General features: G+C 45.1%; 16 protein-coding genes across 30 annotated transcripts; 9 read left to right on the top strand and 7 right to left on the bottom strand.

The window, feature by feature from the left end:
* Positions 1-2,885: 2,885 nt before the first annotated feature.
* sesn1 (sestrin 1) lies at positions 2,886-68,370 on the bottom strand. Of its 2 annotated transcripts, XM_030344831.1 has the most exons (10): positions 68,290-68,370; positions 67,534-67,859; positions 7,155-7,220; positions 6,848-7,048; positions 6,555-6,737; positions 6,090-6,326; positions 5,622-5,873; positions 5,332-5,522; positions 4,894-5,038; positions 2,886-4,807 (listed from the first exon to the last, which is right to left on the bottom strand). In XM_030344831.1, exons 2-10 carry the CDS (start codon positions 67,810-67,812, stop codon positions 4,721-4,723), a joined length of 1,641 nt encoding a protein of 546 aa, XP_030200691.1. In that variant the 5' UTR covers positions 67,813-67,859; positions 68,290-68,370; the 3' UTR covers positions 2,886-4,720. The 2 variants fall into 2 exon arrangements, with proteins under 2 accessions (XP_030200691.1, XP_030200692.1); XM_030344832.1 differs by lacking the exons at positions 67,534-67,859; positions 68,290-68,370 and adding an exon at positions 8,023-8,302.
* Positions 68,371-72,631: 4,261 nt separating this feature from the next.
* Positions 72,632-80,457, top strand: cep57l1 (centrosomal protein 57, like 1). 2 transcript variants are annotated; one of them, XM_030344407.1, is made up of 12 exons: positions 72,632-72,838; positions 73,118-73,268; positions 73,387-73,572; positions 73,664-73,785; positions 74,161-74,277; positions 74,410-74,487; positions 75,512-75,589; positions 75,684-75,767; positions 76,980-77,236; positions 77,437-77,581; positions 78,151-78,366; positions 79,189-80,457. In XM_030344407.1, exons 1-11 carry the CDS (start codon positions 72,818-72,820, stop codon positions 78,364-78,366), a joined length of 1,455 nt encoding a protein of 484 aa, XP_030200267.1. In that variant the 5' UTR covers positions 72,632-72,817; the 3' UTR covers positions 79,189-80,457. The 2 variants fall into 2 exon arrangements, with proteins under 2 accessions (XP_030200267.1, XP_030200266.1); XM_030344406.1 differs by having other exon boundaries at positions 72,633-72,838; positions 78,151-80,457.
* A 663-nt stretch (positions 80,458-81,120) lies between these two features.
* On the bottom strand, positions 81,121-89,854 carry cd164 (CD164 molecule, sialomucin). Of its 2 annotated transcripts, XM_030344408.1 has the most exons (6): positions 89,604-89,854; positions 88,762-88,836; positions 85,702-85,773; positions 84,746-84,832; positions 84,478-84,549; positions 81,121-84,257 (listed from the first exon to the last, which is right to left on the bottom strand). In XM_030344408.1, the coding sequence occupies exons 1-6, from the start codon at positions 89,677-89,679 to the stop codon at positions 84,082-84,084; spliced, it is 558 nt and encodes a 185-aa protein (XP_030200268.1). In that variant the 5' UTR covers positions 89,680-89,854; the 3' UTR covers positions 81,121-84,081. The 2 variants fall into 2 exon arrangements, with proteins under 2 accessions (XP_030200268.1, XP_030200269.1); XM_030344409.1 differs by lacking the exon at positions 84,746-84,832.
* A 1,996-nt stretch (positions 89,855-91,850) lies between these two features.
* On the bottom strand, positions 91,851-94,465 carry ppil6 (peptidylprolyl isomerase (cyclophilin)-like 6). Of its 3 annotated transcripts, none has more exons than XM_030344412.1 (8): positions 94,279-94,464; positions 94,096-94,191; positions 93,595-93,783; positions 92,893-92,955; positions 92,603-92,771; positions 92,430-92,489; positions 92,216-92,351; positions 91,851-92,079 (listed from the first exon to the last, which is right to left on the bottom strand). In XM_030344412.1, the coding sequence occupies exons 1-8, from the start codon at positions 94,456-94,458 to the stop codon at positions 91,968-91,970; spliced, it is 1,005 nt and encodes a 334-aa protein (XP_030200272.1). In that variant the 5' UTR covers positions 94,459-94,464; the 3' UTR covers positions 91,851-91,967. The 3 variants fall into 3 exon arrangements, with proteins under 3 accessions (XP_030200272.1, XP_030200273.1, XP_030200274.1); XM_030344413.1 differs by having other exon boundaries at positions 92,603-92,750; positions 94,279-94,463; XM_030344414.1 differs by having other exon boundaries at positions 91,986-92,109; positions 94,279-94,465.
* A 16-nt stretch (positions 94,466-94,481) lies between these two features.
* gen1 (GEN1 Holliday junction 5' flap endonuclease) lies at positions 94,482-102,149 on the top strand. Of its 2 annotated transcripts, none has more exons than XM_030344410.1 (13): positions 94,482-94,753; positions 94,862-95,075; positions 96,589-96,765; positions 96,972-97,082; positions 97,161-97,234; positions 97,334-97,419; positions 97,712-97,856; positions 98,465-98,501; positions 98,590-98,670; positions 98,781-98,911; positions 99,001-99,062; positions 99,836-99,985; positions 100,557-102,149. In XM_030344410.1, exons 1-13 carry the CDS (start codon positions 94,593-94,595, stop codon positions 101,891-101,893), a joined length of 2,766 nt encoding a protein of 921 aa, XP_030200270.1. In that variant the 5' UTR covers positions 94,482-94,592; the 3' UTR covers positions 101,894-102,149. The 2 variants fall into 2 exon arrangements, with proteins under 2 accessions (XP_030200270.1, XP_030200271.1); XM_030344411.1 differs by having other exon boundaries at positions 98,799-98,911.
* Positions 102,150-102,375: 226 nt separating this feature from the next.
* Positions 102,376-103,807, top strand: msgn1 (mesogenin 1). Its single transcript, XM_030344415.1, has one exon. The coding sequence runs from the start codon at positions 103,063-103,065 to the stop codon at positions 103,516-103,518; it is 456 nt and encodes a 151-aa protein (XP_030200275.1). The 5' UTR covers positions 102,376-103,062; the 3' UTR covers positions 103,519-103,807.
* Positions 103,808-108,998: 5,191 nt separating this feature from the next.
* Positions 108,999-111,896, bottom strand: mrps10 (mitochondrial ribosomal protein S10). Of its 4 annotated transcripts, none has more exons than XM_030345944.1 (7): positions 111,735-111,896; positions 111,465-111,627; positions 111,131-111,176; positions 110,829-110,968; positions 109,747-109,855; positions 109,497-109,586; positions 108,999-109,317 (listed from the first exon to the last, which is right to left on the bottom strand). In XM_030345944.1, the coding sequence occupies exons 1-7, from the start codon at positions 111,889-111,891 to the stop codon at positions 109,219-109,221; spliced, it is 804 nt and encodes a 267-aa protein (XP_030201804.1). In that variant the 5' UTR covers positions 111,892-111,896; the 3' UTR covers positions 108,999-109,218. The 4 variants fall into 4 exon arrangements, with proteins under 4 accessions (XP_030201804.1, XP_030201802.1, XP_030201806.1 ...); XM_030345942.1 differs by having other exon boundaries at positions 108,999-109,360; XM_030345946.1 differs by having other exon boundaries at positions 111,465-111,517; positions 111,735-111,852.
* Positions 111,897-112,447: 551 nt separating this feature from the next.
* Positions 112,448-153,705, top strand: tulp4a (TUB like protein 4a). 4 transcript variants are annotated; one of them, XM_030344627.1, is made up of 15 exons: positions 112,448-112,495; positions 113,521-114,490; positions 123,569-123,697; positions 123,787-123,948; positions 124,302-124,482; positions 137,873-137,980; positions 138,386-138,552; positions 140,596-140,820; positions 141,174-141,408; positions 144,169-144,192; positions 144,888-145,032; positions 146,422-146,593; positions 146,713-146,806; positions 146,906-150,600; positions 150,735-153,705. In XM_030344627.1, the coding sequence occupies exons 2-15, from the start codon at positions 114,239-114,241 to the stop codon at positions 150,849-150,851; spliced, it is 5,706 nt and encodes a 1,901-aa protein (XP_030200487.1). In that variant the 5' UTR covers positions 112,448-112,495; positions 113,521-114,238; the 3' UTR covers positions 150,852-153,705. The 4 variants fall into 4 exon arrangements, with proteins under 4 accessions (XP_030200487.1, XP_030200489.1, XP_030200488.1 ...); XM_030344629.1 differs by having other exon boundaries at positions 146,449-146,593; XM_030344628.1 differs by lacking the exon at positions 144,169-144,192.
* A 176-nt stretch (positions 153,706-153,881) lies between these two features.
* On the top strand, positions 153,882-162,119 carry tmem181 (transmembrane protein 181). 2 transcript variants are annotated; one of them, XM_030344631.1, is made up of 17 exons: positions 153,882-154,197; positions 155,452-155,555; positions 155,677-155,741; positions 157,066-157,156; positions 157,376-157,497; positions 157,823-157,939; positions 158,044-158,124; positions 158,595-158,694; positions 158,956-159,086; positions 159,504-159,595; positions 159,709-159,766; positions 159,996-160,098; positions 160,178-160,229; positions 160,316-160,398; positions 160,509-160,598; positions 160,682-160,748; positions 161,140-162,119. In XM_030344631.1, the coding sequence occupies exons 1-17, from the start codon at positions 154,067-154,069 to the stop codon at positions 161,222-161,224; spliced, it is 1,572 nt and encodes a 523-aa protein (XP_030200491.1). In that variant the 5' UTR covers positions 153,882-154,066; the 3' UTR covers positions 161,225-162,119. The 2 variants fall into 2 exon arrangements, with proteins under 2 accessions (XP_030200491.1, XP_030200493.1); XM_030344633.1 differs by lacking the exon at positions 153,882-154,197 and adding an exon at positions 154,858-155,012.
* Positions 162,120-162,397: 278 nt separating this feature from the next.
* dynlt1b (dynein light chain Tctex-type 1b) lies at positions 162,398-166,185 on the bottom strand. The gene is made up of 5 exons (XM_030344634.1): positions 165,992-166,185; positions 165,794-165,835; positions 165,070-165,193; positions 162,743-162,820; positions 162,398-162,549 (listed from the first exon to the last, which is right to left on the bottom strand). The coding sequence occupies exons 1-5, from the start codon at positions 166,115-166,117 to the stop codon at positions 162,479-162,481; spliced, it is 441 nt and encodes a 146-aa protein (XP_030200494.1). The 5' UTR covers positions 166,118-166,185; the 3' UTR covers positions 162,398-162,478.
* Positions 166,186-172,461: 6,276 nt separating this feature from the next.
* gtf2h5 (general transcription factor IIH, polypeptide 5) lies at positions 172,462-174,753 on the bottom strand. Of its 2 annotated transcripts, XM_030344698.1 has the most exons (4): positions 174,635-174,753; positions 174,308-174,347; positions 173,042-173,120; positions 172,462-172,834 (listed from the first exon to the last, which is right to left on the bottom strand). In XM_030344698.1, exons 3-4 carry the CDS (start codon positions 173,074-173,076, stop codon positions 172,654-172,656), a joined length of 216 nt encoding a protein of 71 aa, XP_030200558.1. In that variant the 5' UTR covers positions 173,077-173,120; positions 174,308-174,347; positions 174,635-174,753; the 3' UTR covers positions 172,462-172,653. The 2 variants fall into 2 exon arrangements, with proteins under 2 accessions (XP_030200558.1, XP_030200557.1); XM_030344697.1 differs by lacking the exons at positions 174,308-174,347; positions 174,635-174,753 and adding an exon at positions 173,451-173,698.
* Positions 174,754-174,878: 125 nt separating this feature from the next.
* hsf2 (heat shock transcription factor 2) lies at positions 174,879-181,779 on the top strand. Its single transcript, XM_030344695.1, has 12 exons — positions 174,879-175,087; positions 175,847-175,955; positions 176,281-176,408; positions 177,289-177,413; positions 177,653-177,728; positions 177,818-177,879; positions 177,965-178,028; positions 178,332-178,429; positions 178,715-178,999; positions 179,539-179,641; positions 179,797-179,863; positions 180,259-181,779. The coding sequence occupies exons 1-12, from the start codon at positions 174,995-174,997 to the stop codon at positions 180,531-180,533; spliced, it is 1,485 nt and encodes a 494-aa protein (XP_030200555.1). The 5' UTR covers positions 174,879-174,994; the 3' UTR covers positions 180,534-181,779.
* A 1,052-nt stretch (positions 181,780-182,831) lies between these two features.
* serinc1 (serine incorporator 1) lies at positions 182,832-191,351 on the bottom strand. Its single transcript, XM_030344696.1, has 10 exons — positions 191,199-191,351; positions 189,272-189,433; positions 187,638-187,831; positions 187,202-187,281; positions 185,815-185,952; positions 185,393-185,562; positions 185,142-185,232; positions 184,869-185,013; positions 184,368-184,598; positions 182,832-184,047 (listed from the first exon to the last, which is right to left on the bottom strand). The coding sequence occupies exons 1-10, from the start codon at positions 191,235-191,237 to the stop codon at positions 183,909-183,911; spliced, it is 1,389 nt and encodes a 462-aa protein (XP_030200556.1). The 5' UTR covers positions 191,238-191,351; the 3' UTR covers positions 182,832-183,908.
* A 1,752-nt stretch (positions 191,352-193,103) lies between these two features.
* On the top strand, positions 193,104-221,813 carry pkib (protein kinase (cAMP-dependent, catalytic) inhibitor beta). The gene is made up of 3 exons (XM_030345911.1): positions 193,104-193,296; positions 219,212-219,390; positions 220,885-221,813. The coding sequence occupies exons 2-3, from the start codon at positions 219,243-219,245 to the stop codon at positions 220,968-220,970; spliced, it is 234 nt and encodes a 77-aa protein (XP_030201771.1). The 5' UTR covers positions 193,104-193,296; positions 219,212-219,242; the 3' UTR covers positions 220,971-221,813.
* Positions 221,814-224,248: 2,435 nt separating this feature from the next.
* LOC115534538 (fatty acid-binding protein, brain) lies at positions 224,249-226,268 on the top strand. Its single transcript, XM_030345581.1, has 4 exons — positions 224,249-224,540; positions 224,620-224,792; positions 224,944-225,045; positions 226,019-226,268. The coding sequence occupies exons 1-4, from the start codon at positions 224,468-224,470 to the stop codon at positions 226,067-226,069; spliced, it is 399 nt and encodes a 132-aa protein (XP_030201441.1). The 5' UTR covers positions 224,249-224,467; the 3' UTR covers positions 226,070-226,268.
* Positions 226,269-226,707: 439 nt separating this feature from the next.
* On the top strand, positions 226,708-239,096 carry smpdl3a (sphingomyelin phosphodiesterase acid like 3A). The gene is made up of 8 exons (XM_030345580.1): positions 226,708-226,938; positions 227,546-227,792; positions 228,125-228,269; positions 234,174-234,270; positions 235,430-235,593; positions 235,871-236,051; positions 237,043-237,167; positions 238,588-239,096. The coding sequence occupies exons 1-8, from the start codon at positions 226,839-226,841 to the stop codon at positions 238,912-238,914; spliced, it is 1,386 nt and encodes a 461-aa protein (XP_030201440.1). The 5' UTR covers positions 226,708-226,838; the 3' UTR covers positions 238,915-239,096.
* Positions 239,097-241,625: the final 2,529 nt, after the last annotated feature.

Raw genomic sequence — 241,625 nt, forward strand, 5'->3', positions numbered from 1 at the left:
AACTATAAATTCTAGCATGCTTACCTTGTTCAAATATTAGGATTTTAGATCTTCTTATTTGTTTAATATTAGAATAATATTATATTATTGTTTTATATTATAATAATATTATATTATTGCTTTAATATTATAATAATATTAAACAAATAGGAATATTTAAAATATATAATGCAGGCTAAAAGCAACACAATTGCTGCTTCCAAAGGCAATAAGGAAAGCTGGAGAACAATGGCAGACTGTGAATGTGTCAGCTTTGGCTTATCAATAGACTTTTTGAAGGTCGAGTGCAGGATACGATTGTGATAGTACAAGCTGAAATTTATCTTAAGTCCAAGACTCATGGACATTTGGGAACTTACTCACAAAGGAAAAGTATCCCAACAAGGATAAAGGTGCAACCTCCTTGATATGGCTCTACTATTTTATCCCACATGAAGGTTATTAAGTGAAAATACTTTTCCAACATGACTGATGTTCATTTCAAAGCCTGCTTGTGTAGCTACCAGCAGCTACTGTCTGGCCGATGCAACAATGGCTGACTCCATTCAGTGCAAGTCACCAGAGTATGGACTCAGTAAATATAAATATATATATGTTTAGCATTTTTTTGTATAGGTAGATCATTTGTTCATTTTGAAAGTGGCTCGAAAGCCGAAAAACGGTGTGCCTGAGGTCCAGTGGCAGACCTCGGCCTCAGGCCCTTCTTCACCCTGTAGGGCCCCTCTGGTCCCCAGCCTCAGGCCCTTCTTCACCCTGTCCGGCCCCTCTGGGCCCCAGCTTCAGGCCCTTCTCCCCCCTAGGGCCCCTCTGGGCCCCAGCCTCAGGCCCTTCTCCCCCCTAGGGCCCCTCTGGTCCCCAGCCTCAGGCCCTTCTTCACCCTGTCGGGCCGCTCTGGTCCCCAGCCTCAGGCCCTTCACCCTGTAGGGCCCCTCTGGGCCCCAGCCTCAGGCCCTTCTCCCCCCTAGGGCCCCTCTGGCCCCCAGCCTCAGGCCCTAATCCCCCCTAAGGCCCCTCTGGTCCCCAGCTTCAGGCCCTTCTCCCCCCTAGGGCCCCTCTGGGCCCCAGCCTCTGGCCCTTCTCCCCGTAGGGCCCCTCTGGTCCCCAGCCTCAGGCCCTTCTCCCCCCTAGGGCCCCTCAGGGGCATGTGTCTCAGGAGGTAGAGTGGGTTGGCTGTTAACCGGAAGGTTGCTAGTTCGAATCCGGGCTCCTCCTAGTATCGAGGTGTCCCTGAGCAAGACGCCTCACCCTGTCTGCTCCTGACGAGCTGGCTGCCGCCTTGCATGGTTGACACCGCTGTGGGTGTGTGAATGTGTGGCGAATGGGTGAATGTGAGGCAGTAGTGTAAGGCGCTTTGAGCGGCCCCTGGTTAGAAAAGCACTGTATAAATGCAGCCGGATAGACCAGCTGGGAACCACAGGTGGACGGCCAGGGGGCCCGACAGGCAGACGGCCCAGGCGCCCAACAGATGGACGACGGAGGAAGAGGCGGCTGGTGGAGCTCTGCCCGAGACTGTCGCCCATCCCTTCTGATACCCGGCCCGACACTTGAATCCGGGTGAGATTCCGGCGACGTTGGCAAGACAGGATGGCACAGGCGGGACCGCTTGGGCAGGGTGGTTCTGGGATAATTGGCAGAGCTGCTACACCTCCTCCTAGGTCGTCTAGCTCCTCAGCGTCTCTTTAATTGGCCACGGGAACAGCGCCCCCTGCCTGGCCGGCCTCCTCAGCAGACTTTATGGAGATCCCTCAGTCTTCCCCACTGGTCATAGGCCCTGGGATGTCCTCACCATGAGGAGTGCTGCTCTGTCTGAACAAAACCCCAACATTTATTCTTTCCATTACAAATTGACGTAGTTTATTTTCTTGGTTAAAGAGTAGTCCATTAAGATAATACCCTTCGTCACCATGACAATGCAGTGTGGAACACACAAACATCAAATAAATATAATAACACACCACTCAGAAATATTTAACCATCTCAAAGACTTTATTATTAAACATATTTGGGGTTCCGGGCAGTGCTTAACAAGATGCACAAAGTAAAAGTACAGAGTTGCCAAAACAAATCACATCTTTACAATGTAAAAACATTCAAATGAAATGTAAATACCTCCTCAGGTCCCACTGTCCTTACATCAGTGCTCCATTACAACACGAGCCGATAGTTCAACCATCTTCCTTACAGAACACCTGTAACATGCATCTAGAAGCTAAACATTGTTCTACATGTGTTTGACATAACATGGGAGAAGTGCGTTGGTTATGAGATGTCAAGTGTCACCTGCTAAAATGTTTTGGGGGAAGCCATTTATCTTTTTGTAGCCAGTGAGGCTCTGCTGGTGGTTGTATGACTGAGCTACCGTGGGAAATGGCTTCCTGTTTGGAACGATGATTAGGTAGTTATAAATTCCCCCTATGTGGAGACCGTTAAGGTTCATTTTCATTAATGTGGCCTTGAAGTCAGTGCCCTTTTAGAAACAAACCACATATCAAGACAAAGATCTGGGAGACTTTTTGATTGAAGAAACCTCATTAGTTTCTCTGTATGGAGTTTTATTTTGCCCTGTGTACCATCGCCAATAGCTGCTTCTTCAGTAAAACATTTCCACATGAAAGGCTGTAAACTGGCACAAATGTGGCTAGTGTTGGGTAATACCTGACTCAACATTAGAGAAGAGAATTGAGTAATATGCCACTAATGTGGCAGTGGTCAGTGGTATCCTTGACTACGGCAGGTTACTTCATTGCCTATGTCCATACAGGCAGAATAATGTGTCTGACCAGAGTGCAGTTGGTGCATCTTACGGTGTGGTTACCTGAACACGAGATGGCATTTTTAACATAAGTAACATCACGATCATTTTGAACAAATGACAACCAAAACAATAAAACACAGAACGTATATTAGAAAATTACAAATGATGATTAATAAGGTTAGATTTTTTTATTACATTTTTTTTCGTATAAAAAGGTGTCAGTAACTGACATCAGTCAGGGTTTGATAAAAACCTCCATTTCCTCTTAAGAACCACCATCACGATGATATTAAGCAAACATTCAACTCCCAAGTTGTTCCTTTCATCATGCCTCAAGAACACAACCTTTAGTAGAATGCATTTAGTAAACAACAACATTGGAGTCGGTGCCTCCGGTAAAAAATGATATAACTAAAAATTCAAATAAAAACTTGTTTTCACTGGTTAGGTTAAACAAGCTTTGCTACAACCTTCTGCTAATGGGAAGTTTTTGTTTCCAGACCAACTAGAGTAGTTAAAAGCCCCCGATAAGTCGTTCTACTCGCCAAAGAGCACTTCTTTACATGTTTTTAACACGAGGTATTTATTTTTTGGGTATAAATTCACAATCTAAAGCTTCAAAAAGTTGTTAAGGGGGTGACCGGACAGGTATGAGCGGAAGACAAGACGGTTCTTGGGACAACCGGGAGCAAATCCCTCCTGGAAGACTTGGCTTTAGCAAACCTCCTTTCTTTATGAGTAACTGGTCTTATTTCCTCTTTTTCTTTTATCTTGAAAGATAACATACCATTTAACAGTCACCTCACGATAACATAGCTACAGCAGAAGCCGAGAAGTGACATTCCTTCAAAGTGCCTCGCTATATATATAAAAAAAAAAAAAAAGTAACTTGAAATTCAAGATTTCTTCTGATATATTCTTCTGAACACTTTCTCACTTGTACGGCCGTGCTCCTAGAAGGCGGTCACAACACACAGACTTAACCACACACACACTTAGCATACATACATCTCATTGAATAGAGCCCAAAACAGTGTACTATATTTCTCTCCGCAACTTCTTTGCTTTTCACAATCCTTAAGATTAGCTTACGTAGACAGTTGTTCGGGGATGGGGATGGCTGGTTAGGTTAGCTCTGGAGGGGAGGTCTTATTGAGAGAGAAAGGGGAAGAGGCGGTGGGTCACATTTTTGGGGTAGGGCGAGGAGTCAATATGACTCTGTGTGAATACATGAGAGCATTAGCACCAGCGCGGCTGCACCAGGGTAGCTCAGGCACACAGTTGATATCACCTGACAGGTATGCTTCCATTCTCGCCAGTCGCCACGGAAACAAAAAAAAAAACAGCCAACCACACCGTGAAACAACAACAAGACATCGTCAACATTCAACTTCTATTGATAATAATAAACAAAATACAAAGATATTCAATGAAACTACACAGTGACTATGTTAACGGCAGGGCAGACCAAAGCTCTGCACATCCAGAGACTGGGAGGGGGGGGGGGGGCCGGAGCGGCCCTTGAGCCGTCTCTGATGCTCCCGCATGGGGGACCCAGATGAGGGGGGCGGCCACCACATGGAGAAATACTGATTTGAGATTTGGCCCAGCCCCCCCCAACCACAACACAAACTTTCTCCAGGTTTGGCACTGCGGGAGAGGAGCAGGCAGGAGTTGCGGCTCCCCAAGGTGGAGGTCTGAGGAGCAGGGTGGAGAGGGAGGAGACCGCCACGACCATTGCGGTAGATGTTCCGTCAGTCCTTCATCCGTTTGTTCTGATCCTCTTCATACAGCGGGACAGACATGTTCACAAGACCGCCGCTTCTCTTCTGCTCCAGTTTCACATTTTTTAGAATTTTCTTTCCGCCCTTCCGTCTTTTTTTTTTGTTTTTTTCCTCAAAGTGTCCCGTAATGAACAACACCAACAACAGTGAAAGGACAACAATAAAAATGCCACAGAGCACTTCATGTCATGTAGCGGGTGATCGCTCTCAGAGCGTACAGCAGTTCCGCCTGCATGCGCGCTTCCATTAGAAGCAGGTTAACATGGACCTGGAGAAGACAGGAGAGCAGGTGTTAGCAGAGCTTCAGTGAGGTTTAACATCCTCCAGGGCCGGACAGAGAGAGCGTCAACTCACCTTCTCCGAGTGCTGGAACTGCCTCCAGAAGCTCTCGTACATTCTTTTTGTGGTCTTCTCAGGAATGCACACCATGGTCTTGATGTAGATTTTAAAGCTACGGTCCAACAGCTGGTTTATCTCCCCGTAATCATAATCGTCATATCTGGGGAAACAGAGGCAGGAATACCATCAGGGATCAGGTGGCTCAAAGGGTAGAGCGCGTACCATATAGGCTCAGTCCTAAAACGCAGCGACCCGGGTTCGAGTCCTGCCCGTGGTCATACGCTGCATGTCCTCCCCTCTATCTCCCATACCTTCCACTCTATAATTAAGCATTAAAATGCAAAAATAAATCTTTGAAAAAAAAAAAAAGGAATACCATGATCACTTGGGGAGAGAAAATTCTAAAAAAGAACTCAAAAATCAAAACCAGTCCAATGAAGGTAGGCTAATGACCTGATGCCGAACATGCAGTGGATGTAGTTCCAGATGGCCCTGCGCAGCATGGACGTGTCAACGTCTTTGTGAGACGCCATGGTGTTGTAGGTCAAACTGGCCGCCATCTGGAACTTCTCGTCCAGCATCTGACCCACGTCCGGGTACAGCCGGTTGACCAGGGAGAAGCCGTGGTCCTCCCAGCTGTAGTCCTGGATAGACCCGGGACCAGCACAGTTAGAACCATCCGACATGCCATCTGAATCAGGCAGTGTTTTGTGTCACCGTGTGTGCACGTGCGTGCCATCTACCTGCACCCTGAAGGTGGGCACGTGCTCGCCGCGCCGGGAGAAGTCCTTATAGCCGTAGCTGGGGTCCTCGAAGTGGCGGGACACATCCCGGGAGGGCGCGCTCTCCTCGTCCTCCGCCGTCACCACCAGCATGCTCTCCGTCTTCTCCCGCTCAAAGCGCTCCACCATCTCCTCCTGGCTGGTCTCCTCCTCGTGGCACTCCTGCAGCTGCTTCATCTTCTCCATCAGAACCTCCACCTCGCCCGACACCTCCTGAACACCAGAGGAAAACCATTTGAGTCAAGAGGAGGGCGAATACGACTCTCATAACCCCACCCACTATATGGATCAACCATTTTCAACACACACACACACACACACACACACACACACACACACACACACACACACACACACACACACACACACACACACACACACACACACACACACACACACACACACACACACACACACACACACACACACCTCATTGCCGAGCAGGTCGTCGTGGTGATAGGCGTGGCCATTCCCGTTGGCGATGTCGCAGACGCAGTACTGGCTGAGCGAGGGGGGCCGGAAGGTGTGGCCGCCCTCACAGTGGATGTCGGGGGTGATGCCGCAGCCAAAGGTGAAGGAGGCCAGGGAGTGGTAGTGGGTCAGCAGCACCACGGCGTGGATCAGCTCCGCCAGCGACCAGCTGTGCTCCTCTGCCTTCAGAAGATGCTTCAAAAAGGTGGGGTACAACATGTTAGCATTATTAATGGAGTCACAATTATCCTCACACTGAAATTCATGCGACAAGACAACGATAAATAAAATATATTACAAAAGAATATCCCATTTATCCCCTCACCCTACACGTCCTCCAACCCCATCCCTTCACCCTCCACCCCCCATCCCCTCACCCTCCACCTCCTCACCCTACACCTCCATCCCCTCCCCCTCCTTTACCTCGATGTGGTCCTTGGTGAGCAGCCAAGGCCGGTGGGCCAGGATCTTGTTGAGCTCCCCGAGGTGCTGCAGCTTCTGGGGGGCCCCGTCCAGCCCTTTGAGCCACTTAGGGTCCCCCCCCACCTGCAGGAAGTCGTTGACATGCAGGTTCACCAGGTAAGAGCACTGGTGCCGGGCTGCGGCCTGGGGGAGGACATGAAGAACACATTGAATCCATGTGGACACAACATTTCATTTGGATAGGAATCCTATTGTTCTTCAGTTATCTGAGACTTTAGAGGTCTCATCCTCACCATGATGCCTATGTAGTGGCGGTAGTGTAGGGACAAGGGGCCGTCCATCTGCAGCAGGTAGTGCTGCGTCCTAAGGAAACCTTCTAGGTATTGTGGATGGAAGCCCATGACCAGCGAAATGTTGTCAAGGCGACCCAGGGCCACGAAGGCGTCCTCGAATATTGATTGTGTCCTGTCATCCCCTTTGCTGACGTGAAGGATCTGGTAGAGGAGAAAAACAACAAGAACACATATGCGAGTGTGTTTGTTTATGACACGGATGAATGATTCTCCAGTCTCGGTCTTAGAGCAGACATTGTCAGCATACCTCTTTTTCAGGGATGAATCTGCTGGGTCCATTAGCCAGAGGCCTTGGGCTCCGCACTCCCAGGTCCTACACGAGAAGAAAAAATGGAAGGAAAATTTCAGCATTACAAATTGTGTGTCTTTCTAGGAGCCTCGTTTTTGGTGCCTCGCTGCAGCGTCACGACATGGCCCACTGCTTCTCCCGCAGGACTAACAAGATCGTAAAAAAAATTATGGCAACGTTGTCATAATCTCCGAAACTCGCATATATACCAGTAACAGTTTAGGCCATCAGTATTTTAACTTATAAACATTATACATAGCCTACATAACAAAGTTTAAAGATCCCGACCCGTTCGGAATTCGAAGTACAAAAATATAGACAAATACGAGAGCATTTTTTATGATTGCCATCAACTTTAATAATAAGAATAATAATACTATGCTTTGAGGAACACATTTAGGACAGATTAAAGGACAATGGCCAAAAGGTTGTTTGTCAAGACATGTCCGCGAGCCTGCGCAGACCCTAGCCCTGTTTAGGCTCTACTGCGCAGGACCAATAAATGAATGAATGTCCATGGACTGGAAGAATGTTACTCCAAAACAACATCTAAGTGATAACAACTACAAATCCAACCTTATGTCGATATATTTCCTAGGAATAGACACAACTCAAACAAAATGATTGATGCGTTTCCCGATGAAAAGTAGCCTGAAAGCTGGACCACAAAAGAAAACGCTGCACTGCAGCTCCTTAACTCACACTAAACAAGTTTGCCACAGAATAACATCTTTAATACTGCATTAAAACCTACGAGAGCAGTGATAAAACACTGCGTTCACTGCTCTGAACGAAATCCTTGCCATTAAAACATTACACGGCTTACCTTTTTGCTAAGCCGTTGACAATGAGAACAAATCTTCAGTATGTCTGTCACTGAAAATGAATTATTCCCCCCTTTCCCCCTGGGTGAGGTGGCGTGCCTCATCTTCTTTATTCTCTTTGAGTTATAAGAGACAAAACCAGAACTATCGTCGGAATGGCAGTTTCCTTCTTTCTTTGTTCTTGGAGGCACTGGATAGTATAGCTCGGTCGTCAGCTGTTGCAGCCCCACAGCAGAATACCGTTTTCTCTCTGCCCATACATTCTGTAAATAAGCGGAGGCACCCGTGACTGACAGGCCACTCAGCCAATCCCCTTTACGAAAACAAGACCCCACTGAGCCAATAGCAGAAGGGAAGACGGAGGGGGCTGAGCGACTTCTCCTAAGAAAAAAACATCACCTCCGCCTTTCTTTAGCTCTTTTGAAAGCTATTGATAATGATCGCATTCATCATGACTCATCATCCCTCTGTATGCCAGGCAGCTCACACGTCTGTTTACGGTTGTATAATGCCTTATTATTATGCAATTAGGTCACTAATTAGGCTACATTAAGCTATTCATGTAGAGAGAGGAAGACCACTTCAGACTTTAGTACCACACTCCCAAAAATGTATGGATACTGTCATGCTGCATGCATGTAGCATCAACACAGAATTCCATTACTGACATACCAACAGCACCCCCAGAGCCCCCCCCCCCCCCCCCCCCCCCCCACACACACACACACACACACACACACACTCACACACGCAACACAATGTCCCCCTCCCCCCCCCCCCCACCACGAACACACACACACACACACACACACACACACACACACACACACACACACACACACACACACACACACACACACACACACACACACATGCACCTCCCCCCCCCCAGCCCAGCCAAACCCAGCCCAGTGTGGCGTAAACAAGGCAGTTAACAGGCAGTAAGGATAAGACTACAGTGGCATGATCTACCTGCAGGGTTATTCTACTGCAGCAAGACGACAACAACAGCAGCAGCCGTTCAGTTGACGGCTTTGGTGCCCAGCCCACCAGACCTGATAATGACAAGGCTCAGCCAATCAGACGGGGCCAATGACTCCCCTTAAAGCCAAGGGGATGCAGAGATAAGGAAGGCAGCTCTCATGGCTCACGGTCCCCCCACCCCTCCAACAACACATTCACCCATTCACTGCCTCGATGACCCAATCACTCAGTTGTCAATACGTTTGATCAGTTTTATCTTTGGAGATATACCAAACCAATGGCCGCATTTATGCTAAGATATAAATATATTTACTACGTTAAACTACGTTGTTAGCTCGCGCTATCCACTGATCTGTCAGTGGGAATGACTCCCGGAAAAAGAGACGTCATCGTGCGCCATATCATATCTCTGTAATGAATATGTCAGATGACATACAGGGTCTCCTATCTCAGGGCTGGAAGCCTGTTTGACTGGTCTGAGTAGAGCTTGGAGTGTGTGTGTCTGAGGAGATTGTTGAAAGCAATAAAGATCCCAACCATTAAGTTAATTTAGCTGAAGTCGAGGATAGGGCGGGACAAGCCTCTCTCTGTCTCTGTCTCTCTGTCTCTGTCTCTGTCTCTGTCTCTGTCTCTGTCTCTGTCTCTGTCTCTGTCTCTGTCTCTCTGTCTCTCTGTCTCTCTCTCTCTCTCTCTCTCTCTCTCTCTCTCTCTCTCTCTCTCTCTCTCTCTCTCTCTCTCTCTCTCTCTCTCTCTCTCTCTCTCTCTCTCTCTCTCTCTCTCTCTCTCTCTCTCTCTCTCTCTCTCTCTCTCTCTCTCTCTCTCTCTCAGCCCAGCCATTAAATGTTCAAGAGCCTAGGATGGATTTGGCCAATCGGCTCCCACACCGCACTCCCAGGCCCAGAATCAGCATGTTTATTGTGTGGGCCTAACCTCCCCCACCCCCTTCCCCAGACTGTGTCCCCAGGACCACCCCCATGCCCCGACTCATCTGAGGGGGTTAGTGGGGTGATGCGTAGCGGTGAGCCCGCCCCTCCCCAGGGCTGTGGTCAGCACTCTGAGGGGCCGGAGCCCCACGGCTCAGCAGAACAGAGCATAACAGGCTGTTCAGAGCGGGCTGAGGGCCACACACACCAGGCCCTTCACAAGGGCCCACCGGGGCACGTGGCCCGGGGCTGAGAACCACACACACCAGGCCCTTCACATGAACCCACCGGGGCCCAGAGCTGAGAACCACACACACCAGGCCCTTCACATGAACCCACCGGGGCCCGGAGCTGAGAACCACACACACCAGGCCCTTCACATGAACCCACCGGGGCCCAGAGCTGAGAACCACACACACCAGGCCCTTCACATGAACCCACCGGGGCCCAGAGCTGAGAACCACACACACCAGGCCCTTGACATGAACCCACCGGGGCCCAGAGCTGAGAACCACACACACCAGGCCCTTCACATGAACCCACCGGGGCCCGGGGCTGAGGCCCGGCAGCCCCGGGCCCCGGTGTGTGCGTGCACACTCAGTTCAGACCAAACTGAACGGCGCAGCCACTGGCACACACGCACGCACGCACGCACACACACACACACACACACACACACACACACACACACACACACACACAGAGTGGTCATCGAGATGTTGGCCGACGGTTGTCTGCCTGACAAGAGTCAAGAGGCGAGATCCAGAGTCACAAGATTGTTGTGTCCCGGTTTGAGAGCGCTGATTGTCTCTGTGATGCTCACACGTTACAGCAGTGGTTATCAAGGCCGCAGCACACAATGCATTCCCCCAGGGCCGCAGAGCTGCCTCAAAGAGCTGGATCTAACAGCCCAATGGACTGCACCCTATTGTTGAAGCTAGGGGCTAAATATATTGTGAGACATTATATGTTGTACTATACCCCCGCCACACGCCCGCACAGTATTACTTTGTAAAAATAGAGCATGTGCTTGGGTGATACTGTATAACTTTCTTATCACTGGGCATCTTTTTTCAGATAAGGCTTTTAGGAGAAGGAAATAAGGGAAAGCGAACTTCAAGAAAGTAAGATTAATACAACACATCAACTTATAGGAGCATAGTCTACTATTTGCCTAATGGTCTAATGCCATTTTAGACTGATTTGCACATATCACTAACATCACTTTCTGTGCATTCATTTTCATATACTAATATGTTCAGGATAGGCTTTGGTCTATGGGATTACAGCTTTCAACAGATTTTTTTTTATTTTTTTGTCTATGTACAAACCAAAAAGGTCATATACTGTATATAGAACGGAATGGGTTATCGTAAAGGTAATATTTTATTCACATTTCAAATCATTCATTTCTTAATAAATGTATTGTGGTAGATTTAAAGTTATCAAACCAACATGGTTATTCTGCCTAAAAACATCTTAAATACGTTCTAAAAGACATCATACTCTGAACCGGCAATGAGGAACAAGTTATACTACTGCTGATCTCATGCAATTTTGTTTGTTCCTAGGTCCCCGTCACGATTAAAACAATAATAAAATAATATAATAAATATAAAAACAAAATAAGAATAAAACAAAAACTAACAAAAATGATGTTGTTATTTTAGGAGCACAACTTAATTTCTAATCCTTTTAAACTAGATGATTAAAGTTTTAAGGATTAAACAACTTTGTGAGGAAAAAAGAACAAGATCAGGACCTATAAGTCCCAGCTGCGTGAGACCACAAACTGTGGATCTGTAGAACAAGTGGTTGAAGTCCAACCTAACCGTTCAAACCTGACCGAGACTGCAGAGCAGAGGGGGCAGAAAACCCTCACACAATGACATAAGCCTAGCAACAGGCCTCCACCAATCACAAGAGAGAACAACAGTGAACAGGAACCAATTTTTTGCTCTCCCCCTGCTTCACTTGCACCTCTGAAAAGAGGATCTGCAAGAGAAAAAAAAGTTTGTCGAGCACACTATTTCTGATCCATTTTAGAAAAATGTAATGCAGTTGCCATTTTATGCAATTTATTTCTGGCATAACTTTTAGGCACAGTGAATAAAAGTTGACAGCAAACAAAAACAGTTTGAAAATAAAAGCTGTTAACTCCAAAAACAACACAAACAACACACAGACATTCAAACTAACTTTATCAGTGCATCATGTTTGTACCTTGTCTCCCTCACATTCACTCAAGTTTATTTAAGCTGAGCCAAACAGAAGAGAAGGCACAAATCCATACTACCAATCTGTAGCTACAAAGATACTGGGAAAACCTCATACACAGGGTGAGAGTGAAACCCTATGGACTGAGGGAGGATCCCCCCACCCCCATCCACCCCTACCCCTCAGTTCTCTAAACACTGCTCTGGGTCCAAGCTTCTTCGAGCACTAAAGCACTTAACATAGCAAGCTAAAGACCAGGCAACAGCTAGTTAACCCTTCCCTGTCCAATCGAGAACCAAAAAATATATTGTGTTACTAATAACGAAATGCTGAGCAAAATAAGCATGATGCAGTATAAGCTGAACTAGAATGTATGATTAGCTGTGAAGGGATAGAGTTTAGGGGGAGAGTTGTGGGAATGAGCGGGGCTCTGGCCACTAGCTTGTGTTTCCAAACCCCCCCACCCATCCCCACCTCTGATCTCTGTGTATTCTGGCATGCTATCATAGTGCAGCTGGGGGATTGCCAAGCACCGACCAACACCACCCCCACCAACACTCCACCACCCCTCCTCTATCCCAGCCTTCCCCCAACCAGCCCCCACCCCTCCCACAGACCAACGGGGCCTGGAAACACGCAGAACAGAGGGACTCTGGGAGGAAACGTTGTTCCTTGGATTCCATGAAATCCAGCTGAACCTGAGAAACTCAAAGGGAGCACGGTGAAGGAAAGAACGAGTGAGTCCAGGAGAAGACTTCTTAGACCAAAGGAAACAACAACTGGAGCGCTCCTCGTTTTGTTTTGGTTTTGTTAAGTTACATTTACATTACATTCAGGGCATTTAGCGTACACTTTTATCCAAAGCAACTTACAAACGTTCACACACCGACGGTGGAGTCCAACATGTAGGGCGACAGCCGTCTCGTCAGGAGCAGTCAGTGTGAGGTGCCTTGCCCAGGGACAGCTCGACACTCTCGGTGAAACTGGGGCCAGTGATGGGCCTGCGATGGCCTGCAGCACGTGAGGAAGAGCCCACAGCCCACCTGGATGTTATTTTGCCAGGGACAGGGAAGCTGTCACAACAACGATCTCCGACAGAGAGAAAAGGGGAAGCACCATAAAAATAACAGAACATGTCAAATAATCATGTTGCTATCTTTAGCTTGATCTGACACCGCAACAAGAGGGTTGGAAAAAGGGTGCATGGCTTTCAGCTATGCCTGTTGCCCTTTCCAATATGTCGGAGCCTGACCCCCCCACCAAGACCGCCACTCCCCTTTCCCTGATATCGCTGTCTCATAATGATCATTTATGGCAATCAAAGGAGATTTTCGTCTCCAGTAAGAACAGAAGGACTGCCAACAGTTCAAAGGTCAGAAACGGCCTGTCTCACATGAAAGCAACAAACAAGGTGCTGAGCTTAGCACTAACCCTCACTGTGCCAAAATAACTAAAAAGACCTAGCTTATAACAGCACTAGATAATTAACAACCATAAGAGATAACACTGCTCCTCTCTCGGTATGCACATCTCTTTTTACCCCCCCCCCCCCCCCCTCCTTCTGACTAGGAACACACCCTGCTGATTGAGCACATCTGACTCACAGGCTTCAGAGACTGTAGATACAGTTCATATTAGGCAGCATCAAACCCTTAACAATGAGACCCACTCCTGTGGCCGTCTCTAGGAATACACTGAAAGGGTAAATAATTAAGGACTGATCTTATGCTTGACAACAACAACACCATCATAAAGGCAGCTAACTGGCTAATATTTCCCGTTTCTAATCGTCATGCCACTGAATTGGCTGCACTTAAAATCAGCTGAGCATAAAAGCCTGTTAACCTTGCGGTGGCATTCAACAAACATGAAAGCTTTTATCATGATAGGTCCATATAGTTCGCTTATGTGGCCCGAAAGACAACATCTGACTGCTGAGGCTAAAATTCTGCAGTCACTGATGAAGCTAAAACTAAAGCAAATTCTGTATTCAATGCTAAAGCTAACACAGAAGCTCTAGCCCCTTTCACACATGCCGTCTATCCCAGATTTTCGGGAACATTTCCTGCATGTGGGATTTGGAACAGGGATATAAATCCCAGTAAAATCAATCACCAATCACAAGACTTCGCTGAAGATGAATTCTAATCTGTGACTGTTTATTTTACCCTGCAAATGCTTTTCAGTTGATTTGATAACAATATTGTGGGATTGTGTTTGGATGATGGCTGGTGTAAGCAGCGTGACCTGCCCCATTCTGACTGGGCTCTTGGGCTTGGGGAGACTGCACAACTGTTGAGAAATCAGTGTGCACAGGTTAAACCAGCCATCTCCACTCACTCAAGAATTCTCCTATGGCAACACCAGCAGGCCAAGTATAATGTCCAAAAAACCTTATACAATAAACCAGATTCAACACTCCCACCCCCTTGTGTATGGAGGAGCCCAGCAAAATGACCCTAGGCGAGTGTGGCCTCCACCTAGGTAGTGTGTAGTAACATACATTGCTGCACTAGGGGCCACAGGTGTGCAGCCGCACCCAGCCCCAGGTCCAATCAGACTCGGCCAGGTGAGGCTGCTTTAACCAGCTTTAATATCTTCTTCTCCTGTTGAGTTTTATGGCTACTGGCATCAATATGTGTATCCACTATCTGCTTGGCTGTCTCTTGGCCCATCTTTTCCTAGCATTGTTAAGACATGTGTGAAAGGAAGCATGGCCGCATCTGTGAATAGCAATAATCACTAGCGATGCCTGAAAGGTTATCCCAGTCATTTGTATTCAGTAAATATGCATCTATTTGCATCTTTGCATGTTGACTTTGTTGACTTTGTATGTATTCGAGCCGAGCCTTCGCTTTTGGAGTGAACGCAGGTCAAAAAGAATGAGCCGGAAAGGACTTTTCAAAGGAGAACATACTGGCAGAGTAATTATTGTCAGGGAAGCCAGTATAAGTGCTTATTTTATGATTTAGAAGAATATATATTTGTTAAATAGGCGAACACTGTAGGCAACACTGAAGCTAACACTTAAGTCAACACTGAAGCTAACATTGGAGTCAATTATGAAGTTATCACAGAAAATTCTATAAAAAACAAACACTGAAGCTAACAGTGTGGTCAACACTGAAGCTGTGGTCAACACTGAAGCTTACACTGTAGTCAACACTGAAGCTTACACTGTAGTCAACACTGAAGCTTACACTGTAGTCAACACTGAAGCTTACACTGTAGTCAACACTGAAGCTTACACTGTAGTCAACACTGAATCTTACACTGTAGTCAACACTATAGCTTACACTGTAGTCAACACTGAATCTTACACTGTAGTCAACACTAAAGCTAACACTTTGGTCAACACTGAAGAGGGTCATCCCTATGTTCCCCAGGTCCTATGTTCCCCGGTTGCAAAGGGGTTAGGGTCAGGTTTAGGGTTATGGTTAGGGTTAGGGTGAGGGTTAACCCTAAACCTAACCCTAATCATAATCAATCGGAGGAGAGACATTCTAACCAATCACAGGCGAATCAGAGGCGAAAAAGGCGGTACTTGCCCGTACCATCCTACGAAAAAAAGATTTGCTCACAGGGTGCCCTATGTTCCCCGGTCACATACAAAGCGGGGAACATAGGACCCTGGGAACATAGGACCCGGGGAACATAGATACGCTCCCCACTGAAGCTAACACTGTGGTCAACACTGAAGCTAACACAGTAGCCGACACAGAAGATAGTTAATTATGAAGCTTACAAAGAATCTCAAAATGAAGAAAACTGTATCTAACAATGAAGTCACCACTGAATCCAACACTGTAGTCACCATACTGAATCTAGCCTAGGAAGGAGGAATCCTAATAGTGATGTGTCAAAGACATCAATCACAACTAGGATAAGAAACAGTTGAACTCTGTAGGCTGAGTCTGCCGCTATGTCTTCCATCCGGACCCATTATCCTCAGCGGTACACATCAGAACTGCTGGTCTGTCTCTGTTACCTCATTAATAAGCCATGGACCCCGGGGCTTGAGGGAAGTGCAAGGTGAACGGCGGAACCATCGTTAGAGCACAATGACGTTAATATTACATTTTTTTATAATCGTGTTAGATAGATCGGAAACTGAAGCTTCAGTTTATCTCCTCATTGTCTGTCACTGTTGTGACAATGATTCACATTGTACACACTATTCAGTAAATTACTTTTGTGAAATATGTTTCGGACTTCATCGAGTAGGATCTTCCACTTAGTAATTGAATTACTTGTCTCTGCTGCATAATTTAACATCTCCACATATGTTGTGAATAACGATTTGAACCAAGGTTTTACCATTGTTGAAGTTAGAAGAAAATAGATAATAGTTATGACAAAGTGGACTTCATAACATGTACCACCCTATCGATATCCCTGGCAAAGTTTGAATGGAGATAATATGATAGCCATTGCCAAGGTTCTGCCACTTTGTGACCCAATATCCATCCAGGCCTCTCCTGTTCTCAATCCTTCATGTTCTCCATGCAAACACCACACTTCCGTTTTGATACCAGCTCCATTTCCTAACCAAACCAACTTGCTCATGCAGACAGAGGATGAACACGACGACACACCCGGTCGGACAGGCTTCATCTGCAGACTCAGCGTTAAGAGAGGGACAGTGTACAAAACATAATGCAACACACACACACACTCACACACACACACACACACACACACACACACACACACACACACACACACACACACACACACACACACACACACACACACACACACACACACACACACACAGGCCTCTTCACTCCATCCAGTCAGTTCCCCAAAGCCAAACCCACATGCCATGGGAGCCTTTTTTCTGTTGTATCAGTCACAGCTGTAGATATAAACACATGAGGGGTAAAATGCTAATGCATACCAAAAAGAAGATTTGCAGCTATGGCTGAATGCCCCGTCCAGCAGTAAAGATAGCACATTCCTCACGTTAATTCTGAGTCTACAAAAACCATGTACACAACTAGTCTCTTTGTGTGTTTTTTGAGATGATCATGAACGACAGAGTTGGTTTCAGCTAACATGTAATGTCAACCTCAGTGACTATTCAACATTTCAATCTGGAAAGGAATGCATCTATCTGGCTATAAGATCTGAAACAAGAGAACAACAGAAAGTGAATCATTTTCTTCCATATGCTTTTATGCTATAATTCAATTCAATTAGATTTGTATAGCCCTTAATCACCATTACAGTCTCAAAGGGCATAACAGGCCAAATATTGACACCCCCCTGACACAAGGGCAAGAAAAAACTCCCTTAAATCAGCAAGGAAAAAAAATCTTGAGAAGAAACACATAATAGGGGATCCCTCCTTCCAGGTATGTTCAGGAGTGCAATGGGGGCCATAATTGACTTACAGGTAAGATGGGTTGCTGGCCGGGTAACCTTGAGGAGAGTCCAGCCATCCAGTCACCCACACGCCAGAACAGACAGAATAGTGAAGTAGAAGGGAAAAGTACATAGTGGAAATGTATACTGCTACTAATTGAGTAACTGCATAATAAAAGCACAAACAAACACGCAGCGGTGTTCGCATCGCATCTGTATTGTTTTCACGCCCCTATGTTCCAAACGCCAGGCTGTAGAGGTGCGTTTTAAGTTTTGCTTTGAATAGCTCCACAGAGTCAGCTTCCCTGATCACTGGTGGCAGCCAATTCCATGGGAAGGGGGCTCGATAGGTTATACATATTTACTATCACCACTTTCAGAGCACCCTCAGCAAGTTCATGTTATAATGTGTGGACTCACCGACAACGGATCATTAAATGGATCATTCATTTATTATAATTATTTATGTGTTTGTGTGTGTGTGTGTGTGTGTGTGTGTGTGTGTGTGTGTGTGTGTGTGTGTGTGTGTGTGTGTGTGTGTGTGTGTGTGTGTGTGTGTGTATGTGTGTGTGTGTGTGTGTGTGTGTGTGTGTGTGTGTGTGTGTGTGTGTGTGTGTGTGTGTCGCTCCAGTGCCAGTGATGTTGACGATGTTTGCTCTGCTGTTAATCAATAACATGGCCTGCAAAACCAGAGAATTGGACAAACTAACAGCTCCAATGTCTTCCTCCGACAGTGCAAAAATAGACCCGGCCTTTAGTGACTCTCGGCAGCATGCAGGTTTCTACAGGTAGTTTCACTTAAGGGAGAGACATGTATTTTTTGGCAAGCTCTCTAAGGACATCAATAAGGTTAATGAGTAATGGTTGAGATTGGTAAAAACGATAAGAGCCTTGCCTTTGGTAGTTTCTGCATGATTAATGTAGAAATGTTGTTGCCTTGTGGGGGAGGGGGGGATTTAATGTGAATCCTTACTTTAATGGATGGAACACTTTCCACCCCAAAAGAAAATTACAATTTGGTCATGCAACATCAACAAACAGGTCACAAGACTAGAAGTCATCATCTGAATTTGACTTAATAGTAATAAGAGTTAAGCCTATTCTGTGATGAGTTCAACCAACTGAAGGAGTTAATCATTGAACCAATCGGATGGCCACATCTCAACTCCTTATCACAAAGGGTGCGAATGCTCTTCAGGTCCGAAAGGGATGCTAATGATGAAGAGATGATAGAAGCCCATCATATTGAGTTCATTGTTTGGTATTAAGAGGTGGGCGAGGGGCGGGTCTTTTGGTTTTGGCAGGCTTGTAATCAGAAATGCTGAGCCAATCATCAAACAGGTCACACATTGTTTGTTGTGTTTTGGTGATACCTAGAGTGAGTCACTTTCTTAGATATATGTTTTCCATGAACACTGGCCTCACGTCGTATGAGTTGTGAGATCGCAAAAACATCTTTCACGTCTTGATGGTTTGATGAGACTCGAAGGGAGGGCGGAGCGTTTGCAAATCGCAAACTCGCCTGAGGGGAAATGAAACGGAGCAGGGGAAGTAAACACCAGGGGAGAGAGGCGGGAGGCACACAGAGAGAGACACAGAGCGGGAGATAGATAGAGAGATAGGGAGAGAGAGATATATGGAGAGAGAGATATATAGGGAGAGAGAGATACATAGGGAGAGAGAGTTATAGGGAGAGAGAAATCTATAGGGAAAGAGATATATTCAGAGAGAGAGATATATAGGAAGAGAGATATATAGAGAGAGAGATATATTCAGAGGGATAGATATTAGGGAGAGAGAGATATATAGAGAGAGAGATATATTCAGAGGGATAGATATATAGGGAGAGAGAGATATATAGAGAGAGAGAGAGATATAGAGAGATATATTCAGAGGGATAGATATATAGGGAGAGAGAGATATATATAGAGAGAGAGAGATATAGAGAGATATATTCAGAGGGATAGATATATAGGGAGAGAGATATATTCAGAGGGATAGATATATAGGGAGAGAGAGATATATAGGGAGAGAGAGATTTACAGCGAGAGAAAGATATATACTGAGAGAGAGATATAGATATTCAGAGAGAGAGATATCTTCAGAGAGATGTATACTGTATATGGGGAGAGAAAGAGATGTATTCAGAAGGATAGATTTATAATGAGAGAGAGATATTCAGAAAGAACAGGTTCTCACATTGCCACTCATGTCACAGCTTAATCTAAACTGGTTAGGTTGGGCCAGGGGGTGGAGAGGGGGAGGGCGGGGAAGGGAGGGTTGGGAGGGACGGGGTGGAAGGAGCAGGGAAGGAGGGACAGAGATGGGTTTGAGGAGGGCACAGGTAGTAGCGTCAGCCCAAGCCGGAGTGTGAGAGGAGCAGCAAACAACTTGACCAGTGTGCACCTCTTCCCCAATCAGGGATCAGCAAACACCTCCTATCATCTGGAGTTACATAATCATCCCTGGGAATCAATAACCAGACACTTCATGTGGAATGGGGGGAAATGAATGACTTTGTACACAGGATTACCCATCTGTACCCTCACACCTCACACACACACACAATTGTACTTGTATGCAATTACGCAAAATCTCTCACATCCCACACACACACCACACACACACACACACACACACACACACACACACACACACACACACACACACACACACACACACACACACACACACACACACCTGAAGGGTAAAACATGAAATGAAACATCATGTTTTATGTTCTATGCAACAGATCCAATAGACAAACCTTAATTGGCACCATCACAAACACACACACACACCAACCACTGCACACACACACAGACAGGGACCAAAGAGAGAAGGCCCCCATAGCCCTCACCAGGGGGTGAGGCTGGTGTTTGCGCAGTCGAAGTGCGGAGTCAGCCCGCTGTGGGATTAGTATTAGCCACACAACACTGCAGACCCCTCTGTCCAACGCCACACACAGCATAATGGCACCCACATCAGATCTCTATCAGCTCCCCCCCCACACACACAGGAACACATACACACACACAGACCCAAACGCCTCAACTTCAGAAAAAAACACCTTGGTTGGACCCCCCTGCCCTCAAATCTCTCTTCACAGAAGTCATGACCGTTTGTTAACTCACCTAAATCCCCCTCACACTGAGTACTTTGCAATGAGGTTGAACAACGGTGATAAAATCACCGCATAAGGGACAGCTGACAGCTGACAGCTTTCCCCTTGATCCGCCACTAAGGCATCAGAAAGTCAAAGAACTCTCTTGTAAACGTGTCCTCATAAACGCGTGTCTGGTGTGTGTACTTCAGAAGCCAGGGGTTGGCCACAACTAAATGCGTGGAACAGGATTGAGTTCCTCTCCTCACCCTCATCCCTCCACACCTAACCCCCCTCACCTCTCACACATCTGGGAGGAAAAGCTAACTTCTTGTCTGAATTGTCGGCAAAGGCCAGGCTAAGGAGTGTTTGTGTGTGCGTCGACATATCTGTATTTTGTCTTTATAATTGTGTGTGTGTGTGTGTGTGTGTGTGTGTGTGTGTGTGTGTGTGTGTGTGTGTGTGTGTGTGTGTGTGTGTGTGTTTGTGTGTGTATCGGGAATAGGGTGAAAAGGACTTGATAATAAGATACTAAATAATAAATGTATTCAGGTGAAATGATGGTTCCAATAGTGACTGCGCGTGTGCGTGCGTGCGTGTGTGTGTGTGTGTGCATAAGAGCTCAGAATCGCAGAGATGGAGAGGCAGGGGAGGGGGAACACAGAGGTACACACACATACAAACAGACAAACACACACACACATACACTGTGAGTCTTTGTCGCTTCCTCTTCTTCAAACATCTCTCTCAGAAATACACACATATGTTTCACAAACTTCGCAACTGTAGAAGACAAGTCAAGGCGTTATGATGTCCACTGTATATATACAGCATATACATGACACATATGTACAGTATATATATTTCATATACATGTATACAGTATATATATTATAGATAAACATATATATATTTCTGCCTCATGGTTGTTAACTAGACAGAAGTATCTGAAGCTCTAGACCCAGGGCAGCGTGTCTTTGGCCTGCAGAGGCTCCATTGGTTCAGCGCTGAGCACCATAGCAACAAGAACCAGCAGGCCTAGGCCTTTTTACACTGCCAAGCCGGAGCAGGCTTCCTTGGTTCATTGGAGATGGCAGGGCTGCACACAGAGAGTAGACTTCTTTAGAATAATTTGCATAAAACAAATGATTTAATCTTTTTAGGAATCAACAGACCCACATGCAAGAATAAGTATACATCTGAGTGTAGGCTAAAAACCCGATTAACTTTTCCAAGTTAAAAAACACCAACATATTCTTTATTTCGCTGACTACTTGTTTTTTATCCAGAGGATAAAAAACGTCTTTCTCGTAGATCACACCATGTCTTTGTTTAATGCGACTGCATCACAATCTTTCACATGATCAGCAGCTTGCAGATGTCACTGCCTCTCCAGTTAGAAGTACTCATGTTGATATCGCTGCGTTGTCTCTGTTGAGGAGACAGCGCAGCAACATCTCTACCCAAGTCCCTCCCCTGGAACCGCCGAGCCGTCTAATGAAACCGCCAATGTGTGTAGGGTCCGGGAGGGTAAATTGGGGTGCTAGATGAAGCCTGGGATTTACCTCGGGAAGTGTAAACGTGCGGACCATGCTGGGAAAAAGGCGTGCATAATACGGGCATATTTGGCAGTGTAAAAACATTTTCGACCGGCAGCCCAGTCAATGCGATGGAAGTGATAGCCTCAGTTTGATATTAATGGCAATTAGTCTAATTATAGACTCTATAGAGATTTATATTGATGCTTTACCTAAATCCATTATTTTATTTCAGTTCAAAGCTTGTGTGTGTGTTTGTGTGTGTGTGTGTGTGTGTGTGTGTGTGTGTGTGTGTGTGTGTGTGTGTGTGTGTGTGTGTGTGTGTGTGTGTGTGTGTGTGTGTGTGTGTGTGTGTGTACATACATGCATATTTGTGTGTGTGTGTGTTAGTGTGTACTGTGCACACACGTCTGTGGAGGAAGTCTATTCTCTGGATGTACCAGTGTGAGACCTTTGGCCTTTAATTCTGTGATTTCCGGTACAAAGCCCCCCCCCCGCCCCCTCCTGGTCCGGCCCTCTAACCCCCCTGCGGTGTGTCCGTACACCAGGCTGTCCCAATGGCTAGGGGGGGGGTCGGTGAGGGGTGGGGGTCTGTCTGGGGCCCCCACAGGAAAGCCCGGCACAATACTTGGCTCTGCTTTAAGTTGGACACAGAATCACGTTGCGCACACACATGCACACAAACACACATACACACACACACACACACAAACACACAGACATGCACAATCATCATCAACAGATCCCGGAGAAAAAAGAACAAGGACATACATGTGCTAGTTTTAAAGCTTGGCACACTTGTCCAACGTGTCCGAACACACACACACAGACAGGGTCTGGAGGGCTGAGACAATGGACAGTGTGGAAGTGGGCCAAGAGGGGAGGGTTGTTGTCCAGTCACTGGGCAACTGGAGCAGCAGATGGTCCTCTTCCCTTCCACTAACAACCAAAGTGTGTCGGGCGAGAGAGGGGGGTGAGAGAGGGGGGAGAGAGAGGTGGTAGGGGAGGTGGATGAAGGACACAGCGTCCTCCATCTGTGAGCCAACACCTTCCACCACTAGATGGCCACTGACTCAGCCACAGAGCCACGGAGCAGATGAGCTGCCATCAGAGCCCCACACCTGCAGCTCAACATGCAAGGTCAGAGGGTTTCAGCTCCCCTGGGCCCTGGGCAGACAGGAGAGGGATTATAGGGAAACGGGGTTGGATGGGGGGGTGGGGGTTACCGATATAGTCGGCCATGGGATAGGGGGAGAAGGAGAGCGAGAGAGACAGTGTATACAAGAAAGACATGGGTAAGAGAAGGGGAAGGTTTGCTATCCTGTCGGTCAGTTGCTCCCTCTCGGCAGGGACGCTTCAGTCCAACCGGAGTGTGCATGAATGCGTGCGTGCGTGTGCGCGTGTGTGCGTGTGTGTGTGTGCATAAGAGCTCAGAATCGCAGAGAGGGAAAGGGAGAGGCAGGGGAGGGGGTTGGCTTTTAGCCGTCACTGGGCAGTCATCTAGCCTTTCCCCCATCTCCCCCCCTCCCCTTGCATTAGCAGCCAGGGGCAGGATGTCTCTCTGCGTTCCATACATCAGATTTTTCTTTGCATCCAGACACCAGCTCCCCCTTTCTCCCCCCTCCCCCTTCCTTCCCATGATGCCCCCGTCACATGTATGCAGGGCGTGTTGTGCAGCAGGGTGAAAGTCCCCAAAACAAGAGTCATGTTACATGGTGTTGGTGGTGGGGCGGCAGCCAACAGCAGATGCAGGGCGGGGACGGGCCTATTGCAAGCTCTATTTGCACTCTTGTGTTTGAGAAGTGGAGCACGGCAAACAACATCGCCGCCCGATGAATGGAGCCACTGTGCTCCTCTTGCAAGCGCAGCAGTTGTACTCTGTGCATGTGTGTTTGTGTGTGCGAGAGCGAGGGAGTCAGAAAGAAAGAGCGAAAGAGAGACCGACAGAGAGAGAGAGAGAGTGGGAGAGAGACCGACAGAGAGATAGAGATAGCGACACATACAGAGGGAGACAGATGGACAGAGAGAGAATGAGAGAATGAGAGAGCGAGAGCAAGAGCGAGCGAGAGATGTGTTTGGGGTAAGGGAAAATAGAATAAGAGGTAGGACGAAGGAGAGAGAGAGAGAGAGAGAGAGAGAGAGAGAGAGAGAGAGAGAGAGAGAGAGAGAGAGAGAGAGAGAGAGAGAGAGAGAGTGAAGAATATTTTTTCCCTTCCTCAGACAGGTTGGGAGTGAGGTAGATGTGGTTGTATTCTTTGTAGTTCACTGAGAGGAGGACATTTAAGAAACGGCTGTGGTGTTGGATGACTCATTATAATTTTTTTGTTCAGCTTGCACGTGTGCTTGTATATCTGCGGGTGTGTGAGAGACCTGAGATGGGAGCTTGTTGAGAACAGAGGTCAACAAACATTTACACTCAGGGTCTGAGGTGTGAAACTCCCTCTTCTGGTGCTGTTGACTCCAAACCTCCACAACGTCTTGGCTCTGATCTCTCACTGAGAGATCAGAGCCAAGCGAGGGTCTCGCTCCTCACTTCAGGCACCAAACTCATTCTACTCGGTTGTGGATTGTTTGGAGGCAGAACCTCAGACTGAAGAGTTACTTAATATTCGTTGTACATGGCATGAGAACTTTGGGACGTGAACCTCCATTTATGCATGGCTGTTTGTTCGTACTTGATTGTGTGCGTGTTCACAACCACACAGTTTGTGTTGTGTTGTCTTGATTGATGTTATGCATCCTGCGTCTCCCTCTATGGAGCTGGATGTGAGTGATTTGTTGTGTTGTGCAGTGCAGCACATGTGCGCCTGACTTACATTTAAACAGACGATTCATCACACACATCTGTCAGGTCTGTGGTGCGATTCAAGAAATAGCACAGAACACATCCTGACCTGCCCGCCTTTCCTGGAATACGTCGTTGGATTCTTGAAATGCGCTGTGCCTTTCAGGCCTCTAAAACCAGAGGAACCACAAGGGCGAGTTGGGCAATGTGACATTCACAGTGATAGGGATGTTGTTACAGTCCCAGCTACTACAGTGAGACAGTACAGCAGAACCCAGAATGGGATAGAGAATACTGCATGCCATATGCGCAGCAATGACCCCCCCACCAACCCCCCCCACCTATCCCTGCTGTGGTGGCCCCCTAGCCCCCCTTTGCACAAAAAAGCAGCTTTGACAGGAGAGAGAGAGAGAGAGAGAGAGAGAGAGAGAGAGAGAGAGAGAGAGAGAGAGAGAGAGAGAGAGAGAGAGAGAGAGAGAATAACAATAATAGTGGGGGGATAACATATAGTCGGCCATGTTTCATTCCCTGTGGGTTCCCCACAGACTTTGTTTCAATTGATAAATCCTCCCTCCCCCGACCACCACCACCAGATGCTCAGGCTCAGACCCCAGCATATTCATCAGAACTGAGAGAAAAAAAGGCCTAAGAAAAACCGTGCAGGCCCTGCAAGGCTGGCCCACATAATGACAGGCTGCCTGTTGAGCACACAACACTAGTGGTGAAAGGGACAACACACACACACACATGGAAAACAGGGGCCCCTTGTTTACAGAGCAGAAACCCAACTCGTCCTCTCCGTCAAAGGGGGCCCTTGGGCCGGTGCAGGGCCGCACCGATCCACAGGCGCGCCTGGAATGCTCTTTCGGGTCAGCTGCTTCTTCTTCCCCCTGCGCCTTAATCAGATCACCTCATCCCTCTGGCTACACTCCAGCACACTGTTTAAAATCAGGCACGTTTCTCTGAAGTTAACCCCCTATTTCAGGTTGGATTTAAGCACTGAGATTTAAACCAATGTGTTTTGGGTTTAGACTTCCAGACAGGAGGGGGTGTGTGTGATTCCATGGTCCCGGCCGATGGCAACTTGGAGATCATTTTTTATTAAGCTTTTACCACCGTTGTTTATAAGCATTTACATGAAATGTTGTGTGTGAAGCTCATCACACAACATACTAGTGTCCGTAAAGTTAAGCCCTCTCTTTAGGACATCAACCGCTGCCCGAACAGAGCTCCACAAATCCACACATTCCTCTAAAAAGTGATTCGGAAAATGCTCTACGTCACATAACCACTGAACTTGAGTTCAAAGCATGAATAAACACCTCAAAAACAGGTCGGTGGAGACTGGCAAAAACATTGGAGTTTACATCCATCTTATTTCAGTTACTGTGACAAAATGTGGAAGATTGTTGAAGCAGAATTATTGCTCCTTCCATTATCGAAACGAGGTGAAGGCAAATGGTTCAACATTCAATGTCCGGGCTTCCACAAAACGCTGAAGAGACAATGACCCCCATAGGCTGACCAGCGCGGATGCAACACAGAGGAGTAGCCACTCCGTTATGCACGCCAAATTCTCTGTGCTGAAAAAAGACAGCCTTTTTCTCTTCTTGGAAGGTGGGTTTGTCTTTCGACAAAGGGCCCGTTTGTCGAGTGCCCTGCGGTCTGTGGATGAGAAGGTTTTCATCAGAGTTTCAATGAGTTGTGGTGAAATTAAAAAGGGAAAGCAAAAGAGCGACGATGGCTGTGCAGAATATAAATTTAGCCCGGCGCTGTGTTTCAGTGGTGACGGGGTGACGAGGTGCTGAAGAACTGTGATTTCATGCCATATTCTGCTCCCTAATTTCAGCAGTGATTTATCTCTCACCCTTCCAAGAAGCTCACAGCCTGCTGACTGTGCTCTGGGCAACTATTGACTGTTGGCTGTAGAATTATCTGAAGATCCTAAGCTAACCATGCCTTACATGTCTTACAAATCTATTTTAGCCAGCCCCCTCCCTCCTTCTCTTTTTCTACATGTATTTCATATAAATACTATGGCCCTATCTGCCTGATGAATCTGGATTTATCTGGATTTATTTAGCAGCGAGATGGTGTGAAGGAACTGAGGTTTTCTGTCTAGACAAACTGGGCCAGACGGACACTATCATGGAAAGGTTATTGAAAAACATCTGATGGGTTGACAGCAGGGACATATGATACCCTGTGTGTCTGTTGACTGGTGTGCTGGTTGTGTGTGCTACCACATTATAGTGCACTGGTCAGTCACTATAGGCCTCAGGAACCATGTACTTCAACCTCCTCTTTCTGTGTTTCACAGTTCTACTTTCCATTTGACTTTTTAATGGGAAATATAATACTGGATATGTGGCCAAGTTATAATGACGCTATAACACACTTACTGTACTAGATCATCAAATGACCATGTCATATTCCCTTCATTCCTCATGAAGGTAAGAGCTTAAGTAGAAGTCCTGTACGGTCGCCATGCTACAGCCAGTTTGTTCTTATATCAAAGTTCCCTCCAGGTCATAGGATTTGTTTTTGTATTGGCCTGTGTGTTATGATTCATTATTCTCTCAGTACCCCGGGTTGCCAGATACGAAACAAACTTGCACACAAACAAAGCTTGCCGCAACTAAGGGAGAACGCAAACAGACCGGATCAACCGAGATTGTGCAAGAATCTAACCGACCTAAGGAGCCTTGCAGCCATCCAAACCGCTCCATGACCAGAGCCTGCTGAAACAGGCGCATCTGGGAGGTTCATCTGAAAGATGGTTACAGCTTGAAGCCGGAAGGATTTCCAGACACATGCCCCTTGAGCTGGTTTATCATTTACAAAATATAAATATATTGCAAAGTGTATAAATTAGCTGATACATTTATAAGTGAAGGACTCAGCTCGGGACTCAGCTCGTGTTCACTCTTTGTCCTAAACCCGCTGACCCCTGTGACCTCCATCCAGACGTCCGCCCACGCAGCCAGACGGACAGATGCAGTTGTTTGCAGACACAGTAGCGTGTCTCAGGTGTGTTTTAAACTGTAGGACAACAAACATTGGGCTCGATTGGCCTCTCTAGCGCGGGCGTACAGGACCGTGTTGACACATTAGGAGCGTCCATATCTCCCAGCCGACCTGGAGAGTAAACAGAGGGGGACTGTTTTTTTTATTTTTTGCTTGAAAAGTGGTCCCATCAAGAGCAGACCTGCGGTTGCCATGGAGAAAACATCCACATTGCACAAAGATAAACCGACCCTATGACATAAGACAGCACCCAGGGGTGTACGGGCAGCGTTGGGGGGGGCTCTAATGTGGCTCATCCCGTGCCCTGGCCCCCTGCGAACAGGCCGGTTGTGTTTAGGTTGGTTGCTTTGTTTAGCGGGTCAGGGAACTGTTTGGGAACTATCTGTGCAGCATTTTCCGAAGACATAGTCGCTTTCAGGAAAACAATAACTGGCAAGGAGAAATGACAATGTGGACCGGGCAGGAGGGAGGACAGAATTAATGACTCCATGGCAGTTCTAGAAAATCCATTAGAATAAGCGGCCTGCTCTTCTTAGTTAGCATTGGGCTAGCTGTGTGTGTCCCAGAGGGATGTACGATAGGAAGGTTCAAGCAGTCAACAGATACGGTGAAACAGGTCAGAATAACAAGACAAATATAGTCCCTGGTCGTCATCCTAAAAACACATACACCAATGGCAAAAGAATGCAAGTAAAAGGTGTATTTGAAGAATTGTTTCTTCCCTCTCCTGTTCTCTCCCTCTCTCTACCTCCTTCTCTCTCTCTACCTCCTTCTCTCTCTCTACCTCCTTCTCTCTCTTTACCTCCTTCTCTCTCTCTCTCTCTCTCTCTCTCTCTCTCTCTCTCTCTCTCTCTCTCTCTCTCTCTCTCTCTCTCTCTCTCTCTCTCTCTCTCTCTCTCTCTCTCCAAGGTTGAGGCCAATGGTAACAGCTGCCGTGGCGGCTGAGATTAAGAGCCGCTTAATCACTAGATACTGGAGATGAAACTCCCAGTTTCAATAACATATTGATACAAGTGGTGTCAGTGACGTGAAGGTGGAGAGGGATTTTCTTTCCCCACCTGTGTTGACATCATAGCGTGGGAAAGTCACTTTGTGTCATGTTTTATCTGTGTGTGTTTGTGTACGCGTATGATATGACCTCAGCATTGTCCTGCTAGTGCTTGCATTTGAGATAAATCGGGAGAACAGGATGGACTTTGCCTTTTTTACTTCATATTCCATGGCTGCACTTCCAGCTGGGTGTGACTATGTGAGGGAATGGATGTTAGAGCGTGATCTAACGGTACCTTGATGGAAACGGTCCTCAAAAGGGCAGACAAAACAAGGACATCAGTCATCTCCAATACCTATCAAAAGTTTTTCAAAAGCTCAATTGTATGCCAAAACTACTTTAAAATTGAGCATTTAGTGAGAATAAAATGATTGTTATAGAAGAAATATATTTTAAATATTTATGTTGAGAAAGAACAAAAATATGTCTTGTCAGTTGCATAATTGCCATGAACATTGCAACAGTCAGGCCAGTCAGTTAATGGATGCAACCATTGTGTCCACCGGCCCATTGGTCAGAGTGTGTGTCCTGTCCAGTCAACAGAGACACAGTTCTGCTGTCCCTGTCCACTCCATGGGGTTCGGGTGAAGGAGGTTACATAAGCATGGACGCAAACCAATATCTGCACACACCTGCACACAGACAGACAGACACACAAAAGACAAACCACACAAATATATACAAGCCTGAAGCCACACACACTGGCACAGACGACACAAATGCCGAATAAGCTTTGAAATGATTGAAACCCAAGAGGAAGTCTGTTTCCAGGAGAGCCAGGAAGCAACGAAGGATGTGAACACACCCCTGAACTACTCTCAAAGAACAGAGAACACACACACACACACACACACACACACACACACACACACACACACACAGTTCAAGAGCCACACACATTATTGGAATGACATGCAGTACCCTCTACAGTAGCTATGGCCCCACTCTATAACACTTATTGAAACATTGTTTCAATAATCCCCCTCCACGGTTGGCCATAGAGAGTGAACCATGTGGGACTAAGATAAGCTGCCTTTCCATAAACACAAACACACTCAAAGGTCCAAACATGAGACACCACAGTGTGAACTCTTTAGTTAGTTCAGTGGATTACTTTGTGGGTCATTTACCTGTTGTTTTCCACTTTATCAAAAACCTTTTCACTGCATGGCACACATTTAAAGGAAATATGTGAAAGCGAAAAATGTATTGACACAGGAATGTGATGGCTCAGCAGGTCAGAGTATTGAGTGGGAAACAACAAAACAGCTCAATATTATAGATTAAAAATGTTGTGTGTTAAAGATCCCATATCATGCTTTGCATTTGGGGGTACTAGAATAGGGTGCAACAAGCCTGTATGTTACAAATACCCCTTATTATCATCACACTGGTCATTTCTGCAAAAGCAATTTCAGCATCTTTAAAAAACTTGAAACTTGAAAAAAACTTTGAATCATACCTTTAAGGTCCCCCTCCCGAGTAGCCCAAAATAAACATGATATAACCCCTTCAAGATTCCTCTAAGTCCCCTCAGAGGACAGGAAGGTGTCTCCTGAGGACACCGACAACCTCTCCATCCCTTTATACCCTTGAACACACTCCTTCTCCCCGCGCGTGCCTCACAGCTGCTATGCTCATATCTAGGAGACTCATCACATATCACACGTTTTGGAGCTACTCAGCTATTACCCATTTTGCTGCTCATGCATTTGGTGTTTTATTTGGGACTGTGTACAATTCAACCTCAACACTTCTTGGGCAGACTCTGCCTCGGTCTTCTCTGCCAAATTAATGTGATTAATTACCACATTAATCACATTTGTCGTTTTGTGCACTCGTGACGGGGCGGCCGACGGCCATGTGGATCTTCTGGCTCTCTGGATGGCTTTCCTTTCAGTTTGCACCACGGTGAAACAACAATGTACAGCTGGACTCCATCCCTCCATCTGCTTTCATTTACATGGGGGTCTGGGTGGCGGGGGGGGTTATACGCAGCATTGGAAGTGTGGAGGGGGGCATCCAAAAGTCATAGCTTGGATAGAACGACTCCAATAAAAGCAGAGGTTTGATGGTGGTTTGGCCTCACAACCAAGATTATTAATTTAAAGGACATTGTATAAACATTTTAATTCCACATGAATCTGTACAATACGTGTGTTACGGACGGTTGCAGCAGACGATAATATGAAGCTGTACACTGACCTCCATACTGAAATGAGAATGATACATTTCATTGAAGACGACCCAAAACTCAAACAAAGACAACCACACACACGGCAGTTAAATATCAGAGAAATGTCAGCGAAACGGGAGCACCAATTGAGTGTGTGTGTGTGTGTGTGTGTGTGTGTGTGTGTGTGTGTGTGTGTGTGTGTGTGTGTGTGTGTGTGTGTGTGTGTGTGTGTGTGTGTGTGTGTGAAAAAAAAAAAAAAAAAAAAAAAGAGAAATAATCTGAATTCTTAGTTGGGTGTTGGAATTCGAAGGAAATGTCCCGGAACGTTCTGGAAAACAAGAGGCGTTGATGTGAAGAAGTCGACCGGCCAGGTCTCCACAAGCACAAACTGTGTGTAGTACGAGCATTTGTGTGTTTGTGTTTGTGCACACGTACTGTCAGATTGAGCGTGTGTTGTGCGTTAAGGGACCCTGTGCAGTTAGCAGCTGCACGGGCTACCTGCCAGGACCCCCCTCCCGCCCCCGCCACATCCCTGCCTTTGTCGCTCAGACACTTTTCTGCAGACTTAGCATCACAGAAAAATCATCACACGTGTTCCTCTCTCTGTTCCCCCTCGGTCTCCTTTTTTTCTTCTTATTCCCTGACTTAAACTCCCTCTACTGTGGTTAACCCGGAAAGGAAAATGAAAAAGAACGACGAGATCCAGTTACAACGTACATTTATTATCCTCTAATTATACCATCAAACCAATCAATGAATCTGCATTCTACAGCTGGGCCTTGTGATTAGTTCATGACCATGGCTGACTGCCGCACACAGGAGTAAACAAGTGTGTGTACATACATTCATACACACATACATACACACAGAGTAAACAAGTGTGTACATACATACATACACACAGAGTAAACAAGTGTGTACATACATACACACATACTTACTCACAGAGTAAACGAGTGTATACATACAAACCTACCAACACACACATACACACACAGACACAAGCACACAAACACGTGTACACAAACACATGTACATAAACAGACGCACGTGTGTATTACACATGCTAACAGCGTGTCGAGGGGTCGAGCATGGCCCAATATCATGTTCACGTTTGTCTTGTCCTTCCTCTTGCCCTTTGGTGGGGGTGCGTGCGTGCGTGTGCGGGTGTTTGCATGTGTATTTTTGTGTGATCATCAGGGTGTGTTCAACTGTCTCAATGTTCCCTCCACTCGGACCGTCGAGCCCCCCCCATCAGCTGAGCCCTGATCCGCACCGGTGCCAGAGAGGAAACACGCCCATCCCACTCTCCCTTTCCGAGGGCATGACCCTCCACGATTCATAACACAGAGGGGCTTTGGCTCGTGGGGGTGGATAGGGGGGGACGCATGACTTCCAGAGAGCATGAGGAGAGCCTGTCTATAGACGTGCCCTAGTAACACGGTTGCTACGGCCAGTTCCACTGGCTGTTTTCTCAAAGGAGAACCAAACCGAAGGCCTCGTGAGACCATCCAGCAAGTCAAGTCTGTGTTACGCAATAAATATCAGTATGGTATTGGCATGTCACTCATTCATTTTTCCACTTATGGCCATACATTGTTAAAAAACTCCATCAAATCATAAGAAATACCTTGCTCTCTTCGCTCTTGCCAAATCTAGTTGGAAGTAAAGTAAAAACATCTTCCACCCTCTTCCCAAACATGTTCAGGGAATCTGTTCTATGGTATCCCAGTCTATCACGGATAACTCCATGTCTCCTCTTTCCTCCGCCGTGGTTTTGATATTCTGCAGACTGACGCTCTCCTGGTCCAACATGAACTGAAGCTCCCAGCCGGCGTGTCCTGAACCTTGACCCCCCCCGTTATTTATTTCATGCATACAGTCCTACCCTGTTTCCTTTTCTCCAGCCCGAAAAAATACCCTGTAAATTCCTCCCCTCCAACGCATATTTCGCCTTAATCCTCGACTCCCTCTTCATCCTCTAACTCTACACTCCAACTTCCCGTTTTCTGTGTCTCCTCTTTTTAGCCTTCTGACACGGAGGAACCTGTGTCTTTGTAATGCAAAAATGTAGCGAATATGCATATATTTTACATAAAATGTATCCCTATGCTGTCTTTTGCCTAATTGCTATGATTTTTCCACCATATACTGCCATTAACATCCAACACGTGGGTCCAGTTGGCAGATGTAATGACCTAGTGCTCAGAATAAGTTAATGTGGGCTTTTGGTCAAGTTGTGGTCAATCAATTATAGGTCCTATGACATGCCACCAGGTGTGAGTGTGATTAGCCGTTACAAGCCGATTTGAAAATCTGCCCCTTTATGACATCACAACTGGGTGTGTCCACCTAGATGTACGCTGGACGGCGTGGACAAGTCTAGCAGCCGCGGTTGGCGGTTGTCAGCCGCGGACTCTACGGCTAAACCGCGGATCGGGCAGATGACGCGACAAAAAATTCTAATTGAATTAAATTCGGGCGGGTGGCTGTTTAACCAATCAAAATAAAAATATTTCTTCTTCTTTTTATTCTTATGTATAACATCTTCCGGTGGTGAATTATATTTGATAATTCACTGTTGCTAAGCAGATCGCTGTCAAGGAATGTGGATCTTTTTTTTGTAACTAACTTGTCAACCCCAGCGTCTTCGGTTGCTGAGCGGCGTTAACGTCTTTGGCGGCTGACTATTGATCAACGCTTCGGAAATGGCAGCGCAGGCGAAGGTAGTACGTCAAAGACTCAAAAAGGGAGAACTAAAAACCAAGGAAAAAGAAGGTTGGAAAAGTGCTGTCTATAACTTTGATGAAGGGGTGAATCCGGATGACACCAGTTGCAGGCTATGTCACATGCAAAGGCTGCGAAGCTGTTTATGTTCATGACAGTCACAAGACGGGTACGTCTTGTTGCATGAACATGTTGCATCACAAGTTTTGTCCGTCGAGATCCCAATAGAGTACCACATGATGTAAAATCAAATCTGACTCCCTGATTCATGTGTGGACCTGTGCTCTCTTGATATAAGCCCGTTCGATATAGTGTCGGGTAAAGGATTCCACCAAGTGGCCCAGACGTTGATTGACATAGGTGCTAAATTCGGTTCCGTTGGCGCTGGTGCTATCTTACCCCATAGGCAAACGGTTTGTGATTGGGCAAAGAAGCAGGCTTCCGATGATAAGCAGAAACTTTCGGATGCCATCCAGAGAGCTCTATGCAGCAACGGTGGTATTGCCGTAACCACAGATATGTGGACTGATGAATTTAAAAAGAGGGCATACACAGTCCTTACGTGTCACTACATCAGCGAGTGGAAGCTGGTAAATCGTATTTTGGCAACTGTGGAATTTGACCCTACCCCTGAAAACTTCCATGAGCAGATAACCAGTGTGTTAACGTCCTACGGAATACAGACATATAAATAGTTTTTGTCAGTGGCCAGGGCTCGAACCTAAAGGCTGCAATCCGATCCTATCACTGGATTTACGTGCTCCGTACACATCATTAACATGGTGCTGAGACATACGTTCAGTACAAAGGGCAGAGATTCCGATAGCATTGAGGATGCTATTGGACATGGCATCCATTGAGGATGCCATGTCCACTAATGCTATTCCGATAGCATTAGTGGACATGATAGATTACTTCAAAGAGCTTGTTGCATACCTGAAGAGAACCGGTGCAATCGCCAGCCTAAAGCACACCGTGAATCAAGAATGTGAAGTGCGGTGGAACAGTAAAGTCACAATGTTGGAATCGATACAGAAACAATACCAGGACATAAGAGAGCTGCTAAAGAGCAGAGACCAAGAACATCGCCTTGATGGCATCCACCAGGATCAACTCACACACTTCATCGACTTTCTCACCCTTTTCAAGTTCGCAATCAACGAGCTTGAAGGGGAACATTACCCAACAATTCACATGGTGTTGCTGCAGTTTTTCAAGCTCAAAAAACAGTTAGCCTTGACTTCCGTAAAGTCAAGGATTGACTTAACGGAATGGGAGAAGGATACAACAGGCCTAATTGTGGATGAGGTACAGGAGTACTCCTCTACAAACTTCCATATAGATGGATCAGCAGTGGAAAATCGACTTTCCTTTTGGAAGAAACAAGGCCAGTCATTCCCACGAGTCACGACTACAGCACCCTGCAAAGAGAATTGTATGCATTCCAGCAACAAGTGCTGCGAGCAAGCGCTCCTTCAGTGCAGCAGGGCACGTTATAGAAGCCAGGCGCTCTCGCCTGAACCCTGACACTGTAGATGCTATTTTATTCCTGGATAGTGCTAAGAAAAACTCTAAATAGACCTACGGTTAATAGGTTAATTTTGATGGTTAGGCTACGTTCATAGCTGGAGTTTTGGGCGCACCACAATATACAGTAGTAAGAATACGTTTATGCACCCATGCTAAAGTTGACTAAAAATAGGAATCGATCTTAATGCCTTAATTAAACAAATGAAGAAAAATCCAACCTTTTAGGCCACCAATTTTCTTTGGGAATGAGACAGGTAGATATTTCTTTTTAAAGGCCATTTATTTCATGGATCCAGGACACTATGCATCCTGATAAGTCACCTAGGACTTTGGAATTCAAATAGCCCCACATCATCACATACCCTTCACCATATAGAGATTGCCATGGTTATTTTCAGTTAGCCTAAAAGATGTTAGCTAGCCTAATGATTTTCTCAATGCAATGTGATGTGGGGCTATTTTAATTCAAAAAGCCTAGGTGTAGCCTAGCCTAGGTCTCTCTGCCACACACACACACACACACACACACACACACACACACACACACACACACACACACACACACACACAAGGAAACAAAAAAGTATAAATTAAGTGACGCTCCATCCCATGTCGCGTCTCGCTAAGAAAGAAGGTTGGAAAAGTAGTCGAACATTTTAGATTTGCAAGGCAAGCAGGCAAGTTTTGGGGTTGTTTTGGGCCTACAATATAAAATGTGAACATGCATGCATGCACTGTTGTGCGGTAGACTTGCAGCGAATTTCGGAATTAATAGGCTCGAGTCGGCATTTCATTAATTGCGAGGCTTTCTTTTTTGCACAAAATAAAGTGCAATAGGCATTGGCCTAAATAGCAGCATGTTGAAATGGTGTCCCAAATTGCATTGTTTATTACAATGATAAAATTGTACAGCCTAGTCAGGTAAGGTCAGGTTTGCCGTGCTTTTATTTATGCTATACAGTATTTTGTTTTTTCCCTGTTCATCGATCAGAGACAGACTTCACTGATGGTCTTCTGGGGATACAACATAGCCAATAGGCTATCCTACTAAGGAGTTTAACCTTGCAATATCTTTGCTTCATTGGATCAGTCTCCTTTCAAGAACACACAAGAGATTTCTAGCCTCGCGTCAGCAGCGCCTTGCATCGCCGTATTAAAGCAACCGGCGGATGGTGGGCGGATGCGGTTTTATAAATTGGTCAAAATCATTGGTGCGAAATGGATGGCGGATGGATGATGCGTTTGTGATGCGGTTGCGGATTTAATAATAGCCCATCCTCGCATCTCTACAGCCTACCAGTGGACTGCAGCAAACATTGCAACGGCCAATCACACTTACACCTGGTGGTATGTCATGGGACCTTTAAAGAGTTTGACCCCATGGGTTGAGGCGTGAAAGTGGTTTAACAAGAGGAATGATCCAGGTTATCACGGTTTCATGCATATTGCACTTTCCTCATGAAATGGCAGCGCTTTCAGTTTTTGCATTCAGAGAGCAGCTTTCTGATTATAGCGTCACAATGGTCGGATCGGACTCTTCCTTTGCAACGTGACATAGAATTATGTCACGTTATTCAACCTTTGACCATGTTGTCTCGGAGATCCGTCAAGCAAAACCAAAAAGTCGCACAATTGAACACCATCAATAGGATTCCTACGCATTTGGTAGAAGCCCTTAAAAGTGTGTGTGTGTGTTGTTGTGTCGGACACACATCGCCACACGCACAGGTGAAGTTCTCGACTGCTTGGTTTGATATTATTTCTTTGTACATGTTATTATAATAGGCTTACCTGTGATGACTTTCCCCTCAAAATAATAAGCCTCTCAAAGAGGACAACATGGCCGATTTTTGTTTGTTGTTGCGTCGGACCATCATCTCTGTGTTGAGAACGTGTGTTCTCAACACACGTTTACACATCTGTCAATGTTTCAAACATATTTCACTGAGTATCATACGTCCATATGTCCTTGATAAAAAAATCCTGTTGATTATCAAGATCAGCGATCTAATCGAAGGAGATATTGTCAGATATCTAGCCTTGAGAACAAGAATAATCAGAAAGTAATCTGATCTTTCTCAACAAGCTATTTTGTTTTACAAGCCAATACAGTTAAACTAAAACCCACTGCAAATGCAATGCATGCGAGTGTGTAGTTGTATGTGTTATGTGTCTCTCTTTCAAAAAATAACTCTCATACAGCTGTTGAGACCACGAAGAGAGACTTCGTTCTCTCGGACGACCTGTCACCCACTCCTGACTTCCTGTGCTCAGTAGCAGCACCCCCCCCCCCCCCGCCTCTGACTTCCTGTAGAGCCATTGTAAAACGCGTTCGTTTCGGAGCTTCTGCCTCATCAGTCTTCCTCTTTTTCTCACTTCCCTCCGTCTGCCTGCTGGGACTCCAGTTCCCGGCTCCCTGTTTAGCCCTGTGATCTCTCAGTTCATTAACATTCACTGCTGCGGATGCAGAAGATTCTGACACTGCCTTCGCTCCTCCAACTCCTGTGTGATGACACCAAAGTCTGCTCGCCATAAAGAGATGCCTCTGTGTGCTCCCATCCTCCAACTGCGTTTGAGTGCGAGTGTGAGTGTGAGTGCGAGTGTGATTGTGTGTGTGTGTGTTTGTGTGTGTGTGTGTGAACAGGCTTACAAGAAAAACTTTTGCTCCGCATACTTTTGCCAACATCAGCACATCCTCTGCGTGTTTCGAGAGGTGACGCTTGCTCAGGTGATGTGAGCTTTGACCTGTGGATAAATGGACCCAACTGCGTTCAGAACACACACCTCATTCCCTCCTCGACCCGCAGGACCGAGAGAGAAGATGTACAGTGTTACCGCTGTAGGGGGATTGACCTTCAGACTCTGGTCCCTACTGAGAGGGCTGAGTTGTGGAAGACTGAAGATTAGATGATTTTAAGATTTTATGATTTCAAGACATTGGCCCTCATTTATCAAACGAACGTAGAAATGAGCGCAAATCTGAACGCATGATTCATCTTACGATAGGACCCACGTGAGATTCACAAAACTTTCGTATCACACCAATCCCAGCGTACGAAGGATCTTGGCGTTGATAAATACGGCGTCTGAGATCGATCGTAATTAACGTAAGACGCCCATATAAAAGCACGTCTTCAGAAGTCTCGCCCCTAACTTTTACGACATGGAGAAACGTCCAACGGTAAAAAAAAAAAGAGGAATTTTTCTGAGACCGAAATGGAGACGCTCGTGTCACTGGTGGATGCAAACCATGATGCGAACCGTCTGGTTTTGTTTGGTAGCCTAAAAGCTGGCATTAAAGGCAAGCAAAAGAATGCTATATGGAAGGAAATAACTGTTGCAGTGAATAGTGTTTCCAATGTTCGTCGGGCTACGGAAGAGGTTTGTTAATTAAATTAGTTAAATAATAAATTAAATGTAAAATTTCTGTTATCCAGCTTAAAACATTTCACATATATGCTATTGTTTGCATTGCGTTAAAGTTATTTTATTCCGAATAAGGTGAAGAAAAAATGGTCCGACATGAAGCTCAGCACCAAAAAACGTGTTGCGGCTGTGAAGCGGGCCAAGCAAGAAACGGGAGGAGGCCGGTGCAGTGCGACTGCAGCGTATCTCACCAAGATGACTCTGACCATGTAGTGCGCCCTGATGTAGACGATGCCCAACGTTGCTATTTTGGAGAATAAAAGAATCGTGCGTGCCCCCAGGCCATCGGGCTACCATGTTCACGATTGACATTCTGGCATCGCAAATAATCTGAACATTAACTGAATGGTAGCTTTTGCGGTTGATGTACACGTAATCATTAATAGATGGTGGCTTCATACGCACATGGGTATACTCAACCGCACCAATCACATTTGGAAACCTAGCAATAGCATAAAAATCCCGTTTGATTCCAGTTTGCTGATCGTTATTATATGGGAATTTAATATAACGTTCGGAGAGGGACATTTTAGCTTCCAAAACTGCTGGCATGGTTCGGCTAATACTTGGCTGGGAAATACCAGACCTGTCCCCGATCTCCCGCTGAAAGCCTGGTCCCGGTGGCCAAAAACCCCAAGGTAGAGCACACCTGCACTGGCACAGGTATATTGCGTTTGATCGCCTAGTTTCTCGCCTTAACTGTGGCTCCAAAGCATTGCATAGCTCCATCAGGAGATGCCTTGGGAGACGAAAACGACTCAAGAGCCATTCATCGCTCTCCATAAAAAAATCGGTGCGGTCTCGAAAAACTCTCTCTCGTCTTAGACGTGCGTTGAGGTCCTCTAACAGAGCCAGATCTGCCATCGCTGAGACTCGACCACCTATTTGGCAAAGCTCCTGTTTATATAGACAGCTGAATAAACATTTCACCTGTCACATTCTAATTATTTTCATAGCAATACTGTTTTTAATTAGGCCTGACTTGATTGTAATTGTTTGAACGGCTGGGCTAATTCCAATTTATTTAGTAATTAATACAGATGTGCAACATGAGCTACTTGTGCTGTACTATTCATCAGTGAAACACCCGTATGTTGCGCCAAAAAAACTTGCGTACACGAGCTCAGACCTGACGTGAGATTTCATCGCAGCCTGCGCTCACGTTCAAATTGATAAATGCCAAGCTCAACGTTGAAATGAGCGTACGTCAATTTTACGCACGTTTTCTGTCGTACGCTCGTTTGATAAATGAGGGCCACTATGATTTCCATTATATATATGTATATATATATATATATACATATATATACTAGGGATGGGCAACGATCGTCGAATAGTCGAATTGTTGGAGTCACGTAGAAAATCGAATAATGAATGTATGTGACTATCGTTATTTATTACACAGCTCTTCTCAATGCTGTTGAACGTCCTTCGTTCACTTGCATGGGCCTTCACAACTTCCGGTGGTGAATGATTTTTTTGATGAACCGTGACTAGGCAATCCAACGGTTCAGATCTTTCCTTGAACCATTCCCCCCCTAGCTTTGAAACCAAACGAATCTCACAAGCTCATGTTTCAGATCAGTTCCGGCTCCCCTCCCATGTATGACACGGACTGACCAATCACAACCGTTTATCTAATATGAGGCAGGAAAAATATGATTTACATTCAGGGCATTTAGCAGACGCTTTTATCCAAAGCGACTTACAATCATTACATTTGTCATAAGAAGTGCAACAATATATCGCTGCCGGTACAGAAAGGATGTTCATAGAACCAAGTGCAAGTACAACAATCGCTAGGCTAACCAATTCCCCGTGTTACAGCAATGATAGCAGCTACTGCAGTTGCTACACAGTTAAGTACTATAATACAATACAAGACAATACAACACAACACAATAAAGTGTATAATGGTGGCCAGCAGGGGGAGGGTGGCTATGCAGAGTCGAGGTGGACTCTGAACAGGTGAGTCTTGAGTTTTTTTCGGAAGGTAGTGAGCGACTCTGCGATCCTGAGAGCGGCAGGGAGCTCGTTCCACCACTGAGGTCCCAAAACCGAGAAAAGTTGTGAATTTGCTGAACGGCCTTTGCTGGCTCTTAGCGATGGCGGTACCAGACGTCCAGCTGAGGTAGTTGAGCGGAGGGATCGAGCTGGGGTGTGTGCCTTTAGCAATGCTTGGAGGTAGGCAGGGGCAGTTCCATCAACTGCCTTGTATGCCAGCACCATTGTCTTAAATTTGATGCGAGTTACTACAGGGAGCCAGTGTAGGTCCCGGAAGAGGGGGGTCACATGGGAGAACTTCGGTAGGTTGAACACGAGGCGCGCTGCCGCATTCTGGATGCGCTGCAAAGATTTAATCGCAGAGGCAGGAAGTCCAGCCAGGAGTGGGTTGCAGTAGTCGAGAACTTCAACAGGATGTTGAAGTTGCCGAGGATAACCAGTGGTGTGCCATCAAACGCAGATCGGGCCAAGTGTTCTAGTGGAGGGACCTGGTAGGACCACATGGGCGAGATGAGGAGTACGGTCCCTCCTCCTCGCCCGGATGGTCACACACACACACACACACACACACACACACACACACACACACACACACACACACACACACACACACACACACACACACACACACACACACACACACACACACACACGCACGCACGCACACTTTCAAACAAGCTAAGGCCTGTGATTAGCCAACATGCTAAAGAAGAGAGATGTATTCACCGCAGTCAAATTAGTGTTTGTCAACAGTGTCCTAAAGACTGGCACCTCCCCACCCCTTCTCTTTTGCCCATTTTTGCTCGACAGCCAGAAAGATGCTTTGCTCGCCATCTTTTTCGTCTTGTTTTGTGAGATAAGGTCTTTTAACATTTGCAGTATCACCACAGGTGGACAGGGCCAGCTGACCTAAGAGCTTCCAAAGCTCCTCTTGTTATCCTCTCATAACCCCCAACACTACTGCCTCCGTCTCATTATGGTCCAAAATAAACCATATCTGCCATTAACCAACACACACACACACACACACACACACACACACACACACACACACACACACACACACACACACACACACACACACACACAGACACACTTTCAAACAAGCTAAGGCCTGTCATTAGCCAACATGCTAAAGAAGAGAGATGTATTCACCGCAGTCAAATTAGTGTTTGTCAACAGTGTCCTAAAGACTGGCACCTCCCCACCCCTTTTGCCCATTTTTGCTCGACAGCCAGAAAGATGCTTTGCTCGTGTAGCCCAGGCTTCATAAGCTGTGAAAAAGTTAAAAGAAGAAAGAGTAAAAGTCCGCTGTTACTTTGTATGAATGTGTGAGAGAGCGATAGCTGGCATTTATGGGGTTAACTGCGTCGGACAGAGCAGAGAGACGTGCGTCATGACGTCACGGTGAAGCGGCGTTGCAGATGCGCATAACTGCGTGATAATTAGTGGGAGAGGAGAGAACGCACCGTTCGGTTGCACGATTGAAAACATATCTAGAAGTAGTTAAAAGTATCTAGAAGTAGTTGGAAAACACCGCGAGCTGACTCAACAGTCCACAGTTGATGTTGCCCGCTCGGCGGTCAGGTTTTTGTGAAGGATTTGAATTGGTGACGCTCGATGTCGAGGGGACATCAGCGACACCGGTCGTCAAAGATAGATAGGAGACCAGCACTGGATAGCCACCAGGCAGCTTCCAGACATCCGCTGGAGATAACCAGATGGCGAGCCGGAGCTAAGGAACAGAGTCAACTGAACTACCTCCCAAACCTGCGGTGTGGTATGAAACACGAAGATCAAAGGGCCCCAACGATATAAACTGAGCTCATATCAAGGATGAGAAGACCATAAAGACATTTCTTTATATTTCTATTTTATTTTGCGCGCATTTTATTATTTTCCATGTTGAAAATTGTTGTTAACAATACAGTTCTGAAACTATGTTTTGTGTGAGTGTGGTCAGTGTTGATGTTCCATCCTGGGCTCCATGAGCGTTAACCTAGAATCCTGGTAACTGGTCCAACTTCGAATTGAAACCGAAACCCAAAAATACCTGTAACCTCATAAGGCAAAGAGGGGTTACAGTAAGTGGCGAGCTAGCCAGGAGCCCAGTTAGGTGACATCAATATTGCTTTATTCAAACATGGATTTTATCCCGAGGTCAAGTGTTAAAATTCCCAACGCAGTCATCGTTGATGGAATAACTGAGTCAGTTCAGGTTGAAGAAGTGATTGATTTCCTTAAGAAGTATGGTGCCATTCAGCGCACTCTTTTGGTTGAGGATGAGTCTTCTGATTTACACAAAAACCTGATTGTCGAGTACGCTAGTGGCTCAGCTGTACAAGCTATGCAGTCACTTTTACCATACAGACACACACTAAAAAGTGATTCAAATGTTGTGTACAATGTTGAGGCTTTAAGTAGTGTTTACACTTCTAAGCTAGGTAGCAGTGCTACAAAAACTTACCTGACAGAGCTAAAAGAGCTAGCAAAGCTAAGCGGCAAAGACTACGAAGCAGTCTTAAGAGAGATGATGATGCATATCGGTAGTGATGTTGAAAGCATGCAATCTGCAAACGAGCCGTCGCCTCTAGTACTCAGTGAGTTTCCTGTAGAGTCCCCACAGCCCACCAGTCCTTTCTCAGGTCCCCCTCAGGATGACAGTGGTGAAAACAGTGCTATGTCAGCACCAGTTGTTGATCAAAGAAGAGTCCTATCCCTTTCTGCGAGTGACATCAATCCACCAGAGGTTCAGAAAGTTGTGGTTGAACACATTGTGAGGAGGGGGGATGCAGGTTCTTCCTCTTCATTCCCAGTCCGACTTCGCTCATTTTCAGGGAAAATTCCCAGACCGAATAGTGAAGTGGACTATGATACTTGGCGTTCGCACATTGACCTTCTCTTGAATGATCCCAGTATGTCTCCTCTTCAAGTGTCTCGAAGGATCTTGGAGAGTTTACTTTCACCTGCAGCAGATGTGGTAAGAGGCTTGTGCTCCAATTCATTGCCTTCAGCCTATTTGCAACTTCTAGATTCTGCTTTTGGTGCAGTTGAAGATGGAGAAGAGCTGTTTGCTCAATTCATGAGTACTCTCCAGGATCCAGGCGAGAAGCCATCAGCTTACCTACAGCGGTTGCAGCTCACGCTCAACCAGGCTGTTAAGAGAGGGGGGGTCGTACCAGGGGAAGTAGGTAAACACCTCCTCAAACAGTTTTGTAGAGGATGCTGGGACACTGCTCTGCTCTCTAGTTTACAACTTGAGCAGAAGAAAAATCTTCCACCTCCGTTCTCAGAGCTTTTGCTAATGCTACGTACTGAGGAGGACAGACAGGCAGTAAAAGCTAGTCGCATGAGGAAGCATGTAGGTTCCACAAGGCAGAGAGTTCAGCTCCAGTCACAAAGTAGCTGTATTGTTGAGCCAACAGAGAACCCAGAGACCCAGCCCAGTGCTATTGACGATCTTAGGAAGCAGGTAGCTAGCCTCCAGAGTCAGCTAACCACCTTAATGGCTCAGAGGACGCCTGGGGGGTTTAGTGATAGAGGAGCTGCGGGAGAAACACAAAGCAGAGTGTCAACATCACACAGTACAAAACCAGACATGACGAAACAACCAAGAAAGAACTACACAAACAAACCCAGACCTTGGTATTGTTTTAGTTGTGGGGAGGATGGACACGTATCAACATTTTGCACCAATGATTCAAACCCGACTTTAGTGACTGAAAAGAGAAAAAAATTGGAACAACAGAACTGCCCTGACTTACCTTTAAACTAGATTCAGTCTCTGTCGTGGGGCAGACAGGGGCTGAAGAGAAGCAACCACGTTCCTCAAAGAAATACAAGGTTCAAAAGTGTACCATTTCAGAACACTCTAAAATAAATCACTCCTTTAAGCTTCCTTCTGGGTTGGTCGGTACCAGAAGTACAGCTCAAGTGACCATCAACGGTAAACAAGTTAACTGTCTACTTGATACAGGTTCACAGGTCACCACCGTTCCTCATTCATTTTATGAACAGCACCTAGCCGAACAAGAAATCAAACCCTTGCACGATCTCCTAGAGGTAGAGGGAGCAAACGGACAATCCGTGCCCTACCAAGGTTACATTGAAATGACAGTTGTCTTTCCACAGGCGTTCCTTGGTGTTTCGATCGAGGTACCTACCCTTGCTTTGGTTGTGCCTGATGTCAGGGCCACCTCACAGTCTCTTGTGCTTATAGGTACCAAACCCATGGATGTCTTGTATGACACATTTTCGGAAGGGGATTCAACCAACTATCAGCCAGCCCATTACAGCTACCAAGCTGTGATCAAGGTCCTTGAACTCAGACACAGACAGGCTAGCAATAGCCATGGCATGGTGAAGCTACAAGAAAAGAAACCAGAGGTCGTTCCGGCTGGAAAGACCGTTGTCATCGAAGGTTTCATTGTAGCTAACGACTTCCAGAATGAGAAGACTGTTGTTGTTGAGCATTCATCTTCATCTACTTTGCCTGGCGGGTTAATAGTGAAGTCTTGCTTGGTTGACTTTCCCAACCAGCGACCCTTCAAGCTTCCAGTCATCGTTAGTAATGTATCTGAACATGATGTTATCATCCCTGCAGGGTGTAAACTTGCAGACATCAGTACTTACCAGAGCGTCTTGTCCCAACAGCAAGTGAATCAACCAGCCGATGCTGAGTCATCTCAGAAGTCAAACTTGCACTTCAACTTTGGGGATTCGCCTATCCCACCCGATTGGAAAGAGCGCATTGTCGAGAAACTTCATAACATGCCAGAAGTGTTTGCGCAACACGACTTGGATTTTGGGCGAACAGATAAAGTGGCACATCACATTAAGCTTTCGGATGAGACTCCTTTCAAGCAGCGGCCTCGGCCAATACATCCAGCTGATGTTGAAGCTGTTCGCAAGCATATCCAAGAGCTCTTACAAACTGGGGTAATTAGGGAATCTGAGTCACCTTTTTTGTCCCCAATCGTGGTTGTCAAGAAAAAGAACGGTACTGTCAGACTCTGCATTGACTACCGCAAGCTGAACCTGCAGACAATAAAGGATGCATACGCACTTCCCAAGCTTGAAGACACCTTCTCTGCACTTTCAGGTTCTCAGTGGTTTTCGGTCCTCGATTTGAAGTCTGGTTATTACCAGATTGAAGTCGAAGAGAAAGACAAATCCAAGACAGCATTTGTATGCCCGCTTGGGTTTTGGGAGTTCAACAGGATGCCTCAGGGTGTGACAAACGCACCAAGTACCTTTCAAAGGTTAATGGAGAAATGCATGGGCGATATGCATTTGCAGGGAGTCTTGGTTTTCCTTGACGATCTGATCATCTTCTCAAAGACCTTGGAGGAGCATGAAGCCCGACTTGTGAAGGTTCTTGGTTGTTTGAAGGAGTTTGGTCTAAAACTCTCACCTGAGAAGTGTTCTTTCTTTCAGACATCTGTCCGATATCTCGGACATGTCGTCTCCAGGAACGGGGTTGAAACTGACCCAGAGAAGATTGCTTCTCTCAAAACCTGGCCAGTCCCCCGAAACCTGCGAGAATTGAGGTCATTCTTGGGTTTTGCAGGGTACTACAGGAGGTTTGTGAAGGGTTACTCTGACATCGTGAAGTCCTTGCACGGCCTGACCTCTGGGTACCCACCTCCACGTAAGAAATCCAACTTGAAACCATCAACTGATCAGACTTACCATGACCCAAAGGCACCCTTTGGTGGTCGTTGGACACCTGCTTGTCAGCAGGCATTTAAGCAGGTCATTGAAGCGCTTACCACCGCTCCGGTATTGGGCTTCGCCGATCCTCAAAAGCCGTATGTACTACATACCGATGCCAGCACCAGCGGCCTTGGTGCTGTTCTTTATCAAGAACAAGAAGGTCAGCTCCGGGTCATAGCTTATGCGAGCAGGGGGCTATCGCGGAGTGAGAGCCGGTACCCAGCCCATAAGCTGGAATTCTTGGCACTTAAGTGGTCAGTCGCTGAAAAATTCTGTGACTATCTTTATGGAAATCACTTCACTGTAGTTACTGACAATAACCCATTAACGTATATCTTGACCACTGCAAAACTCGACGCAACGAGTTATAGATGGCTTGCAACCTTGTCTACCTTTTCATTCAAGCTTGTGTTCAGACCGGGAAAACAAAACTCAGATGCCGACGGACTGTCGCGCAGACCTCATGGCGAACTGTCAGACGATCCCAAGTCGCAGAAGGAGAGGGAGCGGATCTGTCAGTTCACACGCGACCATCTCTCTGACCCGGACAGTATCGATGCTGTCGACCAAGCTGTTGTTCAAGCCATTTGTGAGAGGCAATTTGTCTACAGTGACAATCTTTATGTTCATGGTGGTGCTACTTTGGTCGAAACTCTTACCACCTCCACAAGAGCTGTACCTGACAGCTATGGGAAAGAGGACCGGCTTGGAGGATTGCCTTTCATCCCTCACTTAACTGAAGTTGAGTTAGCGAGTAAGCAAAGGGCTGATCAGTGTTTGAAGCATGTTATTTACCAACTTGAGTGCGGGGAGAAGCCACCTCCCACGCTACGGAACGAACTCCCAGAACTTCCACTCTTATTGAGAGAGCTACAGCGTCTTGAGCTCCTCAATAATGTGCTTTACCGAAGACGACAAGTCGGCGCCCAGACTTCTTATCAGCTGGTCTTGCCAGCTGAGCTCCGTGACATGGTCTTGGTGAGCTTACATGATCACATGGGACACATGGGTGCTGATCGTACCTTAGATCTTGCCAGAACAAGGTTCTTTTGGCCAAAGATGGCTTTAGATGTTGAAAAGAAGGTGAAAACATGTGGCAGATGTGTGCGCCGAAAGGCATTGCCAGAGAGAGCGGCACCGTTGGTCAATATCAACACCACGAGACCTCTTGAGTTACTTTGCATGGATTTCCTTTCTTTGGAACCCGACAGTAGTGGAACAAAAGACATCCTTGTCATCACAGATCACTTTACGAAGTTCGCGGTTGCCATACCAACGCCCAACCAAAAGGCCCGAACTGTGGCGAAGTGTCTGTGGGACAATTTCATTGTACATTACGGGTTCCCGGAAAGACTCCACAGTGATCAGGGACCTGATTTTGAGTCCCACATGATCAAGGAACTTTGCCGAGTAGCTGGCATACATAATGTGAGGACAACTCCGTACCACCCTCGTGGGAACCCTGTTGAGCGGTTCAATCGCACCTTATTGAACATGCTAGGTAAGCTGGGGAATCAAGAGAAGTCTCGGTGGCGTGAGTTTGTAAAACCGCTAGTTCACGCGTACAATTGTACGAGGAACGAGGTGACGGGGTTCACGCCATACAAACTCATGTTCGGCCGCCAGCCTCGCTTACCAGTCGATCTCGCTTTTGGTTTGCCTGTGCAGGGTGGTCAGCACACGTCGCACTCTCAGTATGTTCAGACTCTCAAGTCTCGTCTTCAGGGAAGCTACAAAATGGCAACAACAAATGCTGCAAAAACAGTAAGTCGAAACAAAACAAGATATGACAAGCGTGTAACGGCTTCGGACTTGGATGTTGGAGACCGAGTTCTCATCAGAAATGTCCGCTTACGGGGAAAGCACAAAATTTCTGATAAATGGGAAGCAACTGTCCATGTTGTGGCAAGCAGAGCTGGAACACTCCCAGTGTACACAGTGAAGCCTGAGAACCGTGAAGGTCCTTTAAGGACATTACATAGGGACTTACTACTTCCGTGTGGCTACTTACCAACAGAGGACAGCCATCCTGTCCCACAGTCCGGGAAGCGTAGGCCGTCGACTCGTGCAAATCCTTCCCCAGATGAAACAATCCCCTCGGACGAGGAGGAAGATGAGATCATTCCTATCTACTGGTTCAGGGATCCTTCAAGTGTTCAGGTCCCAACTTTTCAGAACACAGCTCAGTTTAATCCAGGAATATCCCCTGAGCAAGATGCACAATGTCAGATACTTCCACTTGATCATCTTGTTGAGAGTACTCCAAGTGTTCAGCGTGTTGATTATTTACCTGAGATTGACAAACAACCTTTTAGGCTTGACTGTACTATAGACGCCTCTCTGGTACTTGACCAGGCTGATAGTCAGCCAAGTGACATTGCACATTCGACTACTGACATAGCCGCAACGGCTGAACCAATGGGTTTTACTGAAAATGACTGTACTAACACGCAATGTGACAAATCTCCAGACGTTCCATGTGACACTGGTGACAATCAGACAGTAGGGTACATGTACAGCTGATACACAAGAGCAAGAACAGGTTAGTTCTGTTCGACATTCAACTCGGACTATGGGCCAACCTAACCGACTCACATACACGGAACTAGGTAGCCCGTTGTTAGCTATGATGCAGTCATTTCTTCGTGGCTTATCAACAGTTGTTGAAACTACTTTGAATGAGAACTTTGTAGGCTCCTCTTCCTCAACTTCCCAGGTAGTAACTACGCAACCCTTGCCATGTCCCGGGACGGGCATGAGCTCAGGGGGGGAGAGTGTAGCCCAGGCTTCATAAGCTGTGAAAAAGTTAAAAGAAGAAAGAGTAAAAGTCCGCTATTACTTTGTATGAATGTGTGAGAGAGCGATAGCTGGCATTTATGGGGTTAACTGCGTCGGACAGAGCAGAGAGACGTGCGTCATGACGTCACGGTGAAGCGGCGTTGCAGATGCGCATAACTGCGTGGTAATTAGTGGGAGAGGAGAGAACGCACCGTTCGGTTGCACGATTGAAAACATATCTAGAAGTAGTTAAAAGTATCTAGAAGTAGTTGGAAAACACCGCGAGCTGACTCAACAGTCCACAGTTGATGTTGCCCGCTCGGCGGTCAGGTTTTTGTGAAGGATTTGAATTGGTGACGCTCGATGTCAAGGGGACATCAGCGACACCGGTAGTCAAAGATAGATAGGAGACCAGCACTGGATAGCCACCAGGCAGCTTCCAGACATCCGCTGGAGATAACCAGATGGCGAGCCCGAGCTAAGGAACAGAGTCAACTGAACTACCTCCCAAACCTGCGGTGTGGTAGGAAACACGAAGATCAAAGGGCCCCAACGATATAAACTGAGCTCATATCAAGGAAGAGAAGACCATAAAGACATTTCTTTATATTTCTATTTTATTTTGCGCGCATTTTATTATTTTCCATGTTGAAAATTGTTGTTAACAATACAGTTCTGAAACTATGTTTTGTGTGAGTGTGGTCAGTGTTGATGTTCCATCCTGGGCTCCATGAGCGTTAACCTAGAATCCTGGTAACTGGTCCAACTTCGAATTGAAACCGAAACCCAAAAATACCTGTAACCTCATAAGGCAAAGAGGGGTTACACTCGCCATCTTTTTCGTCTTGTTTTGTGAGATAAGGTCTTTTAACATTTGCAGTATCACCACAGGTGGACCGGGCCAGCTGACCTAAGAGCTTCCAAAGCTCTGCTTGTTATCCTCTCATAACCCCCAACCCTACTGCCTTCGTCTCATTATGGTCCAAAAGAAACCATATCTGCCATTAACCAACACACACACACACACACACACACACACACACACACACACACACACACACACACACACACACACTAACCATTATAGCTCACATTCAAAAATGTGCAGCTTGAATCACACTAACATCAGCACACGCCTACACACACACACACACACACACACACACACACACACACACACACACACACACACACGTGTACACACCGTCTCACCAAGGGGAGAGTAAACAAGAAGACAGAGAGTAAACAAGAAGACAGACACCCCCATGTTCTCTGCTTTCATCAGCAGCACACATGGTAGGTCGTGACTGTCCATAGACACACTTCAATTCACATACCATTCAGACACACACAGACAGCTGCATGCACACATACACAGTGTGTACCGTGGACTTCCTTAGCCTATAGGCGGTAACACTGTCGCTCTGTTGACACCGGACGCCTCTTGATGTGTCGCAAACACATTATCACACACACACGCACACACGCACGCACACACAAACACACACACCAAACAGGTTTCAGTAGGACCCGGTTCAACATGACAAAACGAACTGGCACTAGAGATTCATGTAGAGACCAGTCTGCTGAGATGAGGGTAAACATGTTGATGGGATTTTGCTATACTGTGCTTTGTGCAAACTCTACTACACCTAGACGTAAAGTTAAACAAGTTAACAATCCCCATTTCTTAAATCTTTTCCACCGGAGCCGTAAGGGGTTGATAAATAGCTGCTGACTAATTTGGGGGGGGGTTTGGACTGTTTTTATGAAGGGGGTTGGAAGTTGGAACACACAAACAGATAGGCACATAAAGGAGGCCAGTGCATTCTGGGAAAACAACCAAGCATGGCTGCTTCCTAGAAAATGATGAACGTTCTCCAGGACATGTTTTCCTATCAGTCACCATCAGTCCCCAGCCCCAAACTCACTCCCCACCCCATCGAGTGCTTCTCCCAGCCAACACCCCGCCTTATGAGCCCTGGAATACCCCCCCCACACACACACACACACACACACACACAACTCTCCCTCAACCCCTACTTACACACACACACACACACACACACACACACACACACACACACACACACACACACACACACACACACACACACACACACACACACATCTCTCCCCCACCCCTACTTCCACAGCCACCTCTTTTTGACTCCAGGCCATGACTGCACAAAAACAAAATTCTGGAGGTGTATCTCTTCCCAGCCAATAGCAGTACCCTCCCAGCCAATGAGAGGGCTGGATGGGCGGGGCTCGTCTTTCCTTCCACTTAACTACAGTTGTTGTTTTTGCAGCACTTGCGCCCTTTGTTTTTCCTGCTAGTCTTGATGGATGGAGGGGAATGAAGGGTGAGGAGGTCAGGCCCGGTGTTATGAGGCTATGGATGTGCGGCCAGACCTCGTTTAGGAAACCTTAAATGCACATACAAATACACAAAAACAAACACACATTGTTGGACCACCAGATAAAACCGCTCCAACAGCATTACTTTTCCCCTCCCTGCCTTGCATACACTCCGACATAATCTCATACAACCTTCTCCCCCCCCCCCCCAGCCCAGGTGCACGGAGGATGTGGACAGTAACAGTGGCAGCGCACTGAATGCTTCTTTCCATAATAATAACAGCAGACAGTAAATCCTGTACTACTCATCCTAGCTAGCTTGTTGTATACAGGGAATGGGTTAACCTAGCGATTGTTAGTGCTTGGGACTTGGCTCTATGAATATCCTTACTATTCGAACAGCGATATATTTTTTCCTCCTTCTTCTGACAAATGTACATATACATACAAGTATGTACGACAGCTCTTGTGAGAGTTGGGATCAGTTTGAGCGCATTTGCAAAATCAAATATAGAAATTTAAACGAAGCCTACAGCAACCACACAAAAAATAAGTATTCATGAGGTCACAATCAAAGTTCTTGCGACCGATGTCAATGAATGATGGTCATCATTTCCATTTTTACATTACATTTAGGGGATTTTGTTGACGCCATTATCCAAAGTGACTTACAACCATCATACACACATTCACTCACCGACAGTGGCGTCAACCACGCTGGGCGACAGCCAGCTCGTCGGGAGCAGTTAGGTTGAAGCGTCTTTCTCAGGGACACCTCGACACTCGGCTAGGAGGGACCGGGGATCGAACTAGAAACCTTCGGGTTAACAAACATCCCGCACAGCTTCCCCCCAATCATATAGATGATATTTACTGAGGAGTCATGTAGGAATAGGGTCCCTTGTGCACAATGAGGGTCAGGCCTCCTGCTCAAGGATGCATACAGACTAGTTGCAATCATTGGGGATGAAAGCCGGTAATACGTGGCTGTGACCAGCATCTCACTGCTTAGGGCCTCCTGACAAGGCCTACAAGGGGCGGCAATAAACACACGTCACAGTGGAGGTTATATAAGCACTGTCTGCTGAGAGAGACCTGTGGTGTGCTTTAAGGACCTGTGTGTTCGGCAGCAGCAGGGCGACCGAGAGGACGCAGCCCTCATGCTTCCCCCTGCAGGTGGGAGAGGGAAACACAACGTAGAGGGGAGGGACGCTGGGGGAGGGGTCTGACAGCACACACACGCACACACACACACACACACACACACACACACGTTGAGGATGTGGTATTTCACCGTTTGTCCACGCTGTGCTGAAATCTCCCACTTACCTTCGTCTGCCCTCCCAGCCCCCTTGCTGACCCACTCCCCCCAGTGCCCACCCCCCTGCGGACCCATTCAACACCTCCAGATGGGAGTGGAGGCTTATGCGACAGGTAGAGCCTGAATCAGGATTAAAAAAATATTATTTTTATTATATTATTAGAAAAAGACCTGACCTTGGTGACACTTTGAACTTGGTGACACTTTGACCTCGTGATATTTGTCCTCCAGAGTATGGCAAAAAAGGTTTTTGCCCAGAGTACGGCAGAGGTAGATGAACGCGTCTCCCCCAGATGACATACACTAAAGCCCGACCCATAGACCGATTTTAATCTGCTGATATCGGCCTATCACAGAATATCGGTATTGCTTAGGGATGCACCGAATTTTTGGCCACCGAAAATTTTCGGCCGAAATACTTTTATCACCGAAACACGCCCGAAACAGAAATTTGTGCTAACGCAAACAAAAAGCACGGCCAGCACACGCTTGTCTGGATAATAATAATATGTCTGCGGTGTGGACGTTTTTCAATGTTTCTGAGAAAAACCCACGTATAGCGATTTGCAAAAATTGCAATGCCTTGATTTTAATGAAGTTAGTACACAGCCATAGCCATAAATGCAATGGTACTAGGGTTGCCGCGGTGTGGACATTTTCACACTGTGTAATACACTCGTGTCAACACCGGTATTACGAGTATAAACGGTATAAACTTTGAAACTAGGTCAACCGCCATCTTCTCCGTCAACTCGGTGACAGCGTCTGGCAGCACGCCAATTCTCGGTGACAGCGTCTTAAAACGTTCTCTATATAATAGTATAATATAATTTTGTATATAATATCACGGCCAAAAGCTCTGTGCGCCTCCGGATGGCCGTAGCGCGGGGAGCTCTCGTAGGGATTGGGCTTCGCGGGGTTTGTTTACCGGCGTTGCTATGGTTATCGGTCTTGCGTGTTCCAACGCTTTATTAGGTAGCCTATCTATTGGGTTTGTATCTATATTTTTTTTTATGAGAAGAAACATCAAAAATAAAACACTGCAAAGACAAACTGCCAAACTTTATTTTTTTAATAAAATAGGCCTAAAGATGACTCCGAATTATTTCTTATTACTGAGAGACGATGAGGATGAGGAAAAAAAAATAAAAAAATAACACAAAATAACTCGGTGTTGGCCTCAACACCGGTAATACTGTATACCGCGGCAACCCTAAATGGTACTAATAATTGGCATAATAATTTCTTTCGGTGTTTCGGTTTTCGGTTTTCGGCCTTGGTTTCCTCGTTTTCGGTATTCGGTTTCGGCCAAGAATTTTCATTTCAGTGCATCCGTAGTATTGCTGAATACGTTTGCCGAGTGCGACGATATGAACATTTCTGAAGGGGTTGTTTTATAAATCGAATAACCTCTTTATAACTCCTCTACTGTTCTGGTTGAACCTCTAAATGCTTTAACTGAACAAATCCACGTCAACACTCCCAACAGATTGATCATGTTCTGTGTGAGGGTTAGTTGCTCCTCCCCATACAGGTCAGTAGCTCCGCCCCCCCCTATTGGGGGTTAATTCTCTGGCTTTAATTGAACCAAAGCTGAATATGACTGGCACAAGCCCAAGCCACCATGACCTCAAATCAGACACAGCATTCAAATCCAGAACGTTCTCCATCACATGATGGTCTTAAGACCGAAAGGCAACTAGCCAATTGAATCCGGGGCCCAAAAATACAGACAGACAAGCAGCCGGCCACACAGAGACCAAACCAAGCGGGGCACCATCCCCTCTAGGTAGATAAGCCCTCACACCCCATTGCTACATTCAATGTTTTCATTTGCTGCATGAATCTAACTGAACACTATAAACACAAAATGCCGTAATCAGGTAGCTTAAAAACAACCACAACCTGTACATGTGTACCTGGGATAGAAAAAAAACCTCACAATACCTCAGTTGAACTCCAGATACAACAGGCTCTGGGCCAAAGTTAACGTTGCGCTAAATTAAGAAAAAACGATTAACATTTAGGACTAAGAGCTAAGAGCCTTAACAGCACAGACCAAGGGAAACTCCATTTTATCAAGGATGGTGCAGGAATGATAGCCTGGATAGCACCGCCCATTTTTTCGACGAATTGGGTTCGCCCTGCATAAGGGTCTGGATAAGAACGATACATTTCTTTCTGCTTTCGATACGTTTTTGCGGGACCCATCACCAAGCTTGCTTTTCCCCTTGGCGCACTATTGGCTGGTTTAACACAATGAAGACAGGGAAGCGACGGCAAGCAGCCAATCGCGTACAGAGTCAGTTGAACTAGGCCCGTTTATCACGCCTCTTGTGCTGAAGAAAATGACGGCAGCTTCCCCAGACCAACGTGCAATCTATGATTGGCTTGGTCTGGTAATAGCCAGGCTACTGGAATGATTCAACTCAACATATTGTTGATTGCCGATAATCGCAAAACATTATGACCAATACTATTGTGGATTGTTGCGTTACGTTAAATATATTCAATCTATCTATAACATTTAAGGTGTTGTGGCAAAGTGGCAAAGAAATCTTTAAAATAGCTTTTTTATGAATCTGCAATTATTTTTAAGCAAGAAACCCTCAAATAGACGAGTGTATTTGTTCATAGCAAATGTTAGCAATCTGTCTAACATGGCTATACTGTCTAACCAGACTCTCTCGTCCCTGAAGAAAAAGGACTTAAATAAAAAGATGACTTGTTTATTACTTGCTTTTCTACCTTGGTCTGTCCCGTGACATCATACCTCACAGGATTCATGACCAAGGGGCCATATCGAGTTACTTTAGAACCAGCCAATCAAAACATTGAGGCGCAAAGGTGATTGACATCCTTTAGAGAGCTGCTGCAATAAAGGAAAAGGGCCCCGTTCTCCATAGGAAGACCTGATGGTCGAACACGACCGCTCTTTCTCCTCCCTCGTGGTTTAGAGCCCACGAGGACACTGGGGGATATTTACAGAGAGCTTCTCCAAGTAGGCAGCGGTGGAAATGCAATGGAAAATAAAAAGAGCCACAATAAAAGAGGAAAAGAGTACGAAGGAGAGAGAGCAAGAGAGGGGGTTTGTGGAGACAGTAGGGGAGTGTGTTGGCCGCCTGCCAACTTGACTCCCTGCTCTGCTGAGACTCCCTGCTCTGCTGGGCCCGGTCGTGTTGACTGAAATATGACCGGAGACGCCTTGGAAACCTAAAAACTGAGACTAGGGGGGAAAGCTGCCAGCAGCAGAAGAGTATCCAGAAACCAAACTGAGGTCTGCCACAACCATCTATCTAGTGATGGCCTTTATCTTTCATCCTCATTCCTGTTGTGTAAACGATCCTAACTTACATTACACCCACCATGGCCATAGTTAACATTAGAAGAACCTTCATTAATGTTGCCAGTAAATGTGTATAGTCACTCTATTAGTACTCTTTGATTAATGTTGAAACTTTCTCATGGGACATTTCTTTGCCAGGAGAGGGGGGGGAGAAGAGAGAGAGAGCGAGAGCAAGAGCAAGAGTGAGAGCCCTCCCACCATTCCTGCCTCTGCTGTTTACAGCCTGTGACACCGCGACAGCCTCAGTATACTCTACCCTATGGCTTACCCCAACTCATTCCTTCTCCGTTCAGCTCTCCCTCTCCTTCTCCACCCCTCCGTCCAATTATCTACCTCTCTATCTTTGTCCTTCTTCTTCTTCTGTGTGTATGTGTGTGTGTGTGTGTGTGTGTGTGTGTGTGTGTGTGTGTGTGTGTGTGTGTGTGTGTGTTTACACACACACACACAGTCAAACTAATTAGGATTAACTATAGGATTAATTGAAGGCCGTTTTTCTCATGTGGCATTATTCATTAAGTAATTACAAGAATTATTTACCAAAATTGCAGTCATCAAAAAGGCCATATACTGCAAACCAAAAACAACAAGAATCAGGGCTTTTCTCAATGAAATAGTAAGCTATTGAAACATAAATTATATTGAAACATAGTTAATTCACAGGCTTCTTTCTAAAGATGCAGGTTTGTCAGAGACAGTGTGAAAATCCCAAAACGCCCTCCGCCAGTTGTAAATCACGGATTCAGGGTACGTCTTCTTTACTCTCGCTGCCATTTCAAACATGGTTTATCATGTTTCTGAGTCAATGTTTTTATTTTATGACTTATGATGCCCCTCATGAGGTTGATGACCAATTGTATTTAGTCATTGCACAGCCCTAAATCACCATGGACCAATTGAGTTCTGAGTGGTGTCCCGCAGGGCACAGTGCTGGGCCCACTCCTCTTTATCTTGTATTTAAACGATCTGTTCTCTGTCGTTAAGCACAGCAAAATAAAGGTATTCGCTGATGACTCAAAGCTCCACAAGAGCATCGGCTCCCCTACAGACTGCAAGCTGCTCCAGGAGGATCTCCACGCAGTTGTTCGTTGGGCAACTAACAACAACATGGAGCTAAATGAGTCCAAGTTCCAGCTCCTACAGCACGGGAAGAATCAAGATCTACAGGAGCCGTACAAGGTATCAACAGGACTGGTAATCTCCTCAGACGATGTCGTCAAAGATCTCAGAGTGTTCATTGACAAAGATCTCCGTTGGCGGCAACACATCACCAAAAAAACAGCCGAAGCTGCACGAAAAGCCGGCTGGGTTCTGAGGACGTTCTCAATCAGGGACAAAAGCACGATGCTACTGCTCTTCAAGGCCTATGTTCGCTCCATCGTAGAGTACTGCTGTGCTCTCTGGTCACCACATCTGCAGTGCGACGTTATCATGATTGAGTCTATCCCGCACACTTTCACTGCAAAGATAGCGGGTTGCTCGAATCTCTGGGACGGCCTCAAGCATCTTAACCTCTACTCGCTACAACGCCGCCGTGAAAGATACATGGTCATCCTTGCCTGGAAAATCTACCACGGTGCCATCCCCTACAGCGTCAACCTGGTGTTCCAACACTCGGAGAGGCGAGGAGTAACTTGTGTACGGCCGCTTGGAAGCTCCAAGTATAGCAGCATCAACACAATGAGATTCCACTCGTTCTCATCAACTGCCTCTGCTCTGTACAACGCTGTACCCAAAAATGTCAAGTCAATCCCAACCCTGATCCAGTTCAAGGCAGAACGTGACCGCTTCCTTCAAACCATCCCTGACACTCCCCCTACTCCTGGATACACTGGGGCCAACAGAAATTCTCTGGTGGAGTGGGCTAGCAGCAAACGTCAACTATAGCTGCTACCAACGGGAAAATGGCGGTGGAGACACTTGATGTCTTGGCCTAGGTGTTCTAACCTGAAACAAACCATAGGTACCCTAGGTACCAGGGTACATTTTAAGCCCTTTCTTCGAAAGATCAACTATGTACAATGCATTTCTCTTTATTTCAACCAGGGGCCGCAACCTAAAGCCATGTTTTTTCTCTTCATCAGTATATTACACGTTTGACCTCATTAGTTAGGTAGGCTATGAGCTTATTCAAAAAGGCGCTGGTGTGAAAGGCCTTTTCTTGCCTTTTTCAGAACTTCCCCTTATCATTCTGCAAGTCACTGTTGACCTCCACCGGTATACAATGATGCCCAGAAGTACTGCACTGATCAGTAGGTCAAGCTACACGTGTTCTGTTGAAGACATCTTTAAAGATCCCATATCATGCTTTTTTAGGGTAAATAATTGCATTTTGGGGTACTACTAGAATAGGGTTACATGCCTGTATGTTAAAAATACCCCTTATTATTCTCACACTGTTCATGTCTGCAAAAACTATTTTAGCGTCCTTCAAAAATGCTCCTGTGATTGGTCAGCATGCCCATTCTGTTGAGATTGGTCGGCAAATTCACACTCAACCCGAAATGTACAAGTTGTAAACATTGCGGGTAGCCGGGAGGCTGGACTTCTGCATTTCAGTACTGCCCACTTCACATTCAGACGTCACACTGTTATGGAAGTTTGAGCACAAATAAGCTGTTTAACACACTTATTGAGGGGCGTTCTCCGTTTCTCGCCCTGGCTAGGACTTTGATTCTACCTTATTAGACGTGAAAGATGTATACATACATCATATATCAGTATATAGCAAAGGGAAAGGTAGAAAAGCAGGATATCACCCCTTTAAGACCCCTTTAAGCAGCAATTGAGCGAGAGAGAGAGAGAGCAGAGCACCTCAACCTTGGCACTGAATAGAGAGCGGCGAGGCAATCGATGGGCTATTGAGCAGGTGCCTGGCTGCCCAATGTTGCTCATCTAGTATGAGTGAGAGGATAAAGTAAGCGCACACATACACTCAAAGAACCACCCACTCACCCACACAAAAACACACAAACTCAGGAATATGCATTCACACACATCTGTATACACATTCAAATACACAATTGCACGTATTGAGTTTCGATTCTCTTCTTTGTTTTTAAAGAGAACATCGGCATTTCCTCTTTCACACTTGTGTCTCCTGTCACGTCTTACAGAGGACACAGGCGCTCACATGCACACATTGCCAAGTAAAACTCATTTTGTGTTTTTTTCATGAAGCTCGGGCAAACATTTCATTTGAAAAAAATGAAAACCATTGGGAGGGTTTACATGTTTTAAATCAGTCCTCTCATCACGATTTGAAAATGCTTGTGAGTTCAGGATGCTAAGAGAGAATCTGTTGCAGAAGTATCGTCAGGTCAGATGCTCAGACGTCAGCCAGTGGGCCACACATGTAAAGCCAGCAGGGTGTCATAGCAAATGGGGTTGAAACATTGCTGCCTATTGTTTTTAAATGTTTGTTCAAACATATTTTTGTGAACAGATTGTGGAAAGATACACAACTGTTTCAGAATCCACAGGGCCCATGTGCCTATTACAGAAGGGATTCTATAGCAGCCCAGCACCAAATCAAGCACGAACCAGAGCTCACACACACACACACACACACACACACACACACACACACACACACACACACACACACACACACACACACACACACACACACACACACACACACACACACACACACACACACGTTGCCTTCTGTTTTCTTACTCTATGTGAACAAGGCCAAACCGACTCTAATTCTCTCTCTCTCTCTCTCTCTCTCACTCTTTTTTTTTTTTGAGGAAGCAGCAGGGCCCGGAGGGGTCAAAGGTAAGACACTGTGGGAAAGCCAGGGTCCCGTAGCGTGAAACTGTCACCCTTGTGACGAACCGGTCCCCAGCATAAACAAGCAGGGCCTGCATTGGCCCCGGGACAATGCCCAAGAGAGGGCTCTAACAATACACCACACAAACACTCATACTTACACACACACTAACACACAAACACAACCCTAGACACACACAAGTCTAGACACTCACACAGACTCACACGTACATCCCCCAACACACACACTCATACTTACATACGCAAACCGACTTACACACAAACAACGACCATAGACACACACAACTTTAGACACACACACACACACACCACCGACTGAAATCCAGTCTGAAACAATACCATACAGACGCTGAAACAACTTGGGAGCTGGGCTTGAGCCAGAGCGCAATGGGAACTAGCAACGCAAGGCAACGCTTGAAGCAACATACATCGGCGAGAGAGCTCTACATCACAGCCGACACAGCTAAACCATTGTCTCAGCACATCAAGGGGGTCCCCACAACATAGACCAGTTGAACTAAAGCTTTGTGAGAAATTAGGTTTGTTTTACTATAACTACTTTTTGTCCAAGACCAATGGAGGAAACACCGATTTCTAGAGTTGCTTATTAGACGAAGGATTAAAGCTCTCAGTCGCTAAAGGCTTCCAGTGTTACTCTCGACCAAAGGAGCAAGTACATGGGCTCCATGTAGCTAGCTAGCTAACCTGCTGATTCTTTTGATTAGACCGTATAAAACACAGAATCCACATCCATGGTCAGAACACAGGAAAGAAACTAAAATCTAGCACAGTTACAATCTGTAAATTCATGATATAACAACAAATGACATATTGTATAATCAATACTTTGTCAATTTTATGCATGTATATGGCCTGTCTAGTTAGCACACATCGTTTCTCAACTAAACAACATTTTGAACTAGGCAAAGTTAGAACATTTCATTCACTTTTGTCTTTTCTTTTTTGAGGTGTTCAACTTAACCCTTTACTCTGAATTCAGGCTAAAACTGTTAACACAAGTTAAATGTCTCGTTTGCAAGATGTGCTGATAAGTGATTCCCCTCTTCTCCCCATCGATTCCTCTTAATTCATCGGAAAAAACACACAAACCTTTCCACTTATCCAATCGCTTGCACTTAAAATCTGGGATTTTAAGTGCAACATTTATTCATAACGTCGGATTATAAAACTTTAAATAAGAATAAGTCAAAGTTAGATCAAACTAATAGTGCATATATTTCAGCTTTCTTTAGACCGTTTCCGTTCAGGATTATTATTTTTATTTAATTATTTATTTGTAATACTCGGGGGGGGGGGGGCAGCGGGGTGGCCCACATGGCTACGCCCCTGCTGGCCGGCCCTCATCCCTGGTCGTCTCCTAATAGGGCCTAAGGCTGTGAGCTGGACCCGGGCCACAGGCTACCTGATCCGCCCAGACCTCGCAATCTTGCAAGTTCACCGTCATAAACACACACAAACATAGCCACTCACGTAAGAGCCACCCACACACACACACACACACACACACACACACACACACACACACACACACACACACACACACACACACACACAAGCTGAAGAATCAAGCACTGACATATACGCACACACACACACACACACACAGGCACACACACACACACACACTGGATCCATGCCCAGTGACCGGGTCAAACATGAAAAAAATATGCCAAGCATTCCCACCCTGCCTTCTTCAGCCCAGCATGGAAAATTCCTGTCCCACTGCAAGAGTCAAAGCTGGAGGCAAAAGAATGGTGCATAGCGTACTCATGTGGACATCAACAAAACTGCAACCACAATTAGATCTTTTAGCTATTGAAATGAGCGGATTAGTATACGGTTTAGGTTTGCAGAAATGCTCTCATGCAGTCCTGCTGTTCATTGGGCATGAAGGGGATCCTTTATTGCTCGTTTGCATCAGATGATTCTCGTCAAGCATGACACCTAGCACAGATGAAAGGAACGTTTTCTAGCATTCATCGTCCAAAAGGAGCTGAGCCCAAGGTTAAATCGTACATCAAAGGATAAGAAGACTATGATTAAATGTAATTTATTTGACTTAATCACTTTAAGTATAAAGCTGGATGTTGAAACGTTCAGAGAAAATTAGGACTAAAAGGGTCAAATAAAGTAGACACTTCCTTTGATGCTCTTATCAGCGGTGTGATTCATCTAAGTCTTCTGGCTGGATTATATACCTTATTTGGTTTATCTTTTACTTGTTGATCTTCGTAAATGACTGCATCTGTGTTGACAATGAAAAGATGATGTGGAATTATTTTCATTTGGCTCGAAACAACACCAAATGGCCATTCATGTCTTATTTTCTGAACAATCTGCTGAACAATGGATCGCCCTCTTCCCAAATCTTTAATACAATCAGCTTGAATGCCAAAGCCTCCGTGAGTGAGTGAGTGAGTGAGTGAGTGAGTGAGTGAGTGAGTGAGTGAGTGAGTGAGTGAGTGAGTGAGTGAGTGAGTGAATAAGAGTAACCCTGCGTTCACACCAAAAGATGCATTTGCTGCCCGAACGCGTTGACGCCTGAGTTTTGCGGCGCGTCTCTACATTCACTTTGAATGGGATCACGACGCGCGTCAACTTTTTGCATCTTTTGGTGTGAACGCAGGGTAAGAGTCTGTCTCTGTGTGTGTGTGTGTGTGTGTGTGATCTCAGCTCAGGTCTTGACAGCATGAGAGATGTGAGATGTGGGTCTCAACACGACTACTGAATTCTGATCTGACCATGTGGAATCAGGGGAGGGAGGGGTGACTTGATCTCACTCCCTTAATAAAGAACTCAAATACCCACGAAGTTATCATCCTCAGTCCAGCATTGGTGAAAAGCTATCGCACTCTCCCCTGGTCCGAGCTGGGAGATTGAGGCCCCCAGGGGCTGTTGGTTGTGGCGGTGATGGTGCTTCTTCATTGAAGACTGCTGTGCAACTACAGGAGGAGATGGCAGGCACTTCTTAACCCTCCCCTCCCCCCCTCTGGCTCCCTCCCTCCCTCCCCCCCCCCCCCCCCCCCCCTTCTGAAGATGATTCTTCTTCTCTTTTTTCCATACTCACACACGCTGCTGCCCTCCCACACCCCCCCCCCCCCCCCATCCCCCCACACACATATTGAAGGTGTACAACTGCCCCCCCCTCCCGGCAACCATGACACCCTGCTCCCCCACTAGGATTATAATAATAATAATGATGATGGATTGAATTCATATAGCGCTTTTCTAGACACTCAAAGACGCTTACGAGCTTACGCTAGACGCTTGGAGTAACTATAATAAAAAAAATAAAAAAAATAACTCCATTATACAGGGTGTTAGATCGCCTCTGGGGCTAATAGTTGGCATGAAATAAATGTTGGTCGAAAACAGGAGGGTTGCAGGTATATGTTAAGTGTGTGTGTGTGTGTGTGTGTGTGTGTGTGTGTGTGTGTGTGTGTGTGTGTGTGTGTGTGTGTGTGTGTGTGTGTGTGTGTGTGTGTGTGTGTGTGTGTGTTTATTTGTGTGTGTGTGTGTGAATAGAGTGCAGGATATCCCTTATCTAAGTCTTTAGATACGCTTCCCAAATGGATTGACAGTGACCTGATTCCACGCTTCCAGCGATGGATGCGCCCCCCCTCCCCCTCTTCAGCAGACAGCTAAACCACCAGGCGGCCCCTGGACAGAGGCCCCACAACGGGGTCCAGGGGTGGGCTCTGTCTGGCTGCCTTCCACTAGCCATCGGTGGCGGCTAAACCAGCGTGTCTATTGTCTGGGTGCCACGATTACCATTGGTTTGGTTTTCTGTATTATCTTCAGACAGTATTGCAGAGGAGGTGGTGAGGGCCATTTGCACACCACTCCGGATCCACCCAGGGAACCAGTCCCTGTGATCAGCCAAATGATTAGAACCACCAGGTCAATCCATCTTGGAGAAAGCCAGCTTTCAAAGGGTTACAGTAGTTTGCCGCTTACTAGACCTTAATGAATGCATCACAATGCAATGCCCTTAGTTTTCTCATCAAGCTCCTTCTTCACTGGGATTAGATGAGCCGCAGTTATAATCCTATTGCCGCCGTCTCAATGCTGTAATCAACCTAAATAATAATCAACCTGATTGGTCAAGAAGACCCAGTAGTCAAATCACGGTACAGCAGCTAAATACTGGTGTGTCATTTTACGCAGAGTCATCGGAGAGCTTGGATATTTCTTCAAGGGGCCCCCCACCCTAACCCCTCACTAGGGCCCCCCCACCCCGAGCCCTCACTAGGGGAGCCCCACCCTGACACCTCACTAGGGGCCCATTGCCATGCTGAGCCGACAGCAGCTGGAAATCCAGTCTTTTATTTCCCCTCTATATCACGGGCCTGTGCGCACAGTAACACCTCGCTGTGCCGTTACTGGGCCAAAGGTCGCCTGCTGCTGCCACCGCCACAGACACCCACAACCTCTGGGACAGCAAGCAGAAAACCCTACAATGCAGTGAATGATCCCTACCCAGCCTATTCTCTCTGTCAAGACACCTGCCTTTAGGAGGAGCCGGCGATCGAACTAGTATCCTTCCGGTTGACTGGTAAAAGGAAGGTTGCGAATGCGACCCCCGGCTCCTCCTAGCTGAATGTCGAGGTGTCCCTGAGCGAGACGCCTCGCCTTAACTGCTCCTGAAGAGATGGCAAAATCCCCTGAATGTAAATGTAAATGCAAACACTTGCTATTTTCACTAGCGTAACCATGGACTGCCCTGTATGCATCGACTGCCTCCTGCTAGTATCTCTGCCTTCCAAATTCTCAATGTGCTTCATGAAATATACATGCTGTGCTCTGTCTCTGGATCCACACCGAACACAAGGGAACTGCTCAAGGCCAGGGCCATGGTGAGCACTGCCTGAGAAAAGGGTTGCTTTATTTAAGTTTTCACCAGAATGCCTACTAGCATCAGTCACACTGGATTTATGAATAATATAATTTAGATTTCCAGCCAACTTTACTTTATTTGTAGAAAGTGTTGAAGACTTATCTTAACCAAGACTTCCACTGTTAAATTCAACAAAAAATACATTGCACTTCAAAACATTACATTACACGCCAATCAGGTAACCGTAATTGAATGCAGCTGTGTTTGTTTACGGATGTTTGTTGTTGACTGAAATCCTCCCTTTCATTGTATGCATTGCACAAATCTCCCCTTTATCTAGCTCTGAACTTGTGGTTTTACTTAAACCACTAATAACGTCATGAGTTCTGGGGGTTGAAGTTAATCGTAGGAACACAGGAGTTGTATTGTTGTTAAACGCTATAGCGTTCATTGATTTAGCCTACTGCCCACTGTCAGCATCAGAGGAAGACGTCGGAGCGATCCATCCTGAAGACACCAAGCTGATGAATCCTTCAGGTACGGCATTCCACTGGCCCCGACCAACCGAACTGAGCGGGTAACCTTAGCAGCCCTTCAGAGAAATTGTGATCAGCCTATTGGACCAGCGTATGTACCCTGCATGAAGAGACTAGCCTGATCTATTCAGATGTATTTATTATGCAAGTTAACGTTGCAGGATTATATAATGGTGTATTTATACCCCTCACAAAGACACATGTTTCTCTCTCCAGTCCAGCCGTCCAATACTGGGGTCCTTTCATCAGCCTTGGGAATCGGGTGGCCAGAGAGAGTGCCTGCCCATATACAGTCTGCCCACCCTATTGGCAGCTCCAGAACAAATGTGAGCCATTGTTTCCCTCGATGTGCATGTGCATGTGCGTGCGTGCGTGCGTGCGTGCGTGCGTGCCAGGGAGCCCTTGAACGAGCACCAAAGCACAGAGTGCCGCAGCGCCTACCTCCTGCTCCGGCTCCAATATGCATTCAGTCAGCAGCCTTCAGTATGCATGACCCACGGCTCTTCACCAGCACTACCTTTGGCTCGTGTTTACCGGGCGTCGGTCAACAGGACTGCATGGTTAATCGGTTTTGACCCCGCGGAGTTTCACCTCGCCAGAGCCTCGCAGCGGAGAGCTTGTGGGAACATGACCCCCTCCCCGCATGACCCTTTACTCACCATGTAACCCTATTTTAAGCCCCCCCCCCCCCCCCCCCCTTGACCTTTGACTCCCTGGACCTGCAGCGGCGCAGGAAAGACAACAGAGGCAGAATACCAAGTGGACAAAGACAGCATCAGAACAACTGCAGAGGTTGACATCTCAGTATCCCGAGTTTTAAACCACCAACTTGACAAGCAAGAAGATCAAAAAGGCATATATATACACACATATATATATATATATATATATATATATATATATATATATATATATAGATCTGCGCGAATTGGTGATCTGTCTGATCCCATGCCCTGCAGCCCACCCTCTAAACGAGAGAGTGAGAGTGTGTGTGTGTGTGTGTGTGTGTGTGTGTGTGTGTGTGTGTGTGTGTGTGTGTGTGTGTGTGTGTGTGTGTGTGTGTGTGTGAGTGAGTGAGTGAGTGAGTGAGTGAGTGAGTGAGTGAGTGAGTGAGTGAGTGAGTGAGTGAGTGAGTGAGTGAGTGAGTGAGAGAGAGAGAGAGTGTGAGAGAGAGAGAGACAGAGAGATGGGTTTACTTTGTTGATAGGGAGGTGCTTCCGTGTGCATCTGTGGGACCAAACACAATGTGCTGCTACACTGTGGTCATGAATTTAAACCTTTAGCAGCAGAACTCTGAGGCTCTAATGACGTGTGTGTGTGTGTGTGTGTGTGTGTGTGTGTGTGTGTGTGTGTGTGTGTGTGTGTGTGTGTGTGTGTGTGTGTGTGTGAACCAATGTACTTTAAACCACATAACATCAGCATGACAAAGGTAACATTATGTTACAATGGTACGAGTGTAGAATGATTAATTTACATTCTGACGTACACACATAATACATAGTGTCGTATAATCTGGTAAATTGACATTTGAAGAGTTCATTTCCGAAATTGTGAGCGTATGTCTGCAAGGGTGGGACCTAGTACATTTACATTGAAGGAATTTTGCTGACTCTTTAATCCAAAGCGACTTACAACCATTCATACACACATCGACAAACCGACGGCGGAGTCGACCACGCAGGGCGACAGACAGCTTGTTAGAAGCAGTCAGGGTGAGGTGTCTTGCTCAGGGACAACTAGGAGGAGGAGCCGGGGATCAAACTAGCAACCTTCCGGTTACCAACCAACCCACTCTCCCTCCTGAGCTACTGCCACCCCTCATAAGCCGTTCATTTTGTGAAATAAATAATGTCTAGGAAGGGTTTGGATCACAGGTCCCAGATTGACCAACTGGGACTCAAGAGGTGCCGTCTTTACTTCTCACTGGCGGGATATAGCACCTTACCTGGACGGTCTGCAGGAGCCAACCACATCTCTCTCGGATGTCCTGGAAGGGGCAGCGCTTGGACAGCATGAGGAGGTGGGCCAGGATGCCGTTGAGGACTCTGCAGGGTGGCCCCGGTGAGGCAGGGGACCGGGGTTGGGATGCTGGAGCGTGCCCGATGGCCTCCACAATCCTCATCAGCTCCTGCTGGATGGTCTCCATGGCGGAGTCCCGGGAGCCCGCGTCACGGCTGCTGAGCCCGTCCCAACGGCCTAGTGCGTCCTGGTCCACGACATCCATGTCCGAGGGCTCTGATGCTTTGTGTGTGCGTTTCTTTCAGCAGGAGACTGAAACAAAAACAACAAAGCTTACATCAATGGTTTAATTTACAAAACGGTTACTGCTCACTGAGGCTGTGCATATAAAAATAATACATAAAATGTGCTCGACTGTCAAAGCATTATGAACAACACGTACAAAAACCAGAGCATGTTCACTGTAGAGTAGACCTAAAGCCAGTTTGCGGTTTCACAAGCTCATTCTATTGAAATGAAGACACGTTCCTTACCAACATGCATTGACAGAAGATAACGGTTAGGTGAACAGCCAAAATCATTCACCAAAGTGTGACAAACAGTCCATTCAATCTTTCCCTGTCTGCTTCTTTTTATTTTATTGTGATGAAGACATTGTTGTACCAATGCTCATAACACAATGATAGCAGATAACTATATCGTTTCAGCTAGAGTGCACCAAGTGCCATCACCCATTACTTACTTTATTCACATTATTTGGAGCTGGTCTCCGTTCCAGCGACTTCTTCCTTCGGATCTGACCGCTCGTCCCAGTGTGAAAAAAAAGAGAGGAGGCTGCAACTTGATTGACGTCTGAAGGGTCCAACCACCAGACTTGCCAAACGTGACAGGGTTGTTCTGTGCGAACGTCGACCAAAAGCTATTTAGTGGGCGTATCCACTGCTGCAACCCTCCGCAACGCTTATTCATGGGAATTTGATTCCCTCGCACATCGCTCTGCATTCGTCGGCTACGGATGAGAAACCTCGTGGACTACATCTCCCGGCATGCTCTGCATCGCCCTTCACTTGTTTACCCCGCTCGGAACCAGAGGAGAAATGACCGACGGCAGACAGAGAGACGGCCGATCCATAAGAACTGACACAAAATAAAAATAAATAAATAATAATGTAATAATAATAATAATAATAATAATAATAATAATAATAATAATAATAATCATAATAGTAAACATTTGTTTGAAATATACATATTTGTAGATACGTTGTATGTGTTTATTTCAGAATAAACCCCATTCTGTTCTTTAGATTGGGCTGAATTTAAAGAAAAATATTATGAAAAAAATATCATTAATAAACATTAATTCAAAATGTACTTTGCAAGGCTAAAATATAAAATACTACTGATGGAAAGACGCTTTGTTTTGGTCTAAAGATGCGCTGATTGATCAATATGTGGCCAATGATGTGAGGGTGACACACGTGTCGAATTAATAGGCGTGTTTAAAGGCGCGTTCATGGTCTTGGTGAAACGAGACGACTCGCCGGTGATAACGCAAACGCTTACGCGTGTTCCCGCATTGACCTTTCGTGTGCACTGAGTTGGGAATCTAAAAGTTCTTCACAGCAGGTTTAAAAAAGAAAAAAAAAAAATCTGAACTAAACAAAACTTAGTATGATCACTACATGTTCGAACGTCTTTATTTCATTGTAGCCTATCACCTACTATCCTTTTGCTTTTATTTATGAGAAGCACATTGTATTGCCACTGTATGGAAGGCTATACACTTGCCCTTATCTACGTTCAAAACTGAGCAAAGTCAATGCCAACAGACGGTTACAACGTCAATCAATAGTAAAGTATGTGATATGATGGTTGATTCTTTTATATTGAGTAAAACGTTCATGTTCCGCCCTGTTCAGGCGCGTCACTAGTAAACCAAACATCACCAACTGGGCAACTCTGTTATCAGTTGCTGAACCGAAGTGGAATGATAAGAGCGTCATGAGGTGTCGTTAACGAGAACTCTCCGACGTCGCGGAAATGTTTTCCCCATAATTCCAGGCGATGTGAACGCGCCATAACTATTAAATATGTTTCAAATAAATGTGGACTTAAGACACTCCCCTCAACATATCAAAACGTTGCCCTGGTTGGTTGGTCGGAATTGCCACGTGGAATTATCCATGTGAGAAATGTCATAACTCTTTTAAAAGAGGCGTGCCAGCTCCCAAACTATGCTTGTTCTTGACGGCGGCTTTTCGTGTTGTCCTGCTTACTACAGTGAGGATTTCAGTACGCCCTAACAATGAATCCCCCGGCCCTCCCTTGTCCGTTCAATTTGGGAACATGTGTGGTTTAATTTAGCTTGTTTTGTATAAGTTAATCAATTAGGCCTAATTAAGGGCGCTGTCACCCCAAATTTGTACCTGGTGCCAAATTTGTACAGGGTACGTGATCAGTTGTCCGTTGCCAGGCAACCGACAACAGAATACGTAAGTTAAATGTTAAGCATTTTATTTATTTTTTTAATACTCGGGGGGCCAGCGGGCTGGCCAACCTCTGCCAGGGGGGGCAACGGCCCCCCCTGACCCCCACATGGCTACGCCCCTGGTCAGAGCTATTTTGTGACGCTCTCAAATGCTAACAGCGAGGGTACCGTTCAGTTGCATGCAACCCGGCCAACCACAGACAGAGTAGGGCCATCAGCATGGCCATGATAGGATTCGTAAATTCACGAACGGGAACGCTGTTGTTATGGAACAGGATGAGGGGACCCAAACGCTTGACACAGGGAGGCAGAGACGGAGTGAAAGGAAGTAGGGTTTATTGGGACAAGGAGTAAACGACAAGCCGGGGCTAGGCAAGCAGTAGTCAGGCAGTCGAGGGTTCGGTGGCAGGCAGGCAGGCAGGCAGGCAGGCAGGCAGGCAGGCAGGCAGGCAGGCAGGCAGGCAGGCAGGCAGGCAGGCAGGCAGGCAGGCAGGCAGGCAGGCAGGCAGGCAGGCAGGCAGGCAGGCAGGCAGGCAGGCAGGCAGGCAGGCAGGCAGGCAGGCAGGCAGGCAGGCAGGCAGGCAGGCAGGCAGGCAGGCAGGCAGGCAGGCAGGCAGGCAGGCAGGCAGGCAGGCAGGCAGGCAGGCAGGCAGGGGTTCGGCGACAGGCGGGTAGTAAGGCAGGCAGGGGTTCGGCTAGTGATGGCACTGAAGCTTCGATACGTGCTTCAAACCCTGATCTACAACTCCCAAGAAGCACTGCTTCGAAGCTTGCTTCAGGGCAAAAAAAATCATGTGACGTATGAAGCAGCAACTGGTTCGTTGCCTGAATGAATCACTTCACTGGTCCGCGGCTCGGTGGAGAAGCTTTGAGCAAAAAAAAGAAACCGACTCAATCCATAAGGCAGCCTACCTCAATACAAATTTTTGAGTGTCTAACCCCATCCCACATAATCACCCCCTAGAGTTACTCAAGCACACCCAACCAACCTTGCCCGAAGCCAGCTGGTCACCGCCTAATTATTTAATGAAAAAACAAAACACAATCGATGCTACAATCGTTTACGGGAGTTGTGCATACTACAGTATGTATGTAATGGAACAACGTCACGTATTGATTATAGTAGACTAGGGGATAACACACTGACTGCGGAGTGGAGGATCCGGGTTCGATTCTCGGGGGGAAGGTTTTTATATGCTGTTTCAATTATATCCTACATCAGTTAGCCTATCTGGACAGAAGGCTAGGCATATCCCTTTAAGAACAATTTAGACATCTGTATTTAGATCATGCTATTAAGCATTTGGGTTTGTGTGTTTGTGCGTCAAATAGTTTTCAAAGCAGGGATACGTTGAATCCACTGCAGCCTCGAACTTCGCCAGCAGAGGTCACTGTCACTGAAGCTTCGAGTAATGAACCCATTTTCGAAACATTGGCTCAACTGGTTCAATGCTTCATAAAAGCTTCATTTGCCCATCACTAGGTTCGGCTACAGGTAGGCAGAGGACGGACTGAGAACTAGAGGAGAGGGAACAGGGTTACGAGGGGAGCAGGGAAAATGAGCAGATCTTTGCAAAGTGCTGGTAGGACCGATACGAACTGAGAGTTGTAAATTACGAACTGGCACCGGCTGGATGGAGATCCCCGGCTGAAGTTGGGAGTTGAGATTGTAGATAGATGGCAGGTGTGTCGGGAGAACGAGGGCCAGTGGCGTCAAGCGGCCACTAGATGGAGATGTTGGACCGTGTAGCAGGAGGCGGCGTAACAGCTATAAGTGCTCCGAGACCGTAAATGAGAGCGTCATCGCTGAACTCGGTATACTCTCAGAATTCCGAGTAGGCCTGACCAAAAGGTGGCGTGCCTCCGTCAAATGCCGCAAGAAAGCTGGGAGATTTCCCCACTTGCAACTGGGAAGGCTGGTGTCCGAGGCAGCAGGATCACAGCATAAGGTCCGAACCTCCGAAATTCTCGGAAACTCCGAGCGTTTTGAAGGCGGCATAAGTGTTTCTGACTAGTTCCGGCGGATCTTTTCAAGTCTCGTGCATGCATTATGGACCTATTAAAGAAGGCCATGGAACTATTAAAGAAGAGGCAAAAGCAGGCGATCTGAAATGCAGCCAATCCACCTGACCTGCTTCAAGTGCAAGAGGCCTTGAATTTATCAACGTATAATATACAATATAAACAATAGCCTATAGCTTCATGATTAATTCATGAAATACATTATTGTTTGTGATTTCAATGATTGTGGATGTTGAAGTTCGAGGGGATGATTGAGATCACATTAAATAAGTATTGCTCATCTTTTAAATAGCTTTCTTTATTTTCAAATTGTACTGTATTATTGCTAGGTATTGAAATGTTGCTGGTTGTTATACCGACTTATACATCTATTGTACACTTGTATTTCTGTTTTTGTTTATATGTTGTAATCAGGTCGTCATTGAAAAGACAATAGCCTTCCCTGAATAAATAAAGTTGAAATAAAAAATAAAACAATGATAAACTGATATGTGGTTTATCATTAATTTATTGTTTATTATATGATTAACAGCCTGCCTTCCAGGGAGGATTGGGTCGAAGTGCGCATGCGGAACCACAGATGGCGAAAGAGGAGGGAAGTTTAAACAGTCCGCACAGCGTAGACTGCTTCCTGCACACAATTGTTCAAACTGCTCCTCAGAGTCAACAATCATCCTCTCGTAGTGAAAACGAAACGTAGTGATAAGACCATAGATCATTATAATTGCGTAAACCTACCAAGGCGAGGCTGTACACAATGGACACTTCCTATGATCGGGTAGGCTTGCAGTTGCACCCAAACAAAGATCAAACCCAATGTTTTGTGTAACGAACTGATCATTCTCCGGATAATTAAACAAACCTAATCATAGATTTTTGAGGAAACCTGACTGGTTACAACGCTACTGCGTATGTCGATGTTGGAATGTTGTGCGTTCCTAACAACACTGCTGTGCGTTTTTTTTTAAAACGATGCAACCGCACACCCGGTAATAAAATTTATTAATAAATGTATCTAGTACTGTGTAATCTAACTCTAGTCTGCTTCTACTTTCAGAGTTCAGATTCGCCCTCAAAGAACAGTTACATCGGGAGTTATTATCAGCCTCCTGATAGGATACTGCCCAGACCTGAACCCCCTTTGAGCATGAACACACCGGGCCTCTCTCCTGGGCTCTCTCGGACTACTGACGCTGTTAGTAGTAAAGGTGTCGAAACAGATGTTTTGCTTTGTTGCATTTATTCTCCCATGATGCATATGATAATACAGTGATAGCAAATCCCCTAGTGACGTACTTACCCCGCTGGTTTGTTCTTGTGGGCCAGCTGTCATTGACGCACTGAAAACGCTTCAGGAGAAGATCAGGCGGCTTGAGTTGGAGAGGAAGAGAGCTGAGAAGAACATCCAGCCTTCCTCCCTGGCGGCGTGTAGCGTCGAGCCCAACGCCACCTCCTCGAAGGGCCCTACTCGGATACCACACACCGCGGCCCCCAAAAACATCAACAAGACCGGTAATTGCTGAGCACTTTGGAAGGATGCTCAATCTCAAATGTTTAATATGAGTTCAGAACGAAAACGTAACTGTGTGTGCGTGTGTTTTAGAGCTAGTCTCACAACTGCAGGCTGCAGAAGCCCGCTGTAGGGGCCTTGAGAAGCAGCTGGACTACATGAGATGGATGATGGAGAAAGCCCAGCAGGACAAGAACACCCTGGCAGAGAAACAGGTGGAAACCAAGCTGGCTTTCCCCCTTGGCCCGCTATTGGCTGGTTTAACACAATGACAACAGTGAAGCGACGGCAAGCAGCCAATCGCGTGCAGAGTCAGTTGAACTAGGGCCGTTGATCACGCCTCTTGTGCTGAAGAAAATGATGGCATCTTTCCCAGACCTACGTGCAATCTACGATTGGCTTGGTCTGGTAATAGCCAGGCTACTGGACTGTAGCATTTGATCCACAGCGGAGCACACCAGGAATTCTTCCCATTAAAAGTCAAATTTTAACAGCTTAGGAGAGCCAAATGTCAAGCTTTCCCCTAAATGAAAACAAAGTGTAAACTGTTGTATCCAACTGTTAGAGTGTTTAACGCTCTCCTCTGTCAGGCTTCCCTTCAAAGGCAGACGGTGACAGACTGTACAAGCCTCCAGAACCAGCAAGAGAAGCTGGAGAAGCTAGAGAAGGAATGCATCAAACTCAGCCAAACCCAATCTCAAGCATCGGTAACTCGAGCAAGCATGTTTAGCACACAGAAGCTGTTGAACCATGGCAGAAGAATGTGTGCATTTCTTTTGATTACAAGTGGCAAGCAGTGTGTGTCTGTATGTGTGTAATCCGTCTCTTTTCCTCTTCAGAGGAAGATGTTCTTTCTGGAGCAAAGGCTAGTAGCAGAGGAGCATGAGCGCAGGCTGGTGCAGGAGAAGGCAGACGAGGTCAGTCAGTGAGCATGTGCAGTATAAACCACTACATGTTTGTATGTTGTACGTCCTGGCACTTAATGTACACACTCATATATATGTTGTACGTCCTGGAGCTTAATGTACTAAAAAAGTACTTAATTGTGTAACATCTCATCCTAGCTATCGTTGTTGTATACGGGGTGTAATGGGTTATCCTAGCGATTGTTAGTGCTTTGCACTTGGTTCTATGAACATCCTTACTGTACAGCCAGCGATAAATTGTTGCACCTTCTTCTTACAAATTGCTTTGGATAAATGCGTCTGATAAAAGCCCAAAATGTTAATGTAAATGTACATTCACACCAAGGATCGACCAATATGGATTTTTTTGGGGCCGATACTGATGCAGATATTTTTATATCAGCCTTAGCCAATAACCAATACGCCATACCGATTTTCTTGAGCCGATAATACCCTGGAAATCCAGAGTTCTCGCGAGAGCACAACGAGCAATATACTTGTGTATATTCTGGGCCTTCCCTGGCCCAGAACAATAATCAATCACATTGATGTATCAATATAGGCGCGCCAAAAGCGTTGCTGTTTTACCAACCGGATACGGCAAGAGTCTTATCGATTGGTTAGCTCCACTGGTCTGGATACGACAGCCCTTGTATTCTTCTGATATTTTCAAATGCATGCTTGGTGCGGCCCCTCGAGTTGGGCCATTTTCATTACTCGTTGCCAGACCCTTCAGTTTTCCAGATGTGGGTCTGGATTTCTTAAGCCTCCCTCAATTAACATCATAAAAATGACACAATGATGATAACAAATGTTACAATGTCTCAATTTAAAAAAAATTAACATTTATGAACTGTCTGTATTTCATGCCGAAGAAAATAAATAAGTCGGCCAATACTGAATAAAAATATCGGCTGATACGATGCATGAAAAAAACGCAATTATCGGCCGATAATATCGGCCAGCCGATATATCAGTCGATCACTAATTCACACTCATGCTTCCAAATTGATGTGTACATTCGCTATGCCAACAGCTACAGCGGGAGATGGACATCAACCTCCGACTGTCCTCCCCACCAAGCCAAGAGCTCAAACCAAAGAAGAAGTCTGGGGTATATTTTCCACAATTAAACGACGTCCATTTATTAATTTGTGATGAAACAGAATTATTTTTGGGGGACTTCATGGTGATGTTTTCCACCGCAGAGAGCCAGCGCCTCGAAGCCGTCCAGTGAGCCGATGTCGCAGAGCCTCCCGACGGCCAGACGTCTGCCCTTTGTGGCTGGAACTGTGAGTAGACCGCCATGTCGTGGTGAACTCTTGAGTAGACCTCCATGTCGTTGTGACTGTGAGTAGACCTACGTGTCATGGTGTCGCTCCACACAGGATCCCCCCCTTCTCCCCTCAGCGCTCACTCAGCGTCTCCTGGTTTTGTCCTGATATCCCATCTTGATATTGATGACGTGCATTTATATGCGTAGGAACTAGTAGGGGTGAGATAAAAGACCAGTAACTGAAAAACTCAGTTTGGACCATAAATAAAGGAAGAAATCCAGCACTTTACCTTTTCAATCATTTTGAATTCATCGTTAGACATATAGGGATGAATCGTTATAGGATGTCTAATAATATATTGATTTTTGCAGAATCGCTGTATCGCGATTTTATTGGTATGGCGGGGCATGAATTGCGTATCGTATCGTGAGGTACCCTGTGATTCCCTAATAGGAAGTGCACAGGGAGTCGCAGTGTCTTATGTTGAGTTACACCGAGTGTTTTGCAACCGCCTTTTTTAATAGCATACGTTTATCAATGTAGACTATAACAGCCCTGGGATGAACATTTCTGCCAAACACGTTATAAATCAAATCAAAACAAAATCGCAACACAAGATGCTTAACAATACAATGACAATAAACAAAATTAAAATAAATGAATAATAGGGATGAAGAGAAAGCTGAATTAAAGTATGTTTTAAGGTTTCTTTAAATATGAATATGGTGCCATTGGATATGGTTGCATATTATCATCTTAGATATCATTGTATCAGTCCTAGCGTCGGCGTCATCCCTCGTTTGTTGTATTAGTCCTAGCGTCGCCCTCATCCCTCCCTTGTTGTGTCAGTCCTAGCGTAAGCCTCATCCCTCCCTTGCTGTATCAGTCCTAGCGTCGCCCTCATCCCTCCCTTGTTGTATCAGTCCTAGCGTAAGCCTCATCCCTCCCTTGTTGTATCTGTCCTAGCGTTAGCCTCATCCCTCCCTTGTTGTATCAGTCCTAGCGTAAGCCTCATCCCTCCCTTGTTGTATCAGTCCTAGCGTAAGCCTCATCCCTCCCTTGCTGTATCAGTCCTAGCGTAAGCCTCATCCCTCCCTTGCTGTATCAGTCCTAGCGTCGCCCTCATCCTCCCTTGCTGTATCAGTCCTAGCGTCGCCCTCATCCCTCCCTTGTTGTATCAGTCCTAGCGTCGCCCTCATCCTCCCTTGCTGTGTCTGTCTGTCGTAGTCCACCAGCCCGAGCCACTCGGTGAGCGGGAACATGCAGAGTCTGCTGCACATGCTGAAGCACCATCAGCCCCAGCTGTGCAACCACGTGCGCTCCCTGCACCAGGCGCGTGGCGGGGCCCGCAGGAGCCTGCGCCGGGCCTTGACCGGGGCCTCGCCGACGCCCGAAACCTCCGGGCCGGGGCGAGCGGCGCAGGACCTTGACTCTCTGTCGGACCTGCTGCTGGCCCTGCAGGATGAGCTGGGACAGATGAGCTTGTGAGTAAAGTTCAGTATTCCTCGTTGTTCTCCGTCTCTTATGGGTGGTTCCTACCAAGCAGGATTAAGGCTGTTAACCGGAGGTTGCTAGTTAGATCCCTCACTCTCGGTCGAGGTGTCCCTGAGCGAGTCGCTTTGGAAAAAAGCATCAGCAATATCCCCTAAATGTAAATATAATTAATTAATTAATTTTCCCATAGTGAGCACCAGGAGCTGGTGCGTCAGATTGAGAAGGTCCCGGGCCGAGAGACTTCGGAGGAGCTGGAGCCAGAGCTGGAGAGCCTGCTTAAGAAGATGGAGGACAAAGGAGTCCAGATCACCAAGCTCCGCCAGCACCAGCAGACTGTACGCACACATCCTCTATAGTACCAGCAAACTGTCAGACACATCCTCTATAGCACCAGCAGACTGTACGCACACATCCTCTATAGCACCAGCAGACTGTCAGACACATCCTCTATAGCACCAGCCGACTGCCAGACACATCCTCTATAGCACCAGCAGACTGTCAGACATATCCTCTATAGCACCAGCAGACTGTACGCACACATCCTCTATAGCACCAGCAGACTGTCAGACACATCCTCTAGCACCAGCAGACTGTCAGACACATCCTTATGGCACCAGCAGACTGTCAGACACATCCTCTATGGCACCAGCAGACTGTCAGACACATCCTCTATAGCACCAGCAGACTGTACGCACACATCCTCTATAGCACCAGCAGACTGTACGCACACATCCTCTATAGCACCAGCAGACTGTACGCACACATCCTCTATAGCACCAGCAGACTGTCAGACACATCCTCTTTAGCACCAGCAGACTGTCAGACACATCCTCTATAGCACCAGCAGACTGTATTATATGTCATATGTCATTGAGTGTTTCTGTATTTGTTGGGTTCCTTCCAGGTCCGCCTGCTGACCCAGAACAAGGGGCGAGCTGCCGGGGGAGGTTCTAGGGGCTCCAAGGCGAGCGGGGCCAGCAGTCCCCCACAGCCGTCGCCCGTCAGGGAGGGGCGCCCGGGGAGGAGGGGCGGGGCTTCCCAGCGCGGCCTGCACATCCTCAAGGAGACCCAGAGGTTCAGAAACAGCCTGAAGACCGATGATATATCGTGGGAGACATAGGTGTGTGTGTGTGTGTGTGTGTGCGTGCGTGCAAGGTTTCCTTGCTTTTTGTATAGTTTACAGAATTATTTTTGCTTTGTCTAGAATTATATAAATTAAATCCTGCACACAAAGGTTTAATGACAGGCAGTTATTAATAATGTGTTGAGTGTTTGTGTCGTTACCTCTTTGTCACCTCATGGTGTATAGAAATAAATTCAAATTCTGCTATTTTAACATTTAATGAATTGTTTGTAGGACGTCAGCTATGTACGGAAGCCGAGAACGGCCATCGATTATTTTATTTTTTTATGCACTGTTATCTCGTGATAACGACTTATTATCTCGTTCTCGGCTTCCGTACAATATCATTGGGGCCTTAAAAGTCAAATGCATTTCAAAACCTAAACTCAACTACAGTAAGTCTCTGGGGAAAACTCTAGAGGGCAGTGCTGGGCATAATTACTGAAAATATTTAACTTCGATAAGCCCGTCATCAGTAATTGTATTTTAGATTAAGTTTGGGAGAAAAAAGTGTTACAAAACCATTCAAATTAAATTTGATTAAATGTCGTTGCATTATCTATTTCCCGTTTTAGCGGTAGTTTTGAGCCACAAGCCTAGTGGTGGTTTATGCTGTGGAAGGGGATAGGGTCGGGGTTGCTTCCTTTTACTTGCGTTTTATTTTTACTTTGTAACCCATGAGGGACTCGTGATTAAAGAGGAAGTGGCCCCATCCTATCCACTTCTTCAGCAAGACCCACGACGTTAACACTTTAAATCATGGCAAGATATGCAACAAGCTCCATTGAATGGTTTTGTAAACTGTTATTTTCTCACCAGCTTAATCTGAAATACAACTACCGAATCATCCTCGTCAATCCGTTTATCCGGGGTCGGATCGCTGGGCAGCAGCTCAAGCAGGGGGGCCCAGACTTCTCTTTCCCGGGCCACATTGATCAGCTCCGACGGGGGGATCCCGAGGCGTTCCCAGGCCAGTGTTGAGAGACATAATCTCCCCACCTAGTCCTGGGTCTTCCCCGAGGTCTCCTCCCCAATGGTCATGCCTGGCACACTTCCCTAGGGAGGTGTTCAGAGATCCTGCATTGTGAACCCCAGAGGGCATCCTTAGCCGATGACAACTACTGATTTGTTATCTTAATTGTTGGATGGCCTGTGCACATGGTTAGCGCGGCAGAATACTGGTGTCTTGTGTTGAGGGATTTAGTCACATTGGATGACGAGCCATGATTCCAGTGTTTGCTCTCATACCTTCTGCTCTTTGGTCAACATCTTACACCTCTTTGCTGGCTTAAACCAAAATTATATGGCATCCAGTCCACACATTTGCAATGCACCACATTATACCTGGAGATCACTGTTATAAGATTTTGGCTTGGTTTGTTTAATTATGTTATCTTCCATTCTGTCTGTTCTTGTATATTTTTTTGCTCACTTGTTGTGTGTGTTTGCGTGTGTGTGTGAGAGAGGGAATCCAGGGTTTTTTTCTTCATGTGCCTCTATTAGATTACCGAACATGGCTGGACAGAGAAATTTAGTTAGCTCTGCCAAGCCCCATCCATCCCCTTACACACATAGTATTGAGAGCACGAGGTTATTCTGACCTTTCCAGCTCACTTTATATGAAGTCATTCTGTTTTACCCTCTCCATGGCCATTACTCCCACGATGGTTACATCCCCTACTTTTTGCTTTGCTTTGACCGTTGAAGGTCACCTGAAATCCTATGAAAGTAATGACACATTCAAAGTATGTAATAGACGCACAACCAAAGCGGTGTGGCCATTTAATTCTCTTTAAGAAAAAGTATTGGGAAGAGACTGACTGCATTTTTTATGGTCATTGATAACAATAAAGCTGTAAAACTAAAGTCACTACTGCACTAGACCGAGGCCAACCATTACAGCTCAAACATACAACAATCACCCCAGCCGTTTGATTGTCAAAACTGTATTGTAGAAACTGTTTGTGGTGTTGAAATAGCCCCCGCCTCTTTCCTGACACTGTCCCGGAAACGTCGCCAGCCTTGAACCTTGGACCTCAGCAAAGAAAAATGAATAAAATAAAGGACAACATGGTCAACAACCCAGAACATTGTTCCTGTGACGATATGTTAAGCAGACGTTTTCTTTCCATTATCAGCTTCTGCTATGTGAGCAGGACTTTCTGTGACACTGGGGATTGACAGTGTATCCTGTTTCAGGCACAACAGCAGTCTGTTGGTCCCTGGGTTTGTCATGTGAACATGGGGGATAGCGTGAAGGAGTATAGCCTGGTTACTCCGCTGATTACCTTGTTGGAGGAACACCCATGCAACAGGTGCATGGGTGTATGCGCACTATTAAGATTGACCTTTGGACCCTTCATAGAAAATACGGTTTGGTCCTGATGTATGTTGAAGTTAGTTGCATTTTTCCATGCAATAATAAAATGCTTAAATGGTTAACAAAAAAAGTCAAAGTACATGGACAGTCTACAGCAAGAATCTGAGTTTAGATCTTTATTTTTTTTTGTTATGATCCGGTTTTATTTGTGTGAATGCAAGAGGTGGGCGGTGGTTCTATAAAGAGGAGTTTATTGACACAGCATTGGCTGCTCGTGGTGAGCAGGTAGGATTTGAACCCGATAGCCGTTGTTTGGGCAACTGGCCTTTCCAGCTTTAGTCATGGCGATAGACGATACTATCCAAGTCAGCATAATATCAAAACAAACATAAGTAGCCGGAAAAGAGCCCCATTGTATAAATGCAAATACATCTTGTGTAACAATATTCAAACTTTATTGATTCATGTTGAACTGAAATAACATTCATTTCAAAACAAAAAAAAAGACAATAAGCTAACTGAATTAATGTTGGCACAATAATACCAGCAAGAGTCTAGTATAGTTGTAAAACCAAACAAACAACTGGGGTGGCCTCTTAAAATGGGAGCAAAAAAGTATGGCAATTTGTGCAAGTGATAACCGAGCAACAAGGCAAGCAAGGACAAAAAGAGGCTTTTCAAATACAATCAACAGGAGTTTCACATTGTACAACCCAAGCCCTGGCATTAGGAACAGGCAACATTTGAAATTAGCCGTTGATGACAAGATGTCTTTTTGGATTGGATTTAGGGTCACGAAAATATGAAATCCAAACTACAGTTGAAGTAGATTTTGTGACTTGTCTTTTTGAAGGAAAAATGTCCAAATGTGCTCAAAGACTTTTCTGCGTTAAAAATAAATGAAGAAATGAAAGGATGTAGACAAGGGGGAGTTTGAGCAGACATTTAGGCGGAATACACCACGGAACAATCTGTAAGGACGGTCTGAAGGTGCAAAGTTCTACTTAACATTTTAAAAGGTGCGTCATATTGTGATTCAAGACCAAACTAATGGAGGACTATATGGATGTATTCAACTGAATAAGGCACTTCTTCCTAAAGATGTGTTGGGGCTGAACTACTTAGTAACTAGGAAGGGGAAAACGCTCTCCAGAAAGGGGCTTTAGGTGCATATGACATTGTGTGGCGTTGGATCCAATGAAGAGAGTATTTGGGCTGTAGCCTAATGTCGTCACGAGAAGTGAGGTTACATCATTAAAGAGTGAGAATGAAATCAAATGTCCGTAAAAATATAAGTCACATGCACATTTATAAATGACACTGTCAGTGGTAAAGAAATAACTTCTCTTCATTGTCGGATAAATATTATGAATAATAGAAGCATTCACAATTTTTTTGTGGTGGCAGAAACCATCGAAACATTAAAGGCAAAAGTTACAAAAACAAAGCTTTGTGAGTGCTCCATCTTCCATGCCAAATGGAGGACTTTGGCTTAATGCACAATGCTTCAAGGCATAACTCTTCATTGGCATACTAATTTACACTAAATAATGGTCTGTTTGTGTCAGCCGTGTAGAAAAAATATTTGAAATCTGGGCAATTTTTTCTTTTCAGAATGGCAAATTATAGCTTGCAAAATCCCAACCGATACAAAAATTAAAAAGGACAATCAAAACGGCACTGAAGCATTTGGTCTGAGGAGCAGGTCTGAGGAGCAGGTCTGAGCGAAAGCTATAGCTATATCTATACTGATGCACTTTCATGTTGCATTAAAGGTAAGTGTAGAGAAACCGTGTGTCTGTATGTACAAGGAGGGCCTGAATCAGAGAGTGAGCAGCCAGCCAATTAGAATCCTTGTCATCGGTGACATGGGATCACATGCTTCAACTCTCTGCAAGTCAAGCAGCTGCTTACTTGCACACAAATAAGTAATCGGTACACTATTCCAACGTTTACTCAAATCTGTATATATTTTTTAACTATATACTCCACTGTCATTTTAAATTTAATCCCTCACCTTTCCTTTTCCTCCTAATATATAATACTCCTACCAGGATGACGTAGACCAACAAAGTGACTTCTTCGGTCACTGAGCGCAAATGTATCAAAGCCAACAGGGGACAAGCTTAGTACACGGCACTCTTAAATAGTGAGACTGTTCAGTCCAGCTGCGATACTACATTGGGTTGACACCAAACATGAAATGCACGCGCACAAACACACACACACACACATACACACTCTCTAATGCCACCTGGATCTCTGCCAAGAGGACAAGGCTTCTTATTTTCTCTTTCATGGTCAACACAACAAAAATGTTACATTGCCATTTTACATTAAAGGCACTTCACTGCTAGCACTGTCCACAACAAAAAGGTCCTTGCCTTCTCAATTCAAACCTTTATATTATCTCTATACAATTTTCAAACTGATGGGAATCACTCAGTTCTTCCCGCATGTATATATTGACACGAGTGTCTTCTCTCAAAGAAAGGGGCAAACTTTGATTCTTATGTATCAACTGTTCTACCAGGGTTGGACCGGAGGAAAATCTAATTATAAATAGTCCAGATGTATTGCGTTGACATGCCTGGTGGCAGCTGGAGGTTTGATCTGAACCACTAGTGAAGACTCAAATGAGGAACGATATACTCAACTCCAATCTAAATGTTACAATATGCGTCAAGCCGGCCCTTAACTCATGAGGATGATACTGTTCCACTTCGGTAATGGCAAGTGTGGAGTATTGTTTGTTCCCTTGGGGTTTTCACCAATGTGATGTGGTGCTATGCCCCCCAATTCAATCGATACAGGGAGCAGCAAGTATCCTTACAGTCACATTCACCAAAGTGACGGAACTCAAACAGTGTTTACCATGCAGGATCTTAGTAAAATAAAAAGTGTGTAATTGTAACCAGTTTGTAACTGTCCCACCTCTAAATGTCTCTCTGCCTATTCTGTAATTAACACAACAAAACACAGAAAAAGGAAAATTGTGATGCCTGTGATGAAAATTGTGAATTCATGTTGCCTACGTGATTCTGAATCAGGTCTGGTGGTGCATGATATTGATGCTGGAGGCATCACTGCCATATAACAGTGAAACTTTACTCTAGTTGGCTCTAGCAAGTGTGGGTCGGGCTCACGGTTGTTAGATACAGCCCTCAATTGCAGTGCTAGCTTACATCTAAAACCACCACGAGTGGCACAACAAACTGCAACAACAAAAGTTGGATAGCAACGTAGGGCTGCTTGGAAACACTGTTTGAGCCACTCATCTGAAACGTGTTTGAGGAAGTGCGTGCTGAGGTGGAAGGTGGTCATCAGAAGGTTCTAGACAGAGAAGGTGGTGGTGGTGGTGGGTCCGAGTGTGCCGGGGTGTGGGGACCGGTTCAGAGGGTGTGGTAGTTGCGGTCTTTGGACTTGCAGAACTTGTACAGGAAGAAGACGACCGCCTGCAGGCCCAGGACCAGCACGATGCCCCCGATGAAGCTTGCCGCGTCGAAGGTGGAGGACTTGCTGGGGGCCGTGGTTGGGACCACTGTGGAGGGGCCGGGCTGGGTGCCATCTGGAAGAGGCAGATATCAAATACAATTTAGTCATATAATTCAAGAACAAAACAAATCAATTGTCTTCTGTGACTGTCTGGGATCAGGGGATTGTCGGTCATATTTGCAGTCCTTCAGAAAAATATCGGATGAAATCTGAAGCAGATTTTCCATTTCAACTGTTTTTCTAGCTGTGACTAAGTCCCATCAGCCAGCTGGGCAGAGGAGCGAGCCACTTACTTGATGGAGTGGTGAGCACGGGGGTTGAGGCAGTGGTGTGAATGGGAGTGGCCGTGGTGCCAGTACCATTGGCTGGAGAACAGAACAACTTCAGTTAGCCTCTTCATCAACCCCCCTCCACCTTTCCAATCTCTCCATCACGACATTCCTCTGACACCGCTCACAACACCCTCGCACCCCACCATGGACACAGATCACACAAACATAACAAACACATGCTCTCTATCCCAATCAGTTAGTGAGCAGCAAGCATTGACCGGCCGGTTACCTGTGGTCGAACGGGGAGGGTCGGTGACATTGGGGCTGGTGGGAGCAGGAGTGGTAGGGGGGGTAGGGAGGGTAGGGATTATAGGAGCTAGAGGTGGACACCAACACCGAGTTATGGGAAACAGAGGGACAAACAAAAAAGACCACAGAAAACAAACAAGGTTACGTCTGCACATTACGAAAAAGACCACTGGTGCTTTTGGCCGATGACCCAGTCTTTATAATGTCCTAATAATAAAGGATTTTTATATATTTATTATTTATTTTTTAAATGTGACTTCCGATATAAAGACTGTAACATGGGATTCTAACCATGAGAAGACAAGAAAGTGAAAGCATTCTAGATACTGTTTGAGGGCAATAGGAAAAGAAAAGCAAATAAGAAGAACAAGAGATTAAGATTAGGGATGCACCGAAATGAATATTCTTGGCCGAAACCGAAAACCGAAAATGAGGAAACCAAGGCCGAAAACCGAAAGAAATTATTATGCCAATTATTGGTACTATTGCATTTATGGCTCTGACGACTGTGTACTAACAGTCGTTAGAATCAAGGCATTACAATTTTTGCAAATCACTATACGTGGGTCTTTCTCAGAAACATTGAAAAACGTCCACAACGCAGACATATTGGCGCTTATCCAGCGCTTTTTGTTTACGCCTTCACAAATTTCTGTTTCGGCCGTGTTGTTTCGGTGATAAAAGTATTTTGGCCGAAAAACCGAAAATGCGCTTTTGGGCCATTTTCAGCCGAAAATCTTCGGTGGCCGAAAATTCGGTGCATCCCTAATTAACCTATATTCAGAACATGGGGTGACACCGAACCAAAGCCTGGGAAAGGCCTCAGGAGTCTGTCTGTGTGTATTCCGTGGCCTGTGATGTAATCCAACATATGCAAAGTGGCTTTAATTATTACAAATGACAAGCAGCAGTAGGAAGCAATGTCTTCGCCCTTACCTGTGCAGTTAGCAGTAGCACAAGTGACATTATCTCCCGTTACAGTTGTATTGACACAGGTGGGATTATCAGCTGCAAAGAAAAAACAAGATACATTCGGTAAATTTGGCACGCCTCCACCCACAACTTGTAACAACTTTTGTTCGTACTGTGACCCAAGTTTCAGGGATTAGTAGTTTAGCAAAACCAACTGTTTGACCAACCATGAAATACTCCCACATAAAGATAGAATCAACCATGTGGATCTCGAATTTAGCCATGAATTGATTTGTATGCAGCCAAACCACATGCGACAGAATGTGTGCATAATAACCATAAGTACCATGTCCCTGTGAGAGTGAAGCGGACTTAAGGTTAAATTGCTCTTCTTGGCCCATTGGTCAGGTGACCATGAATAAAAACACACACACACACACACACACACACACACACACACACACACACACACACACACACACACACACACACACACACACACCTGGAAGCAGTGAGTCATCACAGCAGAACAGTGACGGGATGGTTTGCTCTCATCGTCTGATCACTCCGTTTACCAATTAACTCTCCGACAACCTGGTCTCACAGAAATCCATCTCAATTGCGAGTCGACCACGGGCGCTTCACTCGAAATCCGTGATGGCCTCACTGAATCACTTAAATTGTCTGTGATATGATCTGTATCAGACCATTGACCATCCTCTCGGAAATTCTATGAATGAAATTCATATTGACGGTATGGTACTATATCCCTGTTCTCGCCCACCCATCTGGAATTTAATAGACCACATTTCATTTCTTCGAGGAAGTCTGGTGAGACCACCAGACCTCCTTGAAGCAACAAAATAAATAAATATATAGGCCTATATATGTATGTGTGTGTGTGTGTATATATATATATGTGTGTGTAGATATATATATATATATATCATCGTTGAGACCGGGATCTGTGTGTGTGCCACGGAATAGGAGTATCATTAACCTGCATTGGAGCAAGTTCCGTCGGCATATCACGGAAATTGGCGTGTTTCCGTGAGGATTCCACAGATTTTGAGTTAGGCATCCAAGCTCTTTCTAAACAGTGACTTATCTCCCTGTTCCCCTCCTCAAAACCTTTGAGCTTTAGAACTCATTTTAACCTTTATTTTTCTTCTAGTCATCAGTAGAGTCAAACCAGAGATCAAAACAGCCTCTCACACATTTCAAGAATGATGGTGACATCAGCAGGAGCTGAAGCCACAGTTGAGATCTTCTGCCCGCTTTAAAGCGAGGGCTGATGGAGCAGGACTAAAGCCCTGCCAACCCAATGGGTCAATAGTGCCAAGAGGGCTGTCACCGAACACCACTGTGCGGAGGACTTTGCCCTGTACATGTGTCAAGCATTGTAGCACATAGATACAGTGCTTTGGGGAAGTGTGCTGCTGACACAAGAGGCGTGTTGTTTACACAAAATCATACAACAAAAGATCCCTCTGGGAATAACAGTGATAGCTGGGCGCTCACTGCAGCAGGTTGGTGTAAGCTGGGCTATGTCTCGCCAACGCCCTCCTCCCTGACCAGCTGCTGACCATTTCAGGGTTTTGCTGATTTCAAATCTACTAGGTGATCAGGTGTTAGGCTTGTGAGAACCATTAGCTAGGCCTGCAATGTGTATGTGTGGTTTGAACGGGAGTGCTGATGCCTTTAGCCCATGTAGCATTCTGGTGTGAAATAAAATGATTACAAACTGACCCTGAGGACACCACTGAGGATTATTTAGTGCCTCCATGGTAGGTCACATGCAGTCGGGTAGGTCCTGACGTAGGTAGGCGGGGAAGGCAGAGGAGGACACACTAAGCCCTGTAGCCACTGTTTTCCATCTCTCAAGGAGAGGCATGGGATTGGCAACTGGACTGGCCTGTTTAACGACTCAGCCACGCATGCCACAGTGAGGTGGCCAGTCCCATTGTTCTCACCGGCAGGAAATCGACAACAGCAAATAGTTTCTACTGGTCGTCTATCTACACCCGCCCAGGTGCCTTCAGCAGGAGATAGCTGAAGGCCCGATCTCTCCCCGAGGCTATGTGTTGTGGGCACACTGGGCACTGGTTGATGGAGAGGCTCGTCTCCAGGTGTCCAATGTTCAATATATTTAATGCATGGCCATTCCAAAAGCAGTGGAGGTTGAGCAGGACTGAGTTAGCACCTAAAAGTGACAATAGCCCTCCTTCTGATCTCCAGGATAAGGATATTACCTTCATCCTGTACCCAGCCCCTTCCAAATCCTCCCTTGTCCCAGCATTGTAGTCATAGTCAGTGGCAGTGATACATCACATGAAAGTGAGTAGCTTAGCTTCCCTCACACACATTACAGTGTGTATGACCAGAATAGGAACTATAGATAACTCCAAATGAGAACCACACTGAAAACATAAACAGGCGGCTGCTTACCCTGCAACCCGGTAAGAGAGTGACCTACAAAAGCTCATAAAGTGAGCCACCTAAAAGAGCAGCGTGTGAGAAGTGACACTGATCTAACTAATTTCTCTCTAAATTTGCCATTCCATTTTTCTTTTCCTCTTAGGACGTGCAATCATTACCATACACAGCCATCGTTCAAGGATCCTGAATAATTAACTACCACAGTAGTCTTACTGGAAGATCCTCTACGATAGATAAGCAGAAGAAATCTTATTTGACTCTTTATTTAGAGTGACAATATCAAAGACTCTGATAACTTTGGAATTACGTAACAATATATAATTATAACTATATACCGGTAACACACTATAAGTGACACAATATTATGTGTAACGTTCAATACAACCATCATGCATACACACAAAATTTGAATTACATATAGGAAAAGGTGTTAAGAAATCCGAAATGTCATTTTCTGCCCACTCTACCTACTGGTTCAGGGTTTGGGAATTTGGGCGATGATATCACTAAATGAAAACTTGGACTGCTACACATTCTCTTCATAGCCAGGAATCATGTCTAATCAATTCAGCAGCCTCGGGAATTAGGGTGACACAATACCTGACCTGTAAAGCTATACAACTTGTCATACATTGAGATACTCACATGATGAGCAGTTCATCCACTGGCATAGAGCAATGGCAGTACATTCTTGACAATTTGTCACGGTAGTACATTCACCTGTAAACAAAACGTCCATTAGACAAAGCCGGAGAGTAATTGTCAAGAAGCCACAGACAACAGTAGGCCTAATGCAGGAGTCACATGTGATTAGATACAACATTTCTAAAATAGGCTACTCCTAAAAGAACTTGCAAATTGTAAAACCATTTACATTTTAAACGCTGTTATGATATGATCGATCATACACATTTGTTAAATGTTTCAATTCACTCGTGGTCAACTTGTTTTCCCGCGTTACTGGTGGCGGGGAAAATCAGTAGTAACCTATTATTATAACAAATAATAGATTATTATAACAAATCATAGATTACACGGCCCACGGCGGCGAACACCAGGAGGTTTCCCACGATCAAATTATACACTACCCTGGAATTGATTATTCAGCTTACATAACTTAAACACGGTTACTGTATGTACTTTATAAAGTACACAATCACCACACTTGTACATTTATTATTAACCGCAATAGGCCAGAGTTTGGGTGAGATAAGGTAAGGTTAACTGGGCTGGAATGGCCAACGTGGATCCAGACCTGTGAATCAGACCGGACTGACAGCCATGAGACCAGAATCAGGATGTTAATAGCCTAGAGATCAAATAACGAAGCGCTCGACGACGTATTTAGTTAAAGAGGTATCACAAATGAAGGAGTGTCATGTAGAGCATTGGACCTATTTCTAAACAGCTAGCTGCTAGCTCAGAGCTGAGAGCTACAAAAAAAATCAGATCGAGAAAAACTGCGTTGAGAGACGTCGCAAACATACCTGAGTCTGCAGTTGTTTTGGACGACCAGCACACCAGAGCGACCACTAACGTGGACAATACGGCTCTGAAGTACATGATACCTTCGCTAATGTCACTGCTTTCTGAGCCAACGGAGGTTAATTCTCTCACGGAGCGTCTAGAAAAGGATTTCTGAAATGCGGTTCCTCTTCGTGGTGCGTTGACGTTTTACTGCTCGGTTCTACTTCCTCCTCGACAGGTCATGTGTCTCAGGAGGTAGAGCGGGTTGGCTGGTAACCGGAAGGTTGCTGGTTCGATCCTAGGCTCCTCCTAGCGAGTGTCGCGGTGTCCCTGAGCAAGACGCCCACCTGACTGCCCCTGACGAGCTGGCTGTCACCTTACATTCATCCGTTGATGAGGGTGATTGAATGAGTGGATGTTAGCAATATCGTACACCGCTTGGGGTGGCTACTTGATAGAAAAGCGCTGCATAAATGCAATCCATTTACCATTTCCCTCGGAGGGCTAAACAGAAATGCGTTGCCAACTGCATTATTACGCTGTGGCAGCTGAAAGTGTTGGATCAGTGTGCGAAATACGGGGGGGTCCGGGGGGGCTCGACCCGCAAAATTTGAGGGGGTCTCAAAATTTGTAAAGAAGAAAAAATACAAATTTTATTGTCACTAATGGTCACTTAAATATTTTTAAGATATGCTGTAAGCCTACCGGCATTTATTCAGTTGTTGAGCACGCCATATTGGTGCCAATTATTGTTTTGTTTGCATTGGAATGCACAATTTTGCCTATCCTTGTTGTAAAAAAACATTGTGCGTCCAAACAACTTTACACTGGAAAAAGGTTTTTAAGCCGTACTTCATCTGATTACTATTTTGTAATTCAATTCCAATAAACATTTTTTGTTTTATTTTTAAAATAACTGTTTTTTATTTCAAAATACTGTGAAATATAGATATTTTTAATTAGGAGCTCAATTAAGAAATATCCATTTTGACCAATGTAAAATTTTAAGGTTGTGTATTCAACTGATTAATAATTTTGTCATTCAATCCAAATACATTTTTTTGGTTTTCTTCCTAAAACACTGTTATATTTGATTAGGAGCTCAATTTAGAAATATTTGTTGTACAAATGTACAATTTCAAGGTTACGCACAAGCCTGCGCATGCTCATTAAATACAAAAGACGCTCACGACCACTGGACCAAACCGCAGTGTTGCCAACTTAGCGATTTTGTCGCTATATTTAGCTACTTTTCAGACCCCTTTGGCGACTTTTTTTCAAAACAGCGACAAGCGACAAATCTAGCTCCTTTTTCAGCTGCTATTGGTGACTTTTGGCGACTTTTTGAGGTGAAAGCACTATCGCTATTACCTCTTCACAACGAGCACCGGGTGCCTGCGCGGCCCCTCCCCCGTCTCAACGCACTAACAGGCAGCTCAGTCCTCGTGGTAAAAAGCAAACTCAGGAACCGGATGTCCTTGCAGACCTTAAACTCCATCCTATACATCCGATATGGATTAAAGCTGTCAGGTGATGCTTGCTTTGAGCACCAGCTGCCTGATCATGTTTTGAAGCTTTTTGGAACATCAGCTTATTTCTGATAGATATTTCTTAAATGAGAAACAATTGTTTGATTAAATTTTAATCTTTTTGATTGGATAAAACAAGTTATTTCTGATGCATATTATGACTTAAATGAGAAACAATTGTTGGAGTGAATCAATATTTTTTTGTTTAGGATTTAACTTACGATTTAAATGTATTAACTTCATTCAAAGAATAGAATTATACTTGGTGCCAAGTTGTATTATTTTGTTTTTATGAACATAGGAAATATTGTTTGAGGCAAGCTATATATTTGTCATTGGCTCAAGTTATGTAATATAGATGTGAACCATTACCCTACATTTTTTTAATTGGTTCAATGAAAGACTTTTTCCAGTGTAGCCAATGCAGCCTCCGCACTGACATAGGAGGCTGCATTGGCTAAAGTGTTGCTTTTTCGAATAGGCTACTATAATAGCATATCGGATTATCAACAATTGTTGTGTGCGGGTGTGTGTTTTCACGTAGGCTATAGACTGATTGACTAGACTGATACACATTTGCAGGGCCGCTGCTGGCCGTTTCGGTGGCCTACGCGAGCGGGGGGTTACAAACCTTAATTTTTGGTGCCCCCTCAGGTAGGCTACTTGGTGCCCTACGCACTCTGCGTACTCTGCGTATAGGGAGCGGTGGGCCTGCACATTTGGTATATACAAATTATCCCCAGATATCGTATGTTTTTTATTCTGATAATAATTAATCAACATAGTAGACTAGCCAACATTTTACAAAAGTTGGTGCAAAGAAAGAAAAAATAAGAAGAAAAGTAAGTCGAGCAATCATGGCTCCAATACTCCACAATCTGCCACTCTACAGTCCTGCTTGGGTCTTTCGTTACATGTAGGGACTTCTTCAAGTTTCTTCATGAAATCTGTGCCTTCAACCAGTTGACTGGAATGAAATTGTACAAGTACTTAATTTCTGAGTTTTGGAAGCAGAAACACATAAATTATCTTGAATGAAAATCTGAACAATCTGCCACGATGTAGTAGACAAACATCTTATCAAATAAATAAGTGGCACAGACCCAAAGGCAACATAACTCTTGTCCATCCAGGGGGCTGGCTGCATAGTGATGTAGAACTGGGATCTGTTGCTATGGGGACCCTGATTGGCCATCCCGAGAATGCCTCGTTTATTATGGGAAATCGCAAAGCTCTCATCTAGAGCCAGAGAAAACAGATTATAACTTGATTAACATCTCCAACCACACAAGTAAATAGCAAGGTTTTTGAATTTACCTTCAAAATATGGACCATAGATCGACTCCCCTCCGTCGCCTTTTCCAGCTGGTGATATATCTAAAATATATATATATTTCATTTAGTGATTTGTGGAGGGGGTCAATATAAATGCTAATGAAACACAGCGTTTTTACAATGTTAACATAGAGGTTTTCATGAAGCTGACATACCTCCCCCCTGTATCCAGCCATTGGGCACGACCCGATGGAACAGAGAGCCCCTATAGCCCAGCATGAGGCCCCCCTGGGACAGACCCAGTTCCCCCGTGCACAGAGCCCGGAAGTTTTTACATGTCTTTGGACACACATTGGAGAAGAGCTGGGAAGAAAGATTGTGACACTGACACAATCAATGATTAATTAATAATTAACACAATTAATATTTTTGATTTCCCCATCTCACAACTATTTGGTACTATATAGATTTTAAATACATTTTGGATGTCTTGCCAATACCTTACCTCAAACACTAACCTCCCAATTCCTTCACTGCGAATGTCAATATCCATGAAGACAAATTGATTCTATAGGGAAATAAAAGAGACTAAACTGACAGAACTTTAGGCTTGCTAACCAAAAATAAATGTAAGTAAAGGAATATGACCATCCCACTACTGACCATCCCAATGCTTTATTGGCCAAAATCATCCCTTCAAGATATATATTTATACAACAGTTACTTCCGACCAAGTAATTTGATTGGACAAGAGGCATTCCATGAGTGCTGATATAGAGTATAAGAGCTATGGGACTTTTAACAATACATGTATCACTCCACTTTACAGTTCTTCTAATAACCGTTAATGTTATTAGCAGTCTTTATGTAGCATAGATTGGTAGTGTGTTTATGTGTTGCTTGGCAACAGTTCAGTCCCAGTCCAGTTACGGATCTGTGTTAGCTGAGCCAAATAAATCATTAAATAAATAAACAAATGAAAATCTGTTGTTGCTCATTACTTTTGACTAATAAATGGTGCTTTTAGAACTGCTGTATAAAAGCAATATCTCCCTTCAAGATATATATATCTATGCTTCCCAGAGAGTAATAGAAAAGGAGTGTGTGGGTGAATAAAAGCACAGTTGTGGATGAATACAAGAAATGTATTGTGTCTGATGTGAAATATACTCCTCCCGATCTATGACCGACTGTAGAGTGTACTTGCCCCTGCGCTGTTGAGGTGTTTCCAGTAGTGGTCTTTAGCTATGGCCAGAACAAGTGCATGTGGGCTGGTGAAAGTGAAGTTCCACTGTGTCTCAGCCCAGGTGCCAAGGTCCTTTTCGTCACCAAGGAGTTTTCCATTCAGAAAACACATCAGGTTTTTTGAGAAGTTCCACATCTCGCCACCCAGTTCCTTAAGTGAGAGGTCTTAAATGACTCATAAGTTTCTGATTCAGCATGGCAGTGTTCAATCAAATTACAGCAGAAATTATAAAGACATGAAGCAAACAGCCATTTCAACTGAGACTGCACGTCGACTGTGAACCTCTAAGAACGGCTGCAGTCTCTTTGATTATTTATTTAATTTAACATTTCTCATTCAATACTAATTTCAGATGATGTTATATATGACCACTATGAGACATTGTGCACAGCCTTGATGGCCGTGGACATCGGCTACAGTCCAACACAATCAGTTGATGTAGTAAAATAATCATCAACATACCATTTTCTTATTGCAGAGGTACTCATGCCATTCACATTCAAGAAATGGGTGAATGGTTGGATCCAGAAACGTCCCGGGGAATCTCTGTTTTAATCCCTGTTATATTGTTGCAGATCAAATCAATTACAAGTATCAAATATTATATAAAATGCATGAAAGCTTGGTTAAAACAATGTCACCTACTTCAGCGATACCTTTAGCGATATGGAAACTCGTTTCTTTAACCAATCCACATATTTCTAAGTATGATTTTGAAGGAATAGCTAGAGTGTTCGCCATGAGTTCACACACGCAAGTATTATTTTTTATTTTGTGGAGAAATGTAGATACAACGAAGCATATAAACACAAACGCCGTATCCATAGCAACGACTGTAACCGGGCGCCGTAAGATGACGCGTGATTTAGGCGCGACACTTTGAAAAACAGACCGAATTTGGATGTGAAAGGCCAACGCGTTTTGTCGTTTAAATTGGATGCAAAAATACTCACATTGTAATGGGTGTGCAGGATCTGTGGTCTACAATTGGGCCGATTAGAGAATCCGTGCCGTTATACAGCTTAACTGGACAGACTTTAGCCGTGGACCTCAGCCTGTGGGTCTGCGAGGCGCAGCACGTCCAGGCTATGATGGGGAGAGTCACCAAGCCTCATCTAAGGTGATACCTGCTGATACCAGACTGTTTACTTGTAAACATTCATTGTACAAAAATATCTGGCACCTAACAATGTTCGTATGATACTATTAACAACTCGTATGTGTTCAGGAATTTATTTTTTAGAGTGTTGTCCCTCACACTGATGGGGATCAAGTTGGTCTTCGTCATGGAAGGTGAAGCCCCGAAGCTGAAGGCAGAAACAATGAGCAAGAGGACCGAGAGCCGCTTCGGAGGGGTCAAAAAGGCTCCTTCAAAATCAACAAAAAACACAACAACAATAAAAAGCACCGGTAGAGGGCGCTTTATGGCCGTGCTCCGAGAGGTGAGTGCACTGATCGTTAGGATGGACAAGTGGATGCATATAATATATATTATCTCATCATCTCTCATCTCATTTTCGTCCGCTTATCCGGGGTACGGTCGCGGGGGGAGCAGCTCAAGCAGGGGGCCACAGACTTCCCTTTCCCGGGCCACATTGACCAGCTCTGACGGGGGGATCCCGAGGCGTTCCCAGGCCAGTGTTGAGATATAATCTCTCCACCTAGTCCTGGGTCTTCCCCGAGGTCTCCTCCCCACTGGACGTGCCTGAAACACCTCCCAAGGAAGGCGCCCAGTGGGCATCCTTACCAGATGCCCGAACCACCTCAGTTGACTCCTTTCTAAGTAAAGGAGCAGCGGCTCTAATCCGAGTTCCTCACGGATGGCTGAGCTTCTCACCCTATCCCTAAGGGAGACGCCAGCCACCCTTCTGAGAAAACTCATCTCGGCCGCTTGTACCCGCGATCTCGTCCTTTCGGTCATCACCCAGCCCTCATGACCATAGGTGAGGATAGGAACGAAGATCGACCGGTAGATCGAGAGCTTTGCCTTGCGGCTCAGCTCTCTTTTCGTTACAACGGTGCGGTAAAGCGAACGCAATACCGCACCCGCTGCTCCGATTCTCCGATTCTCCGGCCAATCTCACGCTCCATAGTACCCTCACTCGCGAACAAGACCCCGAGGTACTTGAACTCCTTCACTTGGGCTAAGGACTCATTTCCTACCCGGAGTAAGCAATCCATCGTTTTCCTGCTAAGAGTCATGGCCTCAGATTTAGCGGTGCTGATCCTCATCCCAGCCGCTTCACACTCGGCCGCCAGCCGATCCAGTGAGTGCTGAAGGTCAAAGGCCGATGATCCCATGAGGACCACATCATCTGCAAAAAGCAGTGACGAGATCCTCAGACCACCGAACTGCAACCCCTCCCCACCACGACTACGCCTCGACATCCTGTCCATGTATATCACAAACAGGATTGGTGACAAGGGGCAGCCCTGGCGGAGACCAGCACCCACTGAGAACGAAACTGACATATAATATATATTATATGTAATATAATTTTTATATATATATATATATATATATATATATATATATATATATATATATATATATATATATATATAAATGTATATAAGCCTAACCCTATAATTACAGTAAAGTCACTGTTTTGCCGCACATGTCTGCCCCCTGTCTCCTGTCTACCACCCTGTCTTCTGTCTGTCATCCTGTCTTCTGTCTGCCACCCTATCTCCTGTCTGCCACCCTGTCTCCTGTCTGCCACCCTGTCTCCTGTCTGCCACCCTGTCTCCTGTCTGCCACCCTGTCTCCTGTCTGCGACCCTGTCTCCCACCCTGTCTCATGTCTGCCACCCTGTCTCCTGTCTGCCACCCTGTCTCCTGTCTGCCACCCTGTCTCCTGTCTGCCACCCTGTTTCCTGTCTGCCACCCTGTCTCCTGTCTGCCACCCTGTCTCCTGTCTGCCACCCTGTCTCCTGTCTGTCACCCTGTGTGCAGTGTGCAGACATGCTGGACTGTCTGGGTGTTCCGTGGGTGACTGCAGCCGGGGAGGCTGAGGCCATGTGTGCCTACCTGGACTCCCAGGGCCTGGTAGACGGCTGTATCACCAACGATGGAGACGCCTTCTTGTATGGAGCCAAAACTGTTTACAGGAATTTCAGCACGACAACTAAGGCAAGCTAATGAATATAAGGGTTCATGTTCCTGTAAAAAATACATTTTCCTGAGGGCATACCCTTATAACATAGGAGGTATTATAGGGAAAACACTGGTGTTGCTCCTTACAGTAATTATCAGCAGCAAGGAAACGTTTGTATATCTTAGTAGTTACACTTATCTCCTGCATATGACAATTAAAGAACCTTTTGTGTTTATTCAAGGACCCGCTGGTAGACTGCTACCGCACATCTCGAGTACAATCTGAACTGCATCTGTCCAGAGAGGATCTGGTGGGTCTGGCCATCCTTCTAGGCTGTGACTACATTCCTAAGGTATGGAACTGATTAACTAGATAAACAACCAGATATAAATGAATTCTTGCATTTGAACTTGTATTGCTATTTTTTAAGGGCATACACGGAGTTGGTAAAGAACACGTTTTGAAGCTTATTCAGAAATTGAAAGGACAAACACTTCTACAAAGGTGATTATACATATACCTTGAAGTAAAAGTTACCAAAGAAACCAACCCAATCCAGATTTTTTTTAATTTTACAATTTGCGTCTTAAATTACCCCTTCAGGTTTCGCCAATGGCAGGAGGAGGGTCCCTGCGTACCAGTGGGGGCTACAAAGAAGGTTGCCCATTGCAAATTATGTCTCCACCCTGGTGGGTAATGGGTATAGCCCTGCCCCTATAGGTTCTGATATTGGAGGGAAGGAATGGGATGTGGGAGGGGTCAGGGGGTTGGATACCAGGAGTTAATGCTGTCACAATCAAGCCCAAGAAGAAAGATAGAAGAGATTCACCAGTAATCTATTTCTAAAATATGTACAATATTAATAATATTATTATAATTATTAATTATATATATCGTGCTGACCGGTATTCATCCATTACCTTTCACTTATAATAATGAGTGTTTTATTCTAAATGGTCCATGTTTCTCCTCCCTCCTCAGGCTCCGCCAAGGCCCATGAGCAACAGGGCTGCCTGCTGTGCCACAGCCGGCAGTTCTGCCAGCCACAGGACTACGACTACCAGTGCCCGTGTGACTGGCACAGAACAACACAACAGGCAAACTCCTTCGAGGCTGGCATCAGAAAGCAAGTCCCTCTCCGATAAAGCAGTCTCACCTGTTATGACAGAGCTATTGGGTTAATGTATGCTATGCTATGTATCGATACTTTTCACAGAGGTCACATCATAGAACAAAGAGAGACTTCATTCTTTTCGGGTTTTATAGGGCTTGTGCATCGTGACGTCACATCTCAATGACAACATTTTAGAAGTATAGGGGCAAAGGAATGCCATTGATAGTAATGTTTTTTGGTCATTGTTTAGTAATTGATAGTGAAAGTATTTGTCATTATGGGGAGACATTGTTGTGCTTTTAACAAGCGAGACATGGCAAAATTTTTGATTAGCCCATGTTACGTTATATTTACGTTTTAATTAGGATTTTACATTGCTACGACTCTCTCGAGGCATCACAAAATGGTGGAGTATCGCCAACAGAAAATCCTGAGATTCATTCTGATGTTCAAGCTCCCGCTAGGACCCGGGTAGTAGACTTATTTTCACTTCTGTAGTCTTCTACCCATGCCTCTGCACATGCAAAAGGGCAAGCCCATAATTGAGTCTATTGTGTGAAAAGTGTACATGGTTTGATAAAGATGCCCTATACTTCTGTCTTATTATTTTATAATTTCAGGAAAACACTGGCAAGTGAACATTTCCCCTTTACAGAGGTAATGTGAATTAAGTTTCTATCTTGTCCCGTTGGAATCAATGCATATTTCAGGTTTGAAGTATATTCAACAATGTTCACCGTTGCAGATCATAGAGGAATTTCTCATCTCCAAGGATAAGCCTGTGCCAAAGTTTAGGTGGGGGAAGCCAAATATGTTGCCAATGCAGGTACGTTTTTATTCAAGTCTTTTATGAAATGTATTCGGTGCAAAGGAGCCGGTGGGGGATCGTTCATAGTGGATCCACAGGGGGACAAATGTGTCTCTATTTATTTTTAGAAATTTGCCCTTCTGAAGATGGAGTGGCCGAAGCACTACACCAGTGAGAAGGTGCTGGTCCTGATGACCTACACTGACCTCATGAACAGAATATGCCGGAAAGAGGCGTCTTCACAAATCAAACCCCTTCGGTATGTATTATAAAATAATTTGGGGAACATTTTTAGATCGGTCCAACACTTGCTGCATAATTCTTGATCTCTGTTTTTGTTTGTGACAGAATATTGAAACCAAGAGTGAGGAATGGAGTGGCCTGTTTGGAAATCGTCTGGAGCACACCGGGTCTGTGTGTTCTTGTTAGTCATCACCTCATTGTGAAGATTATCTTTCATAAACCACACCACAAATTTCTGCTTTGACATCTGTCGAGATGTCATCTATAATGTCCACCGTTTAGCATCTGTTGCTCTTCAATTCAGACATCAATCATTGAAAACTAAATCCTCTAACGATCTCCAGGGAAAGGACATCATGTCTCTACAGGTTAGCCCACCCAAGCTGGAGGGAAGGGGGTCGTTGGGGTGACTGCAGATTTGGGAGGGCTTTGGGGTCTTTTCTGTCGCTGGTTATGAGTTGGTGTTCAGGGAGGACCTTAGAGGTGTCTAATCAGCCACAACACCCGCTAGGTGCTAAACCTGTTTCCTCCTGAGCCTTGGAAAACTGTCATGAACAAGGACATGCAACACGACAGGTCTGTGAAACCCCACCTGTCGTAATGCAGAAATAGAACACCTAGACGGCTTATGCAAAAAATATGTTGAATTTGCTCCGTGTTATCTCCTCTCTAAAGTTAAGAATGACTGATGCAGTGGTGTGTGTGTGTGTGTGTGTGTGTGTGTGTGTGTGTGTGTGTGTGTGTGTGTGTGTGTGTGTGTGTGTGTGTGTGTGTGTGTGTGTGATGGTGGGGGCAGACTATGCCGTCGCCTGCTGCCTTTTAACAGAAAAATAAAACCTGGCAACATTCCTCTAAAGTGTTCTTCTGTCTCCTGCGGGGGAATTAGCAGCTCAGCCTCTGATAACATATTTGTTGGTGTCTGTCCCTCTGCCCACAACAGAGCACTATGCGTTTCCCGAGGACAATCCCTTGGAGGGCCAGGGCGAGGTGAGGACAGTGGAAGAGGAGGCTCTCTTCTCCCGGGCCTACCCAGATGTGGTGGAGCGCTACCAGGCAGACAAGGCCCTGGCAGAGGAGGACAAGACCAAGAGTAAGAGCCCCCCTGATCCTTACTATTATGGGAGGATCTTTGGGATATTTCAACATGAATAAAAAATAAATAATATAGAGGCATTTATTAACCATGTCGGATAAACCACAACATGAATAACATTGTTGCTATGCAAATGTTATTCTTTTTAAGAAGTCCCATCCCCAAGACATACATAGACCCTCCATGCTATCTGACCAAAGACTTCCCTGAGAGCCTTCCGCTAAAGTGTCCACATCAAAGGAACCTAACGTGTTGTGGTAGCTTGCAAAAAGCAGCTCTTTGACACCTGTAAATGCTAAGTTTGGCAGCTAGTCTGCTTCACACCGAAGTCTTTTGATGCACCAGAGGTGTCTGTCTCACAGTTCTGGCCAGACTACTCATATGGCCCTTTACTCAGCTGCTGTAGAGCTCATAGTATTCCCTAATATGTTTGAAAATCCCTTATAATAATCCCTTAAACCTGCACTACTAACTAAAGGATAAATTGAGCCATTGTAGATTCATTTCACCCTGGTATTATTCACCATGTCATGTTACATCAACAAATATTTGTCTTTTGTTTCTTTAGAGAAGAAAGTAAAGAGTAAGAAGGAGAAGCCCACCGACGTGTGCGATGGGCTCACAGTCCTGCTGGCCCACATTAACCTGCAGAACTCAGCGGGATCGGAACCGGACGCGTGTGAACAGTCTGCACCTCCGCCTCCGCCGACTGCACCTGAACACAGCCCAGAAACCTTTGGTGTTGACCTGCCGGCGCCCCAATCCCAACAACCCAAGCACCCTCAACTCGGAGAGGACCGCTGCCCTCCTCACTGCGTGGAATCAGCCTCGTCCTTCGCCACACGCCCGGCCGCCGCGGCCTCGCCCTCCGTCTCCGCCATCGTGGACCTACTGCACCTGAGTGACATCGACTGGGACGGCTCCTTCACGTCCTCCCCGCGGGCCAGCCCCGCCCCAAGCGCCTCGACGGCAGAGCCCTGGGGGGCTCCAGAGGCCGGCGGCGGGGTTGAGGAGAGCCTCCCCACTGGGGGTGTGGCGCCCGGACCCGGGCCAGCGGGTCCCAGGCCCGCTCAGGAGGTGGGCTACATGGAAAGACCCCTGAGGGAGAGGCTCCTCATGCGAAACATGGCCGTAACAGGCCAGACGAAGACCACTGAAGACCCGTTGACAAAGCATCTCGATCACCAGTCCCAGGGCCCACATGGTGCGGCCCCTGGTAAAGCTGCCCCTAGCACCCAGCTGTCAGATAAGCATTACGCGCTGGACGGAAATAAAACTAGTAAATGTAGTCAAAGTAGCACAAGTAAGGCATCTCGGGACCGTCACGTTTCGCAACTATGTGCATTGGCCTCAGCACAAGGTCGCAGCAAGGGCATATACGCCGGGAGCAGAGCGCCTCGGACTCATTCAGACTCGGTCACAGCAGCCTTATCTTCGGCCTCCATCATTCCCCGCCAGCGTCACTTTGACCCGGTCACCCTGGGTAACGGAGACAGGAAGCCACCTCCTCAGGGCGCCAAGAGGAGCGTGTGCACTGCCGCATGTTCCTCCAGCGAGGAAAGTGGCGCCGAGAACCGACCCGCGGGAGCCGAGAGGAGGGCCAAGTCCAAGTCACTCAGACATACAAAGCTCAAGCCTGCTTCTAAGGCGCCTGCAGCTCCAAAGAGAGACAAGTCCTCTGGCTGGTCTTCCTCAGGCTCCACGTCGCAGGCCGTCCAGCGACCCGAAGCCTCTCCAGATGAGTGCTTTATTGACGGCCTTCCAGAGACCAGTCCGGGCCAGGATGTGTTCATCGCATGTGCCCCGTCCTCCCCTGTGACGATTCTGGACAGCGACGACTCGCTTTCCGGGGGTGAGAGCCCACTGCCCCTCGCCGAGAGGCTCAGGCTCAAATATCTGATGTGAAGGCCATTGTGTTATCTATGTCCCAGAATAACTTCAATGTCGATGTGAATCATGTCCTTGCATATCTTTTACTTACTTAGTTATATTTTACTGTGGTATTATGTTGTGTTATTTAAAAAAGTTGTATCAGTTCACAGTATAACTATCCCTCTTTATACTGTTTTAAGCTTTTTTATAATCAGTCGAAAGGTTGGAAAAGAAAAATGTATGATAATCTTGATTGTATTAAAGCCATGCGCACCTCATGGTAATACATTTTTCGGGACATTTTCACACACTAAAGGGGTCACGTAATGTGACGAGTGTAAACATTGAAAATCTTAAAACTCGCATGAGTTACAAACAGTATTTCGGTGGTGTGTGTTTATTTGACGAGGCTAGTGGGTAGGAAACCTGCTGTTTATCATTATCTGACAATGGAGGTGCGGCAGCCAACGACCCGTCAGCCGTCAGTTTGCTCTGAATTCTGGGGTTTTACAAGCGTCGGAGCTCCTTGATCATTAGTGATGCGTTGCACACCTATGGTGACATGAAAGGTCTGGCAGGTTAGTGTGTCTAGTGGGAACCCGGTGACAGCTGCATCCTGCGTCTCTGGTGCGTAATAACATCCCATTCCCCACTGCATCGCCGCCCCCCAAAAAAACTCAGATCGATTTATTTTATTTTTGATGGTATTATAAAAATTGAAAGCACAAAGGGATTATAGTTTTGGTTTGGAAGGTGTCTGTCAATTCATCAAATAATTGAATACCTTTTTTAATTTCACTGTGTCTTCTAGACTGCAGACACACGCAGGTCGCACTTGTCGGAGAGGTGTTAAACTCCAGGGGTAACAGTCATTTGGTTCCTTCATTAGACCATCACATCACACTGATAATTGTCCTCACGCCAACTAGGGTAGGCTTTTTCCCTCAAAGGGGAATCTAATTATTTGTCTTTCTATTACACATTATCCGTCTATTTGGCCTTATTCACACCCAGGTGACAACGAGAGAGGGTCTTGTTTTAGCACTTGAGTTTCTTTGAACTCGGTGCCTAACCTGCGAGCTCATAAACCCGCGGAGATCCTCTTCAGTATATACAGCCAGCAGCACTCTGAGGATCGACTATTTTTTGGTCTGAGGTCGACTGCGGCTCCACAGAATCCAGTAGTTCAGGACCTTTCGGATATGGACTGTTTGAACGACATGGAAGTCGTTTCTGCCAAAATGCTCGCAGAATGGGACTGGAAGAAAGAAGAGAGCGCGTTTGGAGATCAACAGGACTCACTGGAGTCCAACTCGCTGGGGTCCTCCTTCGACTCCATATGCTCCTCTCCCGAGGTGTCCTCGACCTCCAGCGGACATCAGGGCTACCAGGACCTGTCGTTCAGCTTCACAAGTCGGAGCAAGGATCCATGCGCGACGCAACGGCAGACCAAACACAAGATGTCGACCAAAAGACGCATGAAGGCCAGTGAGAGGGAGAAGATGCGGATGAGGAGCCTCGCAGAGGCTCTGCACGAACTCCGGGACTACCTTCCACCTGACTACAGCAAGAGCGGACAGCCTTTGACCAAAATACAGACCCTAAAATACACCATTGAATACATCAACCAACTGGAAGACCTTCTGAACCATGCGTAACTGCTGGACACATGTGTTACGCATTACCCTGTTCAAATAGTTTTTATTTTTCTCTTTAGATATTGCAACGTGATAATAATTTAAAATTTGTGTTTTATAATATGTTCCCATTGTACATATTTTAGTGTGCAGTAATTAAATTATGTAATTTGTCCTTATTAGGCTAATGAATTTACCCATTTGTTTTAAATTGGGCGCTGAAAGCCACTTTAGTGTAGAACAGATGATTGTACCGAAGATACTTTGTGAAGTGAAGAAAACAATTAAAAATGAAATCTTTTAAAATGTATTGGGCCTGTGTGACTTGGTGTCATTCAATTTTGATTCGACAACAGGCCGATTCCTTTTTAATAAATTCAGTAGAACGGGTTCAAGTTGATTGTTGAGTCAGCAGCAATCAATCTCCAAACTTGTTTACAACGTTTAACACATAACGTTACAAACATAGGCCTACCCCTAAAGGATAAAGGCCTACTTTTATCGATCTACCTCTACATGTTGATCAATAACGTTTATTTGAATATGTAATGTAACCCTTGTAATCTTGCTGTATGGAAGGGTGTTTATTTGCTACATCTGGGGAAAATTAAGCAAAGCTCGGGTTCAATATGGAACAAATGAAGCACGTTTTCGAGCAGCAAAAGTTTACAAACAGCACCCCATATGAAAAGGTTAAATGAAAATAAAAATGATGCGTTCAAATTCTCTCTTTCTAAAAATCCCTTCGCAATGCTCTCTATCTCTTAATTGTCATAGTCTGACTCTATTTATGTTATAGCCTAGTTCCGTTCTCCACCTTTCGACCAGATATCCTCAGACTTTCCCCTCACTTCACACATCCTCTTGATGCGAAGTTTGGATATTTTTTCGGAGTCATCGTTCATTCAAATTAATTCAGATTTTGATGTAGCCTAATTTAAATGGATTGAGAATCTTTATCTACATCAATATATCGATTGCTTCTTAGGCTGTCCTAGTTTAGGTTTTCTTTTTCTACATCACAATTGCATTATTTAATAAAGTATTGTTTTTACCTACCATAACGAGTTTCGTTTGGTTTAGTAGGGAATTCTCCCAATGGCGCTGCTGCTGCTCGCTTATGGCTGGTTCATACTACACGATTTTCAGCCAAACCAGTCAAACCATTCTTGGCATTACACCTCTCTACCTCTCTTCCCTTCTGCACCTCTCCCACCCACCACGCAATCTAAGGTCCAGTGCATTCATCAACCTCTCCATCCCCAAAGTCTGCACCGTCTTTGGACGCAGTGCCTTCCGGTTCGCTTCACCCTTTGATTGGAACACCCTACAAAACACCCTTAAACTTTCGGTCTTCACCTCTCTCGCTGTCTTCAAACAAAATCTGCAACAAATCAAAGTTGACTCCTGCACTTGCTAAATGCCTTCTTGTCATGCCCTACTGATTAACTGTTTTATTGTATTGTATTGTATTGTATTGTATTGTATTGTATTGTATTTTATTATATTGTATTTTTCTAAGTGTAGCCTAATTTATATAACCTTGTTTTCACTTTTAGCACTCCCCTCCCACTTCCCCTTAAAGAACTTCTAGCTCTTTTCTGGCTGCACTTCAAAATAAGAATTTTGTTCTTAATTTGCTCGCCTGGGTAAATAGTGGTTAATAATGATGAAATTAATGAGAAAGTTATTATGATGATTCAGTGTTTAATTTGCGGTGACGACACATTATTTGGGTCACAACGGTGCTGCAGCGCGCCGCTTCGTATTGGTGCTATAGGAGCGGCGATTGACGCGCGTGAAATGCGCACCGCGGCGCTTCGGCGCCGGTTAGTGGCCGGCTTTATGATGAGGTGTGTCACGCGCTGTTCGACACATCATGCACGCGCATTTGCCCCGCCCCCCGCCCCCCCCCCCCCCCCCACCACTGAAATCATTCCGGCGCCACTGGCAACAGGGTCTGGGCATTGTATCTTGGCAGCATTCTGAGTTCTGCCCATCATGGTGTTCAGACTCTTCCATGCATCCCTCACATCTGTCTCCACTGGTGAACTTGTTCTCCATTTTGTCCTTGTATTTGATCTTGGCAAGCTTGGTCTTCTGCTTCAGCTCCCTTGTGCGGTATTTGACACATTGTTTGTCTCCTTGAATAAAAGCTATTTTCTTCAAATTGAGACAGTGTTTGAGATCTCTGGTTACCAACGGCTTGTTGTTGGCATAGTGCTTGATCGGTTGGAATAACACTGTCAGCACAAAATGAGAGGTAGGAGCATATGGATTCATTCAACAGGTTTAGGTCACCATTGCATGCTTTGAAGAAAATTACCCAGTCCGTAAGCTCAAAACATTCTCTCAGCTTCTCTACAGAATCATTATTCCAGACCTAGATGGTTTTGATCTGGATTTTGTGTGTTTTTAATTTTTGTCTATAATTATAATATATAGTGTGCTGCACAGCAGCAAGTTGGCCCAGAACTCTCCCCACACACCGCACTGTGGCTCAACTAGCTCTCTCAGCGTTTGCAGTACATTTTCTTCCTTTGCTTTGATCAGTTTATTTGGGAAGATGCTGCAGATTACATTCAGTTTATTACTTTTATATCGATAGCACAAAACCCACTTGTATGGCAAATCACCAAACGTGAATGTAGATAGCTCTTTAATATAATTATTACCTCTTCCTAGATAATTATGTCTACCTATATCTCTGCAGTTCTTTCTCTTCTCCGACGGTATGGTTGAACGCATGAGACTTACTGTTATCAACTGACAGATGGGTAGTTCCCTTGTGGTCCAGGGGAGCCTTGGGCCTCCCATGTGATGTGACCCTCTCGCCTTACTGACTTGCATATACATGGTACACCACTAGGTCCAGCTGTGCACTTAATTAATTGTGTGATGTAATCCGTGGAACCAAAATGAAAGTTATAGGAGACATAAGAAAAAAAGTTGAAAAACAACAAAGGGACGTTTTTGAATAAAGAATTATAAAGATCATGAAACCATTGTTGTTCAATGCCGAGGTTGCATTTAAAAGTTCTGATGGATGATTGAGAAACATACAGTACGGGTCTATATTGAATGTGAAGGAACAGAAACAAGAGTTTTGCCTTCCTCATCTCTCCTTGTGAGGGACTAGCTTATCAGTAAGTAAGTAAGTACAATTTATTTATAAGGCACATTTAAAAACAGTTTTCACTGGCCAAAGTGCCGTACATGGTGCAAAGAGGCATATAAAGGAACACATACCACATACATAGACATTAAAAAAAAAAAAAAAACATATAAAATAAACGACATATCATAAAAGGGGAGGAAAGGCCAGGGAGAAAAGGTGTGTATTAAGCCTAGATTTAAAATGGTGATGGAAGGAGCGTTTCTGACTGCAGGCGGCAGCTCGTTCCAAAGGCGGGGGGCAGCCACAGCAAAAGCCCTGTCACCCCTCTGTTTCAGCCTAGTGCGTGGAACGTGTAGAAGACCCAAACTACCTGATCTAAGGGACCTGGGTGCTGAGTGGTGGTGGATGAGCTCTGTGATGTAGGGCGGGGCCAGGCCATTTAGGGCTTTAAAAACCATCAGTACGGTTTTAAAATGAATTCTGTGCTGGATGGGCAACCAGTGGAGGGATGCTAGGATGGGTGTTCCCGCTTTCTGGATCCAGTCAGCAGTCTTGCTGCGGAGTTCTGGACCAACTGAAGGCGAGAGAGGAGTGATTGAGGGAGTCCTAGGTAAAGGGAGTTGCAGTAATCCAGCCATGATGTGATGAAGGCAAGTATTACTATTTCCAGATTGTGAAATGATAAATGGGGTTTCATCTTGGCAATGACTCTGAGCTGGTAAAAACTGCTCTTGATTACAGCAGCAATTTGCTTGTCAAAGCAGAAATTAGAATCAAAGATGACACCCAGGTTTCTGGAGTGGGATTTGACGTAGGGGGAGAGAATACCTAAGTCGGCCGTGCGAGGGGTTTTGGATTTGGAAGGGCCAAAAATAATGACTTCCGTTTTGTCATTATTAATTTGGAGGAAGTTACTACCCAACCAAACTTTTACCTCCTCAAAGCAGTCAAGGAGGGTCTGGAGCGAGTCTGCAGATTTGAGAGGGAGATATAATTGCGAGTCATCAGCATAAAAGTAAAATGCAATGTTATGATTCCTGATTATATTCCCTAGAGGGAGCATGTATAGGCAGAAGAGGACAGGGCCTAAAATGGACCCCTGGGGAACCCCACAGGACACTGGGGCAGAGGGTGAGGAGAACTGTCCGATAGACACTGTGAAAGATCTATTGGTGAGATAGGAGGAAAACCATTGAAGAGCTGTGCTACTTATACCAACCCACTGCTCTAGGCGCGACAAGAGGGTGTTGTGGTCGACAGTGTCAAAGGCGGCACTGAGGTCTACTAAGATCAAAATCGCATTTTCTCAAGAGTCTAGAGTGAGGAGCAGGTCATTTGTTACTTTCAACAAGGCTGTCTCAGTGCTGTGACGTGATCTAAAACTTGATTGGAAGGGTTCTAAAATCTCGGCATGGTTTAAAAAGGGCAATAGTTGTGATAAAACCACCTTTTCCAGGATTTTTGAAATAAAAGGTAATTTAGAGATTGGACGGTAGTTTCTTGGACATTTTGCATCCAGGTTATGTTTTTTAAACAGTGGCTGGACAACCGCCTGCTTAAAACTTGCTGGAACAAAACCCCTGGTCAGGCAAGAGTTGAGGATGACCTGAATACTTGGGCCGATGGAGTCAAAGACGTCTTTTATTATTTTGGAGGGGACAGCATCGTTAGGAGAAGTTGAGGGCTTCATGACCCTAACAATGTCCCTCAGTTCCTCCAGTGACACTGGTAGGAAATGGTCAAAAAGAGCTGAAGGCCTAACGCCTAAGTGATGCAGGGAAGTGACTGGTGATGAGGGGGTGAAAGACTGCCTAATGTGATTTATTTTGTCAATAAAACATTTCATAAATGTCGTGCAGATGTCAGTGGATGGCTCGACTTGTGAGGGGGCTTGTGGATTGATGATTGAGTTTAAAGTGCTAAAAAGGATTTTGGGACGATGGACGTGTATCAGATCAGTACTATCTTATCAGATCAGTGCAACAGTGTCATTCCCAAATAACTTATGTGGAGCTCTGAAAGGGCAGCCAGGGCAGCTCTTCATAGAGCACAGCAAAGAAACATCTCAATAATGTTGGAATAAAGGCCAAATTAAAAAAAAATCTACTGGTATGACAGGAAATATTATAGCTCCGCTGATAGGACCTTTGAAGCGAATCTATCTGATTGGTAGAGTGTAATCTGTGCCCATTGTCCTATACGTTTATTCAACAGAGAAATATAATGAATTACTTCTGGCTGGTTTCCTGACTTCATATTCCAAAAGACTAACTACTGCGAAACTTTTATGTGGCATTATGAACGCTTAAAGCTCATTTGTAAAGGGCAAAATAATATAAAAAATCCTACAAATATAAAAATATAAATGCATTAACAGACAATATCTGATTACAGAATATGATCAATATTTATTAGCCATACATTAGACTCCCACAGAAACTAAAACAAATAAGAGGCACAGTAGAAACAGGCTGAAACAATACAATAAATTTAGGTTACATTTGATAACATCAAAAAGTTTTTTTCTGTTGTAGAGGACTATCTCAAATCAATTATGATCAACTCCTTTGTATAATGTACATTTTCTGTGTCCATTGGTCAGTTTAGCCTTTCAGGTCAGCGGTTGGACTGGGCGCGTTGTCAGCGGTTGGCTCCTCCCACATGGGTTGTAGAATATGCTCCGGAACCTTCGCCACTGCAATCTGACAGAAAATCAAATAATGGACGAGAAGGTCTTGGCATTGGCTGTGAAACACACCATACACAGAGAATAATCACAGAACAAGATTTAGACCTTTAGAGATTATTGGCACATTCAAATGGTAAGGATTCTGAATATATTCGCTTTATGTAATTTCTGTGGTACGCTTTAGCACCATACCTTGGAAACCTCCATGGCGACCCCTTCTGGAAGATTCCTCTGAATGTATTCCAGATACACCTGTGCTGTAGAGCCTGTTAAACGGAACAGCTACAAGAAAACGCAAATGACTATCATCAAAATCATATCTCATTTGATCAACCCACATGGACATGACATTGGAAGCACTCCCCTATAAAATTAGGAGATTATTCTAAACCACAATTCAACCCTTTCAAGAAGGCCAAAAGTTGCTGCATTGTTTGCTTACCTCAAGGCAGCGGTAGTGTGTCCTCATCTCATACTGCACTCTGTGTTTTTTAAAGATGTGAATGGATTTCAGGAGAGTAAGCCTCAAAACGTCCTTTGGAGGTTCAAAGCTACGATACAATGGAGGAGGGGGGAAACAATGATAAGAATTGGTTATTTACACATGTCACGCAGGTATTGTCAGGGCCTCTGGAGACCAATCCTGCGACTGCTTGCTAATTTTCATTGTAATTGAATCTATTGATATTTGTTCCACTGATTATTTAGTTGATCAAATGTAACAAATAATAACATTCCTATCAAGTTACCAAAGCTCAAAGTAGTATTCTAAATTCGCAACCTCAATAACGTCATTGCGACCCAAAATGATAATGATATAAAACTGAACCTGAGTATGAACGTATTTGTATAAACATATATTTGCTGTCGATCAACTTGTGTCTCAGCGAATGTTTCATTGAGATGTTCATCTTATATATTTCTGCCATTCATTCATAGTTATTTCAATTTATAAGGCCATTAAAAAAGGATTACAAATGTAATATAAATAAGATGTTAAAAGTGTAAGATGCTCAAAATGTATCTACAATTTATCACCTTAAAATAATGTTCGGTAAAAAAGTAAGTGAACTTTATTTAAGGTCAATTTTGTAATAGGTGTGAGTGTAACGGGTTACATGAACAGAGTTTAGTTAAGGGCATAACCATTATGGTTATGAACCATTGCAGAGGAAAGACATACCAAGGCTCACAAGCCCGGTAATTGTCATTTAGGTGTTAATAATTGTACATAATGTTGGTTGACTTGCCTTTACATGGACCTGGATGTGATATGCAGTAATTGTTTTTTTATTTGGGTGTGTATATGCTATTTGGAGAGACTTTAAAATTAGATTTATTATTAAATTATTCTTATTAATTATTGTTTATATATATATTTTTTTTTTAACAGAGTCTGCTGATGCAAGAGAGAAAGCGATAAGATAAATCTTTAAACGACATCTGTATGATGCGTTGCCTTTATTTCTTTGGATCAGTGTAGTAACAAAACTAATGGACTAATTAATAGGAACTGAGACTTACACATTTCCTAGAGTAATGCCCAGCTCCTTAGCTGCCATGGTGGCAAAGAATTCATAGCTGTCCAGGACGGATCTGTCATGGCCCTTGACCAGCACTGAAACCTTCTGGAACAGTGTGTCAGGCTCGTCTGTAACTGTGATCTAAAAGAGGAAGAAGACACCCCTTTTCATGTGAACTCTTCTGAAAGGAGTTGGCTCAACTGATTTCTCATGAACGCTTAATTAGAAGCAGCATATTTTTCTATTCAATTAAAATAATCATTTTGCAAAACAACAATACATGTATAAGATAAGACGACTCACCTGTGAAGATGTCAAGGCCAAAGAGGAGGCCCTGTGGAATGAAGCTCTGGAGGAACAAGACAGAATCATCATATCCTTGTACCCATCCAGTGTCCATAAAACATGGATAGTTAATACATTTTTGCCTAATATACATTTTAATGTTAAACCTATTAGACTGAGTTTAGAATGTTGAACGTCAATGTTGGAACGTCAATATCCGAAGGAAAGGAAGACTTCAATGCATTTCAGATATTACTTGAATGAATTTTATTTAATAGTCTAAAGGCATAATTGTTTATGGTGTAGGGATGGTGGAGGGATGCCTTTGACATTAGAGACACTGACTTATTACCGTAGTGTTTGTGATGATCTGTGACCACGACAGGCGTTCAAACTTCTCAAACCCTGAAACCAAAAATAGGAAGGTTTAACCAGCAATTGCGGTAAACATGACAGCTCAACTATGCCGTGATAACGTTGGCCATACCAACATTGACACTGCCGTGTGTCCGGTGCTGCCAAAGATAATATATTAAACAGCCATCTCAAATTCGTTCAGTGTAATTGTGTTTATAACAACGAATGTGGGACTACGAACAACAAGGAGATATGAATAGTATACCAAAAGTGGAATTCCTGAGGAAATCCTTGCCATTGCACAAACGATCCGAGTGAACCTCACGGGCGCCGCCATATTTGTTGAGGGCGGGGCAAGGGGCGGAGTTAGGATCGGAGGAGAAACAGAGTGGCGAAGTCACGCCCCTTCCGGTAGAGCTCATGGGACCTATGAGATGTAACGATTTCGAACAGAGCTAATATCTCTATGTGTGAATTGCAGTTCTTAAATTGGATGAGACCAATTGTTGACTGGCCCAGTATAACCCCTGAACACGAGCATCACCTTCATGTTTTAAAGTGTGGCCAAAGCGATAGAGAACTCACCTCAGGCCCATGAACAGCCAGGCCGACGCCCACATCGAAGATAGCCACCTGAAAATAAACAGCTATAGAAATTAGTCGAACATTTTTCGTGCAATGAATAAACCTCATCATAAAAGGTCATTATTTTTTTTATCCCATTGTGTTGTATCATTGATATGTATTGAAATTGTATTCTGGTTGTTTGATCTACAGTTTGTTATTGTACATTTGTATTTCTGTTTTTATTTGCATGTTGTAATCAGGGCTTCATTGAAAAAGAGAGACTTCTCTCAATGGCCTTCCCTGAATAAATAAGGTTAGAAAAAAAAAAAGGTCATCAGAGATGCTCAAACATTATGGGGCTGCTCCGTGTGTCACGTGACGCGGCAGTCGGGCCTGCCAGGGAGCAACACACACACACACACACACACACACACCGACACATACACACAAACAGACGAGGTAAGACGGGTTCGTCCGCCGCGGCGCTTCTTCCATTGTAGTGTTCATCATATTCCTTCACCTGGTCTCGCGACTGCCATACCGTTTGATTGACAGGTTTCATGTTGTCAGACACACAGTATTTAAAACGACATGAAGGCATCAGTCAAGCTACATATTTAGCCGAGGCGAGCTAGCAGTCACAGACAGCCGGGGAGACGGAGCCGACCGGAGAGGTTTAGGTTCGACCAGCTAGTTAGCCAGCTAGCTGCCGTCAATGGTACATTGATGACAGCTAGTTAGCCAGCTAGCTGTCATTCATGTACAATGGATGGTAGCTAGCTGGCGAACTCAACCAGCTAGTTAGCCAGCTAGCTGCCATCCATGGTGGACTGATGGCAGCTAGTTAGCCAGCTAGCTGCAATCACTGGTACATTGTACCTTGCCAGTCATGATTTGCAACCCCGTCTCCCATCGTTTCTTAATACACATTTCGGCTCTTGAAACGGTTAACCCTACGCTTACGCTTATAGTAAAAAAAAAAATCGTTTTCAGGTGTTGTGTGATGTCGTGCCTGTTGTGTATTGTTAAAGATAACCTAGTTGTATTCTGGCTACAATGCTTATGTTGATGATGGGTGTTTATGTTGACCATATTTCTCCACCGCCGACTGGCTGGGGCTTTGAGTGGCTCCCGCTATGTTGTTTAATTACACTTTACAGTCACTTTGAGCTGTCAACGCTTGCTTGGTAGGAGCCATGTTTGACTGGTGGTCTGATTTAAATTGATTTGGTGGGCTGGTGTGCCCTTGTATGATTCGCATTCTACACCATTGGGTCTTTGTGATGAAAGCGGTCCACATAGCTTATTATGAATAATAATAATCTGTCTGTTTGACACTGTTTCTCACCCGTTTATCATCAAATATTTTTTATATCTATCTATCTATACTCTATTTCCAATTATGGGGGGCACTAAATTATTGTATATTGTATTGAACAGGTAATAAATGCATCGTGTCCTTTGTTTTTCTTGCCTCTCTTCAGTCTTTAATGGGTACTCCAACGCTGATTGGAAAAGGACGCGCGTTGACGTGATGACGTCGCTGGGAGAACTGGCAGACTTGTGGGTTGACAGCTGATACAAGGAGTCCCTACTCCTCCCAGTCACAGCAGCTATCACACTAAAGGGACTGAGGCCAAGGGATGAAGACTGACTGGATTGCGCCATACTCCATTTCAGTGGAGGTATAGGGAAGTTTGAGGATGAATAGATCGAAAATATAAGAGCGCCACACCGATTTTTCAGTCATTATTAGTTTGTCATGGCTTAATTGCAAGAAGAGCAACTGCTATGGTGTTTGTTTTTTCACTCCGCTGCCTAGTGGTTTGATACAGAACTGAATGGACTACTCCTGGATTTTACACCTCGACATGACTTGATTACGTGCCTTTCTTTTTGGTGATCCATCATGATATCATCTGAACGCAGTAAAGTGCTGCTAGGCCTGTTATTTATATCATAACGTGCAAAAAACCCACAACAAGTTTAGTAGAACACCTTGAGTTAGATGTCAAGTCATAACAACTAGATAAAAAAACAAAAAACAAAGCAGGCTTACTATGCACCGTCATCGCTGTCTCTCCGGCACCGCTTCATCCTCATTGGTGTGCCACTCCTAGCATTTCAAACCACTTCAGAGAGTCGCTACCGGCCTGGGTACTCCTTTTATCCTCCCCTCGCTCTCTCACACATACAGCAGGAATGTTCGCCGCGGTCGAGCATGGACCTGTTCTCTGCAGCGACTCAAATATCCTTTGCCTGTCGTGGAAGGGACGGGTGCCCAAGAGCGAGAAGGAAAAGCCGGTGTGTAGGAAGCGCTACTACGAAGAGGGATGGCTCGCTACAGGCAACGGGAGAGGCGTAGTCGGTGTCACGTTCACGTCAAGCCACCGCAGAAGGGACCGCACAACACCGCAAAGAATCAACTTCAACCTCAGAGGACACAATAGTGAGGTTAGTCGAGGTGTGTGTGTGTGTGTGTGTGTGTGTGTGCATGCTCACATTTATCTTTAAAGCTACTAATCTTCATTATTGAGACTCTGTAAAGAAAGAAGTAATTCATCTGGCACTCTGCTCCACTTTCACTGTTCTGTCTTTGAATGTTCCTCTATGTGGCCGTAGAGAAGTGGTATTGTATTTGGTAGTTGTTGGGACCCCTACTATAGCATCCTGTTTCCGCGACCTGCCCCATTAGAGGTGGGCAAACTGGCAGCACCGCTAACATCAATGGAGTGCTCTCATATCCACCATCTCTTAGAGAGAGGGAGAGGGAGAGAGAGGCGTGGGTGACTGACTGAACTACTCTGCCAACTTCAATGGCGTCCGGGCATTGTTTATGCCTGGCCCCCATATTTACTATAAAACTTGGATGTAATCATGATGACTCAATGATGGCCTCAAACCTTCAAAATATGTTTTTTATCTAATATGAGTTAAACTCTTGATGTTTTTTATCCATGCATGGTGGTACGGTGAGGTGCATGTGCGGTGTTTTAACGTAATGGAATAGGCAACGCGTTATCATTATTAAACAGATCTGTTCCTTTATTAAATAATATTTAGGCCATCATTACTCGTCACAATCATTTTCTATTTTTGTGTTTGAGCCGGTTGTTCCTGGAACATATATTATTTTGGGAACATCAAACACTCAGCGATTGTCCTCTGGCTGTGTCTGAAACGTTGGAAAATATTTTCTACAATTACAGTTAACACGATGTGTTCATTCTTCCCGACAAGCTGCGGAAAAAGCCCTGGCGTGTTAATGTGGAACACAAAGGATGTGTATTGTAGCATAATGAGCAGTCATGTTATTTTGTATTGCATATTATAGCATTTAATTACGATAATGCTCCGGTGGCGGTATATCCTTTCACACAAATGTAGCACCCATTCCTGTTTAGCTGCTAATGTAACGCCACATCCAGCTTGAGCATTGTTTGTGTGTGTGTCAGTGTGTGTGTCTGTGTCTGTGTCTGTGTCTGTGTGTCTCTCTGACGACGGGGGAGGGAAAATTTAGCAAAGTTCCATCGTCATCTTTGAGCTGCGAAGTGAGGCTGTGACATCTTTCAGCCAGTTTACTCAGCTGCCAAGTCTAAATGCACGGTTGTGCTATTATCACTCTCTTTCTCTCTCCAGTGCAGCGTGTAAGAAAGTAGAGCGTTAAGCTGGCATTCTCCAGGGGAAAGGCTTTTTAGATTCGCTGCTATAAATACGAAATAGCAGTTTAAAGGCTTCAGCAGAATCATGTTATTGTTTGTGTGTCTGACTGCCATGGCTCTCTTTATAGGCTCTTGCTCAAGAACAAACACGCACAGCAGCACACGCGTGTTAAATGTCACGTTTATTGTGGGGATGTGTGTTTTTCTTTTGGTGAAACTTAACAACTGCTCATTCGCAAGGCAAAACCAAATTTATTTGTGCTGACGATATTACTATACATCACAACAATATAAATGACGTACTGATGGCAACCATTGAACACCGACATCTGAAATTCTGCATAATCAACCAGAATTAATGTGGCCCTTAGTATGGGAATGAGCCAAAATCAAGAGTGACAATGAGCATGTACGTCTCTCCTATGCTTTGTGTTACCGCAGAGGCTGGTAGGTAGTGTCTTAGGAGACTTACCCAATGGAGAGTGATGAGCCCAGGTGGCCTGTTAACATCTTATTGTTTTGTCTCTCCTCACCCTGTTGTTTCATGGATGGGATGATGTAACCACTCTGCACCTTGTTTAGGACAGACCCTACTGCCTTACACAGTCCCTGAGATGCGGCACCCAATGAAAGGTCTAGGTTTGGCCCAAATAAATAATTTAAAGCTTTGGATATTCGTTAGGTTTCCTAAATAATATTGCCGAAGAAAAAAAGAAAGGAAAGAATCAGTAGTGCTCATCTTTCACTGCCTGTAAACATAGCGGGCGGAGACCACTGCTGCACAATCTAGTTTTATCAACTACTTTTATCGGTTTCTAAAATGGTTCAATTACTAACACAAAATAGCCAGACAATCATATCACGTCAGTGATTTGGAATAGATTTCACAGAAGGACTGCTATTTACCTGGTGATAAATCACATGGCCGCTATATGGGCGATCGACATACATGGATAAACATCAATACCTGTTCTATTCATGTTGACTAACTAACCAACACATTATCATGATTAGATACAGCTTTTTTGGTGTTTTATGGACTCGTTCGAACATTGAAATAGCTGCTGAATGCGATCAATATATATTATATATATTTCATCACTGGGATATTCAGACGACATGTAACCTAGCCTGCTACCCGCAGTCCCCAACTATACAGACAAACGTTCATATTCTTTGTGTTAACTTTTCAACAAAACAAATATCTGAATACTTCATTGAGATTGAAATACCTAGCTAGGGAACAAATAATCGAATATTCGGGTTCATCCCTAGAAATGATGTAAACATTTGTAGGAGTAGCATTTAAAGGGTCAGTGACTGTTTGTGAAAAGGTGACCACCTTTTGTAAATTTATTTAAAGGTTGTTCGCTCTGTGACGTTCCTTTGCATTTAAAAAAAGTGCCTTCCTGGCGCGGCCTGATGAATAATTCAGTGTATCGTATCTCTGGTGGGACAGAAGTAAGGCGCCTGCACGGTACGGCTGGAGAACTGGACCTGCATGCAGCACCTCGCCGGGCGCCGTTAGCAAGGCGCTGCAGACCTGACAGCCCATCTGTCCAGGTAGAGCCCCGCTAATGGAGGGCAGGTTCCGTTTGGACCAGGTGCATTTGTGTCACTTTCTTTGTAGTCATACAAATAAGATTTAGCCCCAGTGTATCGATTCTCGTATCGCACGACTAAAGGCGACGATATATCGCCGTTTTGATAATGTCCCACCCAAATATCGGCATTTATATTGTTGGCTACAGGTGTCTGCCGTGCAGAGCCTGGTCAAGCTGATCAACTCAACTCATGATACACTCAGCCCTGTTACCTCCCGGGCGCCGACCTCATAGCCTTCTCCCGTCTAGCATCAGGCGGGCATGACCCCGTTTCGCATTAGGCCGCCCTCCCACGCTCCACCGGCGTGCTCAGTAGTAAAGGATTTAACCAGCTGATCCGTTCGCGCCGACTGGCCATGTTGCATAACACAAGGCGCTTCTCCCTCTGCTCAGGTGTGACTTCACGATCTGTATCCACAGAGAGAGAAGTAGTTGTTGGACCGGCTCCTAGCTGCTGCCCTCCCTCTTAATTACATATGGATTATCCTCACAACAAAAAGCATTTTCGTCATTTGATATTGTCCAGCCGTCATGAATGCAAATACGTGCTAAATTCAGAGTGTCGCCTAATACACCCTTGAATGATTGTGTGCCATACTGAACTGGCGGTCCTGTGTATTGCAATGCTGATCCAGATATTGGGAAGTCCAGCTACCAGTCCACTCGCCTGTGTCCACAATTTGTCATGGTGGCTGCACTCTTGGTGAAAAAACGTGACCCTGGATAAGGACACATCATCTCATATTGATATTTATTAAGGGCTCGCCTCCTTGCCACACAGTGTTTCCTCAAAAGGACCTGTCACCCCCACCCCTCCAACCAACCCGTGTCCTGGCTGCAGATCTCCATGGCGCTCCATACTGCTGTGCTGTCCTCTCTGCCACCTTTGGTCTGGATTTTCTCTAATTGAGTTTTTTGTCAGATTTAATATTCCGTCAGTACCCTCAAGGAGTGGGGGGCGGGGAGGCGTTGAATGCAGAGGAACCCAACAGGGTGAACTCTGTGATCTGTGTCATACTGCCTTGTAAACGTTGCAGATTGTTCCCTGGAAGGCCAAACCCAAAATGTTGATCGCCATGTCAGCAGTCATCTAAATGTACTCTGCTCTCCCGCTCTCTGGCTGATGCCATGGTGGCCCGCAGCTGTCTGTCAACAGGTTTCATTAAATCGTCCTACTGAAAGCGGCTGAGGTCAGCATCAGATGGAGGACGGCAGTGTGTCAAACAAACATCGTCCCTTCGGCCAGCCCTGGTGGAGGATGCACAGTTTATGGGCAAACGTAACTCGGTTTCTATGGCCTTGTTGGGGCCTTGAGGGCAAAACAACAAGGTCAACAAAGCATGCAGAACTTCTTGGTCTTAAATCATCATAAAGCCCTTTGTGCTTGTACCTCAAGAGTGTCTTTTTTACATGATCTTTGCACGGGGAGCGATGGGCAATCTATTTTTATGACTATATTAATATAGTCATATAGTCATGGTGTTACTCGGCTGTCCGACTGGGCCCACCTGATCCGACCAGCTAATCCCTCCCCAGCTCCTACCGCCATGCGGCCCACACATTGTTCCACCTCTCGGTCCTGGGAGGGGCACCAGGGCATATGTGTTCAAACAACGCTGCGAACAAACCAATACTCCTCATGTGTTCGGTTAATTGGATGTGAAAATCCCCATGGCATTTCCCCTATAATATACCGCATGCTGGAGAAGGCGTCTTTGTTGGTGATGTAGCCATCGTCTGCATTGTGCGGTGCGGTTGTCTGTTTGGACCGTGCACTTACAAAACATTGATCCACCTGCCGTATTAGACATGTGGGCAGGTATCGGTACAAACCAGAGATTTTCCATAGTCATCAAACATAAATATCATCTTCCTAAAATCATCAGAGAAAATGTCTTGACTTTGGATATTATTTTTCTCACAATCTTTCACATTTTACATCTCTTTACAATCTGTTCCGGTTAGGTTGACGCGAGACAAGGGCTTCGATACACAATGTGGGAGGGACTGGTTGCTAGGGAGAACGGAGAAAAAGGGCGTGTTTGTTTCTCCCAACATTTAAACACTGATCTATTGGGAATCCAGCACTTAGCGCAAGCCTTGCACACTGTGTGTGTGTGTGTGTGTGTGTGTGTGTGTGTGTGTGTGTGTGTGTGTGTGTGTGTGTGTGTGTGTGTGTGTGTGTGTGTGTGTGTGTGTGTGTGTGTGTGTGTGTGTGTGTGTGTTCCTGTGGGAACAGGCTGAGTCATAGCACAGACATACAGGACAGAAAGTGTGTTGGAAAAGAGAATGGTCCTCAAAACATCAATGGATGTGTGAGCAACATGGCAAAGGAATTTAAAATGCAGATGATCGAGCAAGGCAGGGCTGGCCTGCATCACAGTGTTGCGGAAGGTTTGATGACGTGTTGCCTCATGTATTGGCCTCAGGCCAGCCTGAAAGCCCATCCATCTGAGTCACGGTGGTCAATGGAAGCACCTGTTTTGGATGGGACATTTCAAACCACAATGCGTAAAGGATTTGGCGGACAGCTAAGACCCCAGCTAAAAGGTTGTATCAGCGATGTTGGGTGATGTTTCTTCTGGTATTTGAAACGAGATCCCAAACAAACAAAGCCAGCTCGCCCCTCCCTTCCGTGTTTCGTGCATCTAGTAAAAACTATCATAGCACCCATCCCTTGTCGGTGACTGGTTGACATACTATTTATTTTGGTTTTAAATGGTTGGTAGTACCATTTGTTTTTGTGTACGATCCCGGAGCATAGGCTGCCTACAGAGACACAGGTTTTTGACGGCCTGCTTATGGGGCGGGCAGCTAGCAGATCGTGAGGAAAGATCAGATGAATGTGATCGTTGATGTTTTGGCCTAGAATCGCTGATACAACCTTTAATGTTCATATTGTCTGTGTGCAGATGTAAATCCGCCATGGTTTCTCTTCAGCCCAACCCCTCTTATGATGTGGGCTCCTGCTTATGCTTCATTCCTTCAGTTAAAAAAAGACACCTTCCTACACATCACCTTGACACTTATGGAAATGTTAATCAGCATTCGAACTCTGCTCGTCGCTGAACCCTGAATAGAACTTGGTCATTTGTCTTATAATTGTGAACATGGTAATCTTTGCCATTGCATCGCTGTCACCGAAATAGGTCCCCAATTCAGAGTGAAAGAGGGTAAAATTCTAGGTTTTTGCCATTCTCCCCAAAACACGATGTGTCCTCTAGGTCCACTCTGCTGAACGCAGGGGAAGTTCTTTGCTGTCGGCAGACTACCTATTAGGGGCACCCTGACGTCATGACCAAGGGGTACCGGCGGTGGCAGTGCCCTTTGTGTGGATGTGTGGAGCTTTGTCTGGGCAGTGGTGGACTGCGGAAGTTGGGCTTTGTACTAGACACTTAAAGTGTAACACCAGGGTGTGTGTGGATAGTGAAGCTCCGTCTGAGTAGAGGTTTATTTAATACCCGCGTCCGAGGGTCAGGATTCACGCACACAGTGTACAACGCTACAGTGTGTGGAGAATTTCATACACAAATCGCCCACTATAATGCTCATACATTAGACGGTATTAAAGGTGTCTCATTATGGCCTTTTTTAATGTGTATTTTTGAATTTGTTTGATCTAATAGAATTTATTTTCAACAATAAAGGTTTGTCAAGCACATTATTCTTTCTGCTACCTTTATGAGTATTACAACCCCTATGTCAAACACTGACTTTGTAAAGGCTCTGCCTTTGGCAAAGCATACAAGGTCCCTTTACAAAGAAGAAAACACCTTCTAACTTAGATCATTTATGAGCACTTTGAGATAATTTGTTTGATGTAAAGTGCGTTATAAATCAAATGTATTATTTTAGTTATTTTTTATTTTATTATTAGTTTAAGTTTCATACCGGCTTCCTTTTCAGCTGTTTTCATTGAAGACGTCTGCCCATTCTGACACACCCACTTCTTAAGACATCGTAACTCAATCATTGTTTGCCATCAGTGTTGCCAGATTGGGCCGTTTTTCTCCCCAGATTGGGCTACTTTTGGATGACGTTCAGGCAGTGTTGCCTGATTGGGCTGTTTTTCCCGCTCTATCGGTGTACTTTTAATCACGCACCGGCTCGCTATTCTCTTACACACGCACGCACGCACGCACGCACGCACGCGCGCGCAGGGCAATACATCTGACCTTTCAGTTCAATTCCTTTTACATTTCTGCATTTTTAGAAATGCTTGGCGCTTTTCATTTAGCTGTTACTTTATTTGTTTCCAACCATTTACATTTTCTTAAATGGTGTGCATGTTTACATTGTTTACTCCATTTAGACTTTTGAACTTTTGTTCAAATCCATTCAATTGATTTAAGCCATTTAACGTTTCTTTATGTCTTAATCTATGTGGCTGTATTAAAAAATATTTTCAACCTCACTTTGCACTACAGAACTGACCGCATTTTCTGCAGGAAATGCATTTTCTAGTTATTATTATTATTATTATTATTAGGGTGCCAATTACAAATTGCGAGGCTACCTATTGTAATCGTTAGTGTTATTATTATTCCGCCACGTTTGACATACACAGCTTAAACCGCTCGCACGCTTTTTGTGAAACTTTCTACAGCTGTAGAAGCTGACTCAAGATTAACAGAAAGCAAATATTACACTTGAGCTTATCTCGTGACCCCTTTGACTTACAGTCATGATACTATGTTCACACATGCATATCCTCATGGTGAACAAATCTGCCTCAAGAATTTATAACTCTCTTTGGATAGATTAACGGCCATCTTGAATTTTGTTACTAAATTACCCAAGGATCCCAGGTTTTTTGACTGAGACAAGAATCCTTAGCACATATCATCTATGGACCATTGTCTTCAATCTCACATAAAGGGACGTCTGTACAATAAAGAAAAAGCACCCAGGAGCCATTGACTTCTGAAAAGGGTGTGGTTTAAAACGCGTAAAGATTTAAATGCTTATATCAACATCAAGATGGACTCCTATTATCTTGGGTCCAATGCAAAAGTTGTTCAGGATTAAATTCTGAAGAAGAAAGCAAAATCCTTTTATTCAGGTTTCTGCTGCCACACGCCCTCGATCTCCATTCGTTAATTGATTCCTTCACCTTCTTCTCTGCCTCTTCTTTCTCTTTGTGTCTTACACTTCCCCCTTCTGCCTCTACAATAACCTACTGCTTCCCTTTAATGCAACAAATATTTAAACTGAACCAGCTTAAGAAACATGTATTTTCTAGAGCTGTCAGTCAAACGCGTTATTAACGGCGTTAACGCAAACCAAATTTAACGGCATTAAATTTTTTATTGCGCGATTACCGTAATTATTTTATAAAAAAAAAATATATATATATATTTTTTTTTTCTTTGGCTCAAAACAAAGAAGCAGTAGCCTGACTGCTATGTTCAAATGACATTTGTTCAAAGCAGTCGTTTAATTGCACTATAGGCTCTTTTTTTGTATCGTCCTGTTTTGATCAGTGTATATGCCAATGTTGTTATCAATAAAAAATCATTTGCACAAGGCAAGCCGATGCACTTCACCATGTTGATAAGAGAATTAAAATGAGAAGAATTATGGGACAAAAAAATCAAGGGATATTTAGCATAGAAAAATAATTTGCGATTAATCGCGATTAATTAGAGTTAACTATGACATTAATGCGATTAATCACGATTAAATATTTTAATCGCTTGACAGCTCTAGTATTTTCTGTTCCGTTTTCTCTTGTTAAAATCGGCGAAGGAAGCCTGTGTGGCTACGTGGGTGTGCAGCAGCATTCTGGGATCCTTATCAGAGGAAGAGATGATTTGCTCGGAGTACCATTGTGACGACCAGAGGATGTATTATGAAGGAATTTATTTGAGTTCATTCAATATTATCTTCATAAACCAGATTCTTCCCAGCTCCTGAAAGGACGTTTTTCTATTGTATCAGTAGCATCTCTTTCGCATCATTGAAAATTAGGCTAAACCATTTCAAGATAATTTTTTTTCTTCCTGCTCCGCTGCTTAATTTAGATCACATGATCGTGAGTATCAGAAAAGCAGCATTTCATATTCTAAGAGTGAGATGTTGACATGTTGACATTCTGACCCCCTTCAGTCAGCACTCTGTTGTGCACAATAGAGTGTGCCCCCATCACACACCTTCCCTAAACAGAGGGTATAGGAGTCGATAGATTTGACGTTGTATTCTCACACCAGATAACAGACGATGGAGATCCTGATCTCTCCATGCTCCTGTGTTTGTGGTGGCTGCAGGTGGTTCTGGTGCGCTGGAATGAGCCCTTCCAGAAGCTGGCCACCTGTGACACGGACGGGGGCATCTTCGTGTGGATCCAGTACGAGGGCCGCTGGTCTGTGGAGCTGGTCAACGACCGTGGAGCTCAGGTGAGACGCGCGGAGCCTGGGGACGGTGCAGGATCCCATTATCACAACACATTTGATTCTACCTTTGAGGGTTTTCTGGTGGTCCGCAGGTGAGCGACTTCACCTGGTCCCACGATGGCGCCCAGGCGCTGATTTCCTACCGAGACGGCTTTGTCCTGGTGGGCTCGGTCAGCGGCCAGAGGCACTGGTCCTCCGAAATCAACCTGGAGAGCCAGATCACCTGTGGCATATGGACCCCGGACGACCAGCAGGTAACACGCACGCCGTCAACCTTTCCTTCCCTAGGTGGGGTTGGTCTCTCTCTCACACTCTCTCGATGTGTCAGGGTTCTTTTATTGGTGTTTCTTTGGGCCGTTGAAAGGTTTACCCTTTGGTGCTGCGATGCTGTCGGCTCTGTCTGGAGATCACAGGTCTATCTGTAATCAGTTATTACTGATCCCAATCTTTCCCTTCCTTGTTTGTTTGTCGCCTGAACGGTTTATTTGGTGGGGCCGATGTGGAACGCGTGGAGTTAGTTTTGTTTTGTTTTGTTAATCTTGTGTTTCTGCCACTCTTTGGTCTTGTAAAATCTGGGTATTAATACGGCGTTGCCATCCCCGTCCAGGTGTTGTTTGGCACGGCGGATGGACAGGTGATCGTGATGGACTGCCACGGCCGAATGCTGGCGCATATCCTTCTGCACGAGTCTGACGGCATCGTGTGCATGTCCTGGAACTACCCCAACTTTCTGGTGGAGGACCGCAGTGAGAGCGACACAGACTCGGACGACTACCCCGCGCCCAAAGGTACGTCTGCTCTGGCTCTCCCCTGCTCCTCCAGCTCTGCTGTCAATAGGGGGCGGCATGTGGCTCAGGGCGTAGAGCGGGGTGGCTGGTAACCGGAAGGTCACTGGTTTGATACCTGGCTCCTCCTGAGTGTCGAGGTGGCCCCCAGCAAGACACCTCATCCTCCGCCATCTGTGTTTGAATGGGTGAATGTTAGCCAATATTGTAAAGTGCTTTGAGTTGCCACTGGTTAGAAAAGCGCTGTATAGATGCAGTCCATTTACCACCAGTTTGAGGTCGTCTCCCATCCAGTGGTGCCTCAGTTACAGCCTGCTTTCAGCACTTTTGGCATTTCTATGCAATTCAATTTTTTTATGTATTTTCTATCTTGAGTAGGGGGGCTCACCTTATACTGGATTTTAGGGGGCGTTGGTGATAAAGATATTTAGGAGTAAAAAATTAGCCTTTATGGTCGCGAATTCATTCCCCATCCCAGGGCTTCTGTATCTCACCCCGTGCCTGTGTATGTGCACCTCACTAATGATTTATCTTTATAGTTAGGGCTATCTAAAATACCTGAAGGTAATGTGTGTACCTGAACTGAAGGTGAGGTCACCTTAGCGATATTTTGCTGTTGGGAGGTTTGGGCTTCTCTGACACCTTATAATGCCAAGGTGTGTGGCACATTTCTTGCTCATTATAACATGGCTCATTCACAACGACCATAATGCCTTGGCTAACAACACTTCCTCCTCCCTAAAACAGTGCTCGCTAAAACACTTTAATGATCATTAGCAGCTTTCTTTCAGACTGCAGCAGAAAATAACTGCTGTGCTTTAGTTTCCCAAATGCTCTGTCAAATGTTATTGTAATTGTAGTGCGGTTCTTGACCAAACCGCACTACTATCAATAACAGAACGTGCCTACTGAGAAATTAACCGGCAGTTAGATTAATAAAACTACACTGGTTAAGGGTCCCAAACGGTAATGCGCATTGACTCTGAATAGAATAGAAATATAAATGAACTTCTTTATTTGTGGGATAGGTTCAAAGTTTCCCTATAACGTTATAGGGAAACTTTAAACCTCTCCGACAAAAAAAAAGAAGTTAATTTCTATTCGATCAATACTGATCGAATAGTGATAGACTATAGCCGTCTAACAGAGCAAGCATAACAGGGCGGTGGTCAAGAGCAGGGTTAACGTCATATTAGTTATATTTAAAAAGGGCAATGATGGTCATTGTGTATTAATTACCTTTCCAGTATGTATTTCTCTAACTAATTAGCAACTTATAGTGAGGAGGATACGGCTGACTCTGAGTGAGCTCACTAACCTGGAGCACGATCTACTTGTAAATGGAGCGTAAAGGGAGGTAAACAATACAGTCATGACCAACATGTATGTAAACGTTCAATACCGCTTATAACCAAACCTGGGTTATAAGCGGCGTCAGGAGAGGAGAAGGGCATCCCATCATGGGCTTTAGCCAGTGAGAACGTGAGTCTAGAGTGCAGATAGAATCAGATGTCGGAGAGCATCCTCAACCAATCCCTTGCTTGCTTTCTTCCTGTCTTCGTCCATTGCCCGGATATAATATGCAATCAAAGGTCGCATATTGCAGCAAAGGGTGTTCAACATTTAGAATTATATTTTAATAGAGGGGAACTTTGAGAATCGAAGGGAATTAATGACTAATTTCTACTCTCAAAAATCAATTGTCTTGAGGCGAACTTGGAAGCTGCTAATGTCCTAACATAGGATGTGGTTTGGTGACCTTTCTCTCTTGCTCTGTTCCTTTCAGTGTCGGGGTTAGAGGGGCGGGAGGGACGGCCGCTTGAATATGAGGGCACCTTGTAAACTAATGTCTGCAACATTGGACTGACTGTGCCCCAGGGAGCCGTGGTTCTGCTGATTCGATGCCTTGGCAGGGCTGCCGGGCTTGGACCCTGATATCATTACCACAGCCAAAGCAGGGGGACAGCTGTCTTGTTGAGAGACCATTCACCACCTGTGTGCGTCACCCACGGGGCCCAGCCAAGGCTCCCTCTTGGGCCGCTGAGACCATATTAAAACAAGTTTAAACAAGGTGCCCCAAACCTTGCCGTCCTAGCAAGGATGGGAAATGCCTTCTTGGGAGTCAATTCTTCCCTTCTTGGGACCACAAAACAATGTGGTCCCGCCCTGATGGCTGAAGGTCTCTGAAACTTGGTGTACAGGCTTGGTGTACATGCTGATCCTTTCTGCCTCTTGTATAGCGACATCTATCTGTCTCGATAGATTTCTCTGTACAGTGAACATTTCGGGAAAATGAAAAAATAAAAAAAAGATTACAAAAATATTCTCTCAACCCCAAGTCTGCATCTGAAAGAAGCTGGAACTAGAATGTATCCATCTACATAGAGGACACCTCCCTAAACGTGTGAAACGTTTTGTATGCGATCTCATTCCATGATGTCACAGTGTCAATCAAAGTAATCGGTGTAATGGACCACTTCGCCTATAAGGTGACACATAAAGTGTGTGTGTGTGTTGGAGGCATAGTTGCCTCTAGGAGTAAGGGAGTAAATGTCTTGAAAACGTCAGTCGCTGGTTGGCAGTGTGGAGGCTGTGAATACCACTCCTGATGGCTAGCAGTCAGTTATTTTGTTACTTTATTTTCAGCCCAGTTGTGATATTGCAAATATTTAACATTATTCAATATTTAACATTCAATATCCTGCAGTCCATCGGTTCTCCTAGGACAGCCGAAGGCCCAGTCTCGGTGATCTCTCGGGGGGGGAAAACGATAGCCACTAGCCCTGTATGACTAAATCAGAACTAACATGGCTAGTTGTTAATGTCCTTCATCCATGTCCTGTGTGTACTTCTTGCTTCTTGTGTGGTGTGCTGTTTGGATCCCAGTGTTCACTATATAACCAAAGGCTGGCGTGTCGATATCTTTGCAAATTCTCAACATCTGTTTAATGTGAAAATAGTGTAGCATGGGTCTGTGCTGCGTTCCAAACAGCAGCTCTGGAAGTGGAACAGCCCCAAGGACCATCCAGCCCCAGAACAGGCTTCTGCCGGAGGGGTTGGTTTGCCATTGTTAGAACCACCGTTACCTGCCAAAAGCTCCACTTTTCAAACCCTCAGGTTTATTCCCATCTGGCTTTGATCAAAGACCTTGCAAAACAATTTTGATACTCCAAACAAAAGCTTTAGCATATCTTCACACCAACAGCAAGCAAACTCCTCCAAGTAATACCAACTTGGGCACATGGGAACATCACTTGGCGCAATTGTCCCATTATAGTCTTGCTTCTTGCTTGAAAGATGGGTCTTGTTCCAAGCCCTAAAACTTCCTCGTAGCTTAAAATGATCTGGACATATCTGTAGTCAATGGCTGATTGTGTTTTCTATAATGTTGTCAATAAAATCACATGCACTTCGACGAGCGAGGCCGGCGTCTCTAGTTTGCATCAAACAGATCCAAAATGTAATCGTTATTATTTTATATTCTTCTTTGATTTTTATGTTAAGCTATACTACTTTGTCACGGTTACTAAAACGATAATCTTGTATTCAGCAGTTTTACTATTTGCACAACTAATAGAATGCAGGCAGATGGCTGAATGAAAAACTTTATAAATGTGTTCTAGGACCAGTTGACACTGTTGCTTTGAAACCGTACAGACTATTTATCTCGGAACATTGGTGTTTGCACAAAATGTTAAAGCGTGTCTTCCCAACAGGAATAGTTTACCACTGCTTGCCAAGTTTGCTGTACTTGCCAATCACGTGCCTAGAGATCCGTGCATCCAGCAACATGATTGGTCCAAACCAATATGAAGCGATGAAAGTAAAACGCCCATTTCACAGAGATTTCAGTTCTATTTCAGGCTACGCCGTCTAGTGCATAGTTTGAAAATTCAAACTATGCACCTATCAGCGTGGGCACCGCCCACATTTCCCACGGTATCGTGTCTATATAACGCGGTGTATACCGTCGCTCATCCTCCCTTTTCCTTCAGCACTTGTGCTTATCAGCGAGAAATTGAGAACTACTATTAAGAAGATGAGAACTTCAACACGGATCTCCCAAGCCGGTGGCAGCGGCTCGGGCGAGGCCGCGGACAAACGGCCCTTTTCAGGGCCACCTGAGAGCGCTCCTAGAGCTAGGTCCTTTTCAGGACTCCTATGCGCCTCCTGTCCCGCCTCCCTGGAACTGGGTGACGGGCACTTGGCGTGCTTTTGGTGCCTCGGCGCCGACCACGCCGCGGCTGCTATGGTGGCCCCCGTCTCCTGTGTCGCCTGCCGGGAGCTGCCTGAAGAGGGGATCCTCTCCAGGCATCTCTTATTTTCCCCTGCGGTGGAATTGGCTGACGCCATCGACCTGTTCGGACCTGACGTCGACGATGGCATCATCGACGCCTCCCTGGACGACGTCTTCGGCGACTCGGCGTCCGGTTTTTCCCGCTCTCGGGTTACAACCGCCACCGTCATACAACACGAGGGTCCGCGCCGGATGACTGATCTCTTCCGGGAGATCATGGGTGAGGCGGCGGCCATCAAAGGGATTCCCATGCCGGCCCCGCCTCTCGCCCCCGTATCTGACGATATGCAGGGCGAGTGCTTTCGCACCCCATCTTTTTCCCGGCGGGTTACCCAGTGCCCCTTGTTCCCGCCTTTGCAGCACTTGTTTATTGCTGCCGGTGAGGACCCTTCGACCCTGAAGGCTCCGGTAAGATCCTACACGGATTTCACCAACGTGGAGGGGTGGGCCGATACTCAGGCGAGGGGGATCCCTCGTTTGGAGCCTCCCCTGGCAGCGCTTCTCTGTCCGGGCGCCGGATGGCTCCTTAACGAAAAGCCGCTGCCCCCCGACCGCCTCCAGAAGCAGATTGTCGGCCTAACGGACAGGGTGTTCGTTTGTGCCTCTCAATCCGCGGCGGCGGTCAACAACATCCCCCTGCTCTCCTCTGCCATGGTCTCCTTGTCGGCTGACAGGGAGGCCTACGGCCCGGAGGAAGCCGCGAGATGGCTGGCGGTTTCCCGCTTTTCCAGCGCCATCCTCCAGTTATGCCAGCCGATAGCCGTTTCGGCCGGCCAGCATATGGCGTGGGCTACCATGATTCAAAGGGTCATATGGCTCTCCCACACTGCGGTGCCGGAACGAGAGCGGGCCAGCCTCGTCCAGGGTCCACTAGAACCGGATGGCCTATTTGGTCCCAGGTTCTCCGAGGTGCTCGCGCACCCGCAGTCAGTCCGTGAGAATCGTTCCCGGTTCGGGACGATTCTCACGGGCTCCTCCCGCCAGCAGGCTGAGAGGAAGCGGGGTCTAGGCCGGTCCCAGCGTTCCATGGGGCCGCCTCCGACTCCAGCCCCGGTGCAGCAGCCGCAGCCGCCGCGCACGGGGAGAGCAGCAGCGCCACGGACCGGGAAGTTCCGGACGCTTGCTCCTACTTTTTCTTTCCCTATTAAAGAAAAGAGTAAAGACCGTTCGGCCGAACGGCAGTACATGGTACCTAAAGAGCGATAATCCCCAGGCCACCTGCGTCCTACGCTTGTGGTGCGCTCCTCCATGTTGCCTCTTTCCCCCTCTCAGCCCGGTGGCTGTAGGGTGGCGGTCGGACGGTGTGTTCACATGGCCTCTGGTTCACCTGCTTCTAAGAAGCGGCGTCCCTTGGAGCCTCATGGACGGATCAGAGACTCGTTGCACGAGCCCGTGGATACGGCCGCTTGTACCGGTCTCCTGGTTCCCCACATTATAGGTGAGGAGATGGGTCCGCGCGCTGTGGCTACAGCCGGTTCGGCAGGCGCACAGGAAGTTTCTCCGCTTTGCCTTTATGGGGATGGCGTACGAGTACCAGTGTCTGCCGTTCGGCTATTCCCTGGCTCCGCGCACCTTCTCGAAGTGTGTGGAGACGGCGTTGGAACCGCTCAGACGTCAGGGAAAGAGGATTCTCTTCTACCTAGACGATCTGCTTATTCTGAGCAACTCAGAAGAGACCGCGAGAAGGGACACCATGTTGGTGATAAACCTTCTCTCCTTCCTGGGTTTTGCCATCAACTGGGAGAAGAGCTCCCCGCTCCCCAGCCGGCAGACAGTCTACTTGGGGCTTTGCCTAGACTCAGCCACCATGACTGCGATGCTTTCGCCTCCTCGGCGAGACGCCATCCTGTCGGCGCTCTCCCGTTTTCACGTTCGCAGAAACGTGACCGCACTGTCCACCATGCGCCTGTTGGGGCTGATGGCAGCTGCCCACCCCGTGGTCCCCCTGGGTCTGCTTTTTATGCGCAGACTCCAGCGGTGGTTTGCTCGCCAACGGTTGGACCCCAGGCGACACAAGCTCAGGGTGCTCCTCGTCCCCCGTTCGGTGTCGCCAGACCTGGAATATTGGAAAGGACCCTCCGCCCTTCTCAAGGGTGTTCCCCTGGGCAGGGTGGCGTCCTACGTAGTGGTCTTCACGGACGCCTCGTTGACGGGTTGGGGAGGAACGTGCCTCTCTCACTCGGTCGGAGACGAGTGGCGCACGCCCCCTACAGCACACATAAATGTGTTGGAGCTCGACGCTGTGAGGAAAGTGCTGTTGCATTTCTTTCACCTGGTGCGCGGCCGCCACGTTCTGATCAGGACAGACAGCGTGTCGGCGGCGGCGTACATCAACAGACAGGGGGGAGTCCGCTCCCCTGCTCTCCACCGAAAGGCGGTCGAGCTCTGGCTTTGGGCTCATCAGTATCTCCGCAGTCTGAGAGCCCTGCATATCGCGGGCTAGGGATGGGCGATATGGCCTAAAATCCATATTGCGATATACATTGCAACCTATTGCGATAACGATATATATCACGATATATAAATCATAATAGAACCATTTCAGAACAGGTTACATAGACTCTAAGGAAAGCCAAACTGCTAAATGTATAAAACAAAAGAAAGAAACTTAGTAGGCCTATGTCGTTTTGAGAACATTTATTGTGCAAAACTGTAATCATACAACATAATGTTGTAGCTGCAGATACTTTAACAAAGAAAAAAATCTTCTGTGTAATGACGTATGCTTCTCTTAATTAAATTAAAACTGGTGGTGTCTTGTTAATAAAGAAACGGATACTGTGAATTAGGGAAATACGTATTAGGCATGGCTATTTTAAATAAAGAAAAATCTTCCAAGTGTGTGCACAGATACTTGATATTAAAACATAAAAGGTGAAAAGTGAACGCATACAATTTTAAACTGAACATGAAATTAGGGCAATCACCAGCTCCTCCGTTTCGCTTTCAGCCATATTTGCTTAGATGACGATGATGCGTTGAAGCCGGTTGCAGCTCATGGCTCTTTAAATTTCGAGGGTCGCGGATGATGCGTTGCAGCCGGTTGCAGCTCGTGGTTCTTTAAATTTCGCGGACGATGCGTTGCAGCCGGTTGCAGCTCGTGGCTCTGTTTAAATTTCGAGGGTCGCGGATGATGCGTTGCAGACGGTTGCAGCTCGTAGCTCTACCCATGACCCGCTCTTTATATTTCGCGGGTCATGGATAGATCGCGTCAAACATGCATTATCGCGATAGGGCAATATAACTAAAATCTCTATCGCAGACCATTTTTTATCGTTTATATCGTATATCGTTTATATCGCGCATTCCTATCGCGGGCGCCCAGAACTTTGGGGCGGACCTCATGTCTCGAGGCGGTCCCCGCCGAGACGAGTGGCGGTTACATCCCGACATTGTCAGACTGATCTGGCAGAGGTTCGGGACAGCGCAGGTGGACCTCTTCGCGTCCCGGGAGAACACGCACTGCAGGTGGTGGTTCTCCCTCAGCCCTCGGGATCTTCCCCCGTTGGGGGTAGATGCGTTGGCACACACACCTTGGCCGCGGGCTCTCTTGTATGCGTTTCCCCCGCTCCAGCTGATCCTTCCTCTTCTGGAACGGGTCAGACAGGAGAGACTGTCCCTGATATTAGTGGCCCCGGAGAACCGTTCAGCTCTGTGGTTTCCAGAGCTGGCCGCGCTCTCGCGGTCGGCGCCTTGGCCAGTACCATTCAGGCCGGATGCGCTTTCACAGGCCCACGGGACGGTGCACCACCCGCCCGATGTCTCGGGACGGCTGTTGGTTTGGCTCATGAGAGGTTGATCCTGCAGGGCAAAGGTTTGCCTGAGACGGTTATCAACACTATTCAAAGTGCTCGTGCGCCTTCTACTTCTTCCCTCTATGCGGCGAAGTGGTGCGCCTTCTCTAATTGGTGTGAGACGAACCACGCTGTCCCATCTCAATGCGAGGTGGGAAGCGTGCTTTCGTTTCTGCAAAACTTATTGGAAAAAGGTTTGGCCTTCTCCACTATCAAGGTCTATGCGGCAGCCGTTTCGGCTGGCCATGCAGGCTGTGATGGTGGACCGATCTTCAGCCATCCACTGGTCAAGAGATTCTTGCTTGGGGCTAGACGGGTTAGGCCTGTTTCACGCGTGCTTACACCACGCTGGGATCTCCCCACCGTGTTGCGCGGATTGTCCAGGGATCCTTTCGAGCCTCTCTCCCAGGCCCCTTTGGATGCCCTGTCATTTAAGACGGCGCTCTTGTTGGCCTTGGTTTCTGCCAAGCGGGCCGGTGAGCTAACCGCTCTGTCTGTCAGCCCGAGTTGCTTGTTGCTAAACGAGGACAGCTCCTTCGCGTTGCTCAGACCTAATCCTGCGTTCCCCCCGAAGAACATTAATAGTTCTTTTCGGTCGAGGGATATTGTGCTTAAGGTTTTTCACCCCCCGCCTCATTCTAGTGAGGCGGAGGCGGAGTTGCATCTCCTGTGCCCGGTTCGGGCGTTGGCTATGTACGTGAATCGCTCTGCAGCGTTCCGCTCCACACAACAGTTGTTTGTGTGTTATAGCGACGCTAGCAGGGGCCGCGCTCTCTCTAAGCAGCGGTTTTCTCGCTGGGTATGTGAGGGTGTTTGCCTAGCCTACTCTCGGCAGGGCTTGGCGCCACCGTTGGGCGTTAAAGCTCACTCCACACCGAGCGTGGCCGCTTCAACGGCTCTACTCAAGGGCGTTTCGGTGGAAGACATCTGCGCGGCTGCGTCTTGGTCTTCCCCCGGCCCCTTTGTCCGTTTTTACATGTTAGACATGTCCAGGGCCTCACTCGGCAACTCTGTGCTAGAGTCCGGGACCCCTTTTACGGCTTAAGAATATAGACATGTTCTTTAAAGCGGCGTGGTTGGATTTCCTCTCGCTGGCTGGCGAGTTGGTCTTGATTACCAGTCTCTTACTCTCCCACCTTTTTTCAAATGAAAAACAGGCTAGGGGGTTTTCTATTGGCTCGCCAATTGTCTGGTGGTTTTGTTTACCAGTGAGGCACTCCCGCCGTTTTCTTCAAATAAGAAACGGCCGAGAGAGTCCCATTATTGGAGAGCCGAATTCCGTAGCTCCGCCCCCGGTGGTAGCGGACCTAATGGAAACCGTGTTGCTCTGGTTTTCTTTTCCTTTTCATGGGTTCCATGAAGCACGGAATAGAGCCGGAGTCTTTACAGACTCACTTTTTTCTCCCTTGATCATTGCCTTGCTTGATCTAGGAGGAATTAGTTTTTATAAAGCTGTTGTGTTTTACACTTCCTTGGCTTTTTGAGTCTTAATGTGCTCTGGTGACTTAGGTCGTTTTGACTGGGGTCCAGCAGGAGTACATTGATCGGGCTCCGCTCGCAGCTTCACCTTAGCCCATAAGGCGAAGCCTAGACGGCGTAGCCTACATGAAATAGAACGATAGTTATGTTATTATAACTCTAGTTCTATGATTGTAGGCGTAGCCGTCTAGTTTCCCACCTGCTGTACCCTCCAAATGCTGAAAGAAAAGCGTGGAGGATGAGCGACGGTATACACCGCGTTATATAGACACGATACCGTGGGAAATGTGGGCGGTGCCCACGCTGATAGGTGCATAGTTTGAATTTTAAGCGCGCGCAGGCGCGTGCACGGGACAAGCCCATAAGGCGAAGCCTAGACGGCTACGCCTAAAATCATAGAACTAGAGTTATAATAACATAACTATCGTTATTCTGCTTTCAGTCTATATTGATTATCAATCTAGTGGTTGATTTAAGAGGCTACTCAATTGATGGCGGAATAATGCAGAAAAAAATGGTGTTATATCCGAAAAGTTTGGGAGAGCTCACCAGTGTTTGAATGTTCACTCTGCTCTGGGGTTGGCTGTGACCTTCTTCAGTGACGGCAGAGGGCCTGTTCAGAGGACCTTTGATGCCACAACTATGTGATGCCAATGCAGAGAGGGTATGTCACAACCACCTTGTGGGTGGGTGTGATGTGAGCTCTGTCAGATGTTTGCTGTGTACGAGAGGGCATAGCTTCCCGGAAACTTATAGTATAACCCTACAGTGTTTGGCAAACTTCATAATTTCATGTATCGCCCATACTAGCTAAAAAGGTAGTGTCACAAGGTTGGCGTGAGCCGGTACCATGGGGATAACACCTCCTGTATACTTCAGAGACTCCTCAGCCTCAAAAGTGTGAAAACAGGGGGTTCACTTTCACCAATTCCTCTGGAGTGACATTGCTTGGTGAACCATCAACAGCCTCACCAGACAACCCAGCAGGAAACGTGTGCTTATTTATTTATCTATAATTGCTTAGTTACAACCCTCCAAGAATATCCGTGCAGCATTAAGGGGTTGACACTAGGTTTCAAAAGCACTTGCCCATCGGGCAAGTACAGGTAATGTTCGACTCCCCGAATGTAATGTTAAATTGCCCAAATAAAAATCAGAATCCTGAACGGGCCTCTTTTTGCCAGGCACCTGGCCTAATTTTGGGGAACTCAGAAAAATCCTCCTAGCTCAGTCTGGAGCTGAATGTTAGCTTCCACACATATACGTGTTTAAAAAATAACAAACTTCCTCTTTGTTTACTTATTTACCAAATGGTTGCATCGTGCCATGAAGTGATTTCAGTCCACCGTTGCAACCTATTAAAGACATCGCCCAGTTATATGTAGACCTGCATGCTTTCATCTGGATTTTATGCAAATGCAAATAATTAAATGTCCAAGGTAGTAGCAAAGATATGTATTTTTTACCTTCCACGTTTCTTGTAGGTCTAACTGAATAATATCAATCGCGTTTATAGTAGTGTTGTCACGATACTGGATTTTCTAACTTCGATAATATACCTGGAAAAATATGGATATTCTATACCGTTTTCGATAACAGGGGAAAACAGTTTTTTTCAGAAAAGAACGTACCCAAAGTAAATAGAGTATTTCTCCAAAACTGCTAGGGCTATAATATAACATCTTGGTGCCAATAGAAAGATTGTTGTGCAAGTGAAATATTCAATGTGGATACTACTTTACGGCATAAGTTGAAGATTACATTTCCACCTGAAATAATTATCAGTTGGTCATTATCAGTTGGTATCACTTTGGTACTATGAGACACAGGTAGATATCTTACCATTTTGGCGCTTGACCTCTATTTAAAGTTCAGGGCAAATATAATCGAATGACACCAAGCCAAACATTCGCAAATACACATATGGCCACTAGATTGCGCTGAAAAACATGTGTTCTGATGGAAGGCAATTTACCTTTATCCTAAGAAACCTTAGGATCTGGATGGATGGTGGTTTCATGAGATCAGATTCAACGTTGTGGACAAAAATCACAAAGGTAAAATTTTATTTTTGGTTGTTCAAAGAAAAGGGGAAGTTCCTTCTTAAGTTGTTATTTGCGTGTTATAGTCCCGGAATGATATGGTTTAGATTGTTGGAATCAGTGGAGGCTCAGCTTTCATGCAATATATAGTTTGTGCAGGTCCAATTTCGTGAAAAAGATTGCTATTGCTGTGCATGTGCACAGTTATGAATCCCAAAACTGTGTTCTTGCATTTGCATATTACTTTAAATTATTCTTTTGGCTTTCCTTGGTAATTAGCTTTTATCTAAAGTACTTCCCAACCGCACTCCTCCATCACAACTCCGTCTACCTTCTCTACCTAAACCTGTTGAAGCGGCGCTGCACTTGAGATACTAGCTGTGTTGGCTAACCTTTAGCAAACACCGTCCCACAGAGCATTGAGACTAGTGTCTAATCTCTGCCAGAGACCTCACTGCGAGTCAGTGACAGGAGGCTGGGCTATGTTCGCGCTCTAGCGCTGTGCGTCTGTTAACTCGGCGTACGAGAGAAGAGTAGACAGCGCGCTGATCAATTGCAAATATATCTATTTTGTGTGATTTTGCGGAAGAAAATTGTTGTTCTGCAGTTTTTAAAAACTATTAACTAAATAAACTTTTATATTAACAAACCTCAAAAAATGCACTTGCCCTTTCGGGCAAACAGAAATAATCTCAACTTGCCCAAATATTATTTTTAGTTGCCCCAGGCAAGCGGGCAACCGTTAGTGTCAATCCCTGGGTCAGCCAGGGAAAGAAAGAGCAGGCTAGTTTCCACTTGAGGATAAGGTGGGTAGCGCGTGAGGGGACCCCGCCACGCTGGATCTAATGGACAGTGCGGAGTTGGTGGTATTTCTAGCACCGCTGCTGTGAATGGCACTTCATACACAACAGAGAGTTTGTGTGAGTGCATGGGTGTAGTGTGTCAGTGGGTATTCTTCTTTTTGATCAATGCAAAGTGTCCGTGTCCCTCTACGTCACACAACCATTTGTTCGTACAGCATGCACAGAGCCTGCTGTTCCTCCACTTCTTTTTCATGGCCAACGTTTGAGCTGCACATCGATCCCCCCGCACTCCTGATGCAGGATGCTGAGGTGGGAGCTTATTCTACCACACATTTGGAGTCAGGTTATTGTTCAGGGCCACAATTTGGTGGACTTTTGACCACCATTATGGACTTCTAACCACCATGCTCTCTTGTTGGCCCTGAACCTTGCCAGTTCACTAGGAAGGTGAAGGGTTTTGGGAAAAAAGCCACAAAATCTACAACGACGTGTGTGGAACAGATCTGTGAGATGTCATTGTGGTGGTATTTAGAAAACACTTTCAAATGTGATGCATTTACTGTAACTGTTTGAGCTACAGCTAATAAATTGACTACCCTGCACTCTTCTGTGGCCAGCAAAGCTGTGCATCGTGGTGCATGGTGGGAGTTGTTGTCTTCAATCCACAAGCGCTAAAAAGTAACTTTCTGCCTTTTCTCGGTCAAGAGGGCACCAAATAAGAATTTTATTTTATTATTCGACTACATATAGGACCCAATTTCAATACATATTCATGCCTCCACCGGTGAAATGCTCCTTTAAACTTGAGTTTTGTAGCCACTCCAATTGTATTAGTTCTTTGTTGTTGGCCTGTCTGATAAGTCGCTCTGGATGAAATTGTCTGCTGAATGTAAATGTAATGTAAGGTGCTACTGTGTCAACCTTAATGTACAAGGCTCTATATTGCTGCTGATGAGTACATCTCGTTTTTCCCCTCAGTGCATAACATGAAACCACTGCTTACTGTCAGCTTCACCTCGGGGGACATCAGCCTGATGAACAACTATGATGACCTCTCCCCAACCCTCATCAGAACCCGCCTCAAAGGTGTGTGTGTGTGTGTGTGTGTGTGTGTGTGTGTGTGTGTGTGTGTGTGTGTGTGTGTGTGTGTGTGTGTGTGTGTGTGTGTGTGTGTGTGTGTGTGTGTGTGTTATTGAGTGTTCTATGAATCTTGCAAGACCTGCTCCACAACTCCTTAAGCTCACAGGAATTTAGGAACAAGAGTTTGGTAGCAAAGGACAGAGAAGATGGCTTAAAACAAGTTCCAGGCAATGTAGTGCTAGGCTCTTTCCCTCCAATGTCCTCAGCCAGCGATAGGCATGGTCAAGCAAGAGGCTTACCCCCTTCATGCCCTCCCGGTAGGGAGCAGTGCTCCTGTTTTGGCTAAAGCGTTTGCTCAGTGATTGAACGTTCCCCAGTCCACGCGTCTTGACGTCCTTCTCCTTCCTCCAGATGTGATGATCCAGTGGTGCTCCCAGGGGGACCTCCTGGCCGTGGCGGGGATGGAGAGGGGGGTGCTTGCTCCCGACCCCTCCGGTCTGCACCCGGTCAGGAACGCCATCGTCAAGTTCTACAACGTCCGCGGGGAACATATCTACACACTGGACACGCCGGCCCAGGTGACCCAGAACAGCTGGCCTTCTGGGGGCAGATTGGTTCTATGAGCGGGTGGAGCCTGATGTGATGTATCAGAGGAGTGGGAGTCGTCCAGGAGGGCCCAGGGGTTCGGGAGTTTGATCCGAGCTTAAAGGTCCCGGTTCAGTCTCTCATGAATGCAGCAGGGCTGGGCCATATGACCACATATATCTGGCGAGAGAAAATGTCCATAAATAGCTATTTTCCTACTGTAATTTCACTTTAAGGTAGAAGGGTTAGGGTCAGTTTTTTTTCCGCTAATTTGTCTGTTCTGATCATCACTTCCTACTATAATTAGTGAAGATAAAGTGTATTTCATTTGTCAATTAGTCAAAAGTAGTCATGAGACTTCTGGGGAGAGCTTGTTTCATTGAGTTGAAAGAATAGGTAGTATTTAGTGATATACTGTATATCGTTATGGAGATATGTAATGACCCATAACCTGATATATATCGTTATCGAGATATGAAATGACCCCTATCGTGATAGATATCGTTATAGAGATACGAAATGAATGAAAAAGCCCTAGGGCCCTATTTTAACAGTCTGAAACGCAAGTGAGAAGCGCCAAGCACAAGTAGCTTTGTGGGCGATTCTATGGCGATGTTGCTATTTTACCGGCGCATAAATGACTCCTGCGCCCGGCGCAAATCTAAAAAAGGTTGGTCTGAAGTAGTCTAATTACCAGTAGTTGTGGTTTGGGCATAACGTGCAATAAACAATGAGAGTGCCATCTCCCATCCCCTTTGAGAGCCATGAGCGCATTTGAATCTGACGAGTTTATATTTTGACAGCGCGTTTGCAGTCTCCGATGAGACAGATGCATGACCACATGAATTTCAAAGTTCAAATGGCTCAGTTTATGGCCAAATAATATGGCCATAAAATATTATGGCGTCTGTTCCTAATTCAAAAAAATAATAATATGGCGCCTTTTCCTATTCAAAATAATATGGCGTCTGTTCCTAATTCACACATGAGATAGCGTTTTCTTCCAGAAATACTGAGTCCTCAAATAAATTTCGGCAAAGAAAACTTAACACACGTATGATATGCGGTAACTGTGGTTCTATTTAATGATATACGCATTATAGTACATTAACAAACTTTGTTTCTTACAAGTAATGTATGCATTATTGTTATCGACTTGTGTTCCTAATATGCATTTGTCCCCCCATTAATATACATTGCCATGGACTGTATTATGCGTTACGTGTTTAGTTTGCGTGTGTTTAAACAGATGGACGCACACACGCACGCCCGCATTCATTAATTATTTTACGCATACACACATGCACGCCCGCAATCATTCATTATTTTTAACACTCACTCGCGTTAAAACAATGTTTTCTAACGATCAAATACTCATCAATCCTAAAAGTTATGGGCTTGTACACGATGTCTGTGTCAAGAAAATATGTGTTGGTGTAGCTGTATGGTGTTTTCAGATGTTTACCAAGAATGTGTGGCTAGGTAGATGAGAGAAGCAAAGTGTATGCGAGAGGTGCACAAGCAACATTATGCATGCGCCCTTAAAATAGCATCTGAACAACGCGCCACTGGCTTTAAACCAGGTATTTCCTGGTTTGTGGTGCAATTGTCTTCTGAAACTGCAAAATAGCACCAGGCAGCGTTTGCGGCAGAATACGCCTCCTCCTTTCGCCGAACCGCCCCTTGGGGCACAAGATCATACCCTAATTTACCGACGCGTGGCGGTGAAGGGAAAAGAACGCTCTGCGCCAGTTGCAAACCAGCAACGACACATGCGTCAGTGTAGAAATTAAATTGCGCCGGATGCAAGATAGGGTCCCTAGTGTGCAGTCTAGCTGTCGGCCTCCTGAAGCAAGATGCCCCTCATGTTCATTCTGACCTCGCATTCAAATCAAAACAACAGTGTTTACGGTACACCCCTGTGGATCAACGTGTCTGCTAAATGGGCAGCAGGAGGATTGTCGTCAGTCCACTGTTTAGCCTCCCCCGGTGAGACCCTCCCACTCACACTCTGTCTCCCCCTTTGTCTCCCCCAGCGGCCCATCACCACACTGTGCTGGGGCCACCGGGACTCGCGTCTGTTCCTGGCGTGCGGCCCAGCGCTGTACGTGGTGCGCGTGGAGCACCGCGTGGCCGGCCTGCAGCTGCTGTGCCAGCAGGGCATCGCCTCGGCGCTCCGGGAGGAGAAGGACGCCGCCAAGCTGGTCATCCCCGCCCGCCTGTGCTCCTATGTCACGGCCGCCTTCGCACCCACCATCAAGGTTCAATTCAATTCAATTTTATTTGTACAGCCAGTGATCACCATAACCGTCTCAAAGGGCCAAATATTTATGACATACAGGTAAATACATGCAAATCACATTAAATTGATGATGTGAATTGAAGGTGAGTGGGAGGGGACAGGAACAACAAAGCAAAACCAGTTCATACATTTATTGCTGATGAATGAGAATCATAACCTCACAAAGCACTGCTTTGATTCTGACGGTGGAAAACCAAATCCAAAACAGAAAGACGGATTGAATTCATTTATGAAAGCATTCTGTGCGGTCTCCCCTCCGGCCGTGTGCATCGAGGTATTAAAGATGATCATTATTATGTTTAACACACACAGCCGCCCATCCCGGACCCAAACAACATGCGTGACTTTGTGAGCTACCCCACTGCCGGCAACGAGCGGCTGCACTGCACCATGAAGCGCACAGAGGACAACCCCGAGGTGGGCGGGCCCTGCTACACGCTGTACCTGGAGTACCTGGGGGGCCTGGTGCCCATCCTGAAGGGCCGGCGCATCAGCAAGCTGCGCCCCGAGTTCGTCATCATGGACCCAAAGACGGACGGGAAAGCAGGTAGGACGCCCAGCGGCTTGGAGTGCTCAGCTTTTTGCAACGGATAACTTTAACTAACACACAACACAGAGTAACTTTGTTATTTTGAACATTGAGCCCCCTTTCTGGTTTGTCTAGGATGAAATAGAGAAACCGAAATGTTAATTTGATCCTGTCTTGGGTATTTGGCTAATTTCGAATCGCCCCTGCCTGCTTCACAATGGCTGGCTACGGGCATTCACAAACCTTTCCTTAAGACAACCCTCAATATTAGTTTTCAGAAATGTACAACTCACCAAGTGGTTAGTGGTGTTTTATGATGTTCCACGTAGGGATGGGTCAGAAAATCTGATTATTCGATTATTCGTTCCCGAGGGCCAAATCGATTTTTAACATTTGGACCGTTAAACATTTTTTCCCATTCAAATATAAAGTTTTTCACAAGCCATAACTTTGTTTCCCTGGTAAGGTTTGCCTGAGGGTTTAACTAATACCTGGAACAATAGAGTACTACAGTGAAAACGGCCCCATTGTCCTGGCAACCAGATTTTCAGTTCTAAACAACCGAACGAGAGATGGCGTTTTCCATTGCTGCCATGTGTTGTTTCTTTCAAAATGAAAATAAATAAAAAATATGTATTCCTCATGGGTTATTAAAAGGAAAAGTTTGACAACGTTACTTTTTTTTTTTTTATATATATGACGACAATATATTCTCAATATTACTTGCATCATTGGTAAAGCAAACTCGCGAATCAATTCGTGTGGCATAGGATTTCCCCTTGGTTCTTTTGGATTGTGTAGAACCGAATATCGGTTGCTATGGAAACGTGACCTCCCACTTTAGTACTCTATCATTACCTTCCCGTAAAGTTCTTATGCAACGGAAACGTTGTTCACTCCTCCAGTAAATAGGACGGACCTTTGCTACGACTTGGCAACAGGAAGTATTCTAGTCTGCTCAGCTATGAGCCAGAGAGCTAACGTTATGCATTGTACATATTTATAATTCGAAATTCGTCCCAGCCTTTATACAACAGATACTCTCGGGTCTATAGCATATCGCATATCGAGTTTTCTGATTACAGTGTAATTCATTTTTCGCAATTTACCAGCTCTCGTTTTGAATACCAAATCACGGCGCCATTCGTTTCAATGGAATTGGCGACGGTCTATACTTTCAACATAAAGTGTACATATTTATAATTTGAAATTCATCCCAGCCTTTATACAACAGATACTATAGGGTCTACAGCATATAACCACGTTTTCTGATTACAGTTTAATGCATTTTTCACAACAGACAATTTGAGTGGAACTACTTAGCAGGTAGTTGTTTTTTTGCGTTTAAGATATTAAGTGATTTCTTGCCGATGATCCATGGCTGTGAATGTGAATGTCGGCAGACATCGAATAATCGACTATTCGTTCATACCACCCACTGATTATTCGACCATGAAAAATTTGAGTTATTCACATCCCTAGTTCCAAGTCAAGTATCGTAGCGAAATACAGTTTCTGTCGTGTATTATTCAGCATTTTGTAAATCCATTGATTTCGGTTGGAAGACTCATTGCTCGTTGACCGGAAACGGAAAGGCGGGCTGGTTGTAGTCTTTCGTTCCGTTATAGCCCTACTGTTGAGACGGAGAACCGAGGAAAAGGACTACAACCAGCCCCCCTTTCTGTTTCTCGTCTACATCGCAATGAGGCGATTCGAAATGAGCCAGATAGCCGAGACAGGACCAATAGTCAAAATTTCAGTATCAACCACTCTATTTCATCCTAGACAAACCAGAAAGGGGGCTCAATGTTCAAAATACCGGAATTTTGCTTTAAGGTACACAAGGTACTCACCTTTGAAACCCTTCATATATACACTACAGTTCAAAAGTTTGGGGTCACCCAGACAATTTCATGTATTCAATACAAACAACTAACCACTTTTATTCAACAGCTTTCAGCTGTGCTAACATAATTGTGTAGTGTATGCTTTGCCCTAATAACTGTGAAACCATGAACACGTTGGTAGGTAGCTTGTATTTTTCAGTTGAAAGATGTACGTTTTGTTGCTTTGACATAATCTGGCAAGTTTTTCCCAGCTGATTGAAGAATTTTAAAGGTGAAGACTTCTGGCGTTGGCAGTGAGAGACGAGGGGCGGAAATGGACTGGTGTTAATTACAGACTTAATGGGCCCTCGATGGCTCCTGGGTTCCTCATCAATCAAACGGCTCCCCTTCTGGCCCAGTGATAGATGAAGCAAGCCATGAAATGATTGCAGCCCAGTTACACTGTATAATGGCCATCAAATAGATGAGCTTGACCTACAGCAGTGACAGACACACTCACAGACAGACACACTCACAGACAGACAGACGCACTCACAGACAGACAGACGCACTCACAGACAGACAGACACACTCACAGACATACAGACACCCTCACACCCCCAAACAGAAAAACACACACGAAAAGTTAAATGCCATTTATTTGATAGCATATGTTGTGGATATGTGAGGATGTGGTTGCGTACCAGGGGGTACTGCCCTGGCTGCATGACGACTCATGCTTTCTAACTCATTTTTTCTACTTTATTTTCCCTACATGTTAACAAACAAATATTCTGAGAAGGAGATCAATCTAGGAGATGAGGAAGCAAAGATGTATCTGCTATATACCTGTATTAATGCTTTTGTATTGGTGTTTGTAGAGTTGCTTTGAAAAATTGTTACATGATCTAAGCCCTCATGTCACATATACTTGTCATATACTCTTTTTCAGTTGGCAGTTCTACATTCAGCCCCAGTGAGTGGAAATTATATACACATACTGTTGAGTACACAACACATCAGGGGTTCTGGTAAACACCAGGTCTTATAGGTTACCCACCGCATCAGAACAACATCTGTCTGTTGGTGCCATATAAAGTACTACCTATTATGATCATTGGGGTGGGAATCACAGGGTACTTCACGATACCATACGCGAAACATGGCCCGCGATGCCGATAGTATTGCGATTCTGCAATAATCAATATATTGTTAGACAATCCTATAAAGATACATCATGATATATGTCTAACGAGGATGAATATAAAATGAGAGTGAAAAGATAAAGTGATGGATTTCGGTCTTTGTTCATGGTCCAAGCTGTTTAGAGTGGCTTATTTTATTTATTAAAGTATCGATATTTGGGGCGATATTTTCTGTCTAACTCTTGATGCATGAAGCATGAAAATGCTAAATAAATTCTTAAAATAAATATGCAAAAATAAATTGCCTTCCGATCAGTGGAATAGGCAATGACCTGATTCAAGCGTCTTGCTAGACTCTTGCCAGACAGTAGCCGTGTTTACATGGCAGATCTATGCCGCATAGATTTCTATGCGGCATAGATGTGTCCATGTAAACACGGCTACTGCATATGGGTAGTAATGTAAGCCATTGTTTTGAGATTAAATTGCATCTCCCCCCCTTGCCCTCTTCTTGGTTCCTTATTAGATGAGGTCTACAGCAACACACTGATCTCTTCCATGATTGACAGCTGTAACTGCTCAGACTCCAGTGACATAGAGCTTAGCGATGACTGGGTTGGCAAGAAATCCCCGAAGATCTCCAGAGGCAGCAAATCCCCCAAACTTCCCAGGTGAGAGTACACACACACACACACACACACACACACACACACACACACACACACACACACACACAAATTCTCTGACACATACACACACACTCTGTCTTACGCACGCCATGTACGACGCATCTGCGTTGCGTTTGTTGATTATGGTTGCTTTGGCGTGTGCCATTCTTTATAAAAAAATAAATGTGACACTATATTCAAAACCGGTTAAAGCAAGTGATGAACAATTCTTACTTGTTGACTGTAAAGAACTTTGTTTGATGGAGCCTGAACCCATCATCTAGGGAGCTATCATCATCTACCAAGCAACTTCAGTGAAACAAGGGTTGTACATGATCCTAAATCCCCTCTCCAACCTGACGAAGAAAACATTCTTACACCTGCTAACATCTGGCTGTTGACTTTGGTGTGAAAGATGGCAATCTGCAATCTTTGCCAGGAGAAGCGCGTTGAAGTTCTGGAGTTTGACGTTGACGACATGCAACGGCCATTTTGTTGTTTGAACCGCATTTGAAAGAGACTAAGTCGCACATAGTGTAAACATATCATGTTTTTCTGGCAGAGAAAACCGGCTTCTGGCTGGTTTTCCCGTTCTTCAAAACCTGTGTATACACCCTTATTCTGGAGGGAAAAGGGCATCATGGGATTTAAGGTCTGATATAAAGTAAACAAAGTTAAAGGGATTGATTGTGGAGACTGTTATGGATTGGCCAGGGCTGAAGTGGCGGGAGGTGTTCATTTGCAATACACTACGGGGGGAAGTCGACCGTATATAAGACTTCTTGCCTAAAGTCGCAGTATCAATGGCAACATAACACCTTTCAATTGGAGAGTAGGGGAGCTACCAGGCTGGCGTCTCCCTTATGGATAGTGTGAGAGCTCAGCCATATGAGAGGAGCTCGGAGTCGAGCCGCTGCTCCTCTGCTTAGAAAGGAGTCAGTTGAGGTGGTTCATCTGGTAAGGATGCCCACTGTGCGCCAGTGGGCAGGAGGCCTCGGGAAGACCCAGGACTAGGAGGAGAGATTATAGCCCAACACTGTCCTGGGACCACCTCGGGATCCCCCCGTCAGAGCTGGTCAATGTGGCCGCGGAAAGGGAAGTCTGGTCCCCCTGCTAGAGCTGCTGCCCCCGCATCCCGAGCCCGGATAAGCGGTTTTGAAGACGATGGTGGGACGATGAGGATGAGGGTGCTACCTTTTAAGGTGCAAGGATATTTGAGCATTATGACTTCACTCAAAAGGGCCATTTCTAATCAACATTGGCCCTTACTTGTCCTTGAGTCACACGTCCTTCACTACAATCTTACCATATTGGAATTCTTTGCATTGTACTGCTTACTTCACTCACTGCATACCTAAACCATTTTTTTTCCATTTGCTATTTTCTCTGTAGAGACTTAGTCTGTCCCTTTACCAACAGGATAAACATCGATCCAAGAAAGTCCCCCAAACTGTCCCGCGCAACGCAAGAGATCTCAAGGTCGCCAAGGTTACCCATACGGAAGCCCTCCATTGGCTCTCCCAGTCTCACGCGGAGAGAATTTCCGCTAGATGACATCACACAGGTAGTGATGATTTCTGTTCACAATGCCATTTTATTCACAACAACGATGTGATGTCACATGTGTTGTCATTTAAGAATAGCAGAGGATTCATTGGTGTTTTTTTCTTCTGCGTTGCCTAGCATAATTACCTTGCTCAGGTCACATCAAACATCTGGGGAACCAAGTTCAAGATCGTGGGGCTGGCTGCGTTCCTGCCCACCAACCTCGGCGCAGGTAAAACACTGTCCACTCTGCTAGCTAAAATGTGATCCAATATTCATGGCATGTGGCTTTTCTTACCTTCCTTAATATTCTTCCTTTCCCTGCCTGCAGTCATCTACAAGACCAGCCTCCTCCACCTGCAGCCGCGCCAGATGACCGTCTACCTGCCCGAGGTCCGCAAGGTCTCCATGGACTACATCAACCTCCCGGTCTTCAGTCCCAACGTCTTCAGCGAGGACGAGGACGACCTCCCTGCTGCGGGCACCACCGTCCCCGACGTCAACAACCCGCCCTGCAGTGTCAACATCCCCATCGCCCCCATCCACAGCCCCGCCCAGGCCATGTCCCCCACCCAAAGCATCGGCCTGGTCCAGTCCCTCCTAGCCAATCAGAACGTCCAGCTGGACGTTCTCTCCCGCCCCATGGCCAGCCCCGACGGGGCCACTGCGGGGGGCTCGGACCAGGGCCAGACAGCCCAGTACGCAGTCTCAGCCCGGTACTCCAGTCCAGGGCAGGTCATCTTTGGAGGGGTCGATATGGGTCACCTCATGGGGGGGTCATCCTCCCATCACCCACAGCAAATACAGCCGCAGCAAAGTCGCCATCAACAACAGCAACAACAGCAACAGCAACTTCAACAACAGCAGCAGCAACTTCAACAACAACAGCAGCAGCAGCAACTTCAACAACAGCAGCAGCAACTTCAACAACAGCAGCATCAACTTCAACAACAGCAGCAGCAGCAACTTCAGCAGCAGCAGCAACAGGTTCAACAGCATCAACAACATGTTCATCTTAACCATCAACAGCAGCATCTTAAACAACAGTACCAACAACAGCATCTTCAGCAAAACCATCAACTGCCCCAACATCAACAGCTTCAACACCAACAACAGCAGCAACAACAACAACAGTACCAACAGCAACTGCAGCAACAACAGCTTCAGCACCATCATCAACAGCTCCAACAGCAGCAGATGCTGCAGCAGATCCAGCAAATGCAGCAGCAGCAGCAGCAGCAGCAGCAGCTCCAGCAGCAGCAGCAGCAGCAGCTGCAGCATCAACAGCAGCTCCAGCAGCACATGCAGCAGCAGCATCTGCAGCAGCAGCACATACAACACATACAGCAGCAGCTGCAACAACAACAGCAGCAGCAGCAGCTGCAGCAACAGCAGCAGCAGCAGCTGCAGCAACAGCATCAGCAGCTGCAGCAACAGCAACAAATGCAAGCACATCAGCAGCAGCAGAATCCTCAAATGCAACAGCAGCTACAGCAGCATCAAGTCCAAGCTCAGATGCCTGCATCGTCGCTGTCATCCGCTCAGTCTCCAGGTGCAGCCCTGCACCTACTGCAGCCGGTTGCCCTGCAGATCCAGATCCCTCATCTACCGGCGGACGTGGCGGTCGAGAGAGGTGGGCACGGGGTCGAACACGAGCACCTGCTGAAGATCAAGGCCGGCCGCCCCGCCCCGCAGCTGGCTGAGGGCGACACGGTGGTGTTCAGTGCGCCCCTAGAGCTCAGCAAGATGAACCCCCCGCCCCCTTATCCAGGGACGGTGGCGGCAGCGGCAGCGGCCTCCTCCGGCGGAGCTCCTCAGCACGCAGACCTGGGCATGAGGAATTCGGACTTCCCTCAGTATCCCTCGGGCCCGCCGCCATCGGGGGCCACGCCGTACCCCACGCCCCTGGGCTACGAGCGAATCACCACCTTTGACAGCAGTGGCAACGTGGAGGAGGTGTGTCGGCCCAGAACCCGGCTCATCTGCAACCAGAACGTCTACACGCTGCAGAGCCCCGGCAGCTCAGCCACACTCAGGGTCACCTCCTCATCCTCATCCTCAGCCGAGGGCAAGAAGATCCAGCTACCCTACTCCTCCGCTACCCTCAACAGACTCACTGTTCCGCGGTACTCCATACCAAGTGGAGATCCGCCCCCTTACCCAGACCCGGCCAATCAGAACAATGCTGCCAGTAGGAACCCGAGACTGGACAGCAACCTCATCCATGCCACTCTCAGGCGGAATAGCCGAGAGGCCGCTCTCAAGGTCTCCCAGATCCTAGACCAACCGAGACCCCTGCCCCCTAAAGCCAAGAACAGTGCCCCGCTGGCCGCCTCCTACCAGCAGAGGGCGCCCACCGCCCTGTACACCTGCAGCCAGTGTAGCAGTGGATCCAGCATTGGGGGTCCGGCTCCAGGCAGCACCAACGGCATCGCTGGGGGGACAATCATCAGGCAGGACTTCCCTCCTGGGAACGGGGCTCCGCACAGCACAGTGATTGTCCACTCCAACAGCACTACGTTGCTGGCCTCTCAGTCCTCCTACAGCCTGCTGGGTGCCCTGGACGGGCCCGGGGCTGGAAGTGGGAGCGGCCGGGACAGGACCGACTACATCAACTCTGCCTTCACCGAGGACGAGAACCTCAACCAGTCCCTGAGGCATCTGGCACTGGGAGGAGCTGACATGTCTGATTTGGTGGTCAAGCGACCCCCTCCCTATCAGTGGGAGCCAGCCACCACAGATGAGGTGTGGGTTCCTCAAGAACGGACAGCAACTCTGACCCCCACGGGGCCCCCAGGAGCCCACAAACCACCTCCCCTCATCCTGGGCCCAGCTCAGCACCTAGACATTTCCAGGCTTCCGTTCATCCTTTCTCCAAAGTCCCCCACCAGCCCCAGCGTTGCGTCGTTCCATGCCGCAGCGGTCGCCGCCGGTTACCAGATCTCTCTCCAGTACACCCCGGCTACATCCTACTCAGGGCCACAGATGCAGCCCATCCCTGGGTCCCCTCGTCCCTGCTCCTCTCCTAAGGAGATGGTGGCCCCGGTGCCTCTGCCACAGCAGGACGCCGCCCTGGTCGTACCGCCCGGCTACACGGCCAACCTGGCCAACCTCACCTGCTGTCCTCTTCCGCCCATGTACCCCGGAGGCAGCTCGTGTGGCAGGCTCCCCATCCCTCCCATCGCCCTCCATGCCCCCTGGGGTACGTACAGCCCCTGTCCCCCTGTGCCCGGCCCTACTGCGCCTCTGCCCCTGCCCCCTAAGGCCTCGCAATTGGCGGCCTTGGAGAAAAACGCTTACGCGGTTCCTGCCCCGGCTACCCTTCCACCAGCGGTTTCTCCTTCTCCGCCTCCTCCTCCTCCGACTACCTCCTCTCTGCCCCCAGCAGAGTCTCAGAGCCATATGGGGGCCCCGGAGGCCATGGCGGCAGACGCCGGGGAGATGTTCCAGGAGGTCCTCTCCCTCACTGAGAGCCCTGCGCCACAGCGCTCCGACAAGTTCGGCAAGAAGAACCGCAAACGGACGGACGGGCGGCAGGACGAGGCGCCGCCGCCCCTCGGCGAGGGAGGCAAGTCCAAGAAGGAGGGCCGCGCGCTCGGGGACTTCAACTCGCTCATCTCCAGCCCACGTCTGGGCAGCAGGGACAAGAAGAAGCTGAAGGGACAGAAAGAGCAGCAGCTGAAGGCCAAGAAGCTGAGCAAGGCGGCGGGCAACAGCGAGTTCCAGGACAGCTCGGAGAGCGAGCCCGAGCTGTTCATCAGCGGTGACGAGCTGCTGAACCAGAGCGGGAAGAAGGGCTGGAAGAGCAAGCGGAGCCTGCGGGCCGCCAGCGAGCTGGAGGAGCTCAAGTGTCGCAAGGCCAACGACAAGGAGGACCGAGGACTGGGCAGCCAGGGCTTTGTGTACGTCATGGCCAACAAACAGCCACTGTGGAACGAAGCCACCCAGGTGTACCAGCTGGACTTTGGGGGGCGCGTCACACAAGAGTCGGCCAAGAACTTCCAGATTGAACTGGAAGGGCGACAGGTGAGGAGGAGTTTGGATTAAGATGTATCTCTTCCACTATTTTTCATGTTAGTAAAAGAAATATATACTTAAAATGTAAACAAAGGAATTAGACTTTGGCCGTATGTTGAACTAACTAGTTTGCTTCTCCATAGGTGATGCAGTTTGGCAGAATCGATGGCAATGCCTACATCCTGGATTTCCAGTATCCCTTCTCTGCTGTGCAAGCCTTTGCTGTGGCTTTGGCCAACGTCACCCAACGCCTCAAATGATACCATTCTCCCTCCCTCTCTCTCTCCCTCTCTCCCTAAATTCAGGAGGAGATTTAGAGATTCAATTGGCATCTGCTGAACAAGCGCTGTTCGTCTGAAGTTTCTTAACTTTGAGTTGATTTTGTTGAAGACGAGGAAGAGGTTTACAGTGGTCCTCCCTGATCCGGTGGGGACGATTTAAACCATGCTGCACTACACAATGCTGCCAGTAGAGTCGGTGCAATAAGCGTTGGCTGCGGATGCCAAGTCTGTCCCCAGGGCGGCCTCGCTCGGCCCCTCAGAGGCCCCCAGCTGGGAGGGCCTGTCCAGAAGCTGAGCTTTTGGGCCATTTTGCAAATAAATATTGCTCTAGCTAAAAGACTTATGTAAACAGTGAACAAGCGGTTATGTATCTTGTTTGAGTGGTTCTACCAGAAGCCTTTGTTTCTGTGTGGTCTATAAGAGGAGCAGCTGTAATACTTGAAAAAAAAAAAACTAAACACATCCTGGCGATTGAACATTTGGGTTTTCTTATTTTTTTTGAGGGGGGGGGGGGGGTGGTGGGGAGGTTGCAGGAGAATGCAGAGGTACTACTGGGCACTGAAATCCATTGCTGTACAACATTCAGTGAAAACAGCAACCACTGTATTTACTGAACTGCTTTGGGATATTTTGTTTAAAAAAATACAGTAGTTCAACTTTGTAGAGAATAGGAGCACATTTTGTTTTACGCTCTCAGACATTTTATTTTTGTTACACTCAAAATGTCTGTGGCTGAATTTGAGGCTACATTGATACGTGTTGTTTAAGGGGAACCATGATTGAATTCACTTCTCTTGTTACTAAACCTGGAAGGGTAAGGGAATGAATAAAGCTTAGTCAAAGCCATCATCACAACAAGGTGGGAGTCTGAAGGAAGGACTGTTGCTCATCCACGATGGGTTTAATTTATCTGTTTGTTTACCACGTCTATACTTTGAATTCTACCTTTTAGTCATTGTTTATGTGTTCCCCTAACAATCTTAGTAAATTGCTGACATGGCTTTCAACCTATCTACTCTGTTTTGGAGCAAGACGGCTGAGTTAGAATTTCGCTGTATAGACTGAAGATATCCAAATTGAAGGGTTGTAAAGAATAGTATTGACTGACTAATCCTGTACTGTCATTGAGATATTAACCCTTCTTATGGTGACTTGAGGTTTAAAGATGGCCCTCAATAGCATAAATTCTGGCGCCAAGCGATGTTTTTGTTCACTTTTTTTGTCTGCTGCCATCACTTCTGTGAAGTGAGTTAGTTAGTTAGTTCGGGGATATGCCCCGCACCTTAAGAGACAAAGCTAAACTTGTAACACTTGCAAGGTACAGGAATTATTTTTGTATATTGTACCTCTGCCATTTCATACATTATTTAAACGCTGTGTAATCAACCAGTATCATTGATACATAGGAACTCCCCAGAGCTAGTGGAGTGGGGAGACAGTAGTTCACAGGGCTGTCTGCGCTGGGTTTCGGTACCAGATATCCTCAACAGAAATCAAATTCAAAGGAAACACAAACTGTCAAAAAGAGAGTTTTCACACAAGGAACTCTTCCATTCCCAAACCAAACATTGAAGGACGCAGTTTGTTGTTCTAGCTGAAGGGGAGATTGGTCAAGTGTGTGACCCTCGGGTTATTTTTGACCCGTTCAAAGATTAAGGCCTAATGAAATGTGGTACACATAGTCCAGAAAGAATGTGCCAAAAACTATTGGTCAATGAAGATATGAACTGATAACTAGGAAAGACGCCTGGAGAGGGAAAGGATTTAGTCTGTTTAATGAAAACAAAATATCGGTTTTGAGCAGTCAATAACGATTTGATATTAAATGGACTGGATTACTACATTCATGTAGCTTTTTTCTCTTTTAAATGACATACATGTCAACAGATGGGGTCTAATGAACTTTGATGGAGAAATCGTTTAATCTTGACAGCATAAAGACAATAGGCATGGTGTTAACAAGATGGCTGACAATATCTTGTTTTGTGTTAGTTGTGCAATAGTTTCTTAGGAAGAAAGATTTTCCTTTGCCATCACATACTGACCGCAGTTTTACACAATGTTGTTCAAAACCTGTTGGCAGTGTTGCTGTCCTATACCTTTAATTTATACGTCATAATTTCCCAAAGGTTGTATATTACTTATGGACTTTTCATACTTATTTCTTTGTGTCAAGGGTTTGTTTCAAGTTGTTGACGAATAGTAAGATGGTAACATGGAAGGCTTTGAGCAGGAGGGGGTGGGGCAGATTATACAGTGTTTTGTGAATTTTGCATTGGTTTAAAAAAAAAAAAAAGATGTGAATGAGCAAGTGCCCAGTTGTTTAGTGTAGTTGTGTAGGATGTAACCGGTGTGTCTGTATTAAATTGTGCGGTCTATCAATCCCATCAGTGTTATAGCTATTACCTTCTATTGGTGTGTACTTTTACCCTGAAAAGAAGCTACTGTTTATTATTTGCTTTTTTTCCTTCTGTAGGGTTCTAACACACTCCTTTTCCTCATTATTTGTTCAGTTAGATTTGGATAAACACTAAGTCTTCAGATACACACCATTATTCACCGTTCCTAATCAGAATTTCCTACAGACATTGGTTAATTATTCACTTGTAATTTAATGGATGAGACAACCTCTTTATAACGCATTCCACTTTTCTTTTGAAAAGAAATGTGCTTTGTACTAGTAGATGTAGCCCTAAAGAAAAAGGAAGAAAAAAAACGTTGAGTATGATTTGGTGACTGAATGTTTATAGTGAATGAATAAGGCATGCCATGTAAATTATTTTACAATTATGTCACGCATCTTTTGAATAAAAACTCATTGTTTCTGAGAAAATGTTCCAGGTTACTGTTTTATTCATGGTTCTAACACTTATTCAACAACCTTTTGTGGGGATGAGGATTGTGATGGAGATGTGGGTTTATTGTGAAGGGGCGCCTTCCGCTCTCCGTGGTGCTGAAGCAGGCCCACGTGACCCTCTCCCCCTATGGTTTGTGAGTGAGTGTGTGTCTGTGTGTGTGTGTGATGTGTGTTTACGCCCCTCTTTGGGTTTAATGCTTTTTTTGTACCCACACACAAACAAAACAGCTTCATCGGCAGTTTCAATCCACCGAGGAAACAATAAAGAAAGATAACGTGGTTGTCCTCTAAAGGTTGCAGATTATTTTGGATCGCCATTTCCAGTCGCCAGTCCATAATGGACACCGACTACTCGGTGTTAGAAAACCCTCTCTGCAGCGAGCTCAAATACTTCTGTAGGAAGATACAGGAGGCCTATCACGACTTCAAGGAGGATCTAATACCTTACAGAGATGATCGCTTTTACAGGTAGGTGAGGTTTATAAATGCAGTCATGATGAAGAAATGTCACTGCAGTGCGAATTTGAGAAGACTGCATTGAATGTGTTGCCTCCACCCAATTTAAACATTGCATGATTTATTTTTCCCTAATTCGGAAAAATAAAGTTGAACAGAACCGTCCATGAGCTTGTCATCAAACTGAATCAAGATAAAACCTTTCGGCATTATCTAAAGGTAAAAATAATGCAATGTATTCACTCAACAGCAGGCCAATGCGGCGAATCGCACGTTAGAGCGCCGCCTTCTCCATTGACATTCGCTCATAATGCTTTCAGGGGGGAAAATAATATTTAAATATTAATAACTAAATTAATAAATGTTTAGACTATGCAGGCTTTAGGGTAGCCTACTCATTTTAGTTAACCTACTACTAGCCCAGTCAACAAGTCCGCCAACCTACCACTGTTTGTTCTCATTCCGCCAAATATTGCAAAGTAGTTCACATTTGGGAAACGTTCAAATGTATCTACCTCATGTGTGCAATGTACACATTATTGCAAAACTACTTCCAAATCCATTACTGAGCAGCCCAATTAATAAATTAAATGAAACCCTATGATGTGTGACCTCATCAGTCACTGACCGCAGGTTCTGACGCCACGCCCACGTGACTGTAGCTCCTCCCCATTGATGACGATGTATCCTTGTTGACTACAGCTCCTCCCCTTTGATGACGGCGCATCCTAGTTGTCGCAGATTGATGCTGGTACACGGATGTGGACTCTATTTATATTGGGTTGTATTCTTTCCGTGTAAAGAGCTGGAAGTACCAATATGGATTTGTAAGTGTAAAAACTGTTCGGCTATAAACATATTGTGACACTGAAGCCTCGGCGTGGGGTCCTGGTGCCCGACACTTTATATCGGCCTCCAGCTGCTAACACCAAATAGCATCGTGTTGTGAGCTAGTGTTGACGTATCAGTATCAGGGCGGCTGTAATAATATACTAGTTTATCTGTGGTTACATTTAGTGGTAACAATTAATATCTCGCTGGTTTCCTGTCACTTTTTTGACTTGATTTATTTAACCCATGAGGGTTGTCTTGAGTGTCTATCTGCCAGCCAATCTCTACCCCAGATGGGGACATTTATTTTCAATGATGTTTCCCTCGATCTGTTGACAGATTTATCCCTAGTAGCGTCTAGTGTTATTTTAAAGCATGCAATGCGTCCTGGCTTTCGTTTCTGATCTCTGAACACGCTGGGTGTTGTCCTAACAGACTGGCCCCCATGCGGCTCTACACGCTCTCTAAGAGACACTTCGTCCTGGTCTTCGTGGTCTTCCTGCTCTGCTTTGGCCTCACCGTTTTGATTGGTGTTTCAGGTGAGTTACACACACACACACACTCACTCACTCACTCACTCACTCACTCACTCACTCACTCACTCACTCACTCACTCACTTTATAAACATATAACAAATATTCCATATTTGTGTCCTCCAGGTCCTAAAGTCATCAATGAGCAGCACAATGCTGATCAGTTGCTTCTGAAGAACCACTCTGTAAAGGTCGGTCTGGCATGTTGAGAAGATACCTGTATGGAGTATTTCATTTTGTTGTATGCATTATGTATGTATGTATTAATTTATGATTGAAGCCACACAAGGAATTTGGTCATTTTCTAACTCTGTTTCTTAAATATTATTGCTGATAGTCGACACACATTGAACAACAGGCATCATCACTGCAACTTCTTGCTAGCTACAGGACAATCTGCGGCCCACTGCTTGTCACTGTTTACATCATGGCCACAATACAAATACATTTGTGTATTTTTCAGACTCGCTAATTGGTTTCAAAGCCTGCCCTGAAAGTGCTCTTTTCACTCTCTAACTCTATTCCCAGACCTTCCACCTGGACTCCTCTGTTGTGGACCCAAAAATAGACTATGCTTTATTTTGCTAAATCTAATGGAAGTGCAGATTTCCCTAACCTGCCTCTCGGAATAGTATTTCTATCTAGTCAAACGACCTCCTTATTGACCGTGGCTGCTTACTTTAGGGGCTAAAGATGGTTCCTTGTGCCTTGGGCCGTATGCTTTTTAGTAAGTTCTAATCGTTCCAATCTCCCCTTCAGGAAATTATGCCCAGTAGGAGGGTTATTTGCAGGTTGTTTGCATCCACCAATCTCTTAAGATTGGTCTTTTAGGCTACTTTTACATGATGTGGTCTGAACAGAAGACGCAAAAGTGGCGTCGCGTCTTCACTTTTTATTCCGCGTTCAGGTGAGCGTTTTCGGGAGGAAATCTGCGTGCAAACGGGGATGCAAAAGTGTGTGGATTTCGATTGGGTATGCATGTCAGGTGGCTAGGTGGAGCTGTGATACACAATCACACAACACCAGCATGTCTGAGCGCATGCGTAGAATATTCCTTCTTCTCTTATCTGCGAAAACCAAGACATAATTACAGATACTTCTCAGTTCAGTAATACTATCTGTACATATCCTGTACATTTCGTGGAAAGACTCCTGTAAGTTTATCAGAGCTGCCAGGGCAGCTTGACGGTCCGACGCATGGAAATAATCCAACATGTTTGTTTATTTCCCTGTACTGGCGCTGTATGTGACGTAAACTCGTATGCGACGTGAGCAGATCTGAGCAGAGTTTTGCGTCTTGGCAGTGTAGACGGAAACGCTACGGCGGAGCGTATTCAAGTTTTCCACTCTGGAGGGTGGTTTCAGATTTTTGCGTTTTAAACCCCAAAAACGGCGTCACCGTCTAAACTAAAGGCACTCCCGATCAAATATTTGGTTGTTTCCACCCGCAAGCGTCCTTGTGTAAACGGGGCCGTAATCAAAATCGTATTTTTCCCAAATACCCTTTTATTTCAGACGGTGCCATTTAATTTGAAGTCGGAGCCTCTCACCACCTACAACCAGCAGCTCTGGCTGACCTGTGCGATGAAAGTGGTTCATCGCAATGGTAAGAACCCACACTGCACACCTCCCTCCCCGTTAAAGTGCTCTGTCTACCTCTATATATTCAGGTGGAAACCTTTTTTTAATTAAGGTACATCCTCTCATAAAAATTTAATTAAGGTACAGACCTTATCGCATTTAGATCGATATCCATAATAATTCTAGTGACAACATTGGTGTGACAAGCCCCTCCCCCCTAATGATGTTCCGCCTCTGTGCCTAGTGGTGGCCTTCGAGCAGCCCTTTGAGCTCAACGTGGTGCTGAATGGAGTGATGCCGGACGGCAGCGTCACACACATCAGCAACAACGTGCATCAGAAGTCACGCACGCTGCACTGCCTCGACGTGAGTGTCCATGGGAAATCCCTTCCTGTTGGTTTCTTTTTCCTTTGGACAGGTTGCAAAATACAACTACTTTGGGTTCAGGGCTCAAGACCCAGTCTACCTGTATGCATCTATGAGCAAGACGCCTCACCCCTACCTACTCCTAACTGTTATGTTGCTAACAGGTTCAGTGAGTCACTTTGGAAAAAAACATCTGATAATTACAAAATTCTTCGAATTGTGAAGAAAGCACTTGAAGGATAAGGCATTAAGAGGCGGAACAACGTTATTTCAAGCAGCACTGATATGGTTTGTTTCTTCATTACCCATCCTTTCCCCAATTCAGACATGTGATGAGATCATCGTAGTGCACCTTGGGTACCTGAACTACACCTGCTATCAGATCGCTGTGAGCTTCAAAGGTCTTGAGAATGTCACGTATGACTTCAAGGTTGATTTTGTGGTAAGTGGCTGAGGAAACATAGTTCTTGAAATTGATTGAAGGTATCATTGATTTTTCTCAGAAAATAGTAGTAATTGGTCAAATATATTTTCCTCTGCACACAGTGGAAAACATACAATCCAACCTTCTCTCAAGTGGAAATCTGGTTCCGGTTTGTTTTTGTAGTCCTGACTTTCATGGTCACGGTAAGAAGAGAAGCTTGAGTTCTAGTCTTTCCTTTTTGAATACATGATTTATAGGTTAAGATGTTAGTCATGGCTTCAGTTTGGCTTAACCGCATGAAAAAAGCATAATAATTAGATAAGATCAGCTAGGCAGCCCCATGCTTATATTGTTCCTAGGCTTTATTTACTGTATTTAACAAATACATTTCTCTTTTTCTTCTGTTCTAGTTAATTTATATTTTGTTAAATGTGAACCTAAAGAATATGAAATGTTAATTGACTCAAAGGTATAGCAGTTAGTTCACTAGATGAAACACTAGAAATTATACGCTTTTGATTTTCCATCCTAACTTCTGGTCACTTACAAACTTAAATGAGTACATTAAATGTGTATCACACCGCTGAAGGGTCCTACTAAAATAACCGGCCGACTCCACAACAACAAAATGCACTTTCAGCATGATTTGAAATGTATTCCATTTCTGTTGCAGTGTTTGTTTGCTCATTCTCTGAGGAAGTTCTCCATGAGGGACTGGGGGATAGAGCAGAAGTGGATGTCAATCCTCCTGCCTCTGCTGCTGCTCTACAACGGTACGTTTCAGGTGGAAATCCCTTATAAAGCCCCCTTGTGCTGGAACATGTGGCCCCATGGGACTCTGAGTGGATACAGTCCCTCTGTGTAGGCTGGTCTGTGCACCAAACAGGCCACTGCACTCATTTGGTCGACCTTTCAACGACTACACAGTTGAAATAAGGTTCCTTCTAGACCAGAGGATTGTACTACATCCCCTTTCCACCAGAGTCCTGACCCCAGGGAGCTCATTCTGAGTGCCCCTCCTTGTCTACTTTCAGACCCCTTCTTCCCGCTGTCCTTCCTGGTCAACAGCTGGTTCCCAGGGATGCTGGACACCTTCTTCCAGGCTCTCTTCCTCTGTGCCCTGCTGCTTTTCTGGCTCTGCGTCTACCATGGCATCCGGGTCCAGGTGAGTCCGTCCGTCCGTATGTATATACGTATTACGTACTAGCCTATCTACCCAACTATTTTTGTATGCCGGATAATGGATTATAACATTGACAATACTGTGACTTTTTTGCAGCGTACCAAAAGTAGGCGGAAGTATAGGTCTATTTATTTGAGAAGGGGTCTTATAACAACATAAAAAGTAAATTATCAGTATTGATATTTTGATGCTGGCAAGTTATCTTGTTATTCTTTGGCAAGCAGTTGCCTGTTGCAAGAAGTCTGATTAAATAATTTGTGGTTCAGATCAATGATTTTTAGTTTTAACATTGCAAACATTGCATTTATCTAGGGAAATAACTATGGCAGCCAGAGGGATTACACAGTAACACATCTGTTGTTGATCCCTTTCTCCATGTACCCTTTTTACTTTCTTCAGGGGGAGAGAAGATTCCTCACCTTCTACATGCCCAAACTGGTCATCGTTGGTCTGCTGTGGCTTGCGGCCGTCACACTGGGGATATGGCAAACGTGAGTCCGAATCATCAACCCAGCATAGTACTGGTTGCAGTGTGAAGTACACAACACTCGGCTGTCTTTGGTTTTTATTTTTTACTCTACTTTACTTTCTCCTTCTCATGCAGAGTCAATGAACTCCAGGATCCCACTTACCAATACAAAGTCGACATATCCAACTTCGAGGTCAGTTGTTTTTGTTATTAATGACAATGTTGTCTCAGGCATTATGGATATTTATGAAATAACGGCTTGGGTAATAGTTAATTTACATAACCTAAACAGGCTTATAAAAGCAGTTCCTGTTGCATAATACCCAATAAATATTATTAATAAATCAAATTTTGTGAGATAACAATGATCTTTCAGGAAGGTGTGTCCGCTGAAGCTAGATGTAGTAAATCTCTATCTGTAGGGCATGAAGATCTTCTTCCTGATTGTGGTAGCGCTTTACATCCTCTACCTCATCTTCCTGGTGGTCAGAGCTTGTTCAGAACTCAAGAACATGCCCTACTCAGGTAGCTTATTATATTGTTGACATTGGCACTCCCTTAGAAACATCTTCACTCCATTGACCCATGTCAAATGTACCACCAGATCTCCGGCTGAGGTTTTTGACATCTTTGACCCTTGTGGTGCTAATTATAAGGTATGTTTTATAAGGAATTTAGAACGTGGACGGTCCCAATATTACCTGTCCATTCTGAACCTAACCCTGACTATTCATGTCTCTAGTATGGTCATACTCTACCTGCGGTTCGGTGCCAAGGCTCTTCAAGACAACTTTGTGGCTGAGCTGTCCACCCACTACCAAAACTATATCCTTTTTCACTGTTAAGGATTTCACTTCATGGCTGAAGATATTTTTATATTGTTGCATGTTTGAGTGAAGTTTTGGTGTCTGACGTTTCCTTTACTCGAAACTTACCCGCCGAATTTTTATCTTTCTACGGCCTGCTCAACTTTTATTTGTACACACTAGCGTTTGTGTACTCTCCTTCTACAAATGCTCTTTATGGTATGTATCATTCCTAATTTGATTCTTATTATTTTGGCTGCTTTGTCATGATTTTGCATTAATGCTTGAATTTAATTTTCAAGACTCCCAGTTGAAGGACAACCCTGCTTTCTCCATGCTCAACGACTCAGATGATGAAGTGATATATGGGTAAGATTCAACGCCTCCACAATGATGCATCATGTTGAAAGTAGAGTCCATCTTTGGTTCTCAAACTGTGGTACACAGTTAATTGTGCTAATAAGTGGCACGCAGAGGAATCTCCAAAAAAATGATCTTTAAAAACAATATCAAAATTCTAGTACAAATGGACATACATTAACCGTGAGATCATTAAAATGTTGTTTAAAATATGTTAAAGGAATAAATGTGCCTCCTGCATGAAGGTGCTACTCCAAGCTGGTACACAACATAAAGAGTTTGAGAACCACATGACACAACAACCTGTGTCTTACAGGCTCCCATTATTGACCTGTTCTTGGTTTGATTTGACCTCCTCTACTCCACTCAGTTTGCCTCTTGGTGTCCCTTTGGGTTGCAGGAGTGACTATGAAGAGATGCCCCTGCAGAACGGCCGCGCCATTAAAGCAACTGCCAAGTACCAGGACGAGAGTGACAGTGACTGAATGCTGAATCTCCTTCTTGCTTGACTTTCCCGGTTGGAAGAGTATGGATTTGTACCATGGCCAACCCATGTGAACATATAGGCAGAAATAAAACATGAAACTGTACATAAATATTTTTTTTAAGATAGATGATAAATGTGTACTGAATGTCATTCTGCTGAAGTTTTGCAGCTATGCAATGTTTAAAACCCTTTCCGCACTACAGTTAATGTTCTTTCATGGGTTTTAGGGATTTTCACAGCCACATAACAAATGCCCATCACTAATCACAGCCCTCAGACTACGCAGTTTGGATAGCCAGCATTTACTATGACGGAGCAGGAAAGTTGCCAATATGGTATTTTTAATGGGTTTCATTCATATTTTAATATTTGTGTATGTGCTTTATGTTCAACCACTGACGTTTTGGTGCTTGTTTTACTTATCATACTGCCAATGATACAACAGGAAACGCTTTCTTTTGGAAATCCGAGACCACAATATCGGATTCAAAAAGCAAGTTTAGCATGCATATATGTGTATGCCCTTGCCAAAAATGATTTATCTATAGACATTGGCTACTCATAGGACTGTTCTATTCCTTAAACAAAGCTTTTTTGTGATCAGCTTATGATTGCACCTATTTAATTTTTGACTGTTGTGATTGTTTTCTTCTGCAACTTGCATTATGCTTTTGATGTGTGGCGTGAGAAGAAAAATGACAGGACCAGTAATGTTGGCTATTGATGTGAAGCCATGAGACCAATTAAATTTTTAAACGGTTAAGTATTTAAAGAAACCTCTTTTCAACAACCACTTTTCTCCGCTACTGTAATAGTGTTAAGACACATTGCTGTTTATACAAGTGCAATTTTGAACTCGCCTGAAAAAATGAATTAAAGTATTCTGATCGAGATTGTGCCTTGACTGTCATACCAGGGTTAAATTGCATTTGATAGACTTTGATTTATTTTATGAATGTAACTGTTGATTTAAGTATATTTAATGTTTAAGAGTGGTACATATGGTACCTTTTGTGTTGAGGGACCTACTTGCAATATATGTGTTGCTTATTAAAATAAAATTGTGTTCTGCACCGTTATATCATAAGTGAACTAAATTCTGCGTGTGTGTTGGTGGGTGGGAGGAAAATGTATCAGAATCTATAACAAAAGTTTATCCAAACAGTACACCTATGATATGTCAGTGAAGTTTATCCCTATTAAACCTGAGAATACATGTCATTTAAAAAAAAGTCAACGTTCAGAAGTGAATTCAGATGGCCAGGCCGAACACGCTCATGATGCAGTACATGGTCTTGTTCTCCCATCTCACTGTGCAGCTTCCTGTGGCGATACAATATAACAAACATTTCCTTCAATAGCTTGTTCCATTTCTCCTCCAATGATATTAAAAAAACTACAAGTGATCTTATTGTGACACGAACATGTGCTGACTGTTCATGTTATTATCATGTTATCAGTGCTTGTGTATATCTATCAGTGTTTGCACATAATAACATGACGCCTCCAGCCTTACCATCAGTGGTGTTGTCCCAGAAGCAGGTACTGGCTGTCTGCAGACCTGCTCCGTTCTTCTGCATGATGATACAGGTCACTGGAGGCACACAAACAAGCCATTTAAGGCAACCAAAAGGGAGCAAAGGATGGGGGCCGTTTGGAAACTGTTTCTACTGGAACACCTGCTTCACTTGTTCCAGATTTAGCTCAAGCTTAGGTTTATTTTTTTCCCGATATAGATAAATATAGATATTTTTGGGCCCCTAACATAGTATTTGAAGACGTTCCCGAAATTCAGCGTGGTGCAGAATTACAGCCACTACGAGCCAGTCGTACATTGAGCTTTCCCCAAACGCGCTGTTTCGGTGTCTGTAGCTTTAATACAAATGAGGAAGAGAGAGGCGGGTCAAAGGAGGAGGGTAGGGGTTTGGCCCTGAGCACCTTGCGGCCATGGTACCATGCGATCTGTTTGGATGTATCGCAATGGCAAGGAGCACACAGCCTTTGGCCGTGTTCTGTAAATATTCTAGAACACTCCGGGTGCTCCGGCTGGAGTCCTGGAGCTCTATATCTAAATAATATCATATTATACATAGATATCTATATCATATAATATATATTATGACGGCCAAAAGCTGTGTGCACCTCCAGACGATATCATGAACTCAAACGACTGCGTAGGGTTCTCCGACGTCTCTGGTTCTTCCACGTCCACATCAATCTGAAGTAGACTGAACCACAACATGGAGGAGAAAGGGATTGTTGCCGCGATTGTCTCCCACCGGAGCCTCGCTGCCGAGGGACCACCGCCTCATGCAGCGGGCAGCGCCGAGGCGGTGGTCCCTCAGCAGCGGGAAGCGGGGCTCAAGCAGGAGACATTCGCGGGCAACAATCCCTTTCTCCTCCATGTCGTGGTTCATGTACTTCAGGGAGCCAAAGCCAAAGTTCCTTCCCCCCTGGCTTGGCTGAGATAACCCCCACGACGAGTCTCGTTGTAGAAATACCAGAGACGAGAGTCCGACGTGTTATGCGCCGTATCACCAACAGCAGAAGTGTTATCCAAATAACAAAGAAGTGTACAACACTTGCGTTACAGTCCTGGAGCTCTATATCTAAATAATTTCATATAATATTATGACACACAGCCAAAAGCTGTGTGCGCCTCCAGATGATATTATGAATCACAAACGTCTGCGTCGGGTTCGCCGACTTCTCTGGTTCTCCCACATCAATCTGAAGTAGACTAAACCGCGCTGCCCGTGCGCTGCCCGGCGCCGCCCGCAGCCGTGGTTTGCGGTGGTGGTGCCTCGCGGCAGCGGGCGGCGGGCAGCGGGCAGCGGGGCTCAACGATGTCTGAGATAGTCCTGGAGCTCTATATCTTCTGAATATCATATAATAGCCTACATATCATATAATACATATTATCACAGCCAAAAGCTGTGGGCGCCTCCAGACGATATTATGAATCACAAACAACTGCCTCGGGTTGTCCGACATCTCTGCTTCTTCCGCTTCCACATCAATCTGAAGTAGACTGAACCCCGCGCTGCCCGCTGCTGGCTGCCCACTGCCGGCTGCCCACTGCCAGGCAGTGGTACTTTGTGGTGGTACCAAATTCTCTGGGCTGGCAAGCCCAGAGTCATAAGGGGAGGTGGCATCTCCCCTTATGACGAATTACAGGGAAACTTCCAAAACGGTGTGTCTGAGCGTTTTTTCAAAGGCGGAGCAGAATGACTAGTGCTCGTTTTACAACCAACAAAATTTCTAGCTACTGGGGGAGCAAAGGTAGGCTAGGGGAACGCTAGGTTAATGTTAGAAAACCTCAGAAAGTGACATTTTCATGCCATGGGATCTTTAACAAATAGACCCACCTCCACACTCAATTTTCCAGATATATAACATTTTATTGTGTTCAATCTAAATCTTAGATCTCAATCGACATCCAAAATCTACATTTTATATTTATATCTAAATCAAAATGCTTAATCTGAAGCTATATTGTATTAAGAAATCTAAATCTTTAGATTTAGATTTAACATATAATATTATCTTTATATATGCGTCATGGAAATTGCAGTGCAGTTTGGAGGGGTGAGTATCTGCTAAATCTGGGAAAAACAAAGAATGTGCGAGTTAAATCTGGAACAAGTGAATACATTTGAGATAAAATATAGAATAGCTAAGCTGTTCTGATAGTGTGTGTGTGTGTGTGTGTGTGTGTGTGTGTGTGTGTGTGTGTGTGTGTGTGTGTGTGTGTGTGTGTGTGTAAAAGGTCTAGTTGTGTGCAGCGGGCAAAGGGTTCCAACTAGCCCCATATGACCAGAGGGCTGTTCTCCATCCACTCACCGATGTACTTGAAGGGTTTGTTCAGCTTGCCCAGCTGACTCAGACACTGCTCCACCACATTATTGGTCCACTGGTGCACCCTGCTGTGCTGGTAGCCATTCGCCCCAATCACCCCCTCTACAGACTACCGATACAACGCAAGGTTTAAAGTTAGAACCACATCACAAACGAAAGCAATAAGAGATTAACCACCTTTCAGCCACGACTGTGTGTTGCCTTTTCGCCAGGTGATGACGTCATGGCAACGGTTAGCCACCATCATGTTGTCCTTAGCAACGGGTCGCAATAGCCTACTAGCTTATGTTAACAAGTCCACGTTTCACGGGTTTAAGGGATCTTCACAGCCACACAACAAATGCCAATCACTAATCCCAACCCTGAGACTACTGTACAGTTTGTTTAGCCAGCATTTACTATGATAGAGCAGGAAAGTTGCTAATATGTATACTGTGTATGTGATTAAGTAAGAATGACATCACAACTAAAGGCAATAAGAGATTAAACTACTTTCAGCAACAAATCGTGCGTTGCCTTGCTCGCCAGGTGATAACGTGATGGCAAATGTTAGTTACCATCGTGGTGTCCTTAGCAACGGTTGGGGAACCATAATGTCGTCCTTAGCAACGGGTCGCTATCCGTCAGCGATAGCCTCCTAGCTAATGTTAACAAGTCCACGTTTAACGATGATAAATACACAACAGCAGGCTCGATTGTTCAGTCTTACCTCTTTAATTATGGTGCTCACCTCTTCGACGACGAAGGCGGTCTAGCACGATATAAAAATAAGACACACAACGTTTAACTGGAGTCACTTTTTTAGTTGTGTGCTATTCGTTTGCTTTTTTTCTTTTAGTATGAATCATAAGTACACTTTACACATTATAAAAGTAGATACACCGCTAATTCAATGTGCCTGACTTGCCTCCTCCGCTGCTTGGTCCTCTTCCATCGCCTGACCTCTCTGCGCCGCAGGGCAGAGATCACCACTGCGCCTGCGCGGTAGCCTCCTTCTCGTGCCCACTGCCTCCGTCCGTTGACTGATCCCCATTGACTTTGAATGGGGAAGGGCGAGCAATGCATCCGTGCGCTCTGTTGGAGCCTTCGGCTCCGTCCAAAAGTTGAAAAATTTAACTTTTTCGGCAGTGACGGATCCGTCATCCAATCAGATCACGTATACAAATTTAAGTACTGTGACACTACTCGGGCTCTGACGACCCTGGAAAGCTCCCCCATCCATCAGCCACGCCTTCCGACGTCCTTTGGCGGACGGTGCAGTGGGCACGCAGGAGCTTGTCTGAGCCAGGGTTAAATGTTATGTTTATGGTAGGCTTTAGGTTGCCTTATCTTAAATGCTTTAATTAAGTGAGATGTATTCAAACTTCATCACATAAGCTATTTGCTTAACTTAATGACTTTGTTTCCAACCTTGAAGCCATTTAACATTTCTTTACGTCTTAAACTAGGCTATATAGCCTTAATAAAACATTTTTCCAACTTTGCATTACAGCACTCACCGCATTTTCTGCAGGAAATGCATTATGTAGTTTTACATTTTACTCTTTGATTTGATTCCCTTTGCAATTTAAGTCTTGCTCTTAAAATAAAGAGTTTCTTCACTGCTTTTACGTGGTTAAACAGAGATGTAGCATTTTACACCCTTAACAGGCGTTCAACAATTACGTTTCATTCAAAGAAATAAATAAATAACGTTTAAATGGTGGGCCTGGGGGGTATACCACAAACCTCGCTGAACATACCCAGGCTTTCTTGGGAAAACCTGGCTCGACAGAGCTGCAACTCACAATCAGTAAAATGGTACCACGAAGCTCACTTTAAATTCAATCAGTTGAACCAGGTTTTCCGCTTTAGGTTCAATGCGCGTTCACATAAAAAGGGGCGTTTATCGCGTCATTTGACTCACCCTTATGCAAAATAAATCGCGCGAGAGCGGTGCATTTCATCCAAGGCGAGCAGTGTACTATTATGAACTCCTACGAGGAATTCAAAGTTCAAATCACAGCCAAGGGGAACACGGTTGCCCATAATATGGCTAGGGTGGCGTGCTGGCAAAAAATAGCCGACCGTGTTAATTCGAAAGTGAAAAGATTCTGCATATTGTCTAAAAAATATTATGTATCATCATCCCTTTCTCCCCCATATATGTAGGGCCCCATGTTTGCTCCTACGAACATGGGGCCAAGTCAAAAATAAATATAAAAATATTATTCAATGTGGTAAGTTGTAAGCAACCATTTGAATAATTTCAGGTGAATCTTGCCTATGATTTGGTTTTCCCCTAGCTCTTAACGATGTCGGTACCAGGCGTCCAGCTGAGGTAGTTGAGCGGAGGGATCGAGCTGGGGTGTGTGGCAAGCTTCACTCACTCCTGGATGTATTATGCTTTGTCCTATAGCCTACCTAGAACATGTTTTGAAATGGATCTATAATAGCCTATAGAAATTTGCTCATAACAGGCCAGCTGGAATACAAAGCAAACTCTCTCAAATGCAAATTCATGGAAGTCTTGTATTGTCATCCCGCGACAAAACAAATAATGCTGTAATTTAATAATATACATCTTTAAATGCACAATAATGAGTCATTCAGAGACTTATTAAATGTTTTTATTGGCTCCCAGAATGCAGGTATGTTAGTGACTCCCAGTATCTCTAAAAACAGAGTGGGAAGTAGAGCCTTCAGTTACTGGGCTCCTTTACCGTGGAACCAGCTCTCTCCATGGGCTAAAGCGAAGGTGGGAGCGGAGCTTAATCAATGTACTCCTGCTGGACCCCAGTTAAAAAACTTAAGTAAGCCGAGTATGTGCAAAACACAACAGCTTAATAAAAAACGAATTCCTCCTAGATCCAGCAAGGCGAGGATCAAGAGAAAAGAGTGAGTCTGTAAAGACTCCGGCCCCAATCCGTGCTTCATGGAATCCATGAAAAGTGAAGAGAAAAACCAGAGTAATACGGTTTCCATTAGGTCCGCTACCACCGGGGGCGGAGCTATGGAGTTCAACTCTCCAATAAGGGGCTTCTCTCGTCTGTTTCTTATTTGAAAAGAACGGCGGGAGTGCTATACCGGCAGACAAAACCAACAAGTCAATTGGCGAGCCAATAGGAACCCCTCTAATCCGTTTTTCATTTGAAAAACGGCGGGAGAGAAATACTGGCAGTCAATTCCAACTCGCCATCCGGCGAGAGGAATTTTAACGATGCCCCTTAAAAGAACATGCCTACATTCTATTTTATTAGAAGCGGCCACGCCCTGTGTCGAGTGAGCATTAACGCCCAATGGTGGTGCTAAGCCCTGCCGAGAGTAGGCTAAGTAAACACCCTCACATATCCAGCGAGAAAACCGCTGTTTAGAGAGAGCACGGCCTCTGCTAGCGTCACTATAACACAAAAACAACTGTTGGAACTGTGGAGCGGAACACGGCCGAGCGTTTCACGTACATAGCCAGCGCCGGCACCAGGCACAGGAGATGCAACTCCGCCTCATAAAAATGAGACGGGGGGTGAAAAGCCTTAAGCACAATATCTCTCGACCGGAAAGAACTATTAATGTTATTTTGGAGGAACGGAGGATTAGGTCTGAGCAGCGCAAAGGAGCTGTCCTCGTTTAGCAACAAGTAGCTTGGGCTGACAGACAGAGCGGTCAACTCAAAGGCCCGCTTGGCAGAAACCAAAGCCAATAAGAGCGCCGTTTTAAAGGACAGGTCATCCAAAGGGGCCTGAGACAGAGGCTCGAAAGGGTCCCTGGACAACCCGCACAACACGGTGGGGAGATCCCGGTGTGGTGTAAGCACGCACGAAACAGGCCTAACCCGTCTAGCCCCACGCAAGAATCTCTTGACCAGTGGATGTCTAAAGATCGGTCCACCATCACAGGCTGCATGGCAAGCCGAAAAGGCTGCCGCATAGACCTTGATAGTGGAAAAGGCCAAACCTTTTTCCAATAAGTATTGTAGAATCGCAAGCATGCTTCCAACCTCGCATTGAGATGGGACAGCGTGGTTCCCGTCACACCAATCAGAGAAAGCGCACCACTTCGCCGCATAGAGGGAAGAAGTTGAAGGTGCACGAGCACCCTGGATAGTGTTGATAACCGCTTCAGTTAAATCTTTGCCCTGCAGGATCAACCTCTCAGGAGCCAAACCAACAGCCGTCCCGATACATCGGGTGGTGCACTGTCCCGTGGGCCTGTGAAAGCGCATCCGATCTGAACGGTACCGGCCACGGCGCCATCTGTGAGAGTGCACCGCTAGCTCTGGAAACCACAGAGCTGAGCGGTTCTCTGGAGCCACTATAATCAGGGACAATCTCTCCTGTCTGACCCGTTCCAGAAGACAAAGGATCAGCTGGTGCAGAGGAAACGCATACAAGAGAACCCGCGGCCAAGGTGTGTGTGCCAACGCATCTACCCCTCTCAACCCTCGGGAAGATCCCGAGGGTTGAGAGAGAACCACCACCTGCAGTGTGTTCTCCCTGCACGCGAATAGGTCCACCTGAGCCGTCCTGAACCTCTGCCAGACCAGTCTGACAATGTCGGGCTGTAACCGCCAATCGTCTCGGCGGGGACCGCCGCGAGACATGAGGTCCCCGAAGTTCGGGGCGCCCGCGATATGCAGGGCTCTCAGACTGAGGAAATACTGTTGAGCCCCAAGCCAGAGCTCGACCGCCTTTTGTGGAGAGCAGAGAAGCGTACTCCCCACTGTCTGTTTATGTATGCCGCCGCCGACACGCTGTCTGTCCTGATCAGAACGTGGCCGCCACGTACCAGGTGAAAGAAATGCAGCAGCACTTTCCTCACAGCGACGAGTTCCAGCACATTTATGTGTTGGGGGCGTGCGCCACTCACCTCCCAACGAGTGAGAGAGGCACGTTCCTCCCCAACCCGGGAACGAGGCTTCCGTGAAGACCACTACGTAGGACGTCACTTTGCCCAGGGGAACACCCCAGAAGGGCGGGGGGGGGTTTCCCCAATATTCCAGGTCTGGTGACACCGAACGGGGTAAGAGGAGCACCCTGAGCTTGTGTCACATGGGGTCCAACCGTTGGCGAGCAAACCACCGCTGGAGTCTGCGCATAAAGAGCAGACCCAGAGGAACCACGGGATGGGCGGCTGCCATCAGCCCCAACAGGCGCATGGTGGACCGTGCGGTCACATTTCTGAGAACGCGAAAGCGGGAGAGTGCCAACAGGATGGCGTCTCGCCGATGAGGCGAGAGCATCGCTGTCATGGCGGCTCAGTCTAGGCAAAGCCCCAAGTAGATTATCTGCCGGCCGTGGCGCGGGAAGCTCTTTTCCCAGTTGATGGCAAAACCCAGGAAAGAGATGGTTTGCACCGCTCTTGCCAACACGCATAGCGGTCGGAGAGAGGGCGAGCTGACAGCTGAGGAACGCTGTCCAGGAATAACCCGTATTCCTCGGCCCCTACCGCCTCCACACTGTGTGTGAACAAATGGGGGCATCCCATGAAAGGGAGGAGGCTCAGCAAGCGTGGTAGACGTTACAGAGCTACAGGCAGCGAGCCGTCTAGCCGCTGCACTCGTGCCCGCGCGATGTCCGCTGGCTGTAACCACAGACCCGTCTTCTCACCTTCCACAGGGGGGGAAAGAGGCAGCCTAGAGGAATATCGCTCTTTAGGGAGTAAGGAGCCTGTGAGAATCGCCCCGAACCGGGAACGATTCTCACGGACGGACTGCTGGTGCTCGAGCACCTCAGAGAACCGGGGCCCAAATAGTCCATCTGAAGCTAATGGGCCCTGGACGAGGTTGGCCCGCTCTCATTCCGGCACCGCAGTGTGCGAGCCATATGACCCTCTGAATCATGGTGGCCCATACCATATACCGGCCGGCCGAAACGGCTATCGGCTCGCATAGCCTGAGGATGGCGCTGGAGATGCGGCAAACCGTCAGCCATCTTGCGGCCTCCTCCGGGCCGTAAGCCTCCCTGCCAGCCGACAAGGAGATCAGGGCAGAGGAGAGCAGGTCGATGTTGTTGACCGCCGCCACAGATTGTGAGGCACACACGAACACTCCGTCCGTCAGGCCGGTAATCTGCTTGTGGAGTAGGTCGGGGGGCAGCGGCTTCTCGTTAGGACGCCATCCGGCGCCCGGACACAGAAGCGCTGCCAGGGAAGGCTCACCCCTCCATATTAGTGAAGTCAGTGAAGGCCTTCAGACTAGTAGAAGGGTCTCCACCAGAAGCGGTGAATAGGTGCTGAATCGGTGAGAACAGGGGGTACTGGGTAGCCCGCCGGGAGGAAGACAGGGTGCGAAAGCACTCGCCCTGCACGTCATCCGAAATGGGAACGAGAGGCGGGGCTGGCATTGTGATGCCCTTGATGGCCGCCGCCTCGCCCATGATCTCGCTGAAAAGATCGGCCATCCGGCGTGGTTTCTATCCGGGAGAATCCGGAAGCAGAGTCTGCAAAGACGTTGTCCAAGGAGGCGACGTCGTCCACCTCTATGTGATCGTCGTCGACGTCCTCGATGTCCGGAACTCCGGCCCTAAAGATGTCGATGGCCTCAGAGAGGTCCACCGATGGGGAGAAGTAGAGGTGCCTGGAGAGGAGCCCCTCTTCAGGCAGCGCGCGGCAGGCGGCGCAGGAGGCAGGAGTAACCATGGCAGCCGCAGCGTGTTCAGCGCCGAGGCACCTAAAAACACGCCAGGTGCCCGTCACCCGGCGCCAGGGAAGCGGGACAGGAGGCGCACTGAGGCCCTGAAAAGGGCCCCCTAGCTCTTATAGATGCGCTCTCCAGTGGCCCTGAAATGGGCCGTCGGTCCGTCGCCTCGCCCACACCGCTGCCACCCGTTTGAAGGTTCGAAGTCATTCTTCTTTTTCGTAGATCAGTACAATTGCTGAAAGAAAAGGAGGATGAGCGGCGGTATGCATATATACACGGTACCGTGGGAAATGTTGGCGGTGCCCAAGTTGATTGGTGCATAGTTGAAATTTTCCTTTACGGGACAAGCCCATAAAGGCGAAGCCTAGACGGCGTAGCCTACATGAAATAGAACCAGATATTGAGTGGTACATTTGTTTTGTAAAGAACAAAAAACGAATAAATAAGCTGTACTTTGATTTTCGTTTTTCTGGTTTCTGCTTGCGTCAATTATTCCCAGAAAACAGACTGCTAAAACATACCTTGGTTGGAGCTGCACGCAGCGTTCAACTGTTCTACTTAAGATTTATTATTCTCTATAAGGTGGGTCTGCAAAAGGTCTTGAACTGTGTGGCACACCGATAGTAAAAGGTTTGGGAAAAACTGCTCTACGGTGTTCATCCCCGCCATCCTATTTCTATAATAAGCTGCATTAAATAGCCATTCAATAGACGCATGTCCATGCTATCACCATTTTCCAACGTACAAAATAGGACAATAGATTAAGAACAAGCAAAGTCTTCATAACTTTACTCACACATTTTACAATATCCTCACTTCAACATGACAAAAACAATCCAAATGGTTAAACAACACTGCAGTTTCAAAATTGTACACCCTATTAATATCCTCAAAACCCAAACACTTGCAACATTTCCATAAATATGCCTTCTTTTTAAATCATACTAGTCCCTTTATTTCTGAGTCATTGGGAATGAGTTCTGGTCCATGAGCTCGCCCACTCTCTCCTGGAGGGTCTGAACCACCTCTGCCAGAATGAAGACGTGCGTGTCATCAAGGTCCTGGATAATGAACTTTTTTCCTAGTGCAGAGGTCTCGTCCAGGTATAAGAGGAATTGCTTCATAGCAGGGTCACTGTGGATTTAAATAGAACACAGAAACATTTCTGTAAATTAGGAGTCAAATGGTGCAATGGTTGTTTTGTGTTCCCTCGTGTTAGACAAACCCACCTGGATCATAATTATTTTTCCTGTTTCCTACTGGTCCATGCCTACTTGCAGTAAAACAAGTTCATAAAAGGGTGCATTCTTTGCGCAGCCACTTTATGTATATTTATCTTACCATTCGACCAGAACTCCCTTCAGCACGTTGACCATCCTGACGGTCCAGAGAGTGGTTGGTTCTGCGAAGCTCTGTTTCTCTGCAACACAAGAGACCTTCAGCATAGGGGCTAGCCTTCCTATCACGGACCTATTAGCTTCCTATTTGCTTTCGGCATATAATTACAAGATTGCTAGGATTCATTTGAATCCAACTTAATAGCGACGCCTTTGCCGAGCTCATAATTATAGAACGTGTTGGCCCTTGTTTCTGTTTCAGCTGATAGTTGTTTCCCTAATAATAAAAGCATAATTTGATACAAGTATGACTGATAAGTAAAACAGCCCACTTACATAAGATTCTATAAAATACAATAAAAAAAGCTGATTAGCATACAATGTCAATGGACAGGATAATGAATTCAATTTACCTCTGTCTTTTATTAATCATCGGTTTGATGTTTCTCCAAGTAGCTCTGATGTGAAGCAACGATGCTAACAATGCATTCTGGGATATGTTGTTAAAGTACGAATCGCGTCGAGGGACAAACTTCTTTTGTTTTTAAAGCCCTAGTCAAAACCAGCGGCGGGCTTTATCTCCCACTGAAAAAGTCTGATTCCCATCAAAGCCCTCCCTCCAAAAACCCCATGCAAAAACCCCGAGTCATATTGTGATGACAAAAATGGAAGTGAAATGATGTTTTTACCAATAAAGTGGCGAGCAACACGGGAATGCATGGGCCAACTCTCGTGGCCGATACTCGCACGACCCTGAGAGTTGGATTTATGTAAAAACACATTGACACCCACCACAGGGCCGTAGCACCAAATCCTGGGCCCCTATACTATCGGTACTGATGGACCCCTGCGCCAGATTGTTGACGGGGGGGGGGGGGGGGGGGGGGGGGGGGGGGGGGGGGGGGGGGGGGGGGGGGGGGGGGGGGGGTCCGGAACGATTGTTGCGGGGGGGGGGGGGGGGGGGGGGGGGGGGGGGGGGGGGGGGTCCGGAACGATTGTTGACGGGGGGGGGGGAGGTAAGACAATTTTTTTTTTTTTTTTTTGGTCATGGGCCCCCCCTCGGCCTTGGGCCCCCCCACAACTGTCCCCTTTGTCCCCGCAGTCCGACGGCCCTGCCCACCCACCCACCCACACCCACACCCACACCCCACACACACACGCACACACACACACACACACACACACACACACACACACACACACACACACACACACACACACACACATGAAAGTTGACAATTCAAAAGAGGTACCTATTTAATGCACTTACCTCAGAAGTTACTCGACGGCCAGCAATGGAAATGAATGATCTCCTACAGGGCCGTCGGACTGCGGGGACAAAGGGGACAGTTGTGGGGGGGCCCAAGGCCGAGGGGGGGCCCATGACCAAAAAAAAAAAAAAAAAAAATTGTCTTACCTCCCCCCCCCCCGTCAACAATCGTTCCGGACCCCCCCCCCCCCCCCCCCCCCCCGTCAACAATCGTTCCGGACCCCCCCCCCCCCCCCCCCCCCCCCCCCCCCCCGTCAACAATCTGGCGCAGGGGGTCCATCAGTACCGATAGTATAGGGGCCCAGGATTTGGTGCTACGGCCCTGATCTCCTACGCCGTAAATGGATGTTTTGAAACTATGCGATGTTCCATACCCCGGAAGTAGGCGGCAAAAAACGCTACAACGGAGTCCAAAAAGTGTCGCCACTCTGTTATATCTATCACTATATGGCACCTGCTAAACAATCCATCCCCCCAGATCACAATCACAACTCTCTGGCGCCGCCTACTGCTTTGACAAGCCATGACAGGCGAGGGATATGACGTCGGGCTACATCTGACCAATCCGCTTCCAACCGGAAGTTTAATCGTACTTCCTCTCTTAGTTCGCTTGTTTTTCCTCCTCCCGTACGAAAGGTAGAACACATTGCGCATCATTCTTCGAGGTTAATTCTTTACTACAGCAACATGAAGAACAACGCCACGGTGCCTGCCTTCCTGACCAAGCTGTGGACGCTGGTAGAGGATGAGGACAGCGACGGGCTGATCCGCTGGAGCCAGGTGACGTCTGTCCCCACGGCGGTCCGCAGCAGGCGGACACACAGCCTCAGAGCACCCCCCTGTTAGGAACAGCGCTGTTACCATGAGTGTCCATTGGAGGAATCCAGTGATTAGGCAGAGATTAGTGGCGCTAGTTAGCTTACGGTCCTGGTGTAGCAGCTACCCGGTGGCTACCTAGTAGGAATGCCCACATATGGCTATGTTACTAATGAGCCCATGGCGCTCTGTTACTGTCCCCATAGGGCTCTGTTAGTGTCCAGATAGAGCTCTTTCACTACTGACCCCATTAGGACACTGTTACTACTGTCCCCTCAGGGCTCTGTTACTATTGTCCCCCACAGGGCTCGGTTACTGTCCCTATAGGGCTCTGTTACTGCCCCCATAAGGCTCTTGTTACTACTGACCCCACAGGGCTCTGTTACTGTCCCCGTAGGGCTCTGTTACTGTCCCCGTAGGGCTCTGTTACTGACCCCACAGCCAGGGCTCTGTTACAGACCCCATAGGGCTCTGTTACTGACCCCATAGGGCTCTGTTACTGTCCCCATAGGGCTCTGTCACTTTTCCTCTGTCCCCCTCATTGGACCCCAGTTATGATGTCCATCGGTTAACACCAAATACTTCTACACATACACCTATTCTAATATACAACTATAACTTGTGAGATTTTATCATTCTCTTGAGATTGTCATGCGCTCTTGTTAGCTCAAAATGGTTGTGATTAAAGTGTTAATGTTTGCTGATTGTTGTCTGCATTTACAGGAGGGTAACAGTTTCCTTGTGTTGGATGAGCAGCGTTTCGCCAAAGAGACCCTCCCAAGGTTCTTCAAGCACAACAACATGGCCAGCTTCATCAGACAACTCAACATGTGTATGTTCTGCTTCTCCTGGCCACACAAACATCACACCGAAACATGGAAGACCTTAGATTTAGTCAGGATTACTTTTAGTTGAATATTTCAACGCGAAGCACTGAAACGTGCGCTTATAATAGCAATTCACTATTTATATTATTTAGCACCTGGATCAAGCTGACTACAGATACAGCCCTGTAAATCCAGTATAACATGGTGCAACAGGGCAATTTCTATCTGACACTAAAACCTCCCCTGTAAACCTATTATTTCCCTTGGGTGTGTGTGTGGGTTCTTTGCCGTTTCATCCCAGTGGTTCACAGTGGTATGTTGTGTTTGCAGACGGGTTCCGTAAAGTCATGCACATTGACACCGGTGTGGTGAAGCAGGAGAGAGACGGGCCGGTGGAGTTTCAACACCCCTACTTCAAACACGGACAGGACGACCTGCTGGAGAACATCAAGAGGAAGGTGGGGGCCAGTGCCATCTAAACGTTCTCCTAGATGGAGACTTTGAAAGAGTCAATCTTACACTTATTACACCACCTTTTTAAATAAATCGCTGTTTCTCGCTTTCCAACGGCGAAAACAACACCAAAGTCGTGTCCTTCTACTTCCGGCTCATGGCCCACGGAAAAAATCTCATGGGCAGAACACAAAATCCAATTCCGGTCCGATATAGCGTATACATGCCCGATTAATACGACTATCAATGGAATAATCTAGTGGTCTTAACCCGACTATGAGAAACCCGATTAGATTTTAGTCCTACTAAGGTCTATACATGCATAGTTATGATCCAATCATAGTCGGACTAACCCAATAATGTGATTTTCTTGAGTGTCATGTAGACGTACTGAGTGAACCAGGCCCAATCCCAATGTCCGGACTCTTGGCTTTGCTGCATGTTTTCGCAAAATTATTAAGGCTTTAGGGCTGTCCCAATGTCGAATTCCAAAGGGCGTGAGGGTTTGAGTCCACACTTACCGAGCCCTTTCCGTGAGTCTGCATCATTAATTGTTGCCAAGGTAACATGTGCTCTCGTGAAGTGCTGTCCCAATCCCATATATACCTATCTGAGCCCATGGGGCCTCACTCACTCACTTAGCACCTGAGATCAATTAAGTCTGTGAGTCCTTAGTCCTTAGTCCTCAGGGCTCTCTTTGGGATTGGGCCGAACAGTGTTTTTGTTTTAAACATGGTAATATGTTTTTATATGATTGTCAACATACCGTCTAAGTGAGGATTAAGCCTCTCGGACACTTGTAGTATACGCCCACACTTGTGCCAAGGCCCTTCCACTACATGCTACAACAACACACTGCAGCTCTAATTATTTTGTCAATGGCAGGTTTCCAACACTCGTCCAGAAGAGAGTAAAATCAGACAGGAGGATCTGAGCAAGATCCTGGCCAGTGTGCAGAATGTCCACGGCAAACAAGAAACTATGGACAGCCGACTCTCTGCGTTGAAAAGGTGCTTCACCCTTCCTGTTAACCAAAGAGTTTTCTATTTGTTGGTTAATATACCGTTTTGCTTGGGGAAACAATTTGTTAATCCTAAATCAAAGTAAAAGTAATAATTGCTTGTTTTATATTGGATACAAAGTTTTAAGTATTGATTATTGTATGGTGCTTGAGGTATGCTTAAGGTGTGCATGAGGGACACTCAAAAGTATACAGAATTATTTTATGTTGTTTGTATTCGGTATCCAGGGAGAATGAGGCACTATGGCAGGAGATCTCCGACCTAAGACAGAAACATGTCCACCAACAACAACTGATCAAAAAGGTTTGTTTCAACTAGCAATGGATTATTTTGAAGATGCTGTAGCTAAAATATTGAGGAGAAGACTAACTCGTCTAACTTTCTCCTTTCAGTTGATACATTTCATTGTAACTTTGGTACAGAACAACCGAATTATTAATTTAAAGCGTAAAAGGTAAGATACATATAGACATTATTCTAGATCTCTGAAAGTCATTGTCACTCAGTCATTTGTAACCCCCCTCTTGTTAATTTTAAAGGCCAATCCTTATGAACGCCAGTGGAAAGAAGCCGAAATACATCCATCAGATCTATGATGACAATGTGAGTGTGAAATGCCCACTACCTAAACGTTCGTTTTCATACACTATCATACACATTTTTCATTCATTCAAATGAAACACCGGAGAGCCATAATGGGGGGATTATGTGTCCTGATTTGTTTCCATGAACATTTTTATTTATTACATTATATTTATTTTAACTATTGTTTCGGAATAGTTATTTATTTGCAATTTGTAGATGTTTAACTTGTAAAATAATTTCTTAATTAATTATTGATGGGTGTAATAATATGATCTGAGGGACCATATCATGTAAGGATGGTAATTAGCCTTCCTGTTACAGTCACCGGTCAACAGCCTCAATGAGATCTCTGAAGACGTCATCATCTGTGATGTCACTGATGAGGAGGCAGAAGGGCCCGCCAGAGTCCTCGAGCAATGGTGCGTTCTTACAAAGTCCTGTCTGACACCCTGTGTTCAAACAGTACTGCTTCATACGTGTTTGGGGAAACCCCACGGAAGAGATGGACCAATTATATAACATTCCACCCAATGCTCTCTGATTCCACCCAATGCCGAACGTAGAATCGACGTATTTGTTCCAAATTTAATTTGAATGTCTCTTCGGGAATCTAATCCGCAATGCTGTGTTTACATTTTGGGGCCACGGTCGCCATCATTGCTATGAAGCTTTACACATTGAGGTGTTCTCTCCTTGGCTATCAGCGATGGGATCACGACGGAGGTGGACTTTGACTGCTGCACCGTCCTGCCCGCCGAGACGGAGGTGAGCACCAGCTCCAGAGACGAGCTTCCCCCCCCCTCGGGGGTGGAGGAGGAGGAGGAGGAGGAGGAAGAGGAGGAGGGACAGAGGTGCTGGGGCAGCAGCAGCAGTGCCCTGCAGCTCAACAAACCGTCGCCGAGCCTGTCCATGGAGGACCCTATGAAGATGATGGATTCCATCCTGAAGGAGAGCGGGGCCGTCTCCCAGAACATCAACCTGCTGGGGAAGTAAGCTGGCCTTCGGACTGGAATAGTATTGGACGGGTGTTGCTCTAACTTTGGATGAATACTCCACCGTCTGATTGCAGAGGAGCAATTCTGGGTGAAAGGGACTTTTCACTTTCTCTTCCTTCAGATCTGTTTGTATCAGTCATAACCTTAGAGTGAGGGATCTATTATGATTGGCCAACAGCAATACAACCTCATCCCGCGCTAGTAGACTTTTCTCTGTGGTCAGATGAGCTCAAACCTTCAGTCCGTACACCGGTGTTCTTAGAAAAGTTTCTGTAGAGCTTTAAATGAACACTGTGTAGGCTGGCAACTTTAGAAATACTAATTTAAATCTCTTGGGTAAGCGATCACTGTAATGAAACAGGAAACAAGGTGTAACCCCCTCTGTTCGGCCCAGGTGCTGTTTCCCCTCCCCCCAGAAGGTACGCTGTAGCATAGTAGGACTGTCGGAGCCCAGATGAGTCGGGTATTAAAAAGCCCAGCGCCATGAGGATGGGGAACGGAGGTCAGTGTGATCACTGTGTTTGTGTCTCCAGGCTGGAGCTTATGGACTACCTGGACAGCATCGACTGCAGTCTGGAGGACTTCACGGCCATGTTCTACGGAAAGCACTTCAGCATTGACCCTGACCCCCTGGAGGTCATATAATGATGCACACCTTTCACACGTCATAGCTGTAACATTGTCTGATTAGGTTTTCTGGTTAAGGTAACCGGTAGGTTACTATTTGGGTGACATTAATACATCCATCATTTGGATAAACCTGACCTGGTGTTTTGTTTTGGTGTTTCTAGGAGACTGCAACAGTTAAAGAACCCCCAGAAGAGCTGAACAGAGGCAAAGACGGGCTCAGCAGTACAAGTGAGTCGCCAAAAATATGACTTGAGTAACCTCTCAAACAATGAAATAATGCAATGAACACCGAACACAACAAGCTGGCAGACACTGCAAGGGAACTGTAAAATAATCCCAGCCACTCTGATGGTGTTCCTGCTTATCACAAATTTACATTTACATTTCGGGCATTTAGCAGACGCTTTTATCCAAAGGCGACTTTACAATAAGTCAATATGTCAGAAGAAGGAGAAATATACTGCCGTCGGTACAGTGGGGATGTTCATAGAACCAAGTGCCAAGCACTAACCATCACTAGGTTGACCCATTCCCTGTATACCACAAAGATGGCTTGGATAAGCTGCTACACAGAGAGATGACTAAGGCTGACCTCTGGTTCCCTCCCTGTGGCCCCGGTGCAGCCCACCAGTTGATCCAGTACACCTCCTCCCCTCTGCTGGCCTTCCTGGACGGCTGCGGCCCCAGCAGCGAACTTGAGCTTGGCGGGGGCTTCCAATCGTCCCTGACCTCGGTCCAGGCCGAGCCCCCCACAGACATCCTGGAGGCCTCGCCGACCCCCTCCCCCCCCAGTGCCACGGTGCGCCTGGAGCCCCTGACAGAGGCGGAGGCCAGCCAGACGTCTCTGTTCTACCTGTGTGAACTGCCCCCCGCCAGCCCCCTGCTGGACGGCGTCTGACTGGAGGGGGCCCCGGGGATCCCACAGGGGCCGCCGCCGGCCAGACCGCTTCCGCCAGCAGGCCCCCCGACCAGCGTGGTGGAGGAAGTATAGAGCCAGAGGGGCTCCCGTCTCTCTGGTCCCCAGGGGACGTCTGGGCTTTCCTGCTTCGGTTTGAGGTCCGTCGTTATGGTGTGAGGCCTGGTTCACTAGGCTGAGGACACAGTCCAACCGTTGGCATGGCAATCAGAATAGAGTTTGGCCATGAGACGGCCTCCCCAGGTAACGTTTGAAAACTCATTTTAATATATTTAATGTTTTTTTTTCCGCTCTTTTATTTTTTCTGATTGTTGTGTTCCTTAAATGTGGTACAAGGAAAGTCAACCCTCTGTGCTGTTATTTTTTTTTACTGTGTATTAATATGATTGTTGTCCCGATCCGGTCGAAGCCCCTTAGCGATACGCTCAGCATGGAAGTGGAAGCTTGAGTCTTTGGGCAAATATTTTCAAAAGGTTGAAAATTGAGCTGTGAGTCTGAAGTGAGTCTGGGAGGACGTGTGGAGACGACTCACTGGTTCAGGGTGAAGACTGGTCCCTGTGGTGTGCTCTGCTGGGACCAGCACTGGTCCTAGTCTAGTGTCATGTCTGTATTACTGTTAGGTTTCCTCCTTTGTCTGTAACAGGGAAATGTCTACTGTAAACGCAGTACATATGGAAACCATATCCATCTAAGAAATGTGCTAATGCTAATGTCACCAAAGACTTCCAGATAAACGTGTAGATGCTGGTTTGAAGCACTGTTCTTTACACATTTCCTTTAGGGAGTTCTTCAGACTCTCACATGGCCACGGAAACACTATAAAACAATATTTAAACTTTCCACAATTATTGTAATGCATGCCAATGTGATGCTTATTTTTATTTCAGTCAGCTGTTGGCTACTTGGTAAAGCACAGGTTTTTAATTATAAGGTCATATTTCGGTGCCCAATGGTTTGACACAAGCTGTACAATATATTCCAATAGATGACTACCATGTAAAGGATTACAATATGTAGAGACATGATATTTGTCATGGGACTGTTTCCACTTTGTATTAGAGTGCTGTCTGTTTACAACTCTTTAAAAGTAAATTGTTGAATTGCATTATAATCATCCTAATCATGCAAAGAAGTGGCTTTGACTCATGTTTGATCATTTTCAATGAGAAAAAAATTCTCTTCAGTAATGAATCACAAATTTGTCTTTTCCACATTTTCTTTCAGAGACCATAGAACAGCATACTAGTACCTGCTTTCACGTACAAGCGTCTTCGTAAAATGGCATAGAACAGCCGACAGGTTATTCAATTCTGGAAGGTGTTTTTTTTTGCTCACTGCTGCCGTTTTCCTGTGGATGTCTTTAGTCTGTCAAAACCTATTTCTCCCCAGCGCAATTGGATTCCCAGACGTCCGTCCTATATTTAAAACGGTTCATTAATCCCTGGTTGCTGTTTCTCTTGTTGCAATGAGATGTTCTGTCCCTTGGCGTTCACAGGAGGGAGTTTCTGTAAACAGGTCTAGCGGCGTTCACACCGCCCTCTACAGGTCAAACATAGAAGTGCCTGTGGTGTCGTTTAACTGCTGTTCCGTGCAGTAGAGTAGAGTGCAATTTATATGGGGTCAGAACAATTTCATTAATAATGAATGCACAGAGAAGGATTTACAAATGTATTTAGTCTCTTCTCACAAATACATTTAAATGCACACACAAATGGATATTGGTATGTATAAATTTAAAATAAATCCATAAACAAAAATAAGTTTCACAAATGTGTCGTGTTTTAAATGAATCCATGAATATATGAATTTAAAAAATATTTGCAATTTTCATCAAACGTTAGATCCAAATACATTTTTGATGAAAATTACAAATATATTTTTAATTCATATATTTATAGAACATTTATTTAAAACAAGACACGTGTGTGGATCAGAAATGTGTTTGTGAAACTTATTTGTTTATGGATTTATTTTACATTTATACATACCGATATCCATTTGTGTGTGCATTGAAATGTATGTGAGGAGTTATTTATTTATATTTTATCAAATTACATTTGTGAATCCTTATCTTTGCATTCATTAATACTGTTCTGACCCCATACCTTTACGCTTTTATTTGTTTTACCAATTGGTCATTTGAGTTGTCGTTCTTGCAATACTGCAATAAAGAGAATAAAATGTTCTTGATGTCTTTTCACTGTCACCACTGGACATTTCAGCACATATGAACCAATGTCAAAACGACCCTTGTTAAAGAGCAGTACAACAAAGAAACGACAAGTTGGGAGGAAACTTTAATTTATAACATTGTTACATTGTGACTAAGCGCCTAACATAAATACAAGCCAAGTTAAGTCCAGTGCAAATCAAATTACCAGTACAGGATCATCAAATGTCAGACTTCTTGTATATTTCTTTTTTAATCAGGATAATAAAATAGCCACAGCAACGATAAAGTTTATATCATGTAGAGCTTTATCCTACATCGTGTTGTAATTCATGAACTGTTCCAACCCTCAGCTATATGATACACACGACTGCAAGCAATGAATCCCATGTCTAGTGCAGAGGAAGTAGGTCATTCCGTTTTTTTATTCATATTTGTAAATACGCAATACTTAAACGTGCCTTCAAATTGAACCAAAACTTATTTTACTAAAATAATGTTACTGCTCATCAGTTTCAAGAATCACACAACTTTAAAACAAAAGCATGTTACTATTCTATCTAGAATATGGAAAAAATGACATGAAATAATACCCCATCAAAGAGGGGTAAAGTATTTACAACGGTAACAGCCGGCCTCACCAATACATCAGGCTACTGAGAAATCACAACTTTAACCAATACACAACAGGCTATGGGCTGTTTGGAAGCAAGAGAACACTGCAGAAAATCTTTGAACGATTAAAATATACCATTCTTTAGGATTTCCTCCAACAATGACAACAAAGGGATGAATCTAAAGCAGACTTGAGCCATAAGCCAACATCATACGTCATACAACTAGATGGGCTTGAAGAAATAAAACATTTATTTAGACTTTACACTATAACATGTGACATGTGAGCTAAAATTGGCTTTTGTTTATTCATTGTAATATCCATATTCTTTAGTCTTTTCTAATGAGTAAATACCCTTTGGGTACATCGGGTATGAAGCCATCTTCTGATGTCCGCATCACATCAAGAAAACCATCCCCAAGCAAGAGTTTCTTTTTAACTTTAGATCATTAAAATGATGTGGTCTAGTGTAGGCCTGCTTGTCAAACCTAACCTTTGTTCACTTGACGTCAACGACATTAAAACACATGAGACGGACGGAGCGGGCGGTGCTTAGGCGACGGAGGACGCCTCAGTCGAAGTCTCGGTTGACCAGGACCAGCGGCGCCACCAGGGTCCACACGTAGAGGGCCATGCAGATCCAGCTGGAGCACATCTTGACCCACACGGCGGGCCAGCGGCTGGTCATGGTCTGGTAGTCGGCCTCAGGGCTGCACAGAGAGAGCGGATGGACATGAGAAACCTCCACAACATATTCACATGCACAGCCTCCACAGGGTGGAATGGAGGCCGCTACAGCTGCTCAGCTCAGGCTCAGAGTAGAAAGGGAATCCAATACATTTGGGGAACCTAAAAGTAATTATGGCAATACAAGTATACAAAAATGTGCAGGTATGTATGGAAATTAATCAAAACTGCATATAGAAATCGACATAAAACAGACAAACCGAAGTAGGAAGCTATAAACACACAGCCATTATCCATCACTCCTGAGCCTCTTCTGAGGGGGGAGAGGGAGGGCAGACCTCACCTGTACCAGTTGGTGAGGGTCATCATGATGTACAGCGAGGCAAGGAACAGCATGAAGTGGAAGAAGGAGTAGGAGTAGGTGACCCCATCCTTCTCGTTGTCTGTGGCCCGGGACTGCCCGTCGCTGCCGCCCTCCTGGAAGTTGTCGGAGTGCGGCCCGTCCTCCATCAGAGCCGACTCGTCGCTGGCCAGGGTCAGCTTGTTCATCTGCGAGGTGGACGAGTTGCGGATGCTAGGGCAAAGAGGAGGACACGACGATACCACTGGTTTAGCCGACGCCTCTCTCCAAAGGGTTTTAGATATCGTCAAGGAGCAGTTAGGAATCTTTAGCCTCCTCAACAGCAGCTTCAATAATTTAAAACAACTCTCACACAACCTACAGTGTTTAATAAATGTACAATGCTACCATCTATACATTTACTATAGTACGCTTTCTATCCGAATGTATGGAACCCCAATGAAAGGTCCCAACCCCACGAAGGAGGAATGTGCTGGTCCTCACCTGGAGTAGAGGACACACATGAGGAAGAGGAGCAGCCCCACGATGCCCTGGGCGTCCCACCACTGCACCGTCGCGTGCTCCTGCCCCGCCGGGGCGGTGCTGTTTAGACCGATGATCCCCAGGAGGCTGGGGTTGCAGTTCCTGTCTGTGAAGACACCTTCAGTGAAGCCCACCGCAGCAGCAGCAGAGACCCCCACCCAGAGCCTGGGTGGGGCAGCTAAACAAATACACTGCCTCTTCCTCAAATGCGCCTCGATTTCAGGGCTGACTTACCGGGCTCATTGGTCATGGCGGACCAGGTGAGGTACATGGTGTAGAGGGTGACCAGAGACGACTGCAGTAGGCCCGACCGCGGCTGGGACTCCTGCAGCAGCACAGAACAATGGACAATGGTATCGTGAGGCTGCTGTGAAGTCCACCGTCGAGTGTTGAGCCCATGGGCTGCAACTAGAGCCTCCGGAGAGGGGAGGACCAGGAGATCAGCGCCGTTTGGGGGGGGGGGATAGTTCCCTGTAGAGACTCACCTGGATCTGAGGCAGCACTGACACCACCGAGGCGCCCAGGCACAGCAGCATGTTGATGCTGATGAAGACCTTGTTCTCGGTGCAGCCCTCGGGATGCGTGTAGTACACGTAGAACACCACAAGGGACACCAGAGACACCAGGTAGTTGAGCGTGGTGGCGGACAGCAGCGCTGCAGGGAGACATGAGACAGCCAAACTTTGGATATGAATTTGGTTTTGGCTGCTGCTACTACCACCACTACTTCTGTAACAGTTTGGACAGCCAACGGCCTCTATCAAGTAATAAAACAAAACAGCCATGTGTTCATATTACTACGGCCACTCCACTCTGTTTTAAGCTTGGTTGTGTCGCACTTAACCTTGCAGAACTCGAGAGGGTTATCTTCCATGTATGAGATAAGCTGTGTGTCAGCTCAGCTTACCTGCATACCAACAGCGCGAGTTTCCCTCCTCCATCTTCTCCACCCAGGACTCATTCCAGGAGTGGGCGAAGTCGATGAGCAGCACCAGCTGGATGAGGATGAAGCAGAAGGCCCCGGCCATGCCCACGTAGAACCACACTATGGGGGGGGAAGAGGGTTTACAAAACACACCAGGGTCCCAACCCCGGCTGAGGGCGTCTGTGTTTGCCTTGGAGACTGAGCGCGTCCCCACCCCCTCTGTCCTTCCGAACGTGCGCAGACGCCTCATTCCCGCCCCAGCCGCCCCCTCACAACACAACAAGCATGGAGGATACCGGTAAAGATAACGAGACGTTGGCGGGGGACTAAATTGTTTCAAAGAGGAGAAACAACAGCTCCATAATATGGAAATGGTTCGGGTTTAAAAAAACAGATGAGCAGCAGCTGCAGGTCATCTGTAGAGAGCGTCGCAAAGCCGTTGCGGTGGAAGCACGACAAATCTGTGCCACCATTTACAGCAGCGGCACAAAGTGCAGTATGAGGACTGCGTAAAACTCTGTTGCTGTGCTGCTGCATCACGGGCCGCGAAAGCCTCTTCTGCCCCGAAACAATGTCTTTTGCAAGCCTCCTTCACTCGCAGTGAGCCATATGACAGGAAAACCGCAAAGTGGCGATATATCACTAAAGCGGTGGCCTACCACATCGCAAAAGACATGATCCCGGTCGCAACGGTGGGCCAGGATGGATTCAAAAAGTTGCTTCACACATTGGACCCATGGTACAACTTGCCAAATCGAAATTATTTGAAAATGAAAAACTGTTCATTCAATTTAACATTCTAGCACTTGGCACATGTGCCAGCCAGAGTTCCTTAATGGCACAACCAATGTTCTAACTGGCTATTTGTGTAACCTTCAAAGTGTCCATTTTGTTGAAAATAACGATACAAAATCACGTGTTTTAATAAAACTGCTTACAACATCTCACATGTGGCTTTTGATTTACAAAAAAAAACATCTAACCCCCCCTATAGAAAATATCGAGATATATATCGCCATTCAGCCCAAAAATATCGGGATATCATATTTTGCGCATATCTTGCAGCCCTAATTCCAATACTTTCAATCGTTGGTGAATCACTCTTTAGTGTCAATGAATCAAGGTAATGGAAAGGAGCGACGACACCTTGTAGGTTACACAGACGCATGAATGGAAACGAGCAACCATTAAGAGTGCATTCCACTCCTGTCTTACATTTGGATCTGTAAAACAGACTAGTTGGAGGAGAGAAGAGGTGTTTTTGGACACCTCTCCATGAAGATTAAAGAGAAGTATGTTGTATTTTCAAGGGGTTGACAAAGTGCAACACATTAGTTTCCCAGTCAAGACCCGTAATAGTAATGGTTACCAGTAGTGAAGGATCCCTCGGGGATGAAGAAAGCTCCGACGGTGATGGCAACAACCGTAGCAAACTTAAAGAACCAGAACCTGGAGAGGGGCAGAGGAGACGGGTTAACCCTGACTCATAGTGGAGAAAAGAAAAACCTCAACATGTTGGAAGGACACACCGTTGATCTTTTTGTTCTGAACACGTTTTTGTATCAAACATGAATGCATCTGTGCATTAAAGACCCCTCCCTTGGAAACACTTGAGTGGTACTAGCATGGAAACACATGTCGTTGTGATGCCATGAGGAGGCCCATGCTGCATGGAGACCCATGGTGGTCGTTGTGCTGCCCTTTGGGGGTCCATGCTGCATGGAGACCCACGGGGGATCTTCAGTGGTGCCCTGTGGGGTCCATGCTGCATGGAGTTATGCCCTTTGGGGGTCCGTGCTGCATACCCGTTGTGCAGCGAAGCCCGCGGGTCTTGGCTGCTGCGGACCTTGATCATGAGCAGAGAGAAGAGCAGGAAGAACATGGCCATGCCGAAGCAGGTGCGGTACACCGCCTTGTAGCCCACCAGCACGTCACAGTTCACGTGGCCCTTCACCCCAGGCAGCGATGACCCCATCCCTCCTTCGCAGAAGCCGGGGATCTGTAGGGAGTGGGGGGGCAGAACGGCTGATCAATCCATCTGTATTGATAGAGCACTTATCACGCAAAACATCAAAGGAACCAGGTTTACAATAAGTAGAGAGCAGAAATACTGTCAACTCATTTTTGAAGAGGCGACACTGACACTGGCGTATGCGAAAAACGCACCAATCCTACTGAATGCCGATTCCAACGAGACCGTCTGCATAACTATTGATCAATGCTCGTTATGCGACCAGATTTCAAAACACCCTGAAATGTCAAGAGGAAGAGGCAGAGCAACAAGAAACAAAAACAAGAGACGAGAAAAACTGAGCTAGAATGAACAGGAAAACACATGAGGTGATGAACGGAAAGCTACTGCCCACAAACCATGGACCATGTTTAACCAGAGGGAGGTCTTATTTCTTATTATAATCTATTTACTAATACTGCTACTACTACATCTATTATTACCATGGCTGTACGCATTATTACTACTTCTTTTTATTATTCTTACACGCTACTATATTTATCACAATTACTACTCTATGAATTATAAAGACTGCTCAACCTATTATTACTACTACTTTAGTTATCATAACTACTGCTCTGTATTATAACTACAACTGTGTATTATATCTGCTACCCTTAATTATACTGCTCTGTAAATCATTACTATATGTATTACAACTACTGCTCTGTGAATCCTTACTACTATATATATTATAACTACTGCTCTGTGAATCATTACTACTATATGTATTATAACTACTGCTCTGTGAATCCTTACTAGTATATGTATTATAACTACTTCTCTGTGAATCATTACTACCATATTGTTACTACTGCTCTGTGAATCATAACTACTATATGCATTATAACTACTGCTCTGTGAATCTTTACTAGTATATGTATTATATCTACTTCTCTGTGAATCATTACTAATATATGTATTATAACTACTGCTCTGTGAATCCTTACTAGTATATGTATTATAACTACTGCTCTGTGAATCATTACTAATATATGTATTATAAATACTGCTGTTGAGTAGGGGTTGAGTTGCCTTGCAGGCAGATTGGTGTTTGCTGCTGAAAGCAGAGTACTGCGGGTAACGACGAGCCAAGATGAGATGATATACTTTATTCATCCCAGACTGGAACCTCCCCCTCCTCAGTTTCAGATGGGAGTGTTAGCAGACTGTCTCCCCTCCACTCAGTCCATAGGTAACCAATGGACCCACGAGCCACATGTAGTTTGTCGGCATGGATTCAGTCGTTCCGTATTTAGTAATTACGTATTGTGTACTGCGTCTATTTAATGTGTACATATGTTCGCCCCCTTGTTTGTGAAAATGTAAGACAATTAATATCCATCTTTCTATAGCTGGGAGGCAGAATGTTGAGGATAGCATCAGGTATTAGTGATAGAAAATGTTAAATCCAACTCCTGTTCTTACGTTGTTGAGATGCGCCTCCATGCCGGGCATCAGCATGATGCAGGCCACGCCCACGCCCAGCATCAGGAAGAAGGCGTAGATCAGCCGGGTGACGGTGGAGTTGTTCCCACTCGGACAGCAGCGACAGAGTAGGCAGGGCGCGCTCCCACACAGACAGGGGATCTGAAACACGCATACCGGTCAATAAGGCTGTGGAGGGCGGCCTCTGGACGGAGATGTCCACGTTAAAGGTGATCTTTTCTTGTGTGATGGCTCAGCCTGTTAGCCAACATAACGACAGAAACTGTTTATCAACATGACCTATGGTCACTGGTACAGCACCCAGTCGAAAATGCCAAATTTTATGGTAGCTTTGGCATTAAGATGAGTTTTGATCAAATAATTAATTCATTTTCAAAATCTATATAATGTATATCATGTCTAGGTAGTCAGTTATCCCAACGTTGTTTATCATTGCCATGGTGATTCATATGGACACCAAGACCCTTTCGACCGTGCAGCTTGCATGCGTCTTGTCCTGATGTTTTGTGTTGAGGACCACAATGGAAATAAGTAATGGTCAATGAAAATAAAATAATGGTCAAAATGGTGACATGCCCTTTAGGAGATTTAAAGAATCCTGTGCAATTCATTAGAGAGAGGTCTGATTCTCAGATACGATTGTTGGATAGGTGGAGTGCAGGTCTTTGAAGGAATCCAGCTCAAATCTCAATAGTGGGTCTCGAGATGGAGAATTCCCCACGGTCCCTAGCTCGCAAGGATCAAGAATTCTGTTTCGTCTTCCTTTTTACTTAACACTTCATAAACCTTTAAAGCAGAACCATTTTTTTTTTTTGCCTTGGATAACAAAATGTATACATCTAAAATAAAATTTGGCAAAGGATCTTTCCGAAAAAACATCCCAACACATATTTAGTTGTTTAGGTTGTAGGTTGTGTTGGGTGGTTGTACAGTCAATGCCTTTCTCTGCCTGATTTTCGCATTTTATAAGTGTCAAGTGGTTATAAGTTGGAAAGAGGTGCCGCCCTTCATGTATTGTCTAGTCTGAAAATAGAAGAGAAACGGTGTCTTGGCAATAAAATGTGTAATTGAGTGACTTAAAGTGTATGCTTCTATAGAGTGAGAAAATCCTGCAACAGCAACTTGCATCCAACCGCAATTCCTCAAACCCACAAGGATGACACCAATGCAACGCATATTTTGGTCCCTCCAGCGAGAATCGAAAAGGACCTCAATGTTATTCACGACATGGATATGGTCCATGTTATTAACGACATGGATATGGTCCATGTTATTCACAACATGGATAATATGTGCCATGTTATTCACAACATTGATGTGTTGCATGTTATTCACAACATCGATATTTTCTATGTCATCCACGACATGTGTATTTCCATGTGATCCAGGACATGGATCTGTTTACGCAGTCTTATATTACGCAATGTGTACAGTCACAGCTGCTGCCCATGATACACAACACGTCCATATCAGAGACACTTTTTGCGCAACACTTCAAAAAACCGAGGACAATAACAACATATCGGCTATACTCATCACCAACAAACATTTTGAAATTAAGTTAATCATAAGCGATGTTTTTATTGGGTTTGATTAAATCCCAGGGACACACACTGGGTGGGCCATCGAACCCTCTGCACATCCAGACAAATTATTAGACATTCAGTGGTTACTGATTCGATTCAGTGGTAACTCGGATTCGCCCACAGCGATCCACCCGTGTCTAGATCCAACCGGGCCCGGATCCACCCGCAGGGCTTCGGCAGGTCTTCTGTCTGGTGGCGGATGACTCGATGCGCGGCGATACTCTGTTCCGCTGCATCGCGCGTTCTGTTAATCTACAGCGTTTCTTCAACCTAACTCTACGTGGGCTACATGTTTACGGTTGGTTCAGTATTTTACTCACCCAGCTCGCCATGGAGCACAGCCCAAGAACCGCTCCCATTATGGCCTCTGGATGATTCTCTAGCGATCTGAAGATGGAGGGCAACAATAACCTCGATCTGTTTACAGATTCTGCCCTTTTCCGGTTATAAGCGGGGATCAGTCTCTACGTCACATCCGGGACGCCTCCCCACGGTGAAGAAAAGATGAAAACAAGAGAACCAGCGTGGCCTTTTAACATGTCTGTGCTGCACTGGATAATCTACTGCAGATATCCCTAATCTCATACGTCTTTGTTCCATGACACATATATATGTATCCACATCATAGATGAATGTGTCACATCGTTACATGCAACATATGTATATGTCACATGCCACATCACATATATGTCCCATAAAACATGTCTCATATCAAATAATATGTCACATATCACATACATATTTCACATATCTCATATCATATGTCACACACACACACACACACACACACACACACACACACACACACACACACACACACACACACACGCATGTATATATATATATATATATATATATATATATATATATATATATATATATATATATATATATATATATATATATATATATATATATATATATATATATATATGTGTTATATATGTTATATATATATGTTATATATATGTGTATATATATATTCATATAAATAAATATCCCATATCACATGTATATATGTCACATATCAAATAGATGTGTCCCATATCCACAACGGCATTCCTAGGACAAATGCGGTCACTTTTGCTCTTCACGTTTCAGTTTTTTTTTATGGTATTTATGAACCAGATTCGATATCCCTCACTGATATCGGCAACGTTCTATTGCTTAGTCAATTGTATAATTTTAGATATCTGTAACACATACATTTTGAATAGTGAGATTGAAACATATTATGCCATTTATGTTTATGGGGTTTCTAATATTCCTTTGAAGATATCTGCAGAAAAATAGATGAATTACCATGAACATATTCAAATAAAATAGAAGTATTGATGTATTAAAAGAGGAGAGTGTGTCTTATTTTTAAGTGTAGGGACAATATATGTTACTGGGAGTAGTAATTTTGCATATTCGTTTAACCTGTTCTGATAAAATAGGCGTACTAATATCCAACAAAAATAGGTGTGTCATATTGCCCGGTGATATCTGTTATTGAGAAGGACTCACTGAGGCACGAGACATAAAGCGAATGAAGAAGAAAGATACGTTTACTATTCAAATATTCACATAAAATAGAAAAAGCACTTCTATCCAATAATAAAGAAAATGTCTCTTATTATTATTGTTATATGTAATTGCTTGAGAGACACATGGTCACATTGCATAAGAGCTTTTTGCTTTTTAAAGAGATGAATTTACACTCATATCCTAAAAAAAAATGTCTACCTGATTTTCTAGTGTAGGGTAATATATGTTATTGATAAGGAGTCACCACCACGGCACATGACGAGGATTTTTTTTAGTATTGCACGTTTGCAATCAACTTGCTTCCTTTATGAGAAATGACCGCAGGAGGGCGCTGTGGAGTGTGTGTGCGCTCCTGAAACGACCAGCTTCCGCAGTTTCATAATTTCGACATCCCTGTCTGCCTGAAAATAAACACGCACTATCCAAATATTTATATCCAAACAGAATATCCCCTACCTCTACCCGCAGCCGGAGCAGGGATAGGACGGCTAGGATATGGACGGGCTGCTGATTTAAAACAATAATCAAGTTCTAGAGATGTTTTGACACTGACATACCTGTAAGACAGTACAGGTATATAACCTATTTTACACGGGCTGTTACAGAGGGACGAAACTGCTGCATGGTGTGTTTTCCCTGGCATCATCACATCGTTTTCCACGTGAGGATATAGAGTATCATCTGCAGTACTCATTGTCACCACGTGGTGCCGCTGTTATCAAGGCTGAGTAGGTCGTCCCGTCCTCCCTGGGGACTGGGGAGGAAGGGAGAGATTACAATGTCGACGGGCTGCTCTCAGGCAGTCCCACACCAGGATAGCTGATCACGGGATTCCTTCACCGCAACATCGACCTATGTCCCTTTGTAGACGTTCACTCGACTCGTTGGGTAAGTCATGCCTCATCCTTTATGATGTAAATCATCCGCAGGGTGAGTGATGTGTGTGGGGCTATTCGTCCTTTTTGCGGATACATTGGATCTCTCCAGTGGAGCAGCATGAGCGGCTGTAGTACAATCATACACCGCTGAGAGGGCAGCCCACGGCAAGGTCTACTGAGTGCATTATCTCATCTGAAGGACTGGCTGTGGTCGGTCGGAGGGCAAAAGCGTAAATCAACCAAAACCTTCACCGCTCGATTTAAATTGCAGTCGTGATTCAGGCAGTAGGCCACCGATAACACACCATCTAAGGAGATTACAGTGGTTTAAAGAAAGCCTGAGGATCTCAGAGGACGTGCGTCCCTATTGTCCCGAGTGGCTTTGGTCTGTGGCCACCTGGACACATCCTCCTAAACGGGGAATCGGACACCGATACGTCCTTCTCGTTACTTCGTGCCCACCCACTGTCGTGTGGTCCTACCCCCCCCCCCCCCCCCCCCCCGCTCCCAGTCGTGCAGACCCAGGTGGTCCTACCCCACTTGTCGTTCAGACCCAGGTGTTCCTACCTCCCCGTCGTGCAGCATAAAAAATGAAAACGAGAGACTATCATATATAATGTATGATAGTCAAGGGATATTGTACACCATCCTTGCATTGTCCTTCATTGTTGGTATTTTGCGTCCAATAAACCAAAGCCTTTAGTGTGTTTCGTTCTTTATCAATGTCAACAACAGTCTTTTTTTCTTTGGAGATCATATTGTCCGGAGGTGAGGGCGCCCTTGTGGTCGAATAATCATCAATATATTATGATTATCGTTGTTGCTGTTATCATTATTAGTGTTATTATATATTATTATTAGTAGTAGTAGTAAAAGGACTTTTATTAGTATTTATAAGATTATCATCAGGTATATTAGAATAGGTTTCAGATGTGACAGGGCCTTAATACCAAAGTTTCCAAAGCGTCCATCTCCACAGAGAAGCACGATGAAGTTAGTTTTATGATGGAAAAATTGACACACCATCACGGCTGCCTCTTCCTCAGGCAAGGCAACAATATATTGGATTCTGTCACTGTGTGCAGCTTACAACACATGCTTAGCCATATGCAATACCACAGGTGGACAGATTCACTCTTCCTAAGTGTAATACTATGTGAGGACATTCAGGGTAAGACATAGGGTTAGAAAAAAAGCAACTGAACACTGTAAGTGTTGCTTCTGAGTCCATGGTTGTCAACACAGCATTCAGAAGGGTATATGGATGTTATTGCAGTACTATCTGGGTCTTGTGAACATCGATTCTTTCAGAATTAAGAGCAACAGGCGAACTGTGAGAGAAGTTGGAATAGCACATCAGTAGAAATGTAATGTCATAGGAGGCTTTTGAACAATGATGTCCTGTGGTTGCTTGGCAACCCCCAGGCTCATCATGTAGATGAAAGAAGAAGGTACACGGTGTGAGGTACCTGTTGACATGGCAACCATTTCTACCATGGCCTTTCACAGTGTTGAACCTTTTATACAATTAATTTTTAAAGTCAAGCAAAAAAACACACAGACAGGCTCTATGCTACTCTCCATTGATTGATCCCACAAGGGATCCTGTCCATTATTAGGCATCCTGTTGCCTTGACCCAGTTCACTCAATGCACACTCAGCTGCCCTTCCGGTAGTGTTCAGTAGTCTCTCTCTCTCTCTCTCTCTCTCTCTCTCTCTCTCTCTCTCTCTCTCTCTCTCTCTCTCTGTCTCTCTCTCTCTCTCTCTCTCTCTCTCTCTCTCTCTCTCTCTCTCTCTCTCTCTCTCTCTCTCTCTCTCTCTCTCTCTCTCTCTCTCTCTCTCTCTCTCTCTCTCTCTCTCTCTCTCTCTCTCTCTCTCTCTCTCTCTCTCACACTCACACTCACACACACACACACACACACACACACACACACACACACACACACACACACACACACACACACAAAATAACTCTCTCATTCTGTCAACATTTTCTAAGTTTTCTTCCAAATAAATATGTGTAAGTGTATTGAGGATTAACTGGCTGAGTGTGTGTGTGTGTGTGTATTCCTGCCTTCTGCTAGAAAGGTTCAGACACACACACACACAAACACACACATGCACACGCAAACACAAAGCTGGCAGCTGGGCTATAAGGGAAGTTCATAACTTGGCAGGACCGGGCTGTATTACCTCCTAACCATGGTTGAAGGTATTGGTTGGTTCACAGAAAAAGTCCAGTTTCAAAATGAACATGACTAATGGTTCAATACTTTTCACGATTGTTTTTCAAGGTAAACATACTGTCATGTATCACTACACTCTGAACATCCCGCTTTTAAAAAACAATCCGTGATATTATTTTGCAAGTTGCACCTACAATTATATTATAGCCCAGCTAGACAGATACAAGAAGAACCCAACACTGAATATTTTGGTGAAATAATGGTGTCTATATTTCACCAATCCTTTAACTAGAGAAAATGTTGGAGAGCACACTTTGATTTGGCGTCTGATGTGACCTTTAGGCCAAGGTTCTGCTGCAGCTTCATGCTAGTCCTATAAAATATAAATCACGACAAGCTGCGTTACGGTAACACAATAAATCTGGAAACACACACGCACACACAAACACACACACACAAACACACACACACACACACACACACACACACACACACACACACACACACATACACACACGATGCCCCTTGAAACATTAAATATCCCCATATACTTACCATATACTACAAAAGATGCGCTTGATCAGATTATAAAGCTGAGTAATCCCTTTAACCTTTTGCTGGGAGAATATCGGCTGACATTTAGTTTGCATTGCAATAGCATCAAACAACTAGTCGAGTAGGATGTAGCAGTAAACATCTAGTGGGGTAGGATGTACCAGTAAAGAGGTTAAGAAGGTAGGATGTAGCAGTAAACAACTAGTAAGGTAGGATATAGTAGTAAAGAGGTTAGGAAGGTAGGATGTAACAGTGAAAAATTTGTAAGGTAGGATGTAGTAGTGATGAAGAGGTTAGGAAGGTAGGAGGTACCACTAAACAACTAGTAAGGTAGGGTGTAGTAGTAAAGAGGTTAGGAAGGTGGGATGTAGCAGTAAACAACTAGTAAGGTAGGGTGTAGTAGTAAAGAGGTTAGGAAGGTAGGAGGTAGCAGTAAACAACTAGTAAGTTAGGATGTAGTAGTAGACAGCTAGTAAGATAGGATGTATCAGTAAACAAATAGTAAAGTAAGATGTAGCAGTAAACAGCTGGTAAGCTAGTATGTAGCCGTAAACAACAGGTAGGAGCAGTAGGATCTGGACCAGGATAGATAGGATCTCAGAGACTCAGGGGAATCCTTAATTGCTGTTAATTTTTTGGGGGGGTAAAATAGAATTGATTTAGTTATTATGACTGAATCTTCATAAATTTAAACTAGAAAATGCACTTCCTGCAGAAAATGCGGTGAGTGCTGTAGTACATTGTGAGGTTGAAAATATTTTTTAATAAAGCCACATAAATGAAGACATAAAGAAACCTTAAATGGCTTAAATCAAGGGAAGGGATTTGAACAAAAATTCTAAAGTCTAAATGGAGTAAACAATGTAAACATGTACACCATTGAAGAAAAAGTAAATGGCTGGAAACAAATAAAGTTACCGCTGAATGAAAAGCACAAAGCATTGCTAAAAATGCAGAAATGTAAAATGAATTGAACTAAAGAATCTGAAACGTCAAATGTATTGCCCTGCACTGTGTGTGTGTGTGTGTGTGTGTGTGTGTGTGTGTGTGTGTGTGTGTGTGTGTGTGTGTGTGTGTGTGTGTGTGTGTGTGTGTGTGTGTGTGTGTGTGTGTGTGTAAAATTATCTAAATTCACCTTATTCCGTGCGTAAACAAAACTGCCATATTGGTTCTGTTTTGTGTTCTATCTTCCGGTTGAGCAACTCTGTCCGTTATCGTAGAGTGGCACAATACATTAGCAATTTTAGTCAAGATGACCAGCATTATTTGTTCCGAGCGGGGCTGCCATAACAACTCGAATAAAAGACGGGTGTCCTTGCAACAATACGATGCGATGAGGACCGGCGTATGTGGCTAAAGGCGCTACATTTGAGGGAACCCTCCGAAAAAATCCTACTCTGTTCTTTTCATTTTGTGGACGGCAGACCATCAGACCAACACCCATACCCCGAGAAATGGTTGGGATATGTTATTCCTCCAGCGAAAAAGGCTTGTCGGTTGCTTGTGAGGCTCCAAGGTAAGATAACATTTTAGCACTAACAGATATCAATATCGCTAGTCGTTAGCCAGCTTGCGTCTAGGTGAATCTTTGGTCTGAACTGGGCTAATGAGTATGATCAGCATATACCCGTAACTATGCCTTGGCTTGACCTCAACAAATGAACAGCATTAAAAGATAAGATCAGGTCGAAGCATTCTAATTTGATGTCCAAGACTGGCTATGTTGAAAGGCAGCAAAATGATTAACCTTATCGTTGATAACTTACTGATGTCTGTTATTTCAGGGTTAGGACTCTCAACCAGCTCTGCAATCCAGGAGACTGATGGGATGACACACCGTGATGCTTCTACACAGGGGAAGTATACATTCACGGAAGATCACATTTATGCTGTCAGTGACTCACTCCATTGTCCTCTCCTCCATGACCAGGCAACACAGTGTCCTGAACAACATCTTGTACACACGGAACTTCTCCGGAATGATCGGCTGTGTCTACTGTACACTGGGTTGTCAGTGGATGCCTTTGAGGCTTAATCCGATGACCTGAAAGAAGGATGCAGCATCTCTCAGCTACATCCCAAGGATCAACTGTTGATGACCCTGATGAAGCTCCGGCTGAGCCTATTGCAGGACGTCATCGCAGAGAGGGTGTTTCAGGCTGTGGTCAGTAGGAAAATCTCTCAGTGGCTGGACTTCATGGAGGAGAAGATGAGGTGCTATGTTCCATGGCTGCCCAGGAAGACGACCCAGGCAACGATGCCACAGAGCTTCAAGGAACATTATCCATTAACCACAAGTATAATCGACTGTTCTGAGACCCCTCTTCAAAAGGCTCACAATCTGTACTCAAGAGGAGTCTTACAGTCATTACAATGGACATAATGCAATCAAGTTCCTCATAGCTATTGCACCATGGGGTTTGATTAGGTTCATCTCTCCAGCATATGGTGGGAGATGCAGTGACAAGTTCATCACAGCCAACTCAGGGTTTCGGGAGTATCTGCGTCAAGGTGATGGCTGACCGAGGATTTGTTATCCAAGATCTTCTGTTTGAACGTAAAGTCAAGCTCGTCCTTCCAGCTTTCACCAGAAGAGGCCTTCCCTTGTCCGAAGAAGACACCATCAACACGAGGCGCATAGCCAACGTGAAAGGGTCATACACCGCCTGAAGAACTACAGAATAGTCTCTCAAACAGTGCCCATTAACCTTGCCCCGAAATTTGACAAGATTCTGACAGTCTGAGCAGGTCTACGTAATCTTCGTGGGGACATTATACAAGAAGATGAGGAATAAGATGTTCACTCAGTTATGTTAAATCAGTTGTAATGGTTACATGGTTAAATATTTTCTCTTGTTTATATTGTTCATTTTTACAAATCTATAACAAACTTTAACTAATATCTGTATTTTTATTCACAAACATGATGTCTGTCAGAGAGGGTCCATAAAATAAACTTCACACATTTGAGGTATTTGCTAAATCCTTTGATGTTTGAGTTAATGCTTTGACATAATAATAAAAACTAATTACATTAAAAACAATAGCCCCTAATATATACAAATAATTAAAATATGTACAAGTAGATAAGTAGTATAAAGTAATAATTTGCATAACTAAATATAACGCTCACAGAGCAACAGGCGACCTTCATTATACTCGTCTGAAACAAAAGGAAGCATGTCTCTGAAATAGAATGCTCTAGCCACAGTCTTTGCACAGAAAGCCTCATCATATGGGATGTGAAGCATTACCTGTTTTGAATGAGACCAAATCAGTAACTTGCATGCCTTTAGCTTTGTGCAGAACAAGCCAATTTGTACTTGCATGTAGAAGCCGCGGGTAATAATTTAAAATATCCCCATATGACACCTGAGGCCACCGCCGCATGTCATCCACCCACTCGTGGAGTTCATTAACCTCAGGTGGCGAAGTACAATCCCTTCATCCAAACTTTTGTCATGTTTTTTTGTCTCTACCCACGTTAGCCTCTCCATCTTAATTCGCCGGGTATTTCAATGTAGCTATGTAGCCGTAGCTAGCCGACCCGGAAGTTTCAACACAAAGCGGAAGACAATTACATTTAAAAAGGGGCGTGGCGGAATAAGGTAAATAGAGTGGGAAAACCCGCCCAATCTGGCAACACTGCCTGAACGTCATCGTGTTCCAATATCCACAGTTCCATGAGTACACTTAAACGAAGTACACTATCCGCACTCACTAAGTGCGCTTATTTTCAGATGTCAGTGTTATTCCAAATCGAATGCTCCCTGGTGCACTAACTGGAAATCACGATCACGACTGCCGGTGTCACACTAAATTTGTACCGGCTGCCAAATTTGTACCGGGCGCGTCATCCATGCGTAATCCACTCCAAATCTGCCTGGCAACAGATGATCGCTTCGTCCGTTGCCTGGCTACGGACGATCGCGTCGAATGACGTGAACATTCGCGAACCTTCTATCTAGCGATCCGTTATCTGTATTGTGCTATTTCGTCCTTGACCTGCTTTAAACACTCAGTTTACTTGCTAAATTTCATTAAACAATTAAATACAATACAAATATAAAGTAAAAACAAGTGTTATCTGTAATGATATCAACATCAGTTATTATGGTGCGGCCACACCAACCGCGTTACTCGCGTTGGATAACGCGAGTAACGCGCCTAACCTGACGCTTGACCAGTGTGTGGTGGTTCAACGCTTCCAACGCGTCAACGCGCCAACGCAGCTAGATGAGTCCATGTCCATACAAGTGAACGGAGCGTTCCCTCTTCGTCATAACTATCAAACCAAACATCCTTCACATTCACTGAGCGAACATTATGAAAGTAAAATGCACATTTCTCGCTAAAAATGTTTCCATAAACACATTTAATGGCGTAACTATGTAACTATTTCCACCCAGAATAAAGAAAGATGTCGGCCGTGGCTGCGCTGGAGTCCGAGGTAGGAAACCTAAACGCCGCCGTGTTTGGGTGCATGATAGAGTTTAGATCGGGTTAGATTAAATAATCTCGGATATAAATAACAATAATCGGGTTAAATAACTTCACATGGTGTGTCTGGTGTGTTTCCAGCATTCGTAGTGTTGATCAGCAGATATATAGTCCGCCAAGACGTTGAGGTTGCTTAGCAACCAGAGACTCTGTCTATGCAAGTGAACGGAGCGTTCCCTCTTCGTCATAACTATCAAACCAAACATCCTTCACATTCACCGAGCGAACATTATGAAAGTAAAATGCACATTTCTCGCTAGAAATGTTTCCATAAACGCATTTAATGGCGTAACTACGTTACTATTTCCACCCAGAATAAAGAAAGATATCGGCCGTATGCTTCTGTGCAAGCTCACTACTCTCTGCCAGTGACGTCGGGTCAAGCTCCACGCTGATTGGCCACGGCGGCTAAGCGTCACGCGTTGGAGCGTTGAAAGTTCAATTTTCTGAACTCCGGGCGTTGGTGCGTTGGGCGCGTTACTGCGTTTACGTGCGTAATTACGTGCAACTGCCGCGCCTAACGCCCCCAACGCAACGCTTCAACGCTTCAACGCGTGTACCGCGCCTAGACCAATGGTTCCCTATGCAAAAATGCCGATTTTCAACGCCCCTAACGCGAGCAACGCGGTTGGTGTGGCCGTACCTTTAGACCGTCACACGGAGCATGCGCAGTTGGATTGGCGCGCTGCATGTTGATGTCTGTTCCAAGATACATCGTGTGTTTATTAAGGAACCCAACAAAACATTACATTATCTAGCGATCCGTTAACTGTATTATGTTATTTCGTCTTTGGCAACATGAGCGCAAATGTTTTTTGAAACCTGCCCGGCAACGGACGACGCGATCATCTGCTGACAGGCAGGTTTGGAATGGATTACGTATGGATGACGCGCCCGGTACAAATTTGGCAGCCGGTACAAATTTAGTGTGACACCGCCACGGCTCCTCCCCCGCAATAAACATCCAGCTTTGAACGGTGAACTCTTTACGCCTAGCAGCTATAAAAAGCTATAAAAACTACAAAATGACTATGTGGAAAGCGCGCCGACTTTGGCTCAGCCTGGCTCTGCCCTCTTCCGCTACGTAGCTAAGATGGCTGCTGTTGAGTACGAAAATTGTGTACATCGCCACACACGATTTGACCGTTTTGAGTACACCATCCGGGTCCTTTCAGTACACTTATTTTCGATCTGAATCGGAACGCCCTACGTACTCAAACTTAGGCTAGTAAGTACGGATAGTATGGTTATTGGAACACGGCACAACTGAAAACGAAGCCGGTGTGAGTACCAGATGTGTTCGGCTGCCAGATCGGCTCGGGGTCCTGCGCTTACAGATGACGCATCGACACTTGACGTATCGACACAAGCCAACGGACAAAACCCGGAAGGGTTGTTTATAAACGGTGCTCAATCAGTTTTGGTTTTGATTTCATTGAACGGAGCCCGTTCTCTCACAAAGCCATTGGAATCATGTCTAAAAGCACTGATGAATGCATGTTTTTATTTCACATATGTTAAAGTAAGGATTGGCATTGTTAAAGTTAGATATTAAGACAATATTTTTCTAGTTTCTATTAATTGAAATGAAGAACTTGGTCATATGATTGATGAGATTTTATTTGCTCATACAAAACAGAATAAATAAGACAATACATTGATACCACTGAGGAACAGCTAAATGTCAATCCATAAAAAGCTGCATGTCTAGATCCCATGGTGAATTGAATTCATGAATGTGTTCATATTAGATATTCATCCTATTCCTTGATTATTATTTTTTTTTTATGATTTTCCAGATGAATGAATTGTATCCTTGCCTATACAACTAATAACAATAAAAAATGTTACATTTTCCTCGTGTCCACTAGGGGTATCTTTGCTCTATAATTTAACAAACATCTGTAAAATACTGACATATTTGTATATTATTATATATTTTTTTATTCATGTGGCCTGCAGTGGCGATATCGCACAGGTGTATTCCCACAGGCTCTGAAAACAACAGTCATCAAGCCATACCTAACTTAACATTTTTAAGCAAGATCATTGAAAAAGCTCTTTATCCACAGCTAAATAACTACTTAAATCACTGGATATACCAAAAATTCTCTTCAATTGAACAATGAAAAAACTGAAGTAATGGTCTTTGGTGCAAGGGATGAACCATTAAATGTCAGTGCACAGCTGTTATGTTAGAAAGCACACACCAAGAAATAAATCGTGGTGTAGTCATAGACTCAGACTCGAATTTCTAAAACCACATTAAATGCCATACTGAACTAACTGACTAAGGTGTAAATGTGAGATGCATTTTTGAGGGATTTTTTTTGGGGATTTATAAATAACAACATGAGAAAAAAAGGTCTGACAAAATCCCAATCCCAATGTATTGGTATTTTTGAGACTTTTGAAGGACTGATTAAATGCATTTTAATACCAATACTAGGGTTGGGCGATATGGACCAAAAGTCATATCTCGATATCTTCAAGCAGAATATCGATATAAGATAAATATCGATATTTGTCGAGGGGGGGGGGGGGGGGGGGGCGGCGGCGCTCTCCGCGTGCAGATTTGATTTTACTATTTCTACCATTCGGAATTGAATAGAGTTTGATGGTTGAATAAACCGTGGACTAGACACTGCTTCGCCTCGTATTTGAGAACATTAAAATATGTAACATCACGGCCAAAATTTGTGCGCCTCCGAAATATTATGAACCGTAACGACTGCGTGGGGGGGGCGTTGCATGTCATGTCTCATGACATGCTATTTTATGTATTCTTTAATATAGGTATTAGTGGGCAACTAACACAGTATTCAAAGACGTTCCCGAAATTCTGCCGTGGTGCAGAGTTACAGCCACTCCGAGCCAGTCGCACATTGAGCTTCCCCCAAATGCGCTGTTTCGGTGTCTGTCTGTAGCCCTGAGCAGCTAGCAGCCACGGTACCATGCGCTCTGTTTACAGTGGATGTGGCGCACATAGCCTTTAGCTGTGTTCTGTAAATATTCTAGAACACACGGGAGGCATGTCGCAGTTCATGTACTTCAGCGAGTCAAAGCCAAAGTTCCTTTCCCCCCAATTCCTTCTCAACCATGGCTCAGATAACCCCCACTACAGTCTCGTTGTGGAAATACAAGAGACGTCAAAGAACCGACAAGAAACACTTGCTTTAAAGTGTGTGTATTCACACACACGTGGCGCTCGCACGGTCGTGTCTCATTGGCGGGCCAACGTCTCTGGGCGTGCCAGGCAGAGTAAGGGCAGGAGCTTAGATGCTTTGTGACAAACCTAAAGACATTCCAAATCAGCGCGCTTGAGCCTCCGTTTTTTCAAAGGCGAGCAGAACAGCTAGTGCTCGTTTTACACCAAACGCAAGTTTTAGCCACTGGGGGACCATAGGCAGGCTAGGGGAACTCATATTTATGTTAGAAAACCTCATAAAGTGAGATTTTCATGTCATGGGACCTTTAATGTTTTATGTTTGGGTCTCGCGGAGTGAGAAACCTTGAAGTTACTGTGGAGTTACCGTTATTACTATAGCCTACCTACCTACCGTTTCGATTTACAATTACTATTCCTACCGTTCAGAATTGAATACAGTTTGATGGTTGAATAAACCGTGGACTAGACACTGCCTGCGCCTCGTATTTGAGAACATTATAATATATAATATCACGGCCAAAAGCTGTGTGCACCTCCGGAATATTATGCACAGAATGGCAACCCTTAGGTTGCGACAGTTTTTAAGCACTCTCTACAAATTACGTGATTTTGTAATTCGTCAGGCACCTTATATCCAAACCATTTCCATACTATGGAGCCGTTGGTCTTTCGCTTGCAAACAAGCTCCTCGGAGCTGCTTGTGCAGGCGGACTCCATAGCTGTGTTCGAAATCGTTCCCTATCACGGATATAGTGCACTATATAGGGTGCTCGCCATTTTGTAGTGGTGTTCGAATTCTCAGTGGTTAATTTCATGCACAATATAGTGCACTTAAAAGACCCAATGAATAGTGAACAATTTCGAACACGGCTCATGTTTCGCGACTTCAAAAAGTGACGTGAGTCAGTGGAGGGGGGGGGGGGGCAGGCAGAGACTGTGTGTGTTTGAGCCGGAGGCAGAGCGGGAGAGACATAAGCAGAGTTACGAAATAGCAGGCGGCTCGAAACTATTTGGAACAAATGTGCTGTAATTTCAACACAAATTAAATTATATCGATATTGACGATATGGTCTCGTTTTATATCGCGTTTGAAAAAATATCGATATATTTTAAATATCGATATATCGCCCAGCCCTAACCAATACCATTTAAGGTATTATTCTAAGCATTTGTATGACTTGGATTTATTCTATACATTTGCATAGCAATTAAATGACTTACTTGTAGATGTATGAAATCAATGCTTGTTAAAAACAACAGTCATCAACAGTCATCAAGTCACTTCTAAGAAAAGAACAATATAGATACATCACTCATGAACAATTATAGGCTAAATAACTACTTAGCCTACTTCGTAGCAATGAATACATTTACATGTCGCTGACACACCAGCTACTGAGTGACGCGCATGCGCATATGACATCGTTTACAGGAAGTGCGTCATTATTGCCCATCTAGGAACTCCGAGCCGATCTGGCAGCCGAACACATCTGGTACTCACACCGGTATTAAACTAAAACTGTGATTCTGAATAAAGTCTGAATTGTATCGAAATTCCGTTTGGATATTATTGAAGATACAAGTGTGTAGATTTGTTAAATGGTTTGAACGAAGGTAAACGGTTGAAAAATTGATTTAGTTACGTCTTAAACAGTTGGACGTACCATGTCCATTGACTTTCATGTTAAAAAAAAGATAATATTTTAAAAGTAGAATATCTTAAAAAGTATAAAATATTTAAAAAATGTGAAAATAATTCCAAGCTATTCTGAATATTTTAAAATTTGAATGGAGTCTCTAGGAGAAAAATTGAGGAAGGAGATAGGTCCCAAAGTTAATAGAGAATAAGAAAGAAAGAATAAAACTTATGAAGAACAATAGTTGAGCGCTGAATGCAGCACTCACCTAATAATCATTAGAAACGACTGAAAACGGATGCCTTGAATACTGTCTCGAAAAACCCATGCGTAGACTCTTACTGTACGGGATTTTTTATTTGATGAATGAAAGGAAACCTCTGAAAATAATTTGTTTTATTGTTGAGTCCACCACCTAGCTTTGGGCTTCCCATCTTCTCCACACTGCTTCAAGCCAAGCTAATCATGTAGGTCCACGGGATGGGACAATTGAACCAATGAAAACATGTGATTCAAGATTCAAGATGATTTTATTGTCATATGCACAACAATTACAGAGCAGTCGCTGGCAATGAAATTCTTTAGTCTTGGGCTCCTCCAACAGTGCAATATAAGAGACCGTAAAGGTATATGAGAAACACAAGTAGGAAAGCTGACACTTAAATAATAAAAAATAAATATGATAATAATAATAATAATAATAATAAAAATAATAAAAATCATTACAAAAACAATAGGGTTCCAACCCGTTGGCTTGGCCCCCTAATAAAAAGTAAGTGTATAAGAGGAACACAAGTAGGAGAGCAGGGACCTAAATGCAAAACTAAATAAATGTAAAATGTAAACAGACGTGTTTATCCAAGTGGCAAGTTATAAAGTGGCATGTTATAAAGTGTCATAGTGGTGAGCTAAGTAGCTTAGGAGTTCAGTAGCATAATGGCCCGATGGATGAATCTGCCCCTGAGTCTGGTGATGCGAGACCGGATGCTGCGGTAGCGTCTACCAGACGGGAGCAGCTGAAACAGTTTGTTACCGGGGTGATGAGGGTCTTTAATAATCCCGTTAGTGCACTGAGTGTAGAGGTCCTCCATAGATGGCAGCTCCGTCCTGGTAATGTGATGGGCAGCTTTCACCACCCTCTGTAATTTCTTACGGTTGAGTGCGGAGCAACTGCCGTACCAGGCGGTGATGCAGCTGGTCAGTATTCTCTCTATGGTGCACCAGTAGAAGTTGCAGAGTATCCTGGAGTCCATGTTGAACCTCCGCAGCCTGCGGAGGAAGAAGAGCCGGTGTCTTGCCGTCTTTGTGATGGCGTCGGTGTGGTGAGTCCGGGTAAGGTCCTCGCAGATGTGGACCCCGAGGAACTTGAGACTGCTAACCCTCTCTACTGTCGTCCCGTTGATGGTGATGGGTGGCGTGCCCGGCTCCCTGTCGCTACCTGTAGTTCTCAATCAGCTCCTTAGTTTTGCTGAGGTTGAGCTGGAGGTTGTTGTCCTGGCACCAAGATGTCTGGGCTCTCACCTCCTCTCTGTACGCCGTCTCGTCGCCGTCAGTGATCAGGCCGATGACGGTCGTGTCGTCAGCAAACTTGACGATGGTGTTGGAGCTGTGTGTGGCCACGCAGTCATGTGTGAACAGAGAGAAGAGGAGAGGGCTGAGCACACAGCCCTGGGGTGCGCCGGTGTTCAGAGTTCGGGTATCCGCACTGCCTGGGGTCTGCCCGTGAGGAAGCTCAGGATCCAGTCACAAAGGGAGGTGTTGAGCCCGAGGTCCATGAGCGTCACAGCGAGCTTGGAGGGCACAATGGGGTTGAATGTTGAACTGTAGTCAATGAACAGCATTCTCACATACTGTATGTGTTCCTCTGGTCCAGGTGGGACCGGGCAGTGTGGAGGGTGAGGGCGATGGCGTTGTCTGTGGACCTGTTTGCCCTGTATGTAAACTGCAGGGGGTCCAGTGAGTCAGGGAGGGAGGAGGTGATGAATGATTTGACTAACCGCTCAAAGCACTTCCTGACGATGGAGGTGAGTGCTTCTGGGCGGTGGTCGTTGTGGCAGGACGCTTTTGACTTCTTGGGGATGGGAATGATGGTGGACTTTTTGAGACATGTGGGGACCACAGACTGGAGCAGTGACTTGTTGAAAATGGCTGTAAACACACCTGCCAGCTGAACTGCACACATCCTGAGAGCCTGGCCCGGGATGCCATCAGGACCAGGGGACTTGTGTGGATTGATCATTTTTGAAGGATTTGCACACATCTGCTCCTGTTATTACTTGTGTGCAGGGGTCCTGGTCCATCCGTACTTCCAGAGCCGGAGAGTAGCTCTCAAAAAGTGCAACGTCACACTCCTTGTCCCTTGACAGTCTGTTATTGTTCGGTCAGGCAGTGTAAAGGCAGCTACCTCCAAGCTCAACATGTTGGCCATGTATTTGTTGTTCTGCGACCACTTCTGTCTCGCCTACACAATATCGGCATATGTTTGCGTCAATAATGATCCTTCAACTGATTTAGCACAATGATCTCACAAGCACAAGCACAAGTCTCTTTAGATAATATATTCTAATCAGAAAATATTTTAAGATAAATGTCATGAGCTGCTTTCTAACCATAAAAAAATACCTAAATGACAGGATTCAAACATCCTGTGGCATGATTACACACACACACACACACACACACACACACACACACACACACACACACACACACACACACACACACACACACACACACACACACACACACACACACACAAAGCCATGAGGGGAGGTTCTATTTTTAATAAGAAAAAGAATGAGCACCCTGTCAATCTCTCTAGAGGACGCGCCTCAAGTGTCCGCTAGCCTTACTCAGAGTTCATTCCCTGTCAACTGTTCACACCTGTGGCACAATTATGACAATCTCCATTCTCTACGTTGCAGGCGTGGGTCTCAGGCACTATTTACACACACAACTACCCACCTCAACATGGCCTTTGTATGAGTGATCCTCACACCTTCCTGGCTCTCTCTCACGTGCCCTGTGTCTCACGTGCCCCCCGTGATCAGTCATCAGTCCTGCCAATGCCGTTGCCAAGGCAACAATTTCCATCCCAGGAACCATGAAGACTTTGGATTAGGGACAATACAGATGTTCAACTCTCATTCAGGGAATGCAGGTTGAACTTGTACATATGCAGATAAAAACATCATTCATATTATGTTTCACGCAAACCTTTACCAATGGATCACTAGCATTTGTAGATAAATATAATTTTAATTGCCAATATGTTTACAGTTTGTAATTTGACTTGAAAAGAAGGAAGGCAAGGCGAGGCAAGGCAAGGCAACTTATTTAGATTACACTTTTCATACACAAGGGAGACTCAAAGTGCTTCACGTAGAAACATCGTCATACAATAAAATGAAATAATAAGTAAAAGAAAACAAAAGCAAAGTATGAAAAGTTCATTTAATGAGACCATTATAGAAAGCACCTGTAAGAAGAACATGACCGTAATCAACCTTGCTAGTGAAAAAAGGCATGTACGTTTTTGTAAGTCTTGTTTCTGCTAAGTTTTTAAGGCCGAAAATAGGCAGATTTTGTAACTGATTTCATGTGACTGTTGAAATGTAAGTCTGAGTCCATGATAACCTCTAGATTTCTGGCTTTGATTGAGGTTCTCAGGGACAGAGAGTGAAGGTGTGGAGTTACTTTAAGCTTTTCCGTTTCAGCAACAAATACAATTATCTCGTTTTCTTTTTCCTCATTTAGTTGAAGGAAAGGTTGGCAAACCTTTGTGAGTCAACCTGTTTTTGACTCACTCAATGCACTGGCACAGCAGATCTATGGGCCGATAGCGCTACATAGACTTGCGTGTCATGGGCATATATATTTTTTGAATGATTTGTCCTAGTGGGAGGCTCCCACTGGGAGCATGTAGATATTGAATAAAGAGGGTCCTAAGATCGAACCGTGTGGGATTCCACATGTCACGCGGGTTTGTTCTGATACAAAGTCGCCAATGGAAACAAAGTAGTTCCTATTTTGTTGGTGGGACCTAAACCCGTTCAAGACTGTGCCTGAATGCCCCAACCAGTTTTCTAATCCGTCCAAAAATATTTAATGGTCTACAGCAGGGGTACTCAAGTAGAAATGATGAGGGGCCACAAACATTTTTTTCAGTGACTCAAGGGGCCGGTCGGTATACGTGTGACTGAGGCCGATATATGCTCTGTTTTAGACGTAACGCGTAAGCACGTAAGATACATAACCCCCCCTTGCGCGGTAAAATATCCCCCCTTACGTGCTTAAGTGCGTCGGCCAAAATTCCTGACTATGCGACTAAAACACTACGGCCCTAGGCAGCTCGCAAAGACTGTGATTGGCCAGCTAACCACATCCTTTCAGGAGTCTCACATTTCCGGTTTTACAGCATAATAGCGCCATTTTTAAAAGGCCGTGACAGAAGCGAATGAAGAATTTTGAAGAAGGAGAAGAAGAAAACACAAGAACGAATTATGATAATTATAAATATAAACAAGCCAGCGATTTCCACTTCCACGCCCACAGATTCGTTCGTTGCTCCCCCTACTGTTCTGGCGGAGAATCCCCTTGCAACACGCGCAATCCTTAAGGAACCTTAAAGGAACCGTAAATCAAAACTTGTCTAAAACAAGTCCCTTGTGTAAATTACGTGCTTACGTCTCTGCGTCTAAAACGACCCTAAATCGGCCTTGACTGCTGCTGAGATGGACTGTCTGCCTCGAGTTTGGGAGAGCTGGAGCGGTCTGTGGGCTGGAGTGCTATCTGTTTATCGTTGCAACCCCCAGCCTCGTATTGAGATCGCGGCGTGCGGTTTCAAAATAAGAGCGCCCAGCACGATTTTTATTATTTTATTTTTTTTTATAATTAAAAAAACTTTTCAAAACAGCTCGAGGGCCATTAATAGACACCCCGCGGGCCACAAAAGGCCCGCGGGCCGCTACTTGAGTATGACTGGTCTACAGTGTTGAATGCAGCACTGAGATCTAGTATCATTAGTTTTGAGATTTTGCCAGAGTCTGTGTGAAGACGGATGTCGTTTACAACTTTAATAAGGGCGGTCTCGTTCTGTGAAGAGGTTGAAATCCTGATTGGAAGATGTCATAGCAACCAGTTGAGGTCAGGAAGTGATTAAGTTGCTGAGGACTTTCTCAATGATTTACTTATGAGGGGTAGATTTGATATTGGTCTGTAGTTGTCAAAAGTAGAGGCATCTATTTTTTAAAAGGGGTTTAATAACTGTAGTATTCACGGCTTTTGGGAAATAGCCTGTTTGGAGAGTGTTGTTAACTATTTGCAATATGTCTATTGCTTGGCAGTCAAAACATTCTTAAAGAGGTTGTTAGGTACAATATCAAGGCAACAGGTGGATGGCTTTAATTGTGTCACTGTTTCCACAAGAGTTTTAGAGTCTATGACATTAAAGCATTTCACCATTGCCACGTTACTTTTGCCTGAACAGGGTGGTAGTCCAACAGGGACATGGAGAACGATTATACCTTCTCCCTTCTCCTTGGTCCCTTCTCCCTGGTCCCTTCTCCCTGGTCCCTGGTCCCTTCTCCCTGGTCCCTGCTCCCTGGTCCCTTCTCCCTGGTCCCTGGTCCCTTCTCTCTGGTCCCTTCTCCCTTGTCCCTTCTCCCTGCTCCCTTCTCCCTGGTCCCTGGTCCCTGGTCCCTTCTCCCTGGTCCCTTCTCCCTGGTCCCTGGTCCCTGGTCCCTGGTCCCTTCTCCCTGGTCCCTTCTCCCTGGTCCCTTCTCCCTGGTCCTCGGTCCCTTGGACTGTAGGCACTCACACTTGACTTGTCAACACTTGACTTGTCTGTTGTTCTGTTGTTCTTGTTGACTTGTCCTTTTAGAACGTCCCTGTTGTTGTTGTTGACTTGTCCTTTTAGAACGTCCTTGTTGTTGTTTACTTGTCCTTTTAGAACATCCCTGTGGTTGTCGTTGACTTTTCCTTTTAGAACGTCCCTGTTGCTCTTGTTGACTTGTCCTTGTTGGAGCCCCACTGGGCTACTAACCCAGATACAGATGGGCAGGGCCTCCCCGGTCTCATTATACTGTTCATCCCTCCCACTCCCATCCCTTCTCCTGCTCCCTACTCCTGCTCCCTTCTCCCTGCTCCCTGGTCCATTCTCCAGGAACAGAGAGTATGGATAACATAAACACACACGCGCACACACACACACACACACACACACACACACACACACACACACACACACACACACACACACACACACACACACACACACACACACACATGAAAAACAGACACATCTATACAAAAGGGTAGATGTTTGAGAGCCCTGAACCTTAGGCTGCGTTTTGTGAGACCTTGAGGGATATATCCGGAAATGCTTTAAATAGAAAGTATGGTTATGACATCCACTACAGCTCTCTCTCTCGCTCTCTCTCTTTCTCTCTCTTTCTCTCTCTCTCTCTCTCTCTCTCTCTCTCTCTCTCTCTCTCTCTCTCTCTCTCTCTCTCTCTCTCTCTCTCTCTTTCATACCCTCTCTCTCACATGCTCTCTATTTCCCTCTCACTCGGTCTGGGTTGTTAACATGCTACAGTGTTGTGAAACTTTGGCCTGTATCTCACAGCACAGTGTAAAATCAGTATTGTACACTGCCTGCAGTACACTATTTTGTCCACCTGCCTATTGTGGAGCACACTGTCTCTGCTTGGTTATTTGTGAAACTTCAAAACAAGAGCAGACATATTGCAATTTCTTTGTTGCAACATAAGTGATGGACAAGACAGATAATAAATCATGTATATTTGAATGCATTGCTAATGTTTGCATTGTTCTAGTGCGTCCAATTGTATCTCATAGCACCTAAAACTTTATTTATACAATAGGATTTGATCACAATATATAATTGACCCAAAGCATATTCAAAAGGGAGTACAAATCATACAAATGACTCATAATAGTATTTTTGTATTCTGAAATTTTACAAATGTGCGGCCAACCTTTCTGGGTCAAGGTACAAAAATGCCTATGGCTATATACATGGCTGAATATAAATGGCTATATATACATACAACAGTCCGATAGACTTTTGTACCTTTAATGACAATTAAAGCACACTTCAATAAGTCCCTCTTATAGTGTGCTAACATGACCCAATAATAAAAAACGGCTTACAGTACACTAGTACATATAGAAGAAAAGTGTACTTATAGCACTATAAATGATGTACCTTGGTCCATTTAAACACTGCTTACGGCCTGTTTCACCAACAAATCAATAAAGGAAATGGATGAGCCAATCACTTCAAGCTACAGAAGTCCGAACCAAGTATCTCTGTAGAAGCAGGAATTTCTGTAAAAAGGAGCCGACTCTGTAAAAAGGAGCCGACTCAATAATAGTGCATTGAATCCATTTCTACCTAAAGAAACCCTTTTCTTACTGTGCAAATCTATGCAGGTCTTAAATCTCTTTAAACCTCTCCAACTGTACTTCCATCTGATAACCTTACAACCTAAATGAAAATGTTCAAATAACACTATTTTTGAACTTCAATGAGACAAACTCCTATACGTTAACATTTCTTATTGCAGATTTATTGTGCCATTTGTTATAAAAGACATTGGCCAGGGATCACAGGAAGCGGCAAGATGGGACAAGAGGGTACAGCCGTCCAATAGGGAAGGTATCTCTCCCTAGATACCCCACCATCTTAGATAGCTTAGTATGCGCTGTTTCATAATCACACTTAATCTCACAAGTCCATCACCACCACAGTTGTTGCTGGTACCCAGGATACCGTAAGAAAAAGAGAGGATAGAAGCAGTGCCTGCAAGAATTGCGTCCTATCGGCTCTCCGGGCATCCTCGCCCTCCAGGGCTACTAATGAAGCTGCAGCTCACTGAATGGCTAAAACCGTCAGCAATGAGAAGGCATCTCTGAATCACACCAAGTACCTTGAAATTAACCTGAGCCTTCAACAGGACTACTGGCTGTTCTTTATAGACCTGTTTAGTGACCTGAGCCTTCAACAGGACTACTGGCTGTTCTTTATATACCTGTTTCACCTGAGCCTTCAACAGGACTACTGGCTGTTCTTTATAGACCTGTTTAGTGACCTGAGCCTTCAAAAGGACTACTGGCTGTTCTTTATAGACCTGTTTAGTGACCTGAGCCTTCAACAGGACTACTATCTGTTCTTTCAAATGTATTTTGGGCCATTCAAATACTTGACCATTATTTGATCTTCTCCTATAGTAGACTTTCGTGTTAGAGAATAAAGAAGATAAAAAGCTCTCTTTGGGTTCAATGAACGAGTGATGGAGACACACATCGGATTTGATTCTTCATCTGACATTTCAAGGACAGACACAAGTTGCAGCCGGTAAAGAGAGAAGTGGATCTAATGATTAATTAGCAACATATATAATTTAGCTATTTGTGCTATGTTTGGAATGCCAACTTGAGCATAAAAGCTTAAACTATACTAATTCAACATTAGTCTAGTTTATTTTGTGAAGCCATATGATGATAAACAAATGTAATTTATGAAAATAAAATGTCAACTCTAGCATGATCAGTGTAAGGTAGCCCAAGCAATAAAGTAACCCCTTCTATTTTTTGTTATTTCAGAAGAGCGCAGCAAATGTCACATAAAGTATGAAGATCAATTTAATGTATTAATAAAGATAAATGGGAAAATCCAGGGGAACTGTTCGGGTCTAAGTCAAAGCTTGAACACAAATGATCCGGGAGGAAATAAATACCAAAAGGAAAGTCATCAAAGTGCGTCTCTCACCAAAAATGTAAGGGTCGCAATGGGTAACGATCCAATTGTTTTTCCATCTTTATTTTTTAAAACACATTTTTTAAAACACTCACGGCCGAGTGAGTGAGTGATCTGAATTTGGGACAGGCAAGTCTGCTGACGATTTGGGGGCACATACACACACACACACACACACACACACACACACACACACACACACACACACACACACACACACACACACACACACACACACACACACACACACACACACCACACATTCTCGTTCTCCCTCAGATGTGTGTGTAATGGGGTTATGAAGGCCCCTTCCCCTACCGTCTCCTCTGTCCAGGCATGGAACGTTGGGATCCTGCGATCAGCTTTGATCATGTAATCAAACTTTCCTGTGGTATATGAATGCTGCGGAGACAGTTCAGTGCAGTTATTTGGCAGTTTCCATGACGATGACTATTCAGTTGTAAGATTTAATTATAAAACATTTATTTGGTTTGTTTGCTTAATATAAAATAATATGATTATTTTATGTTTATTTTCTCGTTTGTATTATAAATTAAAGTTAATTGAAATGATTGGGCAGCTGTGGCACACCGGGTGTCTAACCTATAGATAGAGGAAGAAGGGCAGAGGTAAGACTGGGAAGGGTCATGGTTTTTTATCAGCTGTACCAGAGAGACAGAGGAGAGGAGTTGGCAAGTTCCCACTGTTGCACATTTGTTTTGTTCGCTTGTAACACCGAACACCGAAAATAAACCTCCAGAAAACCCCAAATCCCGACTGGCCAGTTGACTCCTTGCCCACACTACGTAAGATTTGTCCCCCTGGTTCCTCAGTGGCTATTTTGATTACGCTGCTTAGTTTGCTTTCTTTATATTCCAGTTGTTGTTTTATTGAGGACAAATCGCCACTACAGTATGTGATAAGACTTATTACATACATTAAACTTATTGCATACATTATACATTTAGCATCCATACATTAAACATATAACATACAATAAACATATATCATGCATTAAACATATATTATACATTAAACATATGACATACATTAAACATTACTATTATTTTCCCTATTCAACTGACACAGCATAATCTCTCACGTGTGTGCTGTGTGCGATGTTTGTTGTGGGTTTCTCAGCTTCTCAATTTCCTACCAAGATTACATCCAGTGTATAAATAGCAGGCTAGGCTCTCTCTCCGTCAGACACAATGCCACTAATAGCCTGGCCATCCAAGGCCAACAAAAAGACAGAGGTTTGTTTAAAGGGACAATCTTAGAAGGAGTCTGTGGGTGGGGTGTTGGGTCACCATCGGGTCCAATAGGGAGGGAAGGATTTCCATGCCGTTTCTATTTGACTGCGTCCCACTGTTGATGTCTGCATGCGTTTCGATTTGCATGGGTTTGAATGGAGGTGGTTTGGATGTGGGATAAGAAGGTTGTTTACTTTGTGTGTATACTCAAACATGCGTTGTTTGTAGAATCACTAGCTGTAAACAGAGGCATTCCTCTCCTAGCCTTATTGACGCTAATGGGATTGTGTGTGCTAAACTCTACCAAAGAACAAACACAATTAATCTATATAGTTATTTCTTCTGATACCAGATACATAGCCTAGGATTTAAAACAATCATTATGCAGATTTATTTTATTGAATTGATTTCGATAGCTTCGTTTTTAAATTAATAATGATATCATTCCAAGGTATTTGTTTTCATTAACCGTACACATCTGTTCAGTCAAAGGATTTTGATTTCTACTTTTCTGACACTGAGCTGCCCCCTACTGGCACTAAGCAGGTACACATCTGAGGACTGCAGGCCTTATTTTACTTGCTGTCTTTCTTCTCCTTGATAGATTGATCTTGTATTTGCATTAGTATTAAAGATTCGAGGTCTTTATTTATTAAATGTGCAGCGCAGTGAAATGCTAGCATATTACTATTGCCTGACATTATTCAATATTTTTATTATTCTAAGATAATGCAAGCATTTCAGCAGCATTTAGACTGGTGGAGGTGTCCCACCAGTCCAAACCACAGGTAGAGCCATATGACGAGCATTGAAGGTGGAGGTTCCCATTCCCACCTGTGTGAACCACAGGAAGACCCATATGATGCAGCATTAAAGGGGCAGTGTGTCATGTGTTGAGATTCCTTGATCAATTAAAAATTGGTATACGTTATTACATCTGTAAATCTTAGGTCATAGTTTTTCAAATATAACTATAAGTTCTGATCATTTATCGTAACAGTAGGTGAATATAGGGCTTTAACAACGTCGCATCGCAATGAACAACAATCAGATTGGTCATTATGGACAGACATGTTGTGTGTGAAAGGTCTGCAGCGTTTCTCATGTGAGAAATGGAAAGAAAAATGTTATAAGCATAGGTTGTAGTATATTTGTATTTATGTTAATTTAATTTTACAGTACTACAACTCTTTCGAGGCAATAGAAAACATAGAGCATTGCCAATATAATTATACCACAATGATTTCTGATGTACAAGCCCTATAGGATGCTTTTGATAACATTATGCTGTGCAGTCGAATTCTAAGAACCTAGTTTAAAGGTTGGGTAGGTGATTTACGAAACGCCAGCAGATTTTGAAAATACACAACTCAAATGGTCCTACCCCCTCTCCTTCAACGCTGACTCTGACTCCACCCATTCCAAGTATCTGGACGCGCAATAATGCACGAGCGCGAACAGAGATGCGCGAGAGCGAGCCAGGCTAGCGTAGGTTTTCGTTTAACAACATGGCACTACATTCAGCTGTAAGTTGCACCCAGTACCGCGGGAAGTAGGGGTGCTGTGGGTGCTGCAACACCCCCTGTCCGAGGCCCTGTCTTATCACAGAAAACGATCATTTCTAAAAACTCCGGCCAAAGTGGAGATTTCTGAAAACGCCGGTTATGCGTTGTCGTGTCAACGGGGAGAAACGGGATTTTAGGTTCTGAAGCGTCACATTATGCACCAGGAAATGCTTAACGTCATGTGAGCGCCCGCTGTACCGTATTGGTCCGAATATAAACACAAACCCCATTGTAAGACGACCTATATTTGGAAAAAAGATTTGAAGACCAGATCCGGTTTTTATGAATAAATAAATTGTATTCATTGAAATAATATACGAAAATAAAAAGGCATCGAATAAAACACTGCATTGCCACTAAACAGTAGTGCAAATAGGCCGTACTGATGTGTACACCAAAGACTATTCCTGACACTCCTCTGCCCCGCTGTGTTCGCTCTGGCTGTGGTCGCTCCGAACTGTTTCGGCCCGTGGCAAAGCGAGTCATCCTCGCTGCTGTCCAAGGCATTTTGAGACGCAGCATTTATTTAATGCTCATATGACCTAGTGCTGAAAAAAGGTTACATGAAAAAGTGTGAGGGTAGCGGTGGTGCGCTAAACTTGTTCTGTGAGCAGCTGGATGTGAACGATCGATTTTCAACTGTGCGCGCATGCACTGGTGTAATTGAGCTGCGCTGCTATACATCTTTTTTTATCAATGTAACGAGTTGCAAGTCCAGTGCAGGCTGAGGTTTTTTTTTCCCAGCACCCCCTGCTGAGAATACGTTCTCGCTGCTATGGTTGCACCAGATGTTATAAACATTAAACGGTCACATAAATCATTACTATTTTTAGAAAATGTATGTTTGTTTCATATAATTGTATTGGAAGTCCTGGTTTTCACTAGGGTTGCCGCGGTGTGGACATTTTCACACCGAGTAATACACTCGTCTCCACACCGGTATTACCGAGTATAAACGGTATAAACTTTGAAACTAGGTCAACCGCCACACAAGCATCGGTTTTTAGACCCTTCTCGTCCTTCAGTTGCCGCCAACGTTCGAAAGCAGCGCCTAGGATTATTCTTGATTTCAGTTTTTCTCTTTCAGCGTTTTTATTATCAATTACTCTCTGAAAAAGAGTTTTCCTTCTCTTTGCTGGTGGTGGTGGTGGTGGTGGGGATGGTGGCGTCTTGTCTGCCATGGAAATTGTCTTCTACTGCTAGGTCCAAATGTGGATTAACTAGTTCCAGTAGCTACCGCAGGATAACAACAAACAGGAGCTTGCTCTGGGTCACGAGCTCTGGGTCACGAGTACTGCACGAAGGGGTCGCGCGGGGTTCGGGGCGCGGGGGAGGGGGAGTGCAGTACGACCGTTTGATTGACGTACTTACTGTCCAATGCAACTCGGTGGCAATGGAAATGATTGGCTGGAGTTTTTCGAGCCCTGCCCGTTCCACAGATGATTGACTTGTTTAATTTTCATGTCAGTACTTCTAACTCAGTGGCTGTAAGCGGGTTATGATAAGGATTTCAAGTAATTTTACAAAAATGGCCAAAAAAGCGAATCACCTACCCAACCTTTAAGTTATCGTGTGCAGTTGTATTGCAACAATTTGTTTTTTAACTCTCTCCAAAAGAATGACCCATCGATGTGTGAACGAATGCATTGCCATTCATCATAATTACTCTCATCCGCAAACTGCCTTTTGCTACACTATTTTATACATTGATAAGGAAGTGAAACCTCATTATAATTAAATCCTCTTAAACATAGGATGTTTTGGTGGAAGGACAGAGCATAAGCTCTTCTTCACAGGCTCTATGAGGCACATGCAAGAGGGTTAAGGGGGACAACTATATATAACGCTATGTGTTCGGATGGGGGAGCTTTTTCTGGCCAGCGTTGGATTCTGATGAGTTTAAACTCAGACAGTTATAGTATACAACCACGGTACTTCTACACAATGACACTAAGAAAGTAGTGCAGTTCACGTGTTACTTCACACATGCCAGGACATGTGTGCCCACCACCACTTAGATTTACACTTGGCCTAAAAGAGAATTCCCACAGCTCAATAGCAATGAAGCACAGGGGAGTGGCATAGCTAAATTCCTTACAGCATTTAGAAATGGCTATCGATCCAACTGTGTGTTTGAGTCCATGCTGGTGGGGACAACACGTATGTGAACTATCAGGGTTTCCGTCACTCGAACTGTGTTAGTTATATGCATTGAGCTGAATTGAAAAACCCTTGTAATAATCCTACTCTAAACTGTTGGGTGTTGTGTTTCTCCCAGGGCTATGAGGCTACGAGGATAGCTGCCCGCCATGACTGATGTGGAGCCCGTTGTGACAGACTTTGCGTCTACGGCACGTACCGGGCGACGTAACGCCATCCCCGACCTCCTGGGGGCCGCCGCCGGACCGTCCGGCTCCGCGGAGCTGTCCAACAAACTGGCAGAGCTCTCAGTCGTGGGTGCGGATATGTTGCTCTGTCTGTTTTCTCCTTACAGCCGGACATACTACACATACAGGGTTTCCTTTCAAAAAGCATCTTGTTCTAAATGTTCCTTTATTGCAATATTTTGATAAAGTATGTGAAAGAATGAGTCCATAACAGGAGTGGAGGCCTTGGTTGCAGATCTGAACAGTAAAGTGTCTGTGTTGGGCATCGATATGAGCATGGACACATGATCAGTCACTGAGTGTAGTGAGAGCAGGTTCTCGGTCTCTAGGATCATAAGGTCGGAGTAACAAACCCACTGACAACAGGAAGAGCACACTGCATCACATGACAGTCCGATCCAATCAGAGGAGGAGGACACATCTATAGTGTCTATATATCCAATCAGAGGAGGAGGCCACATCTATAGTGCACTATATATCCATCAGATGAGGTAGATACATCTATAGAGACTATATATCCGATCAGAGGAGAAAGATACATCTATAGTGTCTATATATCCAATCAGAGGAGGTAGACACATCAATAGTGTCTATTAATCGAAAAAGATGAGGGAGATAAACCTATAGTGTCTATATATCCAATCAGAGGAGGTAGCCACATCAATAGTGTCTATATATCCAAAAAGATGAGGGAGATAAAGCTATAGTGTATATATATCCAATCAGAGAAGGTAGACACATCAATATAGTCTATCTATCCAAAAAGATGAGGGAGATAAACCTATACTGTACTATATATCCAATCAGATGAGGAAGGGGCCACCATTGTGAAAGGCCTTACTGTCGTTTTTTGACTGACAACTTTGTGTGGTTTCTCCTGACTCTTTTTGGACCAGTATCATAGCATAACACCAACAGACAGTGACGCCACGAGATGAGAGGATTGACAGACGTGAAAATGTAGTGATAGTAACTTGCTGATGAATGCTTACATTTTAGTTTAGTGTTAGTGAGAAATAATACGAGAATGTCTCATAAAGAGACTGGACTCAGTTAATGATGATAGCCTAACAGCAAACATATTTTGACATTTATTTTAAATGTTATCAAAAATATCTCAATATTATATATTTGATATCTATATTTCTTTACATGGGAACCTGAATGTGTCTCATCCCTTATGCCTTATTACCCCTTCTATGCATGGACATTTATGGAGACAGATGTATTAAATAATAATATGCAGGGTATGTCCCTGTGTTTATGCCTGCGTGTCTGAGCCAAAACAGGGATGACAGTAGCTCAGAGCGGGTTGACTGGTAATCAGATGGTTGCTAGTTCGATCCCCGGCTCTTCCTAGCTGAGTGTCAAGGTGTCCCTGAGCAAGACGCCTCACCCTAACTGCTCCTGACTCTGGTTGACTAACTTGACTGACTCTGCCGGCGGTTTGTGAATGTGTGCATGAATGGTTGTAATTCGCTTTGGGTGAAAGCATCAGCAAAATCCCTTCAATGTAAACACCAGCCTCTGCATCTATGAATATCGTGCTGTGTGTGTGTCTTAGAGGACGCTGATGGAGCTGGTGAGGGCCCGTCCACCTGCCCTGCACAGTGCCCCGGGGATGAGGAGGAGAAGGCAGAGGGGAAGTAATGCCCCTCCCTCTGTGATGATCACCCCGTCCCCCTTGATGTTGGACCAATGTTCTTCTGACGGGAGATGTGGTGAGACGCTGGAGTCGAGCCATCAGTCTCATCACAACGCACCAGCGGACGACAGGAGGGAGGCATGAAGAAGAAGGGCATACACACACACACACACCCAGCTGGTCTTAACTTGATAAACTGCCACTCATTGTCTCTATGCAACATCAGCCAGGATTAGGTCACTGGAAGACAGTTGGGGAGATAACGTTCAGTGGTTAAGAACTGTGATATCAGTGACAAGAACACCAGTTTCAATGATGATTTAGTAATAACGCTGGTTGGAGATTAAAGATGAAGGTCATCAAGGTGGCCCATAAATCGTAATATCCCCTGTGTGGATAACAATGTGATATTGATAAAAACATTCAAATTGTGTCCTTCGGGAAAAAAAGGTTGTTTTCCATTTGAAAAAAATTATAAGAATTGTATATTGTGTGATGGGCTGAGTTGCTACCAAAAGCATTTATTATCTGAATGTCAGCTGCGTAGTTGCAGGAGTGTCTCTAATTGCACAAGGAAGTTGTTTTATTTGAAAAACATTCCATTAGGTGATGTAAAATACAACTTTTATCTCTTCTTTGGTTGACAATGATGTGTTCCATTGTAAATCTTTGCCTTTTGTGTGTTTTGATTTGTACATCAACATTCATTTACAAATTCATTATGAATTATTATTATCTGTATGTCAAGTCTGTATAGTTTTACATCGCAGTATATTTGCACATACCCTGTAAAAAGATGCATTTCAATCTTGACTGCCGCTAATAAATATTGTGCTTTAGATTACATATCTATGATATCGGCCAGTGTTTGTAAATAGTTCATGTGTGTATGTTAATTTACATCTTATAATCTATACGCTATATATATAATTCTAATATATATAATACATTACGCTTAATAATATCAAGTAGAGTAGACTAGGCCTTTAAACTACAGCATTTCCCAAAAGAGTAGGCCTATATACTACAGTAATACCTAATCGAGTAGGCTAGGCCTATGTCTTACAGTAATACCCATAGTAGACAATTCAATTCAATTCAGTTCAAAGTGTTTATTGTCATATGCACAATAAGAAACGTATTCTCAGTCATACAATGAAATTCTACCCTTGTGTTCCACAGACTGAATGCCAAGAAAGAAATATAAAAGAAAAAAAATATATATGCAATGTACAATATACAAATAGAATAGAAAAAATCTGCAACAATATAGAATATACAATTTACAAGATAAATAGAAGAGCAGCAACTAGATGAAATAATGCATTTAAGTTAAAATAAACGAATTCAAATGGAATGGTGCAAATCCAAGAAAGTGTGCCGTAGTGCATGAGCAAAATGTAAACAGTGGCGGCAGTAACAACAATAACAACAGACTCCTATCTGTTGTTAAGGAGTCAGAGGGCAGTGGGGAAGACAGAGTTCTTTAGTCTGGTTGTTTTGGACTTCTTACTTCTGTACCTCCGTCCTGAGGGTAGAAGTGTAAACAGTCCAAGCTGGGGGTGGGTGGGGTCCTTGAGTATGGAGGCAGCTCTCCTGTGGACTCTGCGGTGGTAGATGATCTGCAGAGAGGGCAGTGGGGTTCTGATGATCTTCTCTGCAGCCTTCACCACTCCCTGCAGTCCTCTGCGGTCCAAAGCAGAAGTTCTGCCGTACCAGACGGTGATACAGCCGGTCAAGATGCTCTGAACAATGCAGACTAGGCCTATATACTACAGTAATACCAAATAGAGTAGACCTATATACTACAGTAATACCTATAGAGTAGACCTATATTCTATAGTAATACCCAATAGAGTAGGCCTATATACTACAGTAATGCCCAATAGAGAAGCCCTGTATGCTACAGTAATACCAATAGAGTAGGCCTATATACTACAGTAATACCCAGGAGAATAGACCTATATACAGCCGTAATACCCAATAGATTAGACCTATATACTACGGTAATACCCAAAAGAGTAGGCCTATATACTACAGTAATACCCAGTAGACTAGGCCTATATACTACAGTCATACCAAGTAGACTATGCTTATATACTACAGTAATACCCAGTAGACCAGGCCTTTATACTACACTAATACCCAATAGAGTAGGCCTTTATACTAAGGCCTGTAGTACTGTGTGCAGCCAGGGGGAGGGGCCAGCGACCCTTACGCTTTCGGTCAAAACGAGTACTAGAGCTGTCAAGCGATTAAAATATTTAATCTTTTAGAAAAAAACATTTTTCTATGCTAAATATCCCTTGATTTTTTTGTCCCATAATTCTTCTCATTTTAATTCTCTTATCAACATGGTGAAGTGCATCGGCTTGCCTTGTGCAAATGATTTTTTATTGATAACAACATTGGCATATACACTGATCAAAACAGGACGATACAAAAAAAGAGCCTATAGTGCAATTAAACGACTGCTTTGAACAAATGTCATTTGAACATAGCAGTCAGGCTACTGCTTCTTTGTTTTGAGCCAAAGAAAAAAAAAAATATATATATATTATTTTTTTTTTTATAAAATAATTACGTTAATCGCGCGATAAAAAATTTAACGCCGTTAAATTTGGTTTGCGTTAACGCCGTTAATAACGCGTTTAACTGACAGCTCCTTAATAATAAAAAAAATATTAGTATTATTATTAGTATTATTATTAGTATTATTTATAAGCTAAATTGTATTAAGATTATAAACAAGTATTATTAATAAGCTAATAATATGAATAATGTATAGTGCAATTATTTCCCACCTAGTAGTCTATTTCCATATGAATTGAGTTTAGTGCATGTTCGCATTATCAGGATTTCTTTACCAAGACGTAAACACGAGCGGGCTTTAGAAGTGCATTTGGGTCCCAGCAGCAGCATAGAGGCCACATTGGCAGAGCTGCTGGGAGCCTTCATCTACCCTACCACCGTTACAATAAGGCTTCCCACAGACGGCTGTGAACGGCCCTCTTCATTGCTTGGCATAGAGAAATCTCATGGGCTAGCAATTAATCGTGGGATGGCAATGAATGTACGTAAGGACAATAGCCTGTCAAACAGGATGATTCGGCTGAGTGGTTCCTCCGACACATGCATCCATCATTAAACATATTCGCTACATTTAGGAACGGGCAGGGTGTTTCTGTGTTGGCCATCCATCCTAACAAGGGACCATGTTGTAACCATAATGGACACTAGTGTGAGGTAATGTCTGATCATGTCATTAATAGTAAATGCCCGTTAAAGACAACAGGGGGTCTGGTTGAGCTGGAGCCCTGACCCAGTTTAAACAGTGGGGGTGAAGGGGGTTTCTTTAGACCTATCACATGTTGGGGAAAATATCCTGAGCCAATGACAGGCCAGCCCCCAGTGTACATATTAATGAGTGCGAGAAGGGTTCAAGGATGAAGAGAAAAGTTTCCCAAAGCTTCACTCTCCTCCTGACTCTCTCAGCTCCACCATGGTCGAAGCCTTCTGTGCCACCTGGAAACTAGTCCACAGCGAGAACTTTGATGACTACATGAAGGCCCTGGGTGAGTTGGCCTCCATCTCTTGTTCTGTGTGCTACCAGTGCCAAGGCATGTGATCTGATGTGAGCGGATCTCCTGACAGGGGTGGGCTTCGCCACCCGGCAGGTGGGCAACGTGACCAAGCCCACGGTGGTGATCCGCCAGGACGGGGAAAAGCTGGTGATCCAGACCCAGAGCACCTTCAAGAACACCGAGATCTCCTTCAGCCTGGGAGAGGAGTTTGACGAGGCCACGGCGGATGACCGCAGCTGCAAGGTAGATTGACAGGCACACAGCCTTCCTCTTTGATCCAGTATCGTCCTCTGTTCCAGCACAATGAGTTGATCTAAAGAGACCTATTATCTTTACTGAGTGGTTTAGAACATGTTTTCAGGCACTGACACCAAATTCTTCCCTAACTCTACAGACCACTGTCAGCCTGGAGGGTCATCAACTCATCCAAGTCCAGAAGTGGGATGGCAAAGAAACCAAGTTTGTCAGAGAAATTCAGGATGGCAAGATGGTCATGGTAATGACACATCAATTATACATTACAATAATCATTATCCGGCTGTGATTATTAATTGATGTTTGACTTTATGTAACTAGAATACGGTAACATACAACCGAACACCTCTATAGGCCAATATCTGAATTCCATCTGTTTTCACTCGCTGGCCGAATATGATGCTTGAAGGCACAGACAAATATAATCAACCATTCATTGACTCTTAAAATGTTATGCTGGCTGTACTCTAACTGGAGAGTGGGAAAACCCACATCCTTAAAGCATATCATTATTATATGTTAGATACAAGTTGTAACCATAGGCGTTTCTGTGGGCTATCATAGTCTCCAATAGCATGGCGGCCTGAAAGGACTTAATATGTCTACTAGTATTACATTTACATTTTCACATTACAGGGGTTTTGCTGACGCTTTTATCCAAGTGACTTACAACCATTCGTTAACCCATTCACATACTGACGACACTCAGCTCGTCAGGAGCAGTCAGGGTGAGGTGGCTTGCTCAGGGACACCTTGACACTCAGCTACTAGTATCCAATGAATGTCCTAGCTTGTCTTGTCAAACATATGTCAGCTAATTTAGCACAGGAAACAATTCTTTAGCCTACGATAACATAGCTGGTCATGACTTAAATATCAAATACATAAGCTTCTGGCCTAGGTTCAGTTAAGGCTGGGCATAAGGATTTGGACAGACGCAGGACAAATATGCACTGAGCCACTGAGCATGCCCATTAGGCCCGGTCCTTAGTAGGGACACCGCCCACTCAATCTGGCACTTTAATGGATTTCAACTTGTCAAACAAAATCTAGGCACTTTCATCTAGACTCAAAATCTAGACTGGCAATAAGTTAGGCAAATAATTTTACTTTGTGAAGTATACATTGTTTGCGCTTTGCAAAGGTACAGTACTGTGGTTGATCTGATCTGGGTCCTTAATTAATGTGTCCTTTTCATTCAACCTTTTATGCAGAGCTTGACATTTGAAGACATCCACGCTGTGCGGACGTATGAGAAGGCATGACTGGTGTGACGTCTCTTGTTGTCAGGCTTTTATTAACTGTAGGCTATTATGCTGAACTTTTCAATCCAACATGCTCCAAATGTTTTAACACAGTGGTTATGTTTTTCTTTACTTATTTTAAAGTTTTTTTTATTACATTTTCATTGTGATGGATCATCTTATATAAAATAAATAAAATAAAATAAAAGGCCAAATGCAATTTTCTGGGTCTGTTGTGTTGTATCTTATTGTGCATATTACATGTGCAAACTTTATGAATTGTAATTATATCAGACACAATGCGGAGGGTTAAGGTTTTATAAGGTTTATCTAGGCCTATAGTACTCAATATCCCTTAAAAAGACCAGTTACTCTAACTTAGTATATTAGTCTAGTACTATGAAAACGAGTGGGCTTTTTTCTTTAATAGCGTAATTGGTTCTGTCATCTCAGGTTCTCCCCCAAAATGAGGATGTATGATAATGCTGTCCGTGAATTTATCAATAACTTGGCTGTGTGGGATGAAAATAGAGTTGTGTGGGATGTTATAGAGATGTGTGGGATGTTATCAAGTTCTGTATGATGTTCTAAAGCCATGGGGATGTTCATAGAGCAGCGTGTGGTTCAAATGTCCAGGCATATTGGGTCGTCCCTGTCACATGACAGTTTGACTTCCTGTTTACAGAGACAGCCGTAAACATAAACTTGACACTAACTATAAGGTGACAGCATTAAAGATACAGCCTGCTCCGTCAGCAGCCTTATGCCTGCCCAGGTTTAAGAATCAACGATGGGACGTTTCCCTCTCCTCTCCCTCGGGGGCTTTCTACTTATGTACCCAGCTCTCCTCGTCGCGGCGCCGGCGGAAGACGTTCGCCTGTTCGTCAGAGGTGAGATTGTAGTGGAAACGGGATTACCAAAACGATTAGGAGATCAATGCATGATGCCTCACACCGTCCAGTGGCGTTGGGGAATATTGGGGAAAAAAATACTTGATATAACTCTATATTATGTGACTGAAATCTATCATCATGATTCATGAAGTGTATTGGTCGCATTAAAAACCAACCGGTAGAAACCACCCTGGGACAGCTGTCCCCCGCCCTGTACTGGTGAGAAAACACATAACGTAAACACATAAACACATAACGTATAGTATCCATTCTGTAACTATACTCAGAATATGAGTAGGCCTATATAATGAAAGGGAAACAAAATGGAAATGGATCTCACAAACTAATATTGAAATATATCCGACAAAGAATCCCTTAAGAGTAAAGTGTAACTGAAAAAAACCCCGGAAAATACAATAAATATATAAACTGATTTAAAACAATTGAAACTGAAATCTCACTGATGCAAATCCTCCCACACAAATACATCCAAATAATATAGGTTGAAATGCACCAAGCCTAGTATGTTGTCCGGATCAGAAGACTTGATCTCAGTCTACTGGAGGTGGAAGGGTAAGCAATGTTTTCTCTCTGTTGGTGTCAGACGCTACCCGCAACGGTCATCTTCAGCTGCCAGGGAGGTTTTGGCACATCACAGACCTCCATCTAGACGCCAGCTACCACCTGGCCGATGACCCCACCAAGGTCTGCCTGTCATCCAAAGGGGCGCCCGCCGCCAACGCAGGCCCTTATGGGGACTTCCTGTGCGACTCTCCCTACAGCCTCATCCAGTCAGCCTTCAATCACATGAACCATATGACCCCGCAGGCAGATTTCATCATATGGACTGGGTATGTACGTGTGTGCGTGTGCGTGTGCGTGTGCGGGTGTTTGTGTGATTATCCCACCACAATATCCTCATATCTTGATTTTCTTGCTTCCTCGTGTTAATGTAGAAGTGAGAAGTTCATCACATGGTCTCACCACTATCTGAGTACCTTTTAACCCCTAGTGGAAACTATCCGATTCAGCCCCTATGGTGTCACTTCATTGCTCCTCATGGTATGCTGCTAATTAATCCATAAGTGATCCCAATATGGACCCCTGGCCCTAGTAGCATAGCCTCTCTCTCCACAGCTGTTCCTCTGAAGTCTTTTGGCCAACAACTGTTTCATTCTTCCAGGGACAGTCCGCCCCACGTCCCGGCTTTTGAGCTGTCCACTGACCTGGTGATCCAGGCGATCGGGAACATGTCTGAGACCATCAGAGGCCACTTCCCCACACTACCTGTCTTCCCTGCCTTGGGTAACCATGACTACTGGCCTCAGGTACAGCCCTGTCCCTTCACACAACGGTCAGCTCTTTGCCACCTCCTTGGACCTGATTTGGAGTGGTTTAGAACAGTGCTGAGATTTTGGGTCCTACTTGGGCCCTACTTTTCAGGGCTGACTTCGGAAATCTATTGAAGCATCCAGTGTGAATCAGGTGCCAGGCCTTGACGCCTGAAAGCAGCAGAAGCGTGTGAGATCATGTGTCAACTAAGCCATGGGCTATCCGAGATGGGGCAAGAGGCCATTTTTCATTGACCCTGCAAGTCTTAGTGCTCACTTGAGAATTTTACTCATATCATAATAAAAATAAAAATTCCTTTGTTTAGCTGTTCACATCAGTTTTTTTAAACTTTTGATCAGTACAGATTCCAGTGTTACCTGGTTAAGGTCTGAACTGCATGCGGAAAGAACAGCATTCTCTGAATGCAGTTCAGAGGAATTGCTTTCCTGTAAACTGCAGAGGAAACTTGGCATTTAGCTCCGGTAGAAGTCTATTAGGGAGAGAAGCTGATGTTGATTCCTCAGAGAATATCACACTACATTTTGATCATTTCTAATTGCAGACTCTTTTCCACTTCTTCTGCTTTAATAAGGTTGGGAGGCGAGAACAGCTTGATTTCTTTCTCAATGATAGAAAAACCTTAGAAGCGCTGACTGAATTGTGTCATGACAGAGACAAAGACACATATTTCCCCTTTTTAGCCGAGAGTTAGAAAAGCACATCTGATACCGGAGAGCAATCGAGACACAACTAAGCACTTTCAATGTTGCCATTGAAAGTGCGTAGTTGTGTCTCAAAGAGATAGTTTTCCCCACAGAATAGAAGCATTACGTTGTGGTATGAACTGGTCTTTGCCTTGTATGGTCTTGTTCAGTGTGTTAAGGTGATCAGTAAGATCAACTAAAAAGCCAGGTCTGCAGCCAATAGAGGGTTACTCGGCTCATGAAAAGGTTGGTCCTTCTCTATCAAAAACTGGTGGATTTCTGATCTCAGGGAATTAAACCACTGCAGCACGGAGCCCCGACTAACCAGGGAACATCAGAATGGTACACCTTAACAAACTGACTGTAAGTGGCTGGAAATTAAAGTTGCCAACACAATTACTATCAGTATAGTGCTATGTAATATAAAGCACAATACAGCATGCTATTGTATTGTATTGTATATCTATTATTTTTACAATATGAAGATGTTTCTTGGATTTTGCTTGCAACCTTAGTTGCAAGGTAACTGCTCCAAAATAAATATATTACAGAAACTACATGAAATACTGCAAATAACCTACATGTTGCTGTAAAACATTTACACTGAAATGTTACAGCAATTATAGATGACAGTGGTAGTGGCCTAAAAATAGCTAAACATTATTTTACTGTTTTCTGCTGTAACAGGCAAAGTAATTTAGAAATAAACCTCAGAATGCTGTAAACATAAAACAAACATAAAATTATATTAATTTGACAAGGTAAAGAACAGAGTTGCTTAAGCAAGGCATTTGTTAAGACAATCCTGTTCGGTGTGTGTGTGTGTGTGTGTGTGTGTGTGTGTGTGTGTGTGTGTGTGTGTGTGTGTGTGTGTGTGTGTGTGTGTGTGTGTGTGTGTGTGTGTGTGTGTGTGTGTGTGTGTCGGTGCGTGATTAAAAGTAGCTCAATAGAGTGGGGAAAAAACAGCCCAATCCGGCAACAGTGCCTGACTGTCTGCGTCCTGGGACGGAGGCGTAACTTGTAGTAGGAGGAGGCGTGTCTTGTACTTCTTAATCGCGGTCCACGCAAGATCTTCCTCTTTTTGCGGTAGAAATAACGGTTCTGAGACACTGACCTGTTCACCTAAAGAGAAAAAGTCCTCCTCACTTGGAGTGACCGCGGCAGGTTGAGGGGCATCAGGCATCAGGGCTGCAGGCTCCTCCGTTGGAAGGAGGAAAGTGATGTGGTCTCTTCTGGTTCCTCTTTTAGCCAGCGCAGCTTAAATTCAGGCAGTGAGACGAAAGCCAGTAGCTCAGCTTTGGAATCAATGTTTTGGCCATTAGAACCTCTAGCATTGATTGAAGTGTCCCATTAAAAACAAGTGTCCTCACCCTGCAGGATGTCCAATGCGACTGTGAAAGGCTTCATGATAGCACAGTATCCCTTGAGAAACTGGTATTCCCTGTCATTCATGCATTTAATCTGAAACTGTGTGAGGAGATTACTTATGTTAGTGAGGGGCATTTCTGTTATTCGTGCATAGGCGTCATAGAATGAGTTCCACCTTGGGGACAATCAGCTTTTTCTCACCAACCTCTTCCAGACAATCTGATGCGACTGTGGAGTGGCTCGTCTTTGTCCACAGCGCTGAACATTTGGCTGTGGCACTGCGGTACACCGCTCTTGATTCTGGATTGGTTGCCAACCATTTATCAACCTCATTGTTCGCAATTATATTAAGTGTATGGGCTGCGCATATATGGTGGGGAGGCAGTACACATAGCCCAGCCTGGGCATCTTTGTCTTCAGCAGTAAGCACGCAGTACACTGTGAAGGTCTGTAAACGCTACTTCCCCTTCGCAGTCCTCCTCCTCCTCCTCCTCCTCCTCCTCCTCCTCCTCCTCCTCCTCCTCATCTTCAGACTCCACATACTGATACTCCTTGAAGCACTTCACATAGTTACTCCCGTCATCAGTTACACATGCAGTAACTTTGTCGTGAGTAAGGCCATATTCCTAGAAAATGTCCTCGATCTCAGCGGCAATTTAATCAAATGTATGGCGACCCCTGAATCGTTTGGAGGTTATTGCCGCCTTCCTCCATTTCAAAGTTTCACCATCAATCCAGTCAGTCGCCCCGAGGTAGCTTCTGTTATTTGCACTCCAAATATCAGCGGTGGTGGACACGTGGTGCTGTTCTTCAATGGTCCTTTTAGATTCCTTTGCCATGACAGCATATATGTCTTATCCAAGTCCTTTGCAAAGGTCTTTCTGCTTGGCAGTACATGCTGAAAATAGATGAGATTAGATTAAATTGTATTGTCGTTTAGCAGAGTACAGCTTCAGAGCCAATGAAATGCAGATGTAAAATATAAATAAGAAAATAGCCAGATATTTTGCCAGAAAGGGGGCTCAATGTTCAAAGTACCGGAATTGTCCTTTATTAGTCTATAGCCCAGTTGCACTAACCTTTTGAAGCCGTGATAATGGAGGCTTACCTTCTTGTGGCTAGCCTGAAAAAGATCTTGCTCACAATGTTTCTAAAAGATGGAGACAGCATATCTTCGACATCATACTCTGCCACGACATGCATACTCTACATACTCTCCTCACTTCTCGAGGTTCAAGCATCGCAGAACGGATGAATGTTAGTTTTTGCTGCTTAGCGTTTTTTTCTCCACTCTCATCCGCAGTTTGCTTTCTTTTAGTTACTTGCTTGATGTTGGCGTGGCCCCGCACTAGACCTTTCATTAAATTACTTGTGCTATTTCGTGAGGTAGAGAGATCTTTTGGTTTCACACACAAAGTGCAATTAACTATAAGGTTCTTCTTATCTTTGTCTCTGACGAACTGAAAATAATGAGCGTATGCCCAGTAAAAGTCTGAAGTACAAGCTTTATCTGACACAAGGGGCACTATTTGAACGATCTGAAACGCAAGTGAGAAGCGCCAAGAGCAAGTAGCTTTGTGGGCGGTTCTACGGCGATGTCGCTATTTTACCGGCGGAAAAAATTACTCTTGCGCTCGGCGCAAATCTAAAAAGGGTTGGTCTGAAGTAACCTAATTACCCGTAGGTGTGGTTTGGGCGTAACGTGCAATAAACCAATGAGAGTGCCAGCTCCCATCCCCTAGAAGGGATGAGCGCATTTGAATCTGACGAGTTGACATTTCCACAGCGCGTCTGCAGTCTCAGACGAGACAGATGCACATGAATTTCAAACCTCAAATGGCTCAGTTTATGGCCAAATGATATGGCCTAATTCACACATGGAATAAGGTTTTCTTCCACAACTTCAGAAATACTGAGTCCTCAAATAAATTTCGGCAAAGAAAACGTATATGATATAACATATGATATGCGGTAACTGTGGTTCTATTTAATGATATATGCAATACATTATAAACATTGTTTCTTATCAGTATTGTATGCATTATCGTTATCGACTTGTGTTCCTAATATGCATGTGTCCCCCCGTTAATATACATTGCCATGGACTGTATTATGCGTTAGTTTGGGTGTGTTTAAACAGATGGATGCACACACGCGCATTCATTCATTCTTATTAACACTCACTCGTGGTAAAACAATGTTTTCTCACAATCAAATACTCATCAATCCTAAAAGTTATGGGCATGTACACGATGTCTGTGACAAGAAAATATGTGTTTGCTGTACGGTGTTTGCAGATGCATTGATTTAAAAGTACAACTTATTACCGCTGTATCAGCTGTTCTTTCCCAAATAACTTACCAAGAATGTGTGGCTAGGTAGATGAGAGAAGCAAAGGTGCACAAGCAACATTATGCATGCGCCCTTAAAATAGCATCTAAACAACGCGCCACTGACCTTAAACCAGGTATTTCCTAGTTTGTGGCGCAAGTGGTTTCTGAAACTGCAAAAAATCACACCAGGGAACGTTTGCGCAAGAACACGCCTCCTCCTTTCGCCGAACCGCCCCTTGGGGCGCAAGATCATTCCCTAATTGACCGACGCGTGGCGCGGGAGGGAAAAGAACACTCTGCGCCAGTTGCAAACTAGCAACGACACATGCGGTGATAAGTCAATTGTGCCGGATGCAAGATAGGGCACTTGATGTTTTAAGTTCTTCGATTTGCCGCACAACTGTGTTTCTGGACATGCTAACGTTGTTGATTTCCCACATTTTCTCTTTTTGTTTTCGCTAGGCACCCGGGTAGGACGTGTAGGTCTGTTGTCCTTTATCACTGCCACAGTTTCATTGAAATTCAGAAACACTTCCATCTTGACCTCTTTGAGGAAATATCATTTCCCCCTGTGTCGAAAAATGTCTGCTCTCACTCTATCTATCGCTATCGTGTGTTTCTTTGGTTCTGCCCTTTTTGTTCACCTGTAGCAACATTTTTCTTTGGTTGCTCTTGTTTTGTGCAGGCCTCCCGTAGTTTGGACTCCCCTGGTTTACACGCACACACATCGTAGTCCGTTAAACCTATGTCTATGTGCCAAACAGCCAAACATTAGCTCCACTGCCCGATTCGTTTTTACCTGATTTAAAGAAGTTATCTCCATTTGGAACATTTGGATTATGAGACGTATCCGGGTTTTTGACGTTTTAGTAAGGCTGTTGTTTAGGGCAGAGTACTCTGCCTATGAGAAGAGATCGTGGCCAAATGATGTCTCTACAGAGAGGAGTTCTGCTGCCCGTCTCCTGGGCAGGTAACACGGCGAGGCACTCGGGGCTCCCACCGCTGTTAGCTTCGTTATTGCCCCCGCGAAGATGCAAACTACAATGCTATTGAGATCTTGGATTATTTTAATAAAAAATGCTATGCTGACATGCTTTTCCCATATATAATGTAGGGTATATTATGTTCTTCATATAATATAAGCATAACTTAAACTATTGAGTTATAGACACAAGAACGCAGGTCAAGACGTTGATTTCAATTGTAACTTTAGATTTACTAGCACCAGAACAATGTTACAAGTAACACATTTCACAGGTGCGCCCCCCTAAGTCATGGGAATAACGATGCAACTATCCATTGCATACATAACAGGGACATTCCTGGCTCCGGTTCACTATAGTGAAACGGAGGAGTCCAGGGGAACTGCACCCACCAGGCCAGCCTCTCGATGCCAACCAACCCACTAGTTCAATCTCGTCAACAATAGGCAACATTGTGGACCATGACTTCAGGCCGATCAACCCATTCACAAGTGTTTCCCTTTTGTTCCAAGGACCAGATGCCCGGTTCTGCTAACGCCATCTACCAGGCTGTTGCCAAGCTCTGGGCCCCCTGGCTCCAAGACGAGGCACTCCGTACGCTCGGTGAAGGTAGGGTCTAAACGGGCCCCCAGGGGGAAACTCATGCCTCGTTTCCATCGTGCAGTGCGGTACGGTTCGGTGCGGTACGTTGTGGCGCGGTTGGTTATATTGGTCCCAAAATAAGCGCTCTGAGCTGTGCCTATTTTTCGGTACTCCTCCGTTTGGGTATACGCCGTCCGTTGATTGGTCGACAGAATCGAACCTTCTGTGTGACATGGGGATAAAAACAAACAGACACAGTGCCCGCAAGGTATTTCTGGAAAACGGCGAAACCTTTGTTTATTGAATTGTCGCTCAAAAGTTTGCCTTCCTTCTTGGACGCCCTCCATTGTTGCTCTTTGTTTAATGGGTCGTGTTCTCCTTTTTCATTGAATTTATTAGCAGGCTACACTGTGACGCGCTGCTATGATGTCACGATGCTTACGTAGCTGCAGCGGCTATCGCCATCCGGCTTCAGCCCCGACAGTACCAATAACGGTACCATAAGGGTACTGTCGAAACGCCCATAACGCATAATAACAACAGGACAGGTTGTAAAAACAAATGAATACAGTATCACCAACGAAATTGAGATCACATTAAGACAAACTAGTGTGAATACATTAACAAACTATCTATGAAATAAGAATAAATTAACATTCACAGATATTAACTAGGAAATTATCCCAGAATTGTTTGGCTTTTTTTCAGGAATGTGCTTTTAGTTCAATTGTTTCCCTCCACTCTCATCTGATAATACATAGTAAGCTGCTGCTGCTCAGGTTCACATCCTCATATAATCTTTAAAAAAAATTCAAGAAGGACTCTGAAGTGTCATAATACATAATGTGTCATTGAACTGCACCCAAACTGGTCAGAACAGCCGATGTGTCTTACTGTTGTTCTTGTGTCATTACTGGTTTTGTGAGTCTGTCTGTGTTCCTATTTTCACCCTGGCTGCAAAACTTGATTGACATGGCTTTTTCCAACTGAAGCCATTTTAATTGTTGATGAATCTAAATACATTCAGGACAATTCTAGACATATTAATGACAATCCTGCCATTTCACCATCAAAAGACCAAGCAGGGGAACATGTCTGATTTATACAATAAATAAGGTGAACTCTCTGATGGGTGTGAGGTGTTTGAGCAGCATGAACCAGTGTGTTCCATGTGATTCTCTCCCAGGGGGTTTCTACTCCCAGCTGGCCCGGCCCGGTCTGCGTGTGATCTGTCTCAACACCATCCTGTACTACGGTCCAGACAAAGCCACAGCCAACGATACAGACCCCGCGGGCCAATTCCTGTGGCTACAGGGCACTCTGGAGAGAGCTGCCCAGAACCTGGAGAAGGTAGAGGCCTTCAGAAGATCAGGAACATGAGGGAGAGCTCCTTAAATCAAAAGGGATACATTTGGACATTTCAAAGGGAATTCATTCAATTGATTGATTTTATATACAACCCATGTTGCTCTTGGCTTTCAGTATTTACAGTATTTTGTATTGTGATTGTACTCTATGAATCTCTACCTAGTATTGGTCATTTACAATAACGGTTGTACTCCAGAATGGAGATTCTTTATAGTCTGAAAATCATCTGACCAGACCACTCCTCCAACTCTCTCTACAGGTGTTCATCATAGCACATGTGCCGGTCGGATACCTGCCGTTTACCAGAGACGTCACCGCTATACGAAAGCGCCACAACGAGAGGCTGGTGTACATCTTTCGAAAGTACAGCCATGTGATCACAGGCCACTTCTATGGCCACACCCACCGAGACAGCGTCATGGTGCTGCTGGATGAAGAAGGTAGGTACATGGAGGGAGGGCTGTCCCCTCATGAGGGCTGGGTTGATGGGGTTAGGAACCAGCACTCAAAGCCAATACAAACGTTTCCGTTTCCTTGGAAATACATCAAACATCTGGCCAAATACCCAGAGAACAATCATTCACCATCGATTTCTCTGCTTGTTTAATACTCAAGCCAATAGGACGGAGCCCGGTGAGGTCCGAATAACAGAGACGCTGCCCAGGCCTGTAGTCAGACTAGTACAACTGGAGCAGAATTCCACATGTATACACAAACTTTTCTATTCTTATTTTTTGTTGGCCTACGAAAAGCTTCTTTTGCAATCCGATCAGCTGAACATGTTACTGTATTACAGTAAAAAAAAAATACTTTGTTACCTTTTTGTACTCGTGCATGATTACATTCCCCGAAAGACAGTCTGAGAATTTTCTTAATGTAGTGTTTTTCATTTTACCTATCAGTGCAAATACTGTAGTGTGAGTTTTGCCAAAATAGATAGTATTGGTGTATTCTCATTCTAATCAACTATAGGTGTACAGTATGACTCTGGGAAGCCTGGATTGTGAGTTTAGCCCATTAGAGCTCATTGGTTAGACAAATATGCATTGTATCCTATTCTGATACAATTGTGTTAATGCAATATTTATATGATATATTCACAGTATTGTATTACAATATGGCAACAGTATGTACCACCTAATTACAACTTTCAAAAAGGAAGCTGTTGGTTAAATCTTTTCAGTTTTGTGTTTAGAGATTTGAGAAATTGAGCTATAGTTTGTGTTGAGAAAATGTGTTGAGAAAAACTGTAGTGTGGGCACCGCTAGGTGGGCTGTCCTGCTCAGTTGATCACGTCTAGTTATATGTCTAGTTGACCAATTAGGTTGGAATTAGGAATTCATAGTTAGGTTGGTGGACTGTGAGACAACGTAACTATTTGAATTCTCTGTACACAACGATATGATGCTTATACTGTCATGTAATCTGCAGGAAAACCAGTGAACTCTATCTTTGTTTCGCCGGCGGTTACACCGATCAAGAGTGTGTCGGAGCCTTACTCCAACAACCCAGCGTTCCGCATGGCTTTCTACGACGCCAAAGACTTCTCGCTGTTGGTAAGAATTGTGAAAAAACAACCTGGATCATGCATAGTTAAAGTCTATTGTTCAGAAAGTTACATATTCATAATAAAACATTTGTAAAGTCTTTTATTTATTATGCTCAGATTTTTAGATCAACTTCCCGAAATGCTATTTGGGATGCTGTTTGTTAAAATGTGAAAAAAACATGTGAACATCCAGACATATAATTAAGCAATATCACACGAGAGGCAGTGCTGTTGTACTGAATATCAGCACGGCTGTGATTTGGTCACAGGTACGATACCGTAGACCGAGTGCCGAAGATAATCACAGCCTTGATGTCATCACACTCGCACAACCTTGAGTGTGATATTGCTTTCATTCAACAGTTCTACAAGCGCCATTTATTTATTTACGGTAACAAGTAATAATTTATTTATTTGGCTCCGCCAACACAAATAAATCCGCAGCTGGACTGGGACTGAACTGTTGCCAAGCAACACATAAACACACTAGATTGCTACTTTGTGCATTTATCTGTAGATTTCCATTTATTTGCAACGTTTGTTGCAATCTTAAGCTACATAAAGACTGTTAATAACATTAACGGTTATTAAAAATCCTGTAAAGCGGATTGATACATGCATAGTTAAAAGTCCCAGTGTTGTTATACTCTATATCAGAACTCATGGAATGCCTCTTAAATGTCAAATCAAATTACTTGGTCGGAAGTAACTGTTGTATAAGTAAGGGATAATTTATAGAACGCCGGTCATCATCGGGAATATAGGCTTATTTTTGATAATGACCGCCGACGTTCTATATATTACGTTCTATATATTATCCTGCTTATTACACGGCTACTTGCCAAAACGAAAGAATAACTTCACACGGTGGGTCTTTTTACAATTATCATTTGTAGTGTTGATCAGCAAAGAAATAGTCCGGCAAACAGAATACGCTGGGGTTGATAAGTTACCGGACTACTTGCGGAGCGATACCAAAGACTTGAATCGGAGGCAAAAAATCCACCGTTCTTGACAGCGGTCATTATATGCTTAGCAACGGTCAATTATCGAAAAAATAAATCATCGCTGGAAGGCCCATGCAAATGAACTGAGCGTTCCACAGCACCGAGAAGAGCCGTGTAATAACAGACATTACGTTATTTCTGGATCTTAACAACGCCGCAAGATGACATTGTATTGATGGTTGATTAGTAGTATTCGTATTAACCTCCTGCTAATACTGTGATTTAGTCATGACCATTGACTGAAACATACTCTATACTGATGACAGGAAAGATAGATGTAGGGAATTTGTTCTAACCTGAGTTTTTTATCAACCTTGCCTTTCAATAAGAGGTTAAGACATTTCTGCTTAGTTCTTTATTTTTCTTTCTTTCTTTCTGTGGTTCATTCTGTGGTTCCCTCTCTCTCCCTATGAATCAAAGGACATCTGGCAGTACTATCTGAACCTGACCGAGGCCAACGAGAGACGGCGGGCCGACTGGAGGCGGGAGTACGTGATGAGCGAGGCCTTTGGGCTGGAGGACCTGCGGCCCCAGAGTCTGCTGCAGCTGGCTCTGAGCTTCAGGCTGCCACAGGCCACCAGCTTTGACAAGTATTTCAGCCACTTCATGGTGAGCTACGACGAGAGAATCCGCTGCAGGGACGCCTGCAAGCTCAATCAGGTGTGTGCCATGCTGCACTTAGACGACCGGGGGTACTCCAAGTGTTTGCGGGGCAGGAGCCTCCAGGACTCCAATGTGTTGCTGTGATTTTCAAAGACGAAAAATTCAAAATGAAAGCCTTTTACTCATGAAAGCCGTTTTCATGCAATTAAAATCTGAAATCGGGGTGATTTGTGGAATGTCGTTGTATTCTAACTGTTTATCTTTATTGTGTGATTCTGTTTTTATGAATAATCAAAGACCAAATAAATATGGAGCAGTGGAAAGCCCCCGAACTGTCTTTGTCAGGATACGAGTGATTGATTGGATGTGACGATACTAATGTGATCATTTGAACACAACCTAAGGACACAGGCAGGGAGAGAGTTGTGTTGCCATAGCAGCCCCCCCCCCCCAACCTGACCCCTCCCCTCCACACACACACAATGACTTCCTTCATTCCATTGTTCCAACAGTCCCCACAGGAGATAATATATAGACTCGGTGTGTGTGTGTGTGTGTGTGTGTGTGTGTTATCTATGTGTGCGTGAGAGAGAGTATGATGTGTGAAGCCTAAACATGGAACACGTTTAGTTTAGTGTTGTTCCTCTCTTTGCACTCACTAGCATTCTCTAATGATGGCATTAGCATTCTCCACCCAGCCTTCACCACTCCATTCTACTTGCAACCATGGCGATGCATGGCATGGCTGGAGGTCAGCGTGGCTCTGGAGAGGACCCGGTCGCCGTGGTGACGACACCGGAGCTGAGGCCATGGTGTAAAAGCTAACAGCATAGTCTCATTACATCACCGTTGCAAAGCCTTAATGGCTGAGCTGTCACTCAGGGAGTTGAGCTTCGTTTCTACTGACACACATGATGAGGAACTGCACAGTGGTCTGGGGAGCTCTTCCACATCCCAAAGGCCGGCAACCACGCTGGGAAACAAGGCTGTGATGGGATTGGATACCTTCTGGAGCCTGATGTTACAAAAGTGCTTAGGTTCCAGAGCAGGGTCCGTCCATACGTGAACACATGCCCGTTAAAATCGACCTGTCCCAACTCTGTTGGACAGAGACTCGGACTCTTTCTATTGAAATATTTGTTCAATGGATGGGTGCGTGAGTGTTTGTTAGTTTATTAAATTCTTTGCCCCGGAGCTAGTCTTCTTACATTGGAATACAAGTTGCCTGATTTAGAATGAATAAAAAATTTAATTATCATTGTTCTATTTCTAGTCATTGTTGTTTCAGCAGACCACAGAGAAGTAGTACAGTTGTAAAACAATGAGTGAGTGTTCTGAACCTGCCAGTTTCCAGGTCAGACCAGTGACCGTGCCTGGCAGTGTGTCGGCTTATGCCCTGCGCTAAATAGCTTAAGCACAATAGATCATTTACAATAATGACCCATTCCCTTTTTAGCTGCTTAGCCAATGTACCTCTGTTTACCTTTCCATCTGTATCTAATATCTATTGTTTCCGAATCTAGAATCCCACCCAGGGCACATTAGACACACACTCACACACAGACACTTCTTAGCACTAGATGCTAGGTTAATGTACTGTGGATAAAATAATAAAAAAAGCTCCAGTCTTGCACCATCAGACCCCTCCTCTCCTATGAGGGGCCCTTTCAGCTCAGCGACCCTCTCGGGCATGACAAGAGAAAGGCGTTTAGTGGGGTCCCTCTTTGGTGTGAGGCTGTAGCCGTAATATTTCAGCAGGCCTCAATCGGCTCCGTCATTAATGGCCCTAAAGATGCAGACAGAAACACTATGTCTAGAGGACCTGTGAGTGTGTGTGTGTGTGTCTGTGCGTGTTTGTGTATGTGTGCCTTTGTGTGTGTTTGTATGTGTGATTGTGCATATTTCAGTGTGTGTGTGCTAGTTCAACCTAGAGTTGGGGCTAAGCCTTTGTACCGGACCCCCCCTGTATGGCTCCACCATAGGGTGTTCCCAAGCAGCCAATCAGAGTGCAAATCCCCCCCTCCCCCCCACCTCACTGGCCAATGAGAAATGCCAAGTTGAAAGATAAGTTCACCCAAGAAAGGGGTTGGGAAGGGGGGTAGAAAGTGAAAAAGTGCTGCTTTTTTTTACCCTTTTAATTAATTCTCCTCACTTTCATCCGCAGTACAGGGAATGCTGCTTAGCTCTTAGACCGGTGGTCCAATAACTCTCATGGTGGGCTCAGGATTATACAGCTAGGTGGATGTTGGTCATGAGTTTCTATGGGTGCCAGGTCTGTGGAGCGTGTGTGGGCATAGGACATAGGCCAGCCATAACTAGTATACAATGTTGGGGAGGATGTCCCATGTCTCATTTCCACTTCTAATGACTCCATGGGAACAACAGATCATGTGCTGCTTCTCAGAACAAAGAGTTCTAGAGGCAAGAATGGGTCCAAAAGCACAATGTGTGTGTGCGTGTGTGCGTGTGTGCGTGTGTGCGTGTGTGTGTGTGTGTGTGTGTGCGTGTGTGTGTGTGTGTGGGTTTGTGTGTGTGTGCATCAGTCCATCACTTTCCTTCACCCATTCACCCATGCATTGTTCCATCCATCCGACTTCTCTGTCCTGATCTTCACACTTCACACATCTTCACATCTCCACAAGGAGCCCCTCCTCCTTTTGTCATCTCTCCCCAGGTTTCTGATTGGTCCTTTTGCAGGGTCATTGAGTTTGCCGAACCCCCCTCCCCAAAAAGGAAGAGGGAAGGGAGGGGTCTGTGGTTAGGGCTTATGGGAGGGGTGTGGCTCTGCCTACTTATGTCTCGATCGCTACAACTTCCAACTATGATGGGGGGGTTGCAGCCCTCCTTCTCCTTCA

The sequence above is a fragment of the Gadus morhua genome, chromosome 21, assembly GCF_902167405.1.
Source record: "Gadus morhua chromosome 21, gadMor3.0, whole genome shotgun sequence".
Lineage (NCBI taxonomy): Eukaryota > Metazoa > Chordata > Actinopteri > Gadiformes > Gadidae > Gadus > Gadus morhua.

Excerpts from the sequence above, each read along its gene's own strand:
- sesn1 (XM_030344831.1), bottom strand. The coding sequence starts at position 67,812 with ATGGATGTCGTGGACCAGGACGCACTAGGCCGTTGGGACGGGCTCAGC. Across the intron at positions 5,874-6,089 it reads ACGACCTGCTCGGCAATGAG|GAGGTGTCGGGCGAGGTGGA; the intron begins GTGTGTGTGTGT and ends TCTGGTGTTCAG. Across the intron at positions 5,039-5,331 it reads CACTGCATGTTCGGCATCAG|ATATGACGATTATGATTACG; the intron begins GTCATTAGCCTA and ends CTGTTTCCCCAG.
- cep57l1 (XM_030344407.1), top strand. The coding sequence starts at position 72,818 with ATGGACACTTCCTATGATCGG. Across the intron at positions 73,269-73,386 it reads TGACGCTGTTAGTAGTAAAG|CTGTCATTGACGCACTGAAA; the intron begins GTGTCGAAACAG and ends CTTGTGGGCCAG. Across the intron at positions 75,590-75,683 it reads AACCAAAGAAGAAGTCTGGG|AGAGCCAGCGCCTCGAAGCC; the intron begins GTATATTTTCCA and ends TTTCCACCGCAG.
- cd164 (XM_030344408.1), bottom strand. The coding sequence starts at position 89,679 with ATGTACTTCAGAGCCGTATTGTCCACGTTAGTGGTCGCTCTGGTGTGC. Across the intron at positions 84,550-84,745 it reads CCCTCCCCGTTCGACCACAG|CCAATGGTACTGGCACCACG; the intron begins GTAACCGGCCGG and ends TCTGTTCTCCAG. Across the intron at positions 84,258-84,477 it reads CGTGCTCACCACTCCATCAA|ATGGCACCCAGCCCGGCCCC; the intron begins GTAAGTGGCTCG and ends TGCCTCTTCCAG.
- ppil6 (XM_030344412.1), bottom strand. The coding sequence starts at position 94,458 with ATGGATACGGCGTTTGTGTTTATATGCTTCGTTGTATCTACATTTCTC. Across the intron at positions 92,772-92,892 it reads TTGGGAGGTTAGTGTTTGAG|TGTCACAATCTTTCTTCCCA; the intron begins GTAAGGTATTGG and ends TGATTGTGTCAG. Across the intron at positions 92,080-92,215 it reads AAGAGTTATGTTGCCTTTGG|TCAACTGGTTGAAGGCACAG; the intron begins GTCTGTGCCACT and ends ATTTCATTCCAG.
- gen1 (XM_030344410.1), top strand. The coding sequence starts at position 94,593 with ATGGGTGTGCAGGATCTGTGGTCTACAATTGGGCCGATTAGAGAATCC. Across the intron at positions 97,235-97,333 it reads GGACAAACACTTCTACAAAG|GTTTCGCCAATGGCAGGAGG; the intron begins GTGATTATACAT and ends TTACCCCTTCAG. Across the intron at positions 97,420-97,711 it reads CAAATTATGTCTCCACCCTG|GCTCCGCCAAGGCCCATGAG; the intron begins GTGGGTAATGGG and ends CTCCCTCCTCAG.
- msgn1 (XM_030344415.1), top strand. The coding sequence starts at position 103,063 with ATGGACTGTTTGAACGACATGGAAGTCGTTTCTGCCAAAATGCTCGCA.
- mrps10 (XM_030345942.1), bottom strand. The coding sequence starts at position 111,891 with ATGAGCTCTACCGGAAGGGGCGTGACTTCGCCACTCTGTTTCTCCTCC. Across the intron at positions 111,628-111,734 it reads CCTCAGGAATTCCACTTTTG|CACCGGACACACGGCAGTGT; the intron begins GTATACTATTCA and ends TATCTTTGGCAG. Across the intron at positions 111,177-111,464 it reads AGATCATCACAAACACTACG|AGCTTCATTCCACAGGGCCT; the intron begins GTAATAAGTCAG and ends TTGTTCCTCCAG.
- tulp4a (XM_030344627.1), top strand. The coding sequence starts at position 114,239 with ATGTTCGCCGCGGTCGAGCATGGACCTGTTCTCTGCAGCGACTCAAAT. Across the intron at positions 141,409-144,168 it reads AAAGACGGACGGGAAAGCAG|TTGGCAGTTCTACATTCAGC; the intron begins GTAGGACGCCCA and ends ACTCTTTTTCAG. Across the intron at positions 144,193-144,887 it reads CAGTTCTACATTCAGCCCCA|ATGAGGTCTACAGCAACACA; the intron begins GTGAGTGGAAAT and ends GTTCCTTATTAG.
- tmem181 (XM_030344631.1), top strand. The coding sequence starts at position 154,067 with ATGGACACCGACTACTCGGTGTTAGAAAACCCTCTCTGCAGCGAGCTC. Across the intron at positions 157,498-157,822 it reads GCACGCTGCACTGCCTCGAC|ACATGTGATGAGATCATCGT; the intron begins GTGAGTGTCCAT and ends TCCCCAATTCAG. Across the intron at positions 158,695-158,955 it reads TCTGCTGCTGCTCTACAACG|ACCCCTTCTTCCCGCTGTCC; the intron begins GTACGTTTCAGG and ends GTCTACTTTCAG.
- dynlt1b (XM_030344634.1), bottom strand. The coding sequence starts at position 166,117 with ATGGGGATCAGTCAACGGACGGAGGCAGTGGGCACGAGAAGGAGGCTA. Across the intron at positions 165,194-165,793 it reads TGAGCACCATAATTAAAGAG|TCTGTAGAGGGGGTGATTGG; the intron begins GTAAGACTGAAC and ends TTGTATCGGTAG. Across the intron at positions 162,821-165,069 it reads CAAACCCTTCAAGTACATCG|TGACCTGTATCATCATGCAG; the intron begins GTGAGTGGATGG and ends GTGTGCCTCCAG.
- gtf2h5 (XM_030344698.1), bottom strand. The coding sequence starts at position 173,076 with ATGGTCAACGTGCTGAAGGGAGTTCTGGTCGAATG. Across the intron at positions 172,835-173,041 it reads AAGGGAGTTCTGGTCGAATG|TGACCCTGCTATGAAGCAAT; the intron begins GTAAGATAAATA and ends TTAAATCCACAG.
- hsf2 (XM_030344695.1), top strand. The coding sequence starts at position 174,995 with ATGAAGAACAACGCCACGGTGCCTGCCTTCCTGACCAAGCTGTGGACG. Across the intron at positions 175,088-175,846 it reads GGCTGATCCGCTGGAGCCAG|GAGGGTAACAGTTTCCTTGT; the intron begins GTGACGTCTGTC and ends CTGCATTTACAG. Across the intron at positions 177,880-177,964 it reads ATTAATTTAAAGCGTAAAAG|GCCAATCCTTATGAACGCCA; the intron begins GTAAGATACATA and ends TTAATTTTAAAG.
- serinc1 (XM_030344696.1), bottom strand. The coding sequence starts at position 191,237 with ATGGGAGCGGTTCTTGGGCTGTGCTCCATGGCGAGCTGG. Across the intron at positions 185,953-187,201 it reads CGAGGGATCCTTCACTACTG|TGTGGTTCTACGTGGGCATG; the intron begins GTAACCATTACT and ends CCCCCCCCATAG. Across the intron at positions 185,563-185,814 it reads CTCGCGCTGTTGGTATGCAG|CGCTGCTGTCCGCCACCACG; the intron begins GTAAGCTGAGCT and ends GTCTCCCTGCAG.
- pkib (XM_030345911.1), top strand. The coding sequence starts at position 219,243 with ATGACTGATGTGGAGCCCGTTGTGACAGACTTTGCGTCTACGGCACGT. Across the intron at positions 219,391-220,884 it reads GGCAGAGCTCTCAGTCGTGG|AGGACGCTGATGGAGCTGGT; the intron begins GTGCGGATATGT and ends TGTGTGTCTTAG.
- LOC115534538 (XM_030345581.1), top strand. The coding sequence starts at position 224,468 with ATGGTCGAAGCCTTCTGTGCCACCTGGAAACTAGTCCACAGCGAGAAC. Across the intron at positions 224,793-224,943 it reads CGGATGACCGCAGCTGCAAG|ACCACTGTCAGCCTGGAGGG; the intron begins GTAGATTGACAG and ends CTAACTCTACAG. Across the intron at positions 225,046-226,018 it reads AGGATGGCAAGATGGTCATG|AGCTTGACATTTGAAGACAT; the intron begins GTAATGACACAT and ends CCTTTTATGCAG.
- smpdl3a (XM_030345580.1), top strand. The coding sequence starts at position 226,839 with ATGGGACGTTTCCCTCTCCTCTCCCTCGGGGGCTTTCTACTTATGTAC. Across the intron at positions 226,939-227,545 it reads CGTTCGCCTGTTCGTCAGAG|ACGCTACCCGCAACGGTCAT; the intron begins GTGAGATTGTAG and ends TGTTGGTGTCAG. Across the intron at positions 236,052-237,042 it reads GGTGCTGCTGGATGAAGAAG|GAAAACCAGTGAACTCTATC; the intron begins GTAGGTACATGG and ends TGTAATCTGCAG.